The sequence below is a fragment of the Callithrix jacchus genome, chromosome 6, assembly GCF_049354715.1.
Source record: "Callithrix jacchus isolate 240 chromosome 6, calJac240_pri, whole genome shotgun sequence".
In the NCBI taxonomy this organism is placed as follows: domain Eukaryota; kingdom Metazoa; phylum Chordata; class Mammalia; order Primates; family Cebidae; genus Callithrix; species Callithrix jacchus.
Genome location: NC_133507.1, coordinates 152639920 through 152882078, shown reverse-complemented (window position 1 = coordinate 152882078; position 242159 = coordinate 152639920). Strand labels below are relative to the sequence as shown.

The 242159-nt window shown below is 47.4% G+C and overlaps 2 protein-coding genes and 2 pseudogenes across 7 annotated transcripts; 1 reads left to right on the top strand and 3 right to left on the bottom strand.

Annotated features, from left to right (window-relative positions):
- Positions 1-22944: 22944 nt before the first annotated feature.
- On the bottom strand, positions 22945-26543 carry LOC100394613 (small ribosomal subunit protein eS8-like; annotated as a pseudogene).
- Positions 26544-32953: 6410 nt separating this feature from the next.
- Positions 32954-37829, bottom strand: B3GNT7 (UDP-GlcNAc:betaGal beta-1,3-N-acetylglucosaminyltransferase 7). The gene is made up of 2 exons (XM_035306034.3): positions 37721-37829; positions 32954-35269 (listed from the first exon to the last, which is right to left on the bottom strand). The coding sequence occupies exons 1-2, from the start codon at positions 37729-37731 to the stop codon at positions 34075-34077; spliced, it is 1206 nt and encodes a 401-aa protein (XP_035161925.3). The 5' UTR covers positions 37732-37829; the 3' UTR covers positions 32954-34074.
- A 22998-nt stretch (positions 37830-60827) lies between these two features.
- On the bottom strand, positions 60828-232300 carry ARMC9 (armadillo repeat containing 9). 5 transcript variants are annotated; one of them, XM_035306028.3, is made up of 25 exons: positions 232250-232300; positions 224990-225076; positions 222624-222749; positions 216488-216658; positions 214525-214680; positions 207164-207256; positions 202954-202978; positions 194200-194357; positions 188825-188923; positions 178118-178152; positions 175649-175760; positions 172202-172294; positions 162898-162988; positions 160863-160986; positions 157118-157257; positions 155180-155256; positions 151468-151542; positions 140470-140560; positions 135763-135818; positions 101465-101569; positions 90890-91005; positions 78770-78906; positions 73456-73585; positions 63210-63381; positions 60828-62286 (listed from the first exon to the last, which is right to left on the bottom strand). In XM_035306028.3, exons 2-24 carry the CDS (start codon positions 225038-225040, stop codon positions 63210-63212), a joined length of 2433 nt encoding a protein of 810 aa, XP_035161919.1. In that variant the 5' UTR covers positions 225041-225076; positions 232250-232300; the 3' UTR covers positions 60828-62286. The 5 variants fall into 5 exon arrangements, with proteins under 5 accessions (XP_035161919.1, XP_035161923.1, XP_035161922.1 ...); XM_035306029.3 differs by having other exon boundaries at positions 61467-61574; XM_035306032.3 differs by lacking the exon at positions 90890-91005.
- Positions 96463-97198, top strand: LOC100394856 (ubiquitin-conjugating enzyme E2 L3 pseudogene; annotated as a pseudogene). Its single transcript, XR_013519145.1, has one exon. The product of XR_013519145.1 is annotated as a ubiquitin-conjugating enzyme E2 L3 pseudogene (transcript).
- Positions 232301-242159: the final 9859 nt, after the last annotated feature.

Genomic DNA, 242159 nt, shown 5'->3' with positions numbered 1-242159 from the left:
ACTCACCAACCAAATGGAGAGCAAAAATAAATAAATAAAAAGCAGGAGTTGCAATTCTCACACTTAATAGATTTCAAAGCTACAAGGATGCAAGGGTAAAAGGATTAATGTAACAATAAGAGATCTTAACACCCAGATACATAAGACACATAATGAGATTTAGATTCAACGAGACAACAAATTGATAACGATATCCAGGACTTGAACTCAGAGCCAGAACAAATAAACACAATAGAGGTCTCCATTTTAAACACATAAAATATGCATTAACCACTTTAAACACTCAAAATATTGATCGGCCATTAAAAAAAAAAAAAAGAATTTATTTCATGTCCCTAAGTCTGCTAAACAGGTTGCCACCAAAAAAAAAAAAAAAAAAAAAAAAAAGCTTTAGCCGGGCGCAGTGGCTCAAACCTGTAATCCCAGCACTTTGGGAGGCTGAGGCAGGTGGATCACGAGGTCGAGATCGAGACCATCCTGGTCAACGAGGTGAAACCCCGTCTCTACTAAAAATACAAAAATTAGCTGGGCACGGTGGCGCGTGCCTGTAATCCCAGCTACTCGGGAGGCTGAGGCAGGAGAATTGCCTGAACCCAGGAGGCGGAGGTTGCGGTGAGCCGAGATTGCGCCATTGCACTCCAGCCTGGGTAACAAGAGCGAAACTCCGTCTCAAAACAAACAAACAAACAAAAAGCTTTAGAGGCTGGGCTCGGTGACCCAGCCTGTAATCTCGGCACTTTGGGAGGCTGAGACGGGCAGATCACCTGAGGTCAGGAGTTCTAGAGCAGCCTGGCCAACATGGTGAAACCCCATCTCTACTAAAAGTACAAAAATCAGCCGGGCATGGTGACAGGGGCCTGTAATCCCAGCTACTCAGGAGGCTGAGGCAGGAGAATCTCTTGAACCCAGGAGGTGGAGGTTGCAGTGAGCCGAGACCGTGCCATTGCACTCCAGCCTCAGCGACAGAGCGAGGCTCCATCTAAAAAAAAAAAAAAAAAAAAAAAATAGCCAGGCATGGTGGCCCATGCCTGTAGTCCCGGCTACTCAGGAGGCTGAGGCAGGAGAATTGCTTGAACCAGGGAGACGAAAGTTGCAGTGAGCCGAAATCGTGCCACTGCACTTCAGCCTGGGCGACAGAGACTCAGTCTCAAAAAAAAGCTTTAGAGCAGTAGGAAAGGAAGGAAAGGTCACAAAGTACACGTGGAAGAGGGCCAAGCGGGTGACTTGAGAGACCAAGCGCACAGCTTGACCTCCTGGCGTGGGGTTCTGACGCTCGGTTCATACTTCTCGGATCTTGCGTTATTTCTCCCCACTCCTCCGATCTCATTGGAAAGCTGCTGCTCCCCAATTTCAGGTGTCTTCTATTAGGAGCTGCCTTTCCCCGCACTGGCTGTGATCAATTACTACTTTAGAGAGATTTAACAACCACCTGCCCATCGCCTGATGGTCGCGCGACACTCGCAGCGTGTGCGTGGGGACCCTGCTCCGCCCCGCTCACACCTCACAAGCTACCTACTGCAGCGGCACAGCCATTTTGGAAAAGTGTTTGACCATTTGTTATAAAGTTAAACACACCAACTCTGACAGTTCTAAGAGTATGAAGTTAAATGTACACCTACTCTTTTGACTCAATTCCACTCCTAAATATTTTCTCAAGAGAAATGAAAACATCCGTCCACAAAGACACTTGTGTAACAATCTTTGTAGCCGCTTTAGTCGTGGTAGCCCCGAACTGGAAAGAATTCAGATGTCCATCAAGCGGAGAGTGGATACTTAGCACATTTTTCTTTGAGATGGAGTCCCACTCTGTCCTCCAGGCTAGAGCACAGTGGTGCAATCTCGGCTCACAGCAACCTCCGCCTCCCAGGTTCAAGTGATTCTCTTGCCTCAGCCTCCCGATTAGCTGGGACTACAGGCAAGTGCCACCACACCTGGCTAATTTTTTGTATTTTTAGTAAAGATGAGGTTTCACCATGTTAGCTAGGATGGTCTCAATCTACCGACCTTGTGATCCGCCTGCCTCGGCTTCTCAAAGTGCTGAGATTACAGGTGTGAGCCACCTGCCTGGCTCCCGTCCCCTCCCCTCCCCTCCCCTTCTTCCCTTCCCTTCTTCCCTTCTTCCCTTCCCTTTTCCTTCCTTTTCCCTTCCCTTTTCCTGCCCCTTCCCTTTTCCCGCCCCTTCCCTTCCCTTTTCCCTCCCCTTCCCTTCCCCTTCCCTTCCCTTTTCCCTCCCCTTCCCCTCCTCCCGCCCCTTCCCTTCCCCTTTCCCTCCCCTCCCTTCCCTCCCCTTCCCTTCCTCTTCCCTTTTCCCGCCCCTTCCCTTCCATTTTCCCCTCCCCTTCCCTTCCCTTTTCCCTTCCCCTTCCCTTCCCTTTTCCCTCCCGTTCCCCTCCCTTTTCCCGCCCCTTCCCTTCCCCTTTCCCTCCCCATCCCTTCCCTCCCCTTCCCTTCCCCTTCCCTTTTCCTGCCCCTTCCCTTCCCTTTCCCCTCCCCTTCCCTTTTCCCGCCCCTTCCCTTCCCTTTTCCGCCCCTTCCCTTCCTTTTCCCACCCCTTCCCTTCCCTTTTCCCGCCCCTTCCCTTCCCCTTCCCTTCCCTTTTCCCTCCCCTCCCCTTCCCTTTTCCCACCCCTTCCCTTCCTTTTTCCCACCCCTTTCCCCTCCCTTTTCCCCACCCCTTCCCTTCCCCTTTCCCTCCCCCTCCCTTCCCTTTCCCTCCCCTTCCCTTCCCTTTTCCCGCCCCTTCCCTTCCCTTTCCCCTCCCCTTCCCTCCCCTTCCCTTCCCTTTTTCCGCCCCTTCCCTTCCTTTTTCCCGCCCCTTCCCTTCCCTTTCCCCTCCCCTTCCCTTCCCTTTTCCCGCCCCTTCCCTTCCCTTTTCCCACCCCTTCCCTTCCCTTTTCCCACCCCTTCCCTTCCCTTTCCCCTCCCCTTCCCTTCCCTTTTCCCCCCTCCCCTTCCCTTTTCCCCTCCCCTTCCCCTCCCTTTTCCCTCCCCTTCCCTTCCCTTTTCCCACCCCTTCCCTTCCCCTTTCCCTCCCCCTCCCTTCCCTTTTCCTCCCCCTTCCCTTCCCTTTCCCCTCCCCTTCCCTTCCCCTTCCCTTCCCTTTTCCCTCCCCTCCCCTTCCCTTTTCCCACCCCTTCCCTTCCCTTTTCCCACCCCTTCCCTTCCTTTTCCCACCCCTTCCCTTCCCTTTTCCCACCCCTTCCCTTCCTTTTCCCACCCCTTCCCTTCCCTTTTCCCACCCCTTCCCTTCCCTTTCCCTTCCCTTTTCCCACCCCTTCCCTTCCCTTTTCCCTCCCCTTCCCTTCCCTTTTCCCACCCCTTCCCTTCCCTTTTCCCACCCCTTCCCTTCCCTTTTCCCTCCCCTCTTCCCTTCCCTTTTCCCTCCCCTCTTCCCTTCCCTTTTCCCTTCCCTTTTCCCTTCCTTTCCCTTCCCTTCTTCCCTTTTCTTTCTTGAGACAAGTCTCCCTCTGTTGCCAAGGCTGGAGTGCAGTGGTGAGATACCAGCTCACTGCAGCATCTACCTTCTGTGCTCAAGCAATCCTCCCACCTCAGCCTCCCAAGCAGCTGGGACCACAAGTGCACGCCACCACACCAAGCTAATTTTTAATTTTTTTTTAGAGATGGTCTCCCTATGTTGCCCAGGCTGGCTTCAAACTCCTGGGGCTGAAGGGATCATCCTGCCTTGGCCTCCCAAAGTTCTGGAACTACAGGCATGAGCCCCTGCACTCAGCCTACCTAATAGTTTTTAAGACTTACTTGTTCACAACAACGTGGATGACTCAAAACCTTTTGTAGAGTGACAGAAGCTAGAACTAACGAGCAACGCTAATCATTGGTCACAGAGATCAGAAAAGTGTTTGTCAGAGTAAAGAGACAACCTATAGAACGGGAGAAAATATTTGCCAACCACTCATCCGACAAAGGTCTAATATCTGGAATCTATAAGGAACTTAAAGAATTTAACAAGCAAAAAACAATTAACTCAAATAAAAAGTGGGCAAATACATGAACAGACACTTCTCAAAATAAGACAAGAGTGGCCGGGCACGGTGGCCCTCACCTGTAATCCCAACACTTTGGGAGGACAAGGCAGGAGGGTCACCGGAGGTCTGGAGTTGAGGACCAGCCTGACCAATGTAGCAAAAACCTGTCTCTACTAAAAATACAAAAATTAGCTGGGCACGGTGGCGCATGCCTATAATCCCAGCTACTTGGGAGGCTGAGGCAGGAGAACTGCTTGAATCCTGGAGGCGGAGATTTCAGTGAGCTGCGATTGCGCCATTGCACTCCAGCCTGGGCAACAAGAGCGAAACGCTGTCTGAAAATAAATAAGAGTGGCCAAGAAACACGAAGAAATGCTCAACATCACTAATTATCAGAGGAATGCAAATCAAAACCACGATCACGGACTGGGCACAGTGGCTTACACCTGTAATCCCCCATCTTGGGAGGCCAAGGTGGGTGGATCACAAGGTCAGGAGATCCAGACCATCCTGGCCAACATGGTGAAACCCTGTCTCTACTAAACATACAAAAATTAGCTGTGTGTGGTGGCGCATGCTTGTAATCCCAGCTACTCGGGAGGCTGAGGCAGGAGAACTGCTTGAATCCTGGAGGCGGAGATTTCAGTGAGCTGCGATTGCGCCATTGCACTCCAGCCTGGGCAACAAGAGCGAAACGCTGTCTGAAAATAAATAAGAGTGGCCAAGAAACACGAAGAAATGCTCAACATCACTAATTATCAGAGGAATGCAAATCAAAACCACGATCACGGACTGGGCACAGTGGCTTACACCTGTAATCCCCCATCTTGGGAGGCCAAGGTGGGTGGATCACAAGGTCAGGAGATCCAGACCATCCTGGCCAACATGGTGAAACCCTGTCTCTACTAAACATACAAAAATTAGCTGTGTGTGGTGGCGCATGCTTGTAATCCCAGCTACTCGGGAGGCTGAGGCACGAGAATCGCTTGAACTCAGGAGGCGGAGGTTGCAGTGAGCTGAGGTCGCAGCACTGCACTCCAGCCTGGGTGATAGAGTGAGACGTTGTCTCAAAATAAATAAATAATAAAAAGGCAAACAAAACCCCTCCTTTTTTGGATCTGGGATGATACTTTGGCTGTCTATCTGTGCCCTCGACCCACTGCACCCTCCCAAAATGAAATTAATCTACTCAGGTTCATCACAAAGGTGGGCTGATCGTCCCAGTGGCAGAATCTATGGTCCCGCCCATTCCACCATACCAAGTGCCCTTCTGCTTCAGGTCCCAGGAGGTGAGGGCTTCTGGTGTCATCCTCAGACCACGGGGCGAGGGTGGAACTGGATTTTTCCTGTCTGGGTTCACCTCCAATTGCTGGTGCTTCCTTAAGCACAGCACCATTGCCCCCATGTTTATGATTGGGAAAGGATACTAATTAGAACTAATTAGGATCTAATCTAACTAATTAGAACCAGCCAAAGGAAGAGGCACAGGGCAGAGTCCAGGGAGGGTCCTGATGAGGAGCTGGCAGCCACACAAGGAGCCACGTAAGCTCCTCCTTGCTGTGGTGTGTGATGCCATGCAGAGTACTGCCAACCACGGAAGCTTCCCCGGGCTTCGATGTCAGAATTTGTACTGCAGTTTCCCTCTGTGGGCTGGATTAATGGAATCATCACCCACGAGGTTGAACTCGGTCTCCAGCTTGTTTGCTCACCCCGGGGTTTGATTTGACATCTCTTGCCCCAAGGGGCCCAACATGAGTCGCCTCTTTAGAGTTAGGGTATACCATCGGGTGTGGTCTCCCAGGAGCCAGGACAAAGGGACAAAGGCTAGATCTCTCTGCGGAGAGGGAGGGTGTGAATTGCTTAGTACACAGCTCCTGACTTTAGCCTTCAGCCCCTCGAGCTGGTGCTCCCCCAACTCTGACTGCACATTCTACTGTGTGAGTGATCTTACAAGTCTCCCCTGGCCTGGAACTGACAACGGGGAAATTGCCGAGGCAGGTAGCTGGCTCCAGGACCTGGCTTGAGGATGGGCAGGAAGGCACTTACTCTACCCTCCCGTGAGCCCCTCGTGACCGCTTACAACCCCAGACCGCAGTGATGGTCAGGCTTTGGAAGCAAGTTCTGTCACTTTCTGCAGTATCTGTGGGTGGACTTGGACTCCTGACTGGTGACTTGCAAGAGAACAGCAGCAGCTCGTCTCACTCCCTTCCACAAGAGATGGAAGGCTTCCACCTCCGCAACCTCCTGCCCTTTGGCTCCCCCTTCTGGGAACAATGTGGAAGTGAGCTGTCATGAGCAACATCCAGTCCCGCCGAAGTCCCGCTTGCTGTTGGCGGAGGATGTCGTAGTTCAGAGCTGGGAGGACAGACCAGACACCAAGTAAGACCAAGAGCTCCCCACTCCTTCTGACTCTGGACGAGGGGGTGCAGGCGGACTGCAGGAGTGACTGGAGAACAGAACTGCAGACACTGTAGAGACTCCAATTTCCTCAGGGAATCTGGCTGAGGATGAGTAGGGGCACAGCCGAAGAGGTTCATGGGGTTGAAAGAGTTACTTGTTTGTGTTTGTTTTCAACATGTGAAAGACTTGAGCCCATTTAAAAGGCCACAGAGCTAGGTGCGGTCGCTCAGGCCTGTAATCCCAGCACTTCGGGAGACTGAGGCGGGCGGATCACATAAGGTCAGGAGTTCGAGACCAGCCTGGCCAAAATGGTGACACCCCATCTCTACTAAAAATACAAAAATTAGCTGGGCATGGTGGCATGCACCTGTAATCACAGCTACTCGGGAGGCTGAGGTAAGAGAATCACTTGAATCCAGGAGGCGAAGGTTACAGTGAGCCAAGACCGCACCTCTGCACTCCAGCCTGGGCAATAGAGTGAGGCTCTGTCTCAAAAGAAAGAAAAAAACTGCCAGGCGCGGTGGCTCACGCCTATAATCCCAGCACTTTGGGAGGCCGAGGCAGGTGGATCACGAGGTCAAGAGATCGAGACTCTCCTGGTCAACATGGTGAAACCCTGTCTCTACTAAAAATACAAAAATTAGCTGGGCATGGTGGCACATGCCTGTAGTCCCAGCTACTTGGGAGGCTGAGGCAGGAGAATTGCTTGAACCCAGGAGGCAGAGGTTGCAGTGAGCCGAGATCATGTCATTGCACTCCAGCCTGGGCAAAAGAGTGAAACTCTGTCTCAAAATAGAAAAAGAAAGAAAAAGACCATGGAGGCTGGGCGCAATGGCTCACGCCTGTAATCCCAGCACTTTGGGAGGCTGTGGCGGGCAGCTCATCTGAGGTCAGGAGTTCAAGAACAACCTGGCTAACATGGTGAAACCCCATTTCTACTTAAAATACAAAAAATTAGCTGGGTATGGTGGCACATGCCTGTAATCCAGCTACACAGGAGGCTGAGGCAGGAGAATCGCTTGAACCCGGGATGTGGAGGTTACAGTGAGCCGAGATCACGCCATTACACTCCAGCTTGGGCGACAAGAGTGAAACTCCATCTCAAAAACAAACAAACGAAAAGGCCATGGAGAAGGACTGGTGGAGCAATGGATGTTTAGCCCAGAAGGGAGACAGTGGTCCTAAGGGATTGGGAAGGGCGGGCTCTGAGACTCAGGTGGAGGCAGGCAGGGGATGGGTCTTCGGTTTTAAACTGCAGGTGCTCTTCCCACGGGTCCTTCCACGTGCTCTTTGAATGAAAAGGCAAGGTCATCTGAAGAAAAGATGGAGATGTCAGAGTCAGAGTTTTGAGAAGAGTGGAGGTCTCAAATGTGCCCAGGAAACTTGGAATTAGCCCCAAGTGCACATGAGAATTCAGTACATGATCAATTTGGCACTTCCACTTGGTGTTGGCACAACTGGATCATCTGCCTAGAGGAAAAATTGGATTAATATCTTTTTTTTTTTTGAGACAGGGTCTCACTCTGGGGTGAAGTGGTGTGATCATGGATCACTGCTGCCTTGACCTCACAGGTTCAGGTGATATTCCTGTCAGCTTCCTGAGTAGCTTGGACCACAGGCACACACCATCATGCCTGGCTAATTTTTTTAGATTATTATTTGTAGAAATGGGGTCTCACTATACTGCTCAGGCTGATCTCATACTCCTGGGCTCAAGTGATCATTTTGCCTTGGCCTCCAAAAGTGCTGAGGTTACAGGCATGAGCCACCATGCCCAGCAATACCTCATGTCTTATATTAAAATAAATTTCAGGCCAGGCGTGGTGGCTCACGCCTATCATCCCAGCACTTTGAGAGGCCAAGGCAGGCAGATCACAGGGTCAGGAGTTCAAGACCAGCCTGGCCAATATGGTGAAACGCCATCTCTACTAAAAACACAAAAACTTAGTCCGGCATGGTGGTGGGTGCCTGTAGCCCCAGCTCTGCAGGAGGCTGAGGCAGGAGAATTGCTTGGACCCAGGAGGTGGAGGTTGCAGTGAGCTGAGATCACACCATTGCACTCCAGCCTGGGCAACAGAGTGAGACTCCACGTCAAACAAACAAGGAAACAAATTTCAGGTGGATTAAATATGTTAATGTAAAAAGTGAAACATGAAAGTACTAGAAGAAAATATGGGAAATTTATTTTATAACTCAAAGTTGGAAAGAGCTTTTTTCTTTTTAATTGTGTTAGTTTTCAGGGCTTTTTGGGCCGGAGAGAACTTTTGAAGAATAATGACACAGTACCTACAAGCCATTAAGGAAAAGATGGAAAATTTACATTAAAATATCACTGTATCATAGACAAATTATGAACAAAGTCAAAAGATGATGACGAATGGAAAAATATTTTCAATGCATACCTGAAAAATGTCTTTAGTGAAGTGCTTCTACAAATCAATAAGAAAAAGTCAGTCCCATTCTAGTAGGTGTAGCAAATAGAAAAACAGACAAAGACAAATAAACCAATAGAAAAAAAAAGACGAAAGACGTAAACTGTGACGCAGGCTCACTGTGCGCTGCTTACCAACCTGTCTGCACCTGGTGTGGCCAGGCTGCCGGGGTGCTGGGGCCCTGCCCTCTCCTTCACCCCCCGATTTCAGTCCAGACGACCCTTTATGGGCTCATGCGATTTGTCTGCTCCTTTTTTTTTTTTTTTTTTTTGAGACAAGGTCTTCCTCTATTGCCCAGGCTGGAGTGCAGTGGCACAATTATAGCTCACTGTAACTTTGAACTCCTGGGCTCAAGTGATCCTCCTGCCTCAGCTTCCCTGATAGCTGGAACCACAGCTGTGCACCACCATGCAGGGCTAACTTTTTGTAGAGATGGACCTCCCTATGTTGCCCAGGCTGGCCTCAAACTCCCAGGTTCAAACAATCCTCCTACCTGGGCCTCCCAAAGTGCTGGGCTTACAGGTGTGAACACTGTTCCCAGCTACTTCTTGTTTTTTAATTTTAAAACACATAGGTGGACATTGTTTACGTGGGACTTTAGATACAGATTGTTAATCTAGCACACCTTACCGTGCTGAGTTATCTGGCTCCTCCCGGCTTTCCTATTTAAGTTGGCTCACCTTTTCCTTGCTCTTTCCTTCCTTTACTATTTCACCTTCGTATCTTTTCTTCCTTGAATTTTGTACGTCCTTTGGTAATTTCAACCCTCGGGCATTTTAGCTGAGTTATGGTTTCTCCTCTTAATTCTGTGCATCTGATTTCCTCTGTGCCAAATTACTCACCTCGGCGGAGGATGCCGGGGTGGAAAGAACACGAAGCTTCTCCTCTGACTTCACTGCAAGGTCTCCAACCCCAACATGAGGGGGAAGGGCCTGACCCCACAGGCTTTAGGGGGCGGCCACAGACGCTGCCCTCCTCACTCTCTCTTGATCTAGGATTCCTCTGACTTTCTTCCCCTTCCACAGGTGCGCCCCCGCCCATCACCTCGGAGATCCAGTGCGCACGGACTTTGGTTTTCTTGTTTTTGAAAACAGAGTCTCACTCTGTCCCCCAGGCTGGAGTGCAGTGGCACAATCTCGGCTCACTGCAGCCTCTTCCTCCTGGGTTCAAGTGTTTCTCCTGCCTCAGTAGCCTGGATTACGGGCATTTGCCACCACATCCAGCTAATTTTTGTATTTTTTTACTAGTGATCGGGTTTTATCATGTTGGTCAGGCTGGTCTCAAACTCCTGACCTCAAGCGATCTGCCCGCCTCCGTCTCCCAAAGTGCTGGGATTACAGGTGTGAGCCACCGTGCCCGGCCACCATGGGCTTTTGAAGCATGTGAATGTAGCTATATCTACTGTCTTTTTCTTTGTGACTTCCTCCACTGCTTTATGCGAAGAGCAATGAATAATCACGTGCAGTTCCCATTGCTTTTGTGACTTTAGTATTATTTATGGTTAGCCCTTTTATTTCTCTGGACTTAATTTTGTTATATGCTATGTTTATTATTTTCCAAATAATCATGTGTTTTAGAACCATGTATTGAATAACCAGTCTCTTGTCCACTAATTTGCAAGTGTTGCTTTGTTATTTATGACCGCCCTGATGATCCAGGATCGATTTCTGAAGTAGGAAGTGTTATTAACCTGACCACGTATCGTTTCCCCAGGCAATATTAACTACTGTTCATTTGTAATGGGTTTTAATCTAGTAAGGTTAGTGTATTTCAGTTTAGTTTATTTCAAATGTTCCTAACAAATCTTTATTGTTTATTCTTGCAGATGGCTTTTCTTTTCTTTCTTTTATTTATAAAAAATTTTTCACCCTCTCAACCCAGCTTTTCCCAACTCCGAGAAGAACCGGGAAGAGAAGGCCTCAGACAGCTTTTAAAAGGACTCTGTCACACACCAAAAAACCAGTAAAACAGAATTTGGGATAGATTTGTGTTAAAAGCTAAACATTCATATTCTGATTTCCATCCTGAGACATGAGTTTGTCAAATGTTTTATAGAACAAAAGAAATTATGTTTCTTTATAGACTTCATATTTATTATGAAGGTTATTCCTAATAATTTTTATGACTGTATTTCTTTTTTTTTTTTGAGATGGAGTTTCACTCTTGTTACCCAGGCTGGAGTGCAGTGGCGCAATCTTGGCTCACTGCAACCTCCGCCTCCCGGGTTGAGGCAATTCTCCTGCCTCAGCCTCCCGAGTAGCTGGAATTGCAGGCACGTGCCACTATACCCAGCTAATTTTTTGTATTTTTAGTAGAGACGGGGTTTCACCATGTTGACCAGGATGGTCTCAATCTCTTGACCTCGTGATCCACCTGCCTCGGTATCCCAAAGTGCTGGGATTACAGGCTTGAGCCACCGCGCCCAGCCTATATGATTGTATTTCTACATCTAGCAACAAACATTCAGAAATTAAAATTTTTTTATTTTTATTTTTCATAGAGACAAGGTCTCACTATGAGACCAGACTGATCTCGAATTCCTGGGCTCAAGCTACCCTCCTGACTCACTGTGCTTCGACATTACTGTGGCTGCCACATCGCTGGGCTGTGGGCATTTATTTTCTCAGCTTTTGAGAGACAGAGTCTTGCTCTGTTGCCCAGGCTGGAGTGCAGTGGTGCGTTCGAAGCTCACTGCAAACTCTGCCTCCTGGGTTCAAGTGATTCTCCTGCCTCAGCTTTCCAAGTAGCTGGGACTACAAGTGTGTACCACCATACCCTGCTAATTTTTGTACTTTTTAGTAGAGATGGGGTTTCCCTATATGTTGGCCATGCTCAGGTGATCTGCCTGCCTCGACCTCCCAAAGTGTTAGGATTATAAGTATGAGCCACTGTGCCTGGCCATTTTTCATCTCCATTATAATCTTATGGATCCACCATCATATATGCAATTGGTTCTTGATATAAACAATGTTATATGGTGCATGACTGTATATACATACATATATATACACACATATATACATACATATATATACACACATATATACATACATATATATACACACATATATACATACATATATATATACACACATATATATACATACATATATATACACACATATATACATATATATATATACACACATATATACATACATATATATACACACATATATACATACATATATATACACACATATATACATACATATATATACACACATATATACATACATATATATACACAATATATACATACATATATATACACACATATATACATACATATATATACACACATATATACATACATATATATACACACATATATACATACATATATATACACACATATATACATACATATATATACACACATATATACATACATATATATACACACATATATACATACATATATATACACACATATATACATACATATATATACACACATATATACATACATATATACACACATATATACATACATATATATATACACATACACACTACACACACACACACACACACACACATATATAGTTGTTGTTGTTGTTATTGAGATGGAGTCTCGCTCTGTTACCCAGGCTGAAGTGCAGTGGTGCGTGCGATCTCGGTTTACCACAACCTCCACTTCCCAGGTTAAAGCGATTCTCCTGCCTCAGTCTCCTGAGTAGCTGGGATAACAGGCATGTACCACCACACCCGGCTAATTTTTGTATTTTTATTTAAGACAGAGTTTCACCATGTTGGCCAGGCTGGTCTCGAACTCTTGACCTCGTGGCCTGCCCATCTCAGCCTCCCAATGTGCTGAGATTACAGGCATGAGCCACTTCGCCTGGCCAAATGTATATATTTATATATACTATTCATGGATGGATTGAATGACTCAATATTAAGATGTCACTTTCCCCAGAATTGAGCCACAGATTCTGTGTACTTCAAATAAAAATCCCAGCAGGACTTTTTTCTTTTCCTGGAAATTGACAAGTTAATTTTAATGTTCATATGAAAATGCAAAGGACTTAGAATAATCAAAGGCACTTTAAAAACAGGAACAAAGTTTAAGGACTTATATATTACCTGATATCAAGACTTATTAAAAGATATCAGGGGCCAGGCACAATGACTCACACCTGTAATCCCAGCATTTTAGGAGGCTGAGGCAGGTGGATCATTAGGCCAGGAGATAGAGACCATCCTGGCTAATACGGTGAAACCCTGTCTCTATGAAAAAACAAAAAAATTAGCCAGGCATGGTGGTGCTCCCTGGTAATCTCAGCTGCTCAGGAGGCTGAGCAGGAGAATTGCTTGAACCTGGGAGGCGGAAGTTGCAGTGACCTGAGATCGTACTTCAGTCTGGCGACAGAGCAAGACTCTGTCTCAAAAAAAAAGCTATCAGGAAAACGTGTATTATTGTAAATATATACAAAGGCTGGGCATGATGGCTCATGCCTGTAATCCCAGCACCTTGGGAGGCCGGCAGGAGGATCACTTGAGCCCAGGTGTTTAAGACCTGAGGCAACATAGTGAGACCCCCACAACTCTACATAAACTTAAAAAGAACTAGCCGGGTGTGGTCACATGTGCCTGTAGTCCCAGCTGCGCAGGAGGCTGAGGTGGAAGGACTCCTTGAGTCCTGGAGGTCAAGCACATCACAGCACTCCAGCCTGGCTGCAGAACAAGACCCTGTCTCAAAAACAAAAGAAAACAAAACAAAAACACATCACTGGGAAAGAATAAAGAGCAGAACTAGACGCGCATATGTCAGTTGAGTTTTGACAAAGATGCAAAGGTGATTCAGTGGTAAAAGCATGGTCTCTCAACAGACGGCACTGGGGCAATGGATATCCACACGCGAAAAACAAAACACAAAAAATCCAATTAAGATCTAGTATTGGGGTGAGATTCACAGGTGAAATAATTGTACACATAAGAGAGGTGAATGGCCAGGCGTGGTGGCTCGCACCTGTAATCTCAGCATTTTGGGAGGCCAAGGCAGGCAGATCACCTGGGGTCGGGAGTTTGAGATCAGCCTAGCCAACATAGTCAAACCCCATTTCTACTAAATATTAAAAAAAAAAAAAAGACCTGGGCATGGTGGCAAACACACTTATAATCCCAGCTACTCGGAAGACTGAGGCAGGAGTATGGCTTGAACCCAGGAGGCAGAAGTTGCGGTGAGCAGAGTTCGTGCCACTCCAGCCTAGGTGACATAGCAAAACTCCATCTCAAAAAAAAAAAAAAGAGAGAGAGAGAGAGATGAATGAAGAAAGGTATAATTTTTTCTTAGTGATATAAAACATGTGAACAACATGTGTTCTTGGAAGGAAAACTGAACATTTTAAGGTTGTCAGTCTTTCTAAATTAATGTTCAGGTGTTAACATAATTCTAACCAAAATTCTTGGGATTTTCTTAGAGTTTTATTGAAATAAAACTGACGTACAATAAATTTCATATACTTGGAGTGTGCAATTTGATAAATATTAACACAGGCATACACCCATAAAACCAACACCACAATCAAGACAGCAAACATAACCACTACCACTAAGATCCTCGTGCCTCTGCACAGTCCCTTCCTTTTCTCTGCCTTCCCTTCTTCCCTGGTCACCTCTGGTCTCCCTCCCTCCCTCCCTCCCTTCCTCCCTTCCTCTTTCTTTCTCTTTCTCTTCTTCTTTTTTTTTGTCCGTCTGTCTTTTTGAGCTGGAGTCTCTCTGTTGCCAGGCTGGAGTGCAGTGGTGCGATCTCGGCTCACTGCAACCTCTGCCTCCCAGGTTCAAGCAATTCTCCTGCCTCAGTTTCCTGAGTAGCTGGGACTACAGGCATGCACCACTACACCTGGCTAATTTTTGTGTTTTTAATAGAGACTGGGTTTCACCATGTTGGCCAGGACGGTCTTGATCTCCTGACCTCCTGATTCGCCTGCCTCGGCCTCCCAAAGTGCTGGGATTACAGGCATGAGCCACTGCGCCCAGTCCCCTTTTTTTCCTTTTAAGACAGGGTATTGCTCTGTTACCTAGCCTGGAGTGAAGTGGCACAATCACAACTCACTACAGCTATGATTGTGCCACTGCACTCCAGGGCTCAGGCAATCCTCCTGTCTCAGCCTCCCAAGTAGCTGGGACTAAAGATACATGCCACCACTGCTGATATATGATGGAGTCTCTGAGATGGAGTCTCACTCTGTGGCCTAGGCTGGAGTGCAGTGATGAGATCCTGGCTCACTGCAACCTCCACCTCCCAGGTTCAAGTGATTCTTCTGCCTCAGCCTCCCAAGTAGCGGGAATTATAGGTGCGTGCCACCACCATGCCTGGCTAATTTTTGTATTTTCAGTAGAGATGGGGTTTCACCATGTTAGTCAGGCTGGTTTCAAACTCCTGACTTCAAGTGATCCACCTGCCTTAGCCTCCCAAAGTGCTGGGATTACAGGCGTGAGCCACTACGCCTGGCCCCACCACTAATTTTTCAATTTCTCCATAGAAACGGTCTCCCTAACTTTCCCATGCTGCTTTTGAACTCCTGGCCTCCAATGATCCTCCCTCCTCTGCCTCCTGAGCTGCTGGGATTACAGATGTGAGCCACTGCACCTGACGCGGTCTGCTTTCTGTTACTATGAATCATTTTGCATTTTCGTGAGTGTAGTGTACAGATAATCTGTTTGAGTCCTTGCTTTGAATTCGTTTTGCTATATACCCAGAAGTGGGATTGCTGAAACAAATGGTAATTCTATGTTCACCTTTCTGAGGCACTGCCAAACTTTTCCATAGCAGCTGCATCATTTTTTGTTTGTTTGTTTGAGTCAGAGTCTTGCCCTGTCACCCAGGTTGGAGTGCAATGGTGCAATCTCAGTTTACTGCAAACTCCGCCTCCCAGATTCAAGCAATTCTCCTGCCTCAGCCTCCTGAGTAGCTGGGTTTACAGGCTCCTGCCACCACACCCAGCTACTTTTTGTATTTTTAGTAGAGACGGGGTTTCACCATGTTGGCCAGGCTGGTCTCTTTGTCCAGGCTGGTCTTGAACTCCTAACCTCATGCTCCACCTGCCTCGGCCTCCCAAAGTGCTGAGATTACAGGTGTGAGCTACTGCACCCGGCCACGGCTGCACCATTTCACACCCACTAGCAATGCACAAGGGTCCCAGTTTCTCCACTTTCTTGCCAACATTTGTTCATTTCTACTTGTTGATGTAGCCATCCTAATGGATGTGACATGGTATCTCATTATGACTCTGATTTGCATTTCCCTAGTGATTAGAGATGTTGTACATCTTTTCATCTGCTATTGACCATTTATTTATCTATTGACCATTTGTTTATCTTCTTGGGAGAATGTCCATTCAAGTCCTTTGCACATGGTACTGTACTTTTTTTCTTTTTTTTGAGATGGAGTCTCACTATGTCACCCAGGCTGGAGGGCAGTGGTGTGATCTCCACTCACTGCAACTTCCACCTCCTGGGTTCAAGCGATTCTCCTGCCTCAGCTCCCGAGTAGCTGGGATTACAGGTATCCACCACCACGCCTGGCTAACTTTTGTATTTTTAGTAGACGCAGGGTTTCACTATGTTGACCAGGCTGGTCTCGAACTCCTGACCTCATGTATTCCACCCACCTCAGCCCCCCAAAGTGCTAGGATTACAGGCATGAGCCACCATGCCCGGCCAGAAATGTATTTTTAATGTGCTACTAAGCTGGATTCTCTAAGATTTCATTTAGGACTTTTGCATCTAGTAGGCCCAGTTAATCTGCTCCCAAATTCCTATTAATCGTCATTTTAAACTCTTGAGTTGGGGAATAATTTGTTATGTAACAATGGGTAACTAATGCAGGCTTTGGGCCAGGAAATCAGGCCTCCTCCATGCGAAAAGAAAATGGAAATTCCTACTCCACTTTTCTGCCCTGGGTTCCTCCTTCCTTCCTTCATTCTAAATGTGGGGTTCAAGATATATCTCCAGATTTGCACAGATCCCAAAGCTCCATGGAGAATTTATTTCTATTTAAAATTGGGCTTCCCCTGGGTGAGGTGGCTCATGCCTGTAATCCCAGTGATAGGGACAGGAGGCAGAGAAATTCTAGACAGAAAAGGGCGGGGTCCCTGGCAAAGCTTCACCCTCAAGCCAAAAAGCCTGAGAATGTGGCCCAAAGCGAGAACTATCCATTTTCCTGCTCAAATGTTGCCTTTTCCTAAACCACCATGGCTACACCCCACCCCCATCCTGTGCCTATAAAGACCCCAAACTCAGCCAGCAGAGAAGATGAAGCAGCTGGACGTCAGAATGACTAAGGCTGGACGTTGGAGAGAAGCAGCTTGACTTCAGAGGGATAGCTTGATGGCATAACTTTGGAGAAGAATCCAGCCAGTGACGGCTGGACTTCAGGAAAGGATTACCTACTCTTTTCAACTCCCCTTCCTGCTGAGAGCCACTTTTACCAGCAATAAAATAACCTGCATTTGCCATCCTTCAATTTGTCTGTGCAACCTGATTTTTTCTGGATGCCAAACAAGAGCTCAGGTGCCATGGGTGCAGATGCTAAAGGCCATGACATTGACCCTCTGCCCTCACTGGTATGGAACACCCGCCTCATGCAGAAAGGCAGAGGGCCCACTGAGCTGTTTAACACTTAAGCCATCTATGGATGGCGAAGTTAAAAGAGCACTGGAACACATGCCCTCTGGGGCTTCAGGAGTCGCACGCACTCGTCACTTGATGCTACTGTAGGGCCCACGTGGAGTTTTGCTCCTGCTGACACCCAAAAGCATTCACCCCGGTTCCTGTACCTGCTCACCTGTGTGAATGAGTGGAGCTTGCCCCTGCTGGTGCCGAAGCAGCCAGCTAGCTCCAGCACCTGCACTCAGATCTAGTCTGCGAAAGGGTCAGGGAAATTTCCTGCTTCACCAGCACTTTGGTAGGCCAAGGTGGGTGGATTGCTTGAGCCCAGGAGTTTGAGACCAACCTGGACAACATGGAGAAACCCCATCTCTACAAAAAAAAAAAAAAAAAAAAAAAAATTAGCTGGGTGTGGTGGTATGTGCCTGTAGTCCCAACTCCTTGGGAGGCTGAAGTGGGAGGATTGACTGAGCCTGAGAGATGGAGGCTGCAGTGAGCTGAGATCATGCCACTGCACTCCAGCCTGGGTGACAGAGTGAGACTCTGTCTCAAAAAAAATGAAAGTTTTGCGGCAAAATGGAAAGAACCATATTCCCCCAGCAACCCAAGAAACCTAGCAACCTACTTTAGAATCCAAGCCCCAGTGAGAGAGCAGGACTTGAGACGCAGAGACGCACCTGAGCTAGGTGTGGGCACAGTGGTACCGGTGAGGGAGCTGGAACATGGGTGTGGGTGGATGGGCGGCTTGGGGGATGACTGAAGTCCCCGAAAAGGGCAGGGTAGACTTTTCCTGGTGTACTCCCTGCCCCCACGGTCCAGCAGACACCTGGCTCAGTCAGCACCACCATGCAGCAGGTGCCATAAGGAAGGCTTCCGGTCAGCAATGCCCCGGGCTACTCAGGGGGAACTCAGGTGGTCCTCGAAGGGTGATGGACAAGCAACAGTAACCTGTGTGCAGAGTCAATGACACTGATGAGAAGGTAGTGGGTGAGGCCCAGCAGTGGGTGATAACCACCCAGGAGACAAACCCCGTGGGTGTTATCACCCAGGATAATTCTGAGAAGAGAAGGCTGAATCTGCTCCTGACAGGGAGACCACTGATCAGCAGTGAAGCAGGATATCTCCTTGACCCCTTCTTGGGACTTGTGACAGGGGTGCCTCATTTACTCAGCCCGCTGCTCTCAACTCCTCGTGGGAAAGAGCGCACGAGCCAAGGAGGCGGGAACTGAATGCAGGATGCTGAAACCAGCCAGCTGTTCCAGTGCAGGCGGGACCAAATTCCAGTCTCTCAGATCCACTGCATTCCACACCTTATGAAAGGGAGTGCACAGGTGAGCAGGCGCAGGAGCTGGAGCAAGCGCAGGAGCGAGCTTCGTGCAGGCTTCACAACAGTGTCCAGGCAGGTGCCTGCTACTCCTGAAGCCCCTGAGGGCATGCATGTTAGAGTGCTCTTTTAGCTCTGCTGTCCATGGATGGCTTAAGTGTTAACAGCTCTCAGCGGGCCCAAGGCTGCCTTCCGCTAGTGAGGAGAAAGGGCCAGTATGACGGCCGTTTGTATTCACACTTGTTGCTCCCAAGCTCTTGTCCCGCTTCCAGGAAAAATGAGGTCACATGAACAAACTGAAGAATGGTAAATGTAAGGGAGTTTATTGTCAATGAAAATGGCTCCGCCAGGTGCGGTGGCTCACACCTGTAATCCCAGCACTTGAAGAGCTTGAGGTGGGCGGATGACAAGGTCAGGAGATCAAGACCATCCTGGCTAACATGGTGAAACCCCGTCTCTACTAAAAAGGCAAAGAATTAGCTGGGCATGGTGGCACATGCCTGTAATCCCAGCTACTTGGGAAGCTGAGGCAGGAGAATCGCTTGAACCCAAGAGGTGGAGGCTGCAGTGAGATGAGATGGTACCATTGCACTCCAGCCTGGGTGACAGAGTCTCGCTCTGTCTCAAAAAAAAAAAGGAAAAATGGCTCTCAGCGGGAAGGGAGCAGTTAAGGGGATGAGGGGTAGGTAATCTTCCTCTGAAGTTCTGCCAGCTTTGGCAGATTATTATTATTACTTTTTTTTTGAGACAGAGTCTCACTCTTGCCCAGGCTGGAGTGCAGTGGTGTGATCTCAGCTCACTGCAACCTCTGCCTCCAGGGTTCAAGCGATTCTTCTGCCTCCGCCTCCCAAGTAGCTGGGATAACAGGCGTGTACAACCACACCAATTTTTTTTTTTTAAGTAGAGACAGGGTTTCACCATGTTGGCCAGGCTGGTCTTGAACTCCTGACCTCAAGTGATCTTCCTGCCTTGGTTTCCCAAAGCACAAGGATTACAGACAAGAGCCACCGTGCCCAGCCCTGGCTAATTCTTCTCTGAAATTATGCCATCAAGCTGTCCCTCTTTCATCAAGCCACTTCTCTCCAACCTCCATAGTCATCCTTTTGTTCAGCTGCTTCACTCTGCCTGCTGAGTTTGGTGTCTTTACAGGCATAGGATGGGGGTGGGGCGGAGACATGGGTGGTTTAGGAAAAGGCAGCATTTGAGCAGGAAAACAGGGATGTAAGTTTCTCACTTTGGGCTGCAGGTTCAGGCTTTTCGGCTTGAGGATGGGGCTTTTGCCAGGGACCCACCCTTTTCTGCCTAGAATTTCTCTTCCTCATGTCCCTATCAGTAGGATTTAGGAACAAATGAGGAGCCAAATACCTGAAAGCTATGAGATCAGGATAGCAAGGTGCCTTCTGGCTACAATGCAGTTTGTGGGAATCAGGGGTAATTTAGCTGTGCTGTATTTGCTGAATTTGGGATCAGTGTTATATTAATTTCATACAATGAATTGGAGAGCTTGTCATTTTTTTTCATGGCAAAAATGGGCTCATAGGCTAGAAATAGTTGTTTCTTGGGAGTTTGAAAGAACTTACTGCCCAAATGGTCTCCAGAGATTCCTGGAAGGTGATTTTGTTCCTGGATAATGGGAGTGCATGGGTTTTCTTTATTTTTAGGGACAGGGTCTCGCTCTGTTGCACTCTACCTGGAGTGCAATGGATGGTCATAATTCACTGCCGCTTTGAACTCCTGGGCTCAAGTGAGCCTCCTACCTCAGCCTCCCTAATAGATGGGAGTCCTGGTGTGTGCCCGTGGCTTCTTTTCTTTTTGATTCTATTCCTTTTGTTTATTAATTTGAACCATACTTTTCTTTTTCTTTTTTGAGATGGAGTCTCACTCCATCACCCAGGCTGAAGTACAGTGGCACAATCTCGGCTCACTGCAACCTCTGCTTTCTGGGGTTAAGCATTTCTTCTGCCTCCTCCTCCTAAGTAGCTGAGACTACAGGTGCATGCTACAATGCCTGGCTAAGTAGAGATGGGCCATGCTGTCCAGGCTGCATACTTTTTAATAAGATTTAAAATCTACTCATGTCAGCGTGTGGTAGGACGTGCTTGTAGTCCTAGCTACTCAGGAGACTGAGGCGAGAGGATCGCTCCACTGCCCTCTAGCCTGGCTGACAGAGCAGGACCCTGTCTCTAAAACAAACAAAAATTATTTTTAAAAATAAAAAATTAAAAATCTATTCATATATGAATAATTCTAATTTTATACTCTAAATTGCATTTAACTAACTTGTTAATTACACTTGTCTTTCATTAAATTTGGCATGGGTTTAACTATTTTAATGCTTTAAAAAATAATTGACTTGGATTTATTTATCTACTGCTTTCAAATTCATTAAATTTGACTCACATCTCTCTTATGTCTTATTTCCTTTTTCTGGTTTCATTTTAGTCTGTTTTAAAGTTATTTTCTGGGCAGGGCATGGTGGCTCAAGCCTGTAATCGCAGCACTTTGGGAAGCAGAGGTGGGTGGATCCCCTGAGATCAGTAGTTCGATACCAGCCTGGCCAACATGGCGAGACCCCGTCTCACTAAAAATACAAAAATTAGCTGGGTGTGGTAGCAGGCACTCAGCTACTTGGGTGGCTGAGACAGGAGAATCTCTTGAACTTAGGAGGCGGGGGAGGTTACATTAAGCTGAGATCTCACCACTGCACTCTAGCCTGGGTGATAGAGCAAGACTCTGTTTCTAAATAAATATATAAAGTTCTTTTCTGGCCCAGAGTGCTGGCTTGTGCCTATAGTCTCAGCACTTTGGGAGGCCAAGGTGAACGGATGAATTGAGCCTAGGCGATTGAGACCAGCCAGGGAAACATAGAGAAACCCCATCTCTACCGAAAATACAAAAATTAGCTGGACCTGGAGGGAATGCCTATAGTCCCAGCTACTTGGGAGGCTGAGGACTGCTTGAGCCGGGAAGGCAGAGGTTGCAGTGAGCCGAGATGGCACCGCTGTACTCCAGCCTGGGCGACAGAGCGAGACCCTGTTTCAGCAAAATAAATAAAAATAAAATTTTTTTCCTGCAATGTTAAGTTGAAACATTAGTTCACTTATTTTTATTAACTTTTTTTTTTGAGATGGAGTCTCACTCTGTTGCCCCGGCTGGAGTGCAGTAACACAAACTCGGCTCACTGCAACCTCTACCCCCCGAGTTCAAGCGATTTTCCTGCCTCATCCTCCAGAGTAGCTGGTACTACAGGCGTGCACCATCATGCCCAGCTAATTTTTTTGTATTTTTAGTAGTGATGGGGTTCCACCATGCTGGCTAGGCTGGTCTCAAACTCATGATCTTGTGATCCATCCACCTCGGCCTTCAAAAGTTCTGAGATGACAGGTGTGAGCCATCACACTCGGCCTTTTTTTCTTACAATAATGAATGCATTTAAAGTTGTTAATTTGGGCAATGTTCAGCAGCTACAGCCTTAAGCCCAAGGCCTGACACGTAATACCCCTTGAAGTCATAATGACATGAACTGACATTATTCCCTTAAATATAATTATGTGATATTCCTGATTTCAAAACAATAAACCATTATCGTTTTTATTTTCTCTTTGACTCAACAGTTATTTAAAAAACTAGGATTTTGTCATTGCTCTCGTTTAGTTTCCTTTCGTGGGTAGTTTCTGGTTTACTGTATATGGTGGACACAGAGTTTGGCTTGTGTAATTTCTGCCTTGGGGGATACTTGATGTCTTTCCTTCTAATATACATACACGGTAAAGGTTTCACATGCAAAAAGTGGAGACAAGCTGTGTGTGGCACAGAATTTGATATACATCTTTGATTCAAACTACTTATAGTATTGTTTGGGTCTCTGATTTTTTTGTTTGGTTTTTTTTTTTTTTCCTTTTTTGAGACAGAGTTTCGCTCTTGTTACCCAGGCTGGAGTGCAATGGCGCGATCTCGGCTCACCGCAACCTCCACCTCCTGGGTTCAGGCAATTCTCCTGCCTCAGCCTCCTGAGTAGCTGGGATTACAGGCATGCGCCACTGTGCCCAGCTAATTTTTTGTATTTTTAGTAGAGACGGGGTTTCACCATGTTGACCAGGATGGTCTTGATCTCTTGACCTCATGATCCACCCGCCTCGGCCTCCCAAAGTGCTGGGATTACAGGCTTGCGCCACTGCGCCTGGCCTTGTTTGTTTTTTTTCGAGACAGAGTCTTGCTCTGCTGCCAAGCTCCAGTCTGGAGTGCAGTGGCGCAATCTCAGCTCACTGCAATCTCCGCCTCCTGGGTTCGAGCAATTCTCTTGCCTCAGCCTCCCCAGTATCTAGGACTACAGGTGCGTGCCACCATACCCAGCTAATTTTTGTATTTTTCAGTAGAGACAGGGTTTCACCATGTTGGCCAGGATGGTCTTGATCTCTTGACCTTGTGATCCACCAGCCTTGGCCTCCCAAAGTGCTGGGATTACAGGTGTGAGCTACCATGCCTGGCCTGTTTGTTTGTTTTTGAGACAAGAGTCTTGCTCTGGTGTCCAGGCCAAGCTGGAGTGCAGTGGTGCAATCTCGGCTCACAGCAAACTCTGCCTCCAGGGTTCAAGAGACTCTTCTGCCTTAGCCTCCCAAGTAGCTGGGATTACAGGCACATGCCAACACACCCAGATAACTTTTGTATTTTCAATAGAGATGGGGTTTCACCATGTTGGTCAGTCTGGTCTTGAACTCCTGGCCTCAAGTGATCTACCTGCCTCAGCTTCCCAAAGTGCTGGGATTACAGGCGTGAGCCACTGTGCCTGGCCTGATGTCTTTGATTCTGGTGGGTTAAATCTCTTCTAGGTTGTTAAACTGTATGTTAAAGACTCACTACATTTGTGTTTCCGGCAATATCTCTTTGTATTGCCAACATTTTTTTTTTTTTGGGTGTTTTGGTTTTTTCTTTTCGACACAACATCCATTTATTTCACCATCATCCCATAGGTCAGGAGACCAGCACCGAGTGGCTATGCTCTCTGTCCAGGCTGAAATCACAGTGTCGGCTGGCTGCAGCCCTCTCCTGGAATTTAGGGTCCTCTTCCAAGCTCATTTTTTTGGTGTGAGAACAGAACAGTAAACACACCTTTATGAAATGGGCGAAGACAGAAAGAGAGAATTTGTTTGCCTTTCCGGGCCTTGATTATCCTAAGACAGAACTCCAGCTCTTTGCCCTCTGGCGCGTGGCTATTAACTTGGCCACCCTGTCCCAGCCGTGAAGCGATGCACACGAGAAGCTTGCCCTGCTGGAACTGCCCTTCCAGGAGACTGCCGATTTTTGCATTCTTTTTTCTTTCCTTGTATTTCTTCTCAGGCTGGAGCGCAATGGCGGTCTCGGCTCACTGCAACCTCCGCCTCCTGGGTTCGAGCGATTCTTCTGCCTCAGCCTCCCAAGTAGCTGGGACTAAACCAGGCTAATTTTTGCATTTTTAGTAGAGATGGGGTTTCACTATGTTGGCCAGGCTGATCTCAAATTCCTGACCTCATGATCCACCCGCCTCGGCCTCCCGAAGTGCTGGGATTACCACACCTGGCCTCTCTTCTGAATTTTTTTAGATCATTGTGTAAAATCTCTTCTTCCTCGGGGGTCAGCTTGGCTCCCTTCTTGAGGCCCAGGAGCAGCACATAGTGGGGCTGGTACCACCGCCGGTACGGTGTGCTGTCAATGAGCACCATGCAATTCTCCACCAGGGTCTGGGTACGGACCAGCTCATTATTAGACGCACTGTAGACCACATTGATGACCCTTCTTTTTCGAGTACAACACTCTGAGCCCCAGGAGAAATTCCCCACGTCCAGCCTCAGGGCACAGTATTTCTTGTTACCACCCCGCATGTGGACTGTGTGGATGCAGTGGGGCCCATCTTGGTGTTCGCAGCTGGGCGCCCCAACTCATACTTCCACTTCTTTTGGCAGGGATTTCTCTTGCCCCCGGTCTTGCAGCACTTGTGCCAGTTGTCCCAAGAGATGCCCATCACTTGGTACTCAAAGTTCATTTCTATTACTGGCAGAATTCAGTGTGAAGTTCCCATTTCCTTGCAGGCTGCCAGCCAGGGACTGCTGTTAGCTTCTAGAGGCTGCTGTCATTCCTTGTCACCTTGTCCCTCCATCTTCAGGTCACTTCAATGGCATGTGAATTCTGCTTCTAGACTCTCTGACTTCTCCTTCTGCCGCCAGTGGGAGAAAGCTCTCTGCTTTTAACATCTCGTGGGGTTAGATCAGGCCCAACCAGATTATCTCCCTATTTTAAGGCCAATTGTGCCTGTAAGTAACCTAAGCTAATTATGGGAGTGACATCTCATCATGTGTACAGATAGGTTCCAGGGCACAGGGCAGGACATCTCTGGGGGTGCTGGGTTTCCTGTGCCTTACAGTGGCTCATACGTCCTCACTGGAGAAGGCACATTTTGTCAGCCACCCTCTATTTTCTTTTCTTAGAGTCTTCCTCTCTTGTGCAGGCTGGAGTGCAGTGGCATGATCTCAGCTCACCGCAACCTCTGCCTCTCGGGTTCAAGTAACTCTCCTGCCTCAGCCTCCCAAGAAACTGGGTTTACAGGCATGCACCACCACCACCAGGCTGGACTAATTTCTTCTATTTTTAGCAGTGATGGGGTTTCACCAAGTTGGCCAGTCTGGTCTTGAACTCCTGACCTCAAGTGGTCCACCCTCCTGGGTCTCCCAAAATGCTGGGATTACAGGCATGAGTCACTGTGCCTGGACCCACCCTCTATTTTCTTTTCTTTTCCTTTTTTTTTAACTTGAGACAGAGTCTGGCTCTGTCACTGGGCTGGAGTGCAGTGGTGTGATCTCAGCTCACTGCAACCTCTAACTCCCGGGTTCAAGCGATTCTCCTGCGTCAGCCTCCTGAGTAGCTGGGATTGCAGGCATGCATCACAACGCCCAGCTTATTTTTGTATTTTTAGAAGAGACGGCGTTTTACCATGTTGGCCAGGATGGTCTCGATCTCCTGACCTTGTGATCCCCCCACCTCAGGCTCCCAAAGTGCTGGATTACAGGCGTGAGTTACGGCCCCCAGCCTATTTTCTAGGTGCTAAACAACATGACTCCAAAGCATAACTGAAGAGCAGGTGAGTTGCTCACCGCATGTAGAGTCCAATAAACAAGAGCGAGGTCGGGTACAAATGAGTGAATGTATTCCAAAGGCAGCTTTGGGAAGAGACACAACGTGTCCTGCCTTTAAATGTGCTGCCTCACCTTTGGAGCAGCACCGGGACTCTTTTATAAGTTGGGGGATAGGGAAGTGTGCAAGGCAGGGGTTCCCCTGTGCCTGGTGCCTTATCTACCAGATAGTGGAGCTGGTGCCTTCCTGGGCGGAAATAAGTTGTAAAAGTGGCCAAGTGGGCATGCTTTTGACGTGCCCTCCTGGAGGACACAAGTCACTTCCAGCTTGCAGAGTGGAAGTTCCAAGGCCACCGCATGGAGGTGAAAGTTCCGTGGCGGGTATGCTTTGGTCGGCAAAACCACTGTCAGCAGATCCACCGCCAGCTCTCAAGGAAAGATCTGTCTTGGAGCACATAGAATTTGCCCTGAGCTGGGCGATGGTGGCTCACACCAGTAATCCCAGCACTTTGGGAGGCCAAGGCGGGCGGATCACCTGAGCTCTGGAGTTGAAGACCAGCCTGACTAACATGGAGAAATCCTTTCTCTACTAAAAATACAAAATTAGCCAGGCATGGTAGTGCATGCCTCTAATCCCAGCTACTTGGGAGGCTGAGGCAGGGAATTGCTTGAACCCGGGAAGTGGAGGTTGCGGTGAGTTGAGATCATGCCATTGCACTCCAGCCTGGGCAACAAGAGTGAAACTCCATCTCAAAGAAAAAAAAAAGAACAGAACAGAACTTGTCCTGAAGGGGAATGTCTAGTTAGGGGGTAGTGAGTGGTTATATTTGCATTTCTGAAGGGCTGAGTAGGAAACAGGAAGGAAGGAAAGGGGAGAGAATATAAAATAATTGAAAAAACAAAACTAATTCATTCTGTTGTTCAGAAAAAATGGGGGCACTTGGTTACAAAAGTACTTAAAACAAAATCTAGCAAGAAACATTTGACCAGGTCTGCGGGAGCTATCTGAGCTGAACCTGGCCTTCCTACCAGTGCTTAGCAAATTGCAGGTGGTTTTAGCAAATTGCAGGCAGCCTTGGTGGACGGGCAGCTGCTTCCAGAGTTGCCTCCGTCCTCCAGACCCTACCTAGCACGTGCTCTGGGTGGTGGCTAACATGCAGCTTTCGCAGTCAGGCCACCCTGGAGCAATGTCAACCTGTCCCTTGCCAGCTAGGCAGCTCCAGTGTGGGGAGCGGTGGTTTTAAGTTTCTGTCTGGACCAGGCCCTGAGGCAGACATCCCTGGACTTCCACTTCTGTGAGCCCACAAATCAGCTTGCTGGTTGCAACCAATTGGAGCAGAATTTCTTTTTTCTTTTTCTTTTTTTGAGACAAGGTCTCATTCTGTCACCACAGGCTGGAGTGCATGGGCACTGCAACCTCAGCCTCCCAGATCAAGCAATCCTCCCATCACAACTCCCTGAGCCCCAACCCTCAGTGGCTGGAACTGCTGGTGCTCATGTCACCATGCCTGGCTAATTTTTGTACATTTTTGTAGAGATAATGTTTCACCATGTTGCCCAGGCTGGTCTCAAACTCCTGAGCTCAAGCGATCATCCACCTAGGGCTCTCAAAGTGCTGGGGTTACAGGTGTGAGCCACTGTGTCCACCTGAGCTGAATCTCACATCACTCGAAACCAAATATACCCTTACCAACGTTAACTTTTATATTAAGATTTTATGAAAAATTGATTATTGTTATCATTTGTCTAGGGGATTAGATACTAAACAATTAGAACAGCAAACTCTTATCCTGCTCTCCAAGGCCTCAGTTGTGACCTCACAGGAGTATGGGCTGGGCCCACAGCAGTGATTTCTGACGACCTGCAGGGCTGCACTCACCTCCCTGGCCGGTAAAACATGACCATTTCTCCTTCCCTGGTAGGGGCCCCCAAAGTGGCCCTGAGGGGTCTGGAAGCCACCTTATTCCTCCGAGGCTGCCGAGGCTGTCTGGATCTCGCACCTTCGGGTCTCCTAAGCCTCAGGCCTGAGCTCGGTGAAAGGCTCCTAGAGGAACGTCTTCCTTACACAGATGAGTCAGAGAAGGGAACGAGCAGCCCCTGGAACCTCAGGGCCAGAACAGCGTGTAGGGCGCTTTCCAGCATAAATCCGCATAACACAGATGCCTTGGGGTACAAGCAATGGAGGTCCAGATTTCACACAACCTGCTCAAATCTTGCGGCCCCATCCACCTCAGCGTCACGATGCCCCCGGCGGGCAGCTGGGGGCGCTCCCTGCCCTCCCTGGGATCGCCCGGGCGGGGACTCACCCAGCCCTCCCGCCCGGTCCGCCCCTTGCTCCTCGTGGGGCCCCGCCCCGCCCCGCCCCGGGCCCAGCAGCGGGCAAGGGGGGCTGCGCCGCCTCGTACCCTAAGCCTCGCCCGGCCCCGCGGCCGGTCCTGAGGGGAGATGCTGCCGCTTGAGGCGCGCACCCCTTGGCGCCGAGATCCCCACTTCCTCCGCAGGCCCCGAAATACAGCGGATGCTACCCCCACCACACACACCAGGCTCGCTCCACCCTCGACGGCCGAGCGCGGTTGTCCCCTGTTCAGCACAGGCGGGTTTTGCGAGGGGCTCTGGGTCTCATCGCGCCCCGGAACGCCCGCGCCCACCTGGCTGCCCAGTGACGAGGAGCGGTGGGGTGCGGTGGGGTGTGGAGTGGGGGCAGGTGGAGCCCGACGGGGACAGCTTCGCCGGGGATGAGGACGGGGATTCCGCGCATTCCTGTGGGATTCGGCCTGAGCTCGGAAAACAAAGCCAAGGTGATTTGTGATAGGTCACCGGCTGCGCGGCACGGTCCGTCAATCCCTGCCCGGGCCGGTAGTTCCCAGCTTCGGTGCTCGGCCGAGTCACCTGGGAGCTATAAAAAGTGTCTGGGCTCATGCCCCACCCACTCACTCGTTCGGATTCATTCTGCCTGGTTGCGATCTGGACTAGCTATTTTCTCGAATGCCCGGGGGGCGGGGGGCAAAAGGCTCTATAAGGATTGAGCTCTAAGCTTTGGTTCACTTAGGAAGAACTACTACAGTGAGTACACAATTTATTCCAAGATTCAAGTTTTGTTTAGAAATGTAAGCAAAAATTGCATTCTGTTTGATAATGTATCTGTGTTCATTTTCAGTTACATAAAGGCAATTAGTAAGACAATTTTCAGAAAAAGGTAAATTTGTGACCCTTGTTCAGAAATAAAAACCAAGCATGTGTTAAAGATTTATTTTACTCATAAGAAGGACAAGGCAGATGCTATGACTGGTTCAAAGGAGACATCCAAAAGCACAAATGTATATGGAGTGAAGGAATTGAGTTGCAAACGGAGGCAAACTGGTTTTTCCACCGTGGGGGTGCGTCGGGGTGGGGGGAGAGAAGGCAATGGAAGCTTCACCTGACAAGACAGTCTGCAAAGCCCTCAGTACCTGCAACTTAAAAAGAGGTGCAAAATAGCTCAAAGACCATGAATGGGGCTGGAAGCAGACAGGTCTGGCTGTGCCTTAGATGATGTATAGTGTTTCATTGGAACAGAAAAGTTTTTCTTCACAATAGCTTCAATAACTATCTGGAAAAATTTATTTCTTACAGCCCTAATAACACTGGGCTTCCCCAAACACCACAATTTCAATCACTCACTGGACATAACATTTTCCTCCTTAGAAACAACAAACACAGATTTATGACTAAGTTACTGCTAAGGAGAAAAGAGGGGAGGCTGGAGGCTCTTGGGAGACAGTAGGGTATGGGGGTTAGGCGTGCAGGGCACAGAGTTCAAATCATGCCTGTCACCCTGTAGCCGTGGGATCTCTCTCTTAGGGCCCTCCATTTCTTACTTTGAACATGGCATATAACAGGATTCCAGAAGCTTTCCCTGTTCCTTCTCAGTTTAGGTGCACAGAATAAGTCACCTAGGAACAGGCTTTCTTTGTTAAGGGTAGGATTCTTTGAGTGGTCTCCTTTAGTTATGCAAATGTGGCTGAGTAGGCACCCATTGCCCTGGGGGAAGAGTAGAATTGGACTTTTTGAGGCCTGACAAAGGCTGCCCCTTTTCAAGGCCCCTTGGAATGCAGAGCCAGTTGCTGGGGAGGAGGGAACAGGAACCATTTTGCAAAGCCAGGGCCTTTGAGGAGGAAAGAGTTAAGACCCCGGGACTAACTAAAATTCACTGTCTTAAAAAGTTGCTTCACTAGGCCAGAGAGAACCTGAGTGAGTCTCTGGGGTTCCCCCAGCAGACTGTGTAGCTGACTGAGAGTCACAGAACCCAGCACCCCTGGCATGCTGCTACTCTTTGGGGAAAGATCGTTGAACTTGTAAAGATGACTGAGAGAAGGGTAACTTTGTTTTGGAAGGATGGGTTCCACATGCCCCCTGTGCAGTGAAGGTAGCCAAGCCTCAGAGGCCACAGGACTGTGCAGGCCCAGTGTTCCACAGCGCCACTGTGTGGAGGGAGTGGGAACAACTGCAGACGACTGCTCAGACTTTCCAGAGAATCCTCTCTTTGGAGGGAAATCCCTGAGGTTCTTGGACAATTTGAGAGTGGGTTCCAAGAGTGTGGTATTGATTTTTTTTCTGCCAATAATGGTACACGAGGTATTTGAGCAATCAATGAGAAAAAATTTTAAAGTAACCATATTTGTACCCTGAGTTAAAGTCATTGACTACACACTATTTACCAGGGTGCCAGGAATGTGAAATGTGCTCCATAAAATGCTCCATAAAAATGTCAGTTGTTATCATTACCAAGAAGCAAGACTAAATGCCTGATTTTCCAGAGTGACCTTTGTGTCCAAGGGTTTCTGGAGGAGTTGGCCAGAATGAGCTGGCCATTTTTTTTTTTTGAGCCAGAGTGAGCAGCAGGTGCACCTCAAAACTGCCCTTTGATCCCTCAGGTTGCTGTGAACCATTCCTGAACCTAGAAGACCTAAGAACATACCCTGCCTGCCTCCCAGCCTCCTCCCTTTCTTTCACCCCCAGGTCCAGCCCCAAGAGGAGCTCCTTTCTGCTTCAGAATGCACCCATCCTGCTCCCGGCAGCCCTCAGTATACATGGTGTGCTCTGCCTGATCCTCAGCTGAACCCATAGCAGCCTCTGGGCCTCTGCCCTGTACGCCTGTTTTCTCTCTGTTTTCTGGGTGTCCCTGGGCTGCCCTCTCCCAGGCTGAACTGTAGCCCCAATCTCCTCTCTGCAGTCCAGAGCAGGACCTGGTTTCTGAGGGTGAGGAGGGACACACAGGGCTGGCATCACAGTGGTAGGCCTTGCTCAGAAGCTCTGGGCACTTGGTTTAATGCTCAATGCTCTGCTATGGCAATCTTAAATTTTTATTTTTTATTTTTTTTGAGATAGTGTCTAGCTCTGTCACCAAGGCTGGAGTGCAGTGAGGGGATCATGGCTCACTGTAGTCTTGACCTCCCGGGTTCAAGGCCTGGCCTTAAAATTCTTTTTTTTTTTTTTTTGAGACAGAGTTTCACTGTTGTTGCCCAGGCTGGAGTGCAATGCCACGATTTCAGTTCACTGAAACCTCCACCTCTCGGGTTCAAGTGATCCTCCCACCTCAGGCCCCCCAAGGCAATCTCTGGCAACCTTGGCCCCAGACAGGTGTGTGCCACCACTCTGAGGTAATTTTTAAATTTTTTGTAGAGACAGTGTCTCACTATGTTGCCCAGGCTGGCCCCAAATTCCTGGGCTCAAGCCATCCTCCAACCTCAGCCTCCCAAAGTGTTGGGATTATAGGCATGAGCCCAGCCTTTAAAATTCCTTTTTTTTTTTTTTGAGACGGAGTTTCACTCTGTCGTCCAGGCTGGAGTACAATGATGCAATCTCAGCTCACTGCAATCTCCGCCTCCTGGGCTCAAGTGATTCTCCTGCCTCAGCTTCCTGAGTACCTGGAACTACAGGTACACACCACCATGTCCAGCTAATTATTATATTTTTAGTAGAGATGGGGTTTCACCATGTTGGCCAGGCTGGTCTCAAACTCCTGACCTTGTGATCCACCCACCTGGACCTTCCAAAGTGCTGGGATTATAGATGTAAACCATCGCGCCTAGCCTTAAAATTGTTTTTTTTTTTTTTGAGACAGAGTTTCACTCTTGTTGCCCAGGCTGAAGTGCAATGCCACGATTTCAGTTCACTGAAACCTCCACCTCTCGGGTTCAAGTGATTCTCCTGCCTCAGCCTCTGAGTAGCTGGGATTATTAGGTACATGCCAACACGCCCAGCTAATTTTTGTAGTTTTAGTAGAGATGGGGTTTCACTGTGTTAGTCAGGCTGGTCTCAAACTCCTGACCTCAGGTGATCCACCTGCCTTGGCCTCCCAAAGTGCTGGGATTACAGGTGTGAGCCACCGCGCCCGGCCACTTTTTTTTTTTTTAAATTCTTAATACTGTTTTAGAGCCAGGGTCCTGTGACTTCATTTTGCACTGGGCTCTGCAAATTATGCAGCCAGCTGGCTGAGAGGGAACTGTGGGAAGACCCGTGCTGGGGAGGGAGAAAGAGCAGTGCTGTCCCCTTTCCCTCCAGGGGCATCTGACCCCTCTGGGATTCCCCTGCGCTGGGTGCAGGCAGGGAGCCGCTGGCTTGCTCTACTGCTGCCTGAATGACTCTTCTGGGGCAGGTAGCTCCCTCCCCATCCTGGAGGTCAGCAGCTGGGGCCAAGGTCCCCGGCATAGGGCCATAAGCCACTTCAGTGCTTTCACTGGAAGGGACCTCAGGGAACCCACTGGCCTCAGCACCCTGATCTAATCCCACCCACCAAAACATTAGCCTCAGGCCAACTCTGGCCTCACCCTTGGCAGGGACAGGAAGATACTGGCCCACGCCTGAGCCACAGCTCAGCTGTCCACCAGGGCACAGGCAAGGGCGGGGTGCACTGCTAGCTCCCACGTCTTTCTGTTGCCATACCCCCATCCCCATTGTAATCCTAGCACTCAGCACCCTCTACATCCTTTCAAGTCCTTGTGTACCCCCCAGCCAAGAACAAGGAACAAACTGTGTCTTCTGAAATCTCTCTGGCAACCTCAGCCCCAGACAGGCTCTCTGATGGAGCTGGGAACAGGAAGTTTCACACCAGAAAAAAAAAAAGGCCCATTTTATTGAGAAAATAGTAGATCCCACCATCTTTCCTAGGTGACCCCTGCTGAGGTAGGAGGTGGCAACGTTCTGCACCCACCCCACGGCTGAGCCACCCTGCACAGGGCAGACGCTGGTCCACCAGGCCCTGCAGAAGCAGGGTGCGGGGTGGGGTAGGGCTCTGGAGGGGGCTGTGAGGGGCCTGGGGGTGCTGGGGACAGGCAGCTGGAATGAGGGAAGGGAAGGAGGAGGGCCAGGGAGGACAACCCCCTCCTGAAGCCTGGAGCCTTCTCCCTCCACATTCTTCATAAATAAGACTTCACAGTAATAGAGGAATGTCCACTTCCAGGGCCAAAGCGGCTGCTCTCCGGCCAGGGAGCCAGGCCTGGGGGGTGGGGACTGTGGGAGGGACTCGCCTTGGGCTGGGGTCAGCAGCACTGGGGTTTCGGGGGGCCAGGAGCGCTGCTCTTCTGCCCTGTTATGGGGTGGGGTGGGAGGTTCTGAGGGGCACTGAGGTAGTCAGAGCGGTTGCCCCTCTAGGTGTTACAGGACACAGCCAGGAGCAGGGGCGCTGGAGCCGAGGCCCCAGACGGGAGACAGCCCGGCTGCAGGCAGGCCTGGGGCTGCAGAGAGCCTGCTGGGAGACCAGCGCGTGGACTGGGGGGGTGCCTGTGAGCCTGCACAGAGTCAGGTTTCTCCTGCCAGGCCTGCCTGGCCCCTAGGGAGACTGAGGCATTTCGCAGAAGACGCTTCCCTGTGAAGATGAGGGGCGGCCACAGACTCATCAGGCCAACCCTAGCCCAGGTACCTGCGCACAGAGTGCCTCCAGAGATCGCCAGGACCTCCCACCAGGTTTGAGGGGCCAGCCATGGACCAGGTCACTCCTCAGAGAGGGCCTCCAGACTGGGCAGGTCCAGCCGTTCCTGGGCCTGTTTCCTGGAATTATCCACACAGGGAGGTCCCCCTCTGGCTACCTGCACCCCAGCACACCCAGTGGCACGGAGGCCTCCACCCTCCACCTCCCCTTGGGGACCAACGGCTAGGCCCGGGCACTACCATTCCAGCCCGATATGATGGGGGCTCAGGAGCACGTGCCCTGGCCTGTCCTGGTGGCCCAGCTGGGGTCAGAGCACCTGGAGCTTGCGGGAGCAGGTGAGGTTGCTATGCACCAGCCCCCACATGGCCAGCAGCTCAGGGGGCAGCAGCTTGTGGACCACCAGCATGGCACGGAAGAAGCACGGCTCCTTGTTCATGCGGCTGTTGCGGTTCCGAGAGATGCCGAAAGTCTTGAAGCCCTCGTGGGCTGTGGGCTGAACGCCCAGCACCTCCAGGCACATGCCCAGGAAGACGTCGTCGATGGGGTAGAGCTCCAGGGTATCACAGGCGTGGTGCAGGCGCCGGGCCAGGCTGCCGGCCATGAGGAAGCCACCGCCACCTGCATACGGCGGGTAGCTGGCCTTGCTGTACAGGGCCCCCGGGATGTAGTATTTGTTGTCTTTCCTGCGGATGGGCCGAGCGTGCTGCAGGACGTCACCCACGAACAGGTTTTCCTGTGGCTGCCGGTCAGCCAGAAATTCTAGCAGGTTGGTGGGGTTGACGAAGACGTCATCGTCGCCTTTGAAGATGAAGGGGACGTGGGGGCAGTAGATGTCCAGCCACTTGAGGAAGTGGATCTCCTTGAGGGTCAGGTTGAAGAAGGTGTCGAGAAAGTCCCACTGCAGGATGTCGCTGTAGAGGCGGTCCTCATAGGCCAGCAGCTGCTGGTAGTGTACACGCTCTTCCTGCTTGGAGGCCGTGCCCAGCAGGAAGAGGGTGCGCACGGCGCCCCGGCCCCCGCCCGCTGACTCCCACTCGCGGCCCCAGGTCTGGCGGATGGCCTCCCGGCGGTCATGCTGCGTGATGACCGACTTGATGACCACCAGCAGGTAGACATCGCCCCTGCACTTCTCTGGGTGGTTCAGCAGCATGGGGAAGTAGCGGCAGTGGCGGTAGAAGAGAAACTGCCGGAACTGCGGCTCTAGGCCCTGGAACCAGGCCTGGTGGGTCAGGTTGATGTTGGCTGAGCAGTTAGTGGTGGTCACATCCCAGGCCTGGGGCCCCTGAGAGGCCACGGTCATGGGCATGGCCACATCCTTTGGGTTCTTCCAGAAGTTGTTGGAGTTCACCAGCGGTCCGTTTGGCTTCTGGGCCCTCTGTGGCTCCAGGGTGGGTGGCGGAGGCTCCTGCAGAAACTGACCAGGGGTAAGACTGCGCTGGAACACGGTCACGGCCACGAGCAGGGCCAGGGCCAGGCAGAGACTCCGGTAGATGGTTTTCTTCCTGTGGTGAGAGTGGACAGTACAGAGGACTGAGAAAACATGAGCCCACAACTCTGCCGGTGCCCCCCCTTGGGAGGCTGGGTAGCCCCAGATGGGCAAGTGGACCTGGGCACAGACTCAGTCCCGGAGCCCCTGAGTGGTCAGAGGAGGGTCCCGCCTCCTCTCCCACTCTGCCTTCTCCCTCTCCCTCTCCCACCCTGCCCTCTCCTCAAGGAGCACTGTGGAATCAGGCCCTGCCACTTACAAGCTGAATGAGTGATTTACAACCTCTCTGAGCCACAATTTCTTCTTCCCCAAACGGGGCTAAAACACAGGATTGCACTTTGGGAGGCCGAGGCGGGTGGATCACGAGGTCAACAGATCGAGACCATCCTGGTCAACATAGTGAAACCCCGTCTCTACTAAGAATTACAAAAAATTAGCTGGGCACGGTGGCGCGTGCCTGTAATCCCGGCTACTCAGGAGGCTGAGGCAGGAGAATTGCCTGAACCCAGGGGGCGGAGGTTGCGGTGAGCCGAGATTGCGCCATTGCACTCCAGCCTGGGTAACAAGAGTGAAACTCCGTCTCAAAAAAAAAAAAAAACCACAGGATTGGAGTGCTATATAAAGTACCAGGGAGCGGGTGTGCAGTTGGGGGAATGCTGTCACCTTACCAGGAGAGGCTAGGGTGGAGACCTCTGCCCTGTTCCCCACCCCTGGAGCCCCAATAGCTTTCTTTTTTTCTTTTTTTATGAGACAGAGTCTCGATATATTGCCAGGCCGGAGTGCGGTGGCGCAATCTCAGCTCACTGCAACCTCTACCTCCCAGGTTTGAGTGATTATCCTGCCTCAGCCTTCCAAGTAGCTGGAACTACAAGCGTGCACCCCCAAGCCCAGCTAATTTTTTGTATTTTTGGTAGAGACAGGGTTAGCCAGGATGGTCTCGATCTCTTGACCTCGTGATCGCCCGCCCTGGCCTCCCAAAGTGCTGGAATTACAGGCATGAGCCACCACACTCAGCCCCCAATGGCTTTCATTTCCCTGTGCAACCCCCATGGCAGGAGCATCGGTATCATCAGGTGACTCGGAGCCAGGGTCATTGGGAGGGCAACCCTCTCTGACCCTCTGTGTCGCCTGGTAGGTCCATTACATGTGGGGCACACTGGAGCTTGGGACCTGAGGAAGACTGGCCCTCCTCCCCCTTCTTAGAGAAGGGGGTCCTTCTGACCCAACAGAGAGCAGCCCTGATGGTTGAGGGAGGCCCGGGATGCAGTGGGCACCTGTAGCATGGCACTGCCCTGTACCCCCCTTAACATCCCCAGCTCACAACACCCCATTAGAACACATGAGGCCCTAGCTCTACTCCCCTTCTCTGTGCTCCCCGCTCCCCCGTGTCCCCCGCTACACCTCTGGGGTTCCTTCCACCTCGAAGGGACACTTCTGCAGTCCCAGCCCTTGAGGGAACCTCCTTGCCAAGAGACCCCCCTGCCACACCCATTTCAGAATCAGAAATTAGAGCTCTCTGCCAGGAGTGCTGTTGGTCTCAAGCCCTGGGGCCTGCGGCCCTGGCCTGAAGGACCCCTCTCCTCGTTTCACCCTCCGGCGGCTGCCAGGACGCGTGTCCGAGCCTCCCCAGTGAAGACCTGGGGGCTGAGAGCTCCACGGACAGCAGAGTGCCCTTCCAGGGCCGGCCTCGCAGAGAGATGGCGCTGACCTCCAAGGGGGAGGAGCAGGGTGGCAGGAGAGACAGGGAGCCCATGGAGATGCCTGGGGTGGTCTGAGGGCACCCAGGGTGAATGCAGGCTGAGCCCTACAGAGAGACATTTTTCCCATAGGGTGCCCAGGTTGCTGGGGCCTGTGGTTGGAGGAAGACAGGGTAACCTCAGGTACTGGCTGGGGGGTGTGACTCAAGATACAACTTTCCGGGGAGGGGAGCGGAGGGCTCCGGACCCGGCCCTGCCAGCCCTAGGGGTTCCAGAGAAGCGGCCCACCGAGGCTGGGACGGGGGCGAGACCCTGGGCTGCTGGCGCTCCACCTGCCGGGTCCGCTCCATCCGCAGGGAAAGCCCGGGAGGGGCGGAGAGGGGCTGGGCGGGCGGCAGCGGAGCTCCCGCGGAAGGAAGCCCAGAGCGGGGGAGGGTGGTCCGGGAGCAGGGGGCCCTCGAGAGTCTGGAAGGGCGAGGGGACCCGGCTGCCGACGAGACCTGGGGTCCCAGCCGCCGGGGTCCTGGAGCTGAGCGTGGCGCCACGAGACCCCCCGCCGCCCCGCACGGGTCCGGGGCCGCGCACCGCGGACATCTCCCGCCGCCGCCGCCGCGCCAGCCCGTCCGCCCCCGGGAAACTGAGGCCGACGCGGCGCGCCCGGGGGCATCTCCCATCCCGGGAGTCCCGGCGCCCGTCTGCAGCCGCGGAGGAGGGGGAGCCCCGGGCCCGCACCCCCACCCCGGCCCCCGACGGCCCCGCGCCCCACTCACCACAGCGACATGGCGGCCCGGGCCGGGGCGGCGGAGGGGCGCGCGGCTCGCAGCTCTGGGCGCCGCGGCTCCGGCCGGCAGGACGGCGGGCGGGCGGACGGGGACGGAGGCCGGGCTGCGCCCCCGCCGCGACTTTCCTTTTCCCGGCCGCGGGAGGAGGGGCCGGCAGGGGCGGCGGCCCAGGTGCCTTAACCCCTTCGGCGCTCCGAGCCCGCCCCGCCGCCGCCTGTCCCGGTTCCTCCGAGACGGGCTCCCAGGCTCCCCAAGCGCGCCATGCATGCTGTGCACAGCCGAGGCGGGGCTTCGGAGCCCACGGGGGTCACCTTCACCCCCCGGGACGCCTGTTCCCGGCGGAGCCTCCCGGGGGAGTCGCCGGCCCCTCCTGGTCTTGTGGGAAACCTGAACACCCTGGTCCCCTCCAAGACCTTGGGGCGCCCCAAGGCCCAGCCATTTCCCTCTGGTCCCATTCAGACTTGTCTTTGGGGTCAGAGGCAGGCAGGGGGTCCTTTTCTACCTCTGCTACCTTCTGCCCCCGCGCCTTTCCCGGGCCCAGGCAGACCCCTTGCCCAGCTGTTGGGCTACCCAGGATCGGGAGCAGAGCCAGCCACTAGGGGAGGAGGTCGGATGAGCCTGTGGCTCTGGAGGCCTTCTCCGTGCTCCCCGCTCCCCCGTGTCCCCTTCTCCACCTCTGGGGGCTCCCCACCACCAAGGGAAGGCCTGTTGGCCCAGCCTGTTGCCTTAGCCCTATCTCCTTTCTTTTTTCACCTATCACTCAAAACTCTTTTTGTCCTCAAGCCTTTATTAGTCTGCTTGTGCACACCAGGCCTAGATGCTCTGGGGGTAGGGGACTCCGGTGTGGGGCGCGGGGAGGTTAAGACGCCTCACCCTGGCCTTGAGGGCTTAGGATCCAGCTGGGGACTCCTAGCCTCCCTGTGTGCTGGGTAGGAAAGTAGCTCCTTGTCACTGCTGTCCCCGGGGGGAAAAAAGGTTTAGGACGGGCTCAACGCCAGCCTTCAGGCCAGGCACGCCTCCTGGACGTGCTTACTAACTCTGGGCTCGCTGCTCTCCTAGCTGGCTGGGAGTTCCCCTCTGCAGCCCCATCTCCTTCCCTGTAAGGTGGGAATAATGGTGCATGCCTCCAGGACTCAGTGAACCAGTCATGCATTAGCCCAGAACCAGGCTTGGCATATTGCAGCTGCCCAGTAGACATCAGCTGTTAGGGTTGGACCGCGAAGAGCTTCCATTTCAATTCTATGGGCATTTTAGAGATCCTGCTGGATGCTAAGCACGGATCCTCAACTCAGAACAAGACCAGAACAACCTCAATAACGGCAGGACCAGCGATGGTTCTCCCTGCTGGAGGATTCCGGAAGTCACCTGGCTGGACCGAGAAGCCCCCCTCCGTGTTCTCTGTGCAGGCTACTCCTGCTCTGGGACTTTTGGCGGGCCATTACAAAGGGCACCGGCAGCAGCATTCCTCTGGAATTCTGCCTGAAAGGCCCTTTACATTCCCTAATTGGCACTTATAACATTCCAGAACATTCTATCGTGTCTTAAGTTTTTCCTCCCCCTCCAAGGTGCCCTTGAACTTTAAGGATGGGGTACCAAGCACTTTGCTGCACTGCCCAGGCTTCCGGGTTCCCCACCTCACCCTGCAAGTGTGGCCTGGCTTCCCTGGCTCCACACAGGGGCTCTGCTGAGAGCTGTCGGCTCGGCCTCAGCACTGACCTCTCTCTCACCTGGTGCTGTGGGGTCTCCTCCTGCTGAGGGGTGGACACAGCTGTCCCTGGGAAGGGGTTTTGAGCCCATGTTTGGGGATGGTAGGCATGGGGGTTGGGTCAGAGTCTTGCACTTCCTTGCTGTCACTGGGGGCAGGTGGCTTATCCCCTTGAGACCTCAATTTCCTGCCAGCTCAGGGCCTTTTGAGATGACGCCAGTGAAGCAGACACAGGCGTCCCCTACGTGACGAGCTTGGTGACAGGCTGGCTACGGTTAGTGTTATCACTGATGTCCAGCCTACCCTACAAGGCCCCAGAAGCACAGGAGGTGGGAGCAGAGGGAGCTGCCCAAGGTCGGCTGAGTGTTTGCCGGTGGAATCGGGTCAACTGAGACAGGCGGTTTGATTTGGAATAATTTGATCTGAGCCTAGGCTGAACTCAGAGAGGGGAAATGAATGACAATTACACGAGAGTCCCTGATGGTGGGGTGAGAACAGGGAGTGTGGGAGCCAGGCTAGGCTCCTGTTACTCCAGCACACGCTTCCCCTTATGGGCCGCACGGTGGTCTCCCCACTGCCAAGCCGGCCAGTTCCACCTGCCCCAGCAGATTCCTGTGGTTTGGAGTGAGGCCCCTGAGGAAGGCAGGCCAGTCTGTGATGGGATCTGCCCTCCTGTGGATTGGAGTGAGGCCCCTGAGGAAGGCAGGCCAGTCTGTGATGGGATCTGCCCTCCTGTGGATTGGAGTGAGGCCCCTGAGGAAGGCAGGCCAGTCTGTGATGGGATCTGCCCTCCCTCTGCCCCCCACCTTGGTTGAAGGCAGAGCCCAGAGGTAGAGGGAAGTTCCAGAACAGGGGATCCCAGAAGAGGGTGGGCAACAGGTGGACGAGCTGGCTGCATAGGCCACAGGACTCCCAGGCCAAGATGGATGTGGGTTCTGTGTCCTTGTCACAAGGCCACTCTGTGCACCTCTGGTTGCTCCCTTGGAGGACCCCCAAGAAACACCCCTTTTCCATCTTTTGGCACCTCAGCCCATCGCCACCTCCACTTTTTTTTTTTCTGAGACAGACTTTTGCTCTTGTTGCCTAGGCTGGAGTGTAATGGCAGTATCTTGGCTCACTGCAACCTCTGCCTCCTGGGTTCAAGTGATTCTCCTGCCTCAGCCTCCCAAGTAGTTGGGATTACAGGTGCACACCACCACGCCCAGCTAATTTTTGTGTTTTTAGTAGAGACAGGGTTTCACCATGTTGGTCAGGCTGGTCTCAAACTCCTGACCTCGTGATCTGCCCGTCTCGGCCTCCCAAGATGTTGGGATTACAGGTGTGGGCCACCGCGCCTGGCTGCTCCACTTTCTTTTATACCCCACCCATTCACAAAAATGGTTGGAGTCCGACCCTGCTGGCCACAGACACCAGCACAGGCCTTTGCCCAGAGGCAAGGACTGCAGAGACCCAGGGCTGGGAGTATCTGACTGGCCAGAAGACACACTGGGTGGGTGCTTGACTGGACAAGGTGGGGGTCAACTTGGGCCAGAGGGACCCCCAAAGCAGAAGGTGATGTGTCCTGTATGCCTTGCAGAGAGGTGGCCCTTGTGAGGTGAGAGCCTGGAGCCCAGCAGTGGCCCTGGGTAGGCAGCTGTGCTGGCTATAATTGCCTCAGTGCTGCTGTGTGATTTTTGTGAGCATGTGAGTTAATTTTAGTCGGTGTTTTTGAAAGACCCTGAGCAGCAGTCTACAGCCCGGGGCAGCCACAGCCAGCTCTTCACATGTGGTTGTCTACCGTCACAGCAGAGGGTCTATGCATTAGCACGCAAGGGTCAGAAATCATTGTTCTGTAGTAAAAAAAAAAAGTGTTGCTGAAGATGTGTGCCTGGGAGGAAGTGCCACAAGTCCCCTCTGCCTGGGCCTGGATGAGCCCAGCCACCAGCAGGGCAATCCCCTGGGCCCAGAAGTTTCTCTGAGTGGTTCTGGGCCCCCACAGGTGATGCTCTGACTGGAGGTTAGCTAGTCATTGATGAGCATGTCCTTGAATTCCTGAGAAAAGCTGTTGTGCGGGGCGTGGTAGCTCACGCCTGTCATCCCAGCACTTCGGGAGGCCCAGGTGGGAGGATCACCTGAGGTCGGGAGTTTGAGACCAGCTTGACCAACATGGAGAAACCATGTCTTTTAGTCTCTACTAAAAATACAAAATTAGCTGGGCAAGGTGGTACATGCCTGTAATCCCAGCTACTTGGGAGACTGAGGCAGGAGAATCGCTTGAACCTGGGAGGTGGAGGTTGCGGTAAGCTGAGATCGCACCACTGCACTCCAGCCTGGGCAACAAGAGCAAAACTCCATCTAAAAAAAAAAGTAGTTGTGACAGGACAGAGTGGGACTTCCCTGAGCCCGTGGGCAGTGGCTGGGTGTCTGTTTCTGTGCTTTGTGTTAACAGATGTTTCCAGTAGGGTAGTGTTGGGCCTGCGGGTTGATTTTTGTGTAGCACGCCACCCAATGGGGAAGTGTGGGTGAGAACTACGGCTTCTCAACTATCTTTGGTCCTTGAAAGCCACCAGTACCCATCCTGCAGGGCAGGGCAGGAGGGACCTCAAGGCTGGTGAGGTCACTGCCCAGACAAGCATTGGGGGATGCCCCCAGGCAAACTGGTGTCCCCCAGAAATGGCTCGTGTGTGAAGCTGAGGCAGTGTCAGGATCTAGGGCGGAGGCAAGGGAAGTAGAGATGGAAAATGAAAAGGGACAACACATTTTCCTGGGGGAAGGTCTTCCTTTGAAGGGGTGGAGTGGGGGTGAGGCCAGGATGGAGCCAGCAGTGAGTGGGAGGGAGATGATCGTGTCTTCAGTGCGTGGATGGTCTGGAGTCTGGGAAGTCCCCTTGCCCAAGGGAAGCCTGGGTCAGAAAGGAGCCCAGATCGCAAGGCATTGAGCAAAAAAAGGAAGAAGCACTTTGGGAGGCCAAGGTGAGCGGATCACTTGAGGTGAGGCATTCAAGACCAGTCTGACCAACATGCTGAAACCCCATCTCTACTAAAATACAAAAATTAGCTGAGTGTGGTGGCAGGCGCCTGTAATCTCAGCTACTCAGGAGGCTGAGGCAGGAGAATCTCTTGAACCTGGGAGTTGGAGGTTGCAGTGAGCTGAGATTGTGCCACTGTACTCCAGCCTGGGCAGCAGAGAGAGACTGTCTCAAAAAAAGAAAAAAAGGCTGCATGCAAGTCCTTACAGAAGCAGCGTGCCAGGCAACCTCCTGCCAGGGGAACACTGAGTACCCTTCCAGGCCCAGTCCTGCCCAATAAAGCCAAGCCCAACAACCAGGAAGACACCTTGCCCTCCTAGAGGAGGTGATTCTTACCAATTCCAGAGCCTGCCTGCAGAGACGCTGTCTAGGAGACTGTAATTCCTCAGAGATTCCCAAAGCGAAGGCAGGTTTGGGAACCACCGGCTCTGAGCCCTCCAATCCCTGCTCTCTTGGTCGGCTTTGAGCAAGGGCCAGACGGGGGCCACTGCCTCACCGAGCCTGGGCAGGAGGAGGGAAGGATGGGGAAGTGGCAATGGAGGAAATTGGAGCCAGAGAGGGAACGAGTTAAAGTTGTTCAGCTTTCCACTGAAATAGGTGGCGGTGGAGGAAGTGGAAGTGGGTTTAGGAGCTTGAGAAGAGGGGAAGAGGGTGGCCACAGCCTCTGAGCGGGATCTGAGAAGGCCAGGGAGGAACCGTGAGGCATGTCGCAGGCCAGGCAGGGGTGCTCCCTGCAAACCCAGGCAGGGATGACCCAGGGCTCCTGTGGTTACAAGAGACAGCAGTCCGACTCCAGCCAGAGGGATCTGTTGGCTCATACAACAGGCCACTGCAGCCTCTTTCTGGACAGTCTGCCCAGCCCCTGGCTCTTGCCTGAGGCCCGCGGGCTTCTTCATGAGGAGCAGGAGAAACACAGGCTGGCATTTGCAGACGGGTGGAGGCATTTGTCACCTCACCTCAAGGACCTCAGAGAAAAGAGAGGTTTTTCCCTCTGTCAGCCTAGTCCTTCCCTATACAGATGTCCAGGGAAGGACTCTCACGAGTCTCGCTTCGGTCATGTTCCCAACTTGGGCCAATGATCACGTCTCAGGGGTGGGAACCACGGTTGGCCAGGCCTGGGCTCTGAATTCCCTTCTGTTGTTCTGTTGTTGGGATACAGTCCTGAGATTTGCAGCCCCTCGGGAACAGCTTGGAGTGGGCAGATCCGTCAGAGGAAACTGCTGTTACCAAGAAAACTCGGTTCCAGAGACTCACTCAGCAGCTGCGGAGATGCCCGGCTCCACCAATGCCAAGCCCCTGGGACTCTCACATTGTCCAAAACAAAGCCCTAGGGTGACAGTCCCAGAAGGCTGGAGAAATGGATGGGGAGTGCTGGGAAGGCCTCCACACGAGCTCCTGACCAGCCCTTCTTTCTGGGGTGGGGAGGGTCCTCAGGCTGTCCGGTGGAGAGAGGACGCAGCTTCTTCTGGGGCTGGGCAGCTCTCTGGACCCTTTCCTGTGCTCAGGCACCCATTGGCTGCTCTGTTTTTTTGGGTGTGGGACCCAGGAGAGTCGGGATGGAGCTGGGCAGCCAGAGAGAGAAGCTGGAGTTCAAAGCTGCCCAGGAACTGGAAGCAGAGAGGGCTCAGATGGCATGGAAGGAGTTGAGCAGTGTGCTCCGGACACAGGGTGGCAGGGCTGCACCCCAGGCTGCTGTTGGCAGGGGCGTCGGCAGGCACAGACAGACACACACACACAGACAACACACACACACAGGTGCACACACACAGACACATACACATACACACACAGACAACACACACAGGTGCACACACACAGACAACACACACACAAGTGCACACACAGACAACACACAAACGTGCACACACACAGGTGCACACACACAGACACATACAACACACACACAGGTGCACACACAGACACATACACACAGACACACACACAGACAACACACAGGTGCACACACACAGACAACACACACACAGGTGCACACATACCGACACATACAACACACACAAGTGCACACACACAGACAACACACAAACGTGCACACACACAAACACATACAGACAACACACAGGTGCACACACAGACACACACACAGACGACACACACAAGTGCACACACACAGACAACACACACACAGACACACACAGACATACATACACAGACAACACACAGACAGACAACACACAGACACACACACAAAGACATACACACAGACAACACACACAGGTGCACACACACAGACACATACAACACACACAGGTGCGCACAGACACACACAGACAACACACAGGTGCACACACGGACATACACACAGACAACACACACAGAGACAACACACGGACACACACACAGAGACATACAGACAACACACACACAGGTGCGCAGACACACAGACACACACACACAGAACTATGCAGGCATACGTGTGAATCCAAACACCTGAACACACACACCCAGGGACATGCATACACACACAGACACATGCATTTGGAGAGACACAAACCACATCTGTACATATCAAGGTCAGATACACAGACATGCACATAACCCTCATGCATATACACGCACACACCTGAGATACATGCACACTTGGTAAAAAGCACAGACACTCACCCATCCACACATCCACACAGACACACACATACCCATCCACACACACACACCCATCCACACACATCCATCCACACACACACTCATCCACACGCAGACACACACCCCGACCCATACACACGTACCCATACACACATACACACCTATCCATACCCATCCACACACACACACCATTACACACACACACACACCCATCCACACACACTCATCCACACCCAGACACACACCCCGACCCATACACATGTACCCATACACACATACACACCTATCGATACCCATCCACACACACACACCATCACACACACACACACACACACACACACACACACACACACACACACACCATGCCCATGGCCTTTCCCAGGTGGAAGGGGCCTCCTCCAACCAGCTCATCTGCTACCAGTGAAACTACCCGAAGGCCCTTGGGAGGGGGCTCAGGACCCAGCAGGGCTTGTCACATCCATGAGCAGCCCTTGTGATCCTTGCCCAGGTCCTCAAGTCTGTGCCCCCCTCCAACCTTCAGGGCCCTCTGGGCACTGCCCACAGACCCTTACCACCCGCACCTGCCCCCAGCCTCCACTCCAGCAACCCCGGCATCCGTTCACCCAGACCCCGACTTCCTTCTGCTCCAATGTGCTCTCCCGCCCGCCTTGGAGAATCCAGTGAGTTCCTGCTCATCTTTCAAAACCCACCTCAAGTGCCCCCTCCCTTGGAGCAGGCGCCCCCTTCTTGGCCGGCGTTGCCCCGCACAAGCCTCCTGTCTGTCCCTCCTCCACCTGTCCCACCACACCAGGCACCGCCAAGAGTAGGGACTGGCCTTTCTGTTTTCCTGGTGGGCAGCATGCAAGAGGGCGGGGCTGATGCCCACTGGCTGTGCAACTGTGGGACCACATTGCCAGCGTGGCCGCCTTGAGGAGACCTGGGCAAGGAGGAGGGGCAGCCATATTCAGAGGGCAACGGGGTGTGCCCACTCCAGGGAGCCTGAGGCGGCCCAGGCAGATGTGCAGAGCCTCAGCCCCACCCCCACCACACACTGCCACACATTCACCCGCGGTGGCCATTGTGCCGTCGCCCCGGACAGCTGGGCCCAGGCGGCACCCTCCCCCAGGCCACCATGACTCACATCCCGCCCGCCGGGCGGCCGGCCTGGGTACACACAGTCTCCTTTCAGCCCCTCGGCCTCAAACACTAGCTTAGTCTTCCCTCTTGGGCGCCTCCCCTCCCGGACTGGCAGCTCAGCCCCACGCTGAGGCCACGCGGAGGCCTGCTTCCTCTCCGGAGCACAGGGCTCCCTGTCTCTCGTCACCCGGCCGCCGTCCAAGCTGGCCCTGAATGGCTGCCTTTTCATGGAGCGGAGCGTGGCCAGGTGCAGGCTAGGCAGCCCTGCTCCCACTGGGCCTGCTGGATCTCTCTGCCCGTGGCTCTACTGCCCTGGGAAAGAGGTGGGCTGGAGAGCTGGAGGGGTCCAGAAGTCCTTCCCAGGCTCTGGTCAAAGGCCTCCTCACACACATGAAGGTTCCTCTTTACACACACCCTTCTCTCTGCTTCCTCAGCAGCCCTACAGCCTGACCAGGCACAGATTCTTATTTGTCCCATTTTACAGAGAAGGAAACTGAGGCTGGAGGGGGGTGGGACTGGGGCTTGGTGCCACTAGAGTACCATTAATAATGCAACTGGGCCGGGGTGGGTGATGTGCACCTGTAATCCCAGCACTTTTGGAGACTGAGGCAGGAGGATCGCCTGAGCTCAGGAGTTCAAGAGCAGCCTGGCAACACAGCGAGACCCTAGCCTCTACAAAAATTTAAAAATTAGCAGGGTGTGGTGGCGTGTGTCTTGGTCTCAGGAGGCTGAGGTGAGAGGATCACTTGAGCCTGGGAGATTGAGGCTGCAGTGAACCATGATTGCACCACTGCATTCCAGTGTAAATGACAGAGCAAGACCCTGTCTCAAAATATATATAATAATAATAGTGTGCCCTCACAGGATTGCAGTCACGCACTAAAGCAGCCTCTACAAAAGCACTGCTGGTAGGGTCCACAGGCGGCCCCTGTGATGATGATCACATCATTTCTGGGTTTGCAGCTAGCACCTCTCCCCGTCTTTTAGAGGAGACCTCACTCCTCTAGTCTCAGGGGTGGCCTCTCGGCCAGGCTGGACCAGTCATGGCACCTTATGCCCCTTGCACCCCAACACTGTGCTTGGTGCAAGGGATGGGACTGTGACCTAAGTTGGACCACTCAAGGCTCTTCCCTGGGGATTTTCAGAGGTCTCTGATCATCAGGCATTTTAGGGTGTGACTCTGAATATACTTGGAAAATATTGCGCCGGGGACCTCGGGCCCCTTCACTGCAGGGAAAAGACTAAAGATGTAAAGCAAAAGAGAAAGCAGAGTCTGAACAGCGCTGGAATCCTGGTTTCGAGGCCCTGCAGTGGCCAGATGAATACTCGTTCCCCAAAGATATCCACAGCCTCATCCCTGGAAGCTGTGACTATGTTAGGTCACCAAAAGAGGGCCTTTGCAGATGTAATTAAGGTCATGGACCTTAAAACAGAAAAAATTATCTTGGATTATCTGAGGTGGTCCAGCCTACTCACACAATCCCTTAAAAGCAAGGAACTGGCCAGGCACAGTGGCTCACGCCTGTAATCCCAGCACTTGGGAGGCCAAGGCGGGCGGATCATGAGTTCAGGAGTTTGAGATCAGCCTGGCCAATATTGTGAAATCTCATCTCTACTAAAAATACAAAAATTAGCCAGATGTGGTGGTGCGCACCTGTAGTCCCAGCTACTTGGGAGGCTGAGGCAGGAGAATTGCTTGAACCCGGGAGGCAGAGATTGCAGTGAGCCAAGATCATGCCACTGCACTCCAGCATGGGTGACAGAGCGAACAAAAACCAAACAAACAACTAAAGGAAGGAACTTTCTCTGGCTGGAAGCAGAGGTGATGCAGCAGAAGAGCAAGTTGGAGACTCTGGGCGTGAGAAGGCTTCGGCCTTCACCCATATTTGGTTCAAAGACACCACAGGGGTCCTTGAGAAGCCAATGGTGGGCCTGGTTGACCCCAGCTGGGGAACAGGAACCTCAGTCTTACACCCTTGAGGAACTGGATTCTGCCCATGAACTGATGAACCTAGAAGCAAGATCTTCTCGAGCCTCCCAGCAAAGCCCCGCCCACTGACACCTTGATTCCAACCTTACAAAAGACTTCTGACCTGGAGAAACTGTGAGATGATCAGGGTGAGCTGTTTTAAGCCACTATGTTTGTGTGGCAATTTAGGTGCCACCCTGCCTCCCTTGGTTTGGTTACAGGAGCCAGTAATTTTTCATTTGTGGTTTTGGTCACTCATGACTAAAGATTCCAGGCTGACGCTGTTATTGTGATCTGTCTCCCTTGCCGTCTCCCACAAACAGCTTGTCCTAGCAGCTGGGGAGGAGACAGGGCACCAGAACATGGGGAAACTTTGCAGGCGGCAGCAAAGGCGGTGAGAGGAACAAATCTTCTTGAGCATCAGAGCTTGCTTTCTTTTTTTTCTTTTTGAGACAGGCTATCGCTCTGTTGCCCAGGTTGGAGTGCAGTGACGAAATCTTGGCTCACTGTAGCCTCGACCTCCTGGGCTCGAGTGATCCTCCCACCTCAGCCTCCCAAGTAGCTGGTACTACAGGCATGCGCCACCATGCCTGGCTACAGAGCTTTCAAAAGTTCTTCCAGAAGACCCAGATCTGCCCCTTCCTCATCTAAACAGATGGACCCCCCACCCATCCAGCAGGTCAGGGGTCACTGGGCAGAGAGAGCACACCTGGGAGTCCGAGAGAGGTGACTTGTCTCAGTATGTTCTATGGTGGCTTTTTGGTCAAAGCCTGCCAAGGTTGGCAGCCTGCAAAGACTGGGAGCAATAGGAAGAAAAGGTTGGTGCTTTTACTACCTGAAGAGGTCCCCTAGATAGATAGACAAGAAGAGCCCAGGAGAGAAATGGGCCAAGAGTTCACAACAGAGCTGTAAAGCCAGGTCATAAACAAGCAAGAAATAAAAAAGAAGGTGGAGATAAAGAAGGAAGCAAGGCCGGGGGAGAGGAGGGAGAGAAGGAAAGGGGAGAGAAGCCATCTGCCACCAGCGGCAGGAGAACACAGCATCCCAGCTCCCAAGCTGCCCCTCCCTGCCCCAGGCCTCCCTCCCCAGCTGCAGCCTGCCCTGCTCGCCTCCTGGGACATCTCAAGGTACCACCAGCCTTTCTTCCGCCCTCTGGAGCCATCTCCCCTAGCATCTGTGGTCTTCTTTCATCTGCAGCCAAAGTCCCGGCCAGCCAACCTCATCCTTTGCTCTGCTGAACACAAGTACCGATTGAGCAACAAGGGTATACATGCCTAGGGTCAGACACTGAAATGGAAAAAGCATTTCTTTTTTCTTTTTTTGTGAGATGGAGTTTCGCTCCTGTTGCCCAGGCTGGAGTACAATGGCTCAGTCTCGGCTTACCACAACCTCTGCCTCCCAGGTTCAAGCAATTCTCCTGCCTCAAACCTCCCAAGTAGCTGGGATTACAGGCATGCACCACCACGCCTGGCTAATTTTGTATTTTTAGTAGAGACGGGGTTTCTCCATGTTGGTCAGGCTGGTCTTGAACTCCCGACCTCAGGTGATCCGCCTGCCTCGGCCTCCCAGAGTGCTGGGATTACAGATGTGAGCCACCAAGAGTGGCCGAAACAGACATTTCTTAGATATCTAACACCAAAAGCATGATTCAAAAAAGAAAAAAATTGCCAGGCAAGGTATTTGCCAAAGAGAGACAAAATGTGTGTCCTGCTATAAACGTTCATAGCAGGTTTACCAACTGTGGCTTATCTGTACAATGGAATATTACTACCAATGAAAAGGACCAAGTCATTGGTACACACCGCAACAGGGATGAATCTCAAAACAATTATTCTGAATGAAAGAAGTCAGACAGGCCAGGCGCGGTGGCTCACACCTGTAATCCCAGCACTTTGGGAGGCCAAGGTGGTGGTGGGGGGTGGATCACCTGAGGTCAGGAGTTCGAGACCAGCCTGACCAACATGGAGAAACCCCATCTCTACTAAAAATACAAAATTAGCCAGGCATGGTGGCGCATCCCTGTAATCCCAGCTACTCGGGAGGCTGAGGCAGGAGAATCACTTGAACCCGGGAGGTGGACGTTGCGGTGAGCTGAGATTGCGCCACTGCACTCCAGTCTGGGCGACAAGAGCAAAACTCTGTCTCAAAAAAAAAAAAAAGGAAAAAAGAAAGAAGCCAGACAAAAAAGACGCCATCTTGTGTGATGAGGTGCACTTGCCGTGGGTGAGGGCAGAGGGGCAGGGCCAGGGCAGCGTGCTGCAGAGTCTGGGCCTGGAGACAGTGCTGCCAGCCCAGACACCCTGGGTGGGGTGTGAACCTCAGCCAAGGCATGGCAGCGCCCACCTGTCCCCACCCACCCATCTTGCCTTATATTATATGTATAAAATTCTAGAAAGTGCAAACGAATGTATCAGGACAAGAAATGTGAATTGCCTAAACCTGGGGTGAGGTGGGAGGAAGTACAAGCCGGCCAGAGGAAACTGCTGGGAGTGGTTTGCTATGTCGATCTTGATTGTGGCGTTGACTTTATGGTTGTTTACATATGTCAGAATTCACCACATTGTATACTTTAAACACGGAGTTGATTGTTGTCAATTATACCTAAATAAAGCTGTTAAGAAGCCTGTGACACGTGCTGCCCTGGGGAGTTTGTGGTTTTTGGAGGAGGCAGATTCGAGGCCCCGAGGTAGCCACAGCCAGGAGTGACCCCAGAATGTGGCGAGCTCAGGAGGGGAGCCCCTGAATTGCAACTGGCAGCTGAGCAACATTCATAGCACCTGGGCTCCTTAGAGGTGCAAGCTCCCAGGCCCGAGGCCCTGCCCGGGCCACCCACAAGCACATTCAAGCTTGAGCTTGGGCCAGGCCCTGATGGGACACCATGGGAACAGTCCCGGACCATCCCTGCCCTCCAGCAAGGACCCCACAGTGTGTTCAGTGACACGGAGGGGAAGGGTCTGAGAGCTGGAGGCGGAGAGGGGCAGGGAGCTGAGGTGCTGAGGTCCCAGCAGAACCCGAAGGTGGCATTCAGTGGCACTGGGAGGACCAGGCAGGGACCAAGGCACCCAGGGGTCCTGGGCCAGTGGGGACGGAGGCAGGAGCCAGAGCTAGGAAAACCCAACCCTGCATCCGCATGGGGTTGAGCCCTTAAAGGGGTCCACTCACACCTCAGCTTAGCACCCGCCTACTGGGCCCTCCCTGGCCTAGTCCCATCCCCTCTTGGCTCCACCCCTTCCCCCCCCCCCCCACTCCCTGATCTGCTGCAGGGCCCTGGTCCTCCCTCCTTCCCTTCCGTGCTGAGTTGGGGGAGAGGCTTGGCTTTGCTGCCACTGCAGCCTCAGGCCCCGGTCCCTGGTGTAGGGCAGGGACTCAGAAATGAGCCTCTGCCTAGGAAAGTGATGTGCCATATTGGCCCAATCATGAACTAAAATTCGAAATGGCAGTTTGGTCTTGCTCCTGAAATCATATTGGTTTAAGGCCAGCTTTAAGCCCATGGTACCATCTTGCTTCTGAGCATTTATGGAGCCAGAGGCACCAGGAGAGGAGAAGGAGTGGAGCAGAGGCTTGGCCCCTCCTCTCATCTCTGCTTAGACCCTTTCGTCACTGGGTGGAACCTCTGTGCCCTCTTCCCCTTGGGCTGTCATCCTGCAGGATTTGGGGCTGGAAGGTTAACAGGAGCCCTGGGTAGATGAGGGGGCAGCTGGCAGGAAGAAGGGCATTGATGGGCTGAGATGAGGGTGGGAGAGATTCAGGGCATTTTCAGAGCCAGAGGACCCAAGATTCTGGAGCGTGGAACAAGGATCTGTCCTTAACACGGAGGTGACGTCAGCAGTGGGGGCGGCCACTGGGGGTGGACGTTGGAGAACCAACGCAGAAGAGAAAAGCCTAGTGCTGGGTTTGTCGCTGTAAGAGCAGAAGGCCCCTGTAACGGGGACGCAGGGCTTTTGGGGACAGGCCTCAGTGGGAGAACTGCAGCCTGATTCATAGGTGACAGGCGCCAGCTTTTGCTGTGTCTCCATCACTTTGCAAAGCAATGAGGCTTGATGCTGCATCTGTCTGGCTTAGGGGACCTGCTTTTTACTGTCTGACCCCTAAGACCTGCTTTACTGTCTGACCCCTGAGGCCAGCCAGCGTGTGGGTGAGGGCAGAGGGCAGGGCAAGGGCAGTGTGCTGCAGGGTCCTGGGCCTGGAGACCCTGCTTCGAGGCCAGAGCCCACAGCCAAGGCGTTGCGGTGCCTGCCTGTCCGCACCCATGGAGCCTCACATTCCAGCGGTAAGCTTTTCACTAGCCAAACCACTGTGCGGGAATAAACGGTGGTGTATTTCATCCCTGGGTCAGATTGAGTTTCTCAGTTTTATTTAGCTGCAATTATGACCTCGGACGCTGCAGTCCAGTTCGCTTGGCCCACTGCTGCCTGTGTCTGATGGAGACCCTAACATCCGCCGCATGAACCACAGCACAGGCTGTGGCCTGGCTCTCATCCACCAGCAGAGCCCAGAACTGAGTCTGGACCTCAAGCTGGGCATTGCCACTGTCACTATCTGTCCCACTTCTATTCCCTTTGCTGAATTCTCTAATGACAGGCCACATCATCACCTCTTTTGTCCCTTCATCATCTTACATTTACACATGACAGAAAGGGAACCCTCACACTTTTGAAATAAAAGTGAAGGTGGAAACTTGCCTTCCTGAGTGGAGGAGAGAGTGAAAGATGGGGTGGGGGAGGGAATAGAGGAGACAGTGGAGGATGGAGTGGAGGAGGGAGTGGAGAAGAGAGTGGAGAGAGTGGAGGAGGGAATGGAGGAGGAAGTGGAGGAGGGAGTGGAGGACGGAGTGGAGGATGCAGTGGAGGACGGAGTGGAGAAGGGAGTGGAGGAGAGAGTGGAGGAGTGAGTGGAAGAGGGAGTGGAGGGAGTGGAGGAGGCAGTGGAGGAGGGAGTGGAGGACGGAGTTGAGGAGGGATTGAAGGAGGGAGTGGAGGAGGGAGTGGAGCAGGGAGTGGAGGACGGAGTGGAGGACTGAGTTGAGGAGGGAGTGGAGGAGACAGTGGAGGAGGGAGTTGAGGAGGGAGTGGAGGATGGATTAAAGGAGGGAGTAGAGTCCGGAGTGGTTTTGAACTCAAAGAAAGAGCTATTTGCTCCTAAGCAAACCGAAGGGGCCCAGCCAGATGCTGGTTCCTCTGGAAGGGCCTGAGCCCTGGGCATCTGCTGGCACCTCCTGATGGAGGGTAAAGGGCCTGTGGAGCATCGGGGGTGGTTGCACAATGAAAAATCTAAGGGCCGGAGTTCCACGGGGCTTGAAAGTGGGCTTTGAAGACAGATGGGAGCAATGCAGCACAGAAAACTCAAGCAGCAATCCCAAGTCTGAGTGACCAGGGGCAGTGTTTTGGTTATAAACCTTTGGGTTGCTAGCGACACCCAACCTGAAGTATCATTTTTTTTTTAAGGCAGGGATTTATTGGCTCAGATAAGCTGAGCAGGGCCGGGTGTTGCTGGAAACAGGCAGATTCCAGCGGGCGATGGGCCCCTCTGCCTCTTCCTGAATCTGGCTCTGTCTGTCCTGCACCATGGCTTCCTCTGGAGGTGGAGGCGCAGCCAGCGGCAGCTCTCATCTCAGCTTTGCCTTGGAAAGGGAAAGTGGGGGCTCCCTCTGCTCCCAACCAGGTCAGCCAGGCAGTTCCCACGTGGACCACATGGCGAGAGTGGGGAGGAGAGGCCTCCGCCTGGAGGGAGGTCCGCTCGAGCCTCACCCTGGCCTGGCAGCACCACAGCCGCTGATGGCTGTGGGATCCCAGGAGACACCAGCGACCCCCATGGATGGGCTCAGCAGGGCACTAGGACACCAGAATCCCAGGTTCTAGGTGTGGCACGCCGCCGCTCTCCACTCATCCCCTCCACATTGCAGGCTCTCGGCCTCTGGAGGTGCCATGATGGTCAAGGCCTCCTGGCAGGCTCTAGTCCACCTGACTCAGGAGTTGATTCACCTGAGATTATTGTGTTGACAGTGGCCACTCCCTCCTCTCAGCCCTGGGAACAAACAACATCCGGTCGCCTGGGCCTTGGCCTCACCACAGAGGACGGTCTTGCCCTGACTCGGCCTCTTTTCCTAGGGTGGGGCATTGGTCCTGGGGTTACCTTGCCCCATGGCAGGCATGTGGCCCAGCAAGAGCAGTGACTTAGAAAGCCAGATCTCCTCCCCTCACTGTTCCCAGGGTCCCCGGGGGGAGGGGGGTGTCTCACAAAGTCTCAAACTTCTCTCCTCTTTGGCCTAGTTTCGGCATTTTTCCGCCTGACCACTGTTTCATGCCCTTTGGGGAATCTTGGCTGCTGCTGGGGTCTCCCAGGGATGCTGACTCCCCATCCCTGCCTCCCTCCCCCTCCCCCAGCCTCCGCAGTTTCTGGTCTCTGCCCCAGCCTCTCTGGGCCTTGTCCAGATGCTCAGTGCACAGTAGCCTCTTCCTTGCTGGTTTGCCACACAGTCCCATGGCAGTGACCCCAATAGGGCCCAGCTGGGATGCCTGAGGCCAGGCCAGGCCATTGGCCTATCATCAGACCCTGGGGCTAAGAGCCTCCCTGGAGGCTGCACACATATTCTTTTTTTTTTTGAGATGGAGTCTCGATCCATGGTCTAGGCTGGGGTGTAGTGGCTCGATCTTGGCTCCCTGCAACCTCCGCCTCCTGGGATGAAGCCTCTCCTACCTCAGCCTCCTGAGTAGCTGGGATTACAGGCATGTGCCACCACACCCAGCTAATTGTTTGTATTTTTAGTAGAGATGGGGTTTCTCCATGATGGTCAGGCTGGTCTCGAGCTCCTGACCTCAGGTGATCTGCCCACCTCAACCTCCCAAAGTGCTGGGATAACAGGCATGAGCCACCATGCCTGGCTAATTTTTGTATTTTTAGTAGAGATGGGGTTTCACCATGTTAGCCAGGCTGGTCTCGAACTTCTGACGTTGTGATCTGCCCACCTCGGTCTCCCAAAGTGCTGGGATTACAGGTGTGAGCCACGGTGCCCAGCCAGCTCTGCATACATTCTAATCATGCTATTCCCCTCTGTGGCCCTGAAAGACTGGCTGTTGGCTGGGTGGGCATGGTGGCACAGGCCTTTAATTCCAGCACTTTGGGAGGCCTTGCAGACGGATCACTTAAGGACAGCCTGGGCAACATAGCAAGACCATCTCCAAAAAAAATGACTAGCCTTTGGCTGGGAATGGCAATGGTGTCCCCTGACTCCATGCTCCAGCCCTTCAGCCCCTCTCTTCTTGCCTGAGGTACTTTATCCAGCCTCCACCCCACTTTCTTTCAGTAAACCAGGGATCCCTGTCCCTTCCCTTCTGGGCCAGTAAGTCATTGAGGAAGCCTGGTTTCTTCCTCAAAGACGGTGCTGCCTGAGTGGAGGCCTGGCTTGGCATAACTTGGAAACTTGCTGGTCGGAGGGCAGCACCCTGTACTCCCCTCCCTTTCAGCCTGGCCAGTGCCCCCAGCCCAGGCTGTTTAAGACCCAGACCACACCATCAGGTATCCAGTGAGCTCTTCACTCCCAGGAACTGGTGACTCATCGCTGATGACTGGTGATAAAGAGCAGCTCCACACCTATGCACACTTGGGCAGGCGTGTTTCCAGAGCAGCAATACTGTGCCAAGCAGGAAGGTGTCCAAGAGACACCCAGGGGAACTGGAAGAAGCCCTCGGTGATGATAGAAACAGGGAGATGCTCCGGGCCACATGCTGGAAGGTGAGCTAACATAAGTGCTTTGGGCCAGCACGAGACCTGAGGACCTAGAGAAAGAGATGTGAGCAGAGATAGCCACTACCTCTCCATCCAGCATGCCCACGCCTTTGGCTTTGCCATTTCAGGGGCACACACTGCCTTGCTTCCTCTGGCTCTCCCTGGCATAGTTCCTGGTCCACCCAACATCCCGCCTCTGAGGCCGCACCGTCTTGCACTGCTTCTGCCAGTGGTGTGCTGGTAAACATTTAACAACTGGCTCTTGGGGGTGTGGGGGGGCTAGAGCTCTGGTTTGTGTTGCTTGCCAATTTCTTTTTTTTTGAGATGGAGTTTCGCTCTTTTACCCAGGCTGGAGTGCAATGGCGCGATCTCGGCTCACCGCAACCTCCGCCTCCTGGGTTCAGGCAATTCTCCTGCCTCAGCCTCCTGAGTAGCTGGGACTACAGGCACGTGCCACCATGCCCAGCTAATTTTTTGTATTTTTAGTAGAGACGGGGTTTCACCATGTTGACCGGGATGGTCTTGATCTCTTGACCTGGTGATCCACCCGTCTCGGCCTCCCAAAGTGCTGGGATTACAGGCGTGAGCCACCGTGCCCGGCCTGCTTGCCAATTTCTGTAGTGTAAATGCCCCCACCGAGGTCAGTTTCAAGCTACCAAACTGATGTCACTGAACACAGAATTGGGAAGAGATGTCTAGCAGCCTTTGTTAATTCTGTCCTATTTCCACCATACAGAAGCAATAGATGTGAATAACCTCCAGGACAGAGGCCAGTGGCTGCAGTAAAACCCCTAGGAAAGGATGTTTTGAGTAATTATTCCCTTTGTTTTTAATAAAATTTATTTGATTGTAAGTTTATATAACTTAAGTTTTGTTAACGGCTATCCTTAAAAGCAGCTCATAGAATTCCCCAAACTGGGCCTGGCATAGCGGCTCACGCCCAGCACTTTGGGAAGCTGAGGTGGGCGGAGCACGAGGTCAGGAGTTCGAGACCAGCTTGACCACCATGGTAAAACCCCATCTCTACTAAACATACAAAAATTAGCCCAGCATGGTGGCAAGTGCCTGTAATCCCAGCTACTCGGGAGGCTGAGGCAGGAGTAGCTACTCAGTCTCCCGAGTAGCTGGGATGCCTGCCTACTCAGAGGTTGCAGTGAGCCAAGATTGTGCCACTATGCTCCAGGCTGGGCAACAAGAGCAAGACTCCATCTCAAAAATAAATAAATAAATAGATAAATAGATAAATAAATAAATAAATAAAAGAATCCCCCTAAACTTAGTAATCAACTCTGTGAGCTGTCCCACACTGGCTGCACCAGAGAGGAGGGCCAGAGGAGGGCCTGGGGGACTCCTTGCTTCCCAGCACTCCTCAAGATCACAGCTTTGGGGCCTTTGCTCCAGTCTCCCTCCTTAGAGCTCATGCCATCCACTTCCCTGCCTTCTCTGGGTCTCCCCTCTGACCTCAAGGCCTTCAGCATCCAGCTCACGGCCTTAACTGGCACTGGTGCAGGCTGACCCCTGGCCAGTGCTCTAAGGAAACTGCTCTCAAGCTGGCCTCAGCCTGTCATCTTCCTCCCCTCCTCACACAGGCTTTCCCTCCTCCACAGCCTGACCTTGGTGACGGCCCTCCGTCCCCTGCTTTCCTCCCTGGGCTCCTATATCCTTGGTCTCCCCTGGCACCCCAAGTCCTCCTCCTTGTATCCCTGGTTCTCCTCCTGCTTCTCCTCCCTGCACCTCCCCTCTTCTTTCTCATTCCCTGGTTTTTTTCCCTAGTTTCCTAGTTTTCCAGTTCCCCCTTCTGAGCTCCCATCCATACCCAGGCCTCAGTGGACACCTTAAGGAGCCGGCTCTGGATAGGGCTCTGTCGGCCTGACTTTTTGCTAATTTTGCAGCCATTTCCTAGAAACTGCCTGCTGCTTCAACCTGGGGCTGGTGCTCTGGCCTGGACTGTGGCCATCCGAAAAGGCCAGAAATTCTCCCTAGATGGATGGCAACTCGAAGGCCAGTGGGACTGTGTCTTCACATCCTGACACACAGCAGCCCCAAATAGTAGATTTGTTCAACTGAATCAAAATGGAGAGGTTGGCTGGGCATGGTGGCTCACGCCTATAATCCCAGCACTGTAGGAGGCTGAGGCAGGTGGGTCACCTGAGGTCGGGAGTTTGAGACCAGCCTGACCAACATGGAGAAACCCCGTCTCTACTGAAAATACAAAATCAGCTGGGTGTGGTGGTGCATGCCTGTGATCCCAGTTATGTGGGAGGCTGAGGCAGGAGAATCGCTCGAACCTGCGAGGTGGAGGTTGTGGTGAGCCAAGATCGTGCCATTGCATTCCAGCCCGGTCAATAAGAGCAAAACTCTGACTCAAAAAAAAAAAAAAAAAAAAAAAAATGGAGAGGTTATACCACAATGGAAAAACAACCCTGAAAAATTCAGTTCTGCGAAGTAAGTTCTGGACAGCTTCTATGTGGTAGATTGCCACAGTATTGCCCTGGTTCATTTGGTGTCCCTGCATCTGCGTCCTTTCACACAGACTTGGGCGCTGGCCCTGTGATCTGCTTTAGACAATGGGAGAATAGGGAACATGACATGAGGCTTCGATAGCACTTCACCTTGATCTCTCTTGCTGCCATGGGAGCCCCGAGGCCACCATGTGAACAGGCCCAAACTGGAGGAGACCAATGGCTCAGCCAACAGCCAACTGCCAGACATGAGTGAAGCCCCTGACTGCCCTCTGACCACAATACGCAGGTGAGTTCCGCCAAGCCCAGCAGAAGAACCACCTCTCTGCCCAGCCCCATCACTGATCCGCATAATTATAAAGCGAATACATTTGTTGTTTGAAGCCACTAAGTTTCTTTTTTTTTTTTGAGATGGAGTCTCGCTCTGTCGTCAGGCTGGAGTGCAATGGCGTAGTCTCAGCTCACTGCCACCTCCGTCGCCTGGGTTCAACTGACTCTCCTGACTCAGCCTCTTGAGTAGCTGGGATTACAGGCGTGTCCCACCAGGCCCGGCTAATTTTTGTATTTTTAGTAGAGACACAGTTTCCCCATGTTGGTCAGGCTGGTCTTGAACTCCTGACCTCATGATCTACCTGCCTCAGCCTCCCAAAGTGCTGGGATTACAGGAGTGAGCCACCCTGCCCCGCCTTAAGCCACTAAGTTTCAGAGGTAGTTTGTTATATGCAAAAGCTAACTTAATCATGTCTTAGGACAGCTCACCACAAATAATATCTGGAGAGATACAGGTAAGCAAAGAGGCACACCACCAGCCCCAGGCTGTGCTATCGGGTGCGTGGGAGGGTCAGGAAGGTTCCCCAGGTTCTAGGCCAGGAGTTGGAAGAGGCGGGTGAGGCATTCACCTTGCATACAAAATATAAAGGGATACCCCAAAACTCACTAATGAAAACAAATTATGTAATATTTTAATGCAATATTTTAAAAAATCAAATTGGTATCTATGGTCCACGTTCCGGGTGCCTATTTTGTAAACAGTTTTATTAAAACTGGGACTGGAATTGGGGTTAGACAAGCCAGGTGTGGTCATCCAAGTACTGGGCCAGACTTGTTTTTATTAAAAAGTTTGATACTTTCTCACAGATTTTTTTTTTTTTTTTTTTTTGCATGAACCTTATTTTTTGCATCAACCATCTGTTTGTTTTTGGTTTTTTAGCTCTTTTGATTTGGGCCAAATCTTTCCTCACCTATTGCCCAATCTTTGGCATCTAACTGGATCTCAAACCGCCACCTGACTATTACGGTACATGCCAAGGGCCCTAATTTAAGCTCTTGCCAGACAATTCCACCTTGCTGTGAAGCAGAAATGAGAAAAGTCCCACTCAGAAGAAACCAGAGGATGTGAGGTCAGCAGAGGGCAGCTCAGCCTCCAGGGGCGGAGGAGCTGCAATCTACCTGGGACCTCCCCATTTTCCAGAAGTCTAAAGATCCCTCTCATGGCTTCCCTGGGTAGTTTGTATGGGCAAATCTTAGGAGCCATCTGCTTGGATCTTCAGATGACCTTTAAACAAGTTTGGGCTTATCTGAGTATTAATTTTTTTCCCCTTCAATTGTCATCCCCAACCTCAGCAAGCTCATTGGAGCAGGTAGATAGTTGGAATATTTGTAAGTTGTTGGTATTTTACAAAGTATATTTCTAGCTGTCAGTCTTGGAATTTAGAAGCTTGAGCCAAGAGTGGACTCTCTCAGGGCGAGGTGCAGAGGCGTGGCTGATAGAGAGCTCTTTCTCAGAAGAAACACCCACATCTCACGTGGTAATCTCAATATATTTTGACCCTAAGTTGGATACTCTCCTCTTCTCTAAAAGACTAACTTTCCTTCTCCCCAAACTATCAGACATCTACAGATCAGACTTCAGCTCTTTGGTAGGCTTGAGGGAGAGGTAGTGGCTGACTTCATGTGAAGGAGACACTGGCCTGACCCGGATGATTCTCCCACCCCCCTGATTTCTGCCACTCCCACACCAAGGCTGGGAAAGGCCATGCCAGCCGCGGCATCTGAGGAATCCATAGGGGAGTGGACTTCTTGGGGTGAACAAGAGAGAGATTTTTCCATTCCACTCCTTTGCTGTTCATCTGCAACCGCTCTATACCTTTCTAAGTCTCCCGATGGAGGAGTCGCATTTTAGGGACCCTCTACTTTTTCTATGTCTACACCAATGACACCAGAGGCGAGCTTTGTATTTGCTCTCTACGCCTCCAGGTCAAGTGAGGAGTTCGGAGAGGGCCTGCGGTTGACAGGTCGGGATGGCAGCCTTCCTCCCTGAGCACAGAGTGGGCTCACACATTTCCAGAGAACCAAGAGGTGGCCACCAGGCCAGTCACACAACAGCATGTAATGTGTCCGGCCTGGAGCCACTGCCAAGAACTCACGAGACTGACCGGGGCCCGGCTCTGGATGAGCTTCTGGTAATCTCATGGGTAACTGGCCTCCTGTTTACCTCCTCTGCCTCCCCACCGGAGGAGCTGGGGGGGCTTCTTCTTTATTTACGACCACTGGGACCACAGAGTCCTCCCCATCAAAGGGCGGGCAGATCAGGCTGGTCTCAAACTCCTGACCTCAGGTGATCCACCCACCTTGGCCTCCCAAAGTGCTGGGATTACAGGTGTAAACCACCGCGCCCAGCCTCTTTCTCAGATTTTAACAGAGGAAGAAAACAGCAACTTTGCTGCTGAGGTAGAGGCTTGAGAATGAGCCTCACCCTAAGTTCCTTCTGGGTCCTGGTAGTCGGTCTGAGTGAGGAGAGCTGGCGTCAGCAGCCTTGGAAAGGCCCCGCTCCAGGCTGGCCCCATACTGTCGCCCGCTGGGGCCTGGAGAGCCCCGGCTGCAAATCCAGCACCTGCTGTTTCTGGGGCCAGAAGGTCTCCTGAGGGCAAAAGCCACCCCCTCTCCTGTGTGTGTGAAAGGTGAACAGGAAACTCCCCTCTCCAGGAGGTCAGTGCCAGGTTCTGCTCAGCTCTCCTTCGTGGCTCGGCCCCGGTTGAAAGGGACCTGCCCGGCGGGGCTGCGATGGCTTTGCTCTGGTGCTGCCTGGACAGCCAGTCTCCCCTTGGCTCCCAGAGTCTTGTGGACAAGTGTCCCTTCACATTCATCACCCACAGCTGTTGCCAGATGAGAGCTGGTCCTCCAGCAACATGATGGGGACACTCAGGGACATCCTCACTTCCTGTGAGACTGGCTGCCTGGAGAAAAAAGCCAGAGCGAGATGCCAGCACCATACAGTCCCCACACAGAAGCCCCTCTGTCCCACTCAGTCCCTCTTTCAGCTGGCTCAGAAGCGAGCACTTCCCTTCCCAGGTGGCCTGCTCTGTGGCTGGGGCTCAGCTGGCTGGCCGACTCCTTCCTCGCAGGAAGCAGGCTGCGCAGTGCGAGTGGCTCAGGCAGCTTTGCAGCCCATGTGTTTGTTGAACCCACAGGACACACAACGCCCATGGCTGGCTGAACCGCCCATCCCGCAACCATGCTCTGCTGCTAGATGTGGAGCCAGTCGCTATGAACTGGGGATCCCTGCCCCTGGGGCACCTTCCTTCCCTGGATTTGCTGCACTTCCTCTGCGCCTGCCCTGGGCTGCAGCTGGCTGGGCTGGGGTTTGGGGTGTGTTTCCCAGTAGGAAGTGGAAGGGAGCCCAACCTGGCTCCCCAGCCATGGCCATTACCCCCACTTCCAACCCAGCGGATCCCCAGGTAGCCAGAGCACCCAGGGCCCGGCCAGGAAGGTAGTGGGGGAGGGCAGGCTGGGGGCGGCCACAGATGCACATATCCTGAGCAGGATGCTTTCCTCTTGCCTGACCTTCTTTCGTTCTGTCCTTTTGTTTTCCCAGAGTTTTGGTAAAGCCCTCTAGAAAGCCCCAGCTCAGCTGGACGTGGAGGTGGAGGGGATATCAACTGGCAGAGGCTGGAAGGGGACAGAGAAAGACAGAGAAGTGGTCCTTACGGCGAGCCAAAGGGTGAGAGGAGGCCCCAGGGACAGAGTGGGGACCCTTGGGCTCATCCCATCTCCAGGTCCTACTGGCAGCCCTTCTGTCCAGCCTTCGAGCAGACATCCGCTTCTGTTTGACCCAGGGGTGGCCTGACCGCGGCCGGGCCAGGCAGGGACATGGCGGCTGGGCCAGGGGCTGGACCACCTCCCACCAGGGCAGGTCGGAGTTTCAAGGCCAATCCTGGGGCAGCAGAGCCAGGTCAGGGCCCACTCTGCGAGCTCCACAGAGTGGGGTGGGGGTGCTTCTGTCTCAGTGACCAGCCTGGAGGTCTCATTCCTCAGCTTTGAGTCACTGAGGCCAAAGGGAATTTATTTTATTTATTAGTTTATTTATTTTCTGTTTCACTCTTGTAGCCCAGGCTGGAGTACAATGGCATGATCTCAACTCACTGCAACCTCCACCTCCCAGGTTCAAGTGATTCTCCTACCTCAGCCTCCCAAGTAGCTGGGATTACAGACATGTGCCACCACGCCTGGCTAATTTTCTGTATTTTTAGTAGAGACGGGGTTTCTCCATGTTGGTCAGGCTGGTCTCAAGCTCCTGACCTCAGGTGATCCGCCTGCCTCGACCTCCCAAAGTGCTGGGATTACAGGTGTGAGCCACTGCACCCTGCCAAGGGAATTTAGTAGGAAGGAAGATTCATGTAGAAACGGTCCCTGGAGGAAAGGAAGCCACCTGCTGGGGCCTGGCAGTGTGGGGAAGGGAAGCAGCCCTTTTCCCCCTCTGGGCTGGCTTGTCACACACAGGAGCACGGGGCCAAACACAGCAGCAAAATGCCCTTCCCTCCGGGTTGGCGGGCGGCCGGGCTCCCATGCCAGCGGGGCCCAGGCTGACTTACTCAGCAGGCCTCTTGTGGAGGACGCTGTGGAGCCGGGTGGCTGGTCTGCTGGGGGCCACACGAAGAGAACGGAGGGGCCAGAACTGACACCTTTGCCTTGGGTGGCTTCCAGTTCGATATCTCTGGAGCGCTGGGGGCGCGGGCTTTGCAGGTGAAGGCTGACGTACATTCCCTAGAACAAAATGTGCCACCTGGAGTCCCAGCTACGACATGGTTAGAAACCACAGGAGGGGCCGGGCGTGGAGGCTCACCTGTAATCCCAGCACTCTGGGAGGCTGAGGCAGGAGGAGGATCAACTGAGTTCAAGACCAGCCTGGCCAACATGGTGAAATTCCATCACTACTAAAAATACAAGAATTAACTGGACGTGGTGGCGGGTGCATGTAGTCCCAGCTCCTCAGGAGGCTGAGGCAGGAGAATCTCTTGAACCCAGGAGGCAGAGGTTGCAGTGAGCCAAGATTGCGCCGTTGCACTCCAGCCTGGGCAACAAGAGCGAAACTCTGTCTCAAAAAAAACAAAGCCTAAAAAAAAAAAAAAGAAAGAAAGAAACCAGTCGGGCATGGTGGCTCATGCCTGTAATCCAGCACGTTGGAGACAGAGGCGGGGAGACCAGCCTGACCAATATGGCGAAACCCTGTCTCTACTAAAAATACAAAAATTATCCGGGCCTGGTGGTGGGCACCTGTAGTTCCTGCTACTCAGGAGGCTGAGGCAGAAGAATCACTTGAACCTGGGAGGGGGAGGTTGTAATGAGCCTAGATCATGCCACTGCACTCCAGCCTGGGTGACACAGCGAGACTCTGTCAAAAAAAAAAAAAAAAAAAAAAACCACAGGAGGAAGGAGACTTGGGCATAGGGTGGAGGGTGGAGAAACGCAGGCACCAATGGGCAAGAATCCCTGTGCCCTGGAGCCTTGGGTCCTGACCCGCTGGTCTCCAGATGGTGACTGCACGGGAGTTCCCGGACACCTTGAGAGCCTCAGCTTCTCCGCCTGTAAAATGTCTAAGGAACAACTGTGAGAATTCAGTGAGGTCACCCTGGGCCCAGTCATTAGCGCCCCATAGCTAGAAATATGGTTCTGGAGAGTAGGATCTGGGAGGAAACTGTGGGATTCCTTTGGTTTGATTTGTTTCTACACGTTCTTTTTTACATTGATAATACATCACTTTAATAATTAGAAAAATAATACAACTGAAAAGTCTCCAAATTCAAATTAGGAAAACACTGGTATACGAACTGCTCATACTTTAGGCAAGAAGTTTTCAAACTAGGTTCAAAAGGATAGCAGGGATTTAGCCCTACTTTTTTTTTTTTTTTTTTAGATAGAGTCTTGCTCTGTTGCCAGGCTGGAGTGTAGTAGCGTGATCTCAGCTCGCCGCAACCTCCATCTCCCAGGTTCAAGCGATTCTCCTGCCTCAGCCTCCCGAGTAGCTGGGACTACAGGTGCCCACCACCACACCCAGCTCATTTTTGTATTTTTAGTAGAGAGGAGGTTTCACCATGATGGCCAGCATGGTCTCAATCTCTTGACCTCGTGATTCGCCTGCCTCGGGCTCCCAAAGTGCTGGGATTACAGGTGTGAGCTCTGTGTCCAGCCTTAGCCCTACTATTATACTTTTTTTTTTAAAGCTGCAACACGGCCAGATATGGTGGCTTATGCCTGTAATCCTGGCACTTTGGGAGGCAGGTGAATCGCCTGAGCTCAGGGTTTCAAGACTAGCCTGGGCAACATGATGAAATCCCACCTTTACAAAAAAAAGTACAAAAATTAGCTGGGCACAGTGGCACGTGCCTGTAGTCCCAGCTACTTGGGAGGCTGAGGCAGGAAGATCACTTGTGCCTGGAGGTCAAGGCTGCAGTGGGCCTTGTTCACGCCACTGACCTCCAGCCTGGGCAACAAAGCTTGACCCTGTCTCAAAAAATACAATTTTTGTATCACTCATAACACTATTCCCCCAAATATTTTCCTTTTGCCTGTGTGATACTGTCGCTTACTTGTAGGTACAGTCACATGCTGCTCTTACCACTCTGCTTTTATGAGTCTCATTCCACCCTCTCCACACATCCATCCAGCCTGTTGTTAGCATTTACAAGAATTGTGGATTATTTCTGCTGGTTGATAAACTTGGATTTAATAAACATTGAAAGAGCTCATATGTGCTGAGAACTGTGTTGGAGGCTGGGGATCAAAGATTAGGATGCAATTCCGATGGGAGAAATTCACAGATGCGCAGGGCTATCTGACCAGGGAACTGGGTTGTAAAATCATTACATGAAAGCTTTGCTGATGTTTTTTTTTTACACATACAAAGGAACGTTGTACATGGTCTAGAGAGGCGGTTTTTTTTTTAAACTAATACATAATTGTACCTATTTATGGGTGCACTGTAATATTTTGATGCAAGTATACTGTGTAACCATCAAATGAGGTGTTTCCTTTTAATATTATTTGGTTCAATTTTTTTTTTGAGAAGGAGTTTTGTTCTCGTTGCCCAGGCTGGAGTGCGATGTCGCGATCTTGGCTCAATGCAACTCCACCTCCCGGATTCAAGTGATTCTCCTGCCTCAGCCTCCTTAGTAGGTGGGATCACAGGCGTGCGCCACCGTGCCTAGCTAATTTTGTATTTTTAGTAGAGATGGGGTTTTGCCATGTTGCCCAGATTGGTCTCAAACTCCTGACCTTGTGATCCACCCACCTCAACCTCCCAAAGTGCCGGGATTACAGGCATGAGCCACACTGCACCTGGCCCAAATTTTTATATTTTACTATTCATATTTTGATATTTTGTGTTATTGTTATAATAATTAACTTATTTTATTTTAATTTATCTACTTTTTTTTGAGACAGAGTTCTGCTCTTGTTGCCTAGGCTGGAGTGCAACCTCACCCACTGTACTCTGCAGCCTGCGCCTCCCAGGTTCAAATGATTCTCGTGCCTCAGCCTCCGACATAGCTGGGATTACAGGCACCTGCCACCATGCCCAGATAATTTTTGTATTTTTAGAAGAGACAAGGTTTCACCATGTTGGCCAGGCTGGTCTCAAAAACTCCTGACCTCAGGGGATCCACCTGCCCCAACCTGCCATTGAGCCCGACCAGTTAAATCATTTTAAATTGTAGTAAAATATCCATAATATTTACCATTTTTATCATTTTTACGGGTAGCCCTGCCACGTTTTTGGAAGGAACAACAGAAAACCTAGTAAAAATGACTCACGCGAACAGCAGAACTATTCCCAGTGGTGGTAAGGGGAGGGGTTAGTGCTGGGTTAGCCTGGTGTGTCCCCATCACATGGTCCTGGGGGCAGGGAGGCCAGTACCAGTTGGCCTGGGAGGCAGCTCTCAAAGGCAGCCAGTGCCCCCCAGGGCTGGAGGAGCCACTGTGCAAGTCCAGGAGGGAGAGCTGGCTTCTGTATGGCGCTTTAAAGCCAATGGGAAGCAAGGTCAAGTTGCAGGATCAAGGTCAGCTGAGGCGAGTCAACAAGAAGCCCAAGGAGAGAAGCCAGGCCAGCAGGGCCCAGGAATCCGTAACCTCCCACCCTGAGGACAACTGGAAGAGGACACCATCCTTTTGGAAAGCAATTTGATAATAGGTATCAAAATCCTTATGTGGTGGTTAAAAATATATTTTTTAATTTTACTATTTTTTTAGAGGTGGGATTTTGCTAATGTTGCCCAGGCTGGCCTCACATTCCTGGCCTCAAGAGATCCTCTCACCTTGGCCTCCCAAAGTGCTGGGATTACAGGCATGAGCCACCGAGCTTGGCCCATAATGGTTATTTTATTGTTTTTGAGACAGAGTCTCACTCTGGCGCCCCATCTGGAGTGCAGTGACTTGATCTCGGTTCACTGCAACCTCCACCTCCCGGGTTCAAGTGATTCTCCAGCCTCAGCCTCATGGGTAGCAGGGATTACAGGCATGTACAACCGTGTCCAGATAATTTTTGTATTTTTAGTAGAGACGGGGTTTCACCATCTTGGCCAGGCTGATCTTGAACTCCTGACCTCAGGCAATCTGCCTGCCTTGGCCTCCCGAAGTGCTGGGATTACAGGTGTGAGCCACCGTACCTGGCCGTAATGGTTATTTTTTATGTGTCAATTTGGCTGGGCCATGGTGCCCAAATATTCAGTCAAATATTATTCTAGATGTTTCTGTGAAGTTGTTTTTTGGACGAGATGAAGATTTAAATCAGTGGACTCTGAGTGAGACAGATCACTCTCCATAACGTGAGTGCCCCTCATCCTGTCAGCTGAAGGCCTTAGTAGAAAAAGACCGATATTCCCTGAGCAAGCAGGGGTTCTGCCTTTGGACTCGAACCGCATCCCTCCCCTGAATCTCCAGCCTGCTGGCCTACCCCATCAGACCTTCACACTTTCCAAGCCTCTCCAATCACATGAGCCAATTCCTTAAAATCAGCCTCTCGGTTTCCCTGGAGAACCCTAACTAATACACCTTAAAAGCCTGCCCCCCTCTCCCTAGGACGTCACAGTGAGGGGTGGGAACGAGCCTCCTCAGACTGGGGTGTGTTCTAGCCAGCGCCTCCCACTGGCACAGGAGAAAGTGGCCGTTGGGAGACCATCAGGGAGCTGCACCTTGGCCTGGCAGAGTCGACCCCATGAGTCCCTTGGAACACCTCGGGGGCTGCTGGAGGCGGTGGTTGTGCTAACCTAGGAGGCTGGGCTCTGCCATTGGACACTCCAGCCGCTCTGGGAAGGACGTGGTGGGAAGTGGGGTGGATGCTGTTGGAAGGGTCAGCTGAGCCCCCGATGGCCTTGGCGCCCTCCATCCCCCCAGCATGGTGAGCTCAGCAGCCAGGGCCAGGAAATGGCACTGATCTGGCCGGAGATGAGGCCAGATTAGGGCAGAGCAGAGAAAGCATGTGGGAGGGAAGTCCGGGATGGCAGTCACCTATGACTTAGGGGAAGTCATGTGCTGCAGAAACGCATGGCACTGGGTCCTGGAAAACACATAAGAGGTGACGTCGGTGAAAGGTGGGAGGTGCTCTGCAAGGTGTGTGGTGATTTATTAGAGCATCTGGCCCTGTGTGACCTCAGCTTATCAACAGGAACATTGTGTTGGTCGGGAAGAGCCATGAACTGCCTCGGGAGATGCTGAATCTTTCCCTGTGTTTGGAATGCTGCTGAGTCATAATCCGGCTGCTGAGAGTCACCCAGCAGAGGATCCTGTGTCCCTTCTGTTTGCATTAAGGCCAAACAAAAGCGCTCAGGGCCACTAGGTGACTCTGCCCAGCAGGTTCATAACCGGCTCTTCATTATTGCCGCGGACATTTCATCTGGGTTACGAGAAAATCCAGAAAGGGGTGGAGGTGGGGAAACTGGGGGGTGGAACATCGTATACCAGATAAAGAGAGGGAGGAACCAGGCTGCACGTACAGCTCCCGCACAGCTCCTGACCGGGGGCAAAGATCAGGCTGTGCGTCTCAAGCTCCTCGGGCTTCACCTGTCGTTTCCTTTTTTTTTTTTTGAGACGGAGTTTCACTCTGTTGCCCAGGCTGGAGTGCAATGGCATGATCCTGACTCACTGTAACCTCTGTCTCCCGGGTTCAAGTGACTTCCTACCTCAGCCTCCCAAGTATCTGGGATTACAGGCATGTGCCACCACACCTGACTAATTTTTGTATTTTTAGTAGAGAGGGGGTTTCACCATGTTGGTCAGGCTGGTCTTGAACTCCTGGACCTCAGGTGATCTGCCGCTTCAGCCTCCCAAAGTGCCAGGATTACAGGCGTGAACATGTGTCGTTTCTTTAGCTGGATGCATGAATGTGTCATTGTGAGGTGCTGTCCATCCTCAGGGGACAAACAAGGGGAAAGGCATACATGTAGACATATGTACAGTCTCTTCTCATTTTAAAGTCACAGTAGTTGCAAAAGAATCACCTCTCATCTGTGGCCGGACAGGATCTTTGACATTTGTTTCTTATCCTGTCCTGGGTCTGGGGTGGGAGGATCCCCTCAGACAGAGCTCCCTCCCTCCCCTGTCCTCGGGCCACATGGAGGCAAACTTCAAGGCAAACTTCCAGGCACGAGAACCCCGCACCCGGCTGGGGCTGCTATTCTGGAGTGGCAGGGCCACGCTGAGGACGACCGACAGGTGACAGGGAAGGCCAGATGACAGTCAAGGCAGCCCTGGCATCACCTTCCTGCACATTCCAGGGTCAAGTCAGCCTTTGCCGTCTGGACTGACAATTTCATGGGAGCACTTTGCCTTTTTGCAGGATAAAGGCATTTGTTTCTTAATAAAAACATCTTTAAGCCTGGCCAACATTGTTTCTCCTGCTGCTTAATGCTAAGGAGTCTAAAAAGCTGACAAAGGAAAAGGAAAATTTCACCATGGAGGGTGGGGGAAGGCAGTATATTATAGGGTCTGGACTTTTATTCCCCCGCGTCTGAGAAAGCAATTTTACAGCAAGACCAGTTGCTGGAAGTCACTGGAGCAGAGCTTGAGTGGCCATTATCCTTAAGACACCTGCAACACCATTCAGGCTACCATTAACCCAGACCTCTGCCCCAGGGGCTTCCCGCCCATCCACCAGTTCCTCCTCTGGGTGTGAAACCTCACCTGCAAGAGCAAGAGAACAGATCTGCGGGAAGCTGAGGGGACAAACATTTCCCACCAAAGCCACAGGGAGAACCACTCTTTCTCTTACGTGTTCATCGACAAGTACTCTGACACCTGGGCCAGGCGCAGGAGCACAGCGAAGATGCACTCCCTGCACACGGTGCACACTTCCTGCTCGCCCTGCACAGTGCACACTCCTTACACGCCCTGTACACGGTGCATACTCCCTGCACACGGTGCACATTCCCTGCTCGCCCTGCACGCCTTGCATCCCCTGTACTCCCTGCACACTCCCTGCACACGGTGCACACTTCCTGCTCGCCCTGCACAGTGCACACTCCCTACACGCCCTGTACACGGTGCACACTCCCTGCACACGGTGCACACTGCCTGCATGTCCTGCATTCTCTGTACTCCTTACACACTCCCTGCACACCCCGCACTTCCTGTATGCCTAGCACACGGTGCACACTCCCTGCATGTCCTGCATTCTCTGTACTCCTTACACACTCCCTGCACACCCCGCACTTCCTGTATTCCTCGCACACGGTGCACACTCCCTGCATGTCCTGCATTCTCCGTACTCCTTACACACTCCCTGCACACCCCGCACTTCCTGTATGCCTTGCACACGGTGCACACTCCCTGCATGTCCTGCATTCTCTGTACTCCTTACACACTCCCTGCACACCCCGCACTTCCTGTATTCCTTGCACACGGTGCACACTCCCTGCATGTCCTGCATTCTCCGTACTCCTTACACACTCCCTGCACACCCCGCACTTCCTGTATTCCTCACACACGGTGCACACTCCCTGCATGTCCTGCATTCTCCGTACTCCTTACACACTCCCTGCACACCCCGCACTTCCTGTATTCCTCACACACGGTGCACACTCCCTGCATGTCCTGCATTCTCCGTACTCCTTACACACTCCCTGCACACCCCGCACTTCCTGTATTCCTCGCACACGGTGCACACTCCCTGCATGTCCTGCATTCTCCGTACTCCTTACACACTCCCTGCACACCCCGCACTTCCTGTATTTCTCGCACACGGTGCACACTCCCTGCATGTCCTGCATTCTCCGTACTCCTTACACACTCCCTGCACACCCCGCACTTCCTGTATTTCTCGCACACGGTGCACACTCCCTGCATGTCCTGCATTCTCCGTACTCCTTACACACTCCCTGCACACCCCGCACTTCCTGTATTCCTCACACACGGTGCACACTCCCTGCATGTCCTGCATTCTCTGTACTCCTTACACACTCCCTGCACACCCTGCACTTCCTGTATTCCTCGCACACGGTGCACACTCCCTGCATGTCCTGCATTCTCCGTACTCCTTACACACTCCCTGCACACCCCGCACTTCCTGTATTCCTCACACACGGTGCACACTCCCTGCATGTCCTGCATTCTCCGTACTCCTTACACACTCCCTGCACACCCTGCACTTCCTGTATTCCTTGCACACGGTGCACACTCCCTGCATGTCCTGCATTCTCTGTACTCCTTACACACTCCCTGCACACCCTACACTTCCTGTATTCCTCACACACGGTGCACACTCCCTGCATGCCCTTTACTCCCTGTACCCCCAGCAGGCCCTGCACACTGTGCTTGTCTCTGAAGCAGCAAGAGCAGCCACAGACCCCATGACAACACAGTGGGGTCTCCACCCCGTGGGGGGACTGTGGCTGCTGTTGAGCCTGGAAGAAGGGTGTGACCTGCATTTTGGGGTCAGGGAGGAGGAAGGGATGCTTAGCTGAGACCTGAATTAGGGCTGAAGTCAGCCTAACAAGAGATGGCCTCTTGCCATCTAGAAGATTGCGGCGTTCTAGACCACATCCATATGAGGTTATACACACACACCTCATCTAGAATGGCATCATATTCTGGAGAACGTTGCCAGTGAGGCAGGGGGAGAGGGGACGACTTGTACTTCTCCCTCTTTCCATCCTCTCCTTCCTCACACAGAATCCCCAGGCTTAACCTAAGAGCTGGCTTCAGTGACTGACACCAAGGGAAGGGCACATCTGGGCCGGACTCTGAGGGGCCTTTGTGCCCAACAGAATCTTGGGGGGCCAGCTAGGCAACCCTGCTGGATGTAATGAGGTCCCTTGGGGTCGGCTGCCTACCGACTGTGAAAACAGTTATTTCTGGGGAGAGAGGGCTGACCCTAGTGGAGAGCCTCAGAAATGAACTCAGCATTGACAGGAAGTAAAAAGTGGCCTACAGCGGAAAGAGAGTTTTGGCCTGCCTGAACCGCAGAGGAGAATGCAATCTGGCCTGGGGGCATGAGATGGCTCTGGCCTTCAGAGGTCTCTCATTTTGAGTATTTCAGGGGGATGCTGAAAGCCTGAGAACCCCTCGTCTGGAAGACAAGCTCTTCTTCAGCCACAGAGAGACGGGAGGAGGGTCCCTGGGTCCTCAGGCAGGTTGGCAATGGACTGGAGGAGACCAGTGGCTTGGCCCATCCCCCAACAATGTGGCCACCTTTGACCCCTCTTCCCCTTAGAGATAGCCGGCCACCCTTCCCTAGTCCAGGTCCTTCCTGTCCTTCTCGCAGTTCGGATTTCGGATTTCGGCTTCTAGCCCATCCCCACCCAAGGAAGCTGCAGCCACTGCGGGGCTCCAGACATCTCAACCACGCCCCCTTTCTCTGGCGGCCTCCTCCTGTCTATCACTCCCTATCTATTTCTCTTCCTGCCTCTTTGTCTCTCTGATTTTCTCTGCTAGTGGGGTGAAGGCTCTGCTGGGTCTTCCTGCCTGTCCTCTCCTGGGGCCTCCAGAGCTGAGCTGAAGCTGCTCCAGCCCCTATTTTACTGCGAGAGGTTGGCTTCCTTCGTGGCTGGGAGGAAGTGGTGAGGGGCAGCTGGCCTGCCTGGTGATCTCAGACAGGGAGGGTCTGAGACCCAGGCCAGGCGCCTCTCCCTGAGCAGGTTTCTCCAGGTCCGAAAGGGAGAGCTGGAGAGATGGGAAAGGTCCTTTCTAGACCCTAAAGAACCCCTGATCACCCACAGGGCCAGTCTGTGCATGTGGTGCAGAGGAAGAGAGAACACCATTTTTTTTTAAATTTTTCTTCTGCTTGGGGTCCCAGTTTCTTTTTCTTTTATTATTTTTTTTGAGACAGGGTCTTACTATGTTGCCCAAGCTAGTTTCAAATTCCTGGGCTCAAGCAATCCTCCTACCTTGGCCTCCCAGCATGCTGGGATTACAGGCATGCGCCACCATGCCTGGGCCTAGGGGCCCAGTTTCTGTTTCAGGAAGTAACCTCAGAGCCAGACCATTTACTTACCTCCTTCTCCATCTTTCTGCCCTCCAGTCCACCTCCTCCAGATGTAAAGAGTTAAGATGGGACACTGTCCCCAAGCCACCCCATCACATAGCCCCGGACATGTTCGCCTGGCAGTCTGAAAACTACTCCCATGGATATGCTTCTGAGTGCCATGTCCTTCGAGTCTGACTGATGGCTCTCAGGCAGCACAACCCTCGGAGGGTGGCCAGGAGCGGCGGCTGCCCTCCCCAAGGAATCCTGACACTGCTCCTCAGCTTCCCCTGACAGAGGCTGGGCCTCAGAGGAGCTCTGCATCTGGCGGGGGGTGCCCACTCCAAGAACTCCAAGAGTAGGGTTCAAGACCTTGTGCACCCCCTTACCTGGTGGTCTCTCCCCTGCCTGGGTCCTGGGGCACCTCCCTTGGCTGGCTGGGGATCCCCGTGGGGGCCAGGCGAGGCTCTTCCTGACATCCTCTTGGCCGCCACTCTCCCGGCCTGGCATTGATGGCCACTGGGGAGGAGAGAAAGTTCAGTCCGCATCTGCTCTGGAGCCCCTCTAAGGATGCCCTCTCCTGCACTGGGCTGTAAAGCCAAGAAAAGCGCAGCCCGGCCAGGCCCTGTGGGCTTCCTGGTGCCTGCGGCTTGGGGCACTTGTTTACTCATGCAGGCTGGGAATTCGCTGGGCAGGGGGGCCTGGAGGGCACAGCCCAGGGACGTGCAGATCACCCTGCCTCCAGCCTCTCCGGCTCCCTCAGCCTCCGGAAAGCCCTCAGAACAACGAATTGTCTCCCTGGGCCATGGCTAGGCGCTGCCACATGGAACACGGAGGCACATTTGCTTATCTGAAACTCAAATATATGAGATGGAGTCTTGCTCTGTCACCAGGCTGGAGTGCAGTGGCTTGATCTTGGCTCACTGCAACCTCTGCTTCCTGGGTTCAAACAACTCTCCTGCCTCAGCCTCCCAAGTAGCTGGGACTACAAGCACCTGCCACCAGGCCCAGCTAATTTTTTGTATTTTTAGTAGAGACGGGTTTTCACCGTGTTAGCCAGGATGGTCTTGACCTCCTGACCTCGTGATCTGCCCACTTCGGCCTCCCAAAGTGCTGGGATTACAGGTGTGAGCTACCTTGCCCGGTGGCATGTAGTTTTATTCGTTAAAACCAACAACCTGAGAGGTAGGGTGCTCCTCACGAAGCAGCCTGAGGCTCCTTAATGATGAACCCCTTGGTGTACCCAGGGTAGCCCTGACTCCCAGTGACATGTGCCATAGCTGATGCCCACCTGGGACCAGGACAGCTGGGACATGCAGGAGCCCTTCATGGGGAAGCCAACAGAGAATCCCAGACAGCATGCCGAGGGGCCTCCCAGGGACCTGCCTCAGATGCCATGACCCCTTCTCCCACCTCTCTTCTCCTATAGCTGAAGGGGTCCGTGCCACTGCTGCAGCAGCTCTGTGACAGAGCTGCGTCCGTGGCTCCCTTAGGCCAAGCTCCTCTCAGTTCTTTCATTTTGGAAACCCCTTTGCCACTTTGCAATGTGATCTGTTTCATCTTAAATATAAAGGGACCTTCCCTGCAGGTTTCCCTGAAGCAAGGGGCTTTGACTTCCAGATAATTCTCTTTTGACCCAAACGAGAATCTATTTCTGATACCAGAACCCAGCGGGTGGCACTGGGCACATCCACCTGGATCTGGGTCTAGAACTAGAGCTTTGGGACAGTTGGCACCGGCTCAGTGTGCTTAGAATAGGGCCAGGAGACAAAGAGTAGGTGCACAAAAGAATACTTGAGTGGAGTCACACAGAATTGCTGGGCTACACGCAGGGGAACCCTGTTACAACATGTGGTGTCACAAAGCTGTGCCCACGCCAGCCAAGCCCTCTAGGACCAGGAGCTTCCCAGGTTGTGTGAGGTTGGGGGACAGGGTGGCCACAAAAGAGGAGGAACTGAGCTGGCGTCTCCCAAGGCCATAAGGTGGTTTTGGTTCAACTGTCCCTTTCTCCTCTCCCACTTCCTCCAGCACAGGCTGCACTGCAGACTTTCAGAGGTCCCACCAAGGACAAGGGACCGGCTGGGCGTGGTGGCTCACACCTGTAATCCCAGCACTTTGGGAGGCTGGGGCAGGAGGATCACTTGAGGTCAGGAGTTCGAGACCAACCTGGCGAACATGGTAAAACCCTGTCTACCAAAAATACAAAAACTTAGCCAGGTATGGTAACACATGCCTGTAATCCCAGCTATTCAGGAAGCTGAAGCAGGGGAATCACTTGAACCCTAGAGGCAGCGGTTGCAGTGAGCCAAGATGTCGCCATTGCACTTCAGCCTGAACGAGAGAGAAAAACTCCATCTAAAAAATAAATAAGCTGGGCGCGATGGCTCACGCCTGTAATCCCAACACTTTGGGAGGCTGGAGCGGGCAGATCACTTGAGGTCAGGAGTTCAAGACCAGCCTGGCCAACACGGTGAAACCCCATCTCTACTAAAAATACAAAAATTAGCTACATGGGGTGGTGCGCGCCTGTAGTCCCAGCTACTCGGGAGGCTGAGGCAGGAGAATTGCTTGAACCCAGGAGGCGGAGGTTGCAGTGAGCCAAGATTGTGCCACTTCACTCTAGCCTGGTGACAGAGCGAGACTCCACCTCAAAAAAATAAATAAAAAGAACAAGAGACCACCCCCCTGCCCCAACTCAAGAGCAGGAGCTAAGATCTGGGGCAGCCTGGGTGCGCACCAGGGGCTCCCTGTGGCAAGGTAGTATCTGTTGCCTGCTGGTCCATTTCTGGGCATTTTAACTCCTGGCCTATGAAGTCCCAAGGCATGTGATATTGATATTCAAGATAGTCGTGGTTGGTGGGGAAATGAGAATAGCTTTCCTCAGGCCAGTGTTTTGCAAAATGCTAAGCCATATTCTTGGCTTTTTCCCTTGGGAACTATTTCCTCTTGGCATTTGGGGCTGAGTCCTTTGCCTAGAAATGTACTTTCTGGCCTTGCATTCCACAGCTCAAGCAGTTTGAGGGTCCAACAGGTTCCTCCTCATAAGTTTTCCCTGCAGTGCCAACTGAATGCAAATTGAAAAGGCTCTTAGGAAACTCAATGTGGAGGCGGGTGTTTCTATGGGGTCTCTGGGTGGGGGTGAGGGGGTTAGTTCCCAGCACAGGCCAGAGTCTGCAGCGAGCTGTGTGCAAGGAGACTTGTGGGAAGCGTGGCCTGGGGCCAGGATGGTCCTAGGACAAGGTGAGCCAGAGAAGGGAAGTGGAGGGGGCCCACGCCTGTAATCCCAGCACTTTGGGAGGCTGAGGTAGGAGGATCACTTGAGCCCAGGGGTTCAAGACCAGCCTGGGCAGCACAGAGAGACACCCCTCTCTACCATAAATCAGTCGATTGAAGTGGAGGGGAGGGCTGGAGAAGCAGGACTGTCTGGAGGAAGTCAGGCCAAGCTCCTGAGCAGGGAAGGAATGAAGCAGAAGGCAGTGGGGGTGCCCACACCCAGCCCAGCACTGCCAGCTCCCTGTTCTCCCCATGCTCATTCCCCCTCCCCCTGCACTCATCCCTCTGCTTAACAGTAGTCCCCTTATCTGCTGAGCCAGAGGCAGGTGACAGGATGGGGAGGGGGGACAGGGAGGCCTGGGGAGACAGCAGCAGGCCATGGGCAGGCCTGTCTGAAAGAAGGCAGAAGCCAGAATGGAATCCACTACAGGCAATGGCAAACGCTTACTCGTGATCCAGAGAAAACTTAATCTGGGGCTTGGTTTCTCCAAAGGAAGAACTTTCTGTCAAGCTAAAGGATTTTAAAGGTGACTAAGAGGGCCAGGCATGATGGCTCGTGCCCAAATCCCAGTACTTTGGGAGGCTCAGGCGGGAGGATTGAGGCCAGGAGTTCAAAACCAGCTCAGGCAACATAGCAAAACTGTATTTACAAAAAATAAAAAAACACTTTGCCTGACATGGTGGTGCATCTGTAGTCCCAGCTACTGAGGAGGCTGATGCGGGAGGATCGTTTAGGCACAGGAGTGTGAGGCTGCAGTGTGCTATGACAGGCCACTGCACTCCAGCCCGGGAGACAGAGTGAGACCTTGTCTCAAAATAAAATAAAGGAGGGCTAGAGGTGTCGGTCTGAGGCTCAGGGCGGGCCTGGTAGGGCCAGGGAGGGCAGTGACTGTTCTTGGTCTCTGGCAGGTAGAGAAGGGCAGGGCTGGGGGTCAGTGTCCTGGGTCCCAGCCAGGCTGAGCCAATAGGCGCAGGCTTGAGGAAGGGACACTCAGAACACGGTCTCAGTGTTTGGGGCAGGCTGATGGGGGCACCGACTGCAGGATTTGGGAAAAACACTGCTCTGGCTTCAGCTGGTCCATCTAGGGGGCTGGTGAGCGGCTACTGCCTCCCTAGGAAGCAGCACTGGGAACTGCCCGTGTCCACCAAGGCTGAGTGTCCTGGGATACCCACCCTGTTCACCAAGGACCCAGAATGTGCCTGGGCCGACTTTGCCAGGGCTAAAGTAAACTGTTCTGGAAGAGAACAGTAGTATCAACATTGTGGTAGCCCCTGCGGGGTCATTTCCATCCATACCAACCTCAAGTGCCTCCACCCTGCAGGTAACAGCAGCATGACAGAGCTTTCCAGAGGCACGTCCAATCAGTGCAAAGATAAAGGGCCTCTTAGTGGTCATTTTGGTAAAGCAAGGATGTGACCGCTACGTTACCCTGAATGTACTGTGGGGCCTTTTGGGAAGTCCAGGCCTAAGAAGTTGAAATCAGTGTTAACGGCATTCAGTCAAATTGGCAAAACTTGTTAGACGCCTGAAGTGCTCCACCCCGGCAGCAGAAATCTCTGGACAAATTACTGAGCTGCTCACCTTTGGAGAACATACTAATGTTTACTGCTCTAGTAAAACACATGTAAAAGAACTGATGATCAATGCTGGCAAAACCTCTGAAACTGCTCATCAGCAAGAGACCCAGGGTCCCAAATAACCCGGCCATTGCTGGCTCGTCACTGGCTACCCCTCTGCACCTGGGCCTGGCAGCGTCTGCATCCAATTGTGAGCAGATGCAAGTTCTCAGCTGTTTCTCAGACAGGAATCCAACCCGCTCCTCTGTTGTTTTTCTACTCAAATGGAAATTAGAGTCTTATCTGAACTGCTCATAATCCTTTTAATTTCCTTTCAAAAATTAAAAAAAAAATACTTTGTAAATTTCTGATTCAAAGTATATATGTTTTTTCTGGCATCTAAAAAATACTTTTATCTACCATTGGCCTCTGGTTAAATCGGCTGGAAGTTTCAAACGAGTGTGGATCCCAGAGTTGTTTGTGCTCTGAGTTGCACATTTCGGCCTCGGTCCAGCCTTCCAGCAGGCGGCCAGCCTTGTCGCCACCAGAATCGGAGCTACCAGAACCAGGGTCACAGACCTACATCAGCCCGGGATTCCTCCTCCAAAGTTTCACATTAAAGCTGGCTTTCACCAGTCAGAAATCTTGCCCCAGAAGCTCCCAGACGGGAAAAGCTGGCAGTGCTCTGAGGACCAGCCTAGCATGGTCTGGCTGTGGGCGGGGAAGCTCATGAGCCTCTGTGACACGGGGCTGTGGCAAAGGCCAGAGGGCTTCCCAGGAGCAGGCGTGCATCTGCCACTCCTGCTGCTGTTGCGTGTAGGTTCTAGACATCACAGTCCCAGAACTGACCCGGCGTGCTGCCCACGTTCTTACATGAAGAGGAAACATGGGACTCGGGGGTGCTGGGCTTGCCCTCCCTGTAGACAGCCTCGTGAGTGTTTGGCAGGGCCCGTGGGCAGCCGTTCCTGGAATGTTGGGCTGTCTGGAGAGGTGTGTGATGGTCTTCCAGCCTGGAGGAAAACATGACAAACAGCAGTTAAGTACAGCCAGCCAGGAGATGCGGACTGCTGGCTGCGGTGCGACATTACAAATACAAGAATATTACACCTTTTAAGGGTTCTTGGCAGAAGCCAGGAGGCTGACCCTGGGAAGTAGTAGCCTCCCCTTGCTCCTGTTAGCCCCATTGTGTATTAACAGTGATACACGGCTTGGGGTATTCCTAACATACAATTACGTCTTACAACCCTGGGTGACATGGGACCATGACATTTCAAGCAACACAAGGCACAGATCTGGTTTTCTCCAAAGATGAAGCAGATGAATGAAGGGATGAATCCAGAGAAGATATAACATGTCATGTCAGCTGTGGCAAGTGTTGGCCAAGAACAAGACTGCAGAACTTTCTTCTTTTTTTCTTAGAGACAGGCTCTCACTCTGCCACCCAGGCTGGAGTGCAGTGGTGCAACCACAGCTCGCTGCAGCCTCGACCTCCCAGGCTCAATGGATCCTCCCATCTCAGCCTCTGGAGTAGCTGGGACTACAGATGGGCACCTCTGCACTGGACTAATTTTTATTTTTGGAGAGACAAGTTTTCTCTATGTTACCAGGACTGGTCTCAAACTCCTGGGTTCAAGCAATCCTCGCCCCTCGGCCTCCAAAAAGATTATATATGCTGGGATTATAGGCGTGAGCCACCGTGACTGGCTTAGAACTTACTTTCTTACAACAATACCTAAAGGATGTGTCAGAACAGCTCCTGTGCAGTGCCTAGCGTCGGCACCCAAGCTGTAGGAGACACCCTCGTCCAGCAGACAAGCACTGAGAGCCTCATTGCACCAGATCCAGCCAGGTGCGAGGGCCAGCTGGCTGGGACAGGCTCATCAGGTCAGCCTTGACCACAGATCCCCGAGGAAGGCCCTCCAGTTATCTGAAAGGCAATGGAACACTCGCCTCCCCTTCCACAAGGAAACATGGGCCACCTACTCCAATAAGGGCTCAGTGTGTGACACATGACAAACTCGTGCCTGCCTAGGGTTGGACCCTGCACATGGCTTGAATGTCAATTTCATATGACTGGCCAGGCTTGGTGACTCATGTCTGTAATCCCAGCACTTTGGGAGGCCGAAGCAGGCAGATCAATTGAGGTCAGGAGTTCGAGACCAGCTTGATCAACATGGTGAAATGCCATCTCTACTAAAAATACAAAAATTAGCTGGGCGTGGTGGTGTATGCCTATAGTCCCAGCTACTCAAGAGGCTGAGGCAGGAGAATCACTTGAGCCAGCCAGGTGGAGGTTGCAGTGGGCTGAGATTGTGCCACTGCACTCCAACCTGGGCAACAGAGCAAGACTCTGTTTAAAAAAAAAATTCATATGGCTCAACCCAACACCAAAGACAAGGAGACATGTAACCACCCTGAGGGGAGGCAGAAAAGTCTTCCCAAGGTGGGCGTTCAGTCTTTTTCTTTTTAAATAGAGACGAGGTCTCACTATGTTGCCTAGGCTGGTTTTGAACTGAGCTCAAGTGATCCTCCCGCCTTAGCCTCCCAAAGTCCTAGGATTACAGGCATGAACCACCACACTCCTGGCTAACTCAGTCTTGAACTCCTGAGTTGGGGTTTGCCAGGTGCCAGAAGAGGGAAGGCTTCCCAGCAGAAGTAACACCATGAGCAAAGTGAAGAGGAAAAAAATTATCTATCTATCTATCTATCTATCATCTATCTATCTATCTATCTATCTATCTATCTATCTATCTATCATCTATCTATCCATCCAGTGTGTGTGTGTGTGTATATATATATACACACACACACATATATATATATGAGAATATATATATATTTATGCTACATTGTTACAGAAAGATTTAAAGCACCACAAAATATGGATGCCCCCTACCTCCTCATCCTGAAAAGACCGGTGCGACAGTAGTGTGGAGGGGCAGGGTGTCCTGGGCGCCCTGATGCTTGTGTGTGGGGGGTGTCAATTGAGAAGGACCCAGTAATGCCAGGATTTAAACATGATCCCAAGTAAAGGAGAACCAAAGGAATGCATTTCCGTCAATGGTAGCGGAAGGTGGACAGTGGCACGGAGCACTGTTAGGAGGACCTCCCTGAGTCTCGAAGGCCGGTGGTGGGCAGGACGGGGTGGGAGGAGTGGGCATACCTGCCTGGACTCTGGCTTGGCTGTTTGCAGGCACTCACGCCATGCCCTGAAGTAGGGGGCTCAGGTGGCAGCTCCACTGATTTAGGAAATGCCGAATTGGGGGTGCTGTGGGGACATATCTGGGCTGAGTGTGGGTGCCATTAGTGAGTAGTGAAAACTAGAGAACCGGCCAGATGGGGTGAGGGCCTTCAATGGGGCTTCCGGGGAGGAAGGGGGTGAGAGGCAGAAGCCAGCACAAGGGGACTGGGGTACAATGACTCCCAGGAGGTGTCAGCAGCTGGCAACTGCAAGAGCGGGGACAGTGAGCCCAGAGTGTCCTCGGGGGTTGGAAACTGGAAGGTCACCTGTGGTCTTGGCATAATACCCTCTGGAAGTCGTTGCCTGGCCAGAGGGATGACTGGAGAGGAAGATGGGGCAGGGACTTGGCCAGAGAGGGCCTGAGGGGGAGGGAGGCAGAGCCCCAGAGCCTGTTGAGAGGCTCAAGGAAGGCAGCAGGAGGGGAGGTTGAAGACAGAGCAAAGGATGTGTCCAGAGATTGCACTGAGATGGGGGAGAAGGATCTGGAAGCCATGAAGGGAGCAGGCTTGGGTGGGAAGAAAATGGCCAGGGAAGCGCAGCTGATGCCAGGCTGAGGTGGGGTGGGAGCGTCTCCATTGCACAGGGCAAATGCGTTTATCTGCAACTTTTTAAACTCTTGATTATAAAACCAGTAAGTGTTTATCGTGAAAAATTAGGTAAATATATAGAATATATAAATGACCTGCCCTCCCAACACCTAAGCACAACCACTTAACATTTGGTTTAAAAAAAAAATCTTAAAAATATGCAAATACACACTTAAAAATACTAGCCTGGGTTGTCCACTCTACATGGCTAGCAAGCTACGGTCACACTAGTCTAGAATCTGCTTTTTCACTTAGCGATACATTGTGAGGCTCTTCCCATGTCATTCAGTATTCTTCTAAAAATCATCTTCAGTACTCTTTCATGTGAATATATCCTAATTTATGAAACCAGCCTCCTATTTTGGGGATGTAGTTTCTAATTTTATAAGTAATATTGCAACAAATAACCTTGTGTGTGTATATACGGCTACAGATATCTATTTATATCATCCATCCATCTATCTATCTATCTATCTATCTATCTATCTATCTATCTATCTATCTATCTTTGTGAATATCTCATTACTTCCCAATATAAAATCCTAGCAGTGGACGGGGCACCTGTAATCCTAGCATGTTGGGAGGCCAAGGCAGGCAGATCACTTGAGTCAGGAGTTCCAGACATGGTGAAACCTCATCTCTAAAAAAAAAACACAAAAATTAGCTGGGTGTGGTGGTGGGCACCTGTAATCCCAGCCTTTCGGGAGGCTGAGGCACGAGTCACTTGAACCTGGGAGACAGAGGCTGCAGCGAACCAAGATCGTGTCATCGCACTCCAGCCTGGGTGACAAAGCAAGACTGGGTCTAAAAAAAAAAAATACTAGCAGTGGAATTACTGACTGTGAAAGTACTAGTGACCGGGCATGGTGGCTCATACCTGTAATCCCTGCACTTTGGAAGGCCGAGGTAGAAGGATTGCTTCAATCAAGTGTTCAAGACTAGTCTGGGCAACACAGTGAGACTCTGTCTCTACAAAAAATAAAAAATTCAGCCAGGTGTGGTGGCCCATGCCTATAGTCCCAGCTACTTGGGAGGCTGAGGTGGAAGGATGCTTTGCGCTCAGGAGGTCAAGGCTGCAGTGAGCTGTGATTGCACCACTGTACTCCAGCTGGAGTGACAGAGCGAGACGGTGTCTTAAAACAAAACCAAAGCAAAAAAGTCCTGGGGCTGGGCGCAGTGGCTCACACCTGTAATCCCAGCTCTTTGGGAGGCCAAGGTGGGCAGATCATGAGGTCAAGAGATGGAGACCATCTGGCCAACATGGTGAAACCCCATCTGTACTAAAAATGCAAAAATTAGCTGGGCATGGTGGTGCATGCCTGTAGCCCCAGCTACAGAATTGCTTGAACCCAGGAGACGGAGGTTGCAGTGAGCCAAGATCTTGCCACTATACTCCAGTCTGGGTGACAGAGAGAGACTCCATCTCAAAACAAAACAAAACAAAAAGTCCTTGTATTCTCAATGTGTAAAAGACATACTGTCATAGTGTCCCCAAGAGCATGAAGATTCTAGATTGATCCACCCTCCTGGCAATGGGGGGACAACCAGAGGGTGCTGGTGGTGAAGGGAGAGTCATAATTTTTTTTTTAGTTAGGAATATTTATGTAATTTATGTACGTAGTGGTTCACCAAGCATATAATAACTCCAAATTAGTAAAGACAAATGTCAGAAACAGCAGCATGGCTACATAAATCATGGTATGTAAATATAATATCAACCATTAAATCATCTTTTATAGGATGCCCAACAATGCAAAAGAAAACAAACTAAAATCAAACTGCAAACAAACCATATGCACCTGTAGACACAAACACAAACACTAAAAGGTTTCTCATTTGCTAAAAATATACGTAGGAAAAAACTACACTAATGGAACACACTAACATCGTTCTCTCTGGCTACTGGAACATTTTTTATTTTCTTTATATTTATTTGTTCTATGCATGTTTTGGACTACAAGTAACAAAAGCTCAACTCCACCGGTTTAAGCGGTAAAGGAAATGTAATATCCACCATAAACAGAATTCCAGAGGCAGCGAGTACAGGTGGGGAAGGTGAAGCTGAGTGACTGCGCTGCAGATCCGGGTTCTCTCCACTGGGTTTCTCATCCTTCTCTGTGTGGTTTCGCTTTTGTTCTTAGAATTGGCTTTGTGCAAATAGGATGGCTGCAGTGCCTCCAAGCATAGCATTCAAGCAAGTCAAAGGCCAAAGGAGGAAAAGAAAGGAACACATTTCTCAAGCACTTCATAAAAGTCAGGAAAAGCTTAGATCCCATGGTTAGAATGGATTCCATGCCCATTGAAATAATCATTGACAAGGGGAATTAAATTCGAAACATTGGGCTAAATTAATCAAATCCAACTGCCAGGGCTGAGAAGGGTCCTAACCTTCCCTGAAGAACATGCCCACCCATTGCCTTGAGCACATGAAGTGTTTTTGTTTTATTATTTTTTTGAGATGAGGGTCTCGTCTCACTCTGTTGCCCAGGCTGGAGCGCAGTGGCACAATCACAGCTCACTGCAGCCTCGGCCTCCAGGGCTGAAGCAATGCTTCTGCTTCAACCTCCCCAAGTGCTGAGGTTGCAGATGTGAGCCACCATGCCTGGCCTCACGTTTCTGCTAGCAAGGAAATAATATTAAACAAGACCTAAAGAAGTGGAGAGTCATCCTATACTTGCACACAGGATGGCTGAATTCATTTTCTACTGCTATTCTAACAAAGTACCATATTTTTTTTGTTTTAATTTTTAATTTTTAAGGCTGGGTGTGGTGGTTCATGCCTGTAATCTCAACACTTTGGGATTAGGCTGAGGCAGGTGAATTACCTGGAGTAAAGAGTTCAAGACCATCCTGGCCAACATGATGAAACTCCTTCTCTATAAAAAATTAAAAAATTAGCTGGGTGTGGTGGCGCATGCCTATAATTCCAGCTACTCGGGAGGCAGAGGCAGGAGAATCGCTTGAATCCAGGAGGTGGAGATTACGGTAGCCAAGATTGTGCCATTGCACTCCAGCCTGGACGACAGAGCAAGCCATCCTCTCGAAAAAAAAAAAATTTTTTTTTTTTTGAGACAGAGTTTCGCTCTTGTTACCCAGGCTGGAGCGCAATGGCGCGATCTTGGCTCACCGCAACCTCCGCCCCCTGGGTTCAGGCAATTCTCCTGCCTCAGCCTCCTGAGTAGATGGGATTACAGGCACACATCACCATGCCCAGCTAATTTTTGTATTTTTAGTAGAGAGGGGGTTTCACCATGTTGACCAGGATGGTCTCGATCTCTTGACCTCATGATCCACCCGCCTCGGTCTCCCAAAGTGCTGGGATTACAGGCGTGAGCCACTGCACCCGGCCCAAAAAATTTTTTTTAAAGATTTTTGTGGGTACAGTAGGTGTATATATTTATAGAATACATGAACTGTTTTGACACAGGCATGCAACATGTAATAACCACATCATGGGAATGGAGTACCCACCCCTTAAGTATTTATCCTTTGTGTTACGAATAATCCACTCACACTCTTAGTTATTTTAAAATGTACAACTAAATTATTATTGACTATAGTCACTCTGTTTTGCTATCAAAAACTAGGACTTTTTTTTTTTTTTTTTTTTTTTTTTTGAGACAGTCTTGTTCTGTCACCAGGCGCCAGGCTGGAGTGCAGTGGCACAATCTTGGCTCACTGCAACCTCGGCCTCTCAGGTTCAAGCAATTCTCCTGCCTCAGCCTCCTGAGTAGCTGGGACTACAGGGGCGTGCCACCATGTCCAGCTAATATTTGTATTTTAGTAGACAACAGGGTTTCACCATGTTGGCCAAGAGGGTCTCGATCTCCTGACCTAGTGATCTGCCCTCCTCGGCCTCACAAAGTGCTGGGATTACAGGTGTGAGCCACCGTGCCCCGCCATTCTTTTGTTTTATTTGTTGAAGTTGGGGGTCTCACTCTGTCACCCAGGCTGGAGTGCAGTGGTGTGATCTCAACTCACTGCAACCTCTGCCTCCCGACTTCAAGTGATTCTCCTGTCTCAGCCTCTCAAGTAGCTGAGATTACAAGCACCGGCTAGCATGCCCAGTTAATTTTTGTATTTTTAGGAGAGACGGTTTCACCATGTTGGCCAGGCTGGTCTTAAACTCCTGATCTTAAGTGATCTATCTGCCTCAGCCTACCAAAGTGTTGAGATTACAGGCATGAGCCACTGTGCCCAGCCCATTCTTTATAACTTTTCTTTTGCACCCATTAACCTTCTCCATCTCCCTCAACCACCACCCCCAACTAACCAGCCTTCCCAGTCTCTAGTAACCATCCTTCTACTCTCTCATCTCCAGGAGCCTAATTGTTTTGATTTTTAGATCCCACACGTAAGTGGGAACGTGTGATGTCTGACTTTCTGTGCCTTGCTTATTTCATGTAGCATAATGATCTCCAGTTCCATCCACGCTTTGCAGATGACTGGATCGCCTTCTTTTGGGCTGAAGAGTACTACATTGTGTATATATAGCACATTTTTCTTTGTCCATTCATCTGCTGATGGACACTTAACGTTGCTTCTCGATCTTGGCTGCTGTAAAGAGTGCGGCAGCAAACGCGGGATGCAGAGCCATCTTTGATGTAGGCCTTCCTTTCTTTTGGGTATATATCCGGCAGCAGGACTGCTGGATCGTATGGTAGCACTATTTTTAGTTTTTTGAGGAATCTCCAAACCGTTCTCCATAGTGGCTGTACCAATTTACATTCCCACCAACAGCATATGAGGGTGCCTTTTTCTCCACATCCTTGTCAGCATTTGTTACTGTCTGACTTTTGGACATAAGCCGTTTTAACTGGGGTGAGAGGATATCTCACTGTAGTTTTGATCTGCATTTCTCTGATGATCAATGACACTGAGCACCTTTTCATAAGCCTGTTTGTCATCTGTATGTCTTCTTTTGAGAAATGTCTATTGTCTATTCAAATCTTTTGTCCTTTTTTTTTTTTTTTTGAAACAGTTTCATTCTTGTTGCCTAGGCTGGAGTACAGTGGCAATCTCGGCTCACTGCAACCTCCGCCTTTCCAGGTTCAAGCGATTCTTCTGCCTCAGCCTCTTTAGTAGCTGGGATTACAGGCAGGTGCCACCATGCCCGGCTAATTTTTTGTAGTTTTAGTAGAGACGGGTTTTCATCGTGTTGGCCAGGCTGGTCTCGAACTCCTGACCTGAGGTGATCCACCTGCCCTGGCTTCCCAAAGTGCTGGAATTACAGGCATGAGCCACCATGCCTGGCCTCTTTTGTCCACTTTTTAATCTGACTATTAGAGATTTTCCTATAGAGTTGTTTGAGCTCGTTTTAAATTCTGATTGTTAACCCCTTGTCAGATGGGTAGTGTGCAAATATTTCCTCCCATTCTGTGGGCTGTCTCTTCACCTTATTGACTGGTTCCTTTGCTATAGAAGCTTTTTAACTGGATGTGATCCCAGTTGTTCATTTTTGCTTTGGTTGTGGGTTGTTACTCAAGACATTTTTGCCCAGAACAAGGTCCTGGAGATACTTCCCAGTGTTTTCCTGCAGTTGTTTCATAATTTGCAGTCTTACCACAAACTTAGTGACTTAAAACAACACAAATTTGTCTCATGATCATGGAGGTCAAGAGTTCATCTGCGGATGGGTCAACAGGGCTGCATTCTTTCTGGAGGCTCTAGGAGAGAATTTCTTTCGCTTTTTCCTGTTTCTAGAGGGTGTCTGCATTCCTCGGCTCATGGCCTTGCAGCACTCAGACTTCTGACACAGTTGTCACATCTTTCGTTTCTGACGCGCCTGGCTCCCTTCAGTAAGGATCCTTGTGGTTTCATTGGGCCCAACAGATTACCCAGAATCATCTCTCCCTAGGTCCTTAACTTAATCACATCCGCAAAGTCCTTTCTGACATGTAATGTAATGCAGTCACAGGTTGTGAGGACTGCAATCTGGATATTTTTGAGGGATCATCATTCTCTTAACATATAAAATTAATATGTTGCAATACTGCACAGTGACTTAACATTGCCAATATTTCAATTATCTCCAAAACATTACATAAATTTAAGGTGATACTAATCCAAATCCTAAAAGAATCCTTTTTTTTTTTTTTTTTTTTGAGATGGAGTCTCACTGTCACCCAGGCTGGAATGCAGTGGTGCAATCTTAGCTCACTGCAACCTCTGCCTCCTGGGTTCAAGCGATTCTCCTGCCTTAGCCTCCCGAGTGGCTGGGATTACAGGCGCCCACCACTACTACCAGTTAATTTTTTGTATTTTTAGTAGAGACAGGGTTTCACCATGTTGGACAGGCTGGTCTTGAACTCCTAAGCTCGTGATTCACCTGCCTCAACCTCCCAAAGTGCTGGGATTACAGGTGTGAGCCACCGTGCCTGACCCTTAAAATAATTTTTTAAGGAAGTTGCCAGACTTATTTTTAAATGCTTATGGAAAAATAAAGGTCTATACATAGTTCAATCAACTCTGAAAGAGAAAGCCAAAGGCAGGAGGTTAGAGGGGCTTTTCCTATGCATTATTTATATGTGCTAAGAACCTTTGCAATAAACACGGGTGTGACAACAGGCGACTAGACCATGTGTCAAAATAGAGAGCCAGGGTGATTGGAGGGGATACAGAATTAGTGGCACCTCAAATCAGTGGAGAAGTAATGGTCAGGCTTGGAGGCTCACATCTGTAATCCCAGCACTTTGGGAGGCCCAGGCAGGAAGATCACCTGAGGTCAGGAGTTCTAGATCAGCCTGACCAACATGGAGAAACCCCATCTCTACTAAAAATACAAAATTAGCCGGGTGTGGTGGCTCATGCCTGTAATCCCAGCTACTCAGGAGGCTGAGGCTGGAGAATCGCTTGAATCCAGGGGACGGAGGTTGCGGTAAGCCAAGACTGCGCCATTGCACTCTAGCCTGAGCAAGAAGAGCGAAACTCCGTCTTAAAAAAAAAAAGAGCTGTTTATAGGTGGCGTAGAGAAGAGTAGCTCTCTACATGGAGAAAAATAAGCCAGGATGCCTATCTTATATCACATAGAGTAGTCTCTTATCTGTAGGGAATAATGTCCGAGACCTCCAGCATTCAAACCTCTGAGAGGTGAGCTCGAGATGTGAAGGTGGAACTAGGAATCCTGCACATCAGCATCCTGCAGGCCTCCAGAGTGCCCACAGGCTGGGGAGAGTGCCCGCTGCACTACACTGACCAGCTCTTTCCCCACCGCACAGCTCGCTCTGTCTGCTTCTGAGGGCAGGAACCACATCTCATTGATTTCCGCAACCCCCGCAATGAGAACACATGGCAGAAAAGTGATCAAATGTTTGTTGAGACCTGATGGAGGAAGCTGGTGACAGGCAACTGCATCATTATACTGGGAAGGTCCGTGCTTTCAGGAAAACAAGCTGCCCTCACTATCTGGCAGCTTGCCAGAGCCAAAGATCTGGATGGGACCACCCCCGATATCAGGGAAGAGCCAGATGTGCTCCCAGCCATGGAAAATGCCCTCAAATTTCTAAGAACATCTGACTGGAGAACTGACTGTGCCGACTGGTTAGCTCTTACATTTATTAGGTTCCCTTTATCCTTATCTCTGATTAAAATAGCCTAGGCCATTGTTGCCTCTCAGTGAAACCACGGTTTTCATTATTTAAAAAAATAATTTAAAAATACTTTTAAAACAATGAGTCAATGTCCTCTTTCCCATATAAAGCAAGAGGAATTTTATTAGTTCCTGTTACTACTTCCATTTAAAAAGATATTATACGCATCAACTAGATTTACTAGTAATTGATAGCTGGCTTATTCTGGATGAAAACCAAATGAGCCCTCAGATGTAAAGAACATTTGGGGGACAATTAAGGAATACTGATAATACTATATCTCTATTATTAATGTTACATTTCTTAGCTGTGATAATGGGGTTACGTGCTAAAGCCTGCATTCTTCTCTCAGATAGTTCAGCAAAAACATGCATATGCATGTAAATTAGGTATTACACACACAGAAGGAGAGCGAGACAGGGAGACGGGGCACAAATGTTAACTGGAAGCTCTTCAGTGTAATATTCTTTCAAGTTTTCTGTAGGTTAAACACATTGCTTGTAAGTTTAAGAGAGACAAGGGCATATTAGTTTATACATCAGCAATTAAAAATAAACATCCAGAAATACAAGTATATCATATACAAAACAGATCTCCGAGCACTCATCTATGGCACGGGCCCCAAAATATTTATAGGTCAAACCCCAGCTGGGCGACAGAACGTGTCAAGGAGCTGGGTGTGTCTTGCCTGGTTTCCCTGGGATCTGCACAGCACAGAGCCCTGTGAGGGCAGGCATTTCTGAGTATTGATGCTCAGTCCCCAGTGCCTGGTTGTTCATTACAAAATTGCAATAGAGTAAGACTAGAGAGAACTAAACTGCCCAGCTTCAGGCGATAACTAAGTAAACATGGTACATTCATCTAAAATCTGACATGACCATTATTCGCTGAATGAAGATACGGAGGTTTTTAGCCTGCTCTCTGTAATGCTTTGCCGTAATATTCTCTCCAGATAGGAAAAGAGAGGCCACCCAAACCACAGAAGTGGCTTCTCTACTGCCCACTGGATTGTCTGATCTGGGGCTCCTTACCGCCCCCCCACAGGGGGCCTAGTCCCCCAGGGAGATCAGAGGCTCTACAGAACCAGACTAAAAGTTTATCTAAATGGGGTACGAGCAAGGCAGTGGAAAAGGAATAAGGCTTGGCAGCTAAAACTGCATCCAGTTGTTCCAAAAAGTCATCTAAAATAAATCGATTTCGAGTCCTACACTGTGACATTCCAATCCCAACAAAGGACTTGGCGCTAGGACGAGAGGCCACAGAAAAGGCATGACAGCAGTCCTTCTAAAGAGGGTCTGGCTCCTCTCAGGCCCCTTCTTTTGAAATTACTCTGGCCAACATTTGTCTTCTGAAGTGTCCCTGGAAATCCCGTAATCCAGCCACTTCTCTTTCTGCAACAAAAAAATCCTGGGGGAAGGGAGAAGGACTCGACCTCTTTCCCTCCAAAAATCCCCCCAAAATAAAGAGATAAATGCTTTTCAGTATGAATGCTTTATTTTGAATGTTAAAAATACATACATCTGACACTGCAGTTAATGAAAACACAGCTTAAGAAAGTCCTTTAGCCCTGACTTACACTGGGCACCCGTTTCTGTGGCCACTGGGGGTGACGGGCCTTCGCAGGGGCTCATCCCCGCCCTGCAGCACGCTGGCCGGCCCCTTCCGCCTTGTCTTCCCTGTGTTGGTCATGATCTGGTGGAAAGAAAGAGAAAACAGGGCTGGAAAAATCCTCTACTGGAGAGGCAAACAGAATATGCTGAATAAACTACTCTACAATTATGAGAAGCTTTGCAAATAAATAAGGAAGGATCATGTCACAAATTATTCAGGTAAACAGAAACTGGAGTGAGAATCCCTTCTTTTGCTAATGTGTTTACAGTATCACATCATTGAGCAGTACAAATTAAAACAAAGTCACGCTGCGGGAAAAGGAAGAAAGCAGTGACTCCTGTAATTCATCACATCTCTGGAAAGGACTGGAATTGTAAAACTGAGACAGAAAACAAGATGGACATTTGATTTCATAAAAAAGCAAACATTTTCACATGCACAGTATGTTAAAAATAAACCAAATCAACAGGCAAACAACAAACTGAGAAGTACTTTAGGCAAATTTGACAGATTAAAGATTAACATTTTTTTTTTTTGAGATGGAGTTTTGCTCTTGTCACCCAGGCTGGAGTGCAGTAGCATGATCTCAGCTCACTGCAACTTCTGCCTCCCAGGTTCAAGCGATTCTCCTGCCTCAGCCTCCCAAGTAGCTGAGAGTACAGGGATGCACCACCACACTCGGCTAATTAATTAATTTATAGAGATGGGCCTTCCCTATGTTGCTCAGGCTGGTCTTGATCTCTTGGCCTCAAGAGATCCTCATGTCTCAGCCTCCCAAAGCACTGGGATTACATGCATGAGCCATCATGTCCAGCCTACATTTGTTTCTGTTTTTTTTTTTTTTTTTTTTGAGACAGAGCTTGCTCTGTTACCCAGGCTGCAGTACAGTGGTGCAACCTCAGCTCACTGCAACCTCCATCTCCTGGGTTCAAGCAATTCTCCTGCCTCAGCCTCCCAAGTAACTGGGACTTCAGGTGCGTACCACCACGCCTAGCTATTTTTTTGTATTTTTAGTAGAGATGGGGTTTCACCATGTTGACCAGGCTGGTCATGAACTCCTGACCTCAAGATCTGCCTGCCTTGGCCTCTCAAAGTGCTGGGATTACAAATGTGAGCCACCATGCCCATCCTATATAATTTTTTAAATAAGAAGATTCACAGGGCATTACCAAGATGTAAGGGCAAAACAAAGTTTTTTAATTGATCAATAGTAAGAAAATTTGATCAAATATGTTATGGGAAAGGCTGATTAATCTTTTTTCTTTCTGAATAGAAAACATTAAAAATATCATCATATATGCAGACAAAAACATTACATTTTCATGTTATGTTTGCAAAACATTACCAACGTGCCATATACAGAAGCAATGAAAGGGCATAAAACAAAAAATATATGAAAAAAAATTATGAGGTGTTTGCCAACCAGCTAGTTATTATAAATATTGTTTCTAGATTTTATAATAGTTGTGTTAATCTGTTAATCTTTTTTTTTTTTTGAGATGGAGTCTTGCTCTTGTCACCCAGGCTGGAGTGCAATGGCGTGTCTCAGCTCACCTCCACCTCCACCTCTAAGTTCAAGTGATTTTCCTGCCTCAGCCTCCTGAGTAGCTGGGACTACAGGCATGTACCACCACACTTGACTAATTTTGTATTTTTAGTAGAGAAGGGGTTTCGCCATGTTGGCTAGGCTGGTCTCGACCTCCTGACCTCAGGTGATCCACCTGCCTCGGCCTCCCAAAGTGCAGGGATTACAGGCATGAGCCATTGCACCTGGCCCTCTGTCAATTTTTAAAATTTGAATTTGTACTTGGGGGGCTGAGGTGGGAGTACTGTTTAAGCCTAGGAGGCTGAGGCCACAGTGAGCCATGTTCACTCCACTGCATTCCAGCCTGTGTGACAGAGCAAGAGTGTTGCAAAAAAAGAAGTGAATTGGGGCTGGGCCCAGTGGCTCATGCCTCTAATCCCAGCACTTTGAAGGCTGAGGCAGGTGGATCACTGAAGGCCAGGAGTTCGAGACCAGCCTGGCCAACATGGTAAAACCATGCCTCTACTAATACAAAAATTAGCCAGCATGGTGGCACATGTGTGTAGTCCCAGCTTCTTGGGAGGCTGAGGCACAATAATTGCATGAACCTGGGAGGTGGAGGTTGCAGTAAGCTGAGATTGCGTCACTGCACTCCAGCCTGGGCGACAGAGCAAGACTGTCTCAAAAACAAAAAAAGAAAAGAAAAGTGAATTTCACTATGATTTGTTTATTTATTTTTTGAGACGTAGTCTCGCTCTGTCACCCAGGCTGGAGTGCAGTGGCATGATCTCAGTTCACTGCAACCTCCACCTCCCGGGTTCAAGCAATTCTCCTGCCTCAGCCTCCCCAGTAGCTGGGACTACAGGTGTGCGTCACCACGCCCAGCTAATTTGTATTTTTAGTAGAAATGGGGTTTCACCAGGTTGACCGGAATGGTTTCCATTTCCGTCTCCTGACCTCGTGATCCACCTGCCTTAGCCTCCCAAAGTGCTGGGATTACAGTCGTGAGCCACTGCGCCTGGCCATGTTTTCTTATTCTCATTCCACACAAGCACTCATTTTTATATCTAATTTTCTATTCCTTTATTTTAGAGGAGGCCTCCCAAGCTGTTGAAGCTGGAGGCCCCACAAAGCCTGAGTCTGCCCTCTGGCAGGCAGCGTCATGGTAAGGGATGAAGAGTCTGGGGTCTGATGGCCCTCACCCACCAGGAATTTTAGCTGGACTGATAAGGCAGGACTCTCTGCTATTTTCGCTCAGCCCAATCCTAACTGATAAAGGAAAGATAACAAGAGATAGTGATTATCTCTGGTTGGGTAGAGTTATGGTTCGTCTTTAATGTTCTGTGTATTGTAACTTTTTTTTTTGAGATGGAGTTTCACTGTTGTTGCCCAGGCTGGAGTGCAATGGGATCTCGGCTCACCACAACCTTTGCCTCCCGGGTTCAAGTGATTCTCCTGCCTCAGTCTCCCGAGTAGCTGGGATTACAGGCATGCGCCACCATGCCTGGCTAATTTTGTATTTCTAATGGAGACGGAGTTTCTCCATGTTGGTCAGGCTCATTGCAAACTCCCCGCCTCAGGTGATCCGCCCACCTTGGCCCCCCAACAGTGCTGGGATTCAGGTGTAAGCCACCACGCCCGGACTACTTTGACTTTTTAGATTAAGCATACATTTCTTTTGTAATCAGAAAAGAGAATAAGAAACAAATGGCACATGAAAAGAATGCAGTGTTTTGGGCTTTGGGATTTTTCCCTGCTTGTTTGGTTGTGTTTTCACGCACAAGAATATAGACACTGAGTCAGTTCCAACAAATCCCCTAATAAGCAGGAGCATGCAGGGCAGGAATCATTGACTGAGAGGGATTAGGAAACCCTCCAAAGTGGAGACACATGGAAAAAAAAAAAAAAAACAACTAGAAGTAATATTTGGAAATAGAGGCCCTTTCTCCTGCAGTTTTGGTTTTTGCTGTGAGCAGAGAGGAGCAGATCTCAGGCCTGCTGCAAGCTGCCTCATGCTTCTGACCCTCTAGGCACAGCAGGACAGGGGACAGCAGGATCCCAGAGCCCTCTCCTGTCTCCAGGTGCTTGTCCAGGTCTGATCCCAACATCGGAGGGCCTCAGCCCTGCACAGTGCCATGCTGCAGAAGACAGGCCGGGAGCGCCTCCATCAACACCCTGAGTTCTGTCCAAATGGCTAAAGTCTCCAGGGCCCAGACTCCCGCTTCAGAACCACTTCAGGGTAAAATTAAAACGCGCACTCCTGGGGCCACTGCCACAGCCACGGATTCTCTGGAGGTGGGGCCAGGAACCTGTACTTCCTTTCTTTTCTTTTCTTTTCTTTTTTTTTAATAGAGATGGGGTCTTGCTATGTTGCCCAGGCTGGAGTGCAGTGGCAATTCACAGGCTTGATCCCACTACTGATCAGCACGGGAGTTTTGATCTGCTCTGTTTCTGACCTGGGCCAGTTCACCCCTCCTAAGGCAAGCTGGTGGTCCCCTGCTCCCAGGAGGTCACCGTATTGATGCTGAACTTAGTGTGGACACCCGATTGGCATAGCGCACTACCGCCTAGAACTCCTGGGCTCAAGCGATCCTCCCACTTCAGCCTCCCGTGTAGCTGGGACTATAGGCACGCACCACTGCACCCAGCAGGAACCTGCACTTCAACTAGCCCTTCTGTGAATTCTTAGGAAACTAAATTAATTTGGGTTCTCACTTGATGGAGGGTGAAAGGAGGTATGGAAAGGGAGCGATCAGCATTCATAATAGGCATTCCCCTCAAAACTGAGTCTGTGACTAAAACATAGATCATAGAGTAATTATGACTACGTCACATGGGTTGGAGCTCTCTCAACTTGCAAGTACAGAATCCACTCACCTGACAATGGCCAGGGCTGCTGGAAGGCGGCCCAGCTGAGTGGTAAAGGGCAGGTGGGCTCAGGTAACACTTGGAAGCGACTCAGCCTTTCTCAGCCTTGGCGCCCTCCTCAATAAAATGCAGATGCCAGTGGAAGATGCCCCATAAGTTTGCTGGGAGAATTAAGTCAAATGGAGTCTTATAAAGCAGTCAGCACAGGGCGTGGCCCATGGCATGCGCTGAATTAATTTGAGATCTGCCTATTACTGTTAAAGGTCACTTTGAAATAAAACAAAAAAACTGGGATTCTCTCATTCTGTCATAAATGTCTATATCCTCTAACCCAGGTGATGAAGCTATTTAAGTCAGGGCATTCTTTTTAGGAATAATTGTTTTGTATTTGTATTTATCTATTTTTGCAATAGGATCTTGCTCTGTTGCCGAGGCTGGGGTGCAGTCACAGCTCACTGCAGCCTCCATCTCCTGGGCTCAGGTGATCCTTCCACCTCAGCCTCCTGAGTAGCTGAGACCATAAGTGTGTGCTACCATATCTGTCTAATTTTTTCAAGTTTTAGTAAAGACAAGGTTTCCCCACCTTGCCTGGGCTGGTCCTGAACTCCTGAGCTCAAGCAATCCTCCCGCCTCATCTCCCAAAGTGTTGGGATCACATGCGTGAGCCACGAGGCTCAGCCAGAGGTGTTACTGATTACTCAGCACAGCACGCATGGCACTAAAAATTTCACAAATACTAGAGGCAAAAGAAGCAGGAGGAAAGTCCGCAGTCCTGAACTCTGACGTTCACAGCCTAAAGGAAAACACAGCCCATGGCTTCACTAGAATTATGAGTAAGCAACATATCTCACGGGCCATCACTACTTTCCCTCAAGCTTCAGAAGAGTGACTTGTTCTCCATCACTAGCTTTCTGAGATATCCGTGCTGTTCAGCATTTTGCATAGTCTATGCTCTGCAGAGCAGAGGAACTGTGTGGACAGACCCGGAGTGTGGGGACTAGCATTGTGGCCCTGCAGGGAAGGGGTGGGCTACTGGTCCAGGATCCTGGGGAGAGCTTCCTCCCAACCCTGAACACTCTGGCGGACGCTCCAGTCGCAACTCCACCCTTCCCCCACAAGCTGCTGGCTGGTTTTAAAATAACACCGGGGGAAGGAGCACCACCAAATCCAAGATGGCGGCCAGCAGGAGGCTGATGAAGGAGCTTGAAGAAATCCGCAAATGTGGAATGAAAAACTTCCGTAACATCCAGGTTGATGAAGCTAATTTATTGACTTGGCAAGGGCTTATTGTTCCTGACAACCCTCTGTATGATAAGGGGCCTTCAGAATCGAAATCAACTTTCCAGCAGAGTACCCATTCAAACCACCGAAGATCACATTTAAAACAAAGATCTATCACCCGAACATCGATGAAAAGGGGCAGGTCTGTCTCCCAGTAATTAGTGCTGAAAACTGGAAGCCAGCAACCAAAACCGACCAAGTAATCCAGTCCCTCATAGCACTGGTGAATGACCCCCAGCCCGAGCACCCACTTCGGGCTGACCTAGCTGAAGAATACTCTAAGGACCGTTAAAAATTCTGTAAGAATGCTGAAGAGTTTACAAAGAAATATGGGGAAAAGCGACCTGTGGACTAAAATCTGCCACGATTGGTTCCAGCAGGTGTGAGCAGAGACCCCGTGCAGTGCATTCAGACACCCCGCAAAGCAGGACTCTGTGGAAATTGACACGTGCCACCGCCTGGCGTTCGCTTGTGGCAGTTACTAACTTTCTACAGTTTTCTTAATCAAAAGTGGTCTAGGTAACCTGTAAAGAAAGGATTAAAAATTTAAGATGTTCTAAAAAAAAAAAAAAAAAATAATAATAATAAAATAAAATAAAATAACACCATGACCTGTTCCTGGGATTATGGTCAGGAGGTATGGGGTAGGGCCTAGACTCTATCCTGAACCCAGATTTGGTGGTCTGGGACTAGCTCTCGCTGTACAAGATCACACTTGCCGGCCACTGACCACTCCCAGCTGTTATCTACACCACTTGGCAAGAGCAGTTTTATCTGTTCAGTACCTTCTGTAAACTTCTGGAAGGTAACAGCTATGTCTTTTTTTTTTTTGAGATGGAGTTTCGCTCTTGTTACCCAGGCTGGAATGCAATGGCGCGATCACAGCTCACTGCAACCTCCGCCTCCTGGGTTCCAGCAATTGTCCTACCTCAGCCTCCCGAGTAGATGGGATTACAGGCACGTGCCACCATGCCCAGCTAATTATTGTATTTTTAGTAGAGACGGGGTTTCACCATGTTGACCAGGATGGTATCGATCTCTTGACCTCATGATCCATTTGCCTCGGCCTCCCAAAGTGCTGGGATTATAGGGGTGAGCCACCGCGCCCGGCCTATAGCTATGTCTTAAGCCTCTTTGGCATTATGCTGTGTTGGGCAGATGGCACAGGTTCAATCAAAGCTTTTCAAATATAATTTTCTGACAAAATGTTTCAAGATCTTGACTCATCTTGAAATTTCTGCAATGTACCTAGTACACGAGAACAAGAGGCCTGGGTCATGACTTTCGGGCATATTCGTAGCGAAATGTCTTTTATCTTGCTCAGCGTTCCCCAGCTTAGCACACACACAAAACGTGACAAAAATGTGAATTCAAAGGCTTTTCATGTACCACAAGAGCCAGGGCATGGCAAGGTAGAACCCTGTCTTCTGAGATCCCCCACCCAGCACACAGAGGCTGGCAGCCTGGCAATGTCAGATCACAAGACTGGGTGACAGGGCGGCACATTAAATTTTCTTATTGATCCACATTAAATTTTCAAATCAAAATATTCATGAGATCCTACGGTGACCTGATGCGGTCGGTTCAATGGTGGCCCCCAAAAGCTACGTCCATGTCCTGACCCCTGGAAACTGTGAATGAGTTTATTTGGAAAAAGGACCCCTGTAGATATAACAAAGACCCTTAAGATGAAGAACTCACCCTGGGTCACCCAGGGGACAAGTGTCCTTAGAAAAGACAGAAGAGGGGAAGGCCATGTGAAGCCAGGGCAGGGACTGGCAGGCTGTAGCCACAGCCAAGGATGGATGGATGGCCTGTGGCAAGCAGCTCCTCCCATAGAGTTCTTCAGGCGAGCTCAGCCCTAATAATACATTGATTTGATTTTGAACTTTTGCCTTCCAAAATTAAGAAAGAATAAATTTCTGCTGTTTTTTTTTTGTGTGAGATGGAGTTTTGCTCTTGTTGCCCAGGCTGGACTACAATGGCATGATCTCAGCTCACCAAAACCCCTGCCTCTCAGGTTCAAGCGATTCTCCTGCCTCAGCCTCCCAAGTAACCGGGATTATAGGCATATGCCACCATGCCCAGCTAATTTTGTATTTTTAGTAGAGACAGGGTTTCTCCATGTTGGTAAGGCTAGTCTTGAACTCCTGACCTCAAGTGATCCACCTGCCTCGCCCTCCCAAAGTGCTGAGATTACAGGCATGAATCACCACACCCGGCCAATTTCTGCTGTTTGAAGTCTGCAGTTAGTGGTGCTTTGCTACTGCAGCCATGGAAAATACCAAATTGTACTCGGTCTTCCCATTTATACAGCAGGTTCTTTCTGTGTTTCTCACTACTTACATCTCCACCCATATAGTCTCCTTCTAGTAAAAGGATCATCCATGAACATTTAGGAGGTTTAGAACTACATATTACAGTAAAATGGTACCATGGGGTTCCTGATTCAAAAGCTCTGTCCCTTTGCGCCTCACCAATCCGTATGATTAAACTAGCAGCCCCATGACATTCTGCATCCTGCTTTTTTGTTGTTGCCGAAGATGTTTACCGTATCAACAGAAGATCCCACCCACGGCATTTCACTATAAGTTATTAACCAAGGGCCATGTTCAGGCTTCTGTCTGGCCTGGCTACAGATGGAAACGCTTGCTCACGTTTACGTGCCTGCATGTCTGTCTGTGCGACAGTGTGGTCAGGGGTACATGCACTGTGGTCTCAACAGGTATCACCACGTGTCATCTGAGGAAGCCCCACCAATCTGCCTCCTCTGTTTTCCTCATTGCTGGCCCATGAAGCAGGAGTGTCTTGTAGAAGCTTCTATCCTATCACATGGCGCAGTCTCTTTGACAAAGCTAGCATTCTTCCAGAGGGAAACAAAAGCCTAGTCATGGCTTAGACTTCCATCAACAACTTGGAACCTTGACTGCTGCACTTCTGACCTTCCCTGAGCACCTCCCCATTTGACCCAATGTAAACAGTTCCAGGTCAATTAGACTCCTTTGATCCTTGAGATGTTCTAAGGAATGGCAGGTACTACCCAGCAGCCCCTCCTGATGGAGGCCGTGGTGGTTCCCTGCCACCCCCAACCCTCCCCCCCGCCTCCATCAGTCACCTCCCTGCCTTCTTCACAATGCAGCAGGGTGAAAATATAAGTGGGTGTGTTAGAATATGAGTCAAACCGAGTCACTTCCTTGCTCTCACCTCCAGTGGCATCCTAGCCCTTGTAGAGTAAAATCCAAAACACTTGCCGTGACCTACAAAGCCACATGATCTCGACTGTGGCTGTCTGCAACCTGAAGTCTCACCAACATGTACTGCACTCCAGCCTGGAGCCGCTGAAGTTCCACAGATGATGAGGAAGGGACGAGGGCCAGGTGACCAGGGGCCCAGTGTCCTGGGGAGTTACGGAGGGTCTGGATTGGGGGTGGCCATGGGACCTGGAGGGCACTTTCTGCTTCCAGCTGCTCCCATGAAGGCTCAGGCCACATGCATGCACTGTCCTTCTCCTTCCCAAGGCTCTAGTTGTACCAGTCAATTGTTGAGACACTGGCTCCACCCTTCTTCTCCAACACCAACCTGCTGGCTGTGAGAAGACTTTGGGGTTCAAGCAACTGACTGAGGCAACTGCCAGCTTCAAAGTTCTAGAAGCTTCTTTTTTTTTTTTTTTTTTTTTGGAGTGCCGTGGCACGATCTTGGGCCATTGCAATCTCCACCTCCTGGGTTCAAGTGATTCTCCTGCCTCAGCCTCCTGAGTAGCTGGGATTACAGGCACATGCCACCATGCCCAGACAATTTTTGTATTTTTAGTAGAGACGGGGTTTCATCATGTTGACCAGGCTGGTCTCAAACTCCTGACCTCAGGTGATCCACCTGTCTTGGCCTCCCAAAGTGCTGGGATTACAGGCATGAGACACCATGTCCGGCCTTGGAGCCTCTTTTAGTGACTCTTCTACCCTAAGTCTCAGCAGTCCCACACAGGGTTCAGTCTGAGTTGGCCCTGGTTTCTGGCAGTTGTTCCTCCCTTCCAAACCCTTACTCTCCAGCATCCCACCTGTGCCACCTGGCCGCCCCACCTGCTCTCTCAGACACCTGTGGGCTCTGGCACTGCTATCCTCTCCTGAGGAGTGACTCTTTCCTGACTGACACCCTGCCCTATTTAGCTGGTGGGTCATAAGTCAGAGGTTCTGGAGCTGGCTGAGCATCTGAGCGAACGGGAGCTCTCAGAGGTCAGCTTAAGGCCCCATCCCAGGTGATGACACCACAGGCCTCTTGGATGCTTGGACTGATCACTGGCTCCATCCTGAAAGACCCTCCCTTCTGTTTCCATGACCTTCTTCAGTTCTTAGGAGCCTGTGACTACTCACTTACTGGCCTTCTTGGGGGCCCCTCCTTTCTCCCATTCCTAACTGCTGGAATGCCCCTCCTTGCTGACTGACACTGTGCTTCAGTGGGTGACCTCATGGGCTCTGATGGCTACAGCCAACACCTTCGGGCCAATGACTTGCAAGTCTACCACAGTATTCCCTTCCGATACATAAGGCATGCAGAAGTGAAAAAGTGGGATGGTAGGCGATGACTACGGAGATGAGGTACATCTTCTGATGTTCCAAAGGCCTCTGGCATGTGCCTTCTAGCTCTATCTTTCCCCAATCTCCCTTCTGTATACCTGCCTACTTGTGATAGGTAGCTAGGGCCACAGTGCACTTCAGGGCCACTGAGAGCAGACTGGCTAACATGGACCTTCTCATCAACAGAGTATGGTAACAAACCAAACTAAGCCCTCTGTGTCACTGAAAACACGAAACCCATCACCGTCCATCTGGCCTTTCTGTTTCAGGATCCCACCCTTCGTGTGGCACTTACCCCCAGGTACTCCGTAGTCAGAAGCTTCTCTCCTGAGAGTTCTCCAAGCTGGGGCTGGATCAGTTCGTCTTTGTCCAGATCAGCTTCCATGATGTCATGGTCCTCCTGTTTCAGGAGACATGGGGTGAATGCCTGGACACCCTGCCATAAGCTCCCAAGGAGTGGCTCCCCAGAATGTGTAGCTGTCATGAAACAAGAAGGCCTCTGCCAACTACAGCAACTAGCAGGCTTAGATTCTAAGGGGGCTCAGGGGCAGTCTGCCTCTGCTCCCAACCTCTCCATGAAGACAAAAGGCACAAGGCCAACCAGCCTCTTCCGGAAGCTGGGCACCTAGGAAGCCTCCATCACTTAGGTGTGTGGAGGTTGTTCTAGAGGACTCTTTAAAGTCTCTCCTAATCACAGTTCTCAGAACTTCTCTCCCTGTGAGGTCAAGGCACCATAGGAACAGCCAGTCTGTCACTTTTTTTTTTTTTTGAGAAGGAGTTTTACTCTTGTTACCCAGGCTGCAGTGCAGAGGCATGATCACAGGTCACTGTGCCCTTGATCTCCTGGGCTCAAGCGATCCTCCCCTCTCAGCCTTCCAAGTAGCTGGAACTAGAGGTGTATGCCACCACACCCGGCTAATTTTTGTATTTTTTTGTACAGACGAGGTTTTGCCATGTTACCCAGGCTGCCTGGGTTTTCTTTTTGCTTCATATATGCCACATTTGGAGCCCAAGAAATCAACAACCCAGAAGTGTCAATGGTAAAGACAAAAAAAAAAGTCCCCCAAAGCCTGCTTTTTAGCCAAAGGACCAGGACAGGGAAGGATTGGCATGACAGGAAAATTGTAGGAAATAAACACCAGAGAGAGCACTGTAGCTCCACTCCCAGCTGCACCAACAAGGGCCTCGGGAGCCGCAGCTGTACCCTCACCAGGCTGGGCTGTGCACCCCAACACCCTTGCCAGTGATACCAGAGAAGGCCAAGTAGGCAGCAGTTTCATCCTTGCTGGGCGGTAAGGAGGTCCCCACCCCACAATGTAAGTGGAGACCAGGTGGGAGCTTGGACTTGTACCCATACTTGGCAGTGAACAGATGCCCCTCATGCCCTTCTTGAGGTGGTGTCAGAATGAGTCATGCAGGGTGCAATGAATGACGTGACACTCTTGTTACTTCTAGGCAGGGAGGCATTAGTGGATGCCTAGTGGGGGACCCAGGAACCCCCATCATCTGGTGTCAACCACGCCAAGCGCGGAACCTGGAATTCTACTCATATCTGGCGGTAATTAGGAGTCCCTGCAAGGAGTCCCAACAAGGCAAAAAAAAAAAGGGAAATAAAAGCCATACAGATCATAAAAGGAAGAAAAACTATCCCATTTGCATATAATATGACTGTCTGTGTAGAAATAAGGAATCTACGAAAAACCACATACACATAGAAAAATCCTCCTAGAAGTAAAGAATTCAAAAAGCTCACAGGAGAGAAGAAAAATACATAAAATCGATCCATTTATACCAGCAAGGAACATACAAACATTGCAATTAAAAATATAATACCAGCCGGGCACGGTGGCTCACGCCTATAATCCCAGCACTTTGGGAGGCCAAGGCGGGTGGATCACGAGGTCAAGAGATCGAGACCATCCTGGTCAATAAGGTGAAACCCCGTCTCTACTAAAAATATAAAAATTAGCTGGGCATGGTGGTGCGCGCCTGTAATCCCAGCTACTCGGGAGGCTGAGGCAGGAGAATTGCTTGAACCCAGGAGGCGGAGGTTGCGGTGAGCTGAGATCGTGCCATTGCACTCCAGTGTGGGTAACAACAGTGAAACTCTGTCTCAAAAAAAAAAAAAAAAAAAAACATTTACAATTGCTCAAAACAAGAAATGAGCATAAATCTAACAAAACATGTACATTTGTATGTTGAAAACTATAAAACTCTAACGAAAGAAATCTGTTGGGCGTGGTGGCTCATGCCTGTAATCCCAGCACTTTGGGAGGCTGAGTTGGGGCAGATCACCTGAGTCAGGAGTTCAAGATCAGGGGAAGAGTTGGCATGGCCTGGGCAACATGGCAAAACTCCATCTCTACCAAAAATACAGTTTTGCTCTTTTTGCCCAGGCTAAAGAGACCTTGCCTCAAAATAAATAAATAAATAAATAAATAAAGGCAAAAATAAAAAACAGTGGCAATAGCAATTGCTGGCAAGAATGCAGAGAAACTCAATCACTCATATATTGCTGGTGGAAATGTAAAATAATACAGGCCCTTTGAAAAACATTTTGGCAATTTCCTAAAGAGCTGAACATGCAACACTATAGAACCAGCAATTACACTCCCGGGCATTTATCCAGAAATAAAAATACATGTCCAACATGGTGAAAACCCGTCTTTACTAAAAATACAAAATTAGCCAGTTGTGGTGGTGGGCACCTGTAGTCCCAGCTACTTAGGAGGCTAAGGCCGGAGGATCACTTGAACCTGGGAGGCAGAGGTTGAAGTGAGCCAAGATCACACCACTGCACTCTAACCTGGGCAAAAAGAGCAAAACTCTGTCCAGAAGAAAAGGAAAAAGAAAAGATCCAGATAAATACAGAAGCACACCTTGTTCATGAATCAGAAGACTCAACATAGTTCTCCCCATATTGACATACAGGTGTAATGAAGTGTCTATCAAAATCCCAGCAAGATTTTTTTGTAGTCATAGGTAAGATTATTCTAAAATCTACATGGAAAGGACAAAGAAAATTGAACACACTAAGACAATTTTGAAAAAGAAGAAGAATATGGGAAGAATCCATCTACATGATTTCAAGCTACAGTAATCTAGATTATATACTACTGGCAGAGAGGCAGACACATAGATCACGGGAGTGGAACAGAGAACTCCAAAACGGACCTATACAAAAATGTTTTGTGGATTTTAGACAAAGGTGTACAGAAGAAATTCAATGAGAAAAGATAGCTCTTTCAACGAACCGTGCTGGAAAAATTGAACATTCATAGGAAAAAAACTGAACCTCAATCTAATTCTCACATCTCATTTAAAAATCAACTCAAAATGGATCATGGACTTAAGTGTAAAACTAACACATTTTTAGAACAACCCATACAAGGAGAAAATTGATAAACTGAATTTTACCAAAAAATTAAAAAACTTGCTCAGTGCAAAGACCCTATTAAGATGAAAAGGAAAGCTACAAACAGGGAGAGTATTTGGAAACCACATATCCAACAGAAGACTAGTATATCTAAAATATATAAAGAACTCTCAAAACTCAACATTCAAAATACTCAATCTAATTAGAAAATGGGCAAAAGACACGAAGAGACCTTTCACCAAAGAGGATATACGGATGGCAATAAGCACATGAAAAGAAGTTAAATATCATTAGCCACTGGGGAAATTGGCGGCACACACCTGTAATCCCAGCTACTTTAGAGGCTGAGGCGTGAGATCCCAGCCCAGGAGGCAGAGGTTGCAGTGAGCTGAGAATGCGCCACTGCATTCCAGCTAGGATGACAAGAGACCTTTTCTCAAAAAAAAAAAAAAAAGGAGAAAAATGAAAAACAGTGGCAATACCAATTGCTGGCGAGAATGCAGAGAAACTCGATCACTCATACATTGCTGGTGGAAATGTAAAATAATACAGACCCTCTGAAAAACATTTTGGCAATTTCCTAAAGATCTGAACATGCAACAATATAGAACCAGCAATTACACTCCCGGGAATTTATCCCAGAGAAATAAAAACTTGTTGGCATTCAAAACTCTGTATATGAATGTTTCATGGCAGTTTCATTCAATAGTAGCCCCAAACTGGAAACAGTAGATATCCTTCAACCAGAGAACAGGTAAACAAATTGTGGTAATACACACCACAGAATACTACTCAGAAAGAAAAAGAACTACGGGTGTATATAACCTGGATGAATCTCCAGAGAGTGATGTTGGTGAAAAAAGCCAATCCTCAATGAACGCATACTATATCATTCCATTTATATAACATTCTGGAAATGACAAAATTATAGAAATGGAGAACAAATTAGTGGTTGCCAGGGGTTAAAAGGCTGTAAAAGGGATCCCTCTATGAGGGATCCTTGAGTGATGGAAACATTCTGATCTTGAATTAAAAACAGAGGAGTTTAAAAATACAATGAGCCTATGCGAGACATCACAAGGCTATGTATAATGAAATGTCAAGTGAGCAGCACACACATTTACACAAAGGTAAATAAAGGGGAGGATGCCCTGCTCCTTCCTAGTCCCTGCCAAAGCTTCCTGCTGACCTTAGACTGTCCTTTGCAGGTTAAATTATAAAGAGCAATACAAATATTAACCCAGAAAGAAGGAAGCTGATGGCTATGGTGGGGAAAAGGGAAAGGAGGGGCCCTGGAGGAAGGTGGCAGCCAAGTGCTGGTGTGGTCTGGGGTGCAGGGGGAGGGCAGACCATCATCTCCTGGTGACAATGTTCCCTAACATCATCTAACCAGTCCTTCCCTTGACTCCTGGCCCACCCAACAATCTAATGACTATAATTGGCTCCTTGAAACTTGCCAACAGGAAGACAAAGCTCTATTCTGCAAACATGAGTACCCTATCTTCATTTCCAACTAATTTCTAGTCATTTAGGATGTTCTGGTCTTTGGTGAGTTTGATTTGCCGGAGTCAGTTTCCAAGGGCTATGAAGGCTCAACCTCCCGGGCCTGGGGGTGGGGGTGTGGCTGGGAACTAGGCCCTGAAATGTGATGCTGCCTGTCCTAGGGTGGCCCCTGGGTAGTGCTGTGCTGGGGGACTCTGCCCACCTCTACAGTGTCTCTTTAGCACACAGTCAGTGCCACCTGCCATCACTAGATGGTGTCACCTTGGGATGGGCTGTCCTAAGAAAAGGGGATTTGGCTTATTCTAGGCTGCCCCCAAAGGCAGGCCTGAACCAGCAGAGTAAGAGGCAGGTTCTGGATCAATCCAGAGCCTTTTCCAACAATCAGCACCTTCTTACTCAGGGAAGGGGCTGCAAGGAGATACTACTCCGGCTAGCTTGCATTTGGGGGCATTGCCTTGGTGTGGATTTGTTTTGTTATGCCTGCTTTCCTGGTGTGGAAACAGACCCAGAGAAGTGACAAGTCCACAGCAGCAGCCCAACTGAGTCTAGGAGTTTGAACTTTAAGCCTGGAGCAGCGCTTTTCTGCCCAGATCTTTCTGACTTGGCCCCTTGGGGCTCCGCAGGAGAAACCTGTTTCTGAGGAGGTACAGGCTGAACAGCCTGGGTCCCTGCTGCCTGGCTGGGACTGAGCTCAACAGGACCCAGGGAATGATGGGAGTGGGGGCTCTGGTGGTATCTGAACTCCAGGGTCTCATCCCTCTCTCTTCCCTTCTCTTGTCTAATCACAAATGGAGAAATCACTCTTGCACCACCGGGGGCCCAGGCTCACAGTTACCACTGCGATCTAAGCTTTAGTTGGGACTCGTGCCCTGTGGTGAGGGCAGCCACCTTCTACTGCTGCACCTGAGTTGGCAGCTCTGCCAAGTGCTAGCAGAATTGCTGTCCTGAAATTTCCTTAAAGGTAATCCTACATGTGAGGCCCTGCCGCAGGTCAGCTCTGGGACAGTTATGTAAGATTTATGTTGTTGCCTGGCTTAGAGCGTACTTTACCAAAATAGCAACATCTCAGTGATCAAAGGGTGTGTGTATATTTTATGATGAATTTTAGGAAAGTGAGTATTCCTTGTGAACCAAAGCAGCAGCTCTGTGGTCTGAGTGAGTGGCAGGGAGCTCTGGGCATGGAGTAGTGTTTCATCTCTTCTCCAGGGGACAGAGTCTCAGAGGCCCTAGCTGGAAATGGGCATTGGAATCACAGTTTCACCAAGGTATTGGTGAGACACCACTTCCCTGCCAGGAGGGAATACGAAACATTAAGAAACAAAACAAATGTCCACATTCCATTTCAATGAGAACCACACAGTCCATGGCTAACCTCAGTCAATGCTAGCGAAAGTTTGTCTTCTTTTTTTTTTTTTTTGAGACGGAGTCTTGCTCTGTCACCCAGGCTGGAGTCCAATGTGCGATCTCGGCTCACGTCAACCTCTGCCTTCCAGGTTCAAGCGATTCTCCTGCCTCAGCCTCCCAAGTTGCTAGGACTACAGGTGCCATCAGCATGCCTGGCTAATTTTTGTATTTTTAGTAGAGACAGGGTTTCACCATATTGGCCAGGCTGGTCTTGAACTCCTGACTCCGCCTTGGCTTCCCAAAGTTCTGGGATTACAGGCATGAGCCACCATGCTTGGCCACAAAAGTATTTCTTTATCCTGGACAAGTACATATATAAGACCCATTTACTTGCAAATCAAATTATATATACACAAACTAGCAAACAATACATCTCAATCACAAGTTAAAGTGAGTAAGAGATCCACTTAAATATTTACTCCATTTTATTTATTTACTATTTTGTTTTATTTATTATTTTTATTTTTTGAGACAGGGTCTCTTGCTCTGTCACCTAGGCTGGAGTGCAGTGGCGCAATCATGTGCTCACTGCAGCCTTAACTTCCCGGGCTCCAGTGATCTTCCTACCTCAGCCTCTCAAGTAACTGGGACCGCAGGTCTGTACCAGTATACCTGGCTAATAAATAAATAAATAAAGATTTTTTAAAAATTTAAGAAAACAAAACAAAATGAAGCCAGGCACAGTGACTTGCGCCTATAATCCTAGCTGTTTGGGGGCTGAGGCAGAAGATTGCTTGAGCCCGGAGTTCAAGTCCGACCTGAGCAACATAGTGAAACCCATCTCAAAAAAAAAAAAAAAATTGTTTAATTAAAATATAACAAAACGAGCCAGATGCAGTGGCTCATTCCTGTAATCCCAGCACTTCTGAGTCTGAGACAGGTGGATCACTTGAGCTCAGGTGTTTGAGACCAGCCTGGGCAACATGGAAAAACCTCATCTCTACCAAAAATACTGCACCCAGCCTGTTTTTTTTTTTCTTTTAAATTATAACAAAGTTGTTTTAAAATTAAAAGTAGTTTATAGGCCAGGTGCAATGGCTCACACCTATAATCCCAGCACTTTGGGAGGCCAAGGCAGGCAGATCATGAAGTCAGGAGTTCGAAACCAGCCTGATCAATATGGTGAAACCCCATCTCCACTAAAAATAAAAAAATTAGCTGGGCGTGGTGGTGGGTGCCTGTAGTCCCAGCTACTTGGGAGGCTGAGGCAGGAGAATCGCTTGAACCCGGGAGGCAAAGGTTGCAGTGAGCTGATATCGTGCCACTGCACTCCAGCCTGCGTGACAGAGACTCCATCGCCAAAAAAAAAAAAAAAGTACTTTATAATTAAATTTGTTGAGAATTGATAGGCCCGCCCTAACTTCCAGAAAGAGGACAGTTTCTGCATTTGATCCTAATATTTGCTACCCATTAATAAAAGTTAACTTGAATTGCAGCTTAGTGTGAGCAGGGGGCCTGGGGCAGAAACAGGGCCCAAAGCTGACCTGCTCACAACAGAGACAGTTTGCTTCCACTGCCTCAGTTTCTCTAGTGCAACATGCAGGCAAACGCTATTAATATTTTAATGTAAAATCCATAGAAGTAAGAAAATTTAGGTGAAAATCATTACCAAATCGATGGTTCTTGGTTTAAAAAGTTGTGTACCAAGGTTCTAATTCAGAAAGACATGATTCTTGTCAGTGCCTCCTTTTCTCTAGCTAGTCAACGGGATCACCTGGCTGCCTCGTTTAAAATCATGACTTACTGATGGAAGAAATTTCTTAAATTCTCTGATTTTGGAATGCCACGATACTGTGTGGATATAAACAAGTTACTGCCATGGTCTCTGAGAAACACTGAGATTGGTGAAAAGGAAACAGAGGCATCCTTAGGGCTCAGGAGTGGAGACAGTGGAAGTAAAGCGAGCTGCACTAGTCGAGGTGGAAGTGCAGCTTAACAGAGAAGCCAGAGCTTCATTCAGCTGTCCCCAGCAACACCTGCAGGCAGAGGAGTCCACTCCCAGTACTGGGAAATGTAAGCAGAGAGCCTCCCGGAAATGATGCTTCGTGGTAGCAGGAGCTTGCTACCCTTTCTCTGTCAGTGCCAGGCAGATGAAAACAACTCTGAGGACGGATCTGGACTCTTTGAAATAGGCAAACCCAGAGGTGAGGCCAAGAGGCACCCTCTGAGAATGCCAGCTCAGGCCTTCCAGCTGGTAGAGAAGGCACTGCTGTCATCAATTCTCCCCCCATTTTTTTTTTTTTAAAGAGACAGTTCTCACTCTGTAGCTCACGCTGGAGTGCAGTGGTACAATCACAGCTCACTATAACCTCTAACTCCTGGCCACAAGCGATCCTCCCACCTTAGCCTCCTAAGGTGCTGGGGTTATAGGTGTGAGCCACCGCGCCTCGCTCGGGGGAAGACCTGTGCTAGGGTCTCTCCACGCAAGCAGTTGAGCCTGGCGCCAAGGCTCCTGTACTGGGTGCTCTGGGCGACAAGGCACCAGCCACTGTGCTAACTTGTCTGAACTGCTCGTGAATTCCAAACAAAATGACATATTTAAAAATCTATGAAGTAAAGGAGTGATGGATAAAGAAATACTTCAAGAATAAATGCCTCATTAGGGTGGGTCTTAAATACCATTGTTGGAGGAATTTTACTAAAATTACTGGTCTTTATGTACTACAGCAGAATGCATCAGATTACTAGCGTTAGAGCTCAGTGATAACTGATTACTTCAAGAAATTAAGAATGCCTCATTAAAAAGGCACTTGAACTGAGATGAATTTAGATGTCCTAATGCGAAGCTTCCCCATGGCAGCTTGGTGACCTCATGACACTACAAGATTCTTAACTAGAGGCTTTCGATACATAATACTCCAGACAAACCAGATTCTAAGCAATTGGCCTGAACACAAAACTAAGGGTGACCACTAAATGCATTTGAAAACTCGATTCTTAGAGATAGAATGCAGAGCAGAATGTGTTCAAGTGGTTTTACATACGACAAGTGAAAGTATCCAGTGTGTTTTCCCCCTGAAATGATTATAAGATTTCTATAAGCAGTTTAAATTTGAGACACCTTCTCAGAACACTGAATTGTAAATCTCACTCTTTGTGAAAATAAGGGAAAAACATTCCACATGGGAGAGCGAGGGTGGACTGAGGTGACCAGTCCGGGCGGCGTGATGCACAGACTGCCCCAGTGGAATGGGCCCTGTCCACGTGTGCAGCTTTCCTCCTGAGCGTGTGCCCAGGACTGCAGATGGAAGTGGGTCCAGGATCCTTGAGGGCTCAGCACGATGCAGAAAAGTCTCCCTCTACATTTATTTCCCTATTCACAGAAAGGCAGCCCAGGGTATGACAGCTGGTTTCACAACCAGACCAGTTCATTAAATTGCCGTATGATAGACACCAGAGAATCCAAACACCCTTACTTCCCTAATTCTCCCAGTCTCTTGCCTTTGCTGCTTAATGTATGTACTTAAACTTTCTCTGTACTCTAGCAAAAATAGCAAGGAACGTGGAGATGATGGCGAAGCTGCCCTAGGAAAAGCAGGGCTTACTGAAATATTTCATACACTGAATATGAGAAGACCTGGAGGCTCCGCGGGACAGTGAAAGACAGCAGAAAGCTTCCATGAGATGACAGGGAGAGGAACCCAGTGTCACAGCAGCACCACAGACACTGTGCTTCATAAGGGGAAGAGGAAGAGGTGACTGAAATCACGGCCCCTTCCAAACAGAGGGTCCAAGAGTATGCTCAGGAGATAAGGGGCAAAGAAGAACAAAAGACTTAGGGAACAACGCAGGGCATATCCCCGCCCCAATCTTGAGCAGGTGAGGATGGGCTAGTTAAGCAGAAACCACCACTCTAGAACTGGACACGCCCCTGACCCAGTCAAGGGATTTTCTTATATGTCAGCAGGAATGTCATAAAGAAAAAACTATTATTCAATATACTGTATATGTTCTGAAATACTGTTTAGATGAATCTCAAAGTTCTCACAGAAAAAACCTCAGGAAAAACTCCCAAGCTGCTGCTACCCAAAGTGTGGCCTGGGACCAGCCTGGCTCTGGGCTCCTCCCACCCCTCCTTTCCCAACTGAGGGTGTTTTACTTCTCCACCAGCTGCTTTCCATCCCCGCTTCATCCGGGCCACCCCCTGGCCTTGGCTCTCTCTAACTCCGGCAACACATGAGGAGCCTCCACTCCAGCAGACTTCAGCTTGCATCAGGCCAGTCTGCCTCTGCCTCCAGACCACGAGGATGGTGTTAAAAACAGCTGACAGGCATTGGGTCTGCCTGGCATTTTACATGGATTGTTTCATTTGATCCTTGCAAGCACCTGATGAAAAGGGTACTAATTTTTTTACTTTATGGATGAAAACACTGAGGCTTGGAGAGGTTCACCAGCTTGTCCAAAGCCACACACCGTTGGTAAGTTGTCCAGCAGGACTCAAACACAGGGAGTTAGCTACTGAACCCATTCTTAGTGTTCAGATTCAGCCAGTCACTGACTTGACATTCAGCAAGTATTAACCATGCATCTGTGATTTTCTCAGGTCTCTGGCAGGTACAGAGAGGCTTCCACACTCAGCCCCAACTGTTGCCTGTTGCCTTGGACTTGGAATAAGGGCAGGAGGAGTCTGCTGAGCAAATGCATACATGACACAGGACAGGAATGTCCAAGACCTCGGTGAGCTGTGGCCACCAGCTCACCTGCCAATAAGACGCCTACCAGGGATCAAAACAGGTCCCATCCTCGGCTTTAACGCCACCCTCTCCCACTGCCTTTTCTGAATTAGGCTTATTCTGTAAAGCCCCAGAAGAAGGACCAGAGAGTGGACACTATATGGGAAGAAAGGAAGGAAAGGACATTACCATATTTTTTTGTCCGTTGGGGCCACAGATGAACTCGCTGATCTCACCTCTCTGTCATTTTTATCCCTATTTTTACAGGTGAAAAAACACAATAATACAAATAAAAATATAAAGGCAAACAGGGTCTTAATGAGTGACACTTTGAATACTACCGTCAGCCACTTGAGATTGTACTAGGTGATGGAGAGCAGGAACGTCTTTTAATTTTTTTTTTTTTGAGACGGAGTCTCACTCCATTTCCAGGCTGGAGTGTAGTGGCTTGATCTTGGCTCACTGTAACCTCCGCCTCCTGGATTCAAGTGATTCTCCTGCCTCAGCCTCCCGAGTAGCTGGGACTACAGGCGCATGCCACCACACCCAGCTAATTTTTAAATTTTTAGTTGAGACGGGGTTTTACCATGTTGGCCAGGATAGTCTTGATTCCTTGACCTCGTGATCTGCCTGACTTTGCCTCCCAAAGTGCTGGGATTACAGGTGTGAGCCACTGCGCCTGGTCTAAGAATGTGTTTTAAAAGGCATGGTGTGAATGTGCAAATAGGCCAGCCCTTTTGCGGAGCAATTTGTCAGGACTTAGTAAAGATGAGACCCTCATCCCCTGCATCAGCAATTCAACATCTAGGTGTGATCTGTAGAGAAGTACTCAGGTGTACAAGGACACAAGGATGAGGAAGCTCTTTGCTGCACTGTGAAAAACACAGGAAAGGAAGGAGAAACACACAGGGACTTATTCTAACTATGAAATAACACATAGAGCAGCTGAGTGGGTGAACTGGGTGGTGTGTTTCGGTATGAGTAAAACTCTAATATACTAACACATAATGTTGAATGAAAAAAGCAAGCCAGTAAACAAGTCATATAATACTAGCCACTTATGTAAAATTAAAAACCGTAACAGTATATATTATGAAAGCACAGAATTCTCTGTGAAATTTATACCCCAACTTCAGGATAGAGGTTAATTCTGGGGAGAGAGAGAAGGGAGGGAGATGAAGGGATACAGCCATAGCTGTCTTCATATTATTTTCTGTTCTTTCTGAAAAGTTTAAATGTTCCCTAGTTTAAAAATTAAGTGATCATGTCACCATGTGGTCCCAGCTCTGCTTTAAGAAGATGGTCTGGTGGCCACATGCAGGACAAGCTGGGAGGGGCAGGGACTGAAGGCTGGGAAGTTAGTACAGAGAGGGGTATGAGGCTTAAGCCAGGATGTGGAATAGAAAGGAAATGAAGGGGAGATGAAAGTGGCTTCCAGAATGATGAGCCACAGTGTGGAGACACCATCTGGGAGAGGGAGAGGAAGAGGCCCGGCTCACTCAGCAGTTGAAGCAGCTTGGGTACTTGGGACCACCAGGAGACATGAGCCTCAGGTGTTTGTTATGCCCACATCTGGGTTAAAATCCCTTACTAGTGCTCAGCACAGGGTGAGATGCTGGGCTGAGCACTGCTCAGATTCGTGGCAGTTAGTTTTAGTCCATTTAGAGAAACTAAGTCTTGCACATGGCAGAATCAGGACCCGAACAGGGCTCCTAATCCTAGGATGAGGGACATCTGGCTAAGCCCAAATGCCACCTCCACCTGGATGTTCATGGGCTCTACAAGGCTACCTGGTCCCAGCGCCTTCGGGCTCAGTTCAAGTCCCAGGAAGAGCCCAACCCAGTCAATGACTTACTCACTTCACTCAGGCAGTTTTATTTCTCACTGTAAATCGGTAAACCAGCACTTTGAGAACTTAAGAATGCAAGAGGAGTGATAATGTCCCTCCTCATTAATAAATTCTAACAGCTTCCCTCCCTCAGGATAGAAGCCAAAGTTCTTCCCAAGGCCCTAGGCAATCTGACCTCATCTCCTGCTCCCTCCCGGCTTCTTCCTGTTCCTGGAAGGCCCCCAGTATGCTTCTGCCTCAGGGCCTTGCCACTTGCTCTTCCCCCTGCCCCAGGCTCTTCCAAGCACGCATCATCACTTGACTCATATCTCTCTTTGCTTATTTGTTTAAGGCCTGCTTATTGTTTAAGGTCTCCGAACAGGACATCTACTTTGCTTTTACTGGTATATCCCCAGAGCCTGATGACTTCTGGCTGCAGGAACATGGGTAGGTCAGGCAATTCTTCTCTATAGATATCGAGTGCAAAATGTGACACGTTTACTAAAAATAATCACTCCAGGACACTGGAAAATGACCAATGGCAGACAACAATCTGAGCAGTACTTGCTCGGCGGGGAAGTGCTAGGGCACAGGGCGAGAATTGTGTGTTCGTGGCCTTCGTGCATGGAGGTGTTCCCATTGATTTTAGGCAGTGAAACCCCAGGGCCTGGAGGTGTGAACATGGTAGAGGGAAAGTGGCAGGCACAGCTGCTAGAAATTGAAGGGGGACAGCTGGAAGCAAGAGAGCTACAGAAGCTCAGAGATGTTACCAACTCCACACATCTCTGACTGACTGCTCAATTACAGGTACATGCAGAAAACTCCAAGGAACTCAGAGGAAACCAACAGTGTGCAGAAACTTGCAGATAATTTTTTGTGCTTGCAAATGTATTCCTCAATCCACACACAGCTCAAGCAGCAGAAGGTGGAAACCTTATGGGCTTGAGGTGTCTGAGAATAATTTCCATCCCAATTAACAGTTACATTAGGCGGAGGTTGCGGTGAGCGGAGATCGCGCCATTGCACTCCAGCCTGGGTAACGAGTGAAACTCCGTCTCAAAAAAAAAAAAAAACAGTTACATTATGCAGGGGAGACTCTTAGGATTGGAGAAAATGTTAAAGAGAGACACTAGTGACTGCATTCTACAGGGGAGGTACATTTCTCAGTTTAAGAGCAGGCAAGTTAACTGCTTACCAAATGAATGAAAGCGACAGCCCTCAGGAGAACAAAACACTATCTAGAATCACTACAACACGTTATCTACAACATCTGGTTGTCAACCAAATGCATTACTACATACGCAAAGAAACAGAAAAGTATGACCTGTCCTTGGCGTAAAAATAGACAAGAGAAACTAACCCAGATGTTAGACTTCGTAGAAAAAGACTTCAAATCAGCTTTATAAATATATTCAAAGAACTAAAGGAAAATGTGCTCAGAAGTTAAAAAAAAATACTAAGAATCTGTGAAAAACAAGAAATCTCAACAGAGAAATTGACACTATAAAAAGGAACCAAATGAGAACTCTAGAGCTGGAAAGTACAAAGTTGAAGGACTCATGTTTCGAAACCTACTACAAAGCCACAGTAAGTAACATCATATGGTACTAGCATAGAGCTAGGCATATAAATCAAGTGAACAAAACTGAGAGTCCAGAAATAAATTCTTATATCTGTGGTCAATTTATTTTTTACAAAGGTGCAATTTGACAAAGTGATACAATGGGTCAAATAATGGTCTTTTCAACAAATGGTCCTGGGGCAACTGAATATTCATATGTGAAAGGGTGAATTTGGATCTTTATCTCACATCACACAAAAATTAACTAAAAATGGTCCTACACCTAAACATAGGAGTTAAAGTAATAAAGCCCTTATAGGGAAACATAAGAGAAAAATCTTTGCAATGTTGGCTTAGGCCAATGGTTTCCAACTAGGAGTAATTTTGCCTCCTAGGGGACATTTAGCAATGTCTAGAAGCATTTTTGGTTGTGACAACCGGGAAGAGGGGTGGATTAATACTAGCATCTAATGGGTAGAGGCAAGGTTGCTACTAAACACCCAGCAGCACATAGCACAGCGCCCCCCGCAACACAGAATTATCTGGCCCAAAATGTCAATAGTGCCAAGGTTGAGAAAGTCTGGGTTGGGCAAAAAGTTCTTAGATACAACAACAAAAGCACGGACCATAAACAAAAAAATTAAAAAGATAAACAAGGCTTCATCAAAAGAAAAAGCTTTTACAAATCAAAAGACATTATTAAGAAAATGAATAGATGGTTGGTGTGGTGGCTCATGCCTGTAATCGCAGCACTTTGGGAAGTCAAGGTGGGAAGATCACTTGAGCCCAGAAGTTCAAGACCAGCCTGGGCAACATAGTGGGACCTTGTCCTACCAAAAAAAAAAAAAAAAGAAGTGGTAGCACACACCTGTAGTTCCAGGTACTCAAGGAGGCGAGAGGCGAGAGGATCCCTTGAGCCCAGGAGGTGGAGGTTGCACTGAGCCGTGATACCACTGCACTCCAGCAAGGTCTCACAAGAGTGAGACCTTGTCTCAAACAAACAAAACAGAAAATGAAAAGACGAGCCATGTGCATACAATATAAAACGTCCAGAGAAGGCAAATATCTAGAGACAGAAGCAGATTAGTGGTTACCTGGGTTTGTAGGGGTGGGGAATGCAGGCAAGGGTTGACTACAAATGTGCACAAGGGAACTTTTTGGGGTGATGAAAATGTTTTAAAATTGAATTGTGGGGATGGTAGCACAACTCTATACATTTATTAAAATTCACGGAATTATACATTTACTTAAAACAGATGAATTTCATGGTATATAAATAAATATGGTATATCAATAAAACTGTCAAAAATGTCAACACACTAAATAAATACTCCAATCAAAGGTAGATTGTCAGCCGGGCACGGTGGTTCACGCCTATAATCCCAGCACTTTGGGAGACGGAGGCGGGTGGATCACAAGGTCCAGAGATTGGGACCATCCTGGTCAACATGGTGAAACCCCGTCTCTACTAAAAATACAAAAAATTAGCTGGGCATGGTGGCGCGTGCCTGTAGTCCCAGCTACTCAGGAGGCTGAGGCAGGAGAATTGCCTGAACTCAGGAGGCGGAGGTTGCGGTGAGCCGAGATCGCGCCATTGCACTCCAGCCTGGGTAACGAGAGCGAAACTCCATCTCAAAAAAAAAAAAAAAAGAGGCAGATTGTCAGACTGGACTAAAAAAGCATAAACCAGCTATATCCTGTCTATAAGAGAAGTACTTTATATTAAAAGACAAATAGGTTGAAAGTAAAAGAATAAAATATGTCATGCAAACAGTAAGCAGGAGAGAGTTGAAGCAGCTCTATTACTATCAGACAGACAAAATATTCTGGAGATGTTATTAATTAGGGATGAAGGACATTTCATGGTGATAAAAGGGTCAACACCGAGGGATGACAAAATTACACATATATATGCTTAAAGCAAGAGAATTCCAAAACAGATGAACCAAAAACTGACAGAATTGAAAGAGAAAAGAGGCAAATTCACACTTTGGTTGGAGATTTCTATACTCCTCTCTTAGTAACTGATAGAATGAGTAGACAGGAAAATGACTAAGGGTATAGAATAGACCTGGGCATCTAACAGGTGCTTGATAAATAGTTCTTAAATAGATGAATTCTAGCCAAGTCAGTCTTTACAAGATTCCCAGAGCCTGATCCACTTGGGTGAACCAGGAGGAAACAAAAAAAACAACCATGAACCGAATGTGTACTATACACACCAGGCGCTCTGCTCAGGACACTACATAGATCCGTTCATTTAGACCTTACAATACTACTTTTTTGTTGTATCATTAGAAAAATAATGATAATGTGTCTGAAATTAAGAACTGAGGCTACAGCCTGGTAAGGCCAGGGCAGTATAAGACTGAAATAGCCAGTTGGCTTTTCCCAGCTGTTGAGATTGGCATAAATGCCATTTATTTTGTTTTGTTTTGTTTTTGAGACAGAGTCTTGCTCTGTTGTCCAGAGTGGAGTGCAGCGGTGCAATCTAAGTTCACTGCAACCTCTGCCTCCCAGGTTTAAGCGATTCTCCTGCCTCAGCCTCCCAAGTAGGGATTACAGGCACCTGCCACCACGCCTGCCTAATTTTTGTATTTTTAGTAGAGACAGGGTTTCACCATCTTTGGCCAGGCTGATCTTAAACTCCTGACCTCATGATCCATCTGCCTCAGCCTCCCAAAGTGCTAGGATTACAGGAGTGAGCCACTGCGCCGGGCCAAATGTCAGTTTTGATCACTGAAGCTCTAGCTTCAATTGGAAAAAAAATCTTGGATTTTGGAAAAAAAAAGTATATGTGAAACTGTAAAAGTCTATTTTGTTTTGCACACAAAGGTCATCTTCAAATGGTTTGTTTTGAGATGAGTCTCCCAAGCAGACTTTAACAGCCACAAACTCCTGCCATCTTGGCAAGCGTGTCCTTTTGCCATGTGCCTTTGCCACTATTCCCATGCAGGGGAGGGTCGACTTTTCTTACCTCTTGAGCCTGGGCTGGCCTTGTGATGTTAACTGTAGGACAAGGCAGAAGTGAGGCCCTGAGAATCCTGGAGCCTCAGCCTCAAGAGGACTGGAAGCTTCCAACTTCACCCTCTTGGAACTCGGAGATGCCCAGTTCCAACTTCACCCTCTTGGAACTAGGAGATGCCCAGTTCCAACTCACTGGAGGAGCAAGGCCGTGTGGCGGAGAACTGAGGCACTGCACTGCCAGACCACCCTGAACCTTCTGGCCCAGCTGACATCCAGCTGAATGCAGCCACATGAGGAAGTCCAGGTGAAACCAGCAGAGGACCTGCCCAGTCAACTCACAGAATTGGGAGGAAAATATTATTGTTTTTAAAGTCACTAAGATTTGGGCAGTTTTTTGGGGGTTAGCAAACATAACATTGATCAAATGAGCCAGACACATGAGTATAACATACTGAATGACTCCATTTATACAAAGTTCAAGAAGAGGGCAAAAACTTGAGGGGGTGGGTGGGTATCTGAATTACACAGGTATACGCACTTTGTGAAAATTCTCCAGCCTGGGATTGGGTGAATCTGCCTTCTTACATTCCTCTGGAGGGATTCTCTGCAGAGAGGAACTATCAGAACCCCTGCACAATGTTCAATATGGGGCATATGCTCAGTCAGCGAATCGCTACCCCACCACTGGTATATGCCAAGCGCTGTGCCAGGTAGTGGGAAGCATCTGGAGAACCACACTGATCTGGCCCTGTCCCAGCAGCACTTATGGCTCACTAACGTAGAATAAAAGGCAGTGTGAACAGGAGCAAAAGAAAAAATGCATCCACCAGAAAAGGGAGAATGAAAATAAATGCCAGAAAGTAGCACACAACCAGCTGCAAAGTGAGCTGCAGAGCAAATTCTCTGCAGTGTCCCTCCCCACAGAGAAACATTAACTTTCACTCTGCTGCTGTCTTTTTCTATTTCTATTTGTATTTTTTTGAGCCATGGTCTCATTCTATCATCCAGGCTGGGTGCGGTGGTGCAATTTCAGCTTTTTGCAGCTTCAACCTCCTGGGCTCAAGCAATCCTCCCACCTCACTCTCCTAAGTTGCTGGGACTACAGGTACACACCAGCACACTTGGCTAATTTTTAAGTTTTTTTTAGAGATAAGGTCTCACTATGTTACTCAGGCTGGTCTCAAACTCCTGGGCTCAATCAATCCTCCCACCTCAGCCTCCCAAAGTGCTGGGATTACAAGCATGAGCCACTGTGCATGGCCTGCTTTTCTGTCTATTTCAAGTGAACTTACTCTGCTTTTCCCCTTAAAGATCTGACTGCCCATAGCAGCAGATCATAGCATAACTCTAATACACCAAGCCTGGCCGGGCGTGGTGGCTGATGCCTGTAATCCCAGCACTTTGGGAGGCCAAGGCGGGCGGATCACGAGGTCAAGAAATTGAGACCATCTTGGCCAACACGGTGAAACCCCATTTTTACTGAAAATACAAAAATTAGATGGGTGTGGTGGTGTGTGCCTGTAGTCCCAGCTACTCGGGGGGCTGAGGCAGGAGAATTGCTTGAACCAGGGAGGTGGAGGTTGCAGTGAGCCAAGATAGCACCACTGCACTCCAGCCTGGGGACAGAGTGAGACTCCCTCTCAAAAAAAAAAAAAAAGCAACAAAAAAATGGAAACAAAACAAAAAAAAAATACACCATGCTTAACAAATGCTTAATGAATATCAGTTATCAGTTACGTGGTCCTGGTCATTCCGCTAAACTGAGTACGATGCATTGCTCATTTGCTCACGATTAATAGAAATTGCTTCTATTTCTATGTTTTCTGTAACAGACATGCTCTATATTTTATATAACATAGATGGCACATAGAATTTAGATACAAAAGGCTCAATTTGAGTAAACAGACCCTGGGCTCTTAAAACCAAGCAGCGATGAGCCAAGAACCTTGGTCAGGATGGTATGAGTCAGGTTGAAATAACCAGGTGGCTTTTCCCATTTGCAAACATTCAGCATAAACATTAGTTTTGAACACTAAAATGCTAACATCAATTGGAAAAAAAATCTTAGATTTTACAAAAAAAAAAGTTGCAAAAAGTAGTATATGGCCTGTTGTCCTTCCATCAGCATTCAAGACATCTACGCCCTAGATGCCTCAAGTTCTGAAGTCGGAAGAAATAGCGGGCCAGACACTACTTTCCTCCAGCCATATTTCTAGACCCAGACACTAAGCATTTCATCTTTGAATACCAAGTGATAGTGATTTGATCAAATGGGTAGAAAGGTATTTATTTATTAAATAAATATTATAAAATGAAATAATGCAGAATGCATTTAAGTTACTTACCAATCAAAAACTAGAAATATGCTTCACTACATAAAATGCACTATTATTATTCCAAAATTCTGTGATAACAGGAGAAACTCATACACTGCTTTGGTAAAATTTTTTAAAAATCAGATAAGAGAGAAACCTTTTCTGCACCTGTTTCCATGGTAACCAGTGTTGGACAAATAGGGCTTATAAATGCCTGGGAATCATGAGGTGTCTACAAGCCCTCACCTTGTTTTGAGCCATCGGATGTCTATTTCCATAGAAACCAGAGTGGAAATGAGGGCATCGGCCATGAGTCAGCCTGCTGGGTGGTGCTCCCAGTCAGGGTCTGAGCGCACAGGAGCCGTGTTGCAGAAATAAACGAATTTAGAAGCTGAAAAGGTACCAGAAAAAAGCAAAAGCCTTAATTGGGAAACACTGGTTTCTTTCTTGACGTGGTTAAATAATGGAAAGGTCCTGCAAGTAACACAGACATAAGACAGATGCTTCTTTACTCATTAGGTAACAGGGATTAGAAGCATAGCCTGCGCCATGCCAAGCAAGCTGGCCAGGATGAGTGGCCCATCAGAGGTGACTGATTCATGGAGAACAGCTAGTCTCTGGCTCTCTGAACATGCACCCTGAAGCAGCTTCAAGTAGGTCCACAATTTCACAGGTTATGTATGAAAGAGGCTGAAGAGAAAGGAGGCCCCAAACCTTCAAGAAGATGTCTCTGTGTATGGAATGCAAGGTCACCTGGGGAAGGCTGGTCAGGAACTGTCTGGTTCTATGCCCCATCATTTTCTGTTCTAACCACATCATCCTGCTGTGCCTCCTGACACGTGCAAAACCTTGTTTCACACTACATATGATCTGCTTCCACCCCTCAAGCCTGTGTTCCCCATTTTGTTAATGGCATCAGCATCCTCCCAGCTACCTAGGGTCCAAAGTTACCAGCCTTCAGTTCCTCATGTCATGCCTCATGAGTTCCCAAATCCTGCAGGTTCCACCTCCAGGAGCGCTTTCTGCCATCAGCCAAGCTAGCACCGCTCCCACTGCCAGCCTGGGTTTAAAACTCAGTCTGACCAGCTACTGCCTTGGGACCCTGGGTGAGTTTCTGAACCGCTCTAAACTTTGGTTTTCTCATCCATAAAATAGGCTAAGAATGACACCTAGTTGGCAGAAGGGTGAGGGGAATACATGGGAGAAAGCCAGGGAAGCTCTTGGACCATGCCTGCACACGGAAGCACTCAGAAAATACTGGCTGTGTGGTCATGTTAAGCTGTCCGGGTCCCCAGTGAACTTGAAGGCATGGCTCTGCTCACGTCTCTTGGGCTCACAGATCTTCAGTGAGTGTCCATTCCTCACTGTCTGTCTCCAATTTACCCTTCTAGCTTTGGGTCCCACCCTTGCCCTCTACACTCCCTGAGCTGTAGCCAAAGTGAACCCCCCTTGGTTGGCATCAGGCTGGTGCCTTGGCTCATGCTGCTCCTCAGCTGGGATGTCACCTGCTCTGCAATTTCAATCTGGAACTTATGCTTGAATACCTCTCTTATTTGCTAAGTTTCTTCCTTTAGTTTTTAATAAAAGTTCCTTTTGAAAGACTTCGGCCTTTGTCAATCAGGCTGAACAACAAGGGGAGCGATGTCAACGTTATGGCCAGTTACCTGGTGGCAGTCAACTGTCCCTGCTCTGGAACCCACTGGGCAGCAATGGTGGGATGAAGGAAGTGGGGTTTGGGGCCATGTGAGGTCCCTGGAACTCCTTCAGGTCCAAAGTCCATTTCCGGGAGGAGAGGGAGAGGAGACTAGAATGTTTGGTGAGGCCAGGCTATGGAGGCCTCATGTTTTAGCCATGTCTTCTATTCTCTCTATGCTGGTGCCTTAATATCTGGCGCCTGCCTGGCCTGGAGGGACTGCCCCTTCCAGAACTAGTCAGCTCTTAGGAATATTAGAAATGTGCCCCTAAGTGTGCTTTTCAAATACAAACCAACCGATCCAGAGCTCACAGCCCAACGATCTCCTTTATTGGGCTCTTACACTCCTGGCCACTATTCACCCACCCTAATCACCCCAGGGTTAGGTGCCAGACAAGTAGGGACAGCCCCTTTGCTGGGGAGCCAGTGAAATTCCTCCAAACGAGATAATCCTCAGCATGCTTATCCCACCTTGCCTATACTTAGTGCTGCCCTGTGTGGCTCCCTGTGGCATGGCGTTTCTTTGGATATGAATGTTTATACCTCGGGACCATGTATTGGTAAAATGTATCTAAAGAGAGAATCATATTAAGTTCTATCTTGAAAATTAATGATATGAAATGTTTTTTTCAAAGGATTAAGACCTAGTTTTTTGCTCTCTACCTTGATGGTTTAGGAAATTTGGTTAAAAAAAAAAGTCTAGCCTTCCTGCGTCACAGTCAACCACATGAGATGGCCACTGGCTCTGAGTTTCACACAGCCACCATGGAGGGACAACCGCAGACCCACCCACCAGCCATGCCCTCCTTCTTGACCTGACCAGCTTCATTTCCTCAGGAGAATACATGCATATGCCAGTGGGGCAGGACGAACTGATAAAACAGAAGAGAAAGACTTGAACTCACTGGTCACCTGGCTCTCCAAGGGAGCCTAGATGTAAGTAATGTAATCAAACAGTTTTCAGAGTGCTGTGACTTTGACAACAGGATATAATTTTTATCTCATGCCTGTCCCAAGTGCCTCCAAGTCTCCCGCCAAGCTAATCCAGGGTAGGAACATCTTGAATACTGACAGAAAGTTCAACAGCTCCTCAAGAAAGAAAGAGCCAGACAACACTGTAACAACATGGCTTGTCATCAGGCCTAGAAGAATAGGCACTTAAAGAAAGATGGAGGGAGCAGAGCTGTTCCCAGGTAAAATCAAGATCGAGAGGGGAGAACACCAGGACGAGGGAGAGGAAAGTCATGGGCACCTTGAGGCTTGCACTGGAGCCCACTGGAGCACTCTCAGAGGAGCTGGATGCTCCAGCCCTGAGCACCCACCCTGGGCCAGACACCCTAGAGCTTCACATCTGTGCTCAGGCCACCTGCAGCTCTGGTCAAGAAGGGAAGGAAGAGTAAGACTATAAAACTCTTGCTTTGTCTTAAGCTTCACTGTTGTTTCCCCCATTGTTCCAGACTCACTGCCCAGATCCTTCGTATGGATGACGAGTCCCGTGTCGTTTTTTATCGTGTCCTTGCCTGAGTTCTTAGTCCTCACTTGGAAGATGTCACTCTTGACTGCTTGCACAATTTGCTTGTTCCTATCTTATTTCGCCCATCTTCTTGGATTTAACTTCTTGCTCTCAAGATGTACACAAGTCCAAGCCCCTGTCCACCTAGTTCTGAGGTCACTTGGTAGGATGTGTCATGCCATGCTTCATTACAATTCCATTATAACACTAATGTGAGCAACAGCCACATTTTTCTATTTCTTGTCTCAAAGTCTAAGGAAAGTATTAATTTGGCCATTATACTGTCCCAACTCTCTACCAGTTAGTTTCTTCAAATGATTCACATTTACATTTATTCACACTGGATTATTCACCAAATGATTTTGGATATAAAAAAGGGTGGCAATGACTCAAGTCTTTATGTATCGGGCATTTAAATTAGATTTGCAGCACAGTATCAAAAGGCCTTAAAAGGCTGGGCGAGGTGGGGTTCATGCCTGTAATCCCAGCACTTTAGGAGGCTGAGGTGGGTGGATCAAGAGGTCAAGAGATCGAGAACAACCCGGACAACATGGTGAAACCCTATCTCTACTAAAAATACAAAAATTAGCTGGGGGTGGTGGCGGCACACGCCTGTAGTCCCAGCTACTCAGAGGCTGAGGCAGGAGAATTGCTTGAAACCGGGAGGTGGAGGTCACAGTGAGCTGAGACTGTGCCACTGCACCCCAGCCTGGCAGAAGAGCGAGACTCCATCTCAAAAAAATAAAATAAAATAAAATAATAAAAATAAAGAAAAAGGCCTTAAAACGATGGAGACATACTATGCTCATGGAATGAAACGCTCAAATTGATTTATATATTTAACATAGTCCCAACAAAATCTCAACTAGTGGCAAGAAGGAGGGAAAAAATAAGGTAGGGAAAGTTCTCTGACTCATGGAAGGGAGGAATCAATTCTAAAGAAGCTGGATGAAACTACAAAGCAAAAATAAATATACTGAAAGCTATCTTTCCCTCAGTTTTACGGATGTCAATAATTTACCTTATTGTAACTTACATAACAGAATATATTTGAATATGTCAGTTAAGTTGGTGTGCAAATATCAGTTAAGTTGGAGTGCAATTTTGAGACCAATCATTCAGAGTTTAATAAAAAAGAACTTGACTATTTAAACAAGATGAGTTTGCTTAAATATTGATGAGTGATGAGTCTGTGTAAACACTGACTTTCACAGTTTATCCTGGAACAAATGTATTGACATTTGCACTAATGATACAAAAGCAATGACGGGTAAACCACCGGTGCCTGAGCACAAACTGAGACAGTGATCTCAAACTCTAGTAGCAGTCACTGTATTTCACCATAGACAGGCAGATGACAGATGACAGGTAGATAGAGTCTCATTTAAGGCTGTCCTTGATGAAGTGGTAGGAATTAATTTTATTAAGTCTCAACTCTCATGGCCCATCTTTTGGAATACACAGGCAGATAAGGCAGTTCTGCTATACTAAAGCAGGATGGTTACCTTCAGGAATGGCACTTGTGAGATCAAGTTGCAAGCCACTTTTTTCAAAGAACACTATTTTCATTTGAAAGAGTAACTGACAGGGCCGGGTGTGGTGGCTCACGCCTGTAATTCTAGCACTTTGGGAGGCCGAGGCAGGCAGATCACCTAAGGTTGGGAGTTTCAGACATGAAACCCTGTCTCTACTAAAAATACAAAACTAGCTGGGCATGGTGATGCATGCCTGTAATCCCAGCTACTCGGGAGGCTGAGGCAGGAGAATTGCTTGAACCGGTGAAGTAGAGGTTGTGGTGAGCCAAGATCATGCCACTGCACTCCAGCCTGGGCAACAAGAGCAAAACTCCACTTCAAAAAAAGAAAGAAAGAAGGAAAGACTGACAGACAAACTACGGTTATTTAGACTTAAGGTATACGGCAGATGTTTTCTCAAAAATTAATGAAGTCAGCCTGTCACTTTAAGGAAAACAACTGATCGTATTTGTTAGCAATAATACAATTCGAACTTTCTAGAGAAAAACGAGAATTCTGAGAAAACTGTATCTGCCGTTGTGAGCCCAATAGCTTCCCAATACCTAAAAGGCTTTTCTGATGTTATTGGTGCTGATGTTAACTAATACAAAATTTCTGATGTTATATAAGAAAATGTATCCACATTTGGAGCCAGGTGTGGTGACTCACACCTGTAATCCCAGCACTTTGGGAGGCCAAGGCGGGCAGATCACCTAAGGTCAGGAGTTCAAGACCAGCCTGACCAACATGGTGAAACCCTGTCTCCTCTAAAAGTACGAAGAATTAGCCAGGCGTGGCGGCACATACTTGTAATCCTAGCTACTTGGAAGGCTAAGGCAGAAGAATCACTTGAACCTGCAAGGTGGAGATTGCAGTAAGCAGAGAGATTGCACCATTGCACTCCAGCCTGGGTGACAGAGTAAGACTCTGTCTCAAATAAAACAAGCAAACAAACAAAAAATTTGGAAAAACTCTAAAACTTGGTAGCCAGTATTTTCCAAATGATCAGTGAATTATAATACAAAATCCTGCATAGGTAAATGAGCTATTGAGAATGTGAAACAGGCAAGATGCCAGTAGGAATTGGGAAGTACAAAAAGCAATATAATAATAATAATTATATATATATATATATATATTTTTTTTTTAAAGATGGGGTTTCACCATATTGGTCAGGCTGGTCTTAATCTCCTGACCTCAGGTGATCCGCCCACCTCAGCCTCCCAAAGTGCTGGGATTACAGGCATGAGCCACCGTGCCCGGCTAATAATAATAATAATAATTTTTTTGAGCCAGAGTCTCGCTCTGTTGCCCAGGCTGGAGTGCAGTGGTGTGATCTTGGCTCACTGCAACCTCTACTTCACCGGTTCAAGCAATTTTCCTGTCTCAGCCTCCGATTAGCTGGGATTACAGGCATGCACCACCACACTCGGCTAATTTCTGTATTTTCAGTAGAGACAGGGTTTTATCCTGTTGGCCAGGCTGGTCTCTAACCCGTGACCTCAGGTGATCCGTTGGCCTTGGCCTCCCAAAGTACTGGGATTATAGGCATGAGTTACTGCAACTAGCCTGAAAGTCAATACAATTAAATACACCATATCAATAGTATGAAAGGGCAAAAACCAAAAACTGATCATCTCATATGATGAAGAAAAAGCATTTGACAAAACCCAACACTCAGCAAACTAGGAACAGAGAAACTTTCTTAATCTTATAATGAGGATCTACGAGAAAATCCAGCTAACATCGTTCACTGTAAGATCAGGAACAAGACAAAAGATGCCCGCTCTCACCACTTCTATTCGGCACGGTACTAGAGGCTCTAGCCAGGGCAGTTAGGCAAGGCAAGAAAATAAAGGAAAGCTAGACTGAAAAGGAAGTAAAATAATCTCTATTCACAGATGACAGTTTAGTTATCCAGAAAATCCTAAGGAATACACACCAAAACAAAACAAAACAAAACCCCAAACAAATCCAACACCCACAACAAACACACAAAAAACTCAGAGCTAATAAGTTCAGTAAGGCTGTAGGATACAAGATCAATATTCTAAAATCAATTGTATTTCTATATATTACCATATCTGATTGCTGGGGAACAATCAGAAAATCATATTAACAAAATGCAAAAGAGGCCAATAGATTTTAATTAACAGAATAAAAATGATTATCATTTTTTATTTATTTTGATTATTTATCATTTATTACTTTTTTTGAGACGGAGTCTCACTCCGTTGCTCAGGCTGGAGTGCAGTGGCATGATCTCTGCTCGCTGCAACCTCTGCAGCCAGGGTTCAAGCGATTCTCCTGCCTCAGCCTCTAGAGTAGCTGGGATTACAGGTGCATGCCACAACGCCCAGCTAAGTTTTGTATTTTTGGTAGAGATGTGGTTTCACCATGTTGGCCAGGTTGGTCACAAACTCCTGACCTCGGGTGATGTGCCTGCCTTGGGCTCTCAAAGTGCTGAGATTACAGGTGTGAACCACTGCACCCAGCCAATAAAAACGATTTTTTTTTTGAGACGAAGTTTCGCTCTTGTTACCCAGGCTGGAGTGCAATGGCGCGATCTCGGCTCAACGCAACCTCCGCCTCCTGGGTTCAGGCAATTCTCCTGCCTCAGCCTCCTGAGTAGCTGGGATTACAGGCACCCACCACCATGCACAGCTCATTTTTTTTTTTTGTATTTTTAGTAGAGACGGGGTTTCACCATGTTGACCAGGATGGTCTCAATCTCTTGACCTCGTGATCCACCCGCCTCAGCCTCCCAAACTGCTGGGATTACAGGCTTGAGCCACTGCACTCGGCCAAAAATGATTTTTAAAATTGGTTTCTACTTCCACATTGCAACCAACTTTTAATAAACTATTACCTGTCTGGTTTTAAAGTAACATCGAGTAAAAATATCTATCTGGAAAGGCTTTGAAAATACGTCATCCCCTTCTAACTATACATATGTGTGAGGCTAGATTTTCTTTATGTCCTTCAATCGAAACAACTTATAAAAAGAGATAGAAGCCAGAATCAGACTGGTTTTTTTTGATCCAGACATTAAAGAGATGGGCAAAAAACAAAAAAACACAATGCTACTCTTTTTAATAAAATTCTGTTTTGAAAAATAATTCTTTTTCATAAGAATCTTATTTATATTAATGTAATGGATTTTATTATTGCCATTTTAAGTTATTTAATATTTTAATATTTAACATTTTATCAGATTGAAGTTCTCATTTACCAAATGCCCATGGATGATAGACTGGACAGGGAAAATGTGGCACATATACACCATGGAATATTATGCAGCCATCAAAAACGTTGAGTTCGTGTCCTTTGTAGGGACGTGGATGAACCTGGAAACCATCATTCTCAGCAAACTGACACAAAAACAGAAAATCAAACACAGCATGTTCTCACTCACAGGTGGGTGTTGAACAATGAGAACACATGGACACAGGGAGGGGAGCATGACAAACTGGGGTTTGTAGGGGGGAAATAGGGGAGGGACAATGAGGGGTGGGGAGTTGGGAGAGATAGCATGGGGAGAAATGCCAGATATAGGTGAAGGGGAGGAAGGCAGCACATCACACTGCCATGTGTGTACCTATGCAACAATCTTGCATGTTCTTCACATGTACCCCAAAACCTAAAATGCAATAAAAAAATAAAATAAAATAAAAAAGAATGAATAAGACGTCATATTTGATAGCACAACAGGGTGAGTGTTGTGAATAATTTAATTGTATATTTAAAATAACTAAAAGAGTATAACTGGATAGTTTTTAACACAAAGGATAGATACTTGAGATGATTATTATCCCATTTATCCTGAATGTGATTATTAAATATTATGTGCCTGTATTTTAATATCTGGTGTAACCCAGAAATATATACACTTACTATGTACCCACAAAAATTAAAAATAAAGAAAAGGTGCTACAAAAAAAAAAAAAAGAAAAAGAAAATTTTAACAGACAAAGTACCCATAAACTTTTCAGAATCTTCCAAATTTTTAAGAATGTAAATGGGTCCTGGAACCAAAACTTTGAGAATGGTTACTTCCAACCTATGTTCTTCTTTCCCATGTATAACATATTTAATAACTAAAACTGAAATGAAAAAATTAACATCTTAAACGAAAACCTAGGAGACATTCAAAGTTTAGGGTTACAGAAAACCTTAACCAGGACAGAAAACCCAGGAGCTATAAAAGAAAATCCAATATACTTAACTTTTTTTTTTTTTTGAGACGCAGTCCGCTCTGTCGCCCAGGCTGGAGAGCAGTGCCGTGATCTCGGCTCACTGCAACCTTCACCTCCCAGGTTCAAGCGATTCTTTTGCATCAGCCTCCCGAGTAGCTGGGACTACAGGCGTGCACCACCACGCCTGGCTGATTTTTGTATTTTTATTTATTTATTATTGAGACAGGGTCTTGCTTTGTCGCCAGGTGCCAGGCTGGAGTACAGTGGCACGATCTTGGCTCACTGCAACCTCCACCTCTTGGGTTCAAGCAATTCTCCTGCCTCAGCCTCCCAAGTAGCTGGGACTACAGGCACGTGCCACCATGCCCAGCTAATTTTTGTATTTTTTTAGTAGGGAATGGGGTTTCACCACGTTGGCCAGGATGGTCTTGATCTCTTGACCTCGTGATCTGCCCGCCTTGGCCTCCCAAAGTGCTAGGATTACAGGCGTGAGCCACTGCGCCCATCCAATCTTTGTATTTTTAGTAGAGACGGGGTTTCACCTTGTTGGCCAGGGTGGTCTTGAACTCCTGGCTTCACGTGATCTGCCCACTTTGGCCTCCGAAAGTGCCAGGATTCAGGCATGAGCCACCATACCTTGCCTCAATATTTAACTTTAAAAAAAAAGTTTTTAAAAAAGATTTGTGGCAAAAGAGATTAGAAAAACATATTTTTAAAATATTTGTAATGATGGTGAAAAGGCTTTGGTAAGAAGCACAACTGAAGAAAACAAAAAGGATATGAAACAGGAAATGTACAATGTAGTTAAAGCAAATCTAGACTGGCAAAAACATTAAAAAAAGAGTAACGGCACCTATTGCTGGTGGAGATGAAGGCAAGAGCTCCTTCATGCTCTCCTAGGAAAACCTGAATTATTAACAGCTTTGGGAAAGAGTAATGTGGAAAAATCTATTATAATTTAAAAAAACAACACATACATTTTGATCCAGCAGCAAAAGCCCATAAAAATAAAAGCTCTGGTAAATAAGGATCTTTTCACAAAGATTTTACTACCGCATTGTTTGAAGTAGCAAAAATCTAGAAAGTTATACCTTCATAGCATTAAAAAGCATCAACTTGCTACACTGCCTAACTCAGAAGGATTTTCCAGAAACATGAAGGAGAGAAAAAGGCAACATGGTATAGAAGTATGTGTGCTTCTGCCTCTACGTTATCTCATTTTGTAAAAAAAAAATTGACAAAAGTATATACAGATCTGTGTACGGTACATACCTTTGTGTTCTCTGCGTGCGCATCTTGTAAGTAGGAAAGCACATGTACATACTAGTCATTAACATGGGTTTCTTGGGGGGGGTGTTGATGTGACTGCAGCGGAGGGGCAAAGGATAAAGCTTGTGCCTGTGCTTTCTCCCACAGAGGATGCCACCCCTGCTTTCCTGACCACACCCTTCCTTTCCTCGACCCATCTCACTTCCTCTCCATCCCAGGCTAGGCAATGTCTTGCTCCAGACAGCCATCTCCCAGTATTCCCGAATACTTGGAATTTCTGCAGCACTTCCTGTGTTTATCACCTTGATAAACCTGTAATCACATATTTATTTCCTATTATTTGCTGTTTTGCATTCATGTATGTCTCACAAAAAGGCAATACAGGGCAGTGGTTAGGAGCATGGACTGCTGAGTCAGACCACCTGGGTTTGAATCCCAGCCTCATCAGTTACTTATTAGCTGTGTCAACTTGGCAAGTGGCCTGTTTTCTCTCTGTCTCCTCATCTGTGAAATGTGAATAAAGTAGCACCTACTCTAGGGTTGCTATGAAGAGGAGGTGGCTGAACACCCATGAGGAACCTAGAACAGTGCCTAGCACGTGGCAATGCCAGCAGGTGGGAACGGCCATTGTCAGGATCACCGTGATCTTCCCTACCTAGGCTGGAAACTCTTGGAGGCATTTTAAACCACAGACACTCTTTTAGATTTCTTTTGCATCCCATCCCCATTAGTTCCCACAATAGTGTTATTTCGAGGTCCTCAAATATTTGTTGAGTAAATAAATGAGCAACTCTTAGATTTGAGAAGTTTGTAAAGAAGGAAATTGCTGAACATATAATTGTCACTTACATGGCAACCAACAAGTAAATGTCCATGTCTAACCTCACCTGGAACTTAAACCTATTTTGTCAAAGGGGAAGAACATTTGTCTTAAAAATCAGTCTTCTAGAATGGCACAGAAAGGCCTTGCATTTCTACTTCAGGAAGCCACACAAGGAAACTGGCTGTGATATTGTAAGGAAACCGGAGCCACTGGGGGTGAGAACAATGGAACCAGTCTCCTAAGCTTAGTGATTTACCTTCAGCCCTTTTGTAACATATTACGTCTGTTTAATATGAAATAAATGCTTCAGGTAACACATTTCTCCAAAGTGCTAAATGAGATGCATTTGAACTTTTTAAATAACAGCTGTCATTGTCCATTCCCTGGGGTGTATTATCCAAGTTGATCTAATGATGGTTTTCTTTCTCAGGAGGTTTAAATGGGTCTGGGGCCTTGTGGGCCAAGAAAGTATTGTGATTTAGAAAATAATAAAAACACCCATCTTTTCGATGCCATCCTCTAGACTGTTCCCTGCCTTGCATGTTGAAGCTCTCCCTCTCAGCTGGAGCTATCCCATCAGCATTTTAACATGTTTACGTTTCTTTCATCTTAAACAAACAAAAATGCCCCCTTCAGCCACCATTGCTCTTCCGTGCACAGTCAGACTGGGGGAGGAGCTGCATACACTTCTTGTGCCATTTTCTCCCTTCACACCTGCTCCTCAATCCATTCATTTGGCTTTTGCTCCATCAACTCACAAAAATGCACAGCATCTGACTTCTGCACCACTAAACCCTATGTCCTGCTCTCACTTCCCTCCCCTGAGAGGACGCGGGGCCTCTCTGCATTTCTCACCCAAACTTCCTTGTTCCTATTCCCCCCTTGCAGTTTCTAATGTCAACAAAGAGGGTGTAACTTTCCACGCCTTTTTGCTACATGAGCACATCTATAATCCACAGCCATGAGTGTTTATACATTTGCTTTTACCGAAATCACTGGTCAATTACTTTATGATTTCCTTTTTTTATTTGACACTATATCCTAGATAGTCTATAAATCAGAAGATGCATTTCTAGCTCTACCTTTAAATTTTTAATTTGAGTGTATAAATGTATGTACATTCACACGTATCTTTGTTAGATTACTATGTTAGATCAAGTCATTACAAACTAGAGAGAAAAACTAGACTTTGCATTGGGGGTGCTCTTGAGAGTTTCCAGTGGAGGACTAGCAGTGGTGGAAGCTGTGGCTGCACAGATTTCAGCTCAGTGAGTTAGTGTGAGCATAATTTACCCTGGCCTCAGGCCTCATCCCACTAGAGCCACTTTTTTTTTGAGATGGAGTCTTGCTTTGTTGCCCAGGCTGGAGTGCAGTGGCAGGATCTTGGCTCACTGCAGCCTCCGCCTCCCAGGTTCAGGTGATTCTCGTGCCTCAGCCTCCCGAGTAGCTGGGATTAGAGGCGCACGCCACCATGTAACCAGCTAATTATTGTATTTTTAGTAGAGATGAGGTTTCACCACGTTGGCCAGGCTGGTCTCTTAACTCCTGGCCTCAAATGATCCACCTGCCTGGGCCTCCCAAAGTGCTGGGATGGCAGGTGTGAGCCACTGTTCCTGGCCCCATTAGAACCATTTATCTTTAGAGTCACTAAGCAGCTAACTGAAAACAGTAGTTTCATTTTCTGTGTTTTGAGTCTAAATATTAAATGAAAGAAAATATACACTGCTAAGCAGGATAAGGTATGACTTCAACACTTTGCAAATAATTTCGCTGTCTCCTTCAGAGCTGTCACCTTGGGAAGTGATAACCACATTCCAACAACAGTGCTGCTTCTCAAAGAATTCTTGGAAATTTCCATTTGGCCTAAGATCTGTTTCTTTCTTTCTCCCCTCCAACTTTGAAAGGTAGTTATAAATGTAATGCTTGCCCTGGTGAAAGCTGAGTTAAACCCAGACAAGACCGGCTGTGCCTGGACTGCCCCTGCTGACTGCCGACCCTGGCGATGCCCAGTGAGGCCTACCTGGGAGAAGGAGCCCCCATCTACTGCCCATAACTCATCACAGAGTCCCATTTGGCCCAAATGATGACAGATCCTTTCCTTATATTTTTCCAACTAAACCTCTTCTAGGAATCTTCTGAAAATTCTAGCTATCACAAGCATTTTCAAATATCAGCCTCTTAAAAGAGTGGCAAAAGTCCAGAAAATTAAAAGACTTCTTTCTGTATTTGTTCGTTTATAGTAGACAATAGCTTTCAGAAGGAAATGTCCAAAAGTTGAATTCTCGTCATTAACCAGAACAGTTGAACCAAATGAATGTTCCCTTATAAGATGAAAACAGAGGATTCATAGCAAAACCAAAGCAAAACAGAAAACCAAAGCAGACAAAAAGACCCAAAGGAATGAAACAGGAAGGGAAAAAAACAAATCTTGAGAGGAACTTTTGGACACAATGAAAAAAAGTTGTTAAAACCAAATAATTAAACCTTCATTTAAACTATCACACAGAATGATACTGAAGGGCCAGGCACAAAGGTGGTGACTGATTACAATCAAGAGAAGGCTTCCGAGTCCAGAACTGCCCAGGGGCTGGCAAACCGTGGCCCACGCGTCAGATGCCTGCTCTCCTAAGCCTGCCAGCTAAGAATGATTGTTGTGTTTCTAAATATTTGAAAAAATATTTAATGATATACAAAAATTGTATGAAATTCAAATTTTTAGTGTCCATAAATAGTTTTATAGGAACATAGCCACATTCAGCCACTTTTGCACCGTTGACAGCCACTCTGTGTTACAAGGGCAGAACTCAGTGGCTGGAACTATTCTAGGCCTGCAGGCCCTAAAATAGTTCCTATCTTCTTTTTTCCACCATCCACTCTCTGTGTGAGTTCAGGCTGGTGTTTCTCTCTCTGGCTCCACCTTGGTAAACCAAGGGGCCTGGAGAAGATAATGGCCAGGCCCCCTGTCTGGAGTCAAGCTCTGCACTGCTGGACAAGGCAGGAAGAGCCAGCAGGAGTACCACCCACTGATGCCACCTGCAGCCCAAGAAGAAAGCCACAGGTACCGTGGCCACCTGCTGAGGAAGCGTCTCCAGATTTCAGCATGGGGCTCTTAAGTACCTCTTTCCCAGCGGATGCCGTTGATCAAAAACTTGGCTTTTACACATTTTATAAACTGAGAGGCCACAACTCCAAACAAAAGAACATCCTCGACATCCACCTTTTCAGTGAATGCTCCCTGCCCAAACAGATGAAAACATGCTCCAGCATTCACTGCAGGCTAACTGCTCCCCGCACACTGAAGGCAGGCAAGTCACGTGTGACCAGAGGGGCCTTCTCTTTCTGGGTGTCTGAAGGAAAACCATGTAAAGTCCTGTCACCTGAAAATCCAACTACAGTTCCTGAGTCACCATTCTTTACACCATTCAGACTCACACATATTAACTTCTGAACCTTCCTGATTTAAAATACCAGGCAAGTAGATTTTTCATAGCTGAGGAAACATAAATCGAAAGAATGCAAATCGCAGAGTAAACTGGTCAGTTCCGTCAGCTCTGAACTGAACCCAGGACCCCTCATGCCAGAGACTCTCGCCAGGCACCTACCCGCCTAGCACTCCCACTGGTGAGGAAGGCAGGCTGGGCTCGTGCCCGCTCAGAGCAGCTCACACAGAAGAATGCTCATTGTCCAGCTTCCCATGAAACCCGAATGATGTGCAATCTGGCGTCTCTGCTGTGAACCCAGAGTGTCGGAGTCTTCAAACATGGCCACTGAGCCCTCCACGTTGAGACCCCAAGTGAGACCTGAACCACCACCCAGCTGAGCTTTAGCCAACCCTCAGAACTGAGAAATAATGTAGCAGGAATTAAAAATCTCCACTTCTGGACTAACTTGTCAAGGCAGGAAAGAGAGAATAGTTTGGTATGCGTTTTCTATGTGGTGTCAAGAACCTCCCACTTACTTCTTCATCTTCATCTTCATCATCATCAGATTCAAGAACATCATCTGGTAGCTCCTCTACAAAGAAAATAAGAATCAGTGAATAATGGATAAAGCGGAAGCCTTGGGATCTGTCAGCCTCTGCAGAGACATAAACACCTTAATGAGAAATGAGGTTACATCAGAGTAACCATGCTCCTAACCATGACATCATCCTAAGCAATTTCAAATAGTAAATCTCGCCATTTTTACCAGAACACGGTTATAGTATTAAAGCCGGCATATAATATTAGGAGAATTGAGGGGAAGGAAAGTAAACAAATATTTATTTCTAGGCATCATGCTAGATCCTGCCACACCTGTTATTTTACTTAATCCTTCCAAATATTCTGTGGACTATTATCCCCCATTTTACAGAGAGGCACAGAGAGGACAGAGACTTCCCCTTGGTCTCACTTCCAGTAAATGGCAGAGAGCCGAGTCTCAAGCCGAGTCTGTTTCTAAACTCCATGATTTTTCCACGGGCAGCATGAGTGGTGGTCATGGCAGGTAGGGTTCCTGAAGGCTCTGCATTCGACTGCTAGATCTTTTTAAGAGTTTACAAAGGAGCGATAAGTTAGTAGCACAATGGAGTTGCAGAAAGAAAGAGCCCCTGCTTCCTGCCCTGTAGAGTGGGGATTGTACCAGCCACTTCTCACAGTTGTCGGGAGGACTGCACAGTACACCACAAGGAAGGCACCTGGCCCAGGGCCAGGTATGAAGCAGGCACTACAGAGGTGTTGGTGCTTTCTCCTCCATGCAGCCTTCCTTGATCCCCTTGCTCAGCAGCCATCTCTTCCTCCCCTGAACACACTCGGAACTTTGTCTAGAAATCCTGACAGTTCACACCACTTCTGGAAGATTGCTGTTTATTAACAAATGAATGCCCGCCGACTGGTCTCCCACCCACTGCACCGGACTGTGAGTCCCTGGGGACAGAGCAGCTGACTTACTCCTCCCTCTATCCCTACTACATCTTCCTTATTAGCACTTGTTTCTTGAACAAATGACATGAAGGTAAAGAAAGCCTGAAAGAAGAAAGGAAGTCAGACAGGAAGTAGGAGAAAAGAAGGAACCAAAGGCCATGCTTGAGGAGAGCACCCAGCTTGTAAAGGTGGCGGGCAGATGCACCCACATTTGATCAAACACCAAACCCTTCCCAGGAGGGAAGACTTAGAAACCCATGTTCTCAACCCAGCCCTCATTCTAAAGGGAAGGACTCCACTGACTTCACTGGACTGAGTACAGGGGGACACCAAGTGGTCCCCCTCACTGGGGCTTGCAGGCCCCATGTGGCAGCATTGTTGTGGAATGTCATGTAGTCTAGAAAGCTACTTTGCAGACATGAAGATGTGATGCCGCTGCTTTCTGGCAGAGGTTTAACGACTAAGTTCTCTATCCATAAACAGCACACGTCATTCTACCGTCAGGAAGTGCCACTGTACTCAGCAGTTATAAACTGCTCATTTTAGAATACAGAAATGCCTTTTTTAAGATTCTTGGCTGTTTTGTAAGGCAAAAGACAGCCCAGCCACACTTCTCTTTCTCTGCTTCCTCTACCCAACTCCCCTCCTGACCCCATAACTTCTCAGCCTGCAGACTCAGACTCATCCCACTACCAGAATAATCTGGCCTGAGAAGTGAAGTGCCTTATAGACTTCAGCTCCTCTCTGGGATGATTGTCTCCCATCCTGTTCCCTGGTGCACACTCCAACAGGTGCCCGCACTCAGGTAACTAACATGCGTGGGGCTAGAATGGCCAATATCAATTCCTTTCCTGGGTGCTCTGCCTTGCTCCTGCCCAGTGACCTAGCTGGTGCCTCTGTTGTCTCCCTGGTGCTGGTTCCCCTCGCTGAGGGTTGGCATCGTGGTCCAGGCCCAAGCCAGGGACCAACCTCCCTGCTGTTGCTGCTGGCAGCTCACCCTGCATTGTCAATGTCACTAGATAGAATTTTCCTTTAGGCTTTGCCAGAATAGTCCTTCCTACCTGTGGGGTTAGGTCACTAAAATATACTTGAATTTTAATACTTGAAGACCTTAAAACTTTACTGGAAAAATCATTCTAGAAGACTGAGACTGGGCTTGGATGTGTGAAAACCCACAGAGATGTTTTCATGTTTACTAAAATAAAACAAGGAAATGCACAGTCTAAATAAAGATGGTGGCAATGCCATTTCATACATCTTCAGAACTGGTAAACTAGCAACAATTTGCACTCTGCCATTAATTTCCACGTGAGGATGAAGACAGGACAGAGGCTGCCCTCTGGGTTCCACTTTGATTTGATGCTGGTGATGGATATCCTGAGCACTTGTATGTCTGGTCTTCCATCCAAATGTTCAATCACTATGACATTTTGTTTCAAAGTGGTGGGCTCCTATGTGGATACAGATAACTTAGGTGCTTGAGATGGAAAGAGAAATACTTTAGGCCCTCTATTGAAACAATAACTTGATGAGCTAAGTAGGTATTTCTCAAGCCTTCCAGAATACCCAGGGTTATAAAGCTTTAGCTCTGCCCAAGACAATTTCTTCCAGAGACATCCCTTACAAAAGTGTAAAGTGTCTCCTCATCCCACTCTAGCAGGCTCGTCCAAGGGCCAGGCTTATGGAAGAGAAAAAGATGTTTGTTGGGCCAGAGAGTAAAAGGCGCCTGCATCCTGCTGCTTGGCTGCCAGGAAGGAGGGAAGACAAGGAGACGGATGTATCTCAGTGGACTAAAACACACCGGTGGTCTTGAAGAAGATTCTCAGTCTGAATGCAGAGAACTCCTGGCCTGGGAGGGCTGGGCATAGCTCATGACTATGATGCAGATGCAACAATCCTCCCCTCCCCCGATGCTGTCCCCCAGAGAAGGCAAGAGAGCAACCTCAGGCAGGACTGAGCTTCAGGTTTTATTTTATTTTTCAATATGCTAGAATGAAGGTTGAGAGTCAGAAATGAAGTTACTGGCAGAAAATAAAGTTCTTTTGGGATGAATTATAGCTGCTCCATATAACCCAAAGAAGAGATATTCAATGTAAATTGAGACCCAGCCTAACAAGGACAAAGGTTTCAAAGCTCCCTGGCTCCTCTCCTCAGATGCCTCCTTTTGATTGGAAGCCCCTTGGACATCCTCGTTTCTGCGACCCAGGCAGTGATGCTCTGGCGTGGCTGCATGTGGGACTCCTTTGGGAGCTTGAAATCCCCTCCCTGAGAGATTCTGATTAAATTTGTGTGGGGTACTATCTTAAAGATTTAAATATCTCCCCCAGGTGACCACCCTGTACAGCCAGACTGTGAACCCTGAGCTCAAAGAAAGGCCACCTGAGGGCTTCCGGCCTTGGCTGAGCAGCTGACCTGTGAGTAGAGACCAGGAGACTCACTCTTCACTTTCTGCTCATGTGCAGAAAGGATTCATGCACTTGACTTGCAGTGATGTCGACTGCTGGGTATCAGGGAAGGGCATGGAGACACAGCGACAAACCTGGCCTGGATCCTAGCAGTGCTTGGTATCTCTGGCAGGTGAACAATGTCAGTTCACAGAAAGAGCCAAGGAGCTTTCCCCACCGCCCCTGCCCCATCCCAGGCTTCCTGGCCTTCCTCTCTTCTGCTTACTATGGGATGTGGGTGGTTACGGTAATGGAGGAGGCAGGATAGAAAGGGTATTATTGCCATGCGGTGGCTCACGTCTGTAATCCCAGCACTTTGGGAGGCTGAGGCGGGCAGATCAAGATGTCAGGAAATCGAGACCATCCTGGCTAAAATAGTGAAACCCTGTCTCAACTAAAAATACAAAAAAATTAGCCAGGCATGGTGGCAGGCGCCTGTAGTCCTAGCTACTCAGGAGGCTGAGGCAGGAGAATCACTCTAACCCGGGAGGCAGAGGTTGCAGTGAGCCAAGATCATGCCACTGCACTCCAGCCTGGGCGACAAGGCAAGCTCCGTCACACACACACAAAAATAGGGGATCACATTGGCTCCTTCCACACTGTAGTTGGCAACATCATTTTTCCAGAGTGAATGAAAAATGTGGGAAGATAATGAAGTTTCCTACAGTGCATTTGTTTTCATTATCTGACTCCAGGACCCTGGGGAAGCCACCTTAAAAGTGGGGCAGGATTTAGGAGTGGAAAGGGAGAGGCCACATAAAGAGAACTTACAAGGTTAGGGAAGGGTTTCTGGAAATGCTTTTAAGTTCTTTTTGTTGACTATATACCTAGAGTATGATAAGAGATTGTTAATCTTTGGACAATCTGGCCTTGACTACCTGGCTGAACTTCTGTCTGTGGATTCATTTGGGTCTCCCCACCTCCCTAAAGGCTTTTTTTTGCGGGGGGGGAGTGGGGAAGGAGTCTTGTTCTGTCACCCAGGCTGGAGTGGCACAACCTCTGTTCACTGCAACCTCTGCCTCCTGGGTTCAAGCGATTCTCCTGTCTCAGCCTCTCGAGTAGCTGGGACTATAGACGCATACCACCACATCGGGCTAATTTTTGTATTTTTAGTTGAGACAGGGTTTCACCATATTGGTCAGGCTGGTCTCGAACTCCTGACCTCATGATCTACCTGCCTCAGCCTCCCAAAGTGCTGGTATTATAGATGTGAGCCACCGCACCCGGCCTCCTAAAGGCCTCTTGAATAAAAGGCCATGTGTCTTGCTGGCAATGTGAACAATTCAAAAGAGAGATCAAAGATTCTTGCATTAAACTGACCAGAATTAAGCTGCTTGATGATGAATTCTATCTGGCGGATCATTTCGGCATTGCCTTCTTTGATGAAGCAGCGTAGGATGTCTTCCATTCCCTAGAAGCATTGACGAGAGCAACAGTTAACATTTTAGTGTTCTGGGGGAAACTACTTTTCAATGAGGTTGTTTCATCTAATAAAAAATAATATTTTCAGGAGAAGAAGAGGATACCTTGGGTGGGGGATGGAGAAAAAGAGGGGAGAGATATATCTATGAGATAGATACAAAAATACAAAAATTCAGCTCTCCCAGCAGTGCAGGGCCAAGGCAGTCATTGGTTGGTAACTATCTCTTTGGCAAGACAAACCCGGCCCAGTGTCCAGCTGGTCCCACAGGCAGAAGAAAAAATCCCTGGCTTATACTAAACATTCTTTTTATAATTCATAGTGAAATTTTATTCTTATTGATTATCTGATTGAACTACAACACATTTAGTAAAAAAAAAAAAATATCGTAAAATTGTACTGCACAATATTGTCTTAGGTTTTTGGCAATATGTTGGGTCTGGAAGCTGGTTTCTTTCCTGTATTTTCCCTAAATTTAGAAACTGTCTTCTGGATTTTATGGCCAAATATGATCATTGAGAATGAAAACATATGCTTAGAGAAGTAAATGAACAAATAGAACTTCTCTTTAAACAGATTTCGTTCCCTTTTTTTTAGACGGAGTTTTGCTCTTGTTGCCCAGGCAGGAGTGCAATGGTGCAATCTCGGCTCACCACAACTTTGACTCCTGGGTTTAAGTGATTCTCCTGCCTCAGCCTCCCGAGTAGCTGGGATTATAGGTGCCCGCCACCATGCCCGGCTAATTTTTCTTTTTGTATTTTTAGTAGAGACGGGTTTTCTCCATGTTTATCAGGCTGGTCTCGAACTCCCGACCTCAGGTGATCCACCCACCTGAGCCTCCCAAAATGCTGGGATTACAGGTGTGAGCCACTGCATGTGGCCCAGATTTCATTCTTTCTCTATTAAAAGAATTATAAAGTCACTACACTATACATTATTTATGATAACACCCTGACACCAGAATTTTTAATACTGGGTAAAAGAATTCCAGGGAAAAGTAGGAATAAGATATTGACTTAAGCACATTGTCTAACTCCCCTCCCTCCTCCTTCCTGGCAAGATTTAAATGAGTCTGTAGGGGAGTTGAGGAGGCCTCTGACCACTGTGGGGAAAGAGTGCCTCTATATTAATTCAAAACAGAGGAAGCAGAGTCCAGAAGTACTGTCAGAAAAATGGAGCTCTGACATGTAAACCTTTATCAAACTGTGCCTGAAGATCTTCCTGGACTTCTCTATTACATGAGCCAATTAAGTTCCCTTTCTATATAGGATAGTTAGGAATTAATAGCTGTAACTGAATCAAAGAAACACCAAGTGCAGCTTTGAACATGCTGGTTTCTTATCGTTCATGCTGAGTTCTTATCATACAAAGCAGGGTATTTACCTTCTAGAAAAGTCGAATCAGTACTGTAATTAGCTCCCCCATAAATTTAACGTGTGACCTCACTCAAACCACTCATCTTCATCTAGCTAGTGTGTTTCTTCAACTATAAAAATGGGAATCACAAGTTGAGTTGACTTGAAATTTTTAAAAGACAAAGTATAGAACTGGGTGTTGGTATGTAGATATCACATTTGTCCAGATGCACTAAACTGTCCCGTGTGCGGCCATGTCCTTTTCACTGTTTGTAATTACATCTGAAGAAATAGCCTTTAGTCAAATGGCTGGCACAGAGTGGATGCTTGATAAACGGTCAAGACTGTGCTTGCTGTGTCCAGTAGGGGCTCGTGGCTCAGGAGACAGATCTGTTAGCAGAAGCAAAGGGAAGAAACAAGGTTCCCCAGTGACAGCAGTCAGAGAAGAGCAGAGGATTAGGATAGAACCTTAGGGAGCACTAACACTGAGCTGGGAGCTGGGAGGCAGAAACGGGTAAGCTCACAGAGGAGGCAGTGGCAGTCTGGAAGGGAGGAAGAACTCTGGAAAGGTGTCCGTGAGTTGAGGGACCAGCGTGCCCAGGGTCCTGTGGGACCAGTTGGACACCTAGCCACGCCTGTCTTACCAGAGAGACAGTTACTAATCAATGACTGCCTTGGCCCTGCACTGCTGGGAGAGCTGAATTTTATATCTCTCATAAATGTCTCTCCCCTCTTCTCCATCCCCCACCCAATGTAAGGGCCACAAGGAGAAAGTTATCAAGCAAAAGCAGTGCAAAATGCCCCTTTTTCAAAATTTTATTTTATTTATTTATTTTCTGAGACGGAGTCTCACTCTATCATCCAGCCTGGAAAACAGTGGCATGATCTCGGATCATGGCAACCTCCACCTCCCAGGTTCAAGTGATTGTCCTACTGTCTTAGCCTCCTGAGTAGCTGGGACTACAGGCATGTGCCACCAAATCCAGCTAGTTTTTGTATTTTTAGTAGAGACAGGGTCTCCCCATGTTAGCCACGCTGGTCTCAAACTCCTGACCTCAGATGATCTGCCCGCCCTGGCTTCCCAAAGTGCTGGGATTACAGGTGTGAGGCATCGTGCCCAGCGATAAGCCTCTTAACTGGCAAAGATCAGAACCACTACTGGCTGTCTTAGGAATGTCAATGTCTGAACATTTTTACCAGTGGAGTGAGACCAATCATTCACTCAGGTTCTCTTCTATCTTTTCTTCCCAGATGTTACTTCTGCATGATTATTTGCTCAATATTTAATTAAAAAAAATTTTTTTTTGAGACAGGATCTCACTTGGTTGCCCAGGCTGGAGTGTAGTTGTGTGATGACAACTCATAGCCTCAACCTTCCTGGCTCACGCGATCCTCCCACCTCAGCTTCTGGAGTAGCTGGGACTACAGGTGTGCACCACCATGCCTGGCTAATTTTTGTGTTTTTAGTAGAAAAGGGGTTTCCACCATGTCGGCTAGTCTGGTCTTAAACTCCTGATCTCAAGTGATCCACATGCTTCAGCCTCCCAAAGTGCTGGGATTACAGGTGTGAGTCACACACCCAGCCAAAATATCATGTATTTTTTAAAAATCACATACATTAGGTGATATTTAATCTAAGTTATAGAAAGAAGTTATAAAAATCACATTTTATCCTGAAAGTAACTTGTCATTTCAGATAATTCAGGTCAAGTAACAATGTCCAGGTAGATAGAAGGATAATAAAAGGTACCAGTGAATCAGTCAGATGCATAATAATGGGAACACAGAGCTGGGTGCAGTGGCTCACACCTGTAATCCCAGCACTTTGGGAGGCCGAGGTCAGAAGCTTAAGACCATCCTGGCTAACGTGGTGAAACCCTGTCTCTACCAAAAAGATAAAAAATTAGCCGGGTATGGTAGCACACACCTATAGTCAGTCCTAGCTACTCAGGAGGCTGAGGCAGGAGAATACCTTGAAGCCGGGAGGTGGAGGTTGCAGTGGGCCAAGATCATGCCACTGCACTCCAGCCTGGTAACAGAGGGAGACTCAGTCTCAAAACAAAAGGGGTGGGGGGGAACACAAGCAGTGTGCAAAAAGTTAGTAAGGAACTCCTGCCAGCTAGCTATGATTAAAGACCATCATAAAGATCATCATACAGAAGGCTGTATTTGTATGCATAGGGTTTAAGAACAGAAAACAATTTGTTACGTGCAGACATCTAACTAGGTGAAAGTCCCAACGCTGGAGTGACACCACAGCACAGGTTTGGAGGGCTTGGGAGGCAAGCCAAGGTGCGCAGCCCCTCACCAGCCGTGCGGCCCCGGGCAGAGGATTTCATCTTTAAGCGCTGATTTTGTCAGCAGCAAAATGGGCACAATTGCAGTCACTCATTCAAGGGACCTTTGAGAAAGAGGTCCCTTGAACCATAAGAGAAAGCATCTCTCAGAACATGCACTGAACACTACACAGAACAACTAACTTCAAACTCACTTCTACCTTTACTCAACAACGGAGCTCTAGCGCATTCTATAGTTCCAGCTTCACAGCCTAATCCTCTATCATTAAAGGTCTTCAAGGGAAATTTCCCCTTGAGAAATTCAAATATCTATTTCAGATAGATACAAATATTCTCCTCTAGTTACGAAAGTGATACAAGTTCTCTATAGAAAACTTGCAAACAACTTAAAAGAAAGAATAAAAATTACTCAAGGGCCCCCACCCAGAGATAACTGAGAACATTTTGAGGTGTTTCCTTCCTTTTATGTGCATTGTTTTATGTAACTCAGAACATACTGATAATATGTTCTTAACTTTATGATCATTTTCATGTTCAATAAAAACCTATAAACCACATTTCCATAGCTACAATAATAATAGCCACTAACATCTCTCAATGCTTACGGTGTGCTAGGCACTGTTCTAAATACTTTATATTATAAGCTCCTTGACGCTCACAATCCTATGAGTTTGGTACTGCAATAATCCTCACTTTACAGATAGAAAAACTATCACACAGAGAGCTTCAGTCCTCACTTGCCCACACAACTAGGTAGTAACAGAACACGATTCACACCCAGCCTCAGGCTCAGGAGTTCCCACTCTCAAGTACTTCACCTTCCGGCCTCTGCTCTTAGTCACTCCCTCATCTTAGGTCTTGTCATTGTTTTCTGCCTTCTGCTATCATCAGTAAGGCTGGAATGAACATTTTGATACATACATCTTTGCTCATGTCTTGTGTGGAGCTTCAGAAGTAGAATTATGAGGCCAAGAATATGAAAAATTTCTATAAAAATTTTGAAAGGTCCATACTTAGGCCAGGCGTGGTGGTTCACACCTATAATCTCAGCATTTTGGGAAGTTGAGGCAGGAGAATTGCTTGAGCCCAGGAGTTTGAGACCAGCCAGGTGACATAGTAAGACCCTGTCTCTACCAATAATAAAAAAAAAGGGGGTGGGGTGGGGCTGGGCCTGCTAGCTCACACCTGTAATGACAGCACTTTGGAAGGCCGAGGCACGTGGATCATGAGGTCAGGAGATCAAGACCATCCTGGCCAATACTGTGAAACCCTGTCTCTACTAAAAAAATACAAAAATTAGTTGGGTGGGATGGCATGTGCCTGTAGTCTCAGCTACTCAGGAGGCTGAGGCAGAAGAATCACTTGAACCCGGTGTAAGGCCGGTTGCCTCGCTGGGAGCTTGGACACGCCCATCCCTCTCCATGCCTGAAAACTATGTAACCACTCCGCACTCAACATCAAGCTCTGTACTCGGCACCTAGCCCGCCGTTGGAAAACCCTGCTAAAATTTAAAAGAAGCCCCACCAAAACCTGCCCAATAGCATTTTGCCCCATCCAGGTCCCACTCCCCCTGGGTGGCCCGGTCACCGGAAATCCTGCCTACCTACCAATAGCAGCCTGCCCCATCCACGTCCTGTTCCCTCATAGCCAAGACACCCTCACTCACTATAAAACCCCACGCCTCGGGAAGTCAAGCGTGACTTCCCTGGCCCCTTTCCCCAGGACCATGGAACCTCGCCCAGGAGCCGATTAAATTTATTTCAGTAACTTGCCTCAGTAGCCTCATTTAAACCTTACACCCAGGAGGTGAAGGTTGCAGTGAGCCGAGATCATGCCACTGCACTCCAGCCTGGGCAACAGAGCAAGACTCTGTCTCAGAAAAAAAAAAGGGGGGGGGAAAGAAAGGCCCAATACCAATGCCTAGTGGGCATCACAGAACATGCAACTAGGCTGACCACTTGTAATGGAAAACTGTGGCTGAATGCCTTTTAACCGTTCTCTACACTGTTAATTTCCCAGTGCAACAGAATACCCAAACTGCAAGCCTCCCTTGCAGCTAGGATGCAAGCACACCATCTAGATTCTGCCAAGCAAATGTACCCACGTGAAACTGACTCAGAAGTGGGCAACATGGAGAATCAGGCACATGGGGAATACACATGATTCTGCTGCAGAGGGGAGCAGCAGTGCTCTGCCCTCTGGGGAGAGCGGAGGCAGTTTCTGGCATCATGGTCTGTGCTGTGAGCCCCAGGGTCACTGGAGCAGAGCAGCCCCATGGAGTGCTTGGGCATTCCTCTGCCTGAGTGGCTTCTAAGCCCAGATCCCTGGCTCTCCCAGATTCTGGGAGCCTTTATAACCCACACAGCCTCTGGTTTGCTCCAGCCCTGACAGGATGTTTGTTGGGGTGCCCAGGACAGAGAGCCCCAACGCTGACTATGACTCCAGACCTCGTTGCAGGAGGCCTGTGGGGTGCGTATTAGAGCAGCTCCACTTACCTGATCCCTTCTCTAGCCTCAGGCCTTGGCAGGCTCTTAAAGTTCAAATGGGTCCCAGGGGACTCATTTATTTTGTTCTCTTTTTTCCCTTTAGGGTATTCTTGTAAGACTACTATAATAGCATTTGGTACTAATGTAATTTTTATGTAAATTGTGTCATTTTCCATAAGCACATACATTCTTATAATGAGACATTCTGGTTTTATCCTTCATTATAAAGTAAAATAAAAATCTCCAGACTGCTTCATACTGCTTTTCCTAATTATCATCTTCAATAACTATGAATATTTTGAGCAAAAAAATCATAATTTCATTAGCAATTCCTGTATTACTAGATATTCATGTTGCTTCCAGCTTTTCACTCTTTTAAAGATGTTGAAATGAGCATTGTCATGCATAGAACTTTTTTTCTCTGTATCAACAACCAGAAGAAAATGAATGAGTCCAAAAGATGGGTATTTTAGTGGCTTTTCATAGAACTGCCAAGCTGCCTTCCAGGACTGTGCTGACACACATACAAATACCAGCAGGGCTGAGGACATCAGCTCTGCCTCCACTTCCCTAGCATCGTGCATGAGCAGATGTCGAGGTGGAGAGATTGTGGGAAATGTTTTCCTTATTTCCTTCATTATTCAGCATCTCTAGCCTCCCCTGTAGCTAGGGTGCAGGCACACAACCTAGACTCTGCCAAGCAAATACACCCATGTAAGAACTATGTGCAAAGAGAATATAATGGCTTTATCAATCTAAAAACTTCCTCAAAGATAAACGTGAAAGGAGGGAAATTTCAGGGTTTTAGAAAAATCTTATTGTGGCCATGATCATCCCTTAGAGGTAACTCTTAAAAATAGTTAAGCAGGCAGCCACCTTGGTGATGTGTTTAAAAGCTTCCTCTTAGGCTAAAAGGGGTTCCTCCCTGGATTCTATCTTTAATCTCTGTTAAATGCCAGAGGGAAGCTTATTCTACTTTTTTTTTTTTTTTTTTTTTTTTAGACTGAGTCTCACTCTGTTGCTCAGGTTGGAGTGCAGTGGCGTGATATCCGCTCACTGCAACCTCTGCCTCTCCGGTTCAAGCGATTCTCCTGCCTCAGCCTCCTGAGTAGCTGGGATTACAAGTGCCCACCACCAGGCCTGACTAATTTTTGTATTTTTAGTAGAGACAGGTTTCACCATGTTGGCCAGGCTGGTCTCAAACTTCTGACCTCAGGTGATCTGCCCACCTCAGCCTCTCAAAGTGCTGGGATTACAGGCATGAGCCACCGTGCCCCACCATTTACTTATATCTTTATGTAAGTGATCCACATTTCCTTTTCAAAGTCAGAATCTCACAGCTTATCTAGAAACCCATGTCAGAAGCCATAAAGCGGATATTTGCCCAAAACCACCAGAACATTTTTTTGTTTTTTTGAGACGGAGACTTGCTCTTGTTGACCAGGCTGAAGTGCAATGGTGCAATCTCAGCTCACTGCAACCTCCGCCTCTCAGGTTCAAGCGATTCTCCTGCCTCAGCCTCCTGAGTAGCTGGGATTACAAGTGCCCACCACCAGGCCTGGCTAATTTTTGTATTTTTAGTACAGACAGTTTCACCATGTTGGCCAGGCTGGTCTCAAACTGCTGACCTCATGATCTGCCCACCTCGGCTTCCCAAAGTACTGGGATTATAGGTGTGAACCAACATGCCTGGCCAACCACCATAATTTAAAAAGACAAACCAAAACTGAGAAAATATTTGTAGTATTTGAGTAGTATCATGTTCCTTGAGCTTTCTTCTTTGACCCAGTTACCTAGGAGTGTGTGGTGGCCAGCCCAAGGTGGCCCCAGTGACTTTACCTCCTGCCAGTCACACCCTTGTGCAATCCTCTCCACATTGTACCAGAGTGGGTCTGTGTAACCAAGGGAATAAATGCAATGGTATCTCACTTCTGAGAGTAGCTTTTCTAAAGGACACTGGGGCTTCTGTCTTGCTTATTCTCTCTCTCAAATCATTCACTCTAGGCAAAGCCAACTGCCATGTCAAGAGAAGCTTTATGGAGAGGCCCATTTGGGAAGAAAATGAGGTCCCAGCCAACAGTCAGAAGGAAATGGAGGCCTCCTGCTGACAGCCATGGTAGTGAACTTGGTAGCAGAGGCTAAAGTCTCAATTATAAACTGAGCAACTGTTAGTTAGGACTACTCTGCTTTCCACTCTTGAATGTTTGTCCCAAAGAAACAGTCATTGGTAGCTTGGTGATTGGGATATGTTCTGCGAAATGTGTCATGAGGCAATGTCATTATTGTATAAATATCATAGATAAGTGACAAACCTAGATGGTGTAGTCTACTACAACACCTAGGCTATATGGCATAGCCAGTAAGATCCTAGGGTACAAGCCTGTTCAGCACTTGACTGTGTTGAATACTGTGGGCAACTGTAACACAATGTTAAGTATTTGTGTATCTAAGCATATCTAAACATAGGTAAGGTACAGTAAAAACAGAGTATTATAATCTTATTAGACCATTATCATATACGCAGTCTTGTTGATCAAAATGTTGTCACGTGGTGCATGACTGTAATTTAAAAATTCAAGGGCCAGGCTCAGCAGGTCATGCATGTAACCCCGCACTTTAGGAGGCCAAGGTGGGAGGATCAATTGAGCCTAGTATGAGACTAGCCTGGGCCAACATAGCAATACCCTGTCTCTTAAATTAGCTAGGTGTGGTGGCGCACACCTACAGTTCCGGCTACTAGATGAGGCAGGAGGATGGCTTGAGCCTGGGAGATGAAGGCTGCATTTGAGCTATGATCAGGCTACTGCACTCAGCCTAGTAAAAGAGCAAGACCTGTCTCAAAAACAAAAATCAGCTGGGCACAGTGGCTCACGCCTGTAATCCCAGCACTTTGGGAGGCTGAGGCAGGCGGATCACTTGAATTTAGGAGCTTGAGACTAGCCTGGCCAACATGGTGGAAGCCCATCTCTACTAAAAATACAAAAATCAGCTAGGTATGGTGGTGTGCACCTGTAGTCCTAGCTACTCAGGAGGCTGAGGCAGGAGAATTGCTTGAACTCAGGAGGCAGAGATTGCAGTGAGTTGCGACTGTGCCACTGTGCTCCATCCTGGGCAACACATCGAGACTCTGTCTCAAAAACAAAACCAGAAAACTTGTTTAAGCCACTAAGCTTTGGGGTAAACTGTTGTGTGGTAATAGATAACTGATACCAGTGTGCTGTTTATTTTCCAAACACTTAGGGGTTTCCTAGATACCTTACTATTACGTTTGTATTTCTCACCAAATTTCTTCATTATTTATCCAGTGATTTTTCCGCCCCATTTGCTCACATTCCTCTCCTTCTGGAACTCCTACTAGGTAACTGTCAGACCTCCTGATGCTGTCATAGAGGTCTCAGAAGCTCTGTCCCTCTCTTCCGTCTTTTTTCTCCCCGCTCTAGGATCTCTAAGGGCAGTCCTGCTGTCATAACCTACAACTGTGACTCTTCCTCAAGGGGTCCCTGCCCTTGGCCGCCACTCCCCCACCCTCTCCATCCCTTTGCCCTGGTGTCTTTCCTCCACACTGCATTTCACTCGGATTTGATGTTACCTCCATTCTTTTAAGCCTACATGTTTTCTTCTCTTCTTTGCCTTGGTTGACAATCCCTTTCTTTCACCTAAATGACCATAATGCAGAATATAAGCAAATTTATTCTCCCCTGTTCTGTGGTGAAATGTAAAAGCAGCAGGCAATTAAGGTCCATTGTTTAGTGTGATCACACAGAATGGTTCTTTTTCATTTTTTCATTTTTTTTTGAAACGGAGTCTTGCTCTGTTGCCAGGCGCCAGGCTGGAGTACAGTGGTACAATCTTGGCTCACTGCAACCTCCGCCTCCCAGGTTCAAGCAATTCTCCTGACTCAGCCTCCTGAGTAGCTGGGACGACAGACACGCACCACCACATCCAGTTAATTTTTGTATTTTTAGTAGAGATGGGGTTTCACCATGTTGGCCAGGATGGTCTCGATCTCTTGACCTGGTGATCCGCCCGCCTCGGCCTCCCAAAGTGCTGCGATTACAGGCTTGAGCCACCATGCCCAGCCAGAATGGTTCTTAAATAAGTTTCGCCTCTGGTGTAACTGTTGGTGTAATTTTAAATGATCAATGAGAAGACTTAGCAATTCTTCTAAGTAAGCAAAACCAATTAGAGGAATGTTTTGTTGGTGTCAATGAGAATTCTACCTGTGTTTTGAGGATGGAAATATATTTAACTTTTTCACCACAGCATTTAATACACTGTTAACCTGGTTTCACATGGTATAAGGAAAAAGGATAAAACTGTAGCCGTTTTACAGATTAGATCTAGAAACATCTGTCCTTTGAAAATAAGCTACTAGTCACCTGAGGTTTTTTTTTTTACTTCGCATACAAGCATTAATGTAAAATATTAAATACTGAGTTTACTACTTTCCAACCAAACCAAGTCCTAGAGAGTTTGATATTTGGTTGCCATCAGAATGTCTATAACTTTGCAAAAGTCAGCCTGCTGGGAACTAACACTTGAATTTTTAACCACTTAGGAGTTAGGAGTCCCCTTGAGAATCTGAGAAAAGCTACAGACTCTGTCCCTAGGAAATGGCAAATATACATTTTGCATACAATTTCAGTGAGTTTGTAAAGGATCTGGGTCCTTCCATGGAGCCCAATCGAGGCAGTCTTGCTCTAAGAGCTCTGAACTCTGGCACTGAAGGAAGCTCATGTTTCTCAAGCACACTTTCTTACCATTGCTCTTGCTTCCTCACGAATGACTGGAACAGAAAGGATGCTGTACAGAGCTCCATTCACATATGGCTGAATCTTTAAGTGGAGGAAAACAAACAGTTATTTGCAAGTTTTCAAATATTGCACAACTCTCTATCAAACACCGCACTGCAGAACAATCTGGCAAATGGGGAGAGTGGGCGTTCCCGTCCTTGCAGCTCTCTGGCACTCCAGGATGCACGTTTCCAAGTGACAGACATTTCCATCTGCATGTTTGAATGACCGCTACCACTGAATCTAAAACCAGATTCATCACTCCTCCCAAAGCTCACTCCTGCTGCACTTCATTGCTTAATTAAAGTTACTTTTAACCTCCTGATCACTCAGGCTAGAAACTTTGGAGTCACCTTTGATTTTTTTTTGTTCTGTCTCCAATGCTCAGTCTTCAAGGCTCTTTGATAGGAGCCCTTCTTTTTAATATCCACTGCTACTGTCTTTGTTCAGACATCATTGTCCATGACCTAGGCTATATCAAATCTCTAAAACAGTCTTTCTACCCTCAATATTTGCCCTTTAATTTAACCATCAGATCACTATGAACATTCTACAGTGTGGGCCAAATCATCCCTCTCTCCATCTCAGAAACCTTCCACAGAGCCCAGTTGGAAAGGCAGACACCTTAGTGTGGCACACAGGATCTTCAAGGGGTGGCCTCTATCTCATGCCCTCTGCTTCTCCCTCCCTGCCACCACAATGTGTCCACACTACCTAAGGGATGCCCCCACCAGGCTGTTCCATGTTTCAGCCAGGTTCTCGCAGTTCACCTTGCCAGGAACGGTCTTCACACATATAATGAACCTTGAAAACTCAGCCCAGACATGGTGCTCACTTCCACTTCTTGTACATCCCTCCACTACAGCACTGGAGGCAGTATCCTTTTAAATTCACACTATGTCCCCTCTATTCTGAGCTTTTTGAGGAGAGGACCCATGTTTTACTTGCATGCACAGGACATGAAGCATGGCAGGTGCTGATAAGCAAAGTCCCTTTTCAGTGGGCTGTACGCTATGCCCACCGTGGCAATGGAGGAGGGCTCCTTTCCTATCGCCCTCCCTCAGCACTGGACTTCATTAGCATTTTCAGTGCTTGCCAAGCTGATGGGTAAAAGGCATCCTACAGCTGTTTTTCTTTTCAGTTCCCTGATACCAGCACGACTGAACATCTTTTCATGCTTCTGGGCCAGCACCATTGTGTGAACTGTCCAGTCATGCCCTTTACCCCTTTTTCCTATAGGACTGCTTGACTTTTACTTATCAATTTACACTAGTTCTTCAACTATTAGCAATATTAAATTTTGGTCACATGTGATGAGACTTTTCCTTGGGGTTTCATTCATTTTTTGACTTTGATTATAGCATCTTTTCCAAACGAGAAATGTAATACTCATATAGTCAATTATGTGCATCTTTTTCTTTATTTTCATTTTGTCTTTCAAGATCATGACTACTATAGAATATATGAATATTGCATTTACTTGTGTAGCAAACACATTTCTTGGCTTTAAAATATATATATATAGGTATAAAATATATCTACTATATATATAATATATACATATTTTAGAGCCAAAAATATATATTTATATTAGAGATATATATTTTATATTTTAAAACTACGTATATATGTATATATATCTAAAAAATATATATGTACATATATCTACCTAAAATAAATATATTTTAGGTAGATATATATAGTTTTTTTAGCTCATTTTCTTTTTATATTTTTCTTTTTTTCTTTTTTGAGACAGAGTCTTGCTCTGTCACCCATGCTGGAGTGCAATGGCACAATCTCAGCTCACTACAACCTCTGTCTCACGGGTTCAAGTGGTTCTCATGCCTCAGCCTCCTAGTAGCTGGGATTATAGGGACATGCCACCATGCCTGGAGAATTTTTGTTTTTTCAGTAGAGATGGAGTTTCCACACATTGGCCAGACTGGTCTCAAACCCCTAACCTCAAGTGATCCTCCCACCTCGGCCTCCCAAAATTGCTGGGATTATAGGCATAAGCCACCGCGTCGGGCTTGTCCAGCTTATTTTCAAAGCCAATGCATTGGTAACAGTTAATGTCATGATTTGAATCCTTTGGTCTATTCAGTTTTCAGAGCAGACATATTGGTTCCAGTACCTGAAACCAACCTTTATTATAAGATGGAAGAATATGTTTCCCACTGGTTTCACCTGCCTTAGCTGAATAAAGTGAGGAACAGAGTTCATTCAGGCCTAGAAGTAGTTAAGAGCTTACTAGTTTTAAAATACAATACGAATGTCACAAACTGCAAAAGCCACCAAACATCCACTTGCTAAAGAAGTCACCCCAATCAGTGGATAGAACTGGTATAAAATGTGAATGGAATGACCAGAATGGGAGCTGTCTGCTTGAAATGGGAATGAATGGGCTGAGTGTGGTGGCTCACACCTGTAATCCCAGCACTTTGAGAGGCCGAGGAGGGTGAATCATAAGGTTAGGGGTCTGAGACCAGCCTGGGCAAAATGATGAAACCCTGTCACTACTAAAAATACAAAAAATTAGCTGAGTATGGTGGTATGTGCCTGTAATCGCAGCTACTTGGCAGGCTGAGGCAGGAGAATTGCTTGAACTTGGGAGGTGGCAGAGGTTGCAGTGAACCGAGATTGTGCCACTGCACTCCAGCCAGGTAACGGAGGGAGACTCTGTCTTAAAAAAAGAAGAAAAAGAAAAAAGAAATGGGAACACAGACATGTGGAAACCAAGTGGTACTCAATCGTGTCCTGCTCAGATATACCTCTGGGTCTCATCTGTCTAAAGTGGTCAGATTTTTGTTGAAGCCTTGTCATGGTTTCCGTAATGGCATTTGTAGAAGGCAAGTCAGAGAATAATCATATTTATTTGTTTCTGTTAAATTGTTTACCCATATCTCTACTTTATTTAAAAAGAGACTGAGACCCATAAATTAAAAACGTAGAAAATCACACCAGGTATTACAGGGGCACTGATGAGAGCAAACACTAGTACAGCCCATTCTGGAGGACAACTTGGCCGCACTCAGTGACCTGACCTTGACGTATGCTGGCAGCCACCAGTGATGAGTGTCTAGCATCCGTGGAAGCTCTGGCTCAGGCTCCCATGAGGCAGGTGCAGCCATGTCCACTGAGGACTGCTGTGACAACAGACTGGAAGGCACCCTGAGTGTACAGGCGGGTAAGTAAAATGGCAGGGGCGCAAACAAGGAGCTAGTTTGCAGTAGTGACACTTAATGAACCAGACGTATGTAAAGCAACATAGAAAGGACCTAACAAGCCAAGGTAAAAGCCATAAACAGAATGAGACCTACAGGAAAATCAATTCCTGCAAATACAACACACATGTACAGAGGCTCCATCCACAACCATGGAGATACCTTAAACACTTCAAGAGGGTGGCATGTGGGGGAGCAATGCCGGAGGGGCCCGGCACAGGCCAGTGGCCAGAGGGCCACACAGATAGGGATGGAAACAACAACATCCTACTTCTGACTCCCAAAAATTATAAAGGACTTCCAGTTGCTTCTGAAAATCCCTGGAGGAGGGAGAACGTGTACATTTTTCAAATACAGCAACTGTCCTGGGCCAGCTGTGTGCCTGTGGGGTCACAGGCATTGGGTCCCCAGTGCAGCCTCCCCTAAGCCCAGGGCCAGCAACGCTGAATGAGTACCTCATGGTTTTCATGGCCAAGAAGATCCGAAAGGACTTTGAGCACGAGGCCTGCCACCTTGGCACACATGTTCTTCCCTATGGGAAACAAACCAAAGCTAAACATGACAGGTCTAAACCCAGAAGCACAATTTTAGGTCAGGTAGACTTGGGGACAAATCTTGGCTCCTCTGCCCATAAGCCGTATGACCTCGGGTGAGTCACAGGACCAATCTGGGCCTCAATTTCCTCCTCTTTACCACAGGGATTATTATTCATACCTACTTCAAAGGATGATGCAAAATTAAGTAAACTAATATATGTAAAGGACTCAGTGTAGCACAGAACCTCGGTGCTCAGTAAACCACCCCAAGTGATGGCTATTACTCCAGTCAGAGCGCAGAGAGGTTCATTACAGTGAAAGTATAATACCTTATAGAGCAATGTTCTCCCTCCCACACACTATACGGCCATCACAAAGACCATACGGGCATTTTAGGAGTTCTAAACATCATCATAAAAATTGCTGCAAATATGGTCATGATGACGAAGTAAAGCTAATTCTAATTCGATGAATGCATTAGAAGTTAAGCCTTCTGGCTTGGTGCACTGGTTCACAACTGTAATCCTAGCACTTCGGGAGGGCGAGGTGGGCAGATCACTTGAAGTCAGGAGTTTAAGACCAGCCTGGCCAACATGGTGAAACCCCCTCTCTACTAAAAACACAAAAATTAGCCAGGTGTGGTGGTGGGCACCTGCAGTTGCAGCTACTCAGGAGACTGAGGCAGGAGTATTGCTTGAACCCGGGAGGCGGAGGATTCAGTGAGCCAAGATCATGCCACTGCACTCCAGCCTGCATGAAAGAAAGTGATTTCATCTCAAAAAAAAAAAAAGCTAGGACTTTTCCCACATGCTATTTTTTAAAATGACTGAATAATAGTCATTTACTCAGCCAACAATACACAATTACATGGTTCAGTCTACAAGATGGAGGTGAAGATGCTTCCAACAAGTACTCCTGAGCCAGCTATTTATCCAGGGAGCCTTTTTCTCCAAACACTGGCTGCCCAGGTAGGGGGAGGCCACAGCCTGGACTTGCAACTTCTTCTAAAGAAGCTTCTTTCATCCCAGGTAACAATTTAAATGAGACGGTACCTGCGGAAAAGCTAAAATCACAGCCTTTAGTAATCAAGCATATAAATGACTTGTGCCCACAGAAAAATCTCTATCTACCTCCAGGGCTGGAACAGGGAAAAGCATGTGATTCAGGGCAGGAAGCGGGGTTTAGTGTCACTGCCACTGCAGCCAGCTTAATCCTATAGGACCCTGGGAACACACTTCTTTGTTTTCAGAAAAGGGGATCATATTCTTTTTTTTCTTTGGAGATGGAGTCTTGCTTTGTTGCCCAGGCTAGAGTGTAGCGGCATGATATTGGCTCACTGCAACCTCTGCCTCCCAGGTTCAAGAAGTTCTCCTGCTTCAGCCCATTGAGTAGCTGGTATTATAGGCGCCTGCCACCATGCTCGGCTAATTTTTTGTATTTTAGTACAGATGGGGTTTCACTGTGTTGCCCAGGCTGGTCTCGAACTCCTGACCTCGTGATCCGCCTGCATCGGCCTCCCAAAGTGCTGGGATTATAGGTGTGAGCCACCACACCCAGCCAGGTGTCATAGTCTTAACTTCCTACCTTTAAATGATGCAATAAAGAAAAATGTAAATAAACTTAGTCTCCTCTTAATGCAGGTACTATGTATATACAAAACATTTTTTCCAGGGTGAGAAGGGATTTTAGCTTCAGGGATTCAACAGCTTGATACCTGGTTGGAAATGCTTTCCACTCTTTTTTCAGTTTTCTATGAGACTAAAAGCAAACCATATTAGGCTCATTGGAAACCTAGCTTCGAGGATCAAGATCTCTTCCCCTTTCTGCACCAGAATGAGGGTTGGGGGGCTATGAGACCTGCGCTGCGGAGACAGAGGTTCATGAGCAAAGCCACCGAGTACTCCAGCATGTAGTCAGACAGGCAGTCTGGGTCCTTCAGAACATCAACCAGCCAGAAGATAAGGCCATCTTGAATCATTGCTGTCTGCAGCGGGCGCCTGGAAGAAACAGCCTAAGGTAAACGAAAATTGCCAAGAAACTTTTTATATAAGAGGAAATAGTAGGCTAGGCACAGAGGCTTTCCCAGCAATTTGGAAGGCAGAGGTGGACAGATTACCTGAGGTCAGGAGTTTGAGACCAGCCTAGACAACATGGTGAAACCCTGTCTCTACTAAAAATACAAAAATTAGCTGGGTGTGGTGGCGGGTGCCTGTAATCCCAGCTACTCAGGAAGCTGAGGCATGAGAATTATTTGAACCCAGGAGACAGAGGCTGCAGTGAGCCGAGACTGCATCACTGCATTCCAGCCTGGGAGATGGAGCAGGACTCCGTCTCAAAAAAAATAAAAAGAGAGCAAGAATAAACAGTAATGTGAATGCATATCAAAAAAGACAAACTTACAGAAGACACAGACTCTGAAGAATGCTTTTGTTAAACCCATACAACTGAAACAACAAAAATTCTTTTATTATTTCAGGGATATTTATAAAGGGTTTAAATAAAGGCGGCAAGGAGGCCTCCTACTTTGAAAGTTTCCTGATTTAAAATTAGCAGAGCATTACTTCAAATATCTAATAAATATTTATTAGTAGCTTTTGGTTTACTTAACCCAGGAAACAGGACCATAGAAATACTTCTTTGACAAATAGACTTACCTAAACTCTCCTTAATCCAGCCCTAGGCACTCCGACCCATATGAAAACAAAGAAAAAAGGAGCAAAAGCCTACCTTAACAGCATTCTGATTCAGATTTCTATAGAGTAAGGGTAGTTTAACGACCTGGTTAATGCAAATTATAAGGAACGATTTTCCACCTGAAATCCAGGTACAAAATCCAATCCCTCATCAAAAAGTGTGATGGTGATATCATCAGGTCAGCCTTAAGAATTGCTGAGGCTGCCGGGCACAGTGGCTCATGCCTGTAATCCCAGCACTTTGGGAGTCCGAGGTGGGCGGATCACAAGGTCAAGAGATCGAGACCATCCTGGCCAACATGGTGAAACCCCGTCTCTACTAAAAATATAAAAATTAGCTGGGCATGGTGGCATGCACCTGTAGTCCCAGCTACTCGGGAGGCTGAGGCAGGAGAATTGCTTGAGCCTGGGAGGCGGAGATTGCAGTGAGCCGAGATCGTGCCACTGAACTCCAGCCTGGTGCCTGGCGACAAAGCAAGACTCTGTCTAAAAAAAAAAAAAAATTACTGAGGCTAAGTGTGGTATCATTGTGAGATGCCATCTGGATTACTAGAAAACTGACATGCCACAGAGAAGCCAGCACTGCACATCTCCTGATGAGCAGCTTACAGTGAAACCACCACCCAGGACAGAAGAGCGGAGCCAGTTAGCAGTTCATCCTGTTCTTAAACACTATGTGGACCCAATTGGGGTCAATATAGAATACAGTGAAGACTGTGCCCTCTTGGTAACTAGCTACCTTCTCCATTTATTGCAGAGACTCTGGAAAACTGCAAAAAGTTTAAGCACCTTTACAGAATGAAAAAGCTTAAAGGATCATTTGGAGGAAAAGACTAAACAGGCAGTAAACATTTTTGTTACCAGGAGGAAGTATTCTTTTCACCATATCTTATATCTGTCACTTAACTATAGTTATTGAATTTCTAAAAACCCCCAAAATGGTCAATATTGAGCAAAGTTCTCTCTACAAACAAATAGAAATGAAGCGTCTGTATGCTCTGAGGAAGTAATGACTCTGCGGATCACTCAGTTCTTTTCAATGCATATAGTTAGCACAGGAATTTTCATTTGCAGGAAATTGGCAAATGGTAGATACAAATACCTATCCCTTCCCAGTAAACACACACACACTTAGACATTTCACTTGGCCAGCTTCTGGTTATTTGTGAGTTGGTCACATGTTAATCACATTTGATGGGAAGAAATTGTGTTCAGAAGAGGACTGACAAAAAAAAAGCTGAAGACTCCAGGTACTAGAGTTCTCAATAAAGTCAAAGAGAACTTGAGGTGATTATTTTCAAAGAAAACTCTGAGAAAATTACCATATGACACAGTAATTCATCTCCTAGATGCTGGTCCAGGAGAAAAGGAAACATATGTCCACACAAAGACTTGTGCTGAAAGATTCATGGCAGTGTCATACATATCGGCCAAAAGTGCAAACCACCCAAATGCTGATCAACTGAAGGACAAACAAAATGTAATATAGGCCAGGCACAGTGGCTCACGCCTGTAATCCCAACACTTTGGGAGTCCAAGGCAGGTGGATCAAGAGGTCAGGAGTTCAAGACCAGTCTGGCCAACATGGTGAAATCTCTTCTCTACTAAAAATACAAAACTTAGCTGTGCATGGTGGCGCGTGCCTGTAATCCCAGCTACTCAGGAGGCTGAGGCAGGGGAATAGCTGGAACCCGGGAGGCAGAGGTTGCAGTGGGCCGAGACCACACCACTGTACTCCGCCTGGGCGACAGAGCGAGACTCCGTCTCAAAAAAAACCAACCAACCAATCATACAAACAAAAAAACGTGGTGTAGCCACAATGGAGTATCATTCAGCCACAAAAGGAATGAAGCCCTGACACACACTGCTACAAGGACGAACCTTGCAAATGTGATGCTAAGTGAGAGAAGCCAGTTACAAAAGAGCGCACACTACATGATTCCATTGATATGAAATGTCCAGTACGAGTCAATCCACCAACAGCAGATTTGTGGCTATCGAGGATTGGGGGTAGAAATGAGGAGTGACTGTAAATGGGTATAAGGTTTCTTTTTGTGGTAATGGAAATGTCCTAAAACTGGATTGTGGTGATGATTGTGGCCCAACTCTATAAACACGCTAAAATCCTTGAATTGTGTGCTTGATATGGGGGAATATTATGGTGTATAAAATACACCTCAATAAAGCTGTTAACTGAAAAGAAACCTATGGGGCTGGGTACGATGGCTCATGCCTGTTAATTCCAGTACTTTGGGAGGCTGAGGTGGGTGAATCACCTGAGGTCAGGAATTCAAGACCAGACTGGCCAAAATGATCAAATCCTGTCTCTATTAAAAACACAAAAATTAGCCTGGCCCTATAGGTTCCAAGTCATGGCGGTCTAGGCTGAGCTGATGGGGTAGGTTGCTTTGCCAAGGTCAGGAGGCCCTAACCCTAACTCCACAGGACTGTCTTTCACACTCTGCTGGGATGTACATTTACATGTGTGGCTCCCACAGGGGACTGGAAATAACTTGAGGGCTGAGGCTGTATTGGGCCCTATTCATGTGTCTGTCTCTAAGCCCTACACATGCCCTGAGACACAATCTAGCATGGCTGGCACTAGATAATGTCCATTAGGAAAATACACTGGTGCTTTTAAAATGCCTTCCTCTCAGAGCAAAGGCCCTGGTGAAAATAAAATAAATAAATAAATGAAGAAAAAAATAAAACATCTTCCTCCATCCCCAGCAGTCTCTAGCAGGATAGTTTAGCGGATTAGAGATAAGCTTTCTAGCTCTGTCTTAGAAAGTCATCCACCCTCTCCAAAGTGTTAGTGGAAAAATACCGACTGCCTCCTGAGTTGTCTTGGGAATTTTAACTCAATGTGATCTCAGAGGAGACACCACGACCTACCACACAGTCATTACCTGAGGCTGAACTTCTGCAGGGCCCCAAGAATGTTCTCCCTGGTGATGATGTCCTTGTCCTCCTCCTTCAGCCTTCCCTCCAGCATCCGCAGCACCTTTGTGTTCTGGGCAAGGTAGAGGCGACCTGATAATACACCAGAGATGAAACAGGTGAAAGACAGAAATAATTTATCTGGTATGCTAAAAAACCACTTTGCATGAAAACTTACTTTGCATAAAACACAGTAGAGTCTGGGTAATTTTATGTTCTAGAAAACTTACTAGGTCAGGAGTAGTGGCTCATGCCTGTAATCCCAGCACTATGGGAGGCCGAGGCAGGTGAATCACCTGAGGTCAGGTGTTCAAGACCGGTCAGGAGTTCAAGACCAGCCTGGCTAACATGGTGAAACCTTGTCTCTATTAAAAATACAAAACTTAGCTAGGTGTGGTGGCAGGTGCCTATAATCCCAGCTACTCGGGAGGCTGAGGCAGGAGAACTGCATGAGGCTGAGGCAGGAGAATTGCTTAACCTCGGGAGGTAGAGGTTGCAGTGAGCCAAGATTCAAGCCACTGCACTCCAGCCTGAGCGACAGAACAAGACTCTGTCCCCTGACCCAAAAAATAAATAAATAAAAATAATAATAATAATAAAATCTTACTGGTTGCACAATGTAGCTCACGCCTGTAATCCTAGCACTTTGGAAGGCTGAAGCGGGTGGATTATTTGAGCTCAGGAGTTCCTGACTGGCCTGCACAACAGGGCGTAACCTTATCTCTACAAAAACTAAAGAAAATTGGCCAGGTATGATGATGCACACCTGTCAACCCTGCTAATTGGGGGGCTCAGGCAGGAGGAGTATTGCTTGAGCCTGGGCAGTTGAGGCTACAGTGAGCCAAGATCATACCACTGTACTCTAGCCTGGGTGACAGAGCAAGACTCTGTCAAAAATAAAAAAAAAATAAAACCTACAAAACTCCCACAAAATTTATTAAAAGATATTTCTTCTAAAAGTTGGTTTTATTCAATTAACTATCTGATGACTAGAAAAACCACTCTTCTTGTGAGCTACACATAATTCACTGCTGTGTTCTTGTGGGGAGCACCATCCTTTTTTTTCATGAAATCCTGAACCCAACATTCAGATCTACAAGGAGAAACGGGGGGTAGATGTTGTGTTATGGGCCCTTAAGCCTTCACAATACAGGCAGCCAAGGAGTGCTTCCATCCACATTCTCTGCTCCCTTCAGACATGCACAAGGCCTGGAGAGGAAGGTGGAAGCCATACCTGGGACCCTATAATAAACCCTGAATGGTCACTAGCCTGTTGTGGACTTCTGAATTGATATGGAAGATGTCAATTTCAGACATAAGTTTCAACAGTATTATTATATGAATGGTCCTCAGTAATACATCCTGGCTTATCATAAATGTTTGCCAAATGGATGGAAGAATTAATAAACAAATGAACTAAGTTGTAGACTATCATATATTCATAATTTGAAAACTCCCTTTATTCACATTATAAAGAGCTCAAACAAATAAGAACTTATGGAAGATAATGGCACTTCACCAAATCATTCTGCATTCAGTTATGAGGGCATGTTATTTTCCGAGTTTTCAAATCCTTTGATTTAAGAGCTTGTAGTCTTCCAAAGGAAATGATGCAGCGTTTACTGGAGTCTGCTTTGTTTCACCACGCTTATTTTGCTGTAATTGTTTCACTTATTTTGTCTTAAATAGAAAACTGTAGAAAGTGCATTCATTACTTGTGATATGCTTGAAAGCAATATAAAACGTTACTATGTTACAAAGCCAGAAAGCTTATAAAATAAAACCAGGAGGCTTACAAAATAAACCCAAAAACTGTCCAAAGTGCTCTGATACAAACTAAAGCAATATGACAACAACTAATTTTCACAAAAGACCTTAGATGAATTAAACAGTAACAAATTGAGGAAGCGTAATTGCTAAGAAACTTGGGAGGAACACTCATTTTCAAAGGAAAAGGAATCAGTATGACCTAGCTCTTCTCTTTAAGCAAAGCTGATGTCTCACCTTCTGCCAGTGACGCAAAAGCATTGATGAGCCTGGCCATGTACTGTCGTACCACGTCGCTCTTGGAGTGCAGCAACTGGAGCACACTCCTCTAGGGGACAAAGTCAAGAGTGAAAACAAGGTTAAGAGAAGGGAGAGATAAACACGTCTCCTCTTTGGGTCTGGTAGTTCTCTTCCTCTGCCTGAATTTATTAGAGGTGAAATAAACAGACTAAAGCCAAACATTTCATCTGGGTCTTGATTTCCAACTGAAATTTGATGAGACTTGACAAAAATAAGTTAGTCAGACTTCAAATTAAATGAATTCATTATACGACGCTCTCAGAACAGTGACTGGCATGAAGGAAGCATTCCTGTTTGCTGTTACCATTGCTGCTGTTTTCCAGGTTAGAATGGTAGATCCAAGACACACGCCTAACTTGGTGCCCTCTAAAGCACAGTAAAACTACAATAAAAGCACTGTTAAAAAAGATAATTCCTAAGGATAGAGAGAACAGCAAAAGAAATGATAATGCCACAGTTCTGGGAAGCAGGAATGCAGGATGGCAAGAGGCTTAGCAGGCCCAAGAAGGTCCAATCTCAAGGCAGCAAGGGAACTGTGGAATTACCCAATTTCCATTACTAACTCCTCAAAGGGCTTATGAGCTGGAGGAAAATGAAGATGAATGAATGAAAGTTGTTTAAGAAGCAGCTGGATCCCACTCATGTGACTCCTGTGCACCTCTCAGCACAGGGCTGTAGAGAGGGTGTTCCCTTGTGAGTGTGACACAGAGTCTGTGGATCAGGGACACCAGGCAGAGGACAGCAAGTGTTTGAGGGATTCTAGAACAAAATGGAGAGGGGGGTTAATGTCTAAATACAGAATGAATGTGGAACAGAGGGCCACTTCAGAACTTGGCTCCCAGGACACTGGCAATCAGACCCTTCCCACCTAGGCCCAAGATTAGAAAACTATCCTCACAGCGAAATGACCAGCCCAAGGGGAAAGAACTAGAGATGGTAAAATCAGAGGTTCAGCAAATGGCCCACCCAGATCCCCCTTGGTGGAGCTACACATTGACAGGCCCTACCATCACACTCAATGGGCTTTTCAGTCCCCTTCACTAAATATGTCATTAGGAGATCTAAATATGTCATGAGGAGATCACCAAGGACTACCAGACATCCAAGAAAAGTTTCTACCAGGAGGCCAAAACAAATAGGGGGTCGGGGGGAGGGCTTGGAGTAAAAGACTGTGCAGGGAGAAGAAAACTAAAACTTAAATTAAAATTCATCACTAATATCCTCAAAGACATAAGAAATTGTATTATATCCATGAAACAAAATAATACTATCAAAAAGGAAAGAAAAATTTCAACAATAGGGTCAGAAAATAAAGATGAAGAAAATCTCCTGGGAAGGCTGGGCATGACAGCTCACACCTATAATCTCAGGACTTTGGGAGGCCGAGGCAGGAAGATCACTTGAGATCTGGAGTTTGAGACCAGCCTGGCCAACATGGTGAAACCCCATCTTTATAAAAATACAAAAATTAGCCAAGTGTGGTGGCACTCACCTATAATCCAAGGTACTTGGGAAGCTGAGGCAGGAAGATTGCTTGAGCCCAGGAGGCAGAGGCTGCAGTGAGCTGAGATTATGCCACTGCACTCCAGCATGGGTGTCAGAGTAAGACTGTCAAAAAAAAAAAAAAAGAAAGGAAGGAAGGAAGGGAGGGAGGGAGGAAGGAAGGAAATCTCCCAGAGAGTGAAACAAAAAGAGAAAATACGAGAGAAACTATAAGAAAAATAGAAAACCAGAATGAAACTGTCAAAAAAAGGAAGGAAGGAAGGAAGGAAGGAAGGAAGGAAGGAAGGAAGGAAGGAAGGAAGGAAGGAAGGAAGGAAGGAGAGAAGGAAATATATCTCCCAGAGAGTGAAACAAAAAGATAGAAAATTGGGGCCGGGCGCGGTGGCTCACGCCTGTAATCCCAGCACTTTGGGAGGCCGAGGCGGGTGGATCACTAGGTCAAGAGATTGAGACCATCCTGGTCAACATGGTGAAAACCTGTCTCTATTAAAAACACAAAAAATTATCTGGGCACGGTGGCGCGTGCCTGTAATTCCAGCTACTCAGGAGGCTGAGGCAGGAGAATTGCCTGAATCCAGGAGGCGGAGGTTGCAGTGAGCCGAGATCGCGCCATTGCACTCCAGCCTGGGTAACAAGAGCGAAACTCCGTCTCAAAAAAAAAAAAAAAGATAGAAAATATGAGAGAAACTATAAGAAAAACAGAAAACCAGTTCAGGAGGTTCAACATTCAGAGAGAGAACACAGAAAACAGAAGGGAAGAAATGCTTCTATAGAGACAAACACAGGTCACATACAAAAGATAAGGAAGCGGAATGGCTTTAGATTCCTTTTTTTATTTTTTGAGTCAAGGTCTCACTCTGTTGCCCAGGATGGAATGCAGTGGGGTGATCACAGCTCACAGCCTCGACTTCTTGGGCTCAAGCAATCCTCCCGCCTCAGTCTTCAGAGTTAGCTGGACTACAGGCTTGTGCCACCATGCCTAGTTAATGTAAAAAAAAAACAACTTGTTTTTTGGTAGAGAATAGGGTCTCACTATTTTTTTTTTTTTTTTTTATATAGAGTTTCACTCTTGTTACCCAGGCTGGAGTGCAATGTCACGATCTCAGCTCACTGCAACCTCTGCCTCCTGGGTTCAGGCAATTCTCCTGTCTCAGCCTCCTGAGTAGCTGGGATTATAGGCACACACCAAGATGCCCAGCTAATTTTTTGTATTTTTAGTAGAGACAGGGTTTCACCATGTTGACCAGGATGGTCCCAATCTGTTGACCTCGTGATCCACCCGCCTCGGCCTCCCAAAGTGCTGGGATTACAGGCGTGAGCCACCGTGCCCGGCATGGGGTCTCACTATTTTATTCAGGCTGGTCACAAACTCCTGGACTCAAGTGATCCTCCTGCCTCAGCTTCCCAAAGTGCTAGGATTACAGGCATGAGCCACCAGGCCCAGCCGGCTTTGGATTTCTGAACAGCAAAACTGGCACCTAAAAGACAATGGAGCAATGTCTTCAAAATTCTGAAGAAAAATTATTTACAATCCAGAATTCTATACAAAGAATGAAGACATTTTTTGACCATACATGATCTCAAAAATATACTTCCTATGCACCTTTTCTCTAGAAGCTATTAACTCAAGAATGTTCCACCAATTGAGAGAACAAGTTAAGAAATAAGATAATATGGGGCACTGGAAACAGAGGTCCAATTCAGGAGAGGGGTGAAAGGAATCAGTAACAGTTTGGTGAAGAGACGCCTGGAGGGTAGCTATGCACCAGATATTGTCCAGACTAAACCCAGCTGACTCAAGAGGGCAATATGTCAAAGGCCATCGTCCCCAAGATACCTATTACCATTAACAACAATTGAGGTCAAATTTTTACTGAGGTATAGCATCTACACAGAACACTGCACAGATCACGTGTACAGCCTGGTGAGTTTTCACAAACTGAACATGCGGCTAACTAGCAACCAGGTCAAGAAACAGAACATGCCCATGGTCCCAGAAGCCCTTCAAGAACCGCATTCCAAACCAAGGGTGACCTCTCTCTCCTGGCTTCTAACATCATAGATTCATGTTACTTGGTTTTAAATTTTTAATAAATGAAACCATATATTATATATTCTCTTACATTTGACTTTTTCATTCAACAATCTGCTTGTGATATTCACCTGTGGTCTCTGCTGTGTGCCCCTTCTCATTGCTTAAGGTGTCCCATTTTACAAATACATCATAGGTATTCATTCTACTGCTGACTGACATTTGGGTTGCAGCCAGCATTTTGGTTCTTATAAGAAGTGCAGCTATGAATATTCTTGTATGTTTTTTAGTGAAAATATGGGCACGTTTTTGTTGGGGCCATACCTAGGAGAGGCTTTGCTAGGACATGAGGAATTCAGTTTTAGTAAATGCTGCCTGTGTTCCAAAGTAGTATACCATGTCCTAATTTGTAAACAGAATACAAAATGTCCGGTGAGATGAGCCCATACTCTTACTGGCATTTGGATAATTCTGACATGTGCTAGTGACATTCCAGCTCCCACTTCCATGCCCTGTGTGGATTAGCTGTGAACAGTCTTTTTACCCCCACAGAAGTATTCTCAAGTGATCGACCCCTGAGAACTAGATCAGGTGCACCTACAAGCCAAAATACAGAGCAGCTCACCATTGCCCTTGGGCATAAATATTGCTGCAGGGCCAGGCTCGATGGCTCACATCTGTAATCCCAGCACTTTGGGAGGCCGAGGTGGGCAGATCACCTGAGGTCAGGAGTTTGAGACCAGCCTGGCTAACACAGCAAAACCCTATCTCTACTAAAAATATAAAAATTAGCTGGGTGTGGTAGTACACACCTGTAGTCCCAGCTACTTGGGAGGCTGAGGCAGGAGAATCGTCTGAACCCAGAAGATGGAGGTTGCAGTGAGCCAAGATTGCGCCATTGTACTCCAGCCTGGGTGACAGTGAGACTCTGTCTCAATCAATCAATATTCTGCTGGACAACTGGCACCTGGATGATCTTTCAATTCTGCCACATGGTCTATGTTTCACAGGACTCTCTCCCAGCTTTGATTACCAATGTCACCGGAGGGGATCAATAAATGTTCAGGGAAGCTATGTCCAACTATTATCCCAAACTTTTGTTTATGCCACTTTCTCCTAGGTAACTTCATCTAACATGGGCACAGTGCTGTTCCCTTGCAGAGCAAGGCTGGGACTTGCTACTCAGCACAAAAGCAAACACTGTATTATGCACGCTATATACACAGATGGGGAAACTGTAAAGACAGCAAGGAACGAATTAACACAGCAGTCAGGATGTGCATGCACGCTTCACAGCAGCACTATTCACAGCAGCCAAAAGGTGGAGGCAACCCAAATGTCCACTGACAGAGGAACAGATAGATGAGCAAAATCTGGTCCATCCATATGAGGAAGCATTAGCCTTAAAAAGGAAAGAAACTCTGACGTATGCTACAACGTGGATGAAGCTGAGGACATTAGCTAAGTGAAACAAGCCAGTCACAAAAAGAAAAATACTGGACAATTCTACTTATATGAGGTATCTGGAGTAGTCACAATCATAGAGACAAACAGTAGAATGGGAATTTGCCAGGGGGCTGGAGTAAGGGGAAATGGAGAATTATTGCTTAACGGGTATAAAGTTTCAGTTTTACAAGATGAAAAAAGTTATTTATGGAGATTGACACTATGTGATGTTTGCACAGCATTATGAATGCATTTTATACCACTCAAATGTACACTTAAAAATGGTTAAGATGGTTAGAGGTATGAAGAATTTTGTATTTTTAGTAGAGATGGGGTTTCACCATGTTGGCCAGGCTGGTCTCGAACTCCTGAGCTCAGGTTTCAGCTAAAAATGAAAAATTCAGAATTGAGCTAAAAATGAAAAACTCAGCCTTGCAATTTCATTCAATTTGGCTCCATTCAAGTTTTTTGTCTCGAACTGTAATTCTCAAAGCACCCTGGACCAGCAGTATTGGCATCGCTGGAAAACTTGCTGGAAATGCAAATCCTTGGGCCCGACCCTAGATCTACCGAACAGAAACTGTTGGTGGGACCTGATCTGTGTTTTAATGAGACCTCCAGGAGATAATGATGCACATTAAACTTTGAGAACCACTACAGGAGAGGAACAAACCAAGGAGTTCAATTTCCTGTCTGTACAGGCCAGGTTACCATGGTGCCATAGGGACAAAGCATCCACGTTGGACAAGGAGTCTTCCTGCCCTGCAGATTCTCTGACATCTTAAGACAACTTACACTCATTTCTCTTTCCCTCCTTCCCTCCCTCCCTCCCTCCCTCCCTCCCTCCCTTCCTTCCTTTCTTTTTTTTTCTCACTCTGCTGCCCAGGCTGGAGTCCAGTGGCATGATCGTGGCTCACTGCAACCTCTGCCTTCCAGGTTCAAGCAATTCTCTTGCCTTAGCCTCCCAAGTAGCTGGGATTATAGGCATGCATCACCACATCTGGCTAATTTTTATATTTTTAGTAGAGAGGGTTTCACCGTGTTGGCCAGGCTGGTCTCAAACTCCTGAGCTCAGGTGATCCACCTGCCTCAGCCTCCCAAAACACTAGGATTACAGGCATGAGCCACCACACCTGGCCTATTTCTTCTTTTAAAAAAAAAAAAATTATTTCAAGTTTATGGGGTACAGGTGGTTTTTAATTGCATGCATAAGTTATTTAGTGGCGATTTCTGAGACTTTAGTGCACCCACTGGGTACAGTGAGCACTGTCACCTGTGCAAATCCATTATATCATTTTTGTTTGCATCCTCGTATCTTAGCTCCCACTTATAAGTGAGAACATACGATATTTGGTTTTCCATTCCTGAGTTACTTCACTTAGAATAATGGCCTCCAGCTCCATCCAAGTTGCTCCAAAAGACATTGTTTCATTCCTCTTTATGGCTGAGTGGTATCCCATGGTATTTATACTACATTTTCTTTAGGCACTCATTGGTTGATGGGCACTTAGGTTGGTTCCAAATCTTTGTAACTGCAAATTGAAAACATGTGTGTACATGTGTCTTTTTCATATAGTGACTTATTTTTCTCTGGATAGATACCCAGTAGTGGGATTGTTAAACCAAACGGTAGTTCTAAGTCGAATTCTTCAGGGGATCTTCATACTGTTTTCCATAGTGGTTGTACTAATTTACATTGCCACCAGCAGTGTAAAAGGGTTCAGCTCATTTCTTCTTAAACAAAAATGAAAAATTCAGAATTCAGCTGAAAATGAAAAACGCAGCCTTGCAATTTCACTAAATTTGGCTCCATTCAAGTTTTTGGTCTCAAACTGTAATTCTCAAAGCACCCTGGACCACCCTGGCTGAAGCCTGTAATCCCAGCACTTTGGGAGACTTGAGGTGGGCGGATCACCTGAGGTCAGGAGTTTGAGACTAGCCTGGCCAAAATGGTGAAACATTTTTAGTAGTCTCTCTACTAAAAATACAAAATTTAGCTGGGTGGGTGGTGGGCACCTGTAATCCTAGCTACTTGGGAGTCTGGGGCAGAAGAATCACTGGAACCCAGGAGGTGGAGGTTGCAATGGGCTGAGATTGTGCCATTGCACTCAGCCTGAGCAATAAGAGTGAGACTCCATCTCAAAATAAATAAATAAACCACAGGAATTATACATAATGACTTAAGGAAGAAATTACTCTCTTCAATGACTATGGAGATCACTGTATTTTTGCCAAAAACTACAGATGACAAAACCCACGACACCTTTCATAAGAAGACACATTATCGTTTTATGTATAAAAATCTAGAAAGAAAAGAAAAACACTGCCAATTAAGCTATAATATGCCATTCACTATCAGATACACCCCAGTAACAAAGATGTTAAGACAGGGAGAAAAGTGTATCTTTGACTCAATGAAGTAATGTTAGAAATAATCAGTATTGGGCCGGGCACGGTGGCTCAAGCCTGTAATCCCAGCATTTTGGGAGGCCGAGGCGGGTGGATCACGAGGTCAAGAGATCGAGACCATCCTGGTCGACATGGTGAAACCTGTCTCTACTAAAAATACAAAAAATTAGCTGGGCATGGTGGCGCATGCCTGTAATCCCAGCTACTCAGGAGGCTGAGGCAGGAGAATTGCCTGAACCCAGGAGGTGGAGGTTGCAGTGAGCCAAGATCGTGCCATTGCACTCCAGCCTGGGTAACAAGAGCGAAACTCCGTCTCAAAAAAAAAAAAAAAAGAAATAATCAGTATTGACTTTACTCCTTGAATTTGAGTTGAGAAGATGTAACAATCTATTATTCAGCTGCTTCATGCCTTGTATGCTGGATCCAATGCCATTAAAAATCCAACAGGAAGAAAAGCAAGAAAATAAGTCAAGTATATGAGAGTATTTTTAAACTTAACACAACTCTTTCATGACACCATGAAGACTACATTCGCAGAGTAAACTGGCAACTCGAAACTCAAATTGTATTGCCTGTATGCACAACAGATTAATGTGTAAATCGCTTTCCCAGGGTCTGTTGCTATGGTTTGAATGAACCCACCAAAACTCATATTCACATTTAATTGCTAATGTTGTAGTACAGGGAGTCGGGACCTTTCAGAAGATATTAGGCATTAATGTATTACTGCCATTATTGCTGGAGTGGGTTAGTTATCCTGAGTAACCTCCTGCTAAAAAGACAGCTTCGCCCTCCACTCTCTGTCTTGCGTGCTCACTTCTGCCTTCTGCCTTTTGCTTTGGGATGACTCTTGCCAGATGCTGGCGCCAGGCTCTTGGACTTCCTAGACTCCAGAACTGTTGAGTACAATACGCTTGTATTGTTTATAAATGACCCAATCTGCGGTATTCTGTTCTAGCAGTAGGAAATGGCCTAAGACAGTTATTTAATCAGTGAGAGTTAAGACAATTTGATACTCCACTCAGTGCATACATTGTGAAGTTTAACAATAGCTTTACATTTTTACCGCACTCTGGATAAAAATTCAACTGAAATAATAAAATGTAGTACCGTCTTAACATGTGCCAAATTCAAAATCCTGATCCTCCTCCTGTCCAGTGAAGTTTGGTGCAGATACAGGTAGGAGGGGCAGGGACAGAGAGAAAGACTGCTCGGTGCCAGGCCTGGAGCTAAGGACTCCGACATATGACTGTACGTAATCATCCCAACAACCTCCCAAGGCAGGCACAGCTCCTTTCTCAGACAAGGAAGTGCCTGAGATTGAGTAACTCGCTTACGGGACCTGGCTAATGAGTGGTAGAGCAGAGGTTGGAAAGAAAGTTTATTTTACCCTAAATCTCATACTTTTCCCACAGGATCAGTAGACCTATCTGGTCCAAAACTATATATAAGTACTGTATTAACGATACTTTTAGTCAGGCCCAGATGTAACCAACCTGAATTTGCTTACCTACTTCGTTCCTCTGAAGTCACACTCAGTTTTCAGGACTCATGGCAAGCAGCATGAAGTGAGGTCAAAGAGTTGGGAATTTGAGAAAAGAAAAAACGGCAGAAAAGAACTCCAGAGATGATGAATCAAGCAGTCCTAACTTGTTTAGAACTCTTTACTAGAAGCAAAAAGGAGGACAATGCCCAGGTTGAACAAAAGATCTCGTGAGCTCAAGGCTGACATACAATTACGATGCTGAAAATGTGCACAAAAATGAAAGCTTCCCCCAGATGAGGAATGATGCTAAGATCATTACCTAGAATTGAAGGCCCTGGCCAGGATGTGAGCCACCTCTTACCAACCTGGGTGTGGCTATGACAGTCCAAGAGGTCATTGCTGATATAGGCCTGCAGAATGGTCTCCCTCTGCTCTCCAGGATGGGATGTGGTCAAGCGCTGGAGCAAAGAAAAATAAAAGTAGCAAGACCTTAGTCTTATAATGGAAAAAAGTTTCACGTAGCAGGTGTGTTTTAAATGGCAGTATCAGTAACTACACATTTAACCAAACAAAATAAATAATATCCAGCTGTGGGGGGTGAGTTAACTGGTTAAACAAATAACAAGAACCTATGATGTGCTTCCTAATGGGTGACACAGTGGATTTTGGAGCAACTTATACATGTGAAATTTCCAGAGAAGTGAAGCAGCAAAATGCTCAGATAATAAGTATGCAGATAGTGGAGAGCTCATCCATGCCCATAGAGGCATTTCTTGTACAAAGGGGCTCAGGAGCTGGCCCCTGCAGGAAGGGCAGCCTATTAACCAGCACAGGGGAGCGATAGCACGGTGGCAGATAGGAAAGTGAGGTCTAGCTCAGGGAGGTACAATACAGGGCACAGTGGCATGGCTCAATGGGAGGGGCCCAAGGCTGACTGTTGAGCGCTCTGATCCTTTCTTATAAGGAATGAGAGTCATACAGTACATGTGCGCATGTGTGTGTGTGCATGTGTGCATGCATGCATGCATGATGAGTGTAGAGGTAGCTGGCTAGTATTTTGTAGATTTTAGAAAGCCATAAGTCTGTTATGTTGTTATAAGTAAAAATTTATGCAATGTCGACAGGGCTAGAAGAAAACTTTCATGTGGAGAGCATGTAAAATGGGTGTGTGAGGGTGCACATGGGTGTGTACAGGTGTGAGATGGGATATGAAAAAGCATGTAACAGAGTGAGCAAATATCCTTTTTAGGAAAATCCTACTAGATAAAAATCCTGAGGCTGCAAACCCTGCTTCTAGCTGAAGAGAAGCTGGATGTGTAAGGAATATGCTAGTTCTTAGCATGGGCCAGAGTGCAGGCCAGAGCATCAGACCCCTGGGCTAGAAGGAGAGCCGGCGAGGCCTCCAGAGCAGGCATTGCCAACAGATGTTACCACCAGAGCCAGGGTGTGCCCAAAATGTCACATCGGGGGCGCTGCTGCCCTTCTGTTGAGTTCACTGAGGTTGAAGTGAACTACCCTAGCTTGACTATGATGAATACATTTTGAACAATCCTGCCAACTCCATTTTGCCCACCCTGAGCTATGGTGGGCATTCTGTTCCAAGAGCTTGTGGTCTGAGACACCTGCCATCTTTGTGACCAGTTTTTTGAGAAACGGCCCACTGGCCCTGTACATCCTGTACCTGCAACTGTCTAACTGCCTACCCTACATCCTGAATAAAAAACAACTTTAAATATAATTTTGTTGTTAGGCCCCCCACCTCCTAAATTCCCCTAACCTGCTCCTTCTGCTTCTGTAATAATCTACCGCCCCCGACCCTAAACTGGTATAAAAATGTTGACCGCCCTTTGCTCTAGGCCGAGAGGTTTGAGCTCTAGCTGACTCTCGGACGCAGGCCATTAAAGGTGGACTCTCAACAAACTCAACAGTGTGGCGCTTCTGTTTGAACTCACTTGGGTATAATAGAAGCAGGGGCAAGAAGCCGGGTGGGGCCACTGGAGAGGGACACAGATGAAATCCTAAGAAACCTGTTCACTTTTCTGGGTTATTCTCTGAAGATGTCACTCTCTCAGCAAAGGAATACCCTGTCTCAGCAAGAGGCTCAGGAGTAGCACTGACTGAGAGGAAGTGCAGCATCAGTAAACCGAGAGGCAAATCAAAGATGAGTTTGAGAGCTTAAGCAGAGAGGTAAATGGCCAGGGAGGAGACAGCCACTGCTGATGACTCAAGCTGCTCCACCCACTCGAGTCCTGACCCAACCAAAACCAAAAGAGACATCACTGCTTTCCACAGGACTCTTCCTGCAGGTCCTGGATATGTCGTCAGAGTCCTTCTCAAGACGTGCTTCAGGAAGTACTGCCATTCACTTGTGTGTAAGTGAGAACTGCTTCTATCCACAGATGGAAAATTGCTAAGGATCCTGATGCCAGGATACCTTGAAATGCGGGGGTCCATGAAGATGTCTGATGCTAATGAATTCAAATGGACTGTTCACTTAAAGAATTGCTGGTTCAGTCAGTGTTGGCTAGAGCCACCAGTTCCCACAGTGTGGTCCAGGGAACCCTGAGAGGTCCTCCAAACCCTTTTAGGGGGTCTGCAAGGTCACAATTTTCCTAATACTAAGATACGATCATGTCTTTTTTATGATCAGTCTCTGAGAGGCTATATGAAGTGTGACACTGAGAGGCAAATACAAAGCCGATAGGAGAATTCAGCTTCCTCCATCAAGCCAGACACTAAAGACATCTGCAGAACAGTGCTGCTCTTCTCACAATTTTGTTTGTTTGGAAAGTAGTATTCGTCATAAAAAGTGTTATTTATGTTAACATGTCATTTGTTTATTAGTGTTCATTTTAAATGAAATTAATAAACATATTTCAAATCTTCAGTTTTGTTTTTTTCTTTTCTGAGATGGGGTCTTACTCTGTTGCCCAGGTTGGAGTGTGGTGGTGTGATCTCAGCTCACTACAACCTGCGCCTCCCAGGTTCAAGCGATTCTCCTGCCTCAGTCTCCTGAGTAGATGGGACTACAGGCACCTGCCACCACGCCCAGCTAACTTTTTGTACTTTTAGTAGAGACAGGATTTTGCCATGTTGGCCAGGCTGGTCTTGAAGAACTCCTGACCTCAGGTGACCAGCCCACCTTGGCCTCCCAAAGTTAGTGGGATTACAGGTGTGAGCCACCATGCCCAGGCAAATTTCATTTTTAATTTCAAATGCTGTAAACATTGGTGTATCAAATAACTTCACATAAATGAAAGCTCTTTGAGGTCCTCCTTAATTTTTGAGTGGAAAGGGGTCTGACACTAACAAGCTTGAGAGCCAACTGCTGACTTAAACTGCACTCAAGCTGAAGAGTAGGGAGAAAAGTAACGACGGAGACCGGGCCACTTCCCTTAGAGTCTTGAGAACAGGAGTTCTTTCCCTGGTAGTTCTCCAGGGCGGCTGCACAGCAGTGCCTGCATACAGAACCTCTGCGGGGCTGTGGGCCACCCTGACTCCATGCGCTCACACACGGGCCCCCACAAGCAGAGTGGGGCTCACAGCCAGGAAAGGGCCACAGGCAGGTACAGTCTTCTTGGCCTTGAAATTTATTTATTTAACTCATTACATCACAATTGTCATAACATAGGGGTTTCTTAAAGGAGGCCCAGGCTATCTTCAGAAGTGGCTTTCAACTTCCGTTCTTGGTGTCAGCAGACATAGGGGAAGAAAGATTTCTGGAAGATGGGTTAAAAGACACAGGCAAGGTAGCCAGCCAAGAAAACCGCTGGTTTGGTTTGGTTTTCTAACTTCAAGACAAAGGTACCTACCCAGCGCAGAGCCTGCAACAAGAAGGCTTTCAAGCGGTCACTCCCCAAAATCAAATCCTTCTTCAGTTTCTCATAATCCAGGGAGGGCAGTAATGGGACATCCTTCAATTTCCTACTCAGCAACACAAGTTCAAACAGAAAGAAAAGGGCAAAAAGGCATGTTCATTACACCTCCTGAGCATTATGGCACCCGATCTAGAACTTGCTGTTCCCCTGGGCTCCCAGCATGACCCACCAGCTTCCACCTAGAGGATGACCTGGGGTCTAGGCGCCTACCTCAGCTTCAACCAGTTCAGCTCTGCCTGTTCTGTTGGATGGACTGAGATTCTGTTTAACATTTTTCCTAAAACAAGGAGTCTCTGCCTGAACAGATTTAGAAACCCCTACAGATTCACCTTCAGCCAGAGCCCCCTAGGATGGGGAAGAAATCACCTTGGGGGCATCATAACTTTCCACTGAAGTCCTGTTTAGAATTCTGAACACAGTCCAAAGACGATGAGCATCAGCAGGCCCTAAGTGTTCTACCTCAACACCTGAAGCCACTGTTCCTCTCAAGCCTGAGCGACTGGACTGGGGGAATATGAGCAACAGTCAGGAAACAAGTGTGAAGCATAAGCAGGCAGAGGCCAGGTGCAGTTCACACCTATAATCCCAGCACTTTGAGAGGCCTAGGCAGGTGGATCACCTAAGGTCGGGAGTTCGAGACCAGCCTGGCCAACATGGTGAAACCCTGTCTCTACTAAAAACACAAAATTAGCCCGGTAGGGTGGCACATGCCTGTAGTTCCAGTTACTCGGGAGGCTGAGACAGGAGAATCGCTTGAACCCAGGTGGCAGAGGCTGCAGTGAGTTGAGATTGCACCACTGCACTACGGCGTAGGCAAGACATCACAAGACTCCATCTCAAAAAAAAAAAAAAAAAAGAGTAAGTAGGCGGGGGGCACAGCCCTCCAAGGAGGCAGAACACGTGGCCAGGAAGCAGCATGGGAACACAGCCAGGAGACGGGTTGTAGCACAATTTGCAGACCCTCCTCAGGAAGATTCCAAGCCAAAGATCTCAGGGGAGTTGGGTTTCAATGAGGAGAGGCTTTGGAGTTGAGATCCACACAGCTCTGACTGCCCCGCCACCTGCCTTCGGTCAGCCAGAAATGAAAGGAATCATCACCTCAGCTTCCTTGTCACTAAAATAAGTGTCTTCACGTTTTGTTGTATTGCTGTTTTATTGTAGCAAAGGAGATGAGAGGGCATGGAAAAACTGGTGACATTTAATGAGGTTTGCAGTCTAGTTCACAGTACTGTACCAGTGATAATTTCCTCATTTTGGCGTAATACACCAAATGCTAAGTGCTGTATATGTATTAGCTAATTTTTAATCTCACAGCAATCCTATAATAGAATTACTATGATTCTTCTCATTTTATAAATGAGGAAACTGAGGCACAGAGAAATTATATAAGTAATCCCTGGTCACAAGGTGGGTAGCAGAGGTGGGCTTTTAACCCTAGCCATCTGTGCAGTAAGTGATACTGCCAAAGTGGTAGGAGAGAAGGTGCAGGGTCAAGGTCAGACGCAGGCAGGGCTGAGGGAGGAGGAATGCTGTGGGCATCTCAGGTGTCTGAGGAATCACACAGACCCCTGTCTTCCTCGCCTTCCCCACCAAGCTGGCTCAGAGGTTCCCAGAAGCCACCCTGGTCCATATGTACAAGTCAAAGGTTCTCAACTCCATTGCCACAGTCCCCTACAGCATAAGGCACTCCCAAGGGGAACAGCCCAAATGATCAGAACAGGAGTGTTCAGACACACACAGGGCTGCTCATGGCCCTGATCACAGCGTGATCCAGCAGACAACATAAATTCAGACACTGCAACGCTCTGTGGATTGCACCATGGTAGTAGATTCAATTCATTTCTATATAATACCATATGAACAATTTAACAGTTTTTTTCATTTGAGGCTTCCTTACCAAAGAAATAGAATAAATAAAAGATGGCAGGGTGCAGTGGCTCATGCCTGTAATCCCAGCACTTTCAGAGGTCGAGGCAGGTGGATCACCTGAGGTCAGGAGTTCGAGACCAGCCTGACCAACATGGTGAAACCCCATCTCTACTAAAAATATAAAAATTAGCTGGGTATGGTGGCGCATGCCTGTAACCCCAGCTACTTGGGAGAGTAAGGCAGGAGAATCACTTGAATCCAAAAGGCAGAGGATGCAGTGAGCCAACACTGCACCACTGCACTCCAGCCTGGGCAACAAGGGTAAAACTACATCTAAAAAGAAATATTATTCTGGTTTAACAACATTACTTATAAGTACTCATATTTCCTTTAATACCCACACGTAGCTATGGCTCAAATGTAGCATTCCTCTAAACTAGGCTGCTAAGATGAGTGTTTATTAAAGACACTTTGAATTCCCGTTTTACACATTGCTGTTCTCCTTAATAAAAATTCCTAAGAGCAGTTACTTACACAGGTGCCAAGGAGGCTCGCAACATGGTGGAGGCCTGAGGGGAAGAGGACAGAAGAAAACAGTGTGTTAAACACTGATAGCAATGCACTGATCCCAAATTACCCTGATACCGTGGAATCAACAGATGTGCAAAGTTTTAATCCACCAGGATTCACCAACCAAGGATTACAGGCATGAGCCACCGTACCCGGCTGGCTTTTTTATTAAGATTTTCTCTTCAAATATAAAAATGTGCCCTTTGTACCAAGTCAAATGTTCTCGAGGTATTTAAAAAATATTAACAACCCCTCTTCCATCCTACTCTCTTTTAATCCTGTCTACAGGCAAAATTATTGCCTGCTTTACAGACATTTATTTTGTGTGTGTGTTTCTTTTTGCCACTACAAGCAGTGCTGTTTTTTTTTTTTTTTTTTGAGACGGAGTTTCACTCTTGTTACCCAGGCTGGAGTGCAATGGCGCGATCTCAGCTCACGGCAACCTCCGCCTCCTGGGTTCAGGCAATTCTCCTGCCTCAGCCTCCCCAGTAGCTGGGATTACAGGCATGCGCCACCATGCCCAGCTAATTTTTTTTTTGTATTTTTCGTAGAGACGGGGTTTCACCATGTTGACCAGGATGGTCTCGATCTCTTGACCTCGTGAACCACGCGCCTCGGCCTCCCAAAGTGCTGGGATTACAGGCGTGAGCCACCGCGCCCGGCCCTAAGCAGTGCTGTATTAAGCATGCACTACTACATCTGAGAAACATATAATCAGATACAGTGTGTGGTGCTTGCTTGAATTGACTCAAATAAACTAACCGTAAAAAGATATTTTGAGAAAATAAGGGAAATCTGAATGTGGAGTGGACTGGTATTAGCTGATACTAAAGAATTAGTGTTACCTGCATTTGGTGTTGTGGCTATGTGTTTGTATATTAAAGCCTCTGATCAGTTAGAGATGTATATTGAATTATTTACAGGTGACGTGACATGTTTAGAATTAGCTTTAAAGAACTGAAGGGTGGGGGCAGGGAATAAGTAGAGAAGAAGAAAGAAACCAAGATTAGTGAAATGCCATTTATTGCTGAAGGTGGGTGATGGGCACCTGGGGGACCCATTTTATAATTCTCCCCCTTATGAAATTACAAAAGCCTTGTTAAAAATCTTATTTATTGTCATTTAATGATACCTAAGTTATTTTTTCAAATTTTCTTTTTAGCAGACAGGGTCTCACTATATTGCCCAGGCTGGTCTTGAACTTCTGGGCTCAAGCAATCCTCCTCCCTCAGCCTCTGCAGTAGCTGGGATTACAGGCATGCGCCACCACACTTAATACTTACTGATACTTTGTTTTGTGAGCTAAGCTAGACTTCCAAAATCTAGATCAAAGGGTATGTAATTTTCATTCTGATAAACATTGCCAGATGCCCTGCACTGAAGGAGAGTCTTCCCTTCCCCTTATCAGTACTGGATCCCATCACTCTAAAACTTCCATCAATTCAATGGGTTAAAAACAGTTTACTTTCTTAAACTTCAGTGATACTGGCCATTATTTTTGACCTTGCCTTCATGCCTATGTGATACCAGATGGTTTTCATGGATTTCAACCTCGCTTAAGGAGGTCTACACTACCTCAAGGTTATACACGTTCTTTCAATTCTTCTAACATTTTCATAGCTTTATTTTTTACATTTAGAGATTTCATCTTCTGGAATTCACGCTAATGTATTTTCCTTTGTGATATGAGTGCCACGTTAAGTCCCACCAAGGCTGTCCAATATCACCTCAAAATGTTTCCATCAGTAAGCCTTGCTTCCTTCCTCTCTTCTTCACCTCCTTTTTGTTCTTCCTTTTTAAATTTGAATGTGAACACTAAGGTGGAAGGAACATAATCTTCAGGCTCCAGAGTTCCCTACAGCCTGACACCAGCTGCTTCACACACTTCCCAGCTCTGACAGCCATCTGACTCTGTGACCCATGAAATAAACCAGCCCTTTCCTACCTCTGTTATCTGCTAGATATATACCCATCCTTGGGTTTATTTCTGGACTCTGCAGCCCCCTGCTACTCAGAGTATGCTCCTCAGAGAAGCAGGATCACCCAGATCTCATTGGAAATGCGGAATTTTGGGTCTCATGCCAGACCTCCTGAACCAGAACCTGCACTTCAGCCAGGTCCCCAGGGGACATGCCTGCACAGTATACTTGGAGAAGCTCAACTCTGGTCCATAATACTTTCTTTCTCGCTCTCTCTTTCTTTCTTTTTCTTTCTCTCTCTCTTTCTTGCTATTTCTCTTTCTTTTCTCTCTCTCTTTCTTCCTTCCTCCCTTCCCCTTCCCCTTTCCTTTCCTTTCCTTTTTTGAGACACAGTCTTGCTCTGTTGCCCAGGCTGGAGTGCAGTGGCACAATCTCAGCTCGCTGCAACCTCCACCTCCTGGGTCCAACCGCACCTGGCCAAACTCCACTTCTAAATGGCTCAGACTGGCCAGGCACAATGGCCCCCACCTGTAAACTCAACACTTTGGGAGGCTGAGGCAGGTGAATCACTTGAGGTCAGGAGTTCAAGATCAGCCTGGCCAACATGGTGAAACTCTATTTCTATTAAAAATACAAAAAAATTAGCTGGGTGTGATGGCGAGCATCTGTAGTCCCAACTACTTGGGATGCTGAGGTGGGGCTTCTTGACCTCAACAGAGATTCAAATACCCACAATGGAATCTTTGAGGCAATACCTCAGCCAGGGGACTGAAGAGGCAATGGAAGCCCAAGCCAGAGGCACATCCCCATCAGATGGGGTAGAGGCTGCAATGGCCAGCTTTTTAATGGAAGGGGCACTTGAATGAGATGAAAACCACTTCACCCTAAGGTGACGACAGGTGTTGAGCAAGAGAGTAATATGATCAGATGCCTGTAAGACACCTAAGTCCTTCCTGGAACACAAAGGGTACAAAGAAAGGCCACTTCAGCTCCCATGTGACAAATGACCAGCAAGGTAAGAGCTTTAAGACCAGTTAGGAAATGTGACTGTAAGCCAGGAGAGAACTAGGGAGAGCCTGAACAAACACAAAAACAACAGTAATGTGGGCAGGGAAGGAGGAAGTGCTTTCAGATCCTATAACCAGGCAAAGGACATGGAAAAACCTCAGACGCTTCCCAGGTTCAGGAGGGGAGACCATCTGTGTGGAGGAAAAGTTGAGCCTGATTTGGACACAAAAAATGTGGTGAACCTGTCAGGCATTCATGGAGGCCAGCAAGTCTGTGTTTGGAGCTCAGATGATGGCCAGTCACAGCTCTACCCACTGGTTGAGATATTATTACAAAGGTGTTTTCTTTTCTGAGACAGAGTCTTGCTCTGTTGCCCGGGCTGGAGTGCAGTGGCACAATCTCAGCTCACTGCAAACTCCACCTCCCAGGTTCAAGTGATTCTTGTGCCTCAGTCTCCCAAGTACCTGGGATTACAGGTGTGCACCACCACGCTAGCTAATTTTTGTATTTTTAGTAGAGACAGGGTTTCGCCATGCTGGCCAGGTTGCTCTTGAACTCCTGAACTCAAGTAATCTACCTACCTCGGCCTCCCAAGGTGCTGGGATTATGGGTGTGAGCCACTGCGCCCGGCCCACTAAGGTGTTAAACCCTCGCATCACCATGTTGGTCTGGGTATGCAACAGGCATTGGTTTACGTAAGGTAGAGCAGGGTCAGGGGTACTGTTTGGGAGATTCCTCAATACACAGGGTATCACCCCCAGAAAGATGGCCTGGACACACAGCGGCAATGTGGGGAAAGTGCAGGCATTTGCCAAGATGTAAGAAAATCACATGGGGGAGAAGGCAAGGGCTGAAGATGCTGAGCTTCAAGCCAGAGCCACAAGCCATGCAACAGGAAGCTGCTGACAAAGACGGCTGATGTGGAAGCAGGTGCCTTCTAAGACCCATGTCCTGGGCCTTTTCACATTTAATGCTATAGCATCTATCACAAAATCAAAAGTATTTTAATGCAAATTAAAATCACAGGGCTGGGCATGTTGGCTCATGTTTATAATCCCAGCACTTTGGGAGGCCGAGGTGGGTGGACTGTCAGAGGCCAGGAGTGCAAGACCAGCCTGGGCAACAAAGTGAGACCCTATCTCTACAAAAAAATATAAAAAAATTAGCCAAGTGTGGTGGCGTGTGCCTGTAGTCCCAGGAGACTGAGGTGGGAGGATCACCTGAGCCCAGGAGGTCGAAGCTGCAGTGAGCCTGGGCGACAGAGCAAAACCTTGTCTCAAAAACAAAAACAAAAAAAAACCTTTGTTGGTGGGAATATAAATTAGTTTAGCCACTGTGCAAAGCAGTTTGGAAGTTTCTCAAGAACTTCAAACAGAATTACCATTTGACCCAGCAATTCTGTTACTAGATATACATACAAAGGAAAGTAAATCATTCTACCAAAAAGACATGTGTACTTCTATGCTCATGGCAGCACTGTTCACATAGCAAAGACATGGAATCAACCCAGGTGCCCATCAGCAGTGAACTGGATAAGGAAAATCTGGTACAGATATACAATGGAATACTATGAAACCATAAAAAAGGACAAAAGCATGTCCTTTGTAGTAACATGGATGCAGCTGGAGGCCATGATCCCAAGCGAATTTAACCAGTAAAAGAAAACCAAATACCGCACGCTCTCACTTGAAAGTGGAGCTAAGCACTGAGAACACAAGGACACAAAGATCAGAACAACAGACACTGGGGACTACCAGCAGGGGGAGGGTGGGAGGGGGCAAGGGTTGAAAAACTAACTCTCAGGTATTATGCTCACTACCCCAGTGATGAGATCATCTGTATACCAAATCCCAGCAACATGTAATTTACTCATGTAACAAACCTGCACATGTACCTGCTGAGCCTAAAATAAAAGCCAAATAAATAAAGTGTTTTCACTTTTATTTCCAATGGGGCCTTATCTGGAGTTGTTGAAGAAAAAGAACATTAATTCTCAAATGGGCCATCTTTCTAAATAAGGATGCATTTAAAAGGACACTTCCCCATTCAAGGAATCCAAAAAGCCAGAGGTGCCATTAGGTGGGACTTGGGACTCCCCCAGGGGGCAGGGGCTCGAATTTCTACCTTAAGAGTTGGCACTAGACTCTTGTCTCCTGCTCAGCCTGCCCTCTGCCCACTCCTGCCCTTAGGACAGAGGCTTGGTATGGGTGGAACGAGCCCCTCTCATGGCACATTTTTCCTCCAGCGTCTCTGCATTCCCGTTTGCCCAGGGAGAACAGGAGGCAAAGAAGAGAAAGACCAACCAAGGCACTTTCAACTGCTCTTGGCAGGAAAATGTATACTGCACCATTAAAAACAGGAGAAAACAGAAAATCCACTTAAATGTCTGATAGAGAAATGCTGTTCTCAAATTAGAACTCTAAAAGATAAAGAAAATAAACACATAGGTAAAATGAATGACATATATGTAAAGGCTCTAGAAGGATGCATACGAAGCACAGGCAACAGGTTCCCATGGAGTACAGGATGCGCTAAGCGAGGGGAGGGGAGGCGGTGTGCTCCATTTACAGATAAAATAGTACACTTTCTAGCTAACACTTTGTGTAACGCTAGCTCTAACCCCAACCCTAACCGCTTGTGCTGACTTTCAATACATCACAGCCAGGGAGCTGTTCTGCCACAGATGAAAGCTCGACAGCAGCCAGTCATCCAGGAACAGCCTGGCACCGAGTTCCCTGCAAACCAACATGCTTGCGTGACTTGCGTAATCTTAGAAAACAAAAAACTCAGCCTCTTGCGCCCTGAGGGAGAAGTTTCTCCCTTACTCCTTATCACTAAGTTGCTTATAATATAAAATCTGATTTCTCTCATATCCCAGCAAGCCACAGGCTCCGATAAGGTAAGGACTACAGAAAGACAAATGGGTTAGAGCAGCAGTACGTGGAGTCAAACAGAAAAGGCCACCTGAGAGAGCTCTGACCTCAAAGAAATGAATCCCATCATTATAAACCCTCTGGGAGTGCCTAGATACATGTGCCAGCTTCGATAACATGGGCAGCTTTCTGGACACAGCTACCTGGGCGTGAAAGAGGTAATGGCAGACCCACACTTCTTTCCTCTTACGGTGTTTCTACTGCGGGGAACTCGGTCAGTGGGAGCCTTCCTATCCAGAAAGGGGGTGACTCATGGGACTGGTGAGACTGGGGGCAAACCTGGGCATCACTGTCCTGCCTGTCCTCTTCTGCTTTGGGCAGAGCTCATCAGAAAGGACATGTCAACTCTGTTTCTCCGTGCCGCCCTCACAGTGGCCACAGCAATGGCAGAGGGCTAGGCTTGGCCAGAGCTGTCCAGGACTGTGCAAGTACGCTTCTGTAACTCCCAGGCACAAGAGTGGGATCCCACCTGCCTACAAACAAAATCGATATTCTCAGCCAGGTGTGGTGGCTCACACCTGTAATCCCAGCATTTGGGGAAGCCAAAGCCGGAGGGATTACTTGGGCCCAGGAGTTTGAGACCAGCCTGGGCAACACAGTAAGACTTCGTCTCTACAAAGTAAAAATAAGAATTAGTTAGGCATGGTGGCACATGCCTATAGTCCCAGCTACTCAGGAAGCTAAGGTAAGAGGATCATTTGAGCCAAGGAGGGCAAGGCAGCAGTGACCCTTGATTGTGCCAATGCACTCCAGCCTGGGTGACAAAGTGAGACTCTGTCTAAAAAAAAAGATCCGCATTCTCCAATATGAGCTTTGTCAGTACCAACAGTTATATTTTCAGCTCCTTTTTCCTTTGCTCTTTTGTCCTATTTTTCAGTTGGTTCAGAACTCGGGGAAAGAAGGGCTCTGTTTAGTGGGCCCTTTTGAATTTCCAACAGTGAGAAAGTTGGCAGAAGCCCAGATTCTTGTTAACTGCCAGATATAGAAACCAGTATCAAGTGTACCAAACTTTATAGACACCAACGGTTTTGTGGCAGGGCCGGGCCAAGCTCCTTTACAGTGTGTGATTCACAGTAACACTCAAGCTCAACACGGCACCTGCCGGTGAGCTGCCCCAAGATCGCTCTGTGAGGGAGGCTGATCTGTGTCACGTATTCATCTTGAAATTAATGGCATTATGTTGGTCCCTAGAGTAGAATTTATCCCCTTAAAAAATTAGCAAAAAAAGCAAGCAATCTTCTTCTTCCAAATCCTAAATCCTATCAGTCCAGTCACTGGACATTGCATCTAAACTATATCTTAATTTCCTTCTTCACACATTGTAAATCTGAACTCTTTAGATATCATAAATCAATTTTATGTATGTATGCCTAGTCAACAACAATATTCCTTTATACTTTCACAATGACCCCTCATCCACTTTTTATCACCTTGTTAGAGAAATCAGCTAGAAATAATAAAAAGGTTTTTGGAGTTTTTATTGCGTGTTCCTAAGCCAATGTCTCAGTAGAAAGAGAACGGTTATCACTAAGCTAAACAGAACTCATCTTCCCTCCCCTGGTTTCCAGTGGTTAGACAGAGTCTGTACTTTGATGCTAATGTAACAGTCGGGTGGTGGGACTGTCTCCTGACAGATGGCATTGGTGACTTCTCGTGGGATACCCCTGCTCCCTTTTAAACTGTGCTTAATAACATGTCATCAGTTTTTTTCTTTCTTCTTTTCTTTTTTTTTTTTTTTTTTTTGAGACCAGGTCTCATTCTGTCAACCAGCCTGGAGAACAGTGGTGTGATCTCCTCTTGCTGCAGCCTTAACCTCCTGAGCTCAAGTGATCCTCCCACCTCAGCCTCCTGAGTAGCTGGGACTACAGGTGCACAGCACCAAGCCAGCTAATTTTTCTATTTTTTGTAGAGATGGGTTTTCCCCATGTTGCCCAGGCTGGTCTTGAACTCCTGGGCTCAAATAATCTGCCCGCCTTGGACTCCCAGAGTGTTGGGATTATAGGCGTGCACCACCATGGCCAGTCAACATCAGTTTTAAATAAGTTGGATACATTGCTCCTCCTGGAGAAGATAGAAATATAAGGACGGCCTGTATATATAAGATATGATGGGATTTTATAAACTGAAAAACTAGAAAACACTAAGTCCTTGATGAATTAACAAGTAAATGGGAAGGAGGAAGAAAGGAGTGCTCCTTCTAGACACATCCCGCCATGCTAATCGCTGTGAAAAAGCCACAGTTTCCGGTAAGCACACACTTAATCCTAACCCTCTGAATGTTAACTGGACATGGACAGAGAGTCAGCCATATTCTCGGGGATGTGGCTTAAAGCCCTTCTTCTGAAGCGCTCCTGAGGAAGTTATTTTTCAAAGACTTGAATATCCAATGGTGACTTTACTGACCTTTTTAAAAATGGCTGATCCTCTAAGATTTTGCTAAAATCACTATGGCCATGTCCCAAAGACTCTGCATCTACTGTCTGTCCACGTGTGTGGAAAAGCTGATAGAGCCAGTCATTCTGAGAATATTCCTGTTACACCGAGAGGAAGTGGTCAAGGTCATCTGCTCTTCAGCACATGACTACATGCTTTCTATGAAGATCTGTAGAAACTGCTGACCCATGAGACTATCCTTGGGTCTTAGCACCAGAAATAACTGTGTGAGGCAGTTGTCTGACCATCCAGTCTTTTAAAAAAACATATTTAAACTTGTTTTTAAATTATATAAGTAACACACCTACTTGGAAAAAGTCTGAAGGGTAGAGAACTTACGCAGCACTGAAATGGTCTATTTCGGGCAATGTGTGGTGGGCTTGCGGGTGCTGGTTTTATTGTCATGGTTCCTAGCCTGCAGATGCAGCACATATGTTGTTTTGGATGCAGGAAATATTACATAATAAAAATTATGTAACTGCTCCCTCCTGCTTTCTAAGCACTGGGAATCATGTAACTGCTCATGTTTCCCTTTTTGTACAGACTGCTAGAAAGCCCAGAGCCAAGTCTGTAGCCTGCTTCTCTGGAGGTACAGCAACTCCCAGCAAACAATTTATACTAACATTAGCCCTTGCTTACTTTTATTTTTCCCACCCTTGCTTTCCCTTAACCGCAATTTCTTTACTTATTTTTATTTTCTACCTTCTTATTTCTTATTTTTTTTAATCATTTCTCATACTTATGTTTTCTCATATTATAACAAACTGCTTCTTCAAATCTACTTGAGAATTAGGTAGGGCATATATTTTCTTTTAAATACTAAAAATAAGGCTTCTGTTTATTAAGACTCTAATATTACATCAACGTGCAAATCCTTATTTAAAAGCTGCGGCTCTGACCCAGAGGGGTGCCTCAGGATCACCCAGGAGTTTCATTCCAAATCTGTACAGCTGGCTTCATAGGGCTTCACCTACCCAGCTTGTGAATGGGGCAGAGGTTGGCGTGGAGTCCTGGCCCATGGGTTCCTGTATTTTGAAGACTTCGAGAGACACTGGTGTCTCCCCTGGTTACGAATGCCTGCCTCAAAACCATGGGCCTCCAGATGTGCCAGCCTAAGGAGGACACAAGATCAACGAGGTCATATTTGGCCTAGGTGATTCAGGTATGCATAACCTGAATCTAATTACAAGGAAATGTCAAACACAAAAGGAGAAATGTTCTATTTTTTTTTAAAGGGAGAAAATTACATTCTTCTAAAATGTCAATGTCATGTAACTCAAAGACTGAGGAAACGTTCAAGATTAAAAGGCTAAGAGCTGTGCCAACTCAATGTGATAACTGACCCTAGATGATCAGAGGACAAGAAATACAATGAAGGACATTATTGACTCAAACTACCAAAATTGGAAGATGGACAGCAGATAAGAAGGCTGCATCAATGTTAAATTTACCGAAGTTGGTAACTTTATAGCTATATGAATGTTCCTTACCTTAAGAAATACACACTGAAGTATTTAGGAGTAAAGGTTGGTAATACATATAATTTATCCTCAAATAGTTCAGAAAACAGATTTTGTGCATATGTGTACATGCCCATGCATGTGTAGAGAGACACAACAAAGAAAGGGGTAAATGCTAACAGCTGGTAAATCTGGGTAGAGGGTATACCAGTGTCCGTTGTTACTTTTGCAATTGCAATTATTTCAAGTAAAAAGTTAAAAAAAAAAAAAAAGCCCCTGCTTTAGACCACACAACCTCCACTACGGCAGTGCTTTTAAAAAAGGAGAATGGGCCAGGCATGGTGGCTCATGCCTATAATCCCAGCACTTTGGGAGGCCAAGGTGGGAGGTCAGGAGATTGAGACCATCCTGGCCAACACAGTGAAACCCAGTCCCTACTAAAACTACAAAAAAAATTAGCTGGGAGTGGTGGCATGCACCTGTAATCCCAGCTACTTGGGAGGCCGAAGCAGGAAAATCACCTGAACCGGGGAGGTGGAGGTTGCAGTGAGCTGAGATTGCGCCACGGCACTCCAGTCCAGGTGACAGAGTGAGACTCAATTGCCAAAAAAAAAAAAAGAGAGACAGAATAAAGTTTCCATCCATTCCTACTGATCCCCAACCCTGGGAGCCCCGCTGAGTGGCTACAACTGGTAGACAGAACACACCTCTCTCCTCACCCTCCCCAGGAGGCCAGCTTTCAGCTGTACCCTCTTCAAAAACAGATTTATTTTCCTTCTACGAGTTTCTAGACTTCAAAAGCCAGCTGAAATGCAGCCTCTTGCATGTTATTTTCTCATGCTATTTTTTAAAGTTACAGTCTTTTTAGATTTGTGGGGGAGAGACCACTGGCACCCTGCCCTGAGTACGGAGCCTCACCGTCCCAGGTCTCGTGAAGTCCACACTGTGCGCCAGGCTCTGTCGCATCTGGTTACTGAACAGGCGGACACAGACGCTCTGGAGGTACTCAGGGGTGATCTGCAAGGAGGACACAAAGACAACTGATGACGACATGAAACTCATTGAGGGGCACCTGAGCCAGGATGGCAATTGTGAGTGGCCTCACAACAGCTTTCTATAAGGCACAATGATGAGGTATATAAGCTAGAAAAATAATCATCTGCTTTAACATCAGAGCTCTTGGGAGGAGTGAAAGCACTGGTCCTAACAGAACAATGTGCTAACACACAACAGGTGTGCTCATGAGACAACAGACTGCAAATTATGTAACTCTACTCCGGGTATCTCCATTGCAGAATAAACAGATCTCAAACCCTTTTGGTAAATTCATGTAATAAAGTCACTGGGTGACTAACGTGGGGGAAAGAGAGCCAGGCTTCAAATCTGAAGGTCAGGGCTCAATTACTGGACTCGAGAAGACCAATAGCTCTGCCTCTGCTTTCCACACCTTTATTGAAACAGCTGCCGTGAGGGGGTAAATGAGGTCACAGATATGCCTAATACATGACAGGTGGCTCGGCCAATGCTTGCTGAGTGAATGATGGAGACACTTTGAATCAACTATCCAGTGCTTGACAACGTGAGGCTGAGCGGCTGTGGCCATCAACGCTGCTGTCTTCTGCATTCTCCTTCAGCATCTCTTGTGCCTCTCTCACGAGCTACGAGAATTCAGGAATGACATATGTCGAGGATGTTGGAATTTTTTTCATCTCATATGTTTTCTGTTTAGAAAAGAAAGAGAGAGATGGTGCCTCTCTCACCAGCTACAAGAGTTCAGGATTGATATACAACATCGAAGGTCTTGGAACTGTTTTCATCTCATATATTTTAAGAAAAAAATATATGCTCATTTCAATGTACAAGTACCATAGCCTCTCCTGAATCCCACCATTCCCCAAAAAACCAATCCCTGCAGGAAACAACTATTAAAAAGAGTACACCCTTCCAAAACTTTTTCTAGGAATGACAGTTGGAAAAGAACCTCTTCTGCAGCTTCTCAGTTCCATCTGGGGGAATTTCCGTGTGGCAGCAGAAGCGGCTGCTCTCCCACCCCTGCTCATCTACTCTCATAGGAGGAAGGCCATCCCCCCAGGCTGTGTGGGAAGCAGGGCTACTCCACCCCTGGGGAGCTGGCAAGGGCTGGGCCCTTTTCTCTCCTCCTGGGCCTCCTGCCTATCTGCTAGAAACTTCTGGTCTGCTTCAGCCACATAAAAGGCTCTGTGGCAGGTGTCTGTCATCCCTTGTTACATAGCTACATGTGAAGCGACCTGGAGAAAAAGGGACCCCGTCCCAGGGCTAGACCTGCTACATTATCCTGAGTCCATTTCTTCTGAATTCCTATAGTAAATTTCTACAGTATTAAAATTTAAACATTCCTTTTTCAGGCCTGGTGTAGTGGCTCATGCCTGTAATCCCAGCATTTTGGGAGGCTGGGGCAGGTGGATCACTTGAGCTCACTTAACATAGTGAAATACCATCTCTAATAAAAATAAAATAAAAATTAGCCAGGCATGATGGCACACACCTGTAGTCCCAGCTACTCAGAAGGCTGAGGTGAGAGCATGGCTTAAGCCTGGGAGGTTGAGGCTGCAGTGAGCTGTGATTGTGCCACTGTACTCCAGCCTGGACAACAGAGTAAGACCCTGTCTCAAGCAAACAGACAAAAAAACATACCTTTTCATCCTGTAATTTTAACCTTTCTTTCTATACTTATTTCTTCCCTATAACTAGAAACACGTTCGCATATATTTCATATTGGAAGCATACCTGCCCCATCTTCTACATCTTTTTTTTTTTTTTTTGAGCTGGAGTTTTGCTCTTGTTGCCCAGGGTAGAGTGCAATGGCGTTATCTTAGCTCACCACAACCTCCGCCTCCCGGGTTCAAGTGATTCTCCTGCCTCAGCCTCCTGAGTAGTTGGCTTTACAGGCATGTGCCATGTGCCACTACGCCCAGCTAATTTTGTATTTTTAGTAGAGATGGGGTTTCTCTATGTTGGTCAAGCTGGTCTCGAACTCCCAATCTCAGGTGATCCACCCGCCTTGGCCTCCCAAAGTGCTAGGATTATAGGCGTGAGCCACTGCGCCCAGCCTACCCTAGATCTTACTCTTCTTTTTCACCCTAGATCCTCATCTCTCAACCCCCTCTCAACAGCTTCTCTTTACAGCCAAGGTCCTTGAAAGAACTGCCTGTGTTTGACATCTCAACCCACCTTTACCTTTCAACACAATGTGACCAACTTTCTACCTGTGTTCCTCCATGGAAACTCGTGTGCCAAAGCTCACAACCAATGAACTTCTAAGTGTCAAAACCACTGGATGCTTTTCAGTTATCTTCTTCTGGAGATTTCTGTGGCTTTTGAGATTTTGCATCAAACCCTCAGTCCTGAAACTGTTTGCTCCTTTAACTTCTGAAACTGCCAGCGGAACCATTTCTCTAACAAGCCAATCTCATCATGTCACTTTCTTGCTTAAAACATGAGAATGAGGAAAGAAAACGAATGGCTGAATACATATATATATATATATATATATATGGCTATAGCAAAGAACAATACATGAAAATATACTCAGCCTCATACATAAAGAAATCTAAATAGGCCAGGCGTGGTGGCTCATGCCTGTAATCTCAGCAGTCTGGGAGGCCGAGGAGGACAGATCATAAAGTCTCCTGACCAGCCTGATCAACATGGTGAAACCCTGTCTCTACTAAAAATACAAAAATTAGCTGGGCATGGTGGTACGTGCCTGTAGTCCCAGCTACTCGGGAGGCTGAGGGTTCATCTCCCGCTTGAACCTGGGAGATGGGGGTTGCAGTGAGCCGAGATCGTGCCACTGCACTCCAGCCTGGGTAAGAGACCAAGCTCTGTCTCAAAAACAAAAAAGAAATCTAAATTAAAATATGCAGAATGCCAAGTTTTACTTACCAAACTGACAAAGATTTCAAAGTTTACTCCAATTTAGTGCTGCCAGGTGTGGAGACAGCTCCTCTCAGACACTATTGGGGGAGTAGGCATTGTAGGCATTTTAGGACAAATAATCTGGCAACCTCTATCAAAATGCTCATGCCCATACCTTTGCCCTACCAGTTCCCATTTTAGAATTTTATCAGGATGTATACACAAGGATGTTCACTGCAACATTTTTTGTTATAGCAAACAAAACACCAAAAAATTTAAATGTTCATCACCAGAGCTCTGATAACAATTCACCCTTATAACGGAATCATGTACAAGAATTAAAAATAATGAGGTGGATCTAGTCATGTGGAAAGATCTCCAAGTTATATCAAAAGAGATATGGCAAGTTTCAAAAGAGTAATGAATCATATGATCCAACTAAGTGTACGTATGCTGTACGCAGGTGTGTACACATGCACACACACACATGCATACGCTGAGAAATGTTCTAAAATAATACACAAGACAAGGTCAGTCTTTTTTTTTTTTTTTCTAAGATGGGGTTTCACCACGATGGCCAGGCTGGTCTTGAACTCCTGACCTCAGGTGATCCACCCACCTCAGCCTCCCAAAGTGCTAGGATTACAGGCATGAGTCACCGCACCCGGCCCAATGTCAGTCTTGAACATCAATAAATAAATGCATCTACAGCATTGTGGTGAAGGTTGCTCCTTACTGTACTCTTCTCTGAATTGCTTCAATTTTTTACCATGAGCACGCAGTTCTTTTACATTAAAAAGGCTAGTAAAGAGTCCAGCTTCCCTCCTCTAACTCATCTTTTTTTAAATTCAATTATTTATTTATTTTGAGATACAGTTTCACTCTGTCGCCCAGGCTGGAGTGTGGCAGTGTGATCTTGGCTCACTGAAACCTCTGCCAGCTGAGTTCAAAAGAGTCTCCTACCTCAGCCTCCCGAGTAGCTGGGATTACAGGCATGCGCCACCACTCCCAGTGAATTTTTGTATTTTTAGTAGAGATGGGGTTTCACCATGTTGGCCAGGCTGGTCTCAAACTCCTGACCTCAGATGATCTGCCCATCTTGGCCTCCCAAAGTGCTGGGATTACACATGTGAGACACCATGGTCTGCTTAATTTTACTTTTAATTTTTTTCTTTTTTTTTATAGACAGAGGTCTCACCATGTTGCCTAGAGTAGTCTCAAACTTCTGGCCTCAAGTGATCCTCCCGCCTCAGGCTTTCAAAGTGCTGGGATTACATGTGTGAGCCACTGTGCCTGGCCTGAATTATTTTTTATTAATGTAGTATGAACCTACAGTTACTTCAATTTTTAAAAAATCTGTATGTCCACAAATAGATTTTATTGTACTTTATAAAAAGTCAGGAACAAGACAAAGATGCCCATGATAACACTATTCAACAATATCCCATAGGCCATAGCCAATGTAAGATTAACTGTAAAAGCAAAACAAATATTATTGGATAACATGACTGTCAATCTAGAATACAGAAGAATCAATCAAAAAGCCCAAGATTAATAGGATTCAGAAAGGCAGCTGGATAGAAAACTAATAACAGAAAATCAGTGGCTTTCCTATATGACAGGGCATATCCCCCTCATTTTTTTTGCCACCACATACTTTCCTGTTGCCAATTTATCCTTTGCTAACATTAGTAGGATAGAGGCTGGGCGTGATAGCTCACACCTGTTATCCCAGCACTTTGGGAAGCCAAGGCAGGAGAATCACTTGAGCCCAGGTGTTCAAAATCAGCCTGGGCAACAAAGCAAGACTCTGTTTCAATTTTTTGAAAAGTATTTTTTTAAAAAAGGGCCAGGCGCAGCAGCTCATACCTGTAATCCCAGCACTTTGAGAGGCCGAGGCAGGCGGATCACCTGAGGTCAGGAGTTTGAGACCAGCCTGACCAACATGATGGAACCCAGTCTCTACTAAAAATAAAAAATTAGCCGGGTATCATGGCTAATGTAATCCCAGCTACTCAGGAGGCTGAGGCAGGTGAATTGCTTGAAGCTGGGAGGTGGAGGTTGCGGTGAGCGGAGATTGCACCAATGCACTCCAGCCTGAGCAACAAGAGCAAAACCCATCTCAAAAAAAAAAAAAAAGAAGAAGAAGGTAGAGAAGTAAAGATATGACAGATAGTGTGTTAAGAAAAATGGATAAAACGCTGCAAGAAGCTTGTTAAAAACAGCACAAAATTTCAGCTTCATCTTCGTGCATATTAGCTTTTGGAAATAGAGCAGCAGGCATCACTGGCTTGGAATGGATAGAGGCAGGCTCCATCTGCCGTATCAACATAGTCCTTGCCCATAAGACCTCTTCATTGCCAAAACAGACATACACACATGGGGATCCTCCTTACCATCTTGCCGCTGACTGTGGCCTCTAGAGAATCCACCAGCTCTGCTGTGACTCCAATGAGATTGTGGTAGTCTGCCTGGATCTTATTGTACCGTTTGAGGTATGTCATTGACCTACGTTCAGCTTCAACCAGCCGCTGGTGGAGCTGATGCAACGTTTCTAGGAAGACAGTCAAACAAACATCAATAAAAACCCACAATATGAAAAATAACTGTCTTCTTCTCAAAGAACTACCATACTTATTGTCCAAATATTTTGTTCTAACAATAAAGTTGACACTATTTGTGTTTCACACTTACTTCTATTTTATGCCACATTTATTTACGTAGTGCTTTGTAACCACTGACTTAAAATTTCTTTTTCGGAAAGTTCAACTCAATCCTCACTGGGTTTCCCAAGAAAATCTATTCCTTTGACTGAACCTCATTTAATTTCTTTCAGTTCTTCTATGTCTAAGAAAATAAATGTTTCTAGGGCGGGCTGTGGTGGCTCACATCTGTAATCCCAACACTTTGGGAGGCCAAGGAGGGCAGATCATTTGAAGCCAGGAGTTGGAGAACAGCCTGGGCAACATGGTAAAACCCCGTTTCTACTTAAAAAAATATAAAAATTTGCCAGGCATGGTGGTGCTCGTCTGTAATCCCAGCTACTCAAGAGGCTGAGGCACAAGAATCGCCTGAACCTGGGAGGCAGTGGTTACAGTGAGTCGAGATTGTGTCACTGGACTCCAGCCTGGGCAACTGGGCAACAGAGTAAGACTCTGTCTCAAAAAAAAAAAAGAAAAGAAAAAGTAAACATTTCATTCTAAATAAACTGAGCTCATAAAATGCCTGAATCAAACCTGTGGTTTTTTCTCTGTTTTTGTACTATGTAGTTGTCTGGGAGACAATTCATATCTGCAGGACAGTTCTTTGTTTTAAACAAAACTTCGGGCTGCTTGACTCATGCTAGGAAAAACAAGAACCCAGAAGGAGAAAAGATTCCATCGTTCTGCCAGTTTGGTAAAGCCTAAGATCACTCCCACCAGGCGTTAGAGCAAGCAGCTTGGAAGGCTCTAGGATTCTCTGCTTGGAATCTCCCGGTGGGCAGCCCTGAAGACACTGAGGCCAAGCCACCCTGGTGGCAGCAGGAACAGGTGAAACCTCACTGGTGTTGGCACTTCTTTGCCCGTACCACCTTCCCTTTCTTGAAGGTCACATTTTGGACAAAAGGAAGTAACACTACTCCAAACTCAGAGTAACTCACTTTTGTCCTGATCCAAGTACTGTATCATATTTAAAGTGTTCAAAATGGACAGGTTTCAAGGATATGAAGAGATATTTTAAAATTATGAAGACCTGGGCTCAAATCCCTACTCTACTATTTTTTTGTTGGGTAACCACAGACAAAATATTTAACTCTGTGATTCTCATTTCTTAACCTATAAAATGGGGATAGTTGTAATTACCTTGATGGGTTACTGTGAAGATTAAATTTAAAAAATACATTTAAAGTGTCTAGCACAATGGCTGGCCCAGAGCAGGTGATCAACAGTGGTGGCTATCTATTACTACTATTATATTTCATGGAGAGGGGAAAGACTTTGTAAATACATTTCTTTACAAGTAGGTAACTTCTGAAAAAGGCAGAAAAGTTCCATCCTAAAGCAGTGGCATGCAAGCTCGGAAAGGTATCAGAATCATCCACAAATATTCAGCAAACTCCCCAAGGGCTCTGATGCACACCACGGGTTTGAGAAAACCTAAGTTATCCATGCTTCCTAATTTTTGTCCTAAAAACCTACATTCAAATTGTATTTCAAACTTTCATGTTTCATTACTGTTTATGTACAGAAGTAAAATATTTTTACTATTAAAACTCAAAATATCAATGATACTGAACCATGTATTATTATTCAACATCCACAAATCTCAGTATTGAAAGATAACTTTAAAAAGTCACTGGTATAGGCCGGGCACAGTGGCTCATACCTGTAATCCCAGCACTTTGGGAGGCCAAGGTGGGTGGATCACCTGAGATAAGGAGTTTGACTCCACCTGGCCAACATAGTGAAACCCCATCTCTACTAAAAATACAAAATTAGTTGGATGTGGTGGTGCATGCTTGTAATCCCAGCTACTTGGGAGGCTGAGGCAGGAGAATCTCTTGAACCTGGGAGGCAGAGGTTGCAGTGAGCCGAGATCGCACCATTGCACTCCAGTCAAGGCAATGAGTACAAATCTCTGTCTAAAAAAGAAAAAAAAATCGCCGGACATGAATTTACATCCAGTACTCGAATACCCTGAAAATGTCACCGAAAATCATTTATCAAGACTCTCCTTAAATATTATTAGGGAAAAGGGGTCACTACCTTCTGAGTCTTAGGATGTGTTAAATTTGTGGTATTATTAAAGTTTTTCAGCTGAGCATGGTGGCTCACACCTGTAATCCCAACACTTGGGGAGTCTGAGGCAGGCAGATCACCTGAGGTCAGGAGTTTCACACCAGCCTGGCCAACATACGGAAACTCCATCTCTATTAAACATACAAAAATTAGTAGGGCATGGTGGTACACTCCTGTAATCCCAGCCACTTGGGAGGCTGAGGCAGGAGAACTGGTTTAACCGAGGAGGAGGAGGTTGCAGTGAGCCAAGATCACGCCACTGTACTCCAGGCTGGGCAACAAAGCCAGACTTCGTCTCAAAACAAACAAAAAATGTTTTTAGGTGAGGTGTGGTGGCTCACACCTATAATCCCAGCACTTCGGGAAGCCAGTGCAGGTGAATCGCTTGAAGCAAGGAGTTCAAGACCAGCTTGGCCAACATGGTGAAACCCCATCTCATACAAAATTAGCTGGACAAAGTGGTATGCGCCTGTAATCCCAGCTACTCGGGCGGCTCAGGCACTAGAATCGCTTGAACCCAGGAGCCAGAGGTTGCACTGAGCCAAGATCACACCTCTGTTCTCCAGCCTGAGCAATAGAGCTGTCTCAAAAAAGTAAATAAATACAAATAAAGTTTTTCATATATATATATCTAGTTCAAAATTAGATAAGCTAAAAACTTCCAGTGTTGAAAATTCCATAGACTACTATTCATAATCCCATGTTGTGGCAGTAAGTATTGAAGAACATCTATGCAAATTTTCTCAACACAGACCAAGTGGTACATGATGAATCAAGTTCCAAAACCCATTAGCTAGGCCCAATGACCTCCCAAATCACCAATGAGAATGTCCCCAAAGCAGTCCCTCTGTAAAGGAGACTGCGCAAAGGAATCCATCCCCCAAGAAGCTCATTCTGCAATTAACTAAACATAAGATTATCTGTGGAATTTTTGCCTTGGGAACTCAGAATGAGAATTTATGACAATTTCAAAGTGTGGCACATCTCAGGGATACAAGGTCTAGCTGCCTTCAGCCTATTGGAATGAGAGAAGGAGGCAATAGGACTGAAATGTTTGTAACCATTTTCAAATACAGTCAGTACTCCATATCCATGGGTACTGCATCTGTGGATTCAACAACCTCAGATTGAAAACATTTGGGGAAAAAAGCACCTGAGCTGAACAGATACAGATATTTTTTCATGTCATTTTCACATCATAAACAAAACAGTATGACAACAATATATACTGCATTAGGTATAGGTACTCTAGAGATGATTTAATGTATATGGGAGGATGTGTGTAGGTTATATGCAAATACCAGCTGGGTGCGGCGGCTCACAACTGTAATCCCAACACTTTGGGAGGCCGAGGTGGGTGGATCACTTGAGGTCAGGAGTTCGAAAGCAGCCTGGCCAACATGGTGAAACCTTGTCTCTACTAAAAATACAAAAATTAGTCAGGTGTGGTGCTGGGCACCTGTAATGCCAGCTACTCAGGAGGCTGAGGCAGGAGAATTGCATGAACCCAGGAGGCGGAGGTTTCGGTGAGCTGAGATTGTGCCATTGCACTCCAGCCTGGGCAACAGAGTGACAGTCCATCTCTAAATAAATAAATAAGGTTATATGCAAAAACCATGCCATTTTATATTAAGGACTTGAGCATCTGTGGATTTTGGTTATCTGTGGGGGTCCTGGAAGCAATCCCTGTAGATACTGAGGGACAACTGTACACTCTTTAGGAGAATAGCCTGCTACCCAGAGACATAACCTTGCAGATATCTTAACTAGCTACAAACAAGACCTGTCCATGACTATAAGCTATTTGGGTGACAGCTCAAACACATCAACTTTATTTCAGAGTATTAAACAGTACTTCCTATTTTCCCTGTCAAAAGTTTTATGGGACAAGAACAACTAAGCCAAGATGCCTTGCCATGCAAGACCTCAACTTCTTTTTTTTTTTTAAGATGGAGTCTGGCTTTGTCACCTAGACTAGTGCAGTGGCATAATCACAGCTCACTGCAACTCCCAGGCTCAAAATTATCCTCCCGTCTCAGCCTCCTGAGTAGCTGAGAGTAGTTCAGGGGTGCATCACCACACTCGGTTAGTTTTTGTAACAATAGGGTCTCACATTGTTGGCCAGGCTGGTCACAAACTCCTGGCCTCAAGCTATCCTCCCACCTCAGCCTCCCACCGTGCTGGGATTACAGGCATGAGCCACCACGCCTAGTAGCAAGACCTCAACTTTTAATGGAGATGTCTTATTAGAACCTTCATATTATTTTAATAAACCATCTTAGTCACGCCAGCGAAATTTATTGAGACTCTTCATATCCAAAACTACTGACATAACAGTGATATAAATCTCCCCCTGCCACTCGAGCTTTCTTTTTTAACCTTTCTACTTCACTTAGGGTGCTGCATTTTCTTTTAAAGGGTACATGAGACTTTAACTGCTGCCTCAAGACAAAACGATCAACTTTTAAATATAGAATTATTTTTCTCACCCACTATAAAAACCTAAAATTAACCACTCTATCGTTATACTCTTTCCTCTTTGGATTCAGATAAAAATTGCCTCTTTGCTATTTCACTAATCAACAGATACTGGATGAAGAAAGTTAAAACATAACTTATGAATATGACTCATTATTTTTAAAAATGCTGTTTAGGGCTCTAAACTCCAGAAAAATGATCAATTGCTCATTTTCTAAAAGGGTTTAATCAATTCATGCTAGAGGCTGGGTGCGGTGGCTCACTCCTGTAATCCCAGCACTTTGGGAGCCCAAGGCAGTCAGATCACGAGGTCAAGAGATCGAGACCATCCTGGCCAACATGATGAAAGCCTGTCTCTACTAAAAATATAAAAATTAGCTGGGTGTGGTGGCACACGCCTGTAGTCCCAGTTACTGGGGAGGCTGAGGCAGGAGAATAGCTTGAACCAAGAAGGCAGAGGCTACAGTGAGCGGAGATCATGCCACTACACTCCAGCCTGGACGAGAGCGAGACTCTATCTAAAAAAAAAAAAAGAAAAATTCATGCTAGAAAAGCCAAAAGATAGTATTTCTATATCCTTTTTAAGTAACTAGGTAAAAACAATAATCCGATGTTACTATAATGTCAGTTTTTATTCTGTGCAATATTTCCAATGTAATTCCTTTTGAGGGAAGTTTCTACTGCAAGCACCTTTTCTGCCTTCTTTAAAAGCTTATGCAATTTCACTTTATCTATGACAAATTCCTATCAAGACACACAGAACAATATCACTCAGCCACTTCATTTAAAGCAACGTGTGAGTCTAGAGTTAAATTAAACTGGGGCACGTCTGTGCCTTTGGTTAATGCAGCCTTAGCTGCAGGATGAGGGGACAAGGGGACCAGGGGGTGACAAATGACTGTCATGCCTGGGCCCAAAATGCTCATCTACAGTCTCCATAGCAACACCGCATTATAGCATTCACTCTGCCACAGATGCACTTTACTTGTTAGACTCAAATCCACAGCCATTCTGCCTGGCTTTCAGAAAACTCTTTAAAATCGATCCTAACGAAGGCTTGAAAACTGGTCTCCTTACTGAAATTCCAACATTAAACACCTGTAGAGAAACACAGCTCTTCTATTTGCATTCCCTTTCCCATGTTTATTTGATCTGCGAAACTGGGCCACTTATCAGATTGACAGTAATGCTCTCAGAAGAAAGCTCTGCTCAAAAACTGCAGTTTACGGTAGCGGGACATGAGCTACAGAAACTCAGGAACCAGAGAGAAGTTTCTCACTACTTCCCCCGCCACTGCCTGGGAGTCCAAAGGCCAGTTCAGAACAGGGACTTGGCCGATTCAACTAACAACTAAGGCAGTTCTCTGGGGCCCAGAGATGCAGGTGTGACGGTGGTTTTAAAATGCCTGCAGTCTTTGACACACCCTCCTTCCCATCAAGAAGGGAAATGTAGGCCAGGCGGGGTGGCTCACACCTATAATCCCAGCACTTTAAGAGACCGAGGGGGGCAGATCATCTGAGGTCGGGAGTTCGAGACCAGCCTGACCAACATGGAGAAACCCCATTTCTACTAAAAATACAAAATTAGCCAGGCGTGGTGGCACATGCCTTTAATCCCAGCTACTCGGGACACTAAGGCCAGGAGAATCGCTTGAACCCAGGAGGCAGAGGTTGCGGTGAGCTGAGATTGCGCCATTGCACTCCAGCCTGGGAAATGAGCAAAACTTTGTCTCAAAAAAAAAAAAAAAAGAAGAGGAATGTAATCTCCTTTCTCTGAAGGTGAGATGACCTTAGGAATTCACTTGCAAGAAACAGAATGCAGCAGAAATGACTGACTTCAGAAGCTGGGTTAGAAAAAGTGACACAGCTTCCCACCTGGCTCTCTCTGGGGACATTCACCCTGGGAACTCAGTCAACATGCCTGGAGGAAGCCCAGGCCACAAGGAAAGGCCACACAACTGTTCTTGTCAAGGGCCTCTGCTGAGACCCCAGGTGACAGCCAGCACCCACCACCACTCTGCGTGTTGAGTTCCTTGGAGCTGCTCCGCCTGACTGCACCATGAGACCTGCTACAGGGGAACAGCTTAACTGAGCCCACAGCTCCCAGACCATGTAGGGTCATCGTCACCATGTTAAGTGAATGTCATTGTTCTGTGCCACCAAGTCGGGATGGTCTGTCAGGCAGCAATGGAACAGTGGACTGAGGCGCATTTCCAGGAGCTGCAGGCCAAGATCCAAAGGCCCCTGTGAAGATGCCGGCTGTGCTGGGGGTGAGCAAACTGGCTTGGGACACACCCTGGCCAAGGCCCAGGCCTAAATGAACACTGAAAACCCATAGTAAAACCCAGAGAACAGGCCTGCAGAGCTGAGGACATGAGCTGGGACTCTTCTTCCACAAACTGTGCTGGGGGCAGGGCAACCTTGGGAAACTCCAAGACTCAGGGTGCTCCTGTGACCCTTGGAGTAGTCTAGGTTGATCCTGTGGGGCCACATCTGTAGCCCTGCTCCTCCATGAAGGGTCAGCAGGGCCTGTCCCCTCTGAATGACAGAAGGGTCAGCATGGCTGGTAGAACCAGTCGCACTCTTAGGACGGCAGAGCTGGGGATACTCAAGGCTACCAAGGGCAAAAACCAGCCTTCAAAGCCTCCTCAAAGGCTGATGCTACCAAAGCCATCTGGAGTGACAAAACCAAACCCAAGCTCTCCCTGATGTTGACAAACCCCACTGTTCATTTGACAACTCCCTGGTGAGCAAAGAGCTAAATAATTTACTGATTAATGCTTCCTTTTTTTTAAAAGGGTAAAAAAACCACACAAGAAAAAGCAAGGGCAGGAAGTTCTGCAATCCTCTGACAGGACTCTGCTTTGAAGGGGCATGGAACAAGATCTCCTGTAGTCACACTCCACCTGCTGGGAACTGAGGGTTATGCTAGCAATACTCACCAAAGGGAGGCAGCTTTCAAAATACAGTATCAAAAGCAAACTTGAGGCACAGTTCCCCAGCTGTGGCCACCAACTTCATATTAATTATAGTTTTCTCACCTTACTCAAAAGTGAATAGTTCTAGTAAAAATGATTGACCATGGACAAATAATAGTTTATGCTACAAACTTAAGACTGGAATTCGGCCGGGCGCAGTGGTTCACATCTATAATTCCAGCACTTTGGGAGGCTGAGGCGCGCAGGAGCTAGAGGCGGGCGGGAGCTCGAGACCAGACTGACCAACATAGTAAAACCCAGTCTCTACTGAAAATACAAAAATTAGCCGGGTGTGATGGTGTGCATTTGTAGTCACAGCTACTCGGGAGGCTGAGACAGGAGAATCGCCTGAACCCGGGAGGCAGAGGTTGCAGTGAGCCGAGATCGCGCCACTGCACTCTGGCCTGAGCAAGTGCACTCTGACAGAGCAAGACTCTGTCACAAAAATTAAAAAAAAAAAAACACAAAAAACTAGAATTCCTACTTTGGAATGGAAAATGCTTGATAAGAATGGGTACACCATATTTCTTGAAGACCCCAGTTGACTAGTTCAAGGTAAAGTTAAATATATTAAAACAATTAAAATAATTCTTTCCTCACCCATGCCACCCTGTGTCTTCTAGGGTACATGTGCTGATGCTGCTGCTGCTGCAGCTCCTTCCCTTTGGGATATTACTTGGATTCTCTTCATTTCTCCGAGGCTTAGCTATCTGATATACGAGGCGAAGCTAACAACGCGAGCCCTCCTGAAAAGGGCCTCAAGGAACTGCAGATCGATATGACTGCAAAGCCCTTCAGAAATATTTAGACTCTTAAAGCCAAAATCATAAATTCTCTCCATCTTTGCACCTATCTTACTACTTAAAACTTGCATTAGCAAAGTTGTTCTTAGACAAATTTAAATCTAGATGATTTACCTTTGTTACTTAGTCCACTCTCCTTCTGGGATGAAAAAGAAGTTCAGGAAAACAGGCATTCCAGGAACAGGACTCGGGGTATCAGACACCCTGCAGCTAATGTGAGAAAGCACCTCAGCATGGTGAAACAGAGGGTTCTCGGAACCTCGAAGGCCAGCTCCAACTGTTGCTATAAATAGCTAAGCAACTTCTCCATATTCGCCTGACTCACTCCCAAATAAGTCCTCTTCTCCCCATCTCAATTAGCACTGTCTGAATTCAAGTCTTGTACTATTTCAACAGCCTCCTAACTGGCCCTTCCAAAGGCCTTCCCAAGACATTCTACTAAAAATGCAAATCTGATTTTATACATACTTCAACTCTAACTTCAGTTCGAAGCTTTATCCTAAGGAAATTGATATTGCGATGAAAACAGCCTATCACAGCACAGTGGCTAAGACCACGAACTCTGGAGCCAGACTGCCTGGGTTCAAATCTCAGTTCCCACATGTCTGGCTACATGACTGAAGGCAGTTACTTAACACGTTTCTTTTCCCTTGTCTTAAACTTTTCCTTAATTTTTTTGTAATAGGTTTATTCACATACTGTATGATTCACTTATTTAAAGTGTGCCTTTCAGGCCGGGCATGGTGGTTCATGCCTAAAATCCCTGCACTTTGGGAGGCTGAGGCAGTTGGATCACCTGTGGTCAAGAGTTTGAGACCAGCCTGGCCAACATGGCAAAACTCTGTCTCTGCTAAAAATGCAAAAATTAGCTAGGTGAGGTAGCAGTTGCCTATAATCTCAGTTACTCAGGAGGCTGAGACAGGAGAATCACTTGAACTTGGGAGGTGGAGGTTGCAGTGAGCCGAGGTGGCGCCATTGCACTCCAGCCTGGGCGACAAGAGCAAAACTCTATCGAGAGAGAGAGAGAGAGAGAGAGAGAGAGAGAGAGAGAGAGAGAGAGAGAGAGAGAAACAGAGAGAGAGAACATTTCAATGGTTTTCAGTATATTCAGAGATGTGCAACCATCACTACAATCAATTTTAGAACATTTTCATCATCCTCCAAAAGAAACCCTGTACTCACTGGTAGTGAGTACATTTTCCCTACTCTCCCCAGACTCTGGCAGCCACTAATCTACTTTTCTGTCTCTCCAGATTTGCCTTTTAGACATTTCATGAATACAGTCATCTAATACCTGGTCCCAGTCACTGGCTTCTTTCATTTAGCATAATGCTTTCAAGTATCATTCATGTTACAGCATGAATGATCATTCCTTTTTATAGCTGGATGATATTCCATCATTTGGACAACTCCACAGTTTGTTTATCCATTCAAAAGATGACAGACATTTGGGCTGTTTGCATTTTTTGGCTATTATGAATAACGTTACTATGAACATTCATGTACAGGTTGTTGTGTGGACATACGTGTGTTTTCATTTCTCTTGGGTATACAGCAAGGCCTGCAATTCCTGGGTCATGTGGTCACTCTATGTTTAAGCCTCTGAGGGAACTTCACCTGCTTTTGAAGACTATTTAATGACATGGGAAGATGTTCTCTTCCTTTGATAAAAATACTTAGAAATATACATACACATATATGTACCTATGTTTATTACAAATATTATATACTTTTGGGTGTATGTCTGTATACAAATACATTTCTGTACTTCCCAAATTTTCTATAAGAAACACAGTTGATTTTATAATCAGGAAGCAAAAAATGAGTTTTTTGCAAATACAACTGTTATTCTCCTGCTTAAAATGCTTCAAAGGCTCCTCATTCCTTACAGGACTTGGCATGAACCTTTATAACCTAGGTCCTTCCTAGTCTCTGCCTTTGTCTATGTCAATAACCTGCTCCAGCAGTGTTCTATTCTTTAGCTTCCCACGTACTGTCTCAGTGCCTTTGCACAGGATGTCTCCGCTACCTATAATTCCCACCCCTCCTCTGTTTGCCTCACAGACTCCATTTTATTGTTCAAAGCTTCTATTTGGCTAAGAAAATTATCTCTTGGCCTTTTCTTTATATCCCTAAAGCCTAGAAGAATATTTGACTCATAGTAGAAGCGTAATGTATTGAACTAAACTGCAAATATTTTCATGTAACAAGGAAAATATTAGAATGTTATTTATAGTTACCTGCTATATTTCAGCATATGCTTCAGAGCATGTTGAACAGGATGAAAGGTGACAGTGCTTAAAAACTCTAATGCCAATAGCCAAGCACTTACTATATGCTGGACTGTGTTACACAAGTTATATGTATTAACTCGATCTTCATACTCTTCCTATGAAACTATTATTATGAATTTTTTTATTATTTTTTTTTTGAGACAGGGTCTCACTATGTTGCCCAGGCTGGAGTTCAATGGCACCATCACAGCTCACTGCAGCCTCAACTTCCCGGGATCAGGTGATTTGCCCACCTCAGTCTTCCCCAAATAGCTGGGACTACAGTCACATGGATGCTACCATGCTCGTCTAACTTTCTGTACTTTTTGCAGAGACAGGGTTTCACCATGTTGCCCACGCTGGGCTCAAGTGATCCTCCCGCCTAAGCCTCCCAAAGTGCTGAGATTACAGGCATGAGCCATGGGGCCCAGTCAGGTACTGTTTTGAATATACTACTACTAATGTAACTAATATAATTTACCACGTAAATCATTTTATTTAGATTCTTAACATATTGGCACCCACAACTTTTAAGCTGAGCTACTCTGGGCACACTATGGCATAGCCCTGTTCCACATGGAGCAGTATTAAAAAAAAAATTAAGCTGAGAAATACTTTTTTAAAGCATGTTCAAATAATTATAAGCCAAGCGGGAAAGTTCTAATTTCATTGAAAATCACTGCATATGGAACTCTAGGAAGAAAAGGGACTGGATATGCAAACATTGTGGTATGTAGGTGAAGAGAAAAATTTAAACAAAAGCCTTAAGGATATAAAAGCAGAGAGGAGAGCTATAGATCAGTCTGTTTGGCTGAGGCCAAGCTAAGGAATTTAAATCCAGGCAACAGGGAAAGCTTAGGAAGTTCAAGTAGAAACGTGGCATGGAATCCTAGCGACAGAAAACTTCAGTTAGGTCAAGAGAGTCAAATGCTTTGGTGTTAGAAAAGAAGCAGAAGGTATTATGTGGCAAAGCAGCCTAAATTTTTCATGAAATTAAACAATCACCAATTTTATAATTCAAAACATTATGTTCTTGTTATGAAATAACTTTGGATACATTTTTATTCCAAATAAAAGGAGATACATGTCTTTAAAGACTAATAACCTTTGGCCGGGCGCGGTGGCTCAAGCCTGTAATCCCAGCACTTTGGGAGGCCGAGGCAGGTGGATCACGAGGTCAAGAGATCAAGACCATCCTGTTCAACATGGTGAAACCCCGTCTCTACTAAAAATACAAAAAATTAACTGGGCACTGTGGTGCGTGCCTGTAATCCCAGCTACCCAGGAGGCGGAGGCAGGAGAACTGCCTGAACCCAGGAGGCGGAGGTTGCGGTGAGCCGAGATTGCGCCATTGCACTCCAGCCCGAGTAACAAGAGCAAAACTCTGTCTCAAAAAAAAAAAAAGACTAATAACCTTTGGGAAATTAGTCTCACAGGGGTTGGGTGACCTAATGTTCTGCTCTTCCTGAAACAGGCTCTATTTACACCTGTCACCCTGGAACTCTGTCCAGTTAGTGCCCCTTTTTACTCTCAAAAGTGTCCCAGTTTGAAGTGGACTGTGGTGATGCTGTACAGCTCTGTACATTTGCCAAAAGGCATTAAATTGTATACTTACTATGGGTAGATTTTATAGTATGTAAATTAAACCTCAATAAAGTTATTTAAAAAGTAGTCCCAATTTGAATGACAAGTCAGTTGGACACCCAATCCATATGCCATGGCCTGAAGGCCTTGAAAGTGGTTAAGCGACCTTCTAGAAAGGGACAATTATCCCAAGTTCTTTTACAAGAAGACAAACTTTCTCCTCTACCAAGACAGCTTCTTGCCATGTGATATGTAAGTAAGACCTAACAGAAAAGACAATCTCAAGAGATCCAATGATATAGAAGTTATCTCCACAGGACCTGCCACTAATGATTCATTCACCTTGTAAATATGAAAGTCACAGTATTAATTAACCCTATTTAATGAAGCTACCTAAGCCAGTATGCTACTCTAAATAAAATCTGCTCTAAAACCACAGGGGGTCTCTATTTGCTCCAAAAGGATACATATATTGTTAAGAGCTTTGGGGTGTTGCTGGCTTTAAATATTAAAGCTAGAAACTTCTCCAACTTCACCTTTAACTCTGGAGTCCAGGAATCCTAAGGAAAAAAGCAAAGGAACAAAAATGCAAACATTAGATTACTAAGTACCTATAGTGTCATCAAGTTGAGGTCATTAGGCTACAAAACCCTGCACGGTGATTGAAACCAAAAGCAAAATGTCATGTCAGTGATGTGAGGCTGTGAAAAAAAGGTTTTAGGACATCTGACCAATCCATTTATAGAAGATTCAAGTGCTCACAGCAGGAAGAAAAAATAGAGTTCTTTCATAAACAGAGAAAAAATAACCCTGAACATGATTTGAATATTTCATGTGATTTAAACACAATCACGACAAGGAACATTGCTAGCCTGAATCCAAAAATAGTTCAGCACAGTCTAGGTATGCACAGCACTGGGAGGCATAACATAAACAATTCTCACCAAATTACGGAGTTTCCCCAAGAAAGGGACACATTTCCACAAACCTCATCTAGATAAGAAAAAAAGGACAGAAGCTATTTTTTGCCACAAATACCCTACATCATGTCAAGAATTATGATATATTCTTACCTTGATTTGACCTTAAAAAATAAATTATTTATCTCAAATAATGCTCATTAAGAAGAAAAAATTAATGACTTAAATAAAATAAGAAAAAATACAAGTAACAATCTTTGTCTCAGGACAATTTTCCTTGTACCGTTTATACAGAAATATCTTCTATGCAAACCAAGAAGTTCCACAAAAAAGCAGCTAAACCAGTAAAAATTCATATCCACTGTCCTCTTGGCTGCTACTCCATGGCCCACAGACCTTTCCGTCCTTCCCCACTGTCTCTGCCTTCCCAGCTCTGTATCCTCCTCCATGTCTCCCACCCCGACCCAATCATTCTAGCCAGTATGTCATCTGACTTCTGGAAAAAATGCTGCCAGTTGAGCAGAAAGTTCTTTTTTTTTTTTTGAGGCAGAGTCAGTCTTGCATTGTCACCCAGGGTGGAGTGCAGTGGCGCGATCTTCCCTCACTGCAACCTCTGCCTCCAGGTTCAAGCGATTCTCCTGCCTCAGTCTCCTGAGTAGCTGGGATTACAGGAGAGTGCCACCATGCCTGGCTAGTTTTTACATTTTCTGGCAGAGACGTGGTTTCACCATGTTGGCGAGGCTGGTCAAGAAGTCCTGATCTCAAGTGATCCACCTGCCTTGGCCTTCCAAAGTGCTGGGATTACAGGCATGAGCCACTGTGCCCAACCAGAGAGTTCTTACATTTAAAAAAAATTTGTAATTCCCTGATACTGCAGACAACTTTATTTATAAGGTGTGTGTTGTTATGGATTGAACTGTGCTTCCTCAAAATAAATGCTGAAATCCTAACTCCTGGTACCTGAGAACATGAGGTCATTGGGAATGGGTTCATTACAGATGTAATTAAAGATAAGGTCATACTGGAGTAGGGTGGGTCCCTAATCCAATATGACCGGTGTCCTTACAAGAAGAAGAAACTTTAGACACAGACACAGAAGGAAGATGGCCATGTGAAGATGGAGACAGGGACTGGAATGATGCTGCCACAGCCACAGAACACCTGGGGCTACCAGAAACCGGGGGAGGAAAGAAAGGACCCTCCCCTAGGATTCAGGGACAGCATGGCCCTACCAACACCTTGCTTTCAGATTTATAGCCCCCAGAACTGTAAGACAATGAATGTCTGCTGTCTTAAGGCATCAGGCCTGTGGTACTTTGTTAGGGCACCCCTAGGGAAATCACCCTGGGGCTACAACTCCAGGTGGTCTATGCTTGACCACACAGCGGAGGCTCTCGGGACATGGAGACTTCCAGTTAGATTGCTCTGTTGTTGATTACTATTTTGTATAACCAACAAATATGTGCTTTCAATGTAATTACATTATGACGCTCTGCCAATGAAGAGATAAGACTGGAATAAAGCCTCTATGGACACGAGTCACCTATTTTTTTTATTGATCATTCTTTTTTTTTTCTGTGCTTTCAACTCAGAATAAGAACATTTCCACATCTGGTGGGCACCTGAATACACAGCTTCCAAAAAGAAGCATAAGGAGCCAGGAGAAGCACAGTGCTGGCTCTGCTGAATTGTCTGGGAAAAGCCACCCACCCTGTTTATAGCATAGCGTCTTCCCTTGCAGAAGGGAGACTTTAAAGTAGATCAGTGATTGTCTGGCAACAGCAATACCCTTTTTATCATTCACAAATCTTCCTTAGAACCCTAATACATGAAATGCATCAAAGTAGGATTATCCTTGTAGAAGTGGGGGCAGGGCCCAGAGCTCAACTCCCTTTGCTTACCTGTTGCCTCTTCTCTCTTGCAGAGCCAGCAAGAGTCTCTTCCATTTCTTTAAATATTCACGAATTAAGCTTAACTTATGTCCTTGGAACATAATAGGTGCTCAGAAGTTTGTCCTAAAGCAATCAATTATAGGAATACCTATATTTCCGTAAGAAGATGCTCACTGACAAAAACTGAGTGTGCAGAAAAGAGCTCATTACAATCTCTACAAGGGAATTTCCTTTTCTGTCAACACTGTAGAAGAGACCGTCTGAAAAGCAATGAGGCTGGGTATGGTGGCTCACCTCTGGAATCCCAGCACTTTGGGAGGCTGAGGTGGGCAGATTACCTGATGTCACGAGTTTTAGTCCACATGGTGAGATCCTGTCTCTACCAAAAATTCAAAAAGCCAGATGTGGTAGCACATGGCTGTGGTCCCAGCTACCTGGGAGGCTGAGGAAGAAGAATCACTTGAACCCGGGAGGTGAAGGTTGCAGTGAGCCAAGATCATGCCACTGCACTCCAGCCTGGGTGATGGAGTGAAACACTGACTCAAAAAAAAAAAAAAAAAATAGGCAATGAAAACAACTGAGTGGCAAAAAGGAACCGCAGTGGCTAAAGCAGGAACCCCCCAGAGTTAAGAGAGCAAAGGCAGTTTTTGCCCTAAGGATAACTGCAGATTCCTGAAGACCCCAAACTTCAGTTCTAAGAATATAGAGGATGGAAGACAAAAAGATCTGCTCATGGTAGGTAATCTAACAGGGGATTCCACACAAAGCTGAGACACGGAAGGGCTTTCCAACAGTAAAAGGTTAGGGATAAATAAACCCACCATACAGCAGTGGACAGCAAGAAAACATATCTGCCTTGACCATGGCAATAGGTGGAAAAAGGAAAAAACCTCATTTGAGACTTCATAATTACACCTAGTCCCACAAAAGATTGCAGCTGAAATTGACACTATCTGTATGGTCTCCCAAACCTCCAGCAAATAATTTAATTTAAAATCTTCAAATTAGAAAAAAATAGTCCTGGGTTGGTAATGCCCCAGGTGACTGAAGACACAAATGCAAATTTTTTCTTAAGGTATCCAACTATGCCTAGGCCTCAAAAAAAATTCCCTCAGCCCCAAGTAAAATGAACTCACTGCTAAAATGTGAAAGGGGAAGGGGAACTAGCAGGATCAAATATACACAAGACTTCTGTTTTTCAAATTAGCAGAGAACATGAAGTAATTTTTTAATGTATTAAAGAAATAAAATAGAGGAAGGATGAGAGGCTATAAAAATGTCTCAGCAAATCTGAGTAAACAACAAAAAAAGACTTCTATAAAAAAGAGTTGCCGGGCATGGTGGCTCATGTCTGTCATCCCAGCACTTTGGGAGGCTGAGGCAGGAGGATCACCTGAAGTCAGGAGCTCGAGACCAGCCTGGCCAATGTGGTGAAACCCTGTCTCTACTAAAAATACAAAAAAATTAGCTGGGTGTGGTGGCATGCACCTATAGTCCCAGCTACTCGGGAGGCTGAGGCACAAGAATCGCTTGAACCCAGCTGACAGAGGTTTCAGTGAGCCAAGATCAGGCCACTGCACTCCAGCCTGGGCAACAGAGCGAGACTCCATCTCAATTAAAAAAAAAAAAAAAGAGTTAACTGAAGTTACAAATTCAATGAAAAGGTTAAAGAACAAACTAAACATAGCTGGAGGATGAGTATGCGAACTGGAAGACAGATGTGAAGAAATCACCCAGAATACAGCCAGAGATTAAGAGAGGGAAAACAGAAGATGTTAACAGGTATGGGGAGCACAATGACGTGAACCACTCAGCCAAATCCTCAGAAACGGTCAAAATGGTGGCGGTGCATGCCTATAGTCTAGCTACTAGGGAGGCTGAAGTGGGAGCATCACTTGGGCCCAGGAGGTTGAGGCTGCAGTGAGCTATAATCATGTACTCCAGCCTCGGGGACAGAGTGAGATCCCGTCTCTTTAACAACAACAAAAGTAAAAATGGTAAATTTTATGTTATGTGTATTTTCCCACAATTTTTTTAATGAAAAAAAATGATAAGGAGGATATAATAAGTCAAATATACATTTAATCAGATATTTAAGATAATAAAGAGAATGGTAATATATGAAGAGATACAAATTGAGAATTTTCCAGAGTAGTTGAAAGACACAAAACTTCACATCCAGGAAACCCAACAAATCCCAAGTAAAAATAGAAATCTATCCCTAGAAACACTGTAGGGAAGGAAATGATACAATCTCAAAGGCCAGTGAAAAGAGATAGATCACCTACAAAGAAACCGCAATTAGACTGACAGCCAACTTCAAAACAGCAGCAATGCAAGCTAGGAGATGACGCAAGCTAGCTAAGCTTTGTATCTTGAATGTACTAAGAGAAAATAACTGTAAACCTAGTATTCTAAATCCTATCTGAGAAAGCAATAGACACTGCAATCAAGCAAGAACTGAAAGAACAGATCTTCAAGGAAAGGAGATTTTTAAGAAATGTACTTAAATAACAGGAGACAACTATCCCAGATGGAAGGTCCTTAACACACGATGGAATGATGAACAAAATATTGGTAGCTATAAGAGAAACCTACACACGCTGACTGCATAAAATAGCAAAACTTCCTAATCTGTACATTTAAAATATATAACTAAGATACTTGGCAAATAAAAAGCATATAAATTGGGAAGGAGATGAACAAAAGTAATGCATTCTAAGTTCCTTGAATGTTCTGGAAGAAAATAAAGATTAAATTTCGACTTTACAGCTGGGCGCAGTGGCTCACACGTGTAATCCCAGCACCTTGGGAGGACAAGGCAGGCAGATCACCTGAGGTCAGGAGTTTGAGACCAGCCTGGCCAACATGGTGAAACGCCACCTCTACTAAAAATACAAAAATTAGCTGGGCGTAGTGGCACATGCCTATAATCTCAGCTACTCAGGAGACTGAGGCAGGAGAATCGCTTGAACTCGGAAGGCAGACGTTGCAGTGAGCCAAGATCAAGCCACTGTACTCCAGCCCAGGTGACAAGAATGAAACTCCATCTCAAAAAAAAAAAACTGACTTTATTATATACTAAAATATCTGTGATTACCATTAAAAGAACATACGTAGTTAACAAAAGAAAAAAATGGAATAAAATGAATCTCCATGAATACAGAAGGTCATTAAGTTCCTTAAACCAGCAGAATCTGAACTCCATCTTGGACACCAAATCTGAGTGAGGCTGCCAGCTGCAGCCTCTGCCGGGCCCATCCCTGATTCTACCAGCTCTACTGCCACCTGGATCAAAGCTTTGTTCATGCCGCTATGCCAGAATATTCATGAACAGAATACTCAGGAACAGAAGTCTCTGTTCCTGAGAAAACCTACCGTCCCCTTCCAAGATTATTTATTTTTAGACATTTTTTAAGTTAATTTTTAATTCTTTTAAAATTTCTTTTTATTATTTTGTTCATTTTATTCCTCCAAGACATCTGAACCCTTCCAAATTTAATCACCTTCTTAACTGCTTATTTCTTCAACCTTCTGGGAGAGGAAGTAGGCAAAACTAAATCTAGAATGATCAACAAAAAAAAGCAAAACTTTCAACTTGGGCTTCTCTACAAAAAGCCTGCTTTGATGAAAGCAGTCAACTAAGGAACCTTCAGTTTAGCCGCTATATTTAGGAGGGATGAAATCTGTTTTACAGAATTCTAGCTGAATGGGATGCTGAAGTGTACTGGGATTTGGAAGAATTGCATCAGTTGCAGCTGAGTGACAGAGTGACCTGGGAGAACAGAATGAGACTCTGTCTCTCAAAAACAAACGAATGAGTCTGGGCACAGTGGCTCACGTCTGTAATCCCCGCACTTTGGGAGGCTGAGGAGGGTGGATCACCTGAGGTCAGGAGTTTGAGACCAGCCTCACTAACAAAGTGAAACCCCATCTCTACTAAAAATACAAAAATTAGCCAGGTGTGGTGGCAGGTGCCTGTAGTCCCAGCTACTCAGGAGACTGAGACAGGAGAATTGCTTGAACCTGGGATGCAGAGGTTGCAGTGAGCTGAGAATGTGCCACTGCACTCCAGCTTGGGCGATGGAGCAAGACTCTGTCTCAAACAAACAAACAAACAAAACACACGTGTGTTAAAACTCATAGAACTATATATCCTGAAACGTCAATTCTATGTGCGATAATGTAAAATGTTTAAAGCTGCCATTCGAACAGGTAAGAATGCTTGCTTTCTGTAACTCTTTTTTCTTTTTTGAGATAAGGTCTCACTCTTGCCCAGGCTGGAGTGCAGTGGTAATCTTGGTTCACTGCAACCTTACCTCCCTGGTTTGAGCAACTCTTCTACCTCGGCCTAATGAGTAGCTGGAATTACAGGTGTGTGCCACCATGCCTAGCTCATTTTTGTACTTTTAGTAGAGACTGGGGGGGGTCTCGTCATGTTGACCAGGCTGGTCTCGAACTCCTGACCTCAAGTGATCAACCCACCTTGGCCTCCCAGGCGTGAGCCACCATGACCAGCCAACTTTCTGTAACATTTAACACTGGTACACATATGCCTAAAAACTACTTTTGTTTGCTCTGATGTATATATAAAGGGAATCTCACAGCATGTCCTCTCTTGTATCTAGCTTAAGATTACATCAACGTGTGATTTAGTTCATTCATTCTCATTGATGTATAATATTCCATTGTGTGAATATAACACAATGTGGTTATGCATGCTCCTGTGGTATACAATTGGATTGTACTTAGTTTTTGCTATTACTAAGTATTACTGTAACTCTTCCAAATTTAATGTATGTACAAGTTGTTAACCACTGCTAATATAGGATGGCAAAAATCAAACCTAACTAACCATCCAAGGGGAGGATGACTAAACAAAGTACAGCTATAATTAATAATAGTAACATAAGCAAATTTTAGTTTTTCAAAGCATCATTCACAAACCCCCAGCATACAGAAGGTAAAATCAGTGTCGCCTAGGATCAGACACAAGAGTTAAAAGCTGACACTCACCTGGAAGAGTTCTTTAAATGAGGGGTGCACCGTAGGGTTGGGAACAAAAGGAAGAGCATAGAAAGGAAGAAACTCCGTGGTCTGGCTCAAGGCTGCCCCTTTGGTCTCCAGGTAGGTTTTGAAATAAGAAATCTTTTCATCCAGCTCCTCTTTGTCCTGGAAGAAGGAAAACACTGATTTGTGGTCTCCGGTTCAATGCCCAGTCCACCTACTCACCCCATCCTCTCTCCAAGGCTCCTTCTGTCCCAGTCATGTCGCTGGCATCCAGTACCTACTGGAGTCATGGGAATGCAAACAGGTACTTAATTATATCTGAAATAAATATCTGTCTGGCAGGTGCAGTCTCTAGTATTCTACCATCCACCCTAAATTTCCCCCTTAATGAAACTGTCAGGAAGATCAGAGAATTATATATACAGTTCAATATGCTTCTATTTAACTTTATTACTGCCATTTTCTCACATCCTTAAAATTCTTCATAAACATTTTTATTGGCAGGATAAAACCTCATCTTCTCTGTCATATTTATTTAACTAATTTCCCCATTATTAGATATACACATTGCTTCCATTTTTCAGATATAAATAAGCATCTGTTTGCATTCCCATTACTCCAGCAGGCACAGTATCTAAAGGTTAACAGCATTTCTTTACGGTGTTTTGAAACAGAAGCTTCCACATCACTCCTTTCCTTTCTCGTGCTAAGGGCTGGGCTTGCTCTGTATCACCATTCCATGTGTATCCCAGGCAACTCCGTTCCCCTCTCAGAGCTTCTGTCTCCTCTTGGCCCTCAATGAGAAAACTGAGGTGAATTTGGGGCTCTGCTTCCCTGCCCTCCCCCCACAAGCTCTACCAATCACGGCCTTCACAGTCTCCTCCACAGGCTAAGCCTGTTCTTACAATCATGTCTCAGCTGACCTACACCATGAGACCCTCTTTGGACCCCTAGACTCTAAAAACAGATAACGTTTATTGATTTGTATCTTATATCAAAACTGAACATTTTAAAAATAGAAATAAAAATTTTAAAAAAGAAAAATCAAGAACCAAGAAAAAACAGAAATACAAACAGAAAATGAAAATCGCCTGTGATCTTACCTGCAAGAGTAATAACCTGAGGAACGCCTACCAAGAACGGCTACTACAATGTATGGTCTGCTGCTCCCTCCACCACTGTCCCCGCCTTTGGTGTTCTGACATTCTCATGTGTCACACTGGTCCACAGGGCAGGAGTTAACGTGCAGGATCAAATGCCAACTCGCCTCTGCTGCCCTTCTGTCATTTCCTCTGCACTCAAAGCTCAGCCGCCGCAGCAGCTTGACATTCTAGCCCTCTCCATTCTTCCCATCTCCAGCCCCACCTGGGAAAGTACTGCAGATGCTAAATTCAACCTACCATCCAAAGGGACTTTCCAAAAACGGACACTTTTCCACTGCCTAAGTTTAAACGTATGTTCTGGCCAGGGACAGTGGCTCATGTTCTGGCCAGGGACGGCTGGCTGTAATCCCAGCACTTTGGGAGGCCCAGGTGGGAGGATTGTTTGAACCCAAGAGTTCAAGACCATGGGCAACACAGCAAGACCTTGTCTCTAAAATAAATAAGCAAATAAATTTATGTTCTAATATAGGGTCTAATATGCAGCTGAAATATGTGTTCTCTTAGACATACATGTCTACATATTAAGTTGCCAACTAAACTTTATTTTAATGAGTTTTCAAAAACTTGAGGTATTTAAAAAAACAATGTAGCTCTCATTACAGAAATTATTAAATCTCCATAGAAATTAGAAGATCAGCTGCTTGGAATAATGTAGAAAATCACTCACCAGGACAGAAGATGTCTACACCTTGTAAACAATAAGACAACACAGCCACATATGAAATCCACACTCATGTGGAAAATGACAGCAAATGCTGCTCCGTAACACACCACTCAGACCCACCCGTGTCACCAGGTGAACCCACCGGTCTCCCCACAGAGTGCTTCAGAAGATAGATGGCAAAATGGATGTGGAGATAGAATTCCAGCTTCTGGGCAAAGGAGTCCCCATCACGGATGAAACTGGGAATGTGCTCCTCCCACAGATCGAAGAATACCTTCTGGTCTCCGTTGTCAAATGCAGTGACAAGATCCTTCTGTGGAAAAGACATCAGACCACACCTAGTCGTGAGTTTCAAGACCCAAAATTCTCACAACCCACTCAGCACCACAGATCTCCCATATCCTCCTTTTCAGAGGTAAAAATAGAAAAATAGAGATCCCACAGTATTCAAGCTCTGGAGACTGCAATTCCTACAGATCAACCCTGGTTTCCCACCCCTTTGCAGTAATATTTAATCTGAGCACTATAAAGAACACACAAAACATTTAAGATCTTTGTAATAGAAAGAATCAAGCATAGAACAAAGACTTGGAGCCAGAGAACTCATGAACATGTGAATATACTGAAGTCACCCTTTGGACCTGCTGACCCACCACGTGCAACTGACAAAAGCTGGCCGGACCAAGAGTCTAGCCGGGCCTCCCAGTAACAAACCTCACACACACACAAGGTTGCTGACAGCACAGCTCCATATCCTGGAGTGGCCAGGAACCCAAACACACTAACCCAGTCAATCCTGGGCCCAGGAGGTAGTGCTGCCACTTGCCTCGTTGCTAGAAGCACTCCAGGCAGAGATAGAGCTCAAGGAAGCCACCATAGACCCCAATATACCATAAGGTGACTGTCCATGTCTGCCAGCTGCAGCTGCAGCAACAGAGAAGGCTGGAGATGGAGGAAGGAGCACCGGCTCAGTACCGTTTGGCCACAGAGCTGTGTGAGTCTACCTGGGACAGTGGCAGTGTCCTGACTGACCATCCCGTGCACTACCTGCGAGAATTCTGGAGAAAGGAGGTGGCAATTATCAAGCCACCTGTCTCACAAGGAAGATAACTCACCTGTCACAAATAACTGTGGCAGAATTTTGTGGATTTAAGTACAAGGCAGAAGTGAAGGACTTCCTAGCAGTCCAAAACGATGCAGCTGCTACTGTTCTTTTTGTATCAAATGCCTAAGATGTTTGAACGTACATTTTGTGCTCAGTTGCAAAAGTGTTTCTGATATTGGATTTTCTACAGAATCCCCAATTCCCCACCCAAAACCATTGTTATTTACCACCAATATTTGGCCACTGTTCTTTTACACTTTAAAAAATGTGTTTACATGGCGCGGTGTGGTAGCTCACACCTGTAATCCTAGCATTTTGGAAGGTCAAGGTCGGCAGATCATTTGAGCCCAGGAGTTCTAGACAAGCCGGACAATATGGTAAAACCCTGTCTCTACAAAGAGAATACAAAAATTAGCTGGGCATGGTGACACGTGCCTGTAGTCCCAGCTACCTGGGAGGCTAAGATGGGAGGACCATCTGAGCCCCAGGGGGAATAGGTTGCAGTGAGCTGAGATTACGCTACTGCATTCCAGCCTAAGCAATAGAATAAGACCCTTAGAGGAAAAAGAAAGCATTTACAAATAATTTTCCTGCATAATTGCCATTTTTTAAATACTTGTTTGTTTATAAGCAATTTTTCTATTTTCTAGTATTATAAAATAGAAATGTATAAAGAACAAATAATGTAACAGTGTTTGGTTACACTGTCAAAGATGCTGATTAGTAAGAAATCCTCAAATGTGAATATTCCAAAAATGTTCACTATGTCATGTGATCAAGAACTTTGTCTGAATACTGCCTTATGCTGGAAGGTGCTGGTTACATTGGAAGTAAACTCAGAATTTTTCAAATAAGCCCTACAATGAGTATCTACCTCCTCCAGGCTGGCTCTTCTGTTTCTCCTGGACACAAGCAAGGGAGTCTGTTAGCATCTGTGGGTGGGGTTTGCCAAAGCAAAGCACAAGCCGCTGAATACAGCCACCTCTGGGAAGAATTTGGGGAAGCTGGCCAGAGACCCACATGCTTGTGAATGACTGCCACAAAGGTGAAGGGATCCTCCCAGGAGCAGTGCTGTGGGGTCGGGCTCAGCCCCACGCTCGCCTCTACCAAAGCCCCAGGCAAGCCCTGTGACCACTCCTCAGGAGGTCTTGCCACGAGAAGTGGGGTGACCAACAGCTGTCTGTGTGGATGAGGCAATCGCAGACTTTTGAGGTATGTTATGGCTTAGAGAAAAGGTATTTTCTTAATGTGGCCTGGCAGAGTCCACAAGTCAAACGGCCCAACTACAGTTTGTTCTAAAGTCTCTATTTGTAGATGTGAAACCACAAACCTTTGCTATGTCATTATAATCACATCTATCATCTATCCTAACTCATGACTCAGATTCTCTGCCTGGAAATGGTCCCTGAGCTTTAAATAATACCCACACATAAAAGGATCAACTATTACAACTTATAGTCACAAAATATTAGTGATGTTCTATAAACCATGCTCAAACCAGAATCAACAAGATGAGAAAATGTGTACACCATGGACAGTAACTCGTAAACACACGCTTCTTAACCTTCCACAACAATGTAGACATACTTAACACTACTGAACTATACACATAAAACTGCTTGGGGAAACTCACTATATTTTGAGTTCCACTAACAATTAGCATATTTTGCTGAACCTCAGTTCTAGGTATTTTTTTTCTTTTTCTAATTTTTTTCCCCAAACTCTTCTTCATTCAAACCAGGTATTTTTCATTTGAGAAATCTACCTTAGTGGGGGACACAGCTGTTGATTGGATGAGCAGAAAAGACATGCTTGTGACAATCAGAAAGTTTGTCCTGAAGACATCAGAGAAATACAAATCAAAACAATGACAAGATATTGGCCGGGCGTGATGGCTCACACCTGTAATCCAAGCAATTTGGAGGCCAAGGCCTCTTGATCACCTGAGGTCGGGAGTTCAAGACCAGCCTGACCAACATGGTGAAATGTCTTAAAAAAAAATTTAAAAATTAAAAAAAAAACAATGACAAGGTATCACTTCAAACTCATCAAAATGGCTAATATTTTAAAAACACACACAGAGAAACTAACACGTGCTGGCAAGGATGTAGAGAAATTGGAACACTTATGTACTGCTGGTGGGAATGGAAAATGGTACAACCACTTTGTAAAACAGCTTGGCAATTCCTCAAAACATTAAAAGTAGAACTAGGCTGGGCTTGGTGTCTCACGCCTGTAATCCCAGCACTTTGGGAGGCTGAGGTGGGCAGATCATGAGGTCAGGAGATCGAAACCATCCTGGCCAACTCAGTGAAACCCCATCTCTACTAAAATACAAAAAATTAGCCGGGCATGCTGGCCCACGCCTGTAATCCCAGCTACTCAGGAGGCTAAAGCAGGGGACTTGCCTGCCCTCCAGCCTGGGCGACAGTGCAAGACTCCATCTCAAAAAAAAAAAAAAAAAAAAAGAACTACCATTTGATCCAGCAATACTTCTGGGTATACATCCAAAAGAACAGAAAGCAAGGCCTTAAAGAGAGACTTGCACACCCATGTTCACTACAGCACTATCTTAATAGCCAAGAGGTAGAAGCGACGCAAGTGTCCATCAACAGAAGAACAGATAAACAAGCTGTGGGGTGTGTGTGTGTGTGAATATATATCACCGAATATTATCCAGCCTTTAAAAAGAAAGGAAATCGTGTCATATACTACAACATGAATGAACCCTGACGACATTATGCTGAGTGAAATAAGTCAATTACAGAAAGATAAATACTGCATGATTCCGTTAATATGACATATCTAGAGTATCCGATTCACAGACAGAAAGTAGAATACTGGCTGCCAAGGCCTAGGAGGAGGTGTTAAGCGGGGACAGAGTTTCAGATTTGTAAGATGAAAACTTCTAGAGATCTGTTTCACAACAATGTGAATATACTTAACACCACTAAACTGTACACATAAGAATAGTTAAGATGATACATTTTATGTTATCTTTAATCACAATTTTTAAAAAAGACCTAAAGAGACATTTGAGTGTTCTCAGATGCAACTGGAGCTGAAATGTGATGGCAAACCACATGCAAAAAGTGTACAGCAGCCACCTCTGGAGGGACCTGATATGCAAAGAAGCTTCAAGACACAGGGCCTGTTGGCCTTGCCCTGTATCATCACATAATCTGGTCATGTGTGAACTTCACCGAAGATTCTCACTGTTCTGCTAGTTGGGTATTGAGGATTTGCTCTAATCCTCCCAAATGGTACCTTTAATTAAGAGATGCTCACATATACTTCCAACATGTAGGGTAAAGGTCTTTCTTCATTCAGAAAAAAACAGGGAAACCAGGTGCTGGGGAATGAAGCTGATTTCCTGAGGAACACACTTCACACTAAGAACCTGCTTTCACCTCTAATAATGACTATATTTTTGTATGTTCTGAAAATTTCGCTCCAGGTGTGGGCATGCCAGGGAGGTCTGGCTGCTGTAGCAACCACAAAAAGTCTGTGTCGACATGAAGCAGCAGCAGCTCAGCATCCAGGCGCCTGAGGCCTGAAAGGGAACAGGCAGAGGGTGCAGCCCCACCTTGAGCTCCATGGGCCACTTCAACAGTGCCCCTCTCTGAACAGTGCCCATGCCAGGCCACTCGGGGTAGAGGACCATGAGAAAACCAGTGGTGGCTGCCACCTGAACTCTGGCTACTCAAGGGGCTTGCATGCCAAGCCTCAAATTATTTCTGAAAGTAGGTAAGTTAAAATTTAAAAATCTGTTCGAATAACAAGGCCCCAGGTGCAGTGGCTCATGCCTACAGTCCCAGTGCTTTGGAAGGTTAAGGCAAGAGAATCACTTGAGAATGGGAGTTTGAGACCAGCCTGGAAAACACAGCAAGGCCTTGTCTCTACATAAATCTTTTTTAATTAAAAAAATAATAAATAATAATAAAATCATCCAAAGGTAGAACATGCTATCTCAGGAAATGGTAGTCTGTCTCACTGGAAATATTGTAAGTGAACTGATTATTTTCCTGGTATATTACAAATGAGATTGAGACATCAAATAATGGTTAAATGACTTTCTAATTTTTTTGGAGACAGAGGGTCTCACTCTGTCTCTATGGCTGGAGTGCAGCGGTATGATCATGCTCAACACAGCCTTGATTTCCTGGGCTCCAGCGATATTCTTCTAACTCAGTCACCTGAGTAGCTGGTACTACAGGTGCATGCCACTATGCTTGGCCAATTTTTTACTTTTTATAGAAACAAGGTCTTGGCTGGGCACAGTGGCTCACACCTGTAATCTCAGAACTTTGGGAGGCCAAGGCAGGTGGATCACTTGAGGTCAGGAGTTCGAGTCAAGCCTGGCCAACATTGTGAAATGCAGTCTCTACTAAAGATACAAAAATTAGCCAGGCGCAGTAGCATTTGCCTATAATCCCAGCTACTTTGGAGGCTGAGGCAGGAGAATCACTTGAACCCAGGAGGTGGAGACTGCAGAATGCTGAAATCGCACCACTGCACTCCAGCCTGGGTGACAGAGTGAGACTGCATCTAAAAAAAAAAAAAAAAAAAAATTTGCACAGGCTGGTCTTGAACTCCCGGGCTTATGCGCTCTTCCTGCCTTGGCCTCCCAAAGTGCTGGGATTACAGGAGTCAGCAATCATGCCCAGCCAAAAACTTTTATCTAACCCTAAGACCTGAGGTCCGTATAACCTCTGGGCTCTTGCAGCCCACTGAGATTCACAGAGCTGCTCAGACTTGCTTCTACAGGACCTGCCTTGTCAGTCGCACTCTTGTTCCCTGCTCTCTCCACCAGCCCCCAAGATAGAATGCAAATGCTCTGCAGGCAGGGGTTGGATTTTGTTTGTTCACTGCTGGATTCCCAGTGCCTGGAATTAATAACCTGAAACTCCTCACAGGGAGGCTACAATTGTGTTCCTAAACATCGCATGGTTTCTTCTTTTCCCTCTTCCCAAGAAATGTATGTAAAAGATCCAAAAGAACAGAAATTATATGACCACACATTTCCTAGGGAGGGTACCGAGAACATTTGCACAGTCTAAGGCAACTGAGCAGGTGCTCAGAAGCTATTCCAGCACTCTCCAACGGCAGCATTTTCCACAAGTTGGGAGCATCTTGAATAATCTACGGGTATGAAAAATAAGCAAAATGTTACCTGAATTGTCAATGATTTGGAGTCTCTGAAAGATCCGCCTACTGTTTTACATAATGGTTTTCCTTTTACTTTGCATTCTTTTGAAAATGTTTTCAAGGTGTCTTCAAATTCAGCAAAATCTAAATACTACAAAAAAAAAAATTAAATTCAACAGCAAACAAACCAACAAATAATCCAATTAAAAAACAGGCATGTAATCCTAGCACTTTGGGAGGCCAAGGCGGGTGGATCACAAGGTCAGGAGATCAAGACAAGACCATCCAGGCCAACGTGGTGAAACCCACTCTCTACTAAAAATACAAAAAAAATTAGCTGAGTGTGGTGGCGCACGCCTGTAGTCATAGCTACTTAGGAAGCTGAGGCAGGAGAATTGCTTGAACCCAGGAGGTGGAGATTGCAGTGAGCTGAGATCACGCCACTGCACTATAGCCTGGGTGACAGTGCGAGACTCCATCTCAAAAAAAAAAAAAAAAAACAGGCAAAGGATCTGAACAGATTTTCTCCAAAGAAGACATTAAAAAGACAACAGATCCAAGAAAAGGTGCTTAATGTCACTGACAACCAGGGAAATGCAAATCAAAACCACAGAGACATCATTACCTCACACCTGTCAGAATGACTATTACAAAAAAGACACAAGATAAAAAGTGTTGGCAAGGATGTGGACAAAAGGAAACACCTGTGCACTGCTGGTGAGATTATAAATTGGTACAGCCATTTTAGAAAACTGTAGGGAGGTTCCTCAAAAAAATAAAAATAGAACTACCATATGACTCAGCAATCTTATTTCTGGGTATATGTAGAAAGGAAATAAAATCAGTATTGCAAAAAGATATCTGCATCTCCATGCTCACTGCAGCATTATTCATAATAGTCAAGATATGGAAACAATCTAAGTGTCTATCAATAGATGAACGGATAAAAAAAAAGTGGTATAGGCCAGGTGGCATGGCTCATGCCTGTAATCCCAACACTTAGGGAGGCTGAGGTAGGAAGATCACTTGAGCCCAGGACTTCAAGACCAGCCTGGGCAACAAAGTGAGATCCCATCTCAAATAAATAAATAATTTTTTTTTAAAGGAAAATGTGGCATATAGGTAGGGTGCAGTGGCTCATGCCTACAATCCAGAAATTTGGGAGGCTGAGGCAGGAGGACTGCTTGAAGCCAAGAGTTCAAGACCAGCCTAGACAACAGAGTGAGATCCTATCTCTACAAAAAATAGTGTCTGCTACCAGGGAGGCTGAGGCAGGCAGCTTGCTTGAGCCCAGGAGTTCAAGGCAACAGTGAACCACGATCACACCACTGCACTCCAGCCTAAATGACAGAACAAGACCTTGTGTCTAAAAAATTTTTTTTTCTTTCAGACGGAGTCTTGCTCTATTGCCAGGCTAAAGTGCAGTGGTGCGATCTCGGCTCACTGCAACCTCCGCCTCCCGGATTCAAGTGATTCTTGTGTTTCAGTCTCCCAAGTAGCTAGGACTACAATCATGTGCCATCATGCCTGGCTTTTTTTTTTGGATTTTAGTAAAGATGGGGTTTCACCATGTTGGCCAGGATGGTCTTGATCTCCTGACCTGGTGATCTGCCTGCCCTGGCCTCCCAAAGTGCTGGGATTTCAGGCATGAGCTACTGCGCCCAACCTAAAAAATTTTTTTAATTTACATTTTTTAAAAAAATAATGTATTCCCCATCACACCACCAAATTTCAAATCTGCACTTCCATGAAGGGTGCCTCATCCTTGCTCCAGGGACATGGCTCTTGCAGCCTGCAGATGGTACACAGTTACAGCGGCAAGCAGCAACCATTTCTTCAGCACTAGAAAGCTCACGGCCTGGGCCCTGCTTGTCAAAGCTTTTAGTGTAGGAAACCTAGGCCATTACCAGACAATGAGCTAAAAAAACTTATGATGTAGCCACTCATTGAAATACTCTACAGCATTCAAATATCTAGGGCAGATCACAGGCAGATGTCCACCCTATATTATTGCTGGCAGATAAAAGGCAAGCTACAGAACAATGTATCATCCTATTCCCTAAAACAAACTACAGACACGTGAATATATTTTTACTATTCATAGAAAAAAGTCTGAGAAGAAAATTTCCTTTTCATACTTTTGTAGTGCCTAAATCTTTTACCATCAACATGTACTGTTTTTATAATTTCCTTTAAAGGGATTTTTAAGTGGCTTTAAGATTTGTTTAGTTATAAAAACACAATATAAATACAAGGAATATTATATAATAGAAAATAGACACGGCTCCAACATAACAACAGAAGAAACACTACAAGGCACTTGTTGCATTTTAAAACAAAAGTTTTCAAGATCTGTTTCTCTGTGACCTCTGTTTTGTATAATATACCTACCTCTTTCACTAGTCCAAGTAATTCAGATTCATGAGCCAGAATGTCCCCCATATTGAACTGCTTCTGGTTTTTAATTCAGCAAAATCTCTAGAAGGCAAAAATACAAGACAAGAGCTTTCATTTCAACCACCTGTGAAATCACAAAAAGGTGGATGCGGTGAGCAGAATAATGGCCCCCAAAGACATCCATGCGCTAATCCCCAGAACCTGTGAATACGTGAGGCTACATGGCAAGGCAGAATTAAGGCGCAGATGGAATTAAGGTTGCTTATCAGCTGACCTTTAAATGGGGAGATGATCCATGGATTATCCAGGAAGTCACTGCGGGGGCGGGGGCAGGCGGAGGGTAACAGACGGGAGCAAGAAGGTCAGTGTCAATGTAACGAGGTATGAGAAAGACTCAACAGCCATTGCAGGCTTTAAAGGGGGCAAAGTGGCTGCATGCGGTTGCTCACACTTGTAATCCCAGCATTTTGGGAGGCCGAGGTAGGTGGATCACAAGGTCAGGAGTTTAAGATCAGCCTGGCCAAGATGGTGAAACCCCGTTTCTACTATAAACACACAAAAAAGTTAGCAGGCCGTGGGAGTGGGCAGCTGTAATCCCAGCTACTCAGGAGGCTTAGGCAGAGAACTGCTTGACCCCGGGAGGCGGAGGTTGCAGTGAGCCAAGATCACACCACTGCATTCCAGCCTGGGTGACAAAGTGAGACTCTATCTCAAAAATAAATAAATAAAGGGAGGGAAGTGCCAAAAGCCAAGGAGGGTAGGTAGCCTCTAGAAGCTGCATAAGGCAAGGAACAGATCCTCCCAGAGCATCCAGAAATGAGGAAGCCCTGCAGATGCCTTGATTTTAGCTCAGTGAGACCCATTTCGGACTTCTGATCTCCAAAACTGTTAAGACAATAAATCTGTGTTGCTTCACACCACTAAGTTTATGGTAATTTGTTCAGCAGCACTAGGAAATACAATGGCTAACGTCAAAAGAAACTCTTCTTACTCTTTCTGCCAGCCCTCCCCCAAGACCTACCCAAAGCAGCCATTCCCCGTGGCCCACACCCCAAGCTCTTAGTCCAAACCAGTTGCCAGTAACTCCAGAAGAGTTAAAAAGTCTGGGTTCTAATACGAACCATGCCATTCACTGGCACCTGATCTGGGGCAAATCACTGAAATGCAAAGCTTTTTTTCATCTATAAAATTCAGAATGTATGAGAACTCTTCTAATTTTTTTTTTTTTTTTTTTTGAGACAGGATCTCACTCTGCTGCCCAGGCTGGAGTGCAATGGTGGGATCATAGCTCACTGTAAGCTGAAACTCCTGGGTTCAAGCAATCCTCCCTCCTCAGCCTCCCCAGTAGCTAGGACTACAGGTACACACCACCATGCCCAGGTAATTTTTTTTTTTTTTTTTTTTTTTTAGTAGAGACAAGATCTTACTAAATCACCCAAACTCCCAAATAATGCAATCCTCTCACCCCGGCCTCCCAAAGTGCTGGGATTATAGGTGTGATCCACACCCAGTCGGATCTCTTCTGAGTCTGTAACCTGACATTTTTCTGCCAGTGCCTCCCCATCCCCTCTCTCTCCACTTCAACCCGATTTCTACACTTTTAAAGAGTGAGCATTGCCCGACTTCTTGGGACCCTCCTGTGGTTCCTCCACCACCGCCCTCCAGATGAAGGCCAGATTCCTTCGGGCCAACTCCCAAAGCCCTAGACAACTTGGCCTCTGACACACTCCCATTTGTTCTGTAATGGGAGAACATTATGTCCACTGGCCACTCTGTAGCTCCTGTGGACACCCACTGAACACCCAAAGCACACGCCTGCCCTTGTGAGCTCTGGCTCACTGCCCTTCCTTCAGATACTCACATCTCATTCAGGTCTCTGCTTCACCATCACCTCCTCAGAGCGTCTTGCCCTGACCACCCTTTCTAAGAGGCCATCACTTCTCAGCGCTTTGTGCTGTTCATTTTTTCTCAACAGCACCAACCACTACCTGACAGGTGTACCCCTGGCATCCCCAGTGCCTAGACCAGTGCCTGGCACACAGCATGTGCTCAAAAACACTGATGGAGTTAACTAAGTCCAGACAGGAAGAAAACAGCGCAAGGAAAGGGACACAACCTGGAGGAGACAGGCATGGGGTTATTTTAGAGTGGTTGACGGCCGCACTGGGACTGTGACATTTCAGCGAAGATTGAGCACTTGGATCTGGGGTTTGGCTAATGCACAGGCCTCAGGCTGAAGAGCTCCGCAGTAGTGGAGTACTGGGATGTAGCTAGAGGTGAGTGACGCAGTGAGCAGCAGGCAACAGGGGGCCGAGGCCAGGTCAGGTGGGCCTTGCAGAGCTGGGAAGCGGCTTGAACATTAGGCCAAGTAACAGGAGGCTCAGAGAGCATATGGAGGAGGGGACTGACACCACCTGATATCCCTTTTTTTTTTATCATGAGACAGTGTCGCCCTCTGTTGCCCAGGTTAAATTGCAGTGGCATGATCATAGCTTACTGCAGCCTTAAACTCCTGGGCTCAAGCAACCCTCCCACCTCAGCCTCCTGAGTAGCTGGGCCTACAGAAGTGTGCTATTATTCCCCACTAATTTGTTTTGTGGTTTTTTTCATTTGTTTGTTTTTTGGTGGGTTTGTTTTATTTAGAGACAGGGTTTCACCATTACCCAGGCTGGTCTTGAACTCCTGGGCTCAATCCTCCCTCCTCTGCCTCCCAAAAAAAAAAGTGCTGGGATGACAGGGGTGAGCCACTGATGTCCGCCCAGCCACTTATGTCCAATTTTTTTTTTTTTTTTTGAGATGGGAGATGCTCTGTTGCCCAGACTAGAGTGCAGTGACGTGATCTTGGCTTATTGCAACCTCCACCTCCCTGGTTCAAACAATTCTGCCTCAACAACCTGAGTAGCTGAGACTACAGGCATGCACAACTATGCCCAGCTAATTTTTGTATTTTTAGCAGAGACAGAAGTTCACTACATTGGCCAGGATAGTCTTGACCTCTTAATCACATGATTCGTCCACCTCGGCCTCCCAGAGGGCTGGGATTACAGATGTGAGCCACTGCACCCCGCCTGATGTCCATTTTTTAACAAGCAGGTAGCCTGCTCTACAGAGAAGACTGGCAGGGAGTGGGGAGGGAGATGAGTATTGCTCAGGCCATGTCAGCCATGAGCCGCATTTGGACAAGCGAGAGGGGCCATGAGTGTTGTGAGTCCAGATGGAAAAGGCAGAAGAGGCACAATCAGCAGACAGGTTGGCTGTGGGACGTGAGGGGAAGAAGGGAAGGAAGAACCCTGGGGTCTGAGCAGCTGGTTGAATAGTATGCCATTTGCTGAGTCGATGAAAATCTGAGGGAGGACTGTTCTGAGGTCAAACCAAGAGCTCTGCTTTGGCTGTAAGTCTGAGCTGCCTATTAGACATTCCAGTGGAGGTTCTGAAATGGTCAGTAGATATTGTAAGAATTAAAGAAAGACGTGAGAAAAACAAACGGTGGCTCAACAGTCAACAGGTTTATTTCACATCTGGGAGGGACTTTCAACCAAGTTAGGTCAGAAGCTGTATTCTCTTACAGACTAAGAGTTTTTAAGGATTGGCCGGGCATGGTGGCTCACGCCTGTAATTCCAACACTTTGGGAGGCTGAGGTGAGTGGATCACATGAGGTTGGGAGTTCAAGACCAGCCTGACCAACATGAAGAATCCCATCTCTACTAAAAATACAAAATTAGCCAGGCTTGGTGGCACATGTCTGTAATCCCTGCTACTCGGGAGGCTGAGGCAGAGGTTGCAGTGAGCCAAGATCACGCCATTGCACTCCAGCCTGGGCAACAAGAGCGAAATTCCATCTTTAAAAAATAAAGGTTTTAAGAATTTAGGGTGGGAGAGTTTATCAGAGGCTTGGGCTGCTTCTGTGTCTCTTTGTTGTGCGTATCTGGGAGGGAGAGCTGTGTGCCTGTTCCCATTTATCTTTCTGCAGCTGCAGGCATACTCCCCGAGTCTGCTTTTAGCTTCCCTATCTTAGTGTACCTGAAGGGAAAGGAATGTTCTTACTAAGGCCCACTGTTTTACTGGGGCCTGTTGTTTGAGGGTGAAGTTTGGCAGTTACCCAAGAAATAAATCTGTTGACTGTTGAACCACCATTTCTGTTTCTCTTCTCTTTCTTTAATTCTTACAGATATATGAGCCTGGAGTTTAAGGGAGAAGCAGGAACACCATACAGAGGGATGGCAGAGAATATGGGTGCTGAGCAAAGACGCAGATTTAGTGATGAGAAGTGAAACAGGCTAGGTGCAGTGGTTTACACTTGTAATCCTAGCACTTGGGGACACCGAGGCAGGCAGATCACTTGAGCTCATGAGTTTGAGACCAGCCTAGGCAATATGCTGAAACCCCATCTCTATAAGAAATTTAAAAATTAGCCAGGCATGGTGGCGCATGCCTGTAATCCCAGCTGCCTGCGACAGCCAGCATACTGCTGGAAGCTCCAAGGGAACTGGGGAGACTTGCTCTGGGAAGTGGCTGCCTCAGGGAGGGCTGGCAATGGATACAACACCTGCCGTGTACTTCAAAGTAGCTGGGGTGTGTGAAGGAGCGGGTAGTGATCTGGAAGCAGCAACGAGGAACAGGGAGGAAACTCCCCATGCACCATCCCAGGCCTGCCAGATGCATAAGGGGAGAGAAGAAAGGCAGCTGCTGTTTGAGGACACCCACCTCTCCAGCCTTTTTCTGGACCCATGCCTCGAATCCATCCACCTTCCCCCCACCTTATCCTTCTCCTTGCTGCCTTACACCAACTCCCCACACTGGACCCTGCTAGCAGCAAAATCCTGGCCATTCCAACAAGCTCTTTCACGATCCTAAGCCTGTGGTTGACATATGCCCTGTCCCCCACGAACACATGACTCATCATTCTAAGTGAGGCCAGACTTAACCTCCTTCAAGAAGTCTTCTATGAACCACCCTCCTTTCTTCCCTACCAAGGCTTTTTTCTTTTTTTTTTTTTTTTTTGAGATGGAGTTTAGCTCTCTTGTCCAGGCTGAAGTGCAATAGTGAGATCTCAGCTCACTGCAACCTCCACCTCCTAGGTTCAAATGATTCTCCCGCCTTAGCCTTCCAAGTAGCTGGGATTGCAGGCATGTGCCATCACGTCTGGCTAATTTTTGTATTATTTTTAAAATTCTGTATTATTTTATTAGAGACAGGGTTTCACCACATTGGTCAGGCTGGTCTTGAACTCCTAACCTCAGATGATCTGCCCACCCAAAGTGCTACTACAGGTGTGAGCCACTGCACCTGGCATGCCTTTTTTTTTTTGAAATAGAGTCTCGCTCTGTCACCAGGTTGGAGTGCAGTGGCACGATCTCAGCTCATTGCAACATGCGCCTCCAGGTTTAAGTGATTCTCCTGCCTCAGCCTCTGAAGTAGCTGGGACTACAGGCACGCGCTACCATGCCTGGCTAATTTTTGTATTTTTAGCAGAGACGGGATTTCACCCTGTTGGCCAGGATGGTCTCAATCTCTTGACTTCGTGATCCGCCCGCCTCGGCCTCCCAAAGTGCTGGGATTACAGGCATGAGTCATCATGCCCAGCCTAGTTCGTCTTATAACGCTGTTCACAAAGACAGGGAGCTGTATTTAAGTTTCATATCCCCAGAACCTAACAGAGTGTCTCATAAGCAAGATAGGCACCCGAGACATGATGAACAAACAAAGTCCAAGCTGAGGATGGCATTTTAAAGGCCCTGGAACAAGAAAAGTGAGTTTTTGTGAATTTGAGCTGCTTCCAACCTCAAGGCCTTTGCACATATTACTCTCTCCGACTAGAACACTTTTCCCTTTCTTCACCTGGTTAGCCACTGTGCCTAATAAACATCACCTCCTTAGAGTAACCCTCCGTAAGCTGACTGTCAGTGAATGTGAGTGCTGCTGGGTATCCTACTACTCCGACATTCTTAGAAATTACAAAATTCGCCGGGTGCAGTGGCTCACACCTGTAATCCAACACTTTGGGAGGCCAAGGCAGGTAGATCACCTGAGGTCAGGAGTTTGAGACGAGACTGACTAACATGGTGAAACCCCATCTCTACTAAAAACACAAAAATTAGCCAGGCATGGTGGCGTGCACCTATAATCCCAGCTTCTAGGGAGGCTGAGGCAAGAGAATCGCCTGAACCTGGGAGGCGGAGGTTACAGTGAGCTGACATCGCACCATTGCACTCTAGCCTGGGCAACGGAGCGAAGACTTCGTCTCAAAAAAAAAAAAAGAAAGAAAGAAAAAGAAATTACATTATTTTCTCTAGACATAATAGGTATCATTTATTGAGGGTATATTGTATGCCAAGTAATGTGCAAAATGCTTTACATTTAGTCTTCATCGTAAACCTGAGAGGTGAATACAGTTTATATGCTCCTATTCCATATGAGGCAATTTGAGGCTCAGGAAGTCTAATGCACTCCCAGTAGCCACAGTTAGTAAGTGACTAAGTGGCTGATAGGAGCCACTACACAGTATTTCCCCAAAGTCTGGACCACCTAAAGCAGAATCAGCTGGGAGCCTTGTGCAAATGAAAATCCCTGCCTCCACCCTGGTCTTACTGAACACCATGGCAGGCACCATGCCTAGAAATTTGCTTTTAAACAAGCTCCCTGGGTGACTTTTACACACTCTCAAGTTTGAGAATCACTGCTCTCCTTTATGCAGAAACTAAGAAAAACTTTTCCAGTCACACTTGGGGATTGCAGTGGCAGCTTTCGAACTCCTATTTAAGAAAGATTTAAGGCCTACAAACGAGTGGGATTATGGGATTTGCATGGAAGCCGAATCTGCATAGCACGCATCCTGTTTTTCCTTAGATTAGGTGAAGTCTGGACTTCACCGGGGTACCTGGGGGACCGGGCTAGCAGATGGAGATTATGAGGGGGATCTAAGCCCCGGGTAACCCGCTCGGGCTGCCACCACCAGCTGGACGGCTTGGGAGACCCCCTCCAAGTTTGGCCCACTACAGCAAACATCAGGGACTACTTGCGGGAAGCAGCTGGGCCTGTCCTTGGGATGTACAGGCGGCCGCCTCCGCCCTTGCCGGAGAAAGATCCCAGGATCCCAGGATCCCAGGCGAGAAGTGGCGGCATCCGGCCGCGGCGGAGCGGGCGCGTGAAGGTTTTCCTCTGAACGAGAGGTCAGCAGAGCCTCGGTCCCCCAGACCCACAGCACCAGGACGGCGGGCTGAGGGTGGCCCGGCTGCATCCGGGGATGCGCTTACCTGCTGCTCCGGCGCGGACACTTGCGCTCACCCGGTAGGACCGCCACCTCTGCAGCCGTCACCCGGGCAACCGCCGCCGCCGCCAGCCTGGCGTCACGTGAGGCGGTGCAGCCAATCGCTTGGAGCGCGGCCGGCGCGGAGCAGCCTGGGAGGGAAGGCGGGAGACCCCGAAACTTCCTGGCGGCGGAAGTGAGGGTCCACAACCCAGTGCGGGTGGCGTGCGTGGACCGTGCGCGCCTTATGCGGTCCCCTCCACCATTTTCGTTCGTTCGTTCATTCATTTGTTCATTTTCCCTTCGTTGCGCCAGGCGCTGTGCGGGCTCTGGGGATGAGCCGGAGCATGCTCAACCCCTCGCCTCAAGGAGTTCGTGGTCCCGTAGAGAACACAGACTAGTATAGTGTGGTGTCCGTGGGAAAAGACTCAGGCTTGGTTATTCCCATCTGACAGGAGGGACCTGGGGCCACCTTAGAACCAAAAGTGACGCCCAAGATGTGCATTAAAGCTCCAGGCACCAGGGTCCTGCCCCAATGCAGCAGTTTCCAGGGATTTCGGAGAAATTGTGTTTTTCATGTGAAATGTGAGTTTTTAAAAATAAATCGGGAGCGCACGTCTTCCCTCTCTTTGCACCTGATGCTTTTCAACTGAAGTTCGTCAGCACTGAATGAGCACTTGCTAGTTGCCCAACTTTGTGCTGGAGGGTGAGGAGGTGGCCATGGATAGAAAATCCCTCCGCTCCAGGCTTTGAGGTTCGGTGGGAGTCTCCGTGGCCACCTCAGTGTTTCCACTTCCATGCTTCCAAGAGGGAGGAGGCTACCAAGGCCGGGGACAGGGATTGGAGCACAGAGAAAGTAGCTCAGCTCGCCTTTGAAGAAGCCCTAGGAGGGGCTGTGGCCACCACCTTCCCAGTCCCCAACCTTGCCAGTGGATTGTCTTCCAAAAGAAAAAACGCTGTGAAACCCCCATCTCTACTAAAGATTAAAAAATTGGCTGCAACCTCCACCTCCTGGGTTCAAACGATTCTCCTGCCTCAGCCTCCAGACTAGCTGGGATTATAGGCACGTGCCACCATGCCCAGCTAGTTTTTGTATTTTTAGTAGAGACGGGGTTTTACCATGTTGGCCAGGCTGGTCTCAAACTCCTGACCTCAGTGATCTGCCCACCTCAGCCTCCCAAAGTGCTAGGATTACAGGTGTGGGCCACCATGCCCGGCCTAATTATATATTTTTCTTATTATTTCACAATGTCATATCAACTAAAAGTGACCTCAACAATGGGGGTGGTGGTTCATTTTCTTATAAATAGAGAGGTGGCTAGCTTCTTAAGTCGTCTAGGACCTGGGTCAGTTTCTGAATTGTATCGTCCCTGTGACTAGGAGTGATATGGAACAAATAGATATGGTTTGATACAGTTTAAAAATAATTAAACTGCTATAATTACTTAGCTATAGTTGAAGACTTTCTTTGAATCCTGAACACTTGCATAATGCAAATATTAAGGTGGAAAAATTCTCCATCTGAGTCCGAAGCTTCATACAGCAGTCCCTAGGTTGGCTCTGCTGTGTATATTCCATGAGTTCAGAGCAATACACTGAACCAGCTGCCTCAACCTCCCCATTCTTAGTACCTGCCAAAGCATCCCGTTGCCCCAAGTTTTCCTGTTTGACCACTCTGGTTTTCCCAGAATGGGACACATAAGCCAGTGGGCCCAAGATGACTTTCTAAATTGTTTAATTATGTAAATTTCAAACATACGCAAAAGTAGAGGATAGTTTAGTGACTCGCCGCACACTCTTCACTCAGATTCTAGGATTATAAATACACTGCTGCTGGGAAAACTTGAACTCATATTAAATCCTCGGAATATGCAGAGCACTTCAGCCAACATCTTCAGCCTCGCATTGGACATTGAAGGGACTGGTGGAGCTCTGTGCTCCGGCGGGGGACACAGCTAATTCTGCAGCCTAGAGGCTTCTGTGGGCCCCAGCCCTGAGCACTTTAGGGGCAGGAGGTCACACTCCTCTGTGGCCTGCTACACACAGCTCATGAATGCATTCACCTTTGCTGCCGTAGCAGGCATCTTCCTGCCCACTGTCTTAAAAATTGCCGAGACTGGCCAGGTGTGGTGGCTCTCGCCTGTAATCCTAGCACTTTGGGAGGCTGAGGTGGGTGGATCACCTGAGGTCAGGAGTTCGAGACCAGTCTGACTAATGTAGTGAAACCCTGTCTCTACTAAAAATACAAAAAATTAGTCAGCTGTGGTGGCACGTGCCTGTAATCCCAGCTACTTGGGCGGCTGAGGTAGGAGAATTGCTTGAACCCGGGAGGCAGAGGTTGTGGTGAGTTGAGATTGCACCATTGCACTCCAGCTTGAGCAACAAAAGGGAAATTCCATCAGAAAGAAAGAAAGAGAGAGAGGGAGGGAGAAAGAGAGGGAGGGAAAGAAGGGAGGGAGGAAGGGAAAGAAGAGGGAGGGAGGAAAGGAAGGAAGGAAAGAAGAGAAAGAAAAGAAAGGAAGGAGGGAGGGAAGGAAAGAGAAGAGAGAGAAAGAAGGGAAAGAAAAAGAAAGAAGAAGAAAGAAGTAAGAAAGAAAATGAGACACCGGGTACAGTGGCTCAAGCCTGTAATCCCAGCACTTTGGGAGGCCGAGGCGGGTGGATCACCAGGTCAAGAGATCGAGACCATCCTGGCCGACATGGTGAAACCCCGTCTCTACTAAAAATTAACTGGGTGTGGTGGCATGCGCCTCTAGTCCCAGCTACTCGGGAGGCTGAGGCAGGAAAATTGCTTGAAGCCGGGAGGCGGAGGTTGCAGTGAGCTGAGATTGTGCCACTGCACTCCAGCCTGGCGCCTGGTGCTTGGCAACAGAGCAGGGCTCTGTCTCAAAAAAAAAAAAAAAAAAGCAAAGAGAGAGAGCTGGTAAATGTTGCTTTCTTGAGTTGCATGAAAAGGTGAAGCCACATAAATTAAGCACAGTGACCCACCCAGGCCGACCCACCCAGGCCGACCAGCGGCCAGCTAGACTAAACACAGTTGCCTCATCCGGGAACTCCTGCAGGGGGAGTTCAGACCAAGGGCATGTTTCTGAGCAAGCCCAGCGCCTGGATCTAATCAGTGGGTTAGAGGAGGAATGGTCTGAAATGGCTGGCATAAATCAAGACGCTGCTTAAGTGAACAACATTTCCTTCCAGAAAAGTTGGATTGTGGTCGCTGCTCAGAACTCATGATGTGCGGGGGATGACTCACTCATGATGTGTGGGAGATTCAGGTCCATCCGTCTTCCCAGCCCAGAGTCCATGTAGAGGTGGAGGAACGCTTGTCTCCCAAAGGCTGCTTCTCCTCCCACACCCCTTCCCAAAGCTATTTATATCTGGAAGTTGAAGATTTCTTGAAGTGAGAGCACACCGGGTGGGAATATTCATCTCCCAAAAGAGCTCTCCATGGGCGGTAAAGCAGGCGACCCCTGAAAGTCGCTGAACAGCCACCGTGGCCTCCGGTGTGTGTCCTTCCTCCCCTGTCCCAAGGATGGGAGCCGCATCACTGCCCCAGTCATTCTGTGGCCTGGTTGAGGTTGGAAGAAACACTCAGGCCTCAAAATGAACATCTGGAGGAGCAAAACCTGGATTCCCAGGTGGTTTCCAAGCAAGCACTCTTCGAGAGATTGCTGGGCCTTTCATCAGTGGCACTCATAGACATAGAAACTTAAGACTTTTCATGAGGACTGTCATTCATTTCTAAGCAAGTTAAAAAATGCACTTCACAGGGCACAGGATATTAGCCCAGAGCGTGGCATGTTGGTTTAAGCTGGAGGAATAGATGCTAAAGTGACCACATTTGGGTAGTTTACTGGCAGGTCAACACACCTGAGGGACCAGCAAGATATGACACACAGAAAACATCTTTTTTTTTTTTTTTGAGACAGAGTCTCCCTCTGTTGCCCAGGCTGAAGTGCAGTGGTGAAACCTCCGCCTCCCGGGTTTGAGTGATTCTCCTACCTCAGCCTCCTGAGTAACTGGGATTACAAGCGCATGTCACCACACCCAGCTAATTTTTGAATTTTTAGTAGAGACGCGGTTTCACCATGTTGGCCAGGCTGGTCTCGAACTCCTGACCTCAGGATCCACCCACCTCGGCCTCCCAGAGTGCTGAGATTACAGGCGTGAGCCACCGTGCCCGGCCAAAAGAACATCATTATTCACGTGGTCATCCTTCCCTTCGGAGGCAGAAAGGATTACTGCAAGCCACAAGCATTTCCTGGCCCCACTGTTGACTTAGTCTAAACACTAGGCCTTCCTGCCCCAAACAAACGTTGCAATACAATGATTGCTTCTGCAGTAAGACCCACATATGGTCGAGAGAGGGGGTGTGTATGAGATAAAGCGTTAACTTGCCTAACAAATTAAGATTAAGTTAATCTTAATAAAAAGAATTCATGCTACCAGAGGTTGCACACAGGAACCTTCGATCTCTACCCTTCTCCCCACCTATGATGAATGTCCCAGGACCTCTGCTGAACCCAAAGTCAAGGGTACCATGTAGAACTCCTTTCAGTAAAAGACAAGGTCTTTTACTGCTGACAAAAATTTGAAACTAAAAGAGAAACCATGGGCCTGTGGAGGAGTGAATTTGGCAGCCAACTCGGCGAGGCCAGACCCTGGCCGGTGCAGGCCGGGCAGCCTCCCCAGGGCTCTGCCCTGCCAGGGATAAATCTCTCAGCGGGAGCAGCTGGCTGAGCCGCCCGGGAAGGGGCGCAGACGCAGCCAGACCGGCCCCAGCCGGGGTGGGGGGCTGGTGCCCGGGCAGTTCCCAATCTGGGCCCGGGGCGGGGGTGGGGGTGGGGGTGGCTCCTCCGAGCCCTGGAGCCCCGTCCTGCAGCCTCCAGCCAAGAGAGATCCAGTGACGGCCGGTGGGGGGGGGTTCCCAGCAGCCTGACACTTGCTGGAGGGTGGGTCCCTGCGGTGATCTCCGGCGTGGGAAGGATTGGGGTTGGCTGCAGTGGGGGACTCAGGTAGAGTCTTGGGGAGCAGCCAGCACAGCCCGACCTGGCCCCAGGTGCACCCCACCTCCCCCAGATGGTCATTTCCAGGAACCCAGCTCCATCTCTGCCAGCCCAGTGGTCAGGAGGTGAGAGACATTCAGAAAGAACACGAGCCCTGGAGTGGAGAGTCCGTTCCCACCCGGGTGTCTAGGGTTCACTGTTTTTCTCCCAGCACCAACCCCCAAGCCGCTGCCTCTCAGCACACCCCAGCTTGGCCCCCAGCCCCTGACTGTGGAGCTGCCCTGGCCGGCAGCCCAGGCCCCCTGGGGTCCCTCACTGCAACTTCTCTCTGGTCTGACCCCTGGCCCTTTCCCTCCCTGCCTGAATTCCTTACAAAGGACAGTCGATCAGAGCTGCCCCGCCTTAGGAAAGAAAGGGTCCTTCACATTCAGTGATAGAAACTTGTCTCAAAACAGCTTAAGCCAAGGGCCTTCCTAGGCTCACGTCCCTGAGAATTCAGAGGTGGAGCTGGCCACACCAGGCAGGGCTGGACTTAGGACTTCCCGGTACCCTCAGCCCTTGGGTTTCCGTCCCTCTCTCTCCCTCTGGGCTCCGCTTTCAACTCTCTGTGGGATCGGGATTGCAGGTCAACTCTGCCTGAGTAACCTGTGATTCTGCTGAGACCCAGAGAGGTCCCAGCGAGGCCTTCCAGGGTCTTTCCTGGAGCCTGGGGGCCTAGTCCTTATCCTGGCAGGGCTGCACCCTCTTCTTGACTTTCTATCCTTTTCTTTTCTTTACTTTTTTTGACAGAGTTTCACTCTTGTCACCCAGGCTGGAGTGCAATGGCACGATCTTGGCTCACGGCAATCTGCGCCTCCCAGGTTCAAGTGATTCTCCTGCCTCAGCCTCCTGTGTAGCTCGAAATACAAGTGCCTGTCACCAAGCCCGGCTCATTTTTGTATTTTAGTAGAGACAGGGTTTCGCCATGTGGGCCAGACTGGTCTCAAACTTCTGACCTCAGGTTATCTGCCGCCTCAGCCTCCCACAGCACTGTGATTACAGGCGGTAGCCACCACGCCCCGTCCCTCTTCTTGACTTTCTAAGATGCCTCTGAGTGTATTGGATAAAGGATCCTTTTTGACTGGAGCACTTCACACTCATCACTTCCAAGGCAGAGTCTACACTCTCACGGACTCCCTGGCAGAGCCGGCCTTTCTCCCAGGCCTCCCTTCCTGCCCAGGAGGCAGAGTTCCAAAGCAGGAGGGATGAAGAAGTGGCTGAATCTCAGCTCCAGGACCCCTTCCTCCCTCCCTCTGTGAGTGGGGGAGCAGCTGGGTCCTCCTCCTTCTCAATGCCTGGACCAGGTCCTGGAAGGGGCCCCGGATCCTGGGGGAGGTGCTGAAGGACCAGACGCACTGAAGTTATGTGCAGCATGGTGGCAGCTTGCTCAGGCTCACGCAGTTCTAGTAAATAGAGTTAAGTCACCTACTCCCCTGGGTATTTGCGGCCCCTGCTTTGAGTCAAGGCTTAGAAGCTATCCAGGAAAAAGTGACAGAAGCCCTACCTGCCCTTTAGATTTAAGCAAACGCTGTCTGAGGGCTGAGGCAGTCCTGGCAGAGGTTGGCCTGCAAGGGTCTGGGTACATCCAGAGGCTGACACTGGAACACTGGTGCGGTCCCAAGGGGCAGCATCATCAAATACAGACAGCTGAGGCTCAGGCAGTTGCCTCTGGCCCCTCAGTGGCCCAGCCATCAGGATGAACTCATCAAGATGGTTTCCCCACGCTGTGGGTGAAGATTTGGCAGCCACCTTCTAGTCCCATCACTATGGGGTGCAGTGGGTCCCAGGTCCCAGGAGGCCCTCCTAGCACGAGTCCCATTGGGATCCAAAAATCTCTGGGATTGCTCCTCCTGGAGGCAGTGAGTCCCTGGAACCAGCCAGAAACTCGTGGAGAATGAGAGAAGTCTGTGGGGAGGGGGGTTGGGGAGGCGGGGACCCCCTCCTTTCAAGGGAACCTTCGACCCATTCCGTTAGCGCGCCAAGGCTGAGGAAGCCTGAGCCACTTGGACACCAAAATGTCCTTTACTCCAGGCCTGTTAGCGGTGGGGTTGAAGGGAAGAGATGCTCTGAGTGTGAGGGTTCTCTGGCTGTGGGTGGGGAAGCCCAAAACCAACCAAGCAGGCTGAAAAGGTGATGGGTCCTATGGGAGCAGATGAAGGACATTTCTTTCTCCAGATTTGCTCTTAGGAAGAGCAATGAATTCATCAGGAAGGACTACTTACATAGGTCCTCTAGGGTGAGGTGGGAAGAGAAGCAGGCTAAGACTCTGGTGTCTCAGAACTGCCTTCCAGGAGGTGGGGTGCTTGCGCCTGGGGGCCTTTTGCGGCTCAGTGTCAAAGTGGGTGGAGGGTGTGTGGTCAAGTGGGGGCACTGGGGCTGACCTGGAGGGTCCTGACCTAGTAGGGGCCTAGAAGAAGCTCTGGAATTGGTGAGAAAGGGAGCTCGCAAGGTGGTGTGCTGCTCATGGAGGTGCTGAAGCCACTGGCTCCATCAGGAGGTCTTGGAACTTGGGGGCCAAAAACATCAAACAGCAGAAGGTAGTTTATTGTGGAGTGTGCAGCATAGCACCTCCGTCTTTCTTCTCCCCCTTTTCCAGAGGAATGAAAGGAATGAAACCAACATTTTTGTTCTTGTTTTTGTTTTTGAGACAGAGTCTCACGATGTCAGTGAGACTCTGCACTCCAGCCTGGAGTGCCGTGGTGAGATCTTGGCTCACTGCAACCTGTACCTCCCAGGTTCAAGCAATTTTCATGCCTCAACCTCCCGAGTAGCTGGATTACAGGCGCCTACCACCGCGCCTACTCAATTTTGTATTTTTAGTAGAGATGGGGTTTCGCCACGTTGGCCAGGCTGGTCTTGAACTCCTGACCTCAAGTGATCCACCCTCCTTGGCCTCCCAAAGTGCTGGGATTACAGGCATGAGCCACTGTGCCCAGCCAAACCAAACATTTTTAGCTGGGTGCATACCACTAAGTGATTAATCTCTGGGCAAATAAAGGCAGAAATGATGTGTACAATTTCTGGGAAGTGTCCCTCAAGTGGGAGGTTGTGCCTTTAGCATTCTCCTTCCTTCCTCTCCTGATGGGTGGAACGCAGATGTACCGTCTAAAGCTCCGGCGCCACGTTGGACCATGAGATGGCCTTGAGAGAGGAACCATGCCTGGTAGCTTATTGGTCTGCTGGGGCTCCCGTAACAAATGAGCACAGCTGGGCTGCTGAAAACAACAGAAATTGATTCTTTTCCAGTTCAGGAGGCCGGAAATCTGACATCAGATCAGCAGGGTTAGCTCCTCCTGGAGGCTCAGAGGGAGAATCTGATCCCTGCCTCTCTCCTGGCTTGTGGTGCTGGAGAACCACACTACTCCAGTATGACCTGGTCTTAACTAGTTACATCTGCAAGGGTCCTATTTCCAGATAAGGCCACCTTCTGAGCGCTGAGTGGAAATGAATTTTAGGGGAACACCGTCCAGCCCTTATAGAAGTATAAGATAGTGGGAGCATGGGTCCCTGACATTGAGGTGCACAAGCCACTCAGCCACCTGTGGGACCCCTCATGCCATCTGTACATTTGTCTTGGGTGAGGGCATTTGCAGGGGAGTGGCATTCTCTTTATAGGTGGGCACAGGGTGAAAAGCCGAGACAGTTCCTGGCAGAAAGACAAACCTTGCACTTTCTTACTTATTTGTGGGATTTAAAAATCAAAATAGCTGGGGGCGGTGGCTCATGCCTGTAATTCTAGCACTTTGGGAGGCTGAGATGGGCAGATCACCTGAGGTCAAGAGTCTGAGACCAGCCTGGCCAACATGGTGAAACGTCATCTCTACTAAAAATACAAAAATTAGCCAGGCTTGGTGGTGGGGTGCCTGTAATGCCAGCTACTTGGGAGGCTGAAGCAGGAGAATCACTTGAACCCAGGAGGCAGAGGCTGCAGTGAGCCAAGATCACGCCACTGCACTCCAGCCTAGGGGACAAGAGGGACACTTTGTCTCAAAAAAAAAAAAAAGTGTAGAAGGATGGTTACCAGAGGCTGGGAAGGGTATCGGGGGCTTGGAAGTGGATGGGGATGCTTAATGGATACAAAAAAAGAGGATGAATGAATAGGACCTACTATCTGATTGCACAACAGAGTGGCTGTAGTCAATAACCGTACATATTAGAATAACTTAGAGTGTAACTGGATTGTCGGCAACTCAAAGAATAAATGCTTGAGGAGATGGATGCCCCATTCTCCATGATGTGCTTATTTCACATTGCATGCCTGTATCAAAACATCTCATACCTGCACCCCAGAAATTAAAAATCATCATCATCATCATAAAATAGCTCATGCCTGTTGGCCAGAGCCTGGGGAGGGTAGCTGACCTCCACCCAGGCCCACAGTGCTTCCTGTGCTGAGCACTTTGACTGGGGAGGTCCGGGCGAAGGACTCGAGCCTTCAGTGGCTGAGTCCAAGGGTTGTGGGACCTGGGAGTGGCTCAAGGACTTGGCTGTCCTGGAGGTGGTGGCCGCTCTGGGATCTCAGCTCTGTCTCTGCTGCTGGCCTCAGGCACACATGGCCCCACAACATTCTCTGACTTTCTCCTGCACAGCCTGACCACTGCACCCCATCCAGAGCAGGTGCCCGACCACCCCAGGTCAGTCCCACTCGCAAGCTGGAGGGACAGACTGGGAGCCTGACCCTCCCTGTCCTTCTGTCCTGGCAGGTTGGTCAAGGCAGGTGGTCCCAGAGGCAGTTGAGCAGATACACAGATCCACAGGGCCGGCTCAAGGCAGCATCCTCTGGGGAATCCAGCAGGGCTCTGAGAGAGGAGGTGGCCCCACGGACTGCTGGGACCCAGGCTCGCTTTGACATGATCTGGACCTGGGTCCCACCAA

Excerpts from the sequence above, each read along its gene's own strand:
- ARMC9 (XM_035306028.3), bottom strand. The coding sequence starts at position 225,040 with ATGGGGGACATTCTGGCTCATGAATCTGAATTACTTGGACTAGTGAAA. Across the intron at positions 194,358-202,953 it reads GAGTGGACTAAGTAACAAAG|AAACGTTGCATCAGCTCCAC; the intron begins GTAAATCATCTA and ends CTGTCTTCCTAG. Across the intron at positions 188,924-194,199 it reads CCACAGTCAGCGGCAAGATG|ATCACCCCTGAGTACCTCCA; the intron begins GTAAGGAGGATC and ends TCCTCCTTGCAG.